This window comes from Sus scrofa, chromosome 4 (genome assembly GCF_054392235.1).
Source record: "Sus scrofa isolate SSC_HxYL_T2T_F1_AM1 chromosome 4, Sscrofa_HxYL_maternal_Yorkshire_Landrace_v2.0, whole genome shotgun sequence".
NCBI classification, from domain to species: Eukaryota; Metazoa; Chordata; class Mammalia; order Artiodactyla; family Suidae; genus Sus; species Sus scrofa.
Window position 1 is genome coordinate 87,017,046 of NC_139386.1, and position 288,358 is coordinate 87,305,403.

The 288,358-nt window shown below is 42.0% G+C and overlaps 5 protein-coding genes and 4 long non-coding RNA genes across 83 annotated transcripts in view; 3 read left to right on the forward strand and 6 right to left on the reverse strand.

Annotated features, from left to right (window-relative positions):
* Positions 1–769: 769 nt before the first annotated feature.
* Positions 770–37,042, reverse strand: TBX19 (T-box transcription factor 19). Of its 2 annotated transcripts, XM_001928456.5 has the most exons (8): positions 34,946–37,042; positions 23,060–23,324; positions 21,520–21,654; positions 17,844–17,905; positions 16,616–16,677; positions 8,065–8,256; positions 5,219–5,354; positions 781–1,948 (listed from the first exon to the last, which is right to left on the reverse strand). In XM_001928456.5, the coding sequence occupies exons 1-8, from the start codon at positions 35,146–35,148 to the stop codon at positions 1,663–1,665; spliced, it is 1,341 nt and encodes a 446-aa protein (XP_001928491.2). In that variant the 5' UTR covers positions 35,149–37,042; the 3' UTR covers positions 781–1,662. The 2 variants fall into 2 exon arrangements, with proteins under 2 accessions (XP_084878593.1, XP_001928491.2); XM_085022467.1 differs by lacking the exons at positions 23,060–23,324; positions 34,946–37,042 and adding an exon at positions 21,791–23,008 and having other exon boundaries at positions 770–1,948.
* Positions 27,350–34,938, reverse strand: LOC146403915 (uncharacterized). Its single transcript, XR_014843910.1, has 2 exons — positions 29,560–34,938; positions 27,350–29,240 (listed from the first exon to the last, which is right to left on the reverse strand). It is a non-coding gene; the product is annotated as an uncharacterized LOC146403915 (long non-coding RNA).
* Positions 37,043–50,782: 13,740 nt separating the features above from the next.
* Positions 50,783–72,044, reverse strand: SFT2D2 (SFT2 domain containing 2). 3 transcript variants are annotated; one of them, XR_014842762.1, is made up of 9 exons: positions 71,907–72,044; positions 66,496–66,582; positions 66,165–66,250; positions 63,020–63,101; positions 61,350–61,385; positions 61,204–61,259; positions 58,931–58,960; positions 52,116–56,561; positions 50,783–51,575 (listed from the first exon to the last, which is right to left on the reverse strand). XR_014842762.1 is itself a non-coding variant. In NM_001243648.1 (8 exons), the coding sequence occupies exons 1-8, from the start codon at positions 71,967–71,969 to the stop codon at positions 56,522–56,524; spliced, it is 480 nt and encodes a 159-aa protein (NP_001230577.1). In that variant the 5' UTR covers positions 71,970–72,038; the 3' UTR covers positions 56,223–56,521. The 3 variants fall into 3 exon arrangements, 1 of the variants encoding a protein (NP_001230577.1); XR_014842763.1 differs by lacking the exon at positions 50,783–51,575 and having other exon boundaries at positions 52,232–57,804; positions 57,918–58,960; NM_001243648.1 differs by lacking the exon at positions 50,783–51,575 and having other exon boundaries at positions 56,223–56,561; positions 71,907–72,038.
* Positions 72,045–72,227: 183 nt separating this feature from the next.
* Positions 72,228–97,521, forward strand: LOC106510103 (uncharacterized). Its single transcript, XR_001308292.3, has 3 exons — positions 72,228–72,408; positions 73,611–73,767; positions 96,022–97,521. It is a non-coding gene; the product is annotated as an uncharacterized LOC106510103 (long non-coding RNA).
* Positions 96,898–132,290, reverse strand: TIPRL (TOR signaling pathway regulator). 12 transcript variants are annotated; one of them, XM_085022503.1, is made up of 8 exons: positions 131,901–132,070; positions 130,641–130,713; positions 123,011–123,190; positions 122,229–122,328; positions 116,686–116,817; positions 103,418–103,513; positions 100,586–100,648; positions 96,898–99,059 (listed from the first exon to the last, which is right to left on the reverse strand). In XM_085022503.1, exons 3-8 carry the CDS (start codon positions 123,169–123,171, stop codon positions 98,916–98,918), a joined length of 696 nt encoding a protein of 231 aa, XP_084878629.1. In that variant the 5' UTR covers positions 123,172–123,190; positions 130,641–130,713; positions 131,901–132,070; the 3' UTR covers positions 96,898–98,915. The 12 variants fall into 12 exon arrangements, 9 of the variants coding, with proteins under 9 accessions (XP_084878629.1, XP_084878632.1, XP_084878630.1 ...); XM_085022506.1 differs by having other exon boundaries at positions 131,771–132,070; XM_085022504.1 differs by having other exon boundaries at positions 131,642–132,070.
* A 153-nt stretch (positions 132,291–132,443) lies between these two features.
* On the forward strand, positions 132,444–178,485 carry LOC100525571 (uncharacterized). 3 transcript variants are annotated; one of them, XR_014843927.1, is made up of 3 exons: positions 132,444–132,575; positions 137,067–137,363; positions 178,304–178,485. It is a non-coding gene; the product is annotated as an uncharacterized LOC100525571 (long non-coding RNA). The 3 variants fall into 3 exon arrangements; XR_001308290.3 differs by lacking the exon at positions 178,304–178,485 and adding an exon at positions 139,431–139,629; XR_014843928.1 differs by lacking the exon at positions 178,304–178,485 and adding an exon at positions 139,431–139,629 and having other exon boundaries at positions 137,067–137,164.
* Positions 178,486–181,700: 3,215 nt separating this feature from the next.
* On the forward strand, positions 181,701–246,765 carry GPR161 (G protein-coupled receptor 161). 8 transcript variants are annotated; one of them, XM_085022501.1, is made up of 8 exons: positions 181,701–182,092; positions 210,722–210,875; positions 213,244–213,364; positions 217,812–218,229; positions 226,894–227,618; positions 234,371–234,475; positions 238,133–238,252; positions 240,657–241,514. In XM_085022501.1, exons 4-8 carry the CDS (start codon positions 217,856–217,858, stop codon positions 240,920–240,922), a joined length of 1,590 nt encoding a protein of 529 aa, XP_084878627.1. In that variant the 5' UTR covers positions 181,701–182,092; positions 210,722–210,875; positions 213,244–213,364; positions 217,812–217,855; the 3' UTR covers positions 240,923–241,514. The 8 variants fall into 8 exon arrangements, 7 of the variants coding, with proteins under 7 accessions (XP_084878627.1, XP_084878625.1, XP_084878623.1 ...); XR_014843920.1 differs by lacking the exon at positions 181,701–182,092 and adding an exon at positions 182,373–182,538 and having other exon boundaries at positions 234,371–235,199; positions 237,451–238,252; XM_085022497.1 differs by lacking the exon at positions 181,701–182,092 and adding an exon at positions 182,373–182,538.
* LOC146403916 (uncharacterized) lies at positions 182,328–190,884 on the reverse strand. Of its 3 annotated transcripts, XR_014843925.1 has the most exons (3): positions 187,639–188,294; positions 186,234–186,688; positions 182,351–183,768 (listed from the first exon to the last, which is right to left on the reverse strand). It is a non-coding gene; the product is annotated as an uncharacterized LOC146403916 (long non-coding RNA). The 3 variants fall into 3 exon arrangements; XR_014843924.1 differs by lacking the exons at positions 186,234–186,688; positions 187,639–188,294 and adding an exon at positions 186,808–186,996 and having other exon boundaries at positions 182,328–186,017; XR_014843926.1 differs by lacking the exons at positions 186,234–186,688; positions 187,639–188,294 and adding an exon at positions 190,823–190,884 and having other exon boundaries at positions 182,351–185,611.
* A 2,245-nt stretch (positions 246,766–249,010) lies between the features above and the next one.
* The window catches only part of DCAF6 (DDB1 and CUL4 associated factor 6), a 158,388-nt gene continuing 119,040 nt past the window's right edge, over positions 249,011–288,358 (reverse strand). For 28 of the 50 annotated variants that reach the window (XR_014843918.1, XR_014843916.1, XR_014843919.1 and 25 more), the window contains 5 exons: positions 260,800–260,938; positions 258,994–259,150; positions 258,274–258,362; positions 256,244–256,349; positions 249,011–249,478 (listed from right to left, as the gene is read on the reverse strand). Coding sequence is in view for 41 of the 50 variants with exons in the window: in XM_021089470.2 (XP_020945129.1) it covers positions 249,414–249,478; positions 256,244–256,349; positions 258,274–258,362; positions 258,994–259,150; positions 260,800–260,938 (556 nt within the window). In the remaining 9 variants the exon portion in view is untranslated. Of the gene's footprint in view, positions 249,479–256,243; positions 256,350–258,273; positions 258,363–258,993; positions 259,151–260,799; positions 260,939–282,021; positions 282,064–288,358 lie in introns of all 50 variants that reach the window. The other 22 variants (XR_014843917.1, XR_014843913.1, XM_021089468.2 and 19 more) reach the window with 1 other exon arrangement.

The window sequence follows — 288,358 nt, forward strand, 5'->3', positions numbered from 1 at the left end:
AGTCTGATTTATTTCCGCTGCGCCACAACAGGAACTCCTCATTCTTTTTTCTGTGTGTGTGTCTTTTTAGGGCCACATGTGTATCATATGGAAGTTCCCAGACTAGGTGTCAAATCGGAGCTGTAGCTGCAGGCCTACACCACAGCCACAGCCACAGCCATAGCCATGCCAGATCTGAGCAGCATCTGCAACCTACACCACAGTCACAGCAATGCCAGATCCTTAACCCACTGATGGAGGCCAGGGATTGAACTCACATCCTCATGGATACTAGTCAGGTTTGCAACCCACAGAGCCATGACGAGAACTCCTCCTGGAGTATTTATCATTCTGTTTCCCTATTCCAGGCAAAATGTTGTCAAGTTTGGCTCAGCTACTGTTGTCTGGATCATTCGCTTGAGATGCAAATTCTGGACTCCAGCCCCAAAGATTCTGATCCAAGAGGTGTGGAATGTGCCCAGGAATCTGTATTTCTAATAGGTGATCCGGGTGACCCTGGTGCAGGTTATCCAAGGACCAGTGTTTGGGGACCACCACTCTACCACACACCATCTCCTTACATCATCAGTCACTGAGAAGGGGCTGTACCCCAGATGTAACACTCAGCACATCCCTAGGCTCCCACTTGGACCCACTGCCCTGTCCAAGCCATGTGCCTCTGAGCTCTGCCTCCCCAAGAGCTCCTCGGCTATCCTTCTAAAACATCACTTTGCACCCATTTGACTCAGCCAGTGTTTATTGGGCACCTACTATAGGCAAGGCATAGAACGAGGTGCTGGGGGGCGGGGAACCAAGACAAGAAGGCTGGGCCTCACCCTCAAGGGGCTCACAGTCTAGTGGGAGAGAGAGACACACACACACAGGTAATCAAAATAGAAGGCAGAATGAGGTGAGTTCTCTCTAACAAAGGCAAAACCAATGGGGGAGCAGGGAGCCAGGTCAAATGTGCCTGAGCAGATCAGCATTTGATGCAGGGATTGGTGCTTTGGCTTGTCCCTGGGAGGTGGGAAGGCTGGGGGGTGGGGGGAGGCTGAAGCTGAAGAAGTGGTCTGAGGCCAGATGGTAGAAGATCTTGGTTAAGTGTCATTCTGCAGGCAATGGTGAGCCATGGAAGGTTTCTGAGCAAGGGAGTGACATGATCTCCTTTCCTCAATTCTCAATGCTGTACTCTGTGATTAGCTCTATTGCTGTTAACTTCCCTCTTTGGATTTGCATCCTCTCTTAGTCTCAGGGCAGAAGATCTCCAGACAGACAGACCTTCTAGGGCTGCCCAAAGCTACAAAGTGGTGGCCTTAGGCTAGGTCAATTTAGAGCTCACTTAACAGCTTTGCATCACCTCCACAGAACAGGAAGGGCAGCTTTCTAGAACCATTTGAAGAGAAAGGGACAGGGCACAAAGAAGGTTCTCAGTAAACTTTTGTTGCCTAAGCATGGCATGGATAAGGTGCAGAGAAAATGAGAGCACAAAAAGAAAATGGTGGAGAGATGCAGGTGACAAAATTAGCATCATCCAAACTAAACCATCTCCCAGTGTACTTCTGGTATAATCCTGCTCACTGGTTGGCTAGATCCTGGAGCCTGATTCACTGGTATCAGTAGGTGGGATCTCTAAGATCTCTACACATAGAAGGTTATCTGCCAACACCTTCCCTGGGCTCCTGTTTAACTATCCAGTGAGGAGGGAGAATGGCGCCCACACCCACCGGGGCTGCCCCAGCCTGAGAAGGGATGCGAGGCCACTGCGGTCCAGGTGGACACAGCAATGCTGGTCAGTGAGGGCTCCCCCAGAACCTCCACACCAGCCGAAGTGGGTGCCTGGGTGGAGAGGGGTGAAGTAACAGCTGGGTTACCCAGAAGAAAGGCTCCCGGGGAGCTGGTGTGCACCTCGGGGCCCGACCCAGCGGGGCCCCCGCCGCTGTTGCTGATGGTCCACAGGCACGGGTAGGGGCTGCAGAGACACAGAGAGAGAGACAATGCTTGATGACAGTCCAAGATAGGATTAGCACCCACAAGCACAAACCCAGTGCTGGAGGGGCACCAGTCCAGGAAGACGGCATCTGGCCACGACTTCATTTCTAGCTCTGACACAGATTGGCCCTGTTTCTACAGAGCAGCAGCAAGATGTAGCAGAATAAGCATAGGTGTTCATGAACATAGAATAAAACTGGTTGTCCTACGACCTGCATTTTGATGCTGGCCCTGCCACTGGCAAGTTGCTCAGTTTTTTGGGGTTTTTTTTATCTTTTTGCCATTTCTTGGGCTGCTCCCGTGGCATATGGGAGGTTGGTTCCCAGGCTAGGGGTCTAATTGGAGCTGTACCTGCCAGCCTATGTCAGGGCCACAGCAAGACGGGATCCAAGCCGCGTCTGCGACCTACACCAAAGCTCAGGGCAACGCCGGATCATTAACCCACTGAGCAAGGACAGAGTTCGAACCCGCAACCTCGTGGTTCCTAGTCGGATTCGTTAACCACTGCGCCGTGACAAGAACTCCCAAGTTGCTCAGTTTTTGAACAGCATTTTCTTTCTCCAGGATTCCCTTGCCACTTGTGTAAATGGGCAGGGTGGTGAAAGGTGAACATTTGGGCAGTATGAACTGTAAGATCTCTCAAGGGCCAAGAGAAGCAATGCAGCCTAATAACCAGGACACATTGGTGTCAGAAAACCTAGGTTTGAATACTAGTTCTGCCACTTTTTAGCTCCATGACTTCGATCAAATTATTTAATATACGAACCTCAGTTTCCCCACCTTCAAGATCTCAAGTGATAGGAGCTCCCATTGTGGCTCAGCAGAAACAAAGGTGACTAGTATCCATGAGGATTCAGGTTCGATCCCTGGCCCTGTTCAGTGGGTTAAGGGTCTGGTATTGTTGTGAGCTGTGGTGTAGGTCAAAGACACAGCTCGAACCTGGTATTTCTATGGCTGTGGTGTAGGCTGGCAGCTGCAGCTCCAATTTGACCCCTAGCCTGGGAACTTCCATATGCTGCACCCGCGGCCCTAAAACAAAATAAAATATTCTCGTGTGATAATTAGATATAAACTTAAAGATATCTTTATGAGGATTAAATAAGAAAATGAGTATGTGATGCCTAACACATATCACACATTCCAGGTTTCTACGTGTCAGCTATAGTCCCTGGTAGAAAGGCTGGGGAGCCGGACCATTTTTTGGACTTATTTTACAGCACTGGTTCACAAACTTGACTGTGCATTGGACTCAGTGAGTTTTTAAAAAATACTGACACCTGGGCTCTACCCGCTGAGATTCTGATTTAATTAATCTGGCATGCAGTATTATTGTTAATAATATTTGATGTAACTGAAAATATTCCAAATATTATCATTTCAACATGCACTCAATATAAAAAAATTCTTAATTATTTTTTTTTTTTTTTTGGTGTGTGTGTGTAGTCAGTCTTCAAAATTCTGTCTGTGTGTTGCATTTTCAGCACATCTTAGTTTGGACCAGCTTCATTTCAAGGGCCCTGGAGCCAGAGGCAGCTGCTGGCTGTTGCATGGAATAGCACTAGACCCTCTGAGGCCACAGCAACTTTAGCATCAAAATTATCAAGATCATAGTTTACAGCAACATCAGGAATACCTGGAATCAGAATCTCAGAGTTCCCATTGTGGCTCAGTGGGTTAAGAACCTGACATAGTGTCTATGAGGATGCAGTTCAATCCCTGGCCTCAATCGGTGAGTTAAGGATCTGGTGTTGCTGTAAGCTATAGCATAGATCATAGATGTGGCTTGGACCCAGTGTTGCAGTGGCTGTGGAGTAGGCCTGCAGCTGCAGCTCTGATTCAGCCCCTAGCCTGGGAACTTCCATATGCCACAGGTACTGCTGTAAAAAGAAGGGAAAAAAATGAATCTCAAGCCCCATCCCAGACCCATTAATCAGACTGTGAAGCTTCACAATATCCCAGGTGATTCTAATCCACATTAAAGTGGGAGAAGCCCTGCTGTGGATCAAAGCTTTATGTTTTCCTAACTTTTTATAGACCTGCTAATAAATAAGTCTTCTAACACCTTCCCCCCCACCAAACATAAGATGGGACATCTTTTAATTTTGAATTTTTTCGACCATCACAAAATTCTGCATATCTGTGTTGAACAGTTCACATGTATGTTACCACTTAAAAATTATAAATGGAAAACGAAAAAAAAAAAAAAAAGGAGTTCCTGTCATGGCACAGTGGTTAACAAATCTGACCAGGAACCATGAGGTTGCAGGTTCGATCCCTGGCCTTGCTTAGTGGGTTAAGAATCTGGCGTTGCTGTGAGCTGTGGTGTAGGTTGCAGACGCGGCTCAGATCCCATATTGCTGTGGCTCTGGCATACGCCGGCAGGTACAGCTCCAATTAGACCCGTAGCCTGGGAACCTCCATATGCCGTGGGAGCGGCCCTAGAAAAGGAAAAAAAAAAAATTATAAATGTTTCTACTCATAAAACATTTTAGTGCTTTTTCTAACTTTAGTGCTCACCCTAACTCTACAGAATACCTCATATTATTTCCATGTTATAGATAAGAAAATTGAAGCTCAGTGAGGAAATTGCCCAAAGTCACAAAGTCAATAAGAGGTAGAACTGGAGATCAAGCCCACGCTCATCAGGTTCCAGGCCCCTTCCTTTGTGGCTCCACCACATTGATTTCACAAGCCAGAACTGAATGCAGATCTCTGGTGTGAGAGTTATGCCAGAGGTCCTACAAGCTACACATAGCCCTAATGACTGGACTGAAGCCAGAGCACTCAAAATCTGTCCCCTTGTTAGAATGAGCAGTTTGTGAGGAAAGAGAGTCAAGGGTCTTGAATTTTCAGTGCATATTTGTACTTTTTCCCTTCAGTTGCCCTGTATTCACCATCTATCTGCTGTCATCACAGTTCACAGTATCTCTCACTGGTTCAAGACAAATGATTCCAGACCATGATATCTTTTCCCTTTTAAAAATAAAATACCAAAAAAATGTTTTTAAATAAAATAAAATAATAAAAGTCCAAAGCTTCAAAGGAAAGAGTATGTAATGGAGAAGATACTTTCCCACCACCCTTTCTCCAGGAGTGAAATCTTGACCCTGGCATTACTTTGACTTCCTAGTGGCTTAGAAGTCAGGATGATGCCTAGACCAAGCCACCCCAGAAAAAAGAATGAACTGGAGTCCCCAATGCTAAAGTAAAGCCCCAAGACCAATGAGTGAGTTGCTGGTGTTGGTCTTACCTAGGCCCTGGATTGATTGGTCCGCTGGTGTGGGGTACAGACAGGATGCTGGCGTGGGGTGTGGAGGATAAGGAAGTCCAGCTGTCAGCTCCAGAGAAAACTTGCAGATTATTGCTGGAGCTTTCTATCAAATTCACTTGGGGGAAATAACAACAGTTCAGTTGATGGAGCATAGAAAACATGTAAAGATGGTGACCAACATCATTATACTAGGTCAAAATAGAACCAGGGCCTGTGCTACACATGCCAACAGTTTGTGAGTACTTTATGAAGGAAACAGAAAAAAGAAAGGAACTTGGATTTATTGAATGTCAACCATATGTCACATACTATTCACTTTTTAATCTTCACATCTTCTCATCTCCGTTTAATAGATGAGGCTCAGAGGGGTGAGATGACTTGCCCCTTATGACACAGATCTAACTCATGTCCCCACAGTCACTTCTCCTTTAAAATGGGCCATGTCATCATCTCCTCAAGATAAGTCCAAGGGCCATCAGTGTCCCAGAGGAGATTTCCAAGGACCAGGAGCTATTTTTCTCATCAACCCCAAGGAAATTTAAACATCTCAAAAATAGTGTCTTCTATGTCTTTGAATCTCCATTTGCATAAATAGTGTTATATATAATAGAAATGAAGGAAGGGAAGAAGGAGGGGAAAGAGGAGAGAGAGGAAGAAGATGCTGTATATCCCTGGCCCAGTCACTCCTTTTCATGATCTACCACTTGCAACTTTCTCAGCTCTTGCATCCCCGACCCCTCCCTGCTCCCTCTATGCTCTGTTCCTAAACCATTCCCCAGACAACCCAGGCTCTCTCTTCCTTCTGTGTCTTTGCCCATACTGCTGTCTCACCAAAAATGGCCCTCACCTCTGCTGGTGTCCCACATCATCCATCTTTCACCCTTGCCCCCTCCCACCTCTGTCCTTATCTATTCATTCTTCAAATCTCAACTTAAACAAATGTTAAGCCCTCCGGGTAGACCTAGCCACTCTTTTTCCTTCATTCATATGGCACCTTGGCTTTTGTGTTTTATAGACTTTCTCAAACTTTAATGTGCATAAGAATCACCTGGGGATCTTGTTATACTGCAGACTCTTTCAGAAGGAGAACCTGAGAGCCTACATTTCTAACAAGTTCCCAGTTGCTGCTATAGGTCCAAGGATCACATTAGAGCTCTCACTCTATTGTATTAGGATGAATTATGTATGTGTTTGTGTAGTCTTGGGCTTCTCCAGAGAAGAAACTATACCTTAATCACCTTCCTATCCCTCTGCCTAAAAGAATGCCTAGTGCACAACAGATGCTCAGAAGACGTGTTTTGTGTGCTAACCATGGGAAAGAACCAAGAAGTAGAAAAGAACACTGCTCAGTTTCTGAAATCATTAAGCTACATTTTCTCCCTTCCTGGCAGCACCTGTCATGGTTGCTGGGAGTGGCAGGTGATGGGGCACAGGGACAGGTAGGTGGTGACCAGCAAAGTTCTCTGCAGGTACTGAGCTCAGGGTGTCTCTGAGGCTGGAATCTTCTTTTTTTTTTTTTTCTTTTTAAGGCTACACCTGGGGCATATGTAAGTTCCCAGGCTAGGGGTTGAACTGGAGCTGCAGCTGCTGGCCTACGCCACAGCCACAGCAATGAGGGATATGACCTATGCCGGAGCTTGTGGCAAAGCTGGATCCTTAACCCACTGAGCGAGGCCAGGGATCGAACGCACATACTCATGGATACCAGTCGGGTTCTTAACCCACTGAGCCACGAGAACTCCTTTTTTTTTTTTCCTGAAGCTGCAATCTTAACACGCTCCTCCGTCTCCCATGACATGAATTTTACTAATTTGTTTCATTTAGTGTCAGTCTCCCCTTATGAGATTAGAATCTCCACCAGGGGAGAGTATTAATCTATTTTGTTCATGGACAAAACCTGGCATATAGTCAATCCTCCTTAAGTATTTGTTGCATGAATAACTCATGAGAAATCAACCCTTGATTTCATATCTCCCTTCCTCCATTCAAATCTAATTATCGGGCAAGGTCTGGGCTTACACAAGGCCAAGGTAGACAAGGAAGCAGTCAATGAGAAAGAAAGTACACAAACAATGGTGTCGACTTCAAAAATAACAGACTGCAAAAATTATCAAGGTTGGGTTTGCATGCCTCCACCTGGATGTGGAGTGATCCAGTGTCCCAGAGACCTTCCCAATAGCTCTCCAAAACTGGGATGGGTATTCCCTGGCCTGAGCCATGCACAACAACTGTAGAGAAGAACCACATGAAGGCAGTGAGCAGAGGGTCTCAGAGCCCCATGACTTAGCTTTTAGAGATGCAGCTGAAACTGCTCAGTACACCAGTACCCTGGGAGGAGTCCTTTCACACCCATTAGAAACAGACACCGGGAGTTCCCACCATGGCTCAATGGTAACAAACCCAACTGGCATTCACAAGGACAGGGATTCAATCCCTAGCCTCGCTTAGTAGCTTAAGGATCCAGCGTAGCCATGAGCTGTGGTGTAGGCTGGCAGCTACAGCTCCGATTCAACCCCTAGCCTGAGAACTCCCATATGTGTCAGGAGCGGCCCTAAAAAGACAAAAAAAAAAAAAGAAATAGAGACTGTCTCTTCGTTTTTGTAATTATTTCAAATAATTGTAAAACATTAATAAGGTTGTAACCATATAATGAACTATTAGTATATAAAATTAACAAAACATTACAATATTAATATACAATAATATTACTTATATTAGATGAAAGGGATTCTGTCTTCAGATACTTCTTTTTACAAGCTGTTTATCCATTTCTCACCATCACCCACTCTCACACCCCCAAGAGTTTAATTAGCAGAATCACACACCTGAGGGAGAATGGTTTCTATGCATGTAGGCAGAAGGATAGGGAGCCTGGCGGTGGTGTCCTCGGAGGCCAGGATAGTGCTCACAGCCGTGGTGGGTGTGGGGAGCAGACAGAGGCAAAGGAGTAGCATACTGGTAATTGCCATTTCCTGCTGTGCACATCCCATCCGAATTGGATAAGATCCAGCCTCCCACTAAAAGAGAAAATGGAAGACACAGAGACAGATTCTTGTGAACTTCCACACCAGCCACTTTGCATAGCTATGTTTTTGTGTGAACGACACATATTGGCCTGTGTGGAGTTAGACCTTCACTGCCACACCCCCTCCATGTTAGCAGCAAAGTTGGCTTCCTTGGAGATGGACAATAGTCCCCTGTCAGTTTAGAAAACCTCTTTAAAAATACTGGAACCAGGAGTTACCACTGTGGTGCAGTGGGTTAACAATCTGGCTTTTCTCTGTGGAGGTACCTTTTCGATCCCTGGTCCAGCACAGTGGGTTAAGGATCTGACACTGCTGCAACTGTGGCATAGGTCACAGCTGCAGTTCGTATTCTGTCCCTGGCCCAGGAACTCTCATATGCCATGGGTGCAGCCAGAAAAAAAGAAAGAAAGAAAGAAAAAAAGGAAGAAAGAAAGAGAAAGAAAGAAAGAAATATTGGAATCACAGCTATGTAAAATATTATTTGAATATGTAAGTTAATAGCAATGCAAAAGTTAAGCTGCTTATGACTTAATTGGATTAAATGAAAAGTCAGTCTAAGAAGGGGGTGTTAGATGTATATATAACTCACTGATCTACATTACTAGGGAATGTTTAATTTGGTTACCCAGGAAAAGTGAAGGCCTCTGTTTCTACCCAGTGGAAAGGTGTCTTCAGTTCTCATTCCAAGCAAGAGGAGACATGATGCCTCCCATTGCCACCCCACAAAGAGGATTCTGAAAGCAATAGAGAGGGAACTGTCAAGCACACCTTGATGACAAAAACCTTGCAAACAATTTTGGAAAGCTGGAAAACATCGCAGAGAAATATGTTTGTGAATGACCATCTCATTTGATGAAGAAAAATGTATGAAAAATTTAATGCTCCAATATGATTTTATATACATTCTATTATGATTCAACAAATAAGGAATATAAGGAAATTGCCTCAACATAATAAAGGCCATATGTTCTAGTTCTGTGAAGAATGCCTTTGGTAATTTGATAGCAATTGCATTGAATCTGTAGATGGCCTTGGGTAGTATAGTCGTTTTGACAATACGATTCTTCCAATCCAAGAGCATGGTATATCTTTCCATCTGTTTGTGTTGTCTTTGATTTCTTTCATCAGCATTTTATAGTTTTCAGAGTATAGGTCTTTTGTCTCTTCAGGTAGGTTTATTCCTAGATATTTTATTCATTTTGATGTGATTGTAAATAGGATGGTTTCTCTGATTTCCCTTTCTGGTCTTTCATTAATAGTATATAGAAATGTGATTTATTTCTGTGTATTAATTTTGCAGCCGGCAAATTTGCCAAATTCATTGATGAGTTCTAACAGTTTTTTTGGTGCTGTCTTTAGGGTTTTCTAAGTATAGTATCATATTATCTGCAAACAATGATAGTTTTGCTTCTTCTTTTACAATTTGGATTCCTTTTATTTCTTTTTCTTCTCTAATTGCTGTGGCTAGAACTTCCAAAACTATGTTGAATAATAGTGGGAATGTTTTCAATTTTTCACCAGTAAGAATGATGTTAGCTGTGGGTTTTTCATATATGTTTTTTATTATTTTGAGGTAGGTTCCCTCTATCCCCATTCTCTGTAGAGATCTTAATTATGGTGCATGATCCTTTTAATATATAATTGGATTTGGTTTGCTAGTATTTCATTGAGGATTTTTGCATCTATGTTCATCAGTGATATTGGTCTGTAATTGGTCTGTAATTACCATTCTCCAATTAATTGAAAAAGATACATATAGCAGCACTATTCACAATAGCTAAGACATGGAAACAACCTAAATGTCCATCGACAAATAAATGGATTAAGAAGATGTGGTACATATATACAAAGGAATATTACTCAGCCATAAAAGAGACAAACTAATGCCATTTGCAGCAACATGGATGGCGCTAGAGACTCTCATACTAGGTGAATTAAGCCAGAAAGAAAAAGACAAATATCATAAGATATCGCTTATCTGTGTAATCTAAAATATGGAAGAGATGATCCTATCTAAAAATAATAAACAAACAAACAATAAACAGAAACAGAGCATGGCCAAGAAGAGCATACTTGGGGTTCCTAGGTGGGGGATGGGAAGGAGTGGGAGGGATGGAAATTTTGGGTGTTTGGGAATGCAAACTGTTATATTTGTAATGGATGGGCAGTGGGATCCTACTGTACAGCACAGGGAAATGTGTGTGACTGGGTCACTTTGTTGTACAACAGAACTTGATGAAACAGTGTAAGTCAACTATAATTTTAAAAACAATAAAAAATAAAATAAAATTTTTAAAAAGGCCATATGTGACAAGCTCACAGCTAACATCATACTCAATAGTGAAAAAAACTGAAAGCTTTTCTTCTAAGATTACAAACAAAACAAGAATATCCACTTTTACCACTTCTATTCAACATAGTAATGGAAGTCCCAGCCAAAGAAATTAGGAAAAAAAGAAAAAGAAAGAAAAGCCATCCAAATTGAAAAGGAAGAAATAAAATTATCTTGTTTGCAGATGACACAACCTTATATGTAGAAAACCCTAATTCCACCAAAAAAACTGTTGGAACTAATAAACAAATTCAGCAAAGTTGCAGCATAGAAAATCAGTACACAAAAAACCAGTTGCATTTATATACAGTAAGAGTGAACAATCCAAAAATAAACTAAGGAAACAATTCAATTTATAATAGCCTCTAAATAAATAAATAAATTACTTAGGAATAAACTCTATCAAGAAGACAAAAGACTTATACACTGAAAACTTCAAAACATTGATAAAAGAAATTAAAGACACAAATAAATGGAAAGACATCCTATGTTTGTAGATTAAAAAATTTAATATTATTAAAATGTTCATAATACCCAAAGCAATATACAGATTCACTGCAATCCCTATCAAAATCCCAATGGCATTTTTGTTAGAAATAAAAAAGCAATACTAAAATTCATATAGACTCTAAAAACTTCCAAATAGCCAAAGCAATCCTTAGACAGAAGAACAAAGTTGGAAGCCTCACACTTCCTGATTTCAAAACACATTCCAAAGCTACAATAATCTCAATAGTATGGTACTGGCATAAAGACATATAGACTGATGGAAGAATAGAGAGCCTAGAAATAAACCCCCACCCATGTGGTCAAATAATCTTCAAGGAGGGTGCCAAGACTACATGATGAGAAAAGAATAGTCTCTTCATGGAGTTCCCGTCATGGCTCAGCGGTTAACAAATCAGACTAGGAACCATGAGGTTGCAGGTTTGATCCCTGGCCTTGCTCAGTGGGTTAAGGATCTGGCATTGCCATGAGCTGTGATGTACGTCACAGAGACGGCTCAGATCCCATGTTGCTGTGGCTCTGATGTAGGCTGGCGGCTATAGCTCTGATTTGATCCCTAACCTGGGAAGCTCCATATGCTACAGGTGCGGCTCTGAAAAAACAAAACAAACAAAAAAAAAGAATAGTCTCTTCAGCAAATGGCATTGGGGAAACTGGATATCCACATATTAAAGAAGTTGGACTTATATATTACACCACATAAAAAAATTTTTAAATAAATTAAAGACAAATATGATCTGAAACTATAAAACTCCTAGAAGAAAACACAGGGTGAAAACTTCATAAACTGGATTTGTCAAGATCCTATAATTTTTTGGATACAACATCAAAAGCACAGACAACAAAAGCAAAAATAGACAAATGGGGATCTACATCAAACTTTACAACTTCTGTAAAGCAAAAGAAACAACAGATTGAAAAGGAAAACTCTGTGATGGAAGAAAATATTTGCAAACCATATAACTGATAAAGGATTAGTGTCTACAATACACAAAGAACTCCTACAACTCAACAACAAAAACAAAAACCCCAATTAAAATGAGCAAAAACTTGAATAGACATTTCTCCAAAAATATACAAATGACAAGTAAGCATATGAAAAGATGCACATCACTATTCATCAGGGAAATGCAAATTAAAACAAGATATCACCTAATACTATTAAGATGGCCATTATCCAAAAAAACATAAAACAAAGCAGAAACTAACAAGTTCTCGTGACACATGAAAAAAAATGCTCATCACTAATTATTAGAGAAATGCAAATCAAAACTACAGTAAGGTATCATCTCACACCAGTCAGACTGGCCATTGATAAAAGGTCTACAAATAACAAACACTGGGAAGAGTATGGAAAAAAGGGAACCCTCCTACACTGTTGGTAGGAATGTAAATTGGTGCAGTCACTATGGAGAACAGTATAGAGGTTCCTCAAAAAACTGAAAATAGAGCTACCAGGTAATCCTGCAATCCCACTCCTGGCATATACCTGCAGAAAGCTGTAAATTTTTTTTTTTGTCTTTTTTTTTTTTTTTTTTTTGTCTTTTTGCTATTTCTTGGGCCGCTCCCGCGGCATATGGAGGTTCCCAGGCTAGAGGTCCAATTGGAGCTGTAGCTACCGGCCTACGCCAGAGCCACAGCAACACGGGATCCGAGCCGAGTCTGCAACCTACACCACAGCTCACGGCAACGCCGGATCATCAACCCACTGAGCAAGGGCAGGGACCGAACCCGCAACCTCATGGTTCCTAGTCGGATTCCTTAACCACTGTGCCACGACGGGAACTCCCAGAAAGCTGTAATTTGAAAGATACTTGCACTCCAGTGTTCACTACAGCACTATTTATAACAGCCAAGACATGGAAGTAACCTAAATGCCTATCAACAAATGAATGAATAAAGATGTGGTGTACACACACACACACACACACACACACACACACACACTGGAATGTTACTCAGCCATGAAAAAGAATGAAATAATGCCATTTACATGACAACATGGATGGACCTAGAGATTATCATATTAAGTGAAGTAAGTCAGACAGAGAAAGATGAACATCATAAGATATCACTTATATGTGGAATCTAAAAAAAAAAAAAAAAGACACAAATGAACTTTTTTCCAAAACAGAAAGAGACTCAAAGACATAGAAAACAAACTTATGGTTACCAAGGAAGAAAAGGGGGTGGAGGGAGGGATAAATTAGGAGGTTGGAATTAACATATATACACTGCTATAGATAACGAACAAGGACCTACTGTATAATGAAAGGAACTATATTCAATATTTTGTAATAACCTATAAGGGGAAAGAATGTGAAAAAGAATATATGTTTAACTGAATCATGGTGCTGCATACCTAAAAGTAACACAATATTATAAATGTACTATACTTCAATAATAATAATAATAAAAGAAAAAATAATAAAATACCTAGGAATATATATAACCAGGGAAGTAAAAGATCTGTACTCAGAAAACTAAGACACCAATGAAATAAATTGAAGACAGCACACACACAAAAAATGGAAAGATATACCATGCTCATAGATTGGAATAATTAATATTGTTATAATGACCACACTACTCAAGGCAACCTACAGATTCAATGCAATCTCTATCAAAATATTAAAGACATTTTTTCACAGAACTAAAAGAAATAATTCTAAAATATGTATGGACATATAAAAGACCCCAAATAGCCAAAGCAATCTGTAAAAAGCAGGACAAAGCTGGTGGCATCATGCTTCCTTATTTTAGCTATACTGAAAAGCACAAGTAATCAAAATAGCCTAGTATTAGCACAAAAACAGACACATAGATCAATGAGACAGAAATAAACCCACACTTCTATGATCAACTAATCCATGACAAAGAATATTCAATGGGGGAAAGATAGTCTCTTCAATGGTGCTGGGAAAACTAGACAGATACCTGCAAAAGAACCAAACTGGACTACTTTTTTTTTTTTTTTTTTTTGTCTTTTTGCCATTTCTTGGGCCGCTCCTGCGGCATATGGAGGTTCCCAGGCTAGGGGTTGAATCGGAGCTGTATCCACCGGCCTATGCCAGAGCCACAGCAACGCGGGATCCGAGCCGCATCTGCGACCTACACCACAGCTCACGGCAACGCCAGACCCTTAACCCACTGAGCAAGGCCAGGGATCAAACCTGCAACCTCATGGTTCCTAGTCGGATTCATTAACCATTGCACCACCACGGGAACTCCTGGACTACTTTCTCACACCATTTACAAAAATAAACTCACAGTGGATTAAAGACTTAAATGTAAGACCTGAAACCATAAAACTCCTAGGGAAGAAAACAAACATGGGCAGTATATTCTTAGACATTGGTCTCAGCAATATTTTTTTTTTTTTGGACTTATCTCCTCAGGAATGAGAAACAAAAGTTAAAATAATCAAATGGGATTATATCAAACTAAAAAGATTTGCATCGTGAAGGAAACCATCAACAAAACAAAAAGTCCAGGTCTCTTGTGGCACAGTGAGTTTAGGATCTGGCACTGTCAATGCAGCAGCTCAGGTCACTGCTGTGGTATGGTTTTGCTCCCTGGCATGGGAACTTCCATGTGCCACAGGTATGGCCTAAAAAAAGAAAAAAAAATTGAAAAGTCCACCTGCTGAAAGGGAAAAGACATCTGCAAATGATCTAACTGGTTAACATCCAAAAGAACTCATACAGCTCAACATGGGAAAAAAAATAGACAACCCAATTTAAAAATGAGCAGAGAACCTGACGAAAGAACCTGTCATTTTTCCAAAGACATACAGATGGCCCACAGACATATGAAAAGATGTTCAACACCATAAATGATCAGATTAATGTGAATCGAAACTACAATGTCATTACCTCACACCTGTCAGAATGGCTATTATCAAAAATACAACAAATAACAAGTGTTGGTAAGGATGTGGGGAAGATGGAACTCTCACGCACTGTTGGCAGGAATGTAAATTGGTACAACCACTATGAAAAACAGTATGGACTTTCCCCAAAACATTAACAATAGAATTTCTGTACAGTTCAGCAACTCCACTTCTTAATAGTTTTCCAAGGAAAAGAAAAACACTAATTGGAAAAGATATATGCACCCCTATGTTCACTTCAGCATTATTTACAATTGCCAAGATATGGAAGCAACCTAGGTGTCCATTGATAGATGAATGAATAAAAAAGATGTGGTATGTATTCACAATGGAATATTACTCAACCACTAAAAAAATTAAATCTTGCCATTTCCAACAACATGGATGGACCTAGAAGGTATTATGCGAAGGGAAATAAGTCAAATAGAGAAAGATAAATACCGTATGGTTTCACTTTTACTTGGAATCTAGAAAACAAAACAAATAAACAAACCGAACAAAGCAGAATACAATCATAGATACAGAGAATAAACAGGTGGTTGCCAGAGAAGAGGGAAGTTGGGGAGGAAATAAATAGGTTAGAGAGATTAAGGGTTACAAATTTCCAGTCACAAATGAGTCATGGGGATGAAATGTACAGCATGGGGAATATAGTCGATAATATTGTAATAACTTTGTAGGTGACAGATGGTAACTCGACCAAAAAACAAAACAGAAAAGTTTTTTAAAGTGCTTTTCTGAGAGCTGCTTCTCTTTATGTGGCTTTACTGCTGCTTCTGGGATGAAAGATGGATGAGGTTCAGGGTAAGGAAGGAGTAAAGAATTCCATAGCTAGAAAACTGCAGAAGGAATCCTAGCAAACCACTATAATCCAGACATTCTGATACCACTGGCCCTGAGTTACTGTTGCAGCTTTAGAGGACTTGCTCCACCATGGGGCCTCCCCTCTGATCTGAGTCATGGAGAGAGTGGTACCCTGTCAGGACCATCCAACCTACCTGCAGCATCCAGGTGTATTACTATGACTCTCCCTGCAGCTTTCCAGTCAACAAACGCAGAATCTTCCTCATAGGCAAAGCTATAGCCTGCCTGAGGTATTCCAATGGTGACCAACTCAAATATTAGTGAGTGCTAAGATCAGGGGAAATCCAGAACAGAGAGACAGGAGTGGAGGGTAAGCGTAGGAGATACACACAGAATGTACTTTTGTGAGCGCTTTCTCCTCAAACAAGTTTAAGAAATTCACTATTTCCATTCTTTTCTCCTGCCTAGAATGTGTTTAGGCCCCCCAGGAATACTGGTTCTCTCTGGAATTCTTGCAAGGGCATGTACTTGTTTTGAGTGGAGGAAATTGCATATTGGGTCTTTTTTTGTGTTTTTTGGCCGAGCCTGCAGCACATGAAAGTTCCAGGGCCAAGGATCACACCTGTGCCGCAGCAGTGACCAGAGCCACTGCAGTGACAACACTGGATTCTTAACCAGCTGCACCACAAGGGAACTCCCTGATAGAAGATTTGGGACAAGCCAGAAGCAGTCACAACAGGTGAAAAGTCTGAGTGTGGTGAAGATGCTCCTAGGGTAGCGCCAGGTGCCTCCCACCCAGTGTTCACCCAACTCACAGTGAGAGTAAGCCACATGCTGGCTCTCAGAGATAGCTTCTGGCACATCTTTGAGGTGGTTCCTGAAAGAGAACAAAAGTGCACATGGCTGTCCAGCTTATAACACAAGCCCAACATACAGGATACCCGAGATTTTCTCTGGAGAACAACACGTTTCTTAGAATCAGAAAATCAAACTCCTTTTTTCCTGAAAGCTATCGTCTTCCCCCTTTCTCCCTCTCCTACTTTATCTACTTGTGCAATTGTTCTCTGAATTGCTGTTTTACAGTCACTCCAATATACCTTATTTATAGCTAACCCTGTTTAGCTGGATCTTCCTAGTTTGTGCTCAGTGTTCCACTGGACACAATTCAAGCAACAGTAGCAACAGCTGAGATAAGACTTCAGGACACAATCACATCTGTGATATGCTAAATCGACCAATGATCCTGTGAGAGAATATTACTGTGCCCATTTTGAAGATTTAAAAAGTGGGTCCTAGAAAGGTAACCTGACCTATGCAAAATCAGACAGCCAAGAAGTGGAAAAGCTAGGACTGAAGCCAGAATCTCTCACTCAAAGTCCTAAATTTTTTTATTATACCACTTTTCTTATCTGAGAAAGCTATATCTTCTACATCATCAAAATTAAATCAACTATTGACAGGACAGAACCCTGCAGCATGTCATTGAAGATATCTGTTCATTCATCTCGAGCTTTAAGATGAAAAGGCAAACTTAGACCGTTATAGGAGTTATTGTAAAGATTTGAAACACAAATAATAAAATCTGAACACTTCAAAGCTAATGTCACATCCCCAGAAGTCTCTGACTTCTCTCAGGCCTAAAAGAGATGAGCCTTTCATCTTTATGAGTTGCTCATATGAATTACTCACCTTTCCTAGGTGAAATCTAGCTTTTAAAAAAACTTATTGAAACATACTACTCAGAGATAATTGTGGGAAGGACAGAGTGAATTATTAAAATTTTTAATTACCTATTTTTTTACGTGTGGTTGTTCTTTTAAGGACAAAACATTGCCAGTTCAAGGTTCTCCTGGGCCACTCTTATAAAGAACAGGTAATTATGAGTTTGATATATTTGGCTGATTTTGTTAGCCATTGAATCGAATGTTGAAAATATTTTTCTATCAAAGGAAATGTAAGTGCTACTAGTGGGTTCTTTGCAAGATGATTATAAATTTCACATTGGCAGAAATCATAAGGTTTTACTGAAATTTCTCTACTCACCTTTCCTTGGCATCCAAGAAGGCTTTGGCAAAAGGGTTGTACTTGATTTTGAGAGCAGTTATCTTGCGTTTACAAAGACAAGAGGGGTTAGTGAAAGTAGAACATGCATGGGCAGACAGAACACTTTATCTTCACCTGTGAATTTCTATAAAATCAGAATAATTCTCTTTTTTTCTCCCTCTCCCTGTTTCCTGTCTTACTTCTGCATTAAATCACTATTGCACTGTCCAGAAAGAAACATTTTATTTTTACATATGGTGGAAAGGGCGAATGCAGTATAAAGTGAGCAAAGAACGGTCAAAACATTAGAAATGCACAAAGCCTGCTGTGCCAAGCCTAGCATTCATTCTATCATTCATTCATTCATTCCTTTTTTCCAACAATTGAACACCTACCATGTATTGGTTTCTTTTCTAGTCACCGGGACACAGAGGAAAGTATACAGGAAGGATCCTGCCCCTAGACTCTAGAACACAAACTAGCATCAACTCCCTAACTCTTAAATAATCACTTGCCTTTTGGGCCATGTTAACACAAAAAATAATCACCTCCAACCACTGTCACTCTTTATCGCCCTTGGCCTTAGTCTCCTTCGTTTTTCTTCAGAGCCATCTGACACTCATATATTTTACACACACACACACACACACACACACACACACACACACATACACATACACGCATTTTGTTTTTGTCTCTATGCACTGGGGTGTAAGTGCCTTGAGGACAGTGCAGAATTACCACCAGGTAGAATAACATCCAGCATGTGTAAATACTCAACAAATATTTGCTCAATAAAGGAAGATTTTGGCTCCCTCACCCACTCCTGTGCCCACTATCCTGTGAGGGTGCCTCAATATTGAATTGGCAGTGATATGTTGTCAGAAGAGGGAGGCTCTGAGATTAGACTTTCCTGAGTTTGATTCCCCTGGGGCATATTCAGGAACGTAAGTACAGCATCAACCTGGGCTGCTTGCCCAAGGGGTGGCCTTAGCCCTGCTGGTGGTTCAGAGGAAACTATCCAGCACATATCCAGGAAAAGCTTCTGAGTACTTCCCCAGCAGGAAGCCAGATCACAGACAGGTTCTGCCAGCCATGCATTAAGGGAGCAGGCAGCAGGTAAGTGGACAAGGGGCTTCTCCCAGAGACCAGAGGAAGCCACATTCCAGTCCCCAATGCCTCCCCACTTTCCAAAGTTGCAAAAGCCACACTCTCCCCACCTAGAACCAGATTCCACCCTACAGTGAGTAAGAGGGGAGGGAGGGTCATCTGAGAAACGCTGTCTCAGCCTGCACAAACTGATTGGTACTTGAGGGGCCTGTTTAAATTATCAGATATTTAGTTAATTTCTGTTCCAATAAGCCTACTGGAAGGGCTCAGCCAAGAGGCCAGATTACCTATAGAAGAGAAATTACATTTCCCTGCAAATCTGCACAACTAATTTCACCTGTAAGCACTAAGGCGGTCATTTCCAAGCCTGGATGATTACCAGAATCCCTTATGGAGATTCCTTAAAACTACAGATTCTGGGCACTATCCCTGGAGATTCTGACTCAGTTGGCTGAGTGCGAGCTCAAAATCTTTTAAAGCTACTAAATAAAGTAATGCAAATTAAGGCAACAATAAGATAACATTTTCTCTGCCTATCAGATTATTAAAGCCGTAAAAAGCAGGTAATTACCAATGCTGAGAAGAGGGTAGGGATTATAAATAGATTTGCCTTTGGAGGGAGGCAGTGGGGCTTTGTCCATTGCAGTGCACACACTGCAAACCTCTCCTCAACAGAACAATGCCATTTCTAGGCACTTACCCATGCAAGCAAACAATAGAAGATGTACATGGATATTCTTTGCAGTATTATTCATCATAGAAAATAAAACAATTGGGAGTTCCCATCGTGGTTCAGTGGTAAGAAACCCAACTAGTATCCATGAGGACACAGGTTCAATCCCTGGCCTCCCTCAGTGGGTTAAGGATCCAGCATTGCTGTGAGCTGTGGTGTAAGTCACAGACATGGCTTGGATCCTGCCTTGCTGTGGCTGTGGTGTAGGCTGGCAGCTACAGCTCCAATTCAAAAAATTCAACCCCTAGCCTGGGAACTGCCATATGCCATGAGTGAAGCTGTAAAAAGACCCAAAAAATTTAAAAAATAAAATAAGACAATTGGAAAGGACCTAAATGTCCATTGGTGGGAAATTGATTGCTTGAAATAGAGGATATCCTCTGCAGGCAATTCAGAAAAAGAGATATGCCTGAATCTAGTTACATAGACAAAGACCCAGAATGCATTGTTAAAAGGGGGGGAAAGAAATTGCAAACTAATATGTATAACATAAATCAATTTGTGTGATGAAGTCTATATTGTCATATATTTATTTTTTGGTTTGTTTTGGGTTTTTTGTTTGTTTTTGCCTTTTTTTTTTTTTTTTTTTTTTTTTTGTCTTTTCTAGGGCCGCACCGCAGCATATGGAGGTTCCCAGGCTAGGGGTCTAATCAGAGGCTGTAGCCGCCAGCCTACGCCACAGCCACAGCAACTCGGGATCCGAGCCGCATCTGCGACCTACACCACAGCTCACAGCAATGCCGGATCCTTAATCCACTGAGCAAGGCCAGGGATCGAATCCACAACCTCATGGTTCCTAGTCAGATTCGTTAACCACTGAGCCACTACGGGAACTCCCATATATTGTCATATATTTATAAATGCACAGAATGTGCATGGGAAAAACACTCTAAGCTATTATTTGTAATGCTTCTGGGAAATAGGATTCAAAAAGCAGGAAGGAAAGTGTACATTTTAACCTTTTATTTTTCATTTCACTGTACATACTTCTGTATTTATCATGTGACTGTTTTTTTAAATAAACATGTCTTGGAGTTCCCGCTATGGCACAATGGGATCAGCAGCATCTCTGCAGCACCAGGACAGAAGTTCGATTCCCACCCCAGAGCAGTGGGTTAAAAGATCCAGTGTTGCTACAGCTGCAGCATAGGTCACAACTGCAACTCAGATCTGGTCCCTGGTCCAGGAACTCCATATGCTGTGGGGCAGTCCCCAACAAACAAACAAACAAACAAGCAAAACCCATGTATTACCTTTTAAATTTTTTTAAAGTTTAATCAAAAAGAATCCAAAACACCAGGTACTCTGGTAACTAGCAGGCCTGGGAACACCCAACATATGTGAATGGACCAAAAAGCCCCACTCCCACATAGTTCACAGAGGCCAGATTCTGGCTCCTCAGCTCAAACCACCAGAGTGCTTGAGTTAGGCAAGAAAAGATCTAAGTGTGCCCAGAGAAAGCTAACAATAAGCATAACACAAACCCAAAGAGGGTGCATGACTGGATCAATTCCTATGGACTTCCTTCAGAGCAGGAAAAACACCCAGCTCTATGTAGCCAAGGGCCTGGACACAAAGACTCCCGGTTTCTGCTGATTGTATTACAGAGCACAACCACGCCTTACTGGCAACAGGAGAAGGAGCACCAGTGGGCCTGTGGAAAGAGCCCCCCTCCTGTTTAACTTCATCTCTGCCAAGTGTATCTTAGTATATCTGAGTCCTGGAAAGCCCACCTTTCATCCAAGCCTGGTCATGGCAATAAAAGCATCAGCACCCGGTCCCACACACTCTCCCAGGTAACATTTATAAACACACACACACACATTCACTCACCTCCTCGTTCTGATAAGCAGTCACAGCTATGAACTGGGTTTCGGGGAAGGAGCAGTTCATCACCATTCGATGGGCACCTCCAACACGCACTATGTGAACCTGGGGTTCATATTTATGCAGAGAATTCAACATTATCTGTTGAGATGAAAGAAGAGAAAGAGATGACATGCAAAGCCTGGGCAACACAGGCGATAGTTGACCCAGCACTTTGGTTAGTTCCAAGCTCAGCATCCACCCCAGTTAGGGCCACACAGGTCGAATCCCCAGTCACCTGAGCTGCCACCACCTCTCTGAGAAATGACTGGTGGAGATTTTTCAGAAGCACCCAGGAAGTGTGTAATTTTGGAGCCACTTATTCCAGGGCGATGGGAAGGTTGCCAGGGAGAAGTTGGTCTAATGAGTGCTCCGTTTTTTGCCCAAATCCTGGCTTCCTTTTTTTCTTTCTCCCTATTTTCAGCACAACAATGTGGATTTTGATCTATTACAACATATTGCTTTTCTTCCCACGAGGAATCCTTATATCTCAAAATACTGACAAGACCTGCATTACCTACAGAGTAAGGATCTCTTATACATGATGACGACATAAAATCCACTCTGTGTGATCAAAGGTTTACTGAAAGTCTCCTGTTGTAAAATCTGGGAGGGAATAATAGTTTACTTGTCAATTTCTTCTTTTAACAAAGAACTGGAACTTTCTGAATACTGCAAAGACTTGAGTGGATGACTTTCCATTCTTGAAACAGGAACTCCTGCATCCCCGGTGGCTAAGCCCAGAGATCAGAGAAGGGGTAAAAAGTCTGAGGGCTAAAATGCTGACCAAAGGCAAATCTGGGGAACAAGACCTCTTCCTCCCAGCTGTGTCTCTAATCCCCCCAAACAGTCTTCATTTGTAAAGGAAATAACAGCCTTACACAGTACACTAGTATTTGCAATCCTAGCAGAGAAAACAAAAGAGTAAAAAGCCTCAAAATCTTGTTTACTCTAATTGGAGACCTTAAATAAAACCTTTCTTATTTAAGGTTTGTTTGGATTTTTTTTTTTTCTGAAAACCCAAAGCTGATTCAATATTCTATTGATAATTATCATAATGCCCAAGTGGAGGGAGCAATTATTTCATTTAGGAGCAGCTTTTTTATTAAGGTAGTTGTCTATTGCCAACATGCCACTTACACCAAAAAAAAAAAAGAAGTGGGGGGAGTGGAGAGGGAATAACAAAACCCTGGTACCACAAACCTCTCCTTCCTCCCCTCCTCCAGGGCTGGGTAAAAAGCACCACACACAAGACAAAACTCTGAAAGGCCCCTGATGATTAAGTAAACTACTGCACTCTCTCACTCTCTTTTAACATCAGGAAGTCCATTAAAAACTGAAAGCACCAATTAAGAGCTGTTTATTCCTGTTCACATTTGGACTCTGGGGAATAATTGGCTTCCGTGAGCGAAGAGGCCGGTGAGGACCCCTTAATTACCTAAATGCACCCTTGATATTTCTTGCTTGGTGTTGTGGGGCGGCCTGGTGGCCGGGCAACCCATCATACCTGCCCACCTCCGTTGAGCTTGTTGGTCAGCTTCACTTTGCTGAAGGAGATGGGAGCCTTCATCCAGTGGGCGCCGAAGTTGGGAGAGTCTGGGTGGATGTAGACACAGCTGTGGCTGGAAACCTCTGGCTTGCCCGCAGGCACCCATTCCCCATTGATGTACTTCCAGCGGTGACTGTCCGTTGGGACAAAGTCCAGCAGGAGGGAATACATGGCATTGGGGTCCAGCCCCGTAACACTAATCTTGAGGACAGGGAACATCCGTCTAAGAGAAAAGGCAGAAACTGAGCCACAGGAAGGATGTTAGAGTGTTAGGGACACCTCCCCCCTTGTCCAGCCATCTCTCTATTGGGAAAGGACCTTCCATGCAAGGCCTTTAAGGGTGCAGAAAATGCCCTGAGGCAGGCCAGATAAAAAAGGAGCAGGCTGGCGGCCCCAAGTCCAACTGAGCCTTCTTAAATGTATTTTATATTGAGATTTTACTTTAAGAAGTTGTGCTCCATTAAAAAGTCTGAAAATCGGAGTTCCCATCATGGCGCAGCAGTAACAAATCCGACTAGGAGCCATGAGGTTGTGGGTTCGATCCCTGGCCTCCACCAGTGGGTTAAGGATCCGGCATTGCTGTGAGCTGTAGTGTAGGTCGCAGACGCGGCTCAGATCTGATGTTGCTGTGGCTGTGGTGTAGGCTGGCAGCTGTAGCTCCAATTAGACTCCTAGCCTGGGAACCTCCAAAAAAAGTCTGAAAACCACTGATTCAGTCATTTGACTAGAATGAAGTTTCCCCTGAAGCTTAAGGTCTATAGTCAGACGCCACATTCTCAGAGAGAGCTTTCTCCAAACACTTCCTCCCAGTATATGTCAGAGTTTCACATTAATGCCATAAAGCAGCCCTTCACCTTCTGGCAAAGAACACCAGTTCTGAATAATAGTAATAGCAATACTAGGGAAGACATGGTTTCATGGTCAAGTGAAGAGCAGCATCCTTGACTATACAAATTTAGACGAGCTCCTTTTCTGCAGGACTTGTCAGAGGCTTTAATACAGCAGTGTGCACCATGAGCCTTTGAGAAGGAGCTGAGGAATCGTGTGCACTCTGCATTTATGTAACAGTGGAACCATCTTCGAATACAGCATTTTGTGCTAATTTGCACTCAAGAAACTCACCTCTAGATACATCGTTCTGATTAGTTGGTCCTTCTCCTACCCTCTAGAACAACACTGGCAAGGTTACTCTCACAAATCTTTGAAGAAGCTATCTCACCTGGCTTCTGATTCACTTTAGTTTATTTTTCCTTCACTGAACATTCTAAATTGCTCAATCCCCTCAAAAAACCCAGTTTCCAGACACGCCACCATCCAATTGCCCAGAGGTTGCCTTATTTGTCAATACGTCTGTTAAGATCTGGATCCCCAGGCTGAGAACAATTTACTAGCAACCTACATAGAGTGGCCCATGAATCAGCAGCATGGATATCAGGTAGTAATTTATTAGATATGCAGTTCCTCAGGCCTCACTCCACACCTACTCAATCAGAATCTGTGCTTTTACCAAATCCCAGGTGAGATGTTGGAACATGCAAGCTTCAAATGTACTGCCCTAGAGTATCTTTAGCTTTTAAGGCAATAAGTAAGGAGATAGGCAAGGGAGCAGCAGGGAGTCACTCGAAGGATTGTTGCTTCTATGTGGACTAGAAGGAGAATGAAAGGAGGAAACTGGAATGTGCCCACCGCAATCCAAAGATGCCAAGACTGGGAGTGTTCAAGGAAGAACAGGCATGGGCAAGGAACTAGAGGGCCCCCAAGAGCATCCTCCTGTGTCCAGCGGTACATGGCTTTGAGGTGAGGTACAATGGGAATTATTACATATAGAAAGTGAAGAAAGTGACCACAAAATGATGGATGACAAAGATGGATCTAGAGATGGACTTGAGCCTTCCAGGCTCCCCAGTCTCCCCAGTTTAAACCATAGGGGGGGTCCCTGAGCTCCCTGAATAGAGAGGACTTTTTTTTTTCTCTTGGCTCACCCTACCTCACTGATACTTCCTTTCCAACTCCTTCTCTGGGTTTTCTTCCAACTTAATCCTCCAGTCATGGATGCATAATGGGGATCTGTTTTCAGCACCCCCTTTTTTCTAAATACCTGCCTTACAGACCACTTCTAATCTCAAGGCAGAATGCAAAGGGCCTGGGGGATTTTACCATTGCACTGACCAAGGTTTGTACCCCTGCATGGTAGTTAGTAAGCATGCAACAGAAGTACATTTGAGAGGTCATATAGAAGAATGATTTCAAGTGTAAGTTCTGGTTCAGTTTGCTTTCAGCTCCTGAATTATGGCTTAAGCTGATCCTGCTTAATTTCACCAAACGTCAATTTCATCATCCTTTCACCCAACCTCATAAAGTTGTTTTCAATGAGTTAAATCATACAAAGTAATTATTCTAATGCCTGGCACCTCTACGTGCAAGTGTTGGCTGCATTGTCACTGTATCCAATCCCTTCAGCGGGCCCAGCTCCACTTCTGTTCTAAAATCTTACCTTGGGGCAGTGACTTTGGAAGTGAAAGCACAACAGACATCAACTCAGCCTCCCTCCTGCCTGGCTGGCAGAATCTACTGCCCCCTGCTTTTCTCTCTGGAAATAAGAAGGCTCAGGTAGAGTGCTGTAGAGTGACCACTAAAGGCCATGGGGTTTATTTTGGAGGTGACAAAATGTCCTAGAATTGGAAAGCAATAATTTTTGCACAACTTTGTGAATACTCTTTAAAAAAAAATGCTGATTGTACACTTACAAAGGGTGAATCTGATATGTCATAAATTGTTTCTCAAAAAAGAGTAAGTGAATCTTTTATACCACCTCAGTTTTTAATTCTTCAGCTAAATCACTATCATTTGCACAGAGATCCTAGACTTGGGGATTATCTGTGGGAAATGACTAATCCTGATGTTTTCCTCCATTCCTTAACTAGAACAGTTTTTCTCTTCCCTCTGTTGTGCTTAAGGAGAGAAAATTAATTTGGGGGTGTCCCACTGAAAGGGACCAGGGATTGAACCCGTGTCCTCATGGAAACTAGTCAGGTTCATTACCACTGAGCCACAACAGGAACGCTGAGAAAATTAATTTAAACAGGAGGCTAGGACAAGTACATGAATCAAGTGAAATTTCTAGGGGAAAAAGTGCCTCACATGATGCATTCCAAATCCAGGTCTTGCCTGAGTGTTGCATTGCTTCTGTCATCACTCCCCTTCCTACCTTCCATGACATGATTATACTTTTATGTCAACAAAAATGACAATTCTCCCCTAGGGAGGCTGCTTATGTCATCTAAATTCTGCCAGCTACATATTCTTTTGTCCTTTCTCCAAGAGGAGTATTTTTATTCTTTCTCTTTATATCAGACTAAATGACTCCCTTTTATAGTATACTTTAATGTTTTCGACTATTTTTAATCTTATTGGCCACGTGGAGAAAACAGAGACCCCCTGAAAGTACAAATGCCACTCGCAAAGAATTATTAAAGTAGGCATTCAGAAAGGCTCTTAGAGGTCAGATAGGGTCATTTTTCAGCCAAGAGTCTGGCTTATTTGTATGAGGTACACAGATGGTCTGATTTCTGGTCCACTGCATTTTCTGAAATACATTTATTTTATTTTTTTTTTAAATAGAACACAGGAGCAAAATGTGTGTAATTGTCATTTCAAACACAAAAGTTTAAAAGTATAGAGAGTTTTCTCAAGAGTATGTAGCACATGTAAAAGTGAAAAAAAAAAGAAAGAAAGAAAGAAAGCTCAAGGACGTTCCCCTGTGGCACAGTGGCTTAAGGATCCAGTATTGCTAGAGCTGGCACACAAGTGGCAACTACAGCCCAGGTTCAATCCCTGGCCCAGCAACTAACTTCCATAGGTTGAGGGCACGGGCGTTAAAAAAAAAAAAAAAAAACCCTCACATAGCAAACCTTCCTCATATACTAAACTGCCAGAATAATGACATAACTACTCAAATGGTTGTTATCTTGATGTGAAATGTTAAGTTTCATAGAATTCTGACTTAAGATTCACAAGATGATTTAATGCAAGACAGTTTTCCAAATGCTCCTAGTTAACATATACCGAATTCTACTTAGCCCCTAGTTTATCTCATTTAAGTCTTACTTCATCCCAAGGAGGTAAATGCTATTATGCCCATTTTACAGGAGAGGAGACTGGGGCTTGGAAAGCACAAGTTCATGCCCCTCTGCCCCCTCTGCTTCTCTTTTATTACATTCACTATACCTTTCCCTCTCTCTCTTCTTATTTTGGTTTCCTCTAGAAGGTAAATATGGTTGGGCCACAATGAAAGGAAAAGCATCCCTCAGTGTTTTCCTAACTCTTAATACCTAATTAAAGATTTGTTTACTCATTTAACAAATTATTTTTGGGTGACTGCTCTATGCCAGAAAATTTCTAGATGGGAATTCAATGGCCAAAAAAAAATCCCAGACTCAGTGTCTTATTCATGATGCTTACACTCCTCTTTTTTTCTTTTTTTGCTGCCCCATGGTGCAGGAATCATATCCAAACTCTGGATCCTTAACCCACTGTGCCGGGCCAGGGATTGAACCTGTGGCCCAGCACTCCAGAGATGCCACCGATACCCTTGCACCACAACAGGAACTCCTTCATGATGCCTACATTCTAACAGAGAAATCAGGCAACAAAAATATAAATATGTATTTTTATAATGTATAAGATAATTTTAGATTGCAAGAGAGCCATGCAGGAGTTAAATCGGTGAAGCCACAAAGGGAGATTAAACGGTAAGGAGGTACTCTAGACAGACCTTAGGTAAATCCAAGGGTGATGTTTAAACAAAGACCTAAATAATGACAAGAAATGAATGAATGTCAGAAATAAGTGATGTAAATGTACCTTCACGTGAAAGGAATAGCAAGTACAAAGGCCCCCAGGTCCAAATAAGCCTGAACTGTTGAGAACTATTGAAAAAGAAAAGGCTGGTTTGGCTGAGACAAAACGAAGCAAAAATTCAAATTTTCATTTCTGCTGCTAATAGGTTAGAGTGCCCTCATCTCTCTCACAACTGTATCATGCTAGGTCTCACCAAGAATGTAGCACTCTAAGATAGAAAACGTGTAATGGCTTTTCTTCTTTCAAGCTACATTTGGGAGTTCTACCTGATGTTCTAAAGAAACTATGATAGTATGAAAGGATGCTCAACATCATTAGCCATCAGGGAAATACAAATCAAAACTACAGTTCAATACCATGGCACCCTCATTAGGATGGCTATAATTTAAAAGGTAGACAATAGCAAGTGTAGGTGAGAATGTGGGGAAATTGGAACCCTCATACATTGTTGGTGGAAATATAAAATGTCCAGCCACTTTGGGAAAAAGTCTTGCAGTTCTTCAATAAGTTAAAATACAGAGTTACTGGATGACCCAGCAATTCCATTCCTAGGTATATATGCAAGAGAAAGGAAAACATACATCTACATAAATAATTGTATATAGGAGTTCCCGTCATGGCTCAGCGGAAATGAATCCAACTAGGAACCATGAGGTTGCGGGTTCGATCCCTGGCCTCGCTCAGTGGGTTGGGGATCCGGTGTTGCCGTGAGCTGTGGTGTAGGTCGCAGATGTGGATCGGATCTGGCGTTGCTGCGGCTGTGGTGTAGGTCGGCAGCTGTAGCTCTGATTAGACCCCTAGCCTGGGAACCTCCATATGTCACAAGTGCAGCCCTAAAAAGACAAAAGACAAACAATAATAATAATAACAATAATTGTATATAGACATTCATACCAGTATTATTCGTTATAACCAAAAACTGGACACAAAACACATGTCCATTGATGAGCGAATAAGCAAAATGAGATACACAATGAAATATTATTTGTAAATAAAGGACCACATATTGTATGATTCCATTCATATGAAATGTCCAAAGTAGTAAACAACCTAAATGTGCTTCGACAGATGAATGGATTAAGAAGATGTGGTATATATACACAATGGTATACTACTCAGCCATAAAAAAACAAAATAATGCCATTTGCAGCAGCATGGATGGAACTAGATACTCTCATATTAAGTGAAGTAAGTCAGAAAGACAAATACCATATGATGTCACTTATATCTGGAAACTAATATATGGCACAAATGAACCTGTCTACAGAAAAGAAAAAAACTCGGAGTTCCCGTCATGGCGCAGTGGTTAACGAATCCGACTAGGAACCATGAGATTGCGGGTTCGGTCCCTGCCCTTGCTCAGTGGGTTAACGATCTGGCGTTGCCGTGAGCTGTGGTGTAGGTTGCAGACGTGGCTCGGATCCTGCGTTGCTGTGGCTCTGGCGTAGGCCGGTGGCTCCAGCTCCGATTCAACCCCTAGCCTGGGAACCTCCATATGCCGCGGGAGCGGCCCAAGAAATAGCAGCAACAACAACAACAACAACAACAACAAAAGACAAAAGACAAAAAAAAAAAAAAAGAAAAGAAAAGAAAAAAACTCATGGACACTAGACTTGTGGTTGCCAAGGGGGAAGGGGAGGGAGTGGGCTGGACTGGGAATCTGGGGTGAATAGATGCAAACTATTGCATTTGGAATGGATAAGCAATGAGATCCTGCTGTATAGCACAGGGAACTATATCTAGCCTCTTGTGATGGAGCATGATGGAGGATAATGTGAGAAAAAGAATGTATATATGTATATGTGACTGGGTCATTTTGCTGTATAGTAGAATATTGACAGAACACTGGAAACCAACTATAATGAAAAAAATAAAAATAATTTTTAAAAAATTTTAAACAATAATAATAATAAAACTCTGCATTGAACACACACACACAAAAAAATGTCCAAAGTAGGCAAATCTGTAGAGATAGAAAGTAGATTATGGTTGTCATGGCTAAGGGGTGCAGAGTTTCCTTGGAGGATAATGAAAATGTTCAAAAATCATTTGTGTGAAAGTATGCACAACTCTGTGAATATAACAAAAACCACTGAATTGTATTCTTTAAGTGAGTGAATTGTATGTGAATTATCTTAATAAAGCTGTAACAAAAAAAGTAAAGAAGTAATGAAAGAAGGGAATAAAGAAGTAAAGAGGCCATAGCATCCTGCTCTTAGAAGGCTCATCTAAAACTTGATAACCATGTGTTCCCTTCTTCTCTAGAACTTCATTTGCTAAGGATTTTATCAATTTTTTTTTAATCTTTTTGCCTTTTCTAGGGCCACTTCCGGCAGCATATGGAGGTTCCCAGGCAAGGGGTCGAATCGGAGCTGTAGCCGCCGGCCTACGCCAGAGCCACAGCAACGCGGAATCTGAGCTGCATCTGCAACCTGCACCATAGCTCATGGCAACTCGGGATCCTTCACCCACTGAGCAAGGCCAGGAATCGAACCCACAGCCTCATGGCTCCTAGTTGGATTCGTTAACTACGGCGCCATGACGGGAACTCCCAGGATTTTATCAATTTTTTAAAAATTTTTATTACCACATGAATGAACTAAGAGATGCTATGTATTTTTATCTCCATTGTGACAATAAGGAATAAACAAAAGTCAGTCCACCTGCCAAAAGCCTTGTAACTGGATCTGGAATCTACCTTTCTTCCTCTAAGCCAAGTTCAGATCCTTCTGCCTCTTTCTCTAGCCTCACAAGGCCTGGATGTGTTATCTATTTACTTATGGACAGCACTCATGACCAGGCAGTGTTTTCAGGGATGAATTGCACTTCTCATGAATTTGATCTTTTCTTCCTTTTCTTCCCAAGGTGTGGTGAAGCACAAAGATGGCCAAAAGTCTTTAAAAAGCTGGGAAATATGTAAATCAGTGCCTACATCAGAGAAAGAGAGAGACACAGAGAGATAGAGAAAAGCAAATGTGCAGGGGGTATAAGCACTCCCCAGATGAACCAGAGATGCTTGCGCTTGGCCCCTGAACTCTGTGTTGCTTTGCTATGAGGCTAGTTTTTCTGTTATTTCCCTAATGGGATCTTGAAAGCCAACACTGCTGAAGGAGGCTCTGAAGCGTGATGTCTGAGGGAGAAAAGAAGGCAGCGATAAAGGAAGATTTACTAGGTATATGAACCGCAGAGATGGTTAAAGGCAAAATGCAGGAAGTTTCCCTTGTTAAATTCCTTCCCCCATCTCCCCACGGAACTATAATAATCATGAAACAGTCATCAGAGCTTTTAGAGTGTGTGTGCGTGCTCCTGCATACCCAGGGTGCATGGATGGTAAGGCTTGTGAAGGTAAGAAGAGCAGCAGGAAACTGAAGTAGCCTAGTCAAGGCAGATCACACAAATACATATGATCCTCATAAACTGCAATTGTAAACTTCAGAGAAAAATATCCATGGACTACAGGAACGGGAGAAATTACTTCCGGATATGCAATCCTGATTTTTCTCTCCTCTTGCATCACCATCCCTGGAAACTATGAACATCAGCTCATTGCACCAACGTTACTTAATCACTGGCAAGTTCAATTTAGTGGTGCCAGCACATATTTTATGATAACAAACGAACATATCAATTGTATCGGAAATCCTTCCAATTTCTTAAACTCTCTTCAAGACAAATTTAATCCTAATTAAGTTGAATTAGTCAACTGCATGAAAATACACATGAAATATAACATCTTCCCCCAAGGTGAAGATATTACAGTAGAGAATACCAAAGGTGCCAGAGATTTTGTTTATTTGCCGCTGAAGACTGATATAATTTTTTTCTGCAACCATAAGTTCCTTAAAAAATGGAGATGAAAGGAAGTACTTACAAGCTGGATACACTAAAGGTGACGCAAATGAGCTCTAGGGAGGTGTTATAATTGTTATTGTTATGTCTGAAAGACTACCAAATATGAAAAACTAAGCGTTTTAAATAAAAAAGAGGGGAAGAAGGAAAGAAAGAGGAGAGGGAAAAGAAATACTAAAACAGGAGATATGGTGATCATTATACAACTACAGATATAATAAATTCATTGAAAAAAAAACTGAAGGAGAGAGAGAGGAAGCAGGGAGGGACAGAAGGAGGGAGAAATGAATATTATAACGCCCGTTTTTAGGGATAATTCCGTGTTTTTCAAGGAAAATCTTCTGACTACTTTTTTATTAAAGTATAGTTGAATTACAGTGTTTTTAGGTGTACAGCAAAGTGATTCAGTTATCTCTTTACTACTTCTGGTCAATGTCAGAAGCAAGCTTCCTATTTATGTATAGAGAGAGGTCTCCATTTGAAAATGAGTCTTTTGATTCATCAGCCCATTCTATGCTATTTCAAACCTTGCTGTTACACAGTACAATTACACCAAGTGTATAGGAACTGATTACCCCAACTGCAGCTGTTAGGAAAGTCAGTAAGTCAACTGCCTACAGGAGCAGGCGGGTAACCTAAATGAAAAGGGCTCAGGCTGGGTATTAACTACCAGAAATATTCTTTTCCCCAGAGAAGGGCCACAAATCCATCTGCCTCAGCTGCAGGAGTTGATGTGAAAGACAGGGAAGGGGTATCTGGAGGAGACACTATGATGGGTCTATAGCTAGAGGAAATGGGTTAAAAGGAGAGATATAGGAATGGATGGTTAGGAGAAAAAGAGGGGAAAAAGAGATGAAGAGGAGTGTAAAGAAGACAAAACAAGAAAGATGCATCTATATCAAGAACGGGAGAATGTTGTTAACAATTTATTCTGAGCAACTAAGAGATGGAGAGTAATTCCACACCAGAATGGCTTATTAACAACCACATCAGTTTCTTAGAGATTTACCTTTCCTTCCTTATCTCAAGTACAAAGGGAACTTTCAATCTTCTGGCAAAGTCTTGACCCTAAGTGGTTCAGAGACTTTTGCAGAACCTAAGAATAGACTCAGTTCACCGAGGAGGTGAAATGGCAGCAGGACCTGCACAGAAAATAAGAAAAACCACAATGGGAGTTCCCACTGTGATACAGTGGGTTAAGGATCCAGCATTGCTGCAGCTGTGGCTCAGATTCGATGCCTGGCCCAGGAACTTCCATATGCTGCTAGTTTGGCCATAAAAAAAAAAAAAAAAAAAATTACTTAAAAAAAAGAATAACCACATTGACCATAATTAGACATTTTCTCCATAGTTAATACTAAGTGACTTTAAACATATAAAGAATTTTAGATTTTAAATATGGAGAAAAAATTATATAGGTGCAAAGGCAAAAGAAATCTCTTCTGAAATTATAATAGTACATACCAATATGATATATTTTAAAGTGAATTTTATAATGGTTCTGGAAACTTTTATTTATTCCCCTTTGAAATAGATGAATTATATTTTAACTCAGTGATTGTACTTTTTTTACTTTCATATATGACCATTTTTACAGCCAAATAGATAGCGTGAGGGAAAGTATTAGTGTAACTACTATCCAATAACTACAAAGAATAATAAACAGAAAGTTCTACCTATTATCAAACATCATAAAATGTTTACAATTATATCATCGCTGATCTTTGAAAGGAAAGAAAGTAATTCCAATTAGGAATTTGGGGTGATTCTTTGACATTAAAAATATGCTTTCTGTTTCTTTCTACCAAAAATAATGTGTCTATATAGAACAAGGGTAAGAAGAGGTGTAATTACAATTTAAAATATTAAAAATAATAAATCCTAATGTGAAATAAATATGGGATCCATTTAGAAAGAGGAAACAGAAGCATCAAGCAAAGTTGATATTCTGACTATTATTAATAATCACAATTTTTTGAAATGCCCTTATTTCAGGAACACCTTTCACTTACAAAGCACTTTAATGTCACACAACAACACTCAAGTTCATAATTCTCCCAGGTAGACAAGGAATGGTTTGTTCTCTGCACTGTGCATTTTGTTCCGAAATGGAAAAGCGAGACATCAGAAACAGAAGCATTTTTCACAAGGATAAGAGCCTGCCCGAAGTTCAACTAGCCTGGACTTTTCTCTCATTAGAGAGCAGAATTTCTATCAAGGGTCAGAATCAGAGTTCTGCTGAAACTAAGCATACTGAAAATGCCTTTCAACATTTTGTATTTTTGTGAACATGTGAACAGAAAGAACAATATCAACTGAATGTTGGGACCAGTTTGGCCACCCTGGGAGCAGTGAGATTTTCTTTCTAAATATTTGTATCTCCTCTACTAAACAGAAGCTCCTAATATTACCTCGACAGACACTAGCAGGGCTAGATTTAATAGAATCCAAGAAATGTCCACAGAGATCCGCTTCAGTTAATCCCCAGTTTATTGCAAGGGGAGAAAAAAAAAAAAAAGGCATCTTCTCTTTTCTTAGCTGGTATATTATGGTTTCATTAACTATTGTGGTAACAGCCCTCACATCATCACAAACACATAGGATTGCAAATGAACATTCACCACAAACACACAGGAGGAAGCAGAAGCAGGGGTACGAAGTGAGATTAAGTTTGCCTTTTGTTTCTGAATCTTCAACCAGTCAGAAACATCTGGCAAGTTTTCTATACTTCAAAGGAAACCATCCAGCTTCCAAACCAAGTTGCCATTTACCTTATCCGAACAGAGTTGGGGCTCCAAGGATAACCAGATGCTCCAGGACATATAGTCAGTCAAAAATTAACATTATTTTCTGACATTTGCGTGTATTTCCCAAATCCATGGGACATGCCCCCCTTTATAGTAATTTCCCAGAATTTCTTCATTTTAAAATGCAGGCAGGACAGGTGACTTCACCCTCCACTTCTCTGATGATCTCAGAGAAATTAATTGAGCTGGCTGGGGGAAAGCCATGTGAGACTGTCCTTCTCGGGAGTATGTTGAACCAGACCCTGCTCTGAGCCTCCTCAGTGTTCAAGGGGCCTCAGGTCCCTTGCCAAGCCCTGCCAGCCCAAGCAGGACCGCACATAAAACTCACCTGCCGTTCTTGGTGACGATCATTTCATTAGTGACTTCCTTGAATCTCTGCCAGAGAGGGGCATCCTCCAGAATGATCTGAAGTTGCTTCTCCGTAGGGTCGCCTTTTTCCCTCCCTGCCTGAAGCTCACTTTCCACCACGTTGAGCAGGCGAGAAACGGTGCCATCGCTGGTCTTCGGAGTGCCCAGCTCACTCATGGCCATGGGCCCCTCTCAAACTTCACTGAGAAATGTCACCTATTTTGCCTGCTTCCACCTCTTTTCCTCTTGTCACTTGTCTGCTTTTCAGCTGGACGGTGCCTGGGGAGCTGAGGAAGAGATGCTCTATCTCTTGCCTAAGCTCCTGGCGTGACACCCCTGAAAGTCTCCAAATTATACCACCAACCTGTTAAGCTTTAGTTGAGGGAGGGGAAGCGGGTGGAGGGAGGGGAGAGGTAGGGAAGAAAAAGCCCTCTCTTAATTACTCATTGGATCAGGTGGGAGAGAGCCTGTCTTTCCATTGGCTGCTGTGCATAGAGTAGACATTTAAGAAGAGTACTCCATCCAAATTACCAGGCTTTTATCTTGCTGTACCTGAAGAGGTCTAATCGGTGTATTGAGGACCATTTTCCCGTTAATTAAAATTGTTCCGGGCCCAGACTGCAACAATCAGGCAAATCATGTTTGTGTATAAATCATGGCATGTGGCACCTATAGGGAAAGAGGTCCCAGGCAGGATCAGCGAACTTGATGCCAATACGGGCTTTCCTGACCCAGTCGAGAACCTAAATCCCTAGCCCTGAATAGAAGAGCATGTGTGGAAGGCCAAGGGCACCGTGCCAAGGATGGTGACAAGTGTACCACAGAATGAAGGAAGATGTCCTTTGAGCCACCTGCTCAAGGGTCAGAGATCAGGAGGAAAGAACTAAGGACCTCTTTCTCCCAAGGTATCCCCTAATGGTCCTCTCTGTCCTGAGCACACTCACACCCTGCTTGTCTCAAGGGCCCTGGTTACCTCCTACAAGCAGAACAGGTCTGAGCCCTATTCCTCCTTCATAGAATCCACAGCCCAAATATCTCTTCTCTCCAGCCCTAGTCAGAGGGAGAACAAAAATCATTTATCATCATACTTAATCTCTCTAAGGAGGCATTCCACCCCCAGTGAGTGAAAATAAGTTTTCACATTGGCATGGAGAGCAATTTTTGTCCTGGGTCCAGAAGGGCATTCTGGCATTCTGAGGAGAATCCCCACTTTTGCTGGGGAGATTCTACTAGTAGAAAACATTCTTTTACCCACGACGCACAGTACAAATGCGGAGAGGGCAGAGACAGTTCTACCTCCCAACTCTGCATAGATGCTGGGAGTTGTGAGTTGTTCTCTTGCTACCACAGAAAGTTGTAGAAGATCGAAAATAAATAAATAGGTAAAAGCAAAAAGATGCGGTAAAGTCAGGGTAAGGATGATAGACAAAATGCATTCAGTGACTACTAAGTCCTACTCAGTACTGACGAAGCCTCACATCCAATGATGAATGAATCAGAAATGGCCCTGCCTTCATGGAGTTCACAATCTGACAGAGATGAATAACATAAACAATTGAGTAAAAGAGTGATCATTCTGTGAGGACTATGGAAAAGGGTGAGAGGGTGGAAAATGTGTGCAAAGCAAGATGGGGAGGATCCTAACTAGGTGGGGTTGTGTGGACAGTCTTCTCTGAGGAAGAGCTATTTCAGCTGAGACCTAAATGATGACAAGGTCTTAGTCTAGAAAGAGTTAGAGAGTTGGGGGAAGTGTTCAGGCAGAGGAACCACACGTGAGAAAGCATGGCTCAGGCCAGTAAGAGAACCACAAGGAGGCCAAGTGTAGCCAGAACCACAGAGAGCAGAGTGAGATCCGCTTCAAGAAGGGCCTTATGGAGTTCCCGTCGTGGCGCAGTGGTTAACGAATCCGATTAGGAACCATTAGGTTGCGGGTTCAATCCCTGGCCTTGCTCAGTGGGTTGGCAATCCGGTGTTGCCGTGAGCTGTGAGCTGTAGGTCGCAGATGCAGCTCGGATCCCACGTTGCTGTGGCTCTGGCATAGGCCGGTGGCTGCAGCTCCGATTAGACCCCTAGCCTGGGAACCTCCATGTGCCGCGGGAGCAGCCCTAGAAAAGGCAAAAAGACAAAAAAAAAAAAAAAGAAGAAGGGCCTTATATGCTAGAGTGATGAATTTGGATTTTATTCCACATGAGATAGGAACCTATTAGTAAGCATTAAAGCAGGGAGAGAGAGAGTATGTTTGGCTTTGTGTGTGTGTGTTTTAATCCGGCTGATGTATAGGGAATAGAGTAGCGAAAGGCAAGAACTGAAATAAAGAGAAAAATTAGGGGGCTGTTACAGTAGTTCAGGCAAGAGATGGTGGCGGCTTAGCCCAGGGTGGTGGCAATGGCCACAAAAACACGTGATTGGACTTGACATACATACTAGTAGTGCAGCAGAACCACATGAGGGACTGGATGTGGGGTGAGGGAAGAGGGAGGAAGTATGTGTCTGAGGTGAATGATTAGATGGAGAACCGTTTACTACCACGGGGAAGGAGGTGGGGAAAGGGGTTTGCAGAGGCACAGCTTTAGTTAGGGGAATCAAAATCTTCATTTTCATAGACTTCATATTGAGAAGATTTTGATAGGCTGAATAAGATATCCATGCCCTAATCCCCGGAACCTGTCTATGTTACCTCCCATGATAAAAAGGAACTCTGCTGCTCAACATCATATGTCATCAGAGCAATGCAAGTTAAACCAATAATGAGCTACCACTATGCACCTGTTAGAATGACTAAACCCCCTCCCCCCAAACACAACGCCAAATGCAAAGCAGAATTCCTGTTAGGAATTGTCATTCATTGCTCATGGGACTATAAAATGGTCTCATCACTTCACAAGACAGCTTGGTGGTTTCTTACCAAATCACACAAACTCTTACCACATATCCAACAACCACACTCCATGGTATTTACCCACAGGAGTTGAAAACTTATGTCCACACAAAAACCTGCACACAGATGTTATAGCAGCTTTTATTTATAATTACCAAAATTTGGAAGCAACCAAGAAGTCCTTTAATAGGTGAATGGATTAATAATCCATGGTACACCCTGACAATGGAAAGTTATTCAGTGCTAAAACCAAATGAGCTATGGAGTTCCCATTGTGGCACAGCGGAAATGAATCCGACTAGTATCCATGAGGATGCAGGTTCAATCCCTAGCCTTGCTCAGTGGGTAGGATATCCAGTGTTGCTGTGAGCTGTGGTGTAGTTCGCAGATGCAGCTCGGATCCCTCATTGCTATGGCTGTGGTGCAGGCCGGCAGCTGTAGCTCTGATTTGATCCCTAGCCTGGGAACTTCCATATGCCACAGTGTGGCCCTAAAAAGCTTGGGGAAACAAAAAAAAAAAAAAAAAAAGAAAGAAAGAAAGAAAGAAAGAAAGAAATGAGCTATCAAGCCATGAAAATACATGGAGGAGATTTAAATGTATACTGCTTAGTAGGGGGGAAAAAAGCCTATCTAAAAAGCCTACATATTGCATAACACCAACTACATGGTATTCTGGAAAAGACAAAACTATGGAGACAATAAAAAGAACAGTGGTTGACAGAGGCTAGGAGAAAAAGGGATGAATAGGCGGAGCACAGAGGAATTTTAGGGCAGTGGAAGTAGTCTGTATGATGTCATAATAATGAATATCTGTCATTACACATTTGTCCAAATCCATAGAATATATAACAACACCAAGAACGTAAATGATGGACTTTCGGTGATGGTGATGTGTCAATGTAGGTTCATCAGTGTGACAAATGTACCACTCTGGTGCAGGATGTTGATAATGGAGAAGGCTGTGCATATATAGGGGCAGAAAGTATACAGGAAATCTTTGTACTTTCTGCTCAATTTTGCTGTGAACCTAAAACTGTCTGAAAAACTAAAATCTATTTTTAAAAAAGGAGGGGCTTTGCAGAAGTGATTAAGTTAAAATTTTGAGATGGGGACATTATCCTGAATTATCAAGGTGGGATCAAGGTAATCAGGGTCTTTATAAGGAGGCAAGGAGTTCCCTTTGGCACAGAGGGTTAAGCATTGCACGTTGTCACTACAGCGGCCCCAGTCACTGCTGTGGCACAGGCTCCATCCCTGGCCTGGGAACTTCAGCATGCTGAGGTTGCGGCCAAAAAGAAAACAAAACAAAAAAAAAAAACAAAACAAAAAAAGGAGGCAAAAGGATCAGAGTCAGAGAGAAAATATGTAGGCACAGGAGCACCTTTCTGAAGTCAGAAAGAAGATACTGCATCTCTGGCTTTCAAAACAGAGGAAGAGGTCACAAGCCAAAAAATTTATAAAAGATAAGGAAATGGATTCTCCTTTACAACCTCCCAAAGGAACACCAGGATTTTAGCCCAGTGAAACTGATTTAAGACTTCTGACCTCCAGTACTGTATAATAATAAATGTGTGTTGCCTTAAGACACTAAATTTATGGTGATTTGTTACAGCAGCAATAAGAAACTAATACAGGAGTTTCTGCTGTGGCATGGTGGGTTAAGGATCCAGTGTTGCCACAGCTGTGACACAGGTCACAGATGCAGCTCGGATTTGATCCCTGGCCTGGGAATTTCCATATGCTGCAGGTGCAGCTAAAAAAAGAAAAAAGGAACTAATACAAAGACCAAGCAGAGATTTCAAGAAGGAACTTCTTTGGAGTTCCCTAGTGGCCTAGCAGGTTAAGAATCTGGTGTCATGACTGTGGCTCAGGTCACTGCTCTGGCATGGGTTTGATTCCTGACCCAGGAACTTCCACACATCATGAGCATGGCCAAAAACAAACAAACCTGCCTAGAACTATGGCACAAATGTGGCTCTGAGATTCCTAGCAGCCAATGTAAAGAGGAGAAAATACAATCTAGCATATATTGTACTGAGTTCCTAAAATAAGAACAAGCCATTTGCTCAAGAGATATTTCTCCTATGAATCATTAGAGGAAAACTGTGTAAAATACCCAACAGTGTTTCCTTAAATGGTCCATATATACTAGAAAGATGAGGATCCCTACCTTCACAGAGTGTACCAATCTATGAGAGAAAAAGGCATATGCTCAGGAAATTCCAATACAGAGATGCATGAAATGTACCAATAAGGGAGACGAAGGGAAATAATATTATTTTATCAGTTATATCCAAAATAGCATGCTCCTAAAAACTAGGTTAGCACATGAATCTCTTCAACCAGTGGACCAAATAAATCATGGCTCTCATAGAATAGAATAAAAGAATGGCTATGGGGTGAACCGCAAGCGTTCCTTTGTAGTAAAAAAAAAAAAAAAATGGTTTAATTCCCTTGACTTTGAGTCTGCCCTGCCTAGACAACTCCTCTTGGCTATTGTACATAATGCTGCTATAAATACTGTGGTGCATGTATCTTTTTGAATTAGTGTTTCCTTTTTTCTAGATATATACCCAGGAGTTGGATTGCTGGATCATATAGTAGGACTATTTTCAGTTTTCAGTTTTTTGAGGACCTTCCATACTGTTTTTCATAATAGCTGCACCAATATACATTCCCATCAATAGTGTAGGAGCGTTCCCTTTTCTCCATATCCTTGCCAACATTTGTTATTTGTAGACTTTTTGATGATAGCCATTTTGACAGTTGTGAGGTGATATCTTTGTTTTGATTTGCTTTTCTATGATGATTCACAATGTTGAGCATCCTTTCATGCAAAAATATCTATTTTGGTCTTCTGCCCATTTTTTTGAGGTTTTTGTTTGTTTGTCTTTTTGCCTCTTCTAGGACCGTACCTGCAGCATGTGGAGGTTCCCAGTCTAGGGGTCCAATAGGAGCTGTAGCCACCAGCCTACACCAGAGCCACAGCAACGCATGTCTGCAACCTACACCATAGCTCACAGCAATGCCGGATCCTTAACCCACTGAGCAAGGCCAGGGATTGAACCCACAACCTCATGGTTCCTAGTCGGATTCGGATTCGTCAACCACTGCACCATGATGGGAACTCCGACGTTTTCTGGTTTTTTTCGATGTTGAGTTATATGAGCTGTGTACATATTTTGTATATTAACCCCCTGTCAGTCATATAATTTGCAAATACTTCCTCCCATTCCATAGGTTGTCTTTTTGTTTTCTGGATGGCTTCCTTTGTTATGCAAAGGACTTTAAGTTCAATTAGGTCTCATTTGTTTATTTTTGTTTTTATTCCTTTTGCCTTTCATATATACATTCCAAAAAATATTGCATGATTTATGTAAAGGGTGCTTTATGTTCTCATAGAATTTTTATGTTTTCAGATCTTACATTTAGGTCTTTAATTCATTTTCAGCTTATTTTTGTTTATGGTCTGAGGAAGAGTTCTAATCTCATTGTTTTACATGTCACTATCTAATTTTCCCAGCACTACTTGTTGAGGAGACTTTTTTCCTCCATTTATATTCTTGCCTCCTTTGTTGTAGATTAATTGTAGGTGCATGGGATTATTTGTTTCATGGATCTCTGTGTCTGTTTTGGCTATGGTACCATGCTGTTTTGATTACTGTAGCTTTGTAGTATAGTGTGAAGTCTGAGAGGATTATACCTCCAGTTTTGCTCATTTTTTCTCAAGATTCCTTTGGCAATAATAGGATTTTTGTGGTTTCATGAATTTCAGGAGTATTTGTTCTAGTTCTGTGAAAAATGGCATGGGTATTTTGATAGGGATTGAATTAAATCTATAAATTGCTTTGGGTAGTATGGCCATTTTAACATTGTTAATTCTTACAATCCAACAGCACATCTTTCCAAATCTTTTATCATCTTTAATTTCCTTCATGAATTTTTTAAAAATATTTTTAGAGTATAGGTCTTTACCTCCTTGGTTAAGTTTATTCCTGGGTATATTATTATTTTTGATGAAATTTTAAATAGCATTTTTTTTACATTCTCTTTCTGATAAATTCATTATTAGTGTATAGAAGAGCAACAGATTTCTGTATGTTAATCCTGAATCCTGCAACTTTGCTGAATTCATTTGTTCTAATAATTTTGGGGTGGAGACTTTAAGGTTTTCTATGTAGTCATCTAAAAATAGTGACAATTCTACTTTTTTCCAATTTGAACAGCTTTTCTTTCTCTTGTTTGATTGCTATAGCTAGGACTTCCAATACTATGTTAAATAGAATTGGTGAGAGTATGCATCCTTGTCTTCTTCCTGAATTTAGAGGAAAAGCTTTCAGCTTTCACCATTGTAAGTGATGGGATAGCAGGCAGGCAGGGAGAATGCTGTAGAGATCCTCAAGAGGGGTGGAGCAGGAGACTAAGGCAGGTACAATGGAGAAGGACAGAACACAGTAGATGTGAGAGCTCTAAATTTAAAAGGTAAAAGGGATGTGATAATATCAAACATTTGGTTGGATGGCTGGACAGATGGCAGGACCATTCTCAAATACAGAAAACACAAGAGGAAAAGAGCTGGGAGGAATGGTGTTCCATGTTCACCACAAGCAGGCTGTTAGTTTTCAAAAACAGTCAACAGTTCATAGGCTGTCTGTGACACACTCTTAGACACCAACTTAAATATTTGGTACTGGGAACGTGGGAAAGCAGATACCCAGTTCTGTGACCTCTTGTCTTGAATACTGCTCAAGGGATTAAGAGGGATAAATGTTCATCTTCTTCCTGATGACTTAACAGAGTTCTATCTCACAGGCCCAACAGGTGCCCTTCTGGAGGTAGAAGGCTATTAATTAAGGTGTGCAGTCTAGCTGACACCTGATAGCACTGCTTGTCCTCTGGCACACAGCGGCCCATGTCTCGGACTTAAAGGACAGAAATTGAATGCCACACCACCTGAGCTCATGAGCTCAAGCTCCTGTGAGCAGTGCCCAGCTCCCTGGGCATACACCAGGCAGAATCCATGTCTGCACATTCAGTCCCTGCAGCCTGCAGAAACCTAACACCTTTCTCCACCCACCTCCAGTGCCACCAGGAAATTAACACTCACCCAGGTATTGGGTCATAATTAAACTGAACAAAAAGACAGCTGCTCCTACCTTTCCTTTTAATCACCAACATGCAGTCCTAGGGATTACTATCTTTCAAGTGATTTAGGGAGGATTACTCTTTCATTAGTGTCTGGGGTCAGTTCCAAATCAATGTCATAAGAGCCTTTTAAGATGCCCTCCTATGCCAGCAGCTCATCTCTTTTCCATGTCTGAAAGGTTAGATTTTACAGAGCCACTGACAACCTATTTGTCAGACCCCCCAAATACCTGTTTTTTCACCAGAAACCTTACTCAAATTAATTTCACCCTGAGTTTCTAGGTGTCTATAAGAATGTCATTCTAAATTCCCAATTAAGTTTTTAACAATGATGAGAAGGAACAGTAGTGAGGTTAGTGTCCTCCGTGTTGACGAAGTGAAAAAATCCTTGACTTCTCTTGATTATGTTTCTGCCACGCCCTCATGCAGCTAAACCAGGGGACATAAACATGAGCGAAGACCAGACATGTGAGAAACTGGGGAAATGGAAAGGCACAAGTCAATCCAGAAGCATCAAAAGACATTTTAAATGTGTGGGGATAATCAAATATGTCTGCAGGCCAAAGTCTACCCGCCTGTTTGCAATGTCCTATGCCTATTTATACTTTCATTCAGCAAATTTTTTCAAGTGCCTATTCTTCATTAGGTGTCATGCTAAGTGCTAGGGATATAGCGGTTGGCAAAAACAGATATAGACCGTGCTCTTATGGAACTTGCAGTCTGCTAAGGACAATTGCACTCAGTTAGGAAGGTCAGGGCAGGGCTCCCTTAGGAAGCAAGGCTTGTTTTGAAATCTAAAAGGGGGAGATAACTTAGCAAACAGGAGAAGTACAGGCAGATGAAATAGCATGTGCAAAGACCTTATGACAAGAGAGGCCATGACAAAAAGAGAAACTAATGAAGGCAAAATGAAGATGAAATGGTAAGTAAAGGCCACTATTTAAGACCATATAGAGCCTTGTAGATCAAAGAATGAAACATTTCCTAATCCTAAAAGTAATGCAAAATGTACTTTAAAAATATTATTCCGGTTACAATGAAGAAAATATACTGGTAGAGGGCTAGAACCAATGTGGATAGACAAATCAGTTGTAGTTCTAACTTGGACTAAATGCGTTACATCTCGGGATCATAAAAAACACATTTACTCCCCTGCTACGTAATGATAATTTGAATCTAAAATAGTCTCCTTTAATCTTTAAAAAGTTATCTCCAATTCTTGGACTCAAATTTGGTGACACCAACCTGTGTTTTCGATGACTCCCATTCTTTCCCTAATTATAAGAGTCTCCAACTAAAGCACACAGAAAATAGGGTAGAAGATATAATGTAAAAAGTGAGATTATTAGCAATGGGATCCTGCTGTGTAGCACTGGAAACTCTGTCTAGTCACTTATGATGGAACACTTAATGTGAGAAACAAGAATGTATACATGTATGTGTAACTGGGTCACCATGCTGTACAGTAGAAAAATATATGTACATATAAATGAAAAATAATAATAATAAAAAAGTGAGATTATCATATGAATTAGAATCCCTGAAGGAAAAGAGGAAAAAAATGGAACAGAAGCAATATTTTAAGAGATAATGGCTAAGACCTTTCCAAAACTAATGAAAGACATTGAGCTAAAGATTCATGAAGCCTTTAAAGTTCTAAAAAGATAATAAAGAGAAATGAACATCCAAATACATCACAGTAAAATACTGAGTACAAAAAGCTAAATGGAAAAAAAGAGATTTTCTTCAATGAGGCACCAATTATCACAAAACTCACTGTGTGTGTGTGTGTGCTGCACTCAAAGCTTATGGAAATTCCCAGGCCAGAGCCTGAACCCACACCACATTTGCAACCTGTGCCACAGCTGCAGTAATGCTGAATCCTTAACCCACTGCACCACAAGGGAATGTCCCAAAATTTACCTCCTAACAGAAACCAAGAACAGATAATGAAGATTCTGAGAAGGTGGCACCAGGAAACTATACAACAATTGCACTGGCAAAATCTATCTGATATACTATTTTGGAGCTCTGGGATCTGGGGAAGGCTTGCAACTTTGAGAAGGCTTGGACAATAAATTGTGGTTAATTTTAGTCAACTTCAGCTCTTGGCACAGTAGCAGCTACCCATGACCCATCCCCAGCTACCTGGAAGGCAGCTGTGCAGTGTTCCTGGGGCAGCTTGCACACGGCTTATGGGAGGTAGGGTAGTAAAAAAGATTCAAAGACAGATTTGAGCAGGGAGAAGAAAGAATTGGTGAACCTGAATATAAGACAATGAAAATTATCAAGGCTGGGAAACAGAAAGAAAAAAGATTGAAGAAAAATGAACAGGGTCTAAAGACCCTTTGTGATACCAGCAAATGGACTAACATGTACATTGTGGGTATCCCAGAAGAAAGAGAGAGAGAAATGGAAAGATAATATATTTTAAGTAATAGCTAATTATTTCCCAAATTTCATGAAATACATGATTATGAACATCCAAGGGGAAAAAAAAAAAAAAACAGGAAGCCCAACAAACTCCAAGTAAAGTGAATTCAAAAAGACTCACCAAGACACTTTAAAAAGCCAAAAACAGGGAGTTCCCATCATGGAGCAGTGGTTAATGAATCCAACTAGGAACCATGAGGTTGTGGGTTCGATCCCTGGCCTCAATCAGTGGGTTAAGGATCCGGTGTTGCCATGAGCTGTGGTATAGATTGCAGACGCAGCTCGGATCCCATGCTGCTGTGGTCCTGGCATAGGCCAGTGGCTACAGCTCTGATTAAACCCCTAGCCTGGGAACCTCCATATGCTGGGGATGCAGCCCTCAAAAGACAAAAAAAAAAAAAAAAAACCTGGAGTAGATTAAATTATAAGATGAGTAAAACCAAAAAAATAAAAATAAAAATAAATTTAAAAGATAAAAATAAATAAATAAAAAGCCAAAAACAGGGAATTTCCACTGTGGCTCAGCATGGAACCTGACTAGTATCCATGATGTTGAGGGTTCAATCCCTGGCTCTGCTCAGTGGGTTAAGGATCCAGTGTTGCCATGAGCTGTGGTATAGGTCACACACACGGCTTGGATCTAAATTAAAAAATAATTTTATTGGCTGTAGCCCTAAATTGAATAAATAAATACATGAATAAATAAATAAAAGTAAAATTAAAAGCCAAAAACAGTAACATGAGAAAAAAAAAGTGTGTGTGTATACATATATAAATGACTGGGTCACTTTGCTGCAGAGCAGAAATTGACAGAACATTGTAAATGAACTATACTTTAACAAAAAAGTTTTTAAGCCAAAAACAGGAGTTCCCGGTGTGGTGCAATGGGACTGGCGGTGTCTTGGGGGTGCTGGGATGCAGTTTCCATCCCCATCCCAGCAAATGTATTAAAGATCCAGCATTGCCTCAGCTGCAGCTTAGGTTGCAACTACGGCTTGGATCTGACCCCTGGCCCGGGAACTCCATGTGCTGCAGGGAGGCCAGAAAACTAAACTAACTTAAAAAAATAAAAATTAAATTAAAAACCAAAAACAGAGCAAATATTGAAAGCAGCAAGAGAGAAGCGAATTATCACATAAAAGGATCCTCAATAAGAGCCTTCAGAAACTTTTAAAGGCCAAAAAACTATAAGCCAATATATTTAAAGTGCTATGAGAAAAACCTGCCAACCAAGAATCATATTCAGCAAAACCGTCCTTCAAAAGTGAGGAAGAAATCAAAACATTCACAGGTAAACAAAAGCTGCAGGAGTTCATGAACACTAGAACTTCCCTACAAAATGTGCTCAAGGGAGGCCTGCAAGGTGACTTGAAAAGAAATTAGAGGAGTTCCCGTCATGGTGCAGCAGTTAACGAATCTGACTAGGAACCATAAGGTTGCGGGTTCAATCCCTGGCCTTGCTCAGTGGGTTAAGGATCCGGCGTTGCTGTGAGCTGTGGTGTAGGTTGCAGACATGGCTCAGATCCCAAGTTGCTGTGGCTGTGGCGTAGGCCGGTGGCTACAGCTCTGATTGGACCCCTAGCCTGGGGACCTGCATATGCCGTGGGAGTAGCCCAAGAAATGGCAAAAAGACAAACAAAAAAATAAATTAAAAGAAAGATGTTTTATATATATAAATATATAACTGATCACTTTGCTGCACAGCAGAAATTGGTACAACATTGTAAACCAACTATAAATTTTTTTAAGTTTTTTTTAATTAAAAAACAACAACAGGAGTTCCCGTCGTGGCGCAGTGGTTAACGAATCCGACTAGGAACCACAAGGTTGCGGGTTCGATCCCTGGCCTTGCTCAGTGGGTTAAGGATCCGGCGTTGCCGTGAGCTGTGGTGCAGGCTGCAGACGCAGCTTGGATCCCGCGTTGCTGTGGCTCTGGTGTAGGCCGGTGGCTACAGCTCTGATTCGACCCCTAGCCTGGGAACCTCCACATGCTGCAGGAGCGGCCCAAGAAATAGCAAAAAGACAAAAACAAACAAACAAAAAAAACAAACAAACAAAAAAAAACAACAACAACCAAAAGGGGTGAAGACAAAAAGAGATTTATATTCGAATTAGAATGTTGTAACTTTAGGGGGCTCCTGCTGTGGTATAGTGGGTTAAGAATCTGGCATTGCTGCAGCTGTGGCTCAAATGTGATCCTTGGCCTGGGAACTTACATATGCCATAGGTGTGGCCAAAAAAAATTACTAAAAAATCTGACTGAATAAATTCAAATTATAATTAACACATCCCTCTCAGTAATATTGAAGTAGACAAAATCAATAAGATTAGAACATAACAATACTATCAATCTGACCTCCACACACAACCACTGCTCAGTACACATTTTTTCAAATACACATGGAACATCCATCAAGATAGACTATTGCTGGTCCATAAAACGAATCCCTAATATATATACATATGTGTGTGTGTGTGTGTGTGTGTGTGTGTGTGTGTGTGTGTGTGTGTGTGTGTAGTCTTTTTGCCTTTTCTAGGGCCGCTTCCCGTGGCATATGGAGGTTCCCAGGCTAGGGGTCAAATCAGAGCTGTAACCACCGGCCTACACTAGAGCCACAGCAACTTGGGATCTGAGCCGTGTCTGCAACCTACACCACAGCTCACGGCAACGCCGGATCCTTAACCCGCTGAGCAAGGCCAGGGATCGAACCCGCAACCTTGTGGTTCCTAGTCGGATTCGTTAACCACTGCGCCATGACAGGAACTCCCCAATATATTTTAAAGCGTTAAGATGATACAGAAATGTTCTTTTGCTACAATGGAATTAAGTTATAAATCACTAAAAAATACCCAGAAAATTCCCAAATGCTTGAGAATCAAACACACTTCTATATAATCAATGGGTTAAAGAAAAAAAATCACGAGGAAATAAAATATATTGAACTGAATTAAAATGAAAATATAATGTATCAGAGTTCCCGTTGTGGCTTAGTGGTTAATGAACCCAACTAGTAACCATGAGGTTGAGGGTTCAATCCCTGGCCTCCCTCAGTGGGTTAAGGATCCGGCATTGCCATGTGCTATGGTGTAGGTCGAAGACGTGGCTCAGATCCTGCCTTGCTGTGGCTGTGGTGTAGGCTGGCAGCTACAGCTGATTCAACCCCTAGCCTGGGAACCTCCATATGCCATGGGTGTGGCCCTAAAAAGACAAAAGACAGAAAAAAAGAAAATATAATGTATCAAAATTTATGAGATGCAGTAAAACAGTGCTTAGAAAGAAATTTACAGTATTAAATTATAATAGAGGAATTCCTGTTGTTGTTCAGGGGGTTAAGAACACAAATAGTATCCATGAGGATGCAGATTCAATCCCTAGCCTCACTCAGTGGGTTAAGTTGTCACGAGCTGCAGCATAAGTTGCAGATTTGACTTGAATCTGGCATTGCTGTGGCTATGGCATAGGCCATCAGCTGCAGCTGATTCAATCCGTAGCCCAGGAACTTCCATATGCCACAAGTGTGGCCCTAAAAACAAAAATAAATAAATAAATAATTTAAAAAATAAATGATAATAGAAAAGAAAGATCTAACTTCAATTACTTAAGCATCTCACCTGAAAAGCTAGAAAAGTAAGTTAGGTCCAAAGCAAGTATAAGAAAAAATAAAAGTAACAAATGAAATTTAATTAAATAGGAAGCAGACACCCAATATTGAAAACCAGTGAAACCAAAGCTGGTTCTTTTATTATGAAATAAAACACATCACAAAAAGTGCACTACCCAAAAAACACACAGTACAATGATTTCCCAGTGAACACTTTGCAAGGACCACTTGATCAAGAAATAGAACATGGAGTTCCCATCATGGCTCAGCAGTAATGAACCCGACTAGTATCCATGAGGATACGGGTTCCACCCCTGGCCTTGCTCAATGGGTTAAGGATCCAGTGTTGCTGTGAGATGCAATGTAGGTCACATATGCAGTTAGGATCCTATGTTGCTGTGGCGGTGGTGCAGGCCAGCAGCTACGCCTCCAATTTGACCCCTAGCCTGGGAACCTCCATGTGCAGTGGATACGGCCCCTTAAAAAAAAAAAGAAATAGAGCATGACCTGCACCCACATCCTGTCCCTTCCCAATCACTAATTTCCCCATCCCTCTCAAAGTAATCACTATCCTTTTATGCAAATAACTTCCTTGCTTTTCATTGTAATTTTATTACCAAAGAATGCATAAAGTCTGGAAATGAATTTTACCTGTGTTTATTAAACTTCATATAATGATAACACAGTATGTACTAGACATGTTTGCCATTCAAATATCTTTAGTTAAATGTCTGTTCAAGAGTTCCCATTGTGGCTCAGCAGATTAAGAACCTGACTAGTATCCATGAGGATGTGGGTTTGATCCCTGGCCCTGCTCAGGAGGTTAAGGATCCGGCATTAACGCAAGCTGTGATGTAGGTCGCATATGCAGCTAGAATCTGGCATTGTCATGCCTGTGGTGTAGCCCCGAAGCTACAGCTCCAATTCAACCCCTAGCCTGGGAACTTCCATATGTCACAAACACAACCCTTTAAAAAGCAAAAAAAAAAAAAAAAGTCTGTTCAAATCTTTTTAAGTGAATTGTCTTTGAAACAATCAATGTAATTGATAAACCTCAAGCTAGACTGATCAAGATACAAATAACCAGTATCAGTAATGAAACGAATGACATAACTACAAGTGCTTTAGACATTAAAATAACAAGGAAATATTAAAAACCTTATACTAATTAATTTAACAACCTAGTTTACACAAAGGGACTAAATCAGCTAAGTATGTGGGAATATTCCAAAAAAAAAAAAACCTTGAAATTTCTTACCTTTCAAAAACTTTCAAAACTGTCCTTAGACCCCTCAGTTATCCTGAACTCATTTGAAAGAAAGGATAAACATGTCAATTTATCTCAAAAAAAAAATCTTTTTTTTTTTTTTTTTGCCTTTTCTAGGGCCGCTCCCAAGGCATATGGAGGTTCCCAGGTTAGGAGTCTAACCAGAGCCGTAGCCACTGGCCTACGCCAGAGCCACAGCAACTCAGGATCCAAGCCACATATGCGACCTACACGACAGCTCACGGTAATGCCAGATCCCTAACCCACTGAGCAAGGCCAGGGATTGAACCCACAATCTCATGATTCCTAGTCGGATTTGCCAACCACTGCGCCACGACGGGAACTCCTCAAAAAAACATCTTTTAAATGCCTATGATGTACATTACCATTAAGGATCCACATTAAAGACACATTCTTTTCTCGCAGTCATATAAGCTTCATTTGGCTCAGTCAATTCTGGAGAAACAAACATGAATAAGAGACAACACCAGATTTATTACAGATCATAATGCTATCATTTATTGGAGAAAAAAAGAAAAAAAAACTTGTTTTGTGGTATCTGGGGAAAAAAACAGCTTGCTTAACAGTAAACTTCTTTCTCCTTGAAATGAGTTAGTAAAAAGAAAAACAATCTTCATTGTATGAAATAGCATCTCCAGGTAGGAAAAGCAGCACACAAGAATATATTTTTGGATATAAAAATTTAGATATGCCATCGCAGCACTGAAAATTAGCTAAGAATCTATACAATTACAAAAATTGAATCATATTTTAACAAAGTATTTTAAAAGCTCATAAAAGAACAGGCACAGTATTCTGAAGGCGTATAAATTTACCATGTGCTTTTGAACATCCTTACCATCAGCTTCACAATCAGAACATACAAAAGCAGCAAAAGATCAGAGTTCAGAGGTTTTTAATTTTTCCTTTCCTTGTTCAGACTGGCTAAATCAAGCAAATACATTGAAAAAGGCAAATAAACATTCTTCATAGCAAAAAGACTACAAGATTGCATGTAAACTATGGTTCTCCTTTAGGACATTACAAAGACAAGGTTCATCTGTACTTAGAAGCAGCCTCGTTACTTCTTGCAGTATGCAAGTTCAGCACTGTGAGAGCAACATTCTGCCCAGACACCAGTCTCAATCTGGTTTCAAAGGATGCCTCCCCCCATGAAAGAAAGAAAAGAAAGAAAAGAAAAGAGAGAGAGAGAGAGGAAGAGGAAGAGGAAAGGGAAGAGAAAGAGAAAGGAGTTCCTGTTGTGGTGCAGCAGAAATGAATCTGACTAGGAACCATGAGGTTGCAGATTCGATCCCTGGCCTCACTCAGTGGGTTAAGGATCTGGCATTGCTGTGAGCTGTGGTGTAGGGTGCAGATGCGGCTCAGGTCTGGCATTGCTGTGGCTCTAGTATAGACCAGCAGCAACAGCTCTGACTAGACCCCTAGCCTGGGAATCTCCACATGCCACGGGGGTAGTCCTTAAAGACAAAAGCCAAAAAAAAAAAAAAAAAAAAATACTACTTGCAAGGAAACTACTGCACATCTTACAATTTATCCAAAAAAAGTCTCGGCTTTTTTTTTTTTTTTTTTTTTTTGTCTTTTTGCTATTTCTTTGGGCCGCTCCCGCGGCATATGGAGGTTCCCAGGCTAGGGGTCGAATCGGAGCTGTAGCCACTGGCCTACACCAGAGCCACAGCAACTCAGGATCCCAGCCGCGTCTGCAACCTACACCACAGCTCACGGCAACGCCGGATCGTTAACCCACTGAGCAAGGGCAGGGACCGAACCCGCAACCTCATGGTTCCTAGTCGGATTCATTAACCACTGCGCCACGACGGGAACTCCGTCGGCTTTTAAAATTAAAAGAATTATGCCTATCATCCAGCACAGTAGCTTTATAAACACTACACACTAATTTTTGTTGTTGATTGGCTGAAAATGTTTGTTTTTTTTTTTTAAGAACATGTGAATTTTGAAGTGCCTGTTACCCTGCAGCAGACTCAAGCCAGAAGTTATCTGAGGAGGAGTTTCCTGGTAGCTCAATGGGTTAAGGATCTGGAGTTGTCACTGAAGCAGCTCAGGCCACTCTTCTGGTACAGGTTCGAGCCCTGGCCTGAGAACTTCCATATGACATGGGTGCAGTCAAAAAGAAAAGTTATCTGAGAGAAGAGAAGAGAGCCTTCTATGGAGATTGCCCCATAGAAAAAGGGATCCACAGCAGAGTTCCCCTCGTGGTGCAGCAGAAACAAATCTGACTAGGAACCAGGAGGTTGCAGGTTTGATCCCTGGCCTCGCTCAATGGGTTAAGAATCCGGCGTTGCCCTGAGCTGTGGTGTAGGTCGCAAACGAGGCTCGAATCCCGTGTTGCTGTGGCTATGGTGTAGGCCGGCAGCTGCAGCTCCGATTTGACCCCTAGCCTGGGAACCTCCATGTGCCGCAGATGCAGCCCTAAAAAGACAAAAAAAAAAGAAAGAAGAAGAAGAAAGAAAAAAGAAAGAAAAGGGGATCCACAGCCAAGGACTGCAGTTCCGTTTCTGAATTTATTCCACTAAGTCTCATTACTCATGTTGCAATGCTTGTGACTCCAATGGATTATCAAAAGCAAAGCAGCCAAACCAGTACCCCCACCTCCTTTTTTTAAGGGATGGACCACTGCTTAACTATATTTTCTAACAGAAGTTCCAAAAGCAATTTTATTTAGATGTATACCATGACTGTATTTCCTGCTCCCTGAGCATACACTGGTTAGGGTGGAAGGGATATGGCATGAAGGTGGATGACCCACAAAGTCACCACACAAAAGTGATGGACACAAGCTCCAAGCATTGAGATAATCAACTCGGTGAGAAGAGTCAGCTGGGGAGGGTCTGGTCCTTCTCAGGGACAAGACAGCCTATCTGTGGGAGTGACAGAGGGGGCCTCAGGCCGGGTCTCAACAGCAGTAGCCACAGGTACAACCATGCAGAAAAGCTGGAAAACCAGAGTTTCCCCTGAGCACATTCAGCAAAAGGGGAGCCTCTTAGACAGTGAGACAGGAGGAGATGGGAGGCAGCGAGTTAGGAAAGGGACCCCCTAACCCCACTGCAGCAATGTGAAACAAGCAATCTCTGAGGCTGGGGAGAAGAGGACTGGAAGCCAGCCCTCCAGGTCTGGGGACCAGCACTGTTCCCAGTTCAGTGGTCACAGGCCAGCACACGCAGGGAAGAGCTTTTGGACAAGTGTTCCCACCCAGCTGCTGGAAGCAGAGCTTTGCACATGAGTACATGTCCCCTCTACAAAAGGGTCACCTCGATGGTCCCCTTTATTCCAAAACACAACCATCTCTTCTTCCCCCGGCAGCAAACAGATAGGAGGGAAGGCAGGGGAGTGGGGAAACAGCCCCAGGGTCTAAAACCTTAACTCTCCACTCCTCATCGCACCCCCTAGGTTGCTTTTAACCAGTACTGTTGCCTGGTAACAGCTTTCGGCAGATCTGAAATGCATTTCTTCCTCCCACAATCCAGCAGACAAAACAAGTAGGGAAGCAACTAAAGGGTAAAGCGGCAGAAGGAAAACCTGAGGAGTCTGTTAGATCCTGTCTGGAAGGAGGGATCGCCCACAAGCTGCTGACGGGTCCACACTGGAACTGTCTGAGCAAACCGGCCACAGGCCTGGAGAGTTGGAGCAAAGGAGCTTTTATGCAAGAACTGGTGCCCTCTTCTGGTGAGATCTGGTGTAGACGCATTACCCATTCCTCCTCAAATAACAGAGATAAGACGGCTGGTCTGGCAAAGTTATTGTGGATATTCAATGAGATGGTGCATGGTCATGTCTACAATGCAGGACACATACTACCAAATAAATTTTTGTAGATAAATCAGAGGGCAGAGACATTCACTCTGCTGCCTTAAATGGTTATCAGTTATTTCTGTGATTAAATGATAATACCTAGCTTTTACTAAGATTTAACTTACCTATGCTGCCTATGCTGCTCCCCGTGCTAAGCACGAGATACATTTCTCACTGACATCCTGCGCTGATCCAGCAGGAATTGTTATCTCCATTATCTTTAAAGAGATGAGCGATGTGAGGACCAGAAGTAACTCATTCAACATGATACTAGTATGTGATTAAGCCACAACTCACCCCTAGACCTGTCTGACCTCAAAGCCCACGTTCACCACCACTACATTATGTAGGCCTGGTGACATTCTAACCTCATGTCCCACAAAGTCAAGTCCAGCCTCTGAAGGGGCCCACTGGGATCAGGCTTTTAGGTCTATTACTCCAAGATGGCTGAAGTTCCTAGTGACCAGGCTGGCCTCACATCAGCTCTAAGGAGAAGAAGCATTAGAGACTCTCAACCTCCTTCAGGCCCCTTTCCAGATCCCTTCTGAGAGCTGGACTGTCCGCTGGCATCTGAGATGCAAAGGAACCCACACAAGCCAGAGAGTAGCATATACTTTCCACTCCTGGCTAAAGACAGGTTAGGAGGCTTAGCAGAAGACAGCCTAGAAAAGATCCAGTAATACTGGCTCCTCACTCTGGCCCCATGAGGCCTATTCATACCTCCCTAGCTCAGAAGAAAAGTCTTGCCAGTCTAAGGTCTCAGCTGCAGCAGGAAAAAGGAGTTAGCTATTAGCCACAAGCAAGAAGACAAGCAGTGGACCACTGCCTTTGGTTTGGAGGTTTCCAGAGCAAGAGCCAGAGTGGACCAGACAGACCTAGGTGAAAAACAGAAAGGCAAACCCAAATAGACTTCCTTTGGAAGTGACTTTGGAGGTCCCGCAATGCCAATCAAGATAGGGCATTCTGATGGTCAGATAGCAAGGAGAACCAAAGGGCAGGTGAAGGACTGATGGAGATCCTACAGAACCAAGAGGAAGCTTTCCGGAGGGAGACCAGGCAGAAGGTACAATGATGTAGAAAGAGTGGAACCAGAAAAGGAGCAGGCCTGGCTGATGGAAACAGCACGAACAGTTACAGGAGGAACCACCCAAACCACCCCAGGAAATGCAGTGTCACAAAGCGGACCAAAGATGGGGCACCCTCTGGGGTCTCTGTTCTGCCATCAACTATGGCTTTGGGAGGATCTGGTAACTTCTCTGAGCCTCAATTTCCTTGACTGCCTAGGGGGATAATAATCCCTGCTTCGCCACAAGGCTCTTTCAAGGACAAGGCAAGATCAGGGACATGAAAGCACTCTGTTTGTGGCCAGGCAGCAGGCTGCATAAGGCCACCCTGCAGCCCATGGTGTCTTCCCCAACTCTTTTCAGCACTGGCTCCAGGACAAACACAGGTCTGCCTACTTCCTGCTGGCTCCACAGCAGGGCTCTGTCTTCCCACCTACTCTCCTCTGGCCCCGTTCCAGAGGAGAAAGGAAAATAAAATCAGTTTGAAAGCAAATATTTATAAATACTGGAGGAAAAACAGAGAGCCAGAGAACAGAGGGCAGCAAGATTTTTCATGTCCAACGAGCTTTTGTCCAAAAGGAAGCAGCATAGTTTTCTGCTGCTGCTTTGTTCTCTCAATCTCATTCCAAGAGGTCAAGAGCAAAGAAATGTGGGCGGGGGTGGGGGAACCCAAGAGAAAAAGAGTGTGCACTAAGTGCTAGAAAATACATTCCATAGCCAGGTGGGGAATCAAAGCAGCAGGAGAGCCTCAGTTCAGGTTTGAAAAACAATACACATCACCAAAAAGTATTCCTTTTCTACTTCATTGCATGGCCAGGCTCTCCAGGGCCTCATATCAGAAGAGCAAAATCAGTTGTTCCCAGACACCAAGACAGATGTGTGTCTGCACTGTGAGGGGCAGGGGTGATGGACGCCATGCTGAGGGCAAGTCTACAAAGTCCCTGTTGACCCCCAAACTGTGTCCCTTCCTGTTGCACCCCTGTCATCTCCAATGGGCTTGCCTGTTGCCACCTGAGAATCACTAGCGCCCCAGGCATATCTGCTGCTGCTACCAAGGTTTTTATTTATGAGAACCCAGTGGAACCCCATCCATAGGTGCCCGAGGAAGATTCCACTCCGGCAGATACAGAACGCACTTCTCACATGGTGCTACAGGCATTAGGTTTGGGAACACACCACTGCCTCCAAAAGCAACCCTCAAATGTTCAGAATGCAAGCAACACATTGCTGCAAGATCAAAGGCACGTGTCTGTGAGACAGAGGTTTAGAAGATATTTACAACATGGTCCACCCGCTTCCATCCACCGTGCCTTTCCAAGTCTGCAAAGCTGGCCATGTCTTATGTAAGACACACAGCAAAGCACTTCTTCACAGCATCTCTAGGAAGAAAAAACACAAAGTTCAATGAGAGATCATCACCCCAAAGGCTTCTAGAAGTGGTAAAGACTCTCCTTGAGATTTCCTGGGCACCTGGAGTAGCATGCTGCAGAGCAGAAAGCATCTGAGGTCAGCCCTACGTGGCACCAAACCTCAGCTTCAGCATCTATTAGGAGAAATATTCTGGGCAAGTTACTGGTCTTGTTTGAGTTTCAAATTCCTCATCTATAAAAGGGGATGTTCCCACTTAGCCTATAGACCTGTTTGTGAATAACTGCATTAGCAGAGTAAGTATTTCTTAAAAAAATATAGCTATCACAGAGTTCCTATTGTGGCTCAGTGGGTTAAGAACCTGACATGGTGTCTGTGAGGATGGGGATTCAATCCCTGGCCTCACTCAGTGGGTTAAACCTCAGTGTAGGTCGAAGATGTAGCTCAGATACAGTGTTGCTGAGGCTACTGGCGTAGGCTGGCAGCTGCAGCTTCAATTCACCCCCTAGCCTGGGAACTTCCACATGCTGCAGGTGGAAGAAAAAAATAAAAGCTATCATTACAGGAAAAGGAAAAGACAGGAAGAAAGTGGAGACTAAGCAAAAATAAGAAATTACTAAGGACTGTGCATTTTATTATCAACCGGAATCACAGAATGCTCTGAAAGCAGTAACTCAAAAAGGCACTAGGCCCTTTCTTCTTTCTAAGCAGGCAGCAGAAACTTGTGAGGGGACATCTTGTAGGAAGGAGTTCCCTAGCACAGGGAGCTCCCCAAAGGTACTGAGCACTTGTTACCTGCTGTATGAGCCCTATCCCAGGCACTTACTCCTTGGAATTCAGTTCAGAGCATGCAAAGGGCTCAGCCAATTACTATTCTAGTCAAGCAGGCATCTCCATCCCACCACCACATCTGGCCATGGACTAGGGCTTTTCACCCCACCTCCATGCCTTGAGCTCTTGGCTGCACTGTGCCAAGGACACTGAAGCCACACAAGGGAGGGAGGGTGAGAGAATGCCTTTGCATGAGCAGGCATCGCAATTACTATCAAGATAATTCAAGGGCTGCATTCTGAAGATGTGCTCTGCACTGAAGTCCCCGTAGATGCTCTGCATGAGAAGGGGTTTTATGGCCCAATGAGATCCCTCACAGCAGCTCACAATACACCTAACATATTAAAGGACCTAGAGGGAGTTCCTGTCCTGGCACAGCAGAAACGAATCTGACTAGGAACCATGAGGTTGCGGGTTCAATCCCTGGCCTCGCTCAGTGGGTTAAGGATCTGACGTTGCTGTGAGCTGTGATATGGGTCACAGATGCAGCTTGAATCCTGCATTGCTGTGGTTGCTATAGTGTAGGTTGCAGATGCGGCTCGGATCTGGCGTTGCTGTGGCTCTGGTGTAGGCCGGCAGCTATAGCTCCAATTAGACCCCTGGCCTAGGAACCTCCAAATGCCGCGAGGGCGGCCCTGAAAAGACAAAAAAAAAAAAAAAGACCTAAAAAGCTGGAGCCCATAGCACAAAGCCACCCAGCCACATTTAACTCATGGGCTGGTTGACTTCTCATCAAATAGTCACTCCCCAGCTTCTTCCACTGTCAGCCACAGCCTGGGAAGGCGTCAAGACAGAAGCCTGTTCTTCCAGCTCACACACATTTCTCATTTCCTCAGCACAGTTAAGGAAAAGCCTTTTTTGGTTCACAGGTCATGAAAGAGAAGAATGGGAATTAAATGATGACATGATAACAGATACAGGCAAAGATAAATGCGCGGATTTAGGAGGTTTGGAGGTCAGAAGTTCAGAGGGCGAAGGGGGCCAACCCACTCTAGTTATCATGAGTCCTCCCAGGCCAGGGGATGTCCAGTGAGTTGCCCAACTTCACTTTAGGAAACCCTGGTCCTCCAGAGTCCTGGCCCTGCTTCCTTTCCCTTTATGAATTCTTTTCTGAAATGTTCCCGTCAATGGGATAGTGCAAGAAAACAAGTATGTCTTAGACCTCTTCATCACTTGCTCGGTGATATTAAGGTGACAGTCACCTTTAGGAACATCTCCTCAAAGGTACTGGCTAAGGAGTGATAATAAGCATATACGTACTGTCCATCACAGCAGAATGTTCCCGGCACCAGTAACTGGTGGACGTGGGTCAATGCCCATCACCAGTTTATGATGGGTCGGGGTGGGAGTAGGGGTGGGGGTAGAGATGACTCTTAGCTTACTAAACTATAAATCAGGCATGTAACAGCTGCCTATTTGTCTCAAAGGATTTTAATAAAGATAAAATAGCATGTACTCTTTGAAATGGCCCTAAACTAAAAGGCTCTGTGCAAACATACCATCAAGCCCAAATGACAGATATTATAATCCTAAATACAGTCAGTCTTACCTTGCAAATGGTATGTAGGAAAGGCTATACCTACAATGAAAAACAAACAAAAGATCAAATCAAATGAAGGAAAGACCCTACAGTGGACTGGACTCTTCTGAGCTGTAAGAGCCCCCACAGCGATGCATCCAGACCCTTTCCTTCCTCAGTGTGGAGGGCACACACACACACATGCACACACTCACACACACCCACACAGGAGCACACCCATGTTGCATCACGTGTACAGCCAGGGAAGCAAGTGTCATCCACGGTCACAGCAGGAGGGCAAAGTCCCATATGGAGACAACTCAGTCACCTCAGCCTCACGGGTCACTGCTTTAACCAAATGAGCCAACAAGATCACCTACAACAGGCAGACTCCAGATATCCAGATGGCCTAGCAGCCCTATTCTAAAAGAACACCAGATAAAATCCAGGCCAGGCGTCCTCTGATGTTTTAGAAATCCTCAACAGAAGACAACTTCTATCCAACTGGGATAAATTTTCTGCTCTGTGCCTACTACTTTTAAAAAGAAGAGAAGACAAAAAAAAAAAAAAAAAAAAAAAAAGGCAGAAGTTCCCATCATGGCTCAGCAGAAATGAGTCTGACTAGCATCCATGAAGATTCAGGTTCAATCCCTGGCCTCCCTCAGTGGGTTAAGGATCCGGCATTGCCATGAGCTGTGGTGTAGGTCACAGACATGGCTCGGATCCCACGTTGTGTGGCTGTGGTGTAGGCAGGTAGCTGTGGCTCCAATTCGAACTCTAGCCTGGGAACTTCCATATGCTGCAAGTGCAGCTCTACAAAGACCAAAAAAAAGAAAAAAGAAAAGAAAGAAAATAGAACAGCAAAAGGAAAAAAGAAAAACCCACTACAAACTGCTCTATGGATGAAAGCATAAGCAAGCTATGATTCTTCGAGAACCCTAGCCAGAGATACCTTGGTGATCCCAGCTAGCTCAGCCCCCTTGCCCAGAAGGGAACCACTCGGGGAGGAAACTGGCCACACCCCAAGGGACCAGGGCTGAGTGTCAGGCAGCCTGGAAATAGGTCAGCCCTGAGAATGCACAGTCAGAATACATCAGTGCTAGAAGCAACAGGGCACTTGCCTGTGTCCATATCAATGCTGAACCTTTAAAAACTGGCTCAGAATCAGCCTATAAGCAAAGAAAGGCATGTATATGTGGGAACTAATTTCTGCTCCCAAAAGAAAACCAAAATATAAACCTAAGCTGTCATACTAGCCCCTTTCAGTACCTACTACCACAATGTGTGTGTCACATTAATGTCAGGCCATCACTCGTCTCCGGATGTGACACTCACCACATTCAGAAGCTCACTTACTTGGAATACAGTCAACTCCAAAGGCATTTAGAAAGTACATTTATTCAAAAGTCCAAAATTTCTCAAGGGAAGGTTGGGCGTTAAGCCTGTAGTCTCAGGATCCATTTCTAAGAAATAAGACTATACTTGATCCTTGGAAGCTTTAAAACTTTCACAGTCCTCCTTTCTTTGCATTAGAGCCAATATTTTTCTCCAAAGTCAACCAAGTCACATTTTTACTAAAACTCTTCTGGCAGATAACACCCCTTGATAAACTCTGAACATGTTACAGAAACGTCTCAGGAGCTACTGACTCCATACATGCCATGGTCCCCTCACTCTGATGTTGGACCGGATTGAAAGGGCCATGAACCCACGGCCCTCTCCATGGTTTTAAATAATAATGTCTCCAGTGGTCCTTTCACTATGACTGGCCCCTGGGCCACAACTCTCTGGTCTTGCTACAGCCCACTGCCCCATGGTTTTCCGTGTGGTCAGTCACTGTTCCTCATTTCCCGCTGGCAATTCACTTTGTCCTATGATTCATCCCATCACAAATATAACACTCATTATTTTTCTTACCATTTTCCTTTTGCTATAATGTCTGTTTGACTCACAAGCCTCTTTCACCAGCCCCTACAGTACTTCATCATCCTTGCCCTTACCAGATATGAGTGGTTGAATGATGGTTGTAACATCTCAAAATCAACCATAAACCCAGCAAAAATGCCACAGCGGGCAAAGAGCCTCCCACAACCACTCAAGACCACAAATGCCACCTCTTGTCAGTGGGCTGAGACGATAGGCTTTTACTCTGCAGTGTGACTTGACTTACATCATTAAGGATTCTGAAATTGAAAAGCTTCTGTCTTCCTAACCCTCCTACCCACATCATGTGGGATTTTATCCCTTTCAGCTGCATTAGTCAGCGATCGATGCAGGAGGGGGCTGTTGTAAAGGTTACTTACCACGTCAGGGCCAGAGACTGCAAAATGCAGAAGATAAGAGCAAGTCCCTTGTGCCGCTGAGAGAAAAAAAAAGATACAGTTACAGGAATGCATGTGACACAAGGCACGAACCAAAAAGGTGAAGGAAAATCAAAATACATACTTACCAAAAAGGCAAAACACAGGGTAAGTGCAAAACACAACTAAAGAGAGAAAGGAAACATTATTTAATTAATACAATGACAATGACAATGGGGGGGTATAAAGAAATCATTCTTGACAACCTTACAACAATACTTATCCAGCTGCAGTAATCAGATTACCAAAGCAACCAAACACATCCTTCATTTCAAAGCATTTAACCTACCTGAGCACCCATGTTTGGCAGAAGAGTTCAAATTCCACTGAAATGAAACTGGCCAATAAGAACTCCAGTCGATCAAAAAGAGAAGAATGCTCTTCTATTTTCAATTTTCCCAAAATCTCTGCTCAGCCAACACAAGCAGATTGCTGGTCCACCCATCCATCCATCATTTTCATTCAAATGTACTAAAGTAGGTTTAACACACACCTCTTTAACTTCTGCCAAACACTAATGTCTGGAGTAGAGAGGGCATGTGAGGACAAAGGTCAACATGAGCTGTCAGTCTCATAGCCAGCAAGTTAATTATTTGTTTACACGTCACCTAACACTTTCCCTGAGTCCTCTCTTAGGAAATCCACTCTGCAAGAGACTTCTCCAGGCCATCTACACCCAGGGCTGGCCAAGGACAATCAGGACTCTAGCTGTCAGTCAAGACTGTCATCTCCATCCTGCTGTATCAGTAACCACTCAATAAGTATGACCAAGGAGGTCCCGTCATGGCTCAGTGGTTAACAAATCTGACTAGGAACCATGAAGTTACAGGTTCGATCCCTGGCCTTGCTCAGTGAGTTAATGATCTGGTGTTGCTGTGGCTGTGGTGTAGGCCAGCGGCTACAGCTCTGATTAGACCCCTAGCCTGGGAACCCCCATATACCTCGGGTGTGGCCCTAGAAAATAAATAAATAAATAAGACCAAAATAATTTCTTGGTGCCCAGCCCCGTGCCAATAACACTCTAAAAAGCCCACAAAATAGTAGCAAATGTGGACATGGCCTTAGAGAACTTACCTATTTGAACAAATGAGATGTACACAAGGGAAACTAAAATAAAGGTATGTTGCTCAAGTTCTGGACATTGCAATAATTACATCGTAAGTCCAGAGAATGTGGTCTAGCATGTCAGGATGGTCCCATGGAAGGAAATGGCCCAAGGAAGGGAGAGGCATTCTGGGTTAATGGGGCAGGAAGATGGGACAGGACTGAAGGCACTGTTGTCAGAGTGGGGTGGGTGCTGGGCCATGAAGAGACCAGACCTGCTTCAGGAAAACCAGTGAAAACAAACAGGATCCCAAAGTCAGATCATGACTAGAGAAAAAAGAGCCCATGCTAGGAGACTGGAACCACTCTAGAGGATGAACTCTGGATTCCAATTTACTCCCTCTAAGCTTTGCGTGTACGTGGAATCACCCATCACCAGGAGGGTTATGACTGTATGTGTTTGGCTGATTTGACAAACAATACCTTCTGGAGGGCTTTCTAGAACTAGGAGAACTTTAAGACCAACTCATCGCAAGCAGTGGGAAAAGAGGCAAAATGACTAGATGAAGAACACTCCCTTCGGCCCCAGTGGTTACAGGTAGTAAGGCAAGATGAGAGAAAAGGGTAGAAATCTTTAGGTTTAAGAGGACAGAAATGGCACACAGCAGTCACAAAAACTCCTGTTGTAGACATCCAGGTAACAGGCAGATCTTACCAGCACCAGGATAGTGGCAATCAAACGCGTCGGTTCAAACATTCGCTTCAGCTGTTTCATTGGTCCCATGAGGAAGACAGTGCTAAGAAGCAAACACACACACACACACAAGCTTCTCAGAGCAGAAGAGAACCACAGGAGGCACACCGAGGTGCCTGCCTATCACCTTCTAATCCCCTCCCCCTGCTCACCCATGGCAATAATAGCACTAACTGCAGCTGACACCTGTAAAGCCTGTGCCAGGCAGTGTCCTTAAAGGCCTGTTATGCCTTATTCTCATTTAATCCAGCAACATTTTACAAAGTTGACCACAGAATAGTTATCATATTTATCTTGCAGGTGAAGAAACTTAAGTCTAGAAGAACTTGTTACTTAACCAAGGCCACCCAACTAGAGAATGGTAGAGTGAGGCTCTGGGTACTGACTCCAAACCACATTTGTAACCCACTAGGTTAGAGGATCACCCCCTCTTCCAGGTGCTACTTGCCTCCTTAACAACCTACCTATGGAAACAAACCAATTAAAAAGACTCAGGTAATCTAAAAAAGGAAAACCACATCTTGCAGGCTTCAGTAGATTATGTTAAAAAGTAGACCATTCTGGGAGTTCCCGTCATGGCACAGTAGAAACAAATCTGACTAGGAACCATGAGGTTGCAGGTTCGATCCCTGGCCTCGCTCACTGGGTTAAGGATCTGGCATGGCCATGGGCTGTGGTGCAGGTCAAAGACCTGGCTCAGATCTGGCGTGGCTGTGGCATAGGCCAGCAGCTGTAGCTCCGATTGGACCCCTCGCCTGGGAACCTCCACATGCCACAGGTGCAGCTCCAAAAAGACCAAAAAAAAAAAAAAAAAAAAAATAGAGCATTTCATTTTCTTTCGTTATCTCCAGAGAACAATTCTAACGATGATAGTAATATCAGCTATGATTTGGGGAACATTTGCTAAACAATGGGTATCACATAATGACCTCATTTCACTCTCTCAACAATTCTATGAGTTAGGTATTATTACACTTATTTTAGAGCTGAGAAAATGAAGCTCAGAAAGGCTAGTTTACGTATCCAAGATTACACAGCCAGGCACTTCAAAGAGCTGGCATTCCAACCCACATCTACTGGACTCCCAAGCTCCCAAAGGCAGCCCCAGTTTGTCTTCTGTAGGAACAGAACTTGAGAGGTGGCTTGTGAGAAAGAGAAAATGCAAATGAAGCAGACATTTCTGCCTAGCACATCACGTGTCAGGGCCTGCAAGAAGTTACGCTTCCCAGCTTTTGAAAGAAATGCCCTGGTAGTGTCACCCCCAGGGGTATCTGGTGACAGCCAGTGTTTAAGACAAGCCAACCAGCAAGTGACAGTGGCTTCTGAGTGTTCAATAAAAACAATTTTTTTTAAAATAAGTCTCCCTCTCTTTGAAGTGCCATGAAGTTTCTGTTTGAATTCAAGGCTATACTCAGGTCAAGCGTTTGAGCTGAATGCACTCTTGAGCCTACACGAGCAAGAAGCAATTGCCAAGGCTGGCCTTGAAAATTAAATGCAGCATATATAAAAAATATGAAGGACTACAGGTAAAGCCATAAATGTACCCTGGAAATAATAATTCCCTCCCTATATTATCTTCCTGGGCAAAGCCGCCAAGAGTCAGTCCTGTTGGGATTTGCTAAACAGTTCTTTTGAACTAATGAACATACCCAGATACTTATGCCCAGTCTAGACTCCATTATAACCTACACTGTCTGCCCAAAGTAAACCCTCCCCAAAAGTTAGTGTTCGAGAAATATTTAGAGACAAGATCAGACATCTCCAAGGGCCATCATTGCACTATCACAGAATTAATAAATTAAGCTTTAAGATGGCCAGTGTTGGGCACTCGATCATTTGGTTAATTAACATTTCCAGCCAGAAAAAGACCTAGGTTGGGGACAATTAGGGACAAGAGGTGTAGCCCTTGTCAAGTGGCTTACAGCCTTATACCAAGTCAGTGTAATAAAATGCTGCGATGTCATGTAAGAATACGTGGGATATATGGAACCCATAAAAAGGAAGAAAAGGAGGTCATTGATTCTGGAGGGGAAAGGGGACTTAAAAGAAGTTTCATAGACGAGGTGACTTCTCAGCCAGGTCTTGACACATGAGCTAGTACCCACCATAGGGGGAGAAAACACCCCAAGCAAAGGCACAAAGATGACTGCAGAAATGCAACTTCAGCCTGGCTGAGGAGGAGGACTGGGTAAAGGCAGATCTTGAAGGGCCTGCCCCGTACGCATGCTGAGGGGTTTGGACTTCACTCTAGAGAGCGAACAGGGAGCCATGAAGGGGGTTACACACATTAAATAAATGGCTCCAAAGCTCTGTGGAAAACAGCCCGGAGAGGGGCCATAGAGGAGGCAAAAGAGCCCAACGGGGGACTCCTGTAGCAGTTTGGATGAGCAGTGATGGAGCCCAGAGCTAAGAGCAGCTGAGATACCACTTTCTCCAGGAAGCCCTCCTGGCTCCCCAGGTCGGGTCAGATCAGTTCACCTGCCCCTCCCTGAGCATGCCTCTCTCCATAGCCTATTATGTTATCAGTTTATATGTCTATCTGGTCAACCAGTGAGCTCCATCCCAGCAGGAACTGAACGCTACTTGTCCATGAATCCTCAGACCCCAGCCCAGTGAAAGCATGTGAGTCAATCCACAAGGGGCAGCAGCAGTAAGACTAGAGCAACAGAGAGGGCAGGATACTCAACTAGTATCTATGAAGATGGGTGTTCAATCCCCGACCTTGCTCAGGGGATTAAGGATCTGGCACTGACGTGGGCTGCAGTGTAGGTCACAGACTTAGCTTGGATCCTGCGTTGCCGTGGCTGTGGTACAGGATGGCAGCTACAGCACTGATTCGACCCCTAGCCTGGGAACTTCCAAATGCCACAGGTGCAGCCCTAAAAAGAAAAAAAAAAAAAGATGAGCTAAGATATAAAAATATGGAGTTAAAAAATACATATATATATAAAGATATAGGATATGGAAGTGATGTATTTTAACTACCTCTTTTCTCTCCAAATCCTTAAAACTACCGAAGCATCTCCTGCACCTACCTCCAAATACAACCCACATCCATTTTCCCATCTAATAATTGGCTAAGGTTAGATTAAAAAAAAACTGTTACCTCCCAATAGATGCAATATTACCAAAGGTATAAAACACTGCGAAGAGGTATAGTCCCTTCTGGGGCACCCAGAGCAGAAAAGTTCCCTGGAAGATAAGGCACAAGGTATTTGCACGTGAGGAACCCCTCCCACCCCAGCCACACAACCAGGAGCACAGAGCAACCTGTGCCCTTTCCCCCACCCCTCAGCTCCCTCTCTGCCTCCCTTACCTCCCCCTCCCCTTATCTGGCACTAGACCAGCATTCCAATGAAGAGCAAAAGAGGTGGGTGAAAGGGGAATGATGGAAGCAGGGGAGCAGGAAAAGACCGAGAAGCCGAGGGCAGTCTTACCAGCAGTGAGCAGAGAATTCCTGCAGCAAAACAGGCAATGAAGCCTTTTATTCTGGTACCCGAACTTAAGGAAGTTGCCTCAGCAACCTGGAATTAAAAAAAAAAAAAAAAAAAAAAACTAATTACATATATGTGTATGCATATTTAATCACCGAAAACAAAGGAAGCACATAATTAAATTTAGAATGCGTATGGAGGAAGGAAGGAACACAGAATCCTACTTGCTCACAAGAACCCTCATGAGTCACTCAAGCCGGCTCCCCATCCATCCATGAAACTCTCCTCCAGCAGCTGATTAGAGACTGCGGATCCTCTAGTTGGATGTCTCCAGAGGTAGCCTCAAGCCCAACGCATTTCACAAGCAGGAAGGCAAGACAACAGACCCTAGAGTGGCCCAAGCCCTTACCACAGCCCAGGCAGGAAAGACGTGAGCTCTGTCAGGCGGGAACCAGGAAACGGGGAAAAGACAGGGGCGGCACTAAAACACTTGGTTCTACAGGACACTGTCTCCAAAGTCAACCGGCCAGGCTTCAGCACTTTCTACTCCTGCCAGCCTTTCGGGGACCCAAGAGGGCTCAGGCTCTCATCCTAATCAAGACTCTCATGCGAGTCCATTCACTCTCCGTGCTGATGTTGGTCTTCAAGGTGATGGCATCAGCCAAATCATGAGGATCCACACATGGATCCTCGTGAATTAATGACTGCCCTCTCATCCTTGGCCACCAGGATTAATCCCTGCCAGCAGCAAATTTCAAAGGAAGCCAAGATTTCCAGGAAAACTCTGCTAAAGCAAGGGAGCCTGTGAGTAGCTCCTAAAGGTTTTTTCCCACGTCAAAAATGACAGCCAAGTGTCTGCACCTAAGACCTCCCCAGTCTGTCCACCTGACGCAGGGGCCACAGATGCTCCAAGCTCGGCACAGGCAGCTACCAGTGAGGCCAAAGGCCTTTCCTCCTGCCCAGCCAAGACTAAGCAGCCAGGCCCCACGCATATTCACCCAGGACTCACCTCCAGTGGCCAGCACAGCCCCCATCTGGCATGTGGTGAAATCTACTGACCACACATCCCCCCAGCTGATGGAGGAAGGCAGTGATGGCAGAGGCTTCCAGGATCACTAGACTGGCAATTCCCTTGGCCTTGACTACTCCCAGCTCATGGGCATGTTCTCAACCCTGTCTCCAAACTTCCTGTCAGATCAGAATGTGGAAGAGCAGGATCAGAGGCTCCCCCAGGAGTGGCAGGCTTTGCTATAAAACAGCTTCCTTCCCACTCAGGAGAAAAGTATTTAGGACAGGTTATCAAAAGGGGTTCTACTACCCCATACATTCACGTATTCTGAAAGTGGGCTCACTGCACTGCAAACCCACTCCCAGCCCCCAACACACACACACAGCACTTGCAGAAACACGTGGCAACAAATAACCCTGCACACAATGGCACACCCAAGGACGGTGACACAGAGGGGGAGGTGACAGAAAGGGCCACCTGAAAACCTATCCTCCAAAATGAGCCATGTGATACTCTGTTGTTATGAGGCTTCACAGACAGCCTAGATAATCAGGTCAGAATCCTCCTGACTAACCTGTTCAAACTCCCATTAAAGACAGAATAAAAATCAAAAGACACCACTCTTTCTACCCAATGCAAGAACCAAAGAACTTGGAGTTCCCTTGTGGCTCAGTGGGTTAAGGAGTTATGCACTGTCACTGCTGTGGCTCTGGTTACTGCTGTGACGCCAGTTCAATACCAGGGAGCTTCTACATCCCGTGAGCTAACCAAAGACCTTACCTTGCCAAGGTAGAAAAAAGAACAGAGCTGCACAGATGGATAAAACTGTGGTGGTGGGATTGGACTGGACTCCTTGCCTGAGCATTGCTTGGCAGCAACAAAGATATTTTAAAAGACTTAACCTCTTTTTTAAGGATGATAAGCCATAAAGCTAAGTATCAATTTGATATGGCCTTGGCATCTAGAGCACAAAAATAGTCCCAACAGGATGGTGAGATGCCAGTCCTTGCAAAAATCAAAATCGCCAGCAATAGGAAGAAGTCCTGGTTTCTACCTTCGGAAAGGAAATTAACATGTTGGTTCTATGCATCTCTCAAGCTGACTCCCATCTAAATGTCACCCGATTGTCAAAATGGGGGAGGGGTGATAACTTTTCACCATTGTGCTTTTCCACTCCATGTGGCTGCAAGTTCTTTCACACACATGCTTGGTCAACGGCAAGAGGAAGCTGTTGCTCCACTTCTAACTGAATCCAATGAAAGCTAAACGCTTCTTTCTACCAATTTGTGAAACATCAACTCTGTTGATATAAAATCTCTCCCTAAATTTACGTTTCTGGAAACTGATCATGCACCTTTTGGAAGTGCAAGTGGCTGGAATAGCACCTGGATAGACTCTGTAGGCAAACAGCTCACAAGCTGTCTGACTGTCAGTTATGCACAAAGGCCCCTTTGACTCTGGGATGTGGAGAGAAGAAGAGGGGCTCTTGCCAAAAAGAAGAAAAATTGAGAAATGTCCAGGGAAACGGGATTGGTAACCAGAAGCTGGTGAAAAAGCAATGCTGCCTCATTCCTTTCAAACCAGGCACCATTCAGACCTTCCTTGTCTCTGCAGTTCTGTAAAGAAAACATAAAGCCTTGATTTTCAGAAAGAATCCTACAGAAACTAAAGATTGAAGGTAGATTTATGAAGACAGGGTATCAATCCGAAAACTCAGCAGGAGGCCATCTGTGACTAGACATTGCCAAGCAAGTTTTATAATTCCCTAGTTTCATATGCAGGAGAAACAGAACTAGTCATACTTTTATTGTTTGCATTAAAAGAAGAACAATTTTTCATGGAGTTCCCTTGTGGTGCAGCAGGATCCAGGGTTGTCACTGTAGTGACTCAGGTTGTTGCTGTGGTGCAGCTTCAATTCCTGGCCCAGGAACTTCCACGTGCTGTGGGCATGGCCAAAAAAAAGAAAAGAAAGAACAACAATTTTTTAAAGCAATCACTTCTGGTGACGTCTGACAGCTTTTAAAATTGAATGTGAAAAGACTTTAAGCACCCCCCCAATCCAACTTCCCACCCAAAATAGAAATTTCAATAGAATCCTCCAGCTTTGCCAACCTTAAAACTATGGGAAATGTGAGACAATCAAGTCATTACCAACATTTTCAAGGAGGCCCTGACTTAATAAATAAACACTAAGCCAAAAAACAACCCTGAGAGTGAATTCAGCTGGTCATGAAATGCTTCCTGGGAGCTGGGGTCTCACGAAGTGCCACACAATGATGTACATACACAGGAATCTCATACTCAGAAAGAGGAAACCAACAGCAGTGTTTTAGAACATGAAAGAACCACCTAGTCTTTCTAAAATATATTTAATACATTCCCGAGCTTACACTTCAAAGCCCTTCATTGTGTCCAACACAAAGCATTCACCATTTCACGTAAAACCAAACTCAGCATTTATGTTTTCAATCTGTACTACATCATTCACTCGTAGAGTCTATCTACCACTTCATGATGATTTTTTGAATCACAGTATCTGCATCATCCCCACCTTTGAACTCCTCCCCAACCCCAGAATCCTCAGAAAAACAGCTCCCTCTTTTTTTTTTTTTTTTTTTTTTTTTTTTTTTTTTGCTATTTCTTGGGCTGCTCCCGCGGCATAGGGAGGTTCCCAGGCTAGGGGTCGAATCGGAGCCGTAGCTGCCAGCCTACGCCAAAGCCACAGCAACGCGGGATCCGAGCCGTGTCTGCAACCTATACCACAGCTCACAGCAACGCCGGATCGTTAATCCACTGAGCAAGGGCAGGGACCGAACCCGCAACCTCATGGTTCCTAGTTGAATTCATTAACCACTGCGCCACGACGGGAACTCCAAAACAGCTCCCTCTTGAACCACAGCTGCTCTAAAATCTTATGGACCGTTCATGCAGCAGAAAGCTTTAGATAAGCATAACTGTTGGCCACCTAAGTTTTCTTAGGCACAATCTGAGGTTTGGCTCCTGAGTTCATAACAGAAGCCAAAAACCAAGAACAAGGAACTCAAGAAATTACTCCTGAGCCTTGACCAATTAATAAAGGCAACAGATTTAAAAGAATCCACAGGCTGTTTTAAAATGTCAAAAGAAGTTAAACTCCAATTCCTACAACCCTCAATGCCTACAGTGTTACCTCTTCAAGGAGAAGAGTCAAGAGAGCACGTTTTAGGGTTCTGAGAGTTCATGGAAGGGGTGGAGGTATCAGAGTTACACAAAACTCAGAAAAAAATCAGCAACCCCAAAAGGGGGTGAAAGAAGCATGCTGAGATAACTACTAGAGACACTGATGAAAACTGGAGGAGAAACTTAGGTTATGAGTTGAAAGAAGCCATCTTGTTCAACCTCTTCATTTTACAGATAAGGAAACTGAGGCCCCAAGGAATACACCAGAGTAAAGATACATGTCACTTTATAATTTACAAAGGAAAATAAATAAATAACCAAAGCCGAAAGCACTAGAAATAGAAAATAAATATTCTGCGTGGCTCTAGAACATAGGGCATTTAGTACTCAGGCTTCAGCTCCACCAAACCTTTCTGATAAAAACAAACAAGCCTGCAAGCGGCCACACTATGGTCCTGGGCGGCCTTGGGGTCTATGTGCAAGCAGCGTGTGCACAGAGAAGCAAGATGTGGGCCCTGCCCTCCAAGAATTCATGGTTCTCCCGGAGATAGTTAACTTAAAGAGGCCCAAGGTCGGCTGGGAAAGTCACAACCCACAACCTAAACTGGGCAGGAAGGCAGCCAGGAGCAGCACCGGGGCGTGGCCACAAGCCCCGTCGCGCAGTGGGTACCGAGCAGGGATGGATGGCCACCTGGGCCCCCAGTCCAGGTTTCTACCCAATGAGGACTCTCTCCGCCAGGCTGCCAGGAGACCCTGGCTAGCCCAGCCCTAAAGCCCTTTCCCATGCCAGTAGGGATGGGGCTGACGGTCGGGGATGGTCACCCTCCCCTTTGCAGATGTTTCTAGGTTTTGCTCCAGCGCGGCCCTCCCTTTGAGGGAGCAGGAGAGGCGAAGGGGAATGGGACGCGGCACAAGGCTGAAGGGATCCGGAACAAAAAAGGTGCCCACCGCCCTTCTCAAAGTGTCTGGGCCCCAGCACTTGACAGATGGAGAGTCGGGGAAGCGCGGGGGTCCTGAGCCCTGTAAGGGAGGAGGAAGGAACAGGGGCAGAGCTGTTTTCCAAGAAATCTTGGAAGTCCTGCTCACCTTTCCCACTAGTCAGCAACAGGCGCCCAAGTAGCTGGAGGCGGGGCTCCGGTGTCTGTTGGACACCCAGGCCCCAGCGCCCTCCCAGGCCCACGGAGACCCGGGCGGGGGGCGGCAGCTACGGGGCCAAGTAGGCGCGGCCTGAGGGCGGCGCACTCACCTCGGACAGACCGCCCCGGTCCTCGGCGTCCTGCCCGCTCAGCACCTTCTTCAGCTTGTCCATGGCAGGTCCGGTCCACCCCGGCCCCAGCCACTCGCCAGCCACCTGTTGAGCTGATTGAGGCGCAGGCTCTTCCGTGTGCCCCGCCCCCGCCAACCATGGTGCGCCCGGCCCACCACGGTGCGCCCCGCCCAGGTATCTGCCCTCCTGGCGGCTGCCAGCGCAGGCGCCCGGCGAGCTCTGCGCCCGCCTTCGCCCCGCCCGCTTTTACCCGGCTGGTTTGGGTCTTGGAAGGCGGGTCGGGAAGGAAGGTTGGGTTTCAGGTCCACCCAGCATGATTAAACTTCAGTCCGGCGCCAGGCTGCGCATGCGAGCCGGCTACCCTGCCGGGGTACTCGTAGGTTCAGTCAACAAACACGGAGGCCCTAGCACGTGCGAGACACTGCAGAAACAAAAACGGTGAATCCTGGACCCCCTCTCCTCTCGCCCCACACTTCCTGTGGTATGGATGCAGATTTGTAAACAAACGATGTGGGAAATCCGCGGTCTGATTGTAGTTACACTGGAAATAACTGTTTAAAAGGCACTTGTGTTCCTTGGTGGCTCAGCTGGTTAAGTATCCAGCCTTGTCACTGCCGCGCACTGCTGTGGCACCGTTCAATACTTGGCCCGGGGAACTTCTGCATGCCTCCCGTGCAGCTGGGGGAAAAAAAAGCATTTGAGGCCAACTGGAGTAAATCATATCTATAACATACTTTGTGTAAAAGTTAAACAAGAAAAATACTACTGTAATTCTAGCTGGGAATGCATCAAGAAGAATGATTTGGGTAAAAACTTGAACAGGTAGAACTTGAGTCAAGGAGTGAGGAAAAACATATTAGATTGTTTTGTGTTTCTTGGATTGTTTGTTTTACTGACCTCAAACCGGATTCCAACGCTAATGATTCTACGTTGGAGAATCCATGTAACTCCCAGGAAAGTGCTAGAGATGGGATGTGGGCTCACATCTCAAACTGCTTGCTGGGGAATATCTGGGAAAATAACTTCAAGGTGAAATAAGCTTAGGAGCTCCTGTTGTGACTCAGCGAGTTAAGGACCTGACATTGTCTCTGTGAGGATGGGGTTCAATCTCGGGCCTTGCTGAGTAGGTTAAGGATTCCATCATTGCTACAAGCTGCAGAGCAGGTTGCAGATGGGGCTCAGATCCAGCATTGCTGTGGCTGTGGTGTAGACTAGCAGCTGCAGCTCTGATTTAACCCCTAGCCCAGGAACTTCCATAGGCTGCAGGTGCAACCATAAAAAAGAAAAAAAAAGATGAAATAAGCTTAGAAAAACAAATCCACAGAGAGGTTACCAGGAGCACCCACTAGAGAATCTTCCTGCAGTCTGTCTCTCTCTCTCTCTCTCTCTCTCTCTCTCTCTCTCACTCACACACACACACAAGGGAGAACTTTTATTGAAAGAGTAGGAGTGCTGTGTCAGACTTGAGTGAATTTAAATAACTACCAAGAACTTGGGCTTGTTAGTATTATAAATCAACCAAGCAAAAGGATTTGCACAGGTCCCTATTCGAGTAAGTCAGATGTTTATAGTTATATCCCTTTGTGTTTTCATTTTTATGGATAGGAAAATTTGCTGTGCTTTATGATTTTGCTTTACACCTGAGATTTTGAATAACAAATGCTGTTGCTCTTTATGCTCTAGATGCCCATTACCCTCTTGTTCCACTCAAGTAAATTTCTGCACATCTCTCAAGACTCTTCAAATATCAAGGCAGACTGGAAAGTTCATCCACTATGGAGTTAGGAAGATCTGAGAGTTACAACTCTAGCATCATCCCTCACTAGCTGTGTGGCATTGAGTAAGTTACTCAACCTTTCTTGTCCTCAATTTTCTCATCTGTAAAATGGACATAAATGACTACCTCTGAAAATTACTATGGGATGTAAACATGATAGTATATGTAGAGAACCTGGAACATGGCAGGCATTCAGTTAGCAACTAATGGAAGCTAATGTTCTTTTGCCATCCCCTCTGAAGCCTTCTCTAGGCCAACATCAGGAACACTGATACAGCTGTTCCTCTTTCCTCTGTGTTCCCGAAGCAACTTAAACACATCTGTACGTACTCATCTTTATCACGGTTTTGTCTATCTCCTCTACATTGTGAGGCCCTAATAGTCTCAGTTCTCTACTCTCTGAACTGGGAAAAGAACCCACAAAATAGGTGCTCAGTAAATCCAGGTGAGTGAGTGAATGAGAAATTTTGTATCTGTCTTTTGCAATTCAGGGAGTTATAACAGCCAGATTGGCAGATAGGGCAACATGGAAATGATTGTGCTACCCAAGTCAGCATGCAAAGCCTATTTTGTCAGTGGAGAACACTGACTGATCTGCCCTCCACCTCCACCCTGTGTTCATCACAGTAAATGAGATTTTGATCAGAAAGGCAATACCCATAATCTCATCTCATGTCTAAAACCAGTATTCCTCTAAAAGCGGGGTAGGGATAGACTCTGCTATTGGCCCAGGCTGGCAGGGGAGCCTGCAAATCACAAGCACACACACACACAAATGCAGTAAAGGACGCAGGACTTACCTGGGAACTCACTCAGCACAGCAACCCCCCTCCTCATGAGTAACACTGTTCAAGTCCCAGGGAACCGCTTCTTCATGTTTCCTGCCCAGTGTTCTTGAAATCAAAGGTGACAACATCTGAATGTTGTGAAGATGGTAGGTTGTGCCACTATCTGTGCAGACAGATATTGCTTTGGAGCTAGTGGGTTACAAACCGTGGAAGAGCTTAGGTAACAGAAAAAAAAGTCCACTTATCAGATCCCTCCACTAAGATGCCTTCGATGCCGTAGAGTCTTAAATAAGAATGTGTTAGGGAACTACTGACTGAAGCCACCTTGGCCAGGCTTTAATTGTCTTACAACAGGCAATCCTGATAAGGAACTGGTGAAGCCCTGAAAACGAACTGGGAGGATTTGGGAGGGACCAGTGGGAGGGAGATGACCAACCTCCCAGAATCCTTGTTGCTGGAATCCATCTTGCCTGAGAGATGCTTCACCTGGAAGGACCCTGAGCCAAACCAGATATGGACCGAGCTAGACGATTGGCTAGAGACAACCTGGAAACTAATCCCATGCCCATAAAACTGGAGACTATAAGCCGCCTATCTGAGCAGTTCTCCTGGGTTCCTTTACCCCAATGTTCTGTGCTTGAGGCACACCTTCCCAATAGTCCTTAACTTTGTCAGCATGTATGTCTCCTTGAACAGTTCACTTCCAACTTTTAGATAAGAGCCTACTTGCCGTGTCCAGCGCTGTAGGGCAATGGGAGATCCTGAAAGAGGGACTGCGCACCAGGAAGCACTCCATTCAGCAGAACAAAGGCCCTAGTCTTTAGACCACCTGACTTTTGTTAAGGAAGGTGATGTATGTAGGTTAGTGGGCAAGAACAGGCATAGGCTATGACAAAGCTATCTCTTAATGATATCAGAGGAAACTATTAGCAAGGAAGTTACTGGTGCATACCCTTAGGACACAGTGCAGCTATTTATAGAATATTGTGGTTAATGCATAAGTCCTTTATCTTGTCTTTGAAGGAGACCCTGTACTTGAGAACTCTTTTGGCATACATGCTTTTCTGGCTTTGCCACACACTAAGTTTGCTTTCTACAGAGTTCAGCAGTCCAGTGGTCTCCAACATCTCCCACTTTTTTATTTATTTGTGGCATTAGAACAGTCGTAGTAAATTGTGATTGCAGAGCATTCATTTGCTTTCTATGGATCAATCCAATTCTGCAGACCATGTCCGCAGCAGGTCTCCAAGATGAACTGTCACATTCAGGAGGTAGGAGTCTGTCTCGATCCTCCTGGGAACCTATCATTGCAGCCTTTTTTTTAAATGAGATAGGGGTGACAGTCCTCTCTTCCATAGCTACTTCCTGCTGGCTAGGGGTGATGAGTACTGGGTGGCTGGACATGGTAAGTTCCTACTATAGAGGATGGGAAGAAAAGAAAAATAAGATTAAACAGAGGATTGTGATATGGGTTGATAGCAATTCTGTTGAAGGAGGTGTGTATTTTTAATCTAAGTTGGTTTTAACATTTGATGTGCTATTAACACGTAATTAACAGGAGCTATTGGTCATTATACATGTTGCCTCCTTTCTGTTATATCAGAGGAGACCTTTAAAATGTAAGGTTGCAGCTGCCAGCTGATGCTGATTTGAGAACAGCTGGTGGCATCAAGTCTGACAGCACACATAAACCTTAAGTTCTCAGCAATACAAAGACTTGTCTAAAATTGTTCTCATAATATTTCCTAGTATTACCTTGGATGTCTGACTCACAACTACTCTATTCTGCTTTTTTTTTTTAATGGCCAATGCAAATACACTGTTAAAGATTTGTTTTTCTAGATATGAGAAGATGCAAGAATTTGGGGCTATAAAAATCCTTACCTGAAATCTAACTATCTGAAGGCCTGTTCTATCAGTTATCCCAGAGCATAGAGTGCCTTACTTCTGGTTTCCACGCCGAGCTCTGCTCAGTGGGTGCTGCAGGTCAGCAGCTGCAGTGGCTCATGCTTTACTCCATGTAGGGGCTGATGGCAATTGCCAAACTTCAGTTCACAGTGCTTCCCCCTGGTCCTAAATTTGACCATAGTCTTGGGAGGCATATCATGACTATTTTATCCCACGGTGCTAGAAATGAATATTCCTAGATCTGGCAAAGATTTCACTGTGATAGGCAACTCAATGTGCTATTACTGGACTGGGCCTTATTAACAGTAGCAAAAAGCCTCTGGACCACCTATCTTCCTAGTCTGTTATGGTCCAGGAAAATATTCCCTCTTGTTGCATTTTCCCAGATCTAGAGATCACTGACCTCATATGGAACTGTGTGTCATTTTATCAGAGACTCAGTTACACATTTGGCAATGCAAGAAATAGCAATTTTGTGAAAACTGTTAATAAAAATAATAGATAGCAGTATTAATAAAGTTATAAGCAAAAATTTATGTTAAGAGCTTTCACCAAGTATAGCCCAGTATATTCCTGTTCAGCTGGCTTAGTCTGTTTCTCATCTTTAAAGGAAATTATATCTGGCTTTGTCCATTCAGCCTAATTTCCTAGTGCTATTAGGCTGGTTTTAAATTAATATAGCCTGGGAAAGTTGTATTCCCTTGGCTGAAGTCTTACTTGTTGTTGATTGAGTTTGAGTAGCATTGGAAGAAAACATATTTATGGTCTGGGTCAGAGCAGGTATTAATGGGCCAGGTGAGGGGATCCCACCTAGTAAAATCAATAATAAGAGCCTTAGAGGGGAGAAACCCACCAGGGTAAGCCACAGAAGTAAAACAAATAACCATACAAGTCAGGTGTGGCAATCTTAGGACAGTGATCTACTTCTGATGTCTTCTTTTTGTTTGGTGTTTGTTTTTCTTATCAGAGCCTCATTTTAGGGTGAGTTTGAGGTCAGTAGTTCACTCTATAGACCAGTCCAATGTAGAGGCCCTTCTTAAGTGAGAAATATAAATTTAAGAGTTAATTTTCTTCATTTTCTTTGTGCATATGGCATTTAGAATTCCTGATAAGAAACCTTTTATCTAGGCTGGAGACAACACTTTAAATGATACCTTTCCAGAATGTATATAGTCCCCTCATTATAATGGGACATCTGATATTCACCCAGAGACAGATTACAGCAATCAGCTTCAGAAACAAGCTGAGGTCATTTTTCTTAATAATTCAGTTAAAGTTTATAATAATGTAACACAGTGTCAGAGTGTGTAGTAACACAGTGTCACTATTTGGAAAGTGAATTTTAGACAGTAAACACTAATCTCAATACACAAAACTAGAATATGAATCAAAACAGCCTTTTTCTTTAAAATTACCCTCATTTTTACCAAATATATTCAGATTAGGACCAGAGAAAGTCTACCCCAAATGGAAAACATGTTTTCTAACCATTTCTTTTTCATTATTGTGTTTGCCAGGGAGCTGGGAAGAACCAAGCAGCTGTCTTGGATTTCCCATAGCCCTGACTGTTAGCAAGCTATATAAGACAGACTTACTTTCTTTTCCCTTAATAAAATGCAATTGCATTCCTCCTTCCTTCTTTACTGAAAACACACATCCTACTTTCCGAAAGCAAGGACTGTCTTTTTACAGAATAGCTCAGGATGGCACCAAACATAATGATTAAGTCTTAAATAAGTTTAGTTTTTGTTTAGTAACTAAAGTCTCAGTATCTCATTTGAGTTCTATTAAACCTAGGTACAATAAGGTATTATAGTTAATGCTGATGACTCTAAAGACATGTCTATATTAATTAGAACAACTAACTTTAATATTAACAATGAATATCAAATACTGAATATTTTCCAGTTCACTTGAACCAAAAATTAATTTATGTTTTTTGAGAATTTATATAAGCACTTAATTTCCTTTAAGCCAATTAAGTAGAGCTCTTTTATGGATTAATTTTGGCAATGCCATACATGCACAACACACACAAAAATGCATACAAACAAGCAAAACAGAGACCTCATATTTCTCATCCTGAAGTTTCAGCCATGAATAAGGTACAACTGTGTAAAACCTGTCAGTTACAAGAGACTGGATTCAAATTAGGTTTCTAGCAGATGGAACAAATCATTGTCACCTGTCTAGATGGCGAACCCCCTTTATACTAATGTTTATGAAAAAGGCATAGGACTTCTATTTGTCCCTGAGAATTCAACTTACAACTTTACCCCTTTTCCTGAAATGTGTATTTCAAAAAGATGGTGAGATAAGTGTTTCAGAAGGCCAGGTAGAATACCTGTATCTCAAAGGCACAGGCAAATTCCTCCTAGGATGACTTTGTTCCTTTATGGCCAAAAAAAATTTCCTTCAATACTTACAAGCCTCTTCCCTGAGACCTTAAAGGCCATGCCAAGTAAGACCAGGAATGGAGTTTGTGGGCCCTGTTCTAATTTTTGTAGTTTTCAATTATCAGGGCAAGCCTGGCTTATAAATTGGGCTGCAAGAATGGCCTGTCCTTATATGAAACCAGAATATCTAATGTAGCATTATGTCGACCCCAGGCTCCCAGTGTCATTCATCGGAAGTCATGTGTCAGTTCGTCTTCCTCCATGCCACTGTTTCACACTCCTGCCAGGAATCCAAAAAGGTGTAACCACTGTTTCTGGAAAGACAGCATAACCTATTCCCCAGGTTATTAAAGGATCAGGGCCTTCCCATATATTTTCCTCAGGTGTTTTCCCATATACTAACGGGGAGGTACCAGGAATATGCTAGCCATAGATGTTCCATGGATGTTATTCCTTGTTCATTACAGGTGAAAAAATTTAAAGTAAGCAAAGCTTGTCTTAACAATCTTGTGGGGGAGGAGCCTTCTTATTCCCCCTTTTGTTTTTTAAGTTGGAGTTTCAATTTATGATGTGCACGTTCTGCTATAGCTTGTCCTTGGGGATGATAAGGGATGCCAGTGACATGTAAAATACCCCACACTTGACAAAATTCAGCAAAAGCCTTACTAGCATAAGCAGGACCATTATCCGTTTTAATACACTGTGGAAGGCCCAAATAGCAAAAGCTTACAAACAATGGTTTTTGACATGTTGAAAAGTCTCACCTGCCTGAGCTGAAGCCCAAAGAACAAAGAAATATGTGTCAACAATAACATGAACGAATTTTAAACGACCAAAACTATTAATGTAACATCCATTTGCCATAGTTGATTAATTTTCAGTCCTCTAGGATTGACTCCATCATTGGTAGACACTTAGGCTAAGCTTTGACACGATGGACAGATTTAACAATATCTTGGACAACAGCGTGAGACAGACTAAACTGTCTACACAGCATTGCTGTGGGTTGATGGAGAAATGCATGCAAAGCACTAGCAGTTTCAAAAATAGAAGTTATAAGCTGGTCCACCTTTTGATTACCATCATGTAAAGGACCTGGCAGAGAAGTATGAGAACGTATATCAGTAATTAAAAATGGTGATGTCCTCTGTCTAATAATTTGTTGTGTGCAAAAAAAAAAAAGATGAAATAACTCTTCATCATTTAATTCTTTCAATTTTGCTGCTTCTAGTTTTGTACTAATTGTGCCACATTTTGAGAATCTGAAACAATATTACAAAGATACAAGATTATTTTTAAAACTTGTCGAACAGCCACTAGTTCCACTTTTTGAGCTGAAGTGTAAGAGGTTTGTATAATTTTAGTAATATTTGGACCTTGAATACCAGCTTTACCATTTGAAGATCTGTCTATAAAATAAGTAGGATTTTTAGCAATAGGCTGTGATCTGGTAACTTTTGGAAATATAAAAGAGGTCTCTTGTAGAAATTTTATAAGTTTATTTTTGGGTGGATGATTATCAAGTTCTCCTGTTTATCCAGCTAAAGCATTTCTGCCATGGCAATGAGGTTCGGAATAAAGTTTCTCTCATGAATTTGTCTAGAGGGACATGTATAACATTTGGATCTACTCCAATCAATTGTTTAAGACAGCATCTGCCTTGGATAATAATCTTAGCTATGAGGTCTACATAGAGTGTTGCCGTTTTTACTTCTTAATTAGAAAGATGGATCCGGAGTTCCCGTCGTGGCGCAGTGGTTAACGAATCCGACTAGGAACCATGAGGTTGCGGGTTCGGTCCCTGGCCTTGCTCAGTGGGTTAAGGATCCAGCGTTGCCCTGAGCTGTGGTGTAGGTTGCAGACGCAGCTCGAATCCCGTGTTGCTGTGGCTCTGGCGTAGGCAGGTGGCTACAGCTCCGATTCAACCCCCAGCCTGGGAACCTCCATATGCCGCGGGAGCGGCCCAAGAAATAGCAACAACAACAATAACAACAACAACAACAAAAAAAAGACAAAAAAAAAAAAAAAAGAAAGATGGATCCATTCAACAATGCCAAACGGTGGAATTTCTTGAACCAGGACTGCTGTAGGTGAATTTATGGAAGGAAACACAATCAGAATAATAGGATTATCATAATCAATACATTACAACTGTGCCTAATTCTTTGAGAGTTGCAGGAGTCAATGTATGTGGGGAGGTAAGGTCAGGATTGCCCTTCAATGTTTTAAAAATATGAGTCAATTGATTTGTAGCAATTCCTAAATAAGGCTGTAGCCAATTAATATCTCCCAATAATTTTTGAAAATCATTTAATGTATTAAATTGGTCCCTACAAATTTCCATTTTCTGTGGCCAAATAGTACGACCTTCTATTAAAGTTCCTAAATATTGAAATGGAGTGGTTTTTTGAATTTTATCTGGGGCTATAATAAGCCCCTTTTTATTAAGATATATTTCAATATCCGGCAAGATGGTAAAAACTTGTTCTTTTGAAGCAGAGAGGAGAATATCATAATATATGCCTCAGGATATTTAAATCTAACAGGAGTGAAGGCTTGATCCACAAATTTTTGGCTTAAGGGAAGGCTGTTTTTCATGCCCTGTGGCAATACTTTCCATTGATATCATTTCATAGGCGCTTTGTTATTTAAAGCAAGAACAGAGAACACAAGTCTACATTTATCTTGAGGGACTAATGGTATGGTGAAAAAACCATTCATTTAAATCTATAACAATTAAGGCTCAATCTAAGGGAATTGCAGTAGGAGAAGGCAAGCCTGGTTGTAAGGCCCCCATAGCGTACATTGTTTTACTAATTTCTCTTAAATCATGTAGTAGTCTCCATTTACCTGATTTTTTAGGGATACTAAAAAATAGGAGTATTCCATGGGTTGTTAATTTCCTTAATATGTCCTGCTTGTAATTGCTGAGCTATTAGCTCATGCATTTTAGTCAGTTTCTCCTGAGTTAGGGGCCATTGATCTACACAAATTGGATCATCGTTAATCCATTGTATAGGATCTGCATGGGCTAGCAGAGACTTTTCAATGGCCCATATTAAAAATCCTCATGGAACCCTATTCCATGTTTATCAAGCTTAATGGGCAAGTTTATAGGTTCTTTTATGCCTTGATTATTTTTTCCTAAACCTGTTTGTTTTAGATATCCTAATTTTTTTTCATTAGTTTCCATCCAGGGGAAGAATTATTAGAATCACCACAATAGACATCCTCAGTTGTTAATTTAAGTCTCATTGCAGATGGACGATCTCTTCTCCATGAAGTGATGGGTATATCAGCAACATAAGGTTTAAAATAACCTGTTTTCCCCTCTGGTCTGACCCAGGAAAGCATCTGCTGACTTTGATGGACTCTAGTCAGAACTCCTAATCCCCTCAACTTCGTTTTTGGGGGTAATTAAAGGCCATGTGGGATGCCAATCACTGTAACAAATAACTGAAACATTGGCTCCAGTATCTGTTAATCCTCCTATATTTTTTCCATTAACCTTAATAGTCATTTGTGGACATTCAGTTGTGACTTCCTGAGTCCAAAACACTTGAGAAGTCCCTGAACTTCCAAATCCTGATGTTCCCCTTTCATTCTGGCAACTCTTTCTTTCCTATCTTAAAATATGGCAGCAGTAACAATTGAGCAATTCTCATTCCTGGCTGTATATAATATGAATGGTATCTGACGTTGCCATCACCTTAATTTCTCCCTGATAGTCCTCATCAATCACTCCAGGCAAAACTTGTAAGCCTTTCATGGTTAAGCCACTTTTCCCTATAATGAGGCCTACAGTATCAGGAGGAAGAGGGCCGTAAATTCCAGTAGGGATATCCTGAATGCCCTGTTTATATGTTAAAACTGCTGCTGTGGCACAGGGTAAATTCACCCCTGTGCTGCCAGGAGTGGCCCTTGTAGGGGATTGGATTCCTTTTCTGTTTGAGCCACAAATGCCCTCATCATTTGATGGGACCAGGCAGGCCCCGATTCCCATTTCCTAACACCAAAGCTGTCTAAGCAGGGTGCCATTTTGGTGAAACTTAGACCGACATTGATTAGCCCAATGATCTCCTTTCTGACAAGGACATAAACCAGGGTTATGACTAGATCCTGGAGATGATCCTGTGGCGGGGTGTGCCTTTTCTTTTTAGTGGGCTCAGCATTGTCTCTGAAGTGTCCTGCCTTTCCACAGTTAAAACATTTCTTTGGAGTTCCCATCGTGGCACAGTGGTTAACGAATCCGACTAGGAACCATGAGGTTGCGGGTTTGATCCCTGCCCTTGCTCAGTGGGTTAAGGATCTGGCATTGCTGTGAGCTGTGGTGTAGGTCGCAGATGCGGCTCGGATCTGGTGTTGCTGTGCCTGTGGGGTAGGCTGGCAGCTGTAGCTCCTATTAGACCCCTAGCCTGGGAACCTCCATATGCCACGGGAGCAGCCCAAGAAATAGCAAAAAAAAGACAAAAAAAAAAAAAAATTTCTTTCCTGAGCTGCCAAATGTTCCTTTCAATGCTACAGCTAGCATTGCTTGAGTATGATCTGTACTCCCTAAATCTTGACACACCTTAATAAAATCATAGATGCCCCCTAAATTTTTTACAGGGGCCATTGCCCTTTTACAGTCTTTATTTGCATTTTCATATGCCATCATTTAATTAAAATATCAGCCGCCTGAGAATGTGCTACTTGGCGACAGATGTACTACTCAAGTTAGGCAGTCCACAAATTGTGGGTAAGGTTCTGTAGGGCCTTGAAGGCATTGTACAAAAGATCCTTGTGGATTTCCTCTCTCAGGAATTGTCATCCACAATCTTTGGGACTCAACTGCTCATACGCCCAAGGATCCTAAGTCATTTGGTTTGCTAAGTTAAGACAAGGGCCTGTCCCAGCCAACATTTCAAAAGTAATTGAACATTATTTCTTTGATTTAAGCAAGCCTGTACCTGACAAAAATCTGAAAGACTAGACTTCCAAATTAAATAGTCTCCACCATCTAAGGTGGCTTTGGCTATCATATGCCAATTCCATGGGGGAAGTTGAAGTGTCCCCATGCTTTCCACCATAATCATAATAAAAGGAGCTGTAACTCCATTCTGTATTACACTCTCCTGAAGAGCTTTAAGAGCTTTAAAATCAAAAGGGTTTTATGTGTGTGGATATTTTGTCCTGGGACTTAAGGATCAGGGGCAGTAGTTATAGTGCATGCTAAAAATGTCTGATCCTCCAGACTAGCAGATTTTAAGGCTGATTGAAGGGGAGTTAGTGTTGCTTCCACAGCTAAAGACTTATTTAAACTCTCATCAAGAAAGGGATCAATCTGAGGAGGAACAGAACACATAGGCTTTCCTTTATGCTCCCATAAGTGTTCCAAAACCTGTCTTACTAGTCCCCACATAGAAAAAATAGAAACAGAGAAGCCCAAGACTGATGGGCGCGCTTTAAATGTTCTCCCACGAGATCCCAACATTCTGGGTCCACAGTACCCTTGCCTGAAAATCTAGAGTTATATTTGATCACGGCTTCTAACAATTCCTCTTAGACTCTGTTACCTGAGTCGTTTCATACATTTAAGCAATTGAATATACTGTTTAGTTTCCTGTGATTGATTCTGCCCCATTGTTATCCTGGTTTAAAGTTTCTACTTGCCAACTCACAGCCCAGACTCTGTGAAGTGCAAGGCTACTGTCTCTGCCATCTGTAGTTTCACTTTCTCTGCTTGTAGCAGACCTTCTCTTCCAGACCCACACTGGGCGCCACTCTGCAGCATCCAGCTCTCCAGGGCAATGGGAGATCCTGAAAGAGGGACTGTGCAGTATTACAAAACACACAAGACTCTTTTACATTTAGGAAGTGGGGGACCAGGAGGCACTCTGTTCCACAGAACAAAGGCCCTAGGCTTTAGACCACCTGACTTTTATTAAGGAAGGTGATGTATGTAGGTTAGTGGGCAAGAACAGGCATAGGCTATGACAAAGCTATCTCTTAGTGATATCAGAGGGAACTACTAACAAGGAAGTTACTGGTGCATACCCTTAGGACACAGCGCAGCTGTTTATAGAATAGCATGGTTAATGCATAAGTCCTTTATCTTGTCTTTGAAGGAGTCCCTGTACTTGAGAACTCAGTTGGCATACATGCTTTTCTGGCTTTGCCACACACCAAGTTTGCTTTCTACAGAGTTCAGCAGTCCAGTGGTCTCCAACACTCACTCTCAAGCCTTGGAAGGGGTCCCCCTTCCTGCAACAAATATATCATCTCCAAGTAGTGCCAAGTATCCATTTTCTTGTTTCTCTGCATTTTCTTCTTTCTCTAATTTAAGATCCCAGAGGTATTCACAGATTAATGCAGTATTTGCAACACATCAAATAGATGCAGGCTGATAAGTATTTTGTAATATTAAGCAATTCATATTACTCTTAAATGTGTATACATGTAGTTCTAGGCATAACATACATAAAACATAACACTGACTTTGATAGGAATGGAGTAGACACAGGTAGTTTTAGAAGTCCCAATAAAGGACCACAGATAATGAGGGAGACTTACGGGACTTTGGGAGATCACTGTAAGTAAATAAATTGCTCAAAAAAGCCATCAGAACAAGGCAGGTTTGCTTCATTAGTGGATCCTTGAGAATTGCCTCAGGTTGTTGGGTGGGGGTTGAGATGAGGCCTTCATTCATGTTCAGACCAAGGGCAAGAGTTTGAGGATGACCCTTCTGCGGATTTGAATACACAACTTAACCCATAAGAAAGAGGTAGGGAGGCAGAATATTAGAATCTGCACTGAAGCCCATTGTTAATAGTTTTACCACTATGCAACTAGTTATGTAATGCCTGAGGAACATTGTCTATAAATACAAGATATTTTAAAATATCTTAAAACTAAGTTCCTCTCCACCCTCCCACCCCACCCCACCCCATCCTCAGGGTTTGCTGACTCATTTTTTTTTTAAATTGGTCTGTTATTCACTTAAAAATATTTACTGAATGCTATGTGCCAGTAAAGAAATATGCAGTTCCTTTTCTCAAAGAGGATAAAGTTACAAGTGCCAGTTTGTAATGAGGTTTTAACCATCTTAGCAGGGAAATGAAAAAAGACTCTAACAAGAAAACACTGCCTACATGGCACAGGTAAGTGCTTAAGAAATATTTACTGTGCAGAAGTATATGACGTGTTATGTGTATGTGGTGGTAGGATATCCATACTTCTTGGGAAGCATTTTTCTTCTTTTTGTAATTACTGATGATTTTCTGAAATGATTTTTTTTTTTTTTTTTTTTTTTTTTAGGCAAGAAATAGATTTATTAAGATAGGACACGTGTGAGAGATACAAGCAGTGGGCAGGCAAGGAGGCTCTGTGATTTTCTGAAATGATAATGAGAGAAAAAAAGTAGGTGTTTGTTAAATACTCTTAGCAAGATTAAATATTTGGAGTTCACGTCATGGCTCAGTGGTTAACGAATCCAACTAGGAACCATGAGGTGGCAGGTTTGATCCCTGGCCTCACTCAGTGGGTTAAGGATCCAGCGTTGCCGTGAGCTGTGGTGCAGGTTGCAGACACGGCTCGGATCCCATGTTGCTGTGGCTCTGGTGTAGGCCAGTGGCTATAGCTCCGATTTGACTCCTAGCCTGGGAACCTCCATATGCCAGAGGAGCAGCCCAAAAAATGGCAAAAAAGACAAAAAAAAAAGATTAAATATTTGTGGTCTTCCATAATTGTTTATAGTGCCTTGACCTGATGCTTATGTGAGTTGGATACTTGATATTATGGTAAAATAGTCAAGATATTAGTTGTCATACTGAGAAAACCATGTCTATGAAATCCAAAGTCTGAGAACAACTGGCTGTGTGGATCCACATCTATAACTAGTTATTCTCTACCTTCAATTTTTTTTTTCAACCTTAAAATGGGGGTTTATGCAGGCTGATGTGTACATTCATCTTTGGAAAGTTTATTCCTCTCAGGGTTTGAATAACACATTTGTACAGTGCTTTATAATTTATAAAGTAAAGGGGTTTTTTGTTTTTTGTCTTTTGTGGTTTTGTTTGTTTGTTTGTTTGTTTGTTTTGTTTTGTTTTTTTGTCACATTCTCGGCATGTGGAAGTTCCCGGGCCAGGGAGCAAACCAACTGCAAGTGACAACCCCAGATCGTTAACCTAGTGAGCCACAGGAGAACTGCCATAAAGTAAGTTCTTTAACAGCATAATGTAGTCCACAGTGTCAGAAGGACATAGGTTTAAATCTAGATTCCTCCCTTTCTTAGTTTTGTGACTGTGGGCAAGTTATTTAAAATTTCTAAGACTTGGTTTCTTGATTCGTAAAAGGAGGTAATGACAATACCTGCTCATAAGGTTTTATGAGGTGTGAATGAGATAAGCAGTGTGAAATACTTACCATATTTTTTCTTTCTTTTTTTTTTTTTTTTTCTTTTTAGGGCCACACCTGCAGCATACGGAAGTTCCTAGGCTAGGGTTTGAATTAGAGCTGCAGCTGCCAGCCTACATCACATCTCACAGCAACACCAGATCCCCCACCCACTGAGCAAGGCCAGGGATCAAACCTGCATCCTCGTGGATACTAGTCCAACTCGTTTCCACTGAGCCACAATGGGAACTCCCTACTGTATCTTTTCAACAAAAGGGACTAGGACAACTAGGGATGTGATCCCTATCCCAGAAATGGATGTTGCCAAAAAAAAAAAAAAAAAAAAAATGATATGCCACAGATTTTGCCAAAAAAAAAATTTGACTCAGTAGGCTGAGTCACGAAACCTGCCCTGGAAGTTCCCATCATGGCTCAGCAGTTAACGAATCCAACTAGGAACCATGAAGCTGCAGGTTCGATCAATACCTGGCATCAATCAGTGGGTTAAGGATCTGGTGTTGCGGTGAGCTGGGGTGTAGTTCGTAGACTCGGCTCAGATCCCACGTTGCTGTGGCTGTGGTGTAGGCTGGCAGCTGTAGCTCCAATTAGACCCCTAGCCTGGGAACATTCATATGCCGCAGGTATGGCCCTAAAAAGACAAAAAACAAAAAAACAAACAAACAAAAAAACCCACAAAATGCTGAGTAGAAGTCATGCTGCCTGACTTGAGCTGGGACAAATGTCCTTTCCTACCTTTGGACTGGAAACATTGGCTTTTTTATTTTTTTGTCTTTTTGCCAATTCTTGGGCCGCTCCCACGGCATATGGAGGTTCCCAGTCTAGGGGTCTAATCGGAGCTGTAGCTGCCAGCCTACGCCACAGCCACAGCAACACCAGATCCGAGCTGTGTCTGCAACCTACACCACAGCTCACAGCAATGCCGGATCGTTAACCCACTGAGCAAGGGCACAGATCAAACCCGCAACCTCATGGTTCCTAGTCGGATTCATTAACCACTGCGCCACAACGGGAACTCCCAACATTGGCTTTTCTTGGGTCTCAAGCCTTTCAAGGCTTTCAGACTGGAATTTACACCATTCATACTCCTGAGTCTCCAGCTTTATGACTACACATCTTGGGAGTTTCCAGCCTCCATCATCACATGAACCCATTTTGTATAATAAATCTCTTTTGTATAGGTATATATCTCCTATTGGTTCTGTTTCTCTGGAGATGCCTAATACAACTATATAAATGAAATAATAGGAGTTCCCGTCGTGGCGCAGTGGTTAACGAATCCGACTAGGAACCATGAGGTTGTGGGTTCGGTCCCTGCCCTTGCTCAGTGGGTTAACGATCCGGCGTTGCCGTGAGCTGTGGTGTAGGTTGCAGACGCGGCTCGGATCCCGCGTTGCTGTGGCTCTGGTGTAGGCCGGTGGCTACGGCTCCGATTAGACCCCTAGCCTGGGAACCTCCATATGCCGCGGACCCAAGAAATAGCAAAAAAAAAAAAAAAATAAGACAAAAAAAGGAAGCTAAAAAATAAATAAATAAATAAATGAATGAAATAATACGGTCTTTTGTGCCTGGCCGCTTTCACTTAGCATAATGATTTTGAGATACACCCATGTAGTTGCATGCCTTAGTAGTTCCCTTTTATTACTGAGTAGTAAACATGTACCACAAGTTATTTATCTGGACATTTAGTTCCTAGTTTGGGGCAATTATGAATAAACTTGTTATAAACATTTGTAGTAGGCCTTTGTGTTGACCTGTCTTATTCTCCAGGAGTACGATTGCTGAGTTGAATGCTCAATAAAAGTTTATATTTATAAAAACTGCCAGACCCTTCCAAAGTCATTCATTTCACATTCTCCCTGGAAATTTGTGAGATTCCAGCTATTTCACATCCTCTCTGCCTATTGATATTGTCAGATTTTTTTAATTTTAGCTATTATAATAAGTATAGTGATACCTCATCCAAGTTTTAATTTGTGTTTACCTAAAAACTGGTTATTTTGAGCATCTTTTCTTATGCTTATTTACCATCTACAAGGTTTTTAATTGGCAGATACAAGACCTTTATAAGATATGTATCTTACAATTATTTTCTCCCAGTATATGAGTTACTTATTGTTGATGTTCTTAATATTTTTCAAAGAGTAGAAGTTTTTTTTTTTTTGGCTGTACCCATGGCATGTGGAAATTCATCAAACCTGTGCAACAGTAGTGACCCAAGCTACAGCAGTAGCAACACCAGATCTTTAACCCACTAGGCTACGAGGCAACTCCTCATTTTTAAAAACGTCATTTTATCAATTTTTTCTTTTAATGTTCAGAGTTTTTGTGTTTTTTTTCCCACCACACCTGCAGGATATGGAAGTTCCCTGGCCAGGGGTTCTGAGCCATAGCTGAGACAACACCAGATCTTTAATCCACTGTGCTCAGTCTGGGGATTGAAACACAGATAGGAGCCAGATCATTAACCCTCTGTGCCACAGCAGGAACTCCAGATTTTTGAGTTTTATTGAAGAAATCTTTACCTAATTAAAGTCACTAAGAATTTTGTTTGCTTACTTCCACAACTTTTATAATTTTAGGTTTTACATTGTGGTCTATGATTAATTTCAAATTAATTTCTGTGCATGATATGAGGTAGGGTTCAAGATTTTTTTTTTTTTTTTTTTTTTTTTTTGCCCATGGATGTCTAATTGTTCTAGTACCATTTGTTGAAGAGACTATCATTTCTCCATTGACTTACCTTTACATCTTGATTCAAAATGTTGCAGAAACCATGCAGTGGAAAGAGACAAGTAGCACTCAGAGATGGGGAATAGCCAGCTTTATTCAGCACTGGCACAGGCTCAGGGTAGTCGCCTCCAGAATTTGAACACCAGGTCTTTGTTCTAGGTAGGTTTTATACAGTACAGACTTCCGGGTCTCGTTTTTCCTGTGTAAGGAGCCTGCCCCACCACCTTCCCGAAACAGTGTTCCTGCCTAAGAAGCTAAGTAAACAAAAATGAAAACAAAACTGATAAGCAATGCTTGGAGCATGGCTAGCAGAGCTGCTAGCAAGGACATAAGGCACGTTTTTGCTACAAGATTACAAGAAGGGTGGTATGAGGCAAGCAAAGCTGCTGTCTAGCACGTAGCTGCCTCCTCAGCGGGGAGGAGGGTTTATTTCTATAGTTAAAACTCTTACTTCATTCCCCCCCTCTTGATGTTCAGGGTGCCTCTACACCCATCAGAATAGATCCTGACAGGGTCAAGGGGGACCAGATTAATAACAGCAAACAACAATCATCACCAGGGAGCTGATTCCTCAAGCTTCAACCGTGCATTGACTGACCAGCTTCCATTGTGGTCAGAGCAGGGTTCTAAGATCATTGTCTCCTCTGTATTGTCAGGTGTAGAGGTTTCTTGGGATCAAGGGCAGCTCTCCATTCTCCCCAGTCATCAGTTGGGCCAACTCTGGAGTGATGGATCCAGGTGTCTATTCCTGTTGCTTTGAGAGCAGTGGGGGTGGTTAAGATTACAGTATAGGGCCCTTTCCATACTGGCTTTAAAGGCTCCTTTTTCCAGTCCTTTATCCACACCTTGTCCCCTGGTTTGTGGGGGTGCTCTGTTATGCCTAGAGATACAGGTATTCTTTCTGTGACCCATTTGTGTATTTGTGAGATAGTGAGCCTCAATCCTTGCAGTTGTTTATGTAAATCTAAGTCTTCCAATTCTCTGGTGTTTCCTCTCAAACTGATCAGTGGAGGCAGCCTTCCATATAAGATTTCAAATGGTGAGAATCCTATTTCCGCTTGGGGTGAGCGTCTCAATTTTAGGACGGCCACTAGCAACATATCTGCCCAGGGCAAGCTGGTCTCCTGACATAACTTCACTAGAGCCTTCAGTTCATGCATTCTACTTTCCCTGAGCTTTGAGATTGATAGGCCCAATGTAGCTTCCATCAGATCTGTAAGGCTTTCACCACCTGCTGCACTGTCTTGGCTACAAATGCCATTCCAATGTCTGACCCAGTGCTCAGAGGCATTCCATATCTGGGAATGACGTCTCTCAGGAGAGCCTTGGTTACTTCCCTTGCCTTTTCAATTCAGGTTGGGGAAGGCTTCTACCCATCCTGAAAAGGTGCAAACAAAAACTAGCAGATATTTTTATCCCCTGCTCAGGGTGACTTCAGTGAAGTCTACTTTCATATCCTCAAATGGGGACAGTCCCCAGTATTGTGTCCCTGCTGGTCTGTTAGGCCCCTGGGAAGCAATATTTTGCAAACAAGTTATGGACCATTGGAAGACAGAGGAGCAAAGTGCAGGAAGAGGTGCAATGGGGTAGTACCGACCCATTGAGGTCTCTAAGGCTGTTTTGCCCATGTGGGTTAACTCATGTTGCTGGTGGACTAGTTTGTAGGCTAGCTGTTCTGGAACATAAACCCTGCAGTCCTGTGTGACACAACATCTCATCTTAGTTTTGGTTCCTCCCTCTTTTATCCATTTTTCTTCTTCTGGAGAGTACTTGAGGACAGTCGGCACTTGGGTTTGTCTGGCGGTTGCCCCTGGGCTGCTTGTCTGGCGGCTGCATCAGCACTGCCATTTCCTCTTTTGCCACCAGGTCGCCTCCCTTTTGGTAGCCTTTGCAGTGGATAACTGCTACTTCTTTAGGCTCCCATACTGCTTCTAGGAGCTTTAAGATTTCAGCCTTGTTTGTGATCACTTTTCCTTCAGCAGGAAGGAGTCCTCTCTCCTTATATAAGACTCCATGGACATGTAGAGTTGCAAAGGCATATTGTGATTCAGTATAGATATTAACTTGCTGGTCTGGGCTCAGCTCTAGTGCTCTGATTAATGCCCATAATTCTGCTCTCTGTTCTGACCAAATTTGAGGAAGCGCTTCCGCTTCCATCCCTTCTGAGATACCACAACATATCCTGCCATCCTTTTCCCATCTTCCATGAAGCTACTGACATAAGTATACAGAACCAGGTCTGGATTTTGGAGTGGTCTGTCAGTTAAGCCAGGCCTGCTGGAAAACACTTCGTCTAGTACTTCTAAGCAGTTATGGTCTGGGGGCTGCTTTTCATCTGGTAGGAAGGTGGCTGGGTTCAGGGTTTGTACAACTTCTAGCTTTACCCGTGGATTTTCACATAGTAACCCTTGGTATTGAGTCATCAGTGCATGCGTGAGTCAGTGGTGGCCCCAATTGTCCATCAGGGTTACAACTGAATGAGGGGCTTTAACATTGAGGTTCTGTCCCGGAGTCAACTTGTCAGCCTCTCTTACCAACAATGTGGTAGCTGCCAGCGCTCAGAGACAGGGAGGCCATCTGGCTGCAACTGAGTCAGTTTGCTTAGACAAATATGCCACTGGCCTCTGCCAAGTTCTGAATTCTTGGGTTAGGATTCCCAGGGCCATTCCATTTTTCTCATAAACAAAGATGTTAAATTCTCCGGTTACATTGGGAAATCCTAAGGCTGGAGCCATGGTGAGTTTGGTCTTGATTGCCTGAAATGCTATCTCCTGGCTTGGTCCCCATTCAAAGGGAGCCTTTTCTCCTCCTTTTAGGGCCTCATACAGAGGTCTGGCCAAGTCTGAAAATCCGGAGATCCATATCCTGCAGAATCCCGCTGCCCCTAGGAACTCATGTGCCTTCCAGCAGGTGGTATGGACTGCAATGGAACTAACTACATGTTTTCTTTCAGTCCCCAGCATTCTTTGGCCCCACATGATGTTAAAGCCCAGGTACTTGGCTTGTTTCTTAGAGATCTGTACCTTTTTCTTTGATACCCAATACCCAGCCTCCATTCGTAGGGAGAGAAGAACGTTTGTTCCTTCCAGGCATTGAGCCTATGTGGTGCTGGCCAGCAAGAGGTCATCAACATACTGCAGCAAGATCCAGTCTAGTTTTCGTCCAGAAAATTCAGCCAGGTCATCAGCCAGGGCACCACTGAAAAGAGCAGGAGAGTTCTTGAATCCTTGTGGGAGTCTTGTCCAAGTGAGCTGCTCCTTTGTCCCAGTGTGTGGGTTTTCCCATTCAAAGACAAACAAGAACTGACTAGCAGGTGCCACTCGGAGGCAGGAGAAGGCATCTTTTAAGTCCAAGAAAATGAACTGCCCAGTAGTGGTAGGGATCAGCCCCAGCAGAGTATACATATTGGTCAGGGAGGGGTGCAATGTGACCGTTGCCTCATTTATGGCCCTCAGGTCCTAAGCCAGGCAGTAGTCTTGTGTCCCCAGTTTCTTCACAGGCAATAAGGGGATGTTCCAGGGTGACCAACACTTTATCAAAAGTCTGTGCTCAAGTAGCCTGTCTGGTGAGCCTGGATTCCCAGTCGAGCTTCTCTGGGAATCAAGTACTGTCACAGCTTTATCAGTTGAGCTCCAGGTATCAGATCAGTCAAGATAGGAGCATGGCGCCTTGCTAGTCCCAGAGGGTTTCTTTCAGCCCAAACCAATGTGTACTCAGTATCTAATTCTGGGGGAATGATCCCCTCTTCTGAAGGAGAAGAGTACAGGCAGAGCCATGATTAAAGGAGAGGGTGGTTCTGTTAATTAGAGTTGAGCTGATTGGTCGGCAGAGAAGGAGATTTGAGCCCTCACCTTGGCCAGCAGGTCTCTTCCCATCAAGGGAACTGGGCAGTCAGGCAGGTAAAGAAATTCATGCACTACCTCCTGGCCTCCTAACCAGCACCATCGGGGACCACAAAAGGACCTGAGGGTTTGGGAACCTGTGGCCTGGATGATGGTTGTTTCTCTCCCCGAGAGGGGAGCCATGGGTTGCCTGACCACCGAATGTTCAGCACCTGTACCTACCATAAAGTCTATGGATGGCCCCCTACTTGAATTCTGACCTTAAGCCCTCGGGGGCCTATTTGGAGAGAGCTGGGGCAGATACTGCTTCAGCTAAGCCAATTAGATTCACGCTGGATGGGTCGACTAGGCGGGGGTGCCATTTTGGCCTTTCTCCCAGGACGGTTGGGGCATTCATTTTTCCAGTGTTCCTTCTCTTTACAGTAGGCACATTGATCGTGTCCAAGGCGGCTCCTTTTTCCCGGCCTTGTCCCCTTAACTTCTGGACTGGTCCCTCTGGAGGTACCGGTTTCAAAAGGGCTGCCGCCAGAAGCGCAGCTTTTTGTTTCATTCTCTTTTCTGCATTGCAGCGGGCCACCTGGTCACAGTTAATGAAAACTTTGTTGGCTATTTCTAGTAATTCTGTGGTGTTCGTTTCCTGCAAATCCTTCTAATTTCTGTAATTTTTTTATGGATGTCTGATTGGGCTTGTCCCACAAAGGCAACATTTATCATCTGTTGTTTCTCAGGCGCTTCAGGATCAAAAGGGGTGAAGAGGTGAGCAAAGCTGCTGTCCGGCACATAGCTGCCTCCTCAGCTGGGGCGGGGGGGTTGTTTTTCTGGTTAAAACTCTTACTTCAAAGGTAGGTCTTTAGGTCTATTCCTTGATTTACTATTCTGTTCCATTGATCTATATGTCTATCCTAAAACAATTCTCATAGTCTTGATTACTTTAGCTCTAGGGTAAGTTTTGAAATCAGGCACTTTGAGCCAACTATATCCTTTTTCAAAATTGTTTTGGCTATTCTAGATTCTTTGGACTTCATACACATTTTAGAATTGTCTTTTAAATGTCTAGTGAAAAAGCCTGCTAGGATTTTGAATGGGATTTCATTGACTCTGTGGACCAGTCTGGGAAGAATTAGCATATTAACACCTTTATCTTTCATTTGATAAACATGGTATTTGTCTCCATTTACTTCTTTCTCTCATCAGAGATTACCTGGTTATTTCCCAGATATCTGTTACTGGTTTTACTAGTTTAATTCTCATTGTCTGAGGACATATTTCATATGATTTCAAGTGTTGAACATTTGTTGGCTTACTGTCTAGAATATTCTCATCTTGATGTTCTAGGTGCACTTGGAAACAATGTGCCTTCTATTGCTGTGTGAATTTCATGCCCATTCCACAAGGGTAACAGATTTTTTTTGTTATCCATTCAGTATTCTGGGCCCAGGTGTTCTGTTCCTCCAAGGTCAAAAGTTATTTGTTTGTACTCCTTCTCCAGCAGTAATGGTTTTTTGTCCATGTCCTGACGACAGGACATTTCCTACTCTTCCTCCCAGAATTAGATGAGTTTTATTCCTCTCTCAAAAATAATGGATTTTACTGGGGCCCTGGGGTGGCTATGATTTGTTGCCCTTCCCCCAGCAGCATAAATCTTTGGCATTCTTCAAAAGAAGGGTCTGGAGGAAATGGGAAGGGTTTCATACCTATCCTTCAGCAGCCAGTTATCCCCTGAATGCCTGAACCAGACAGGGACTTTCTGGTCCCCTGCTCTGCCCAGTGTTTCTTGTGAACACTGGTCTGTAGGCCCTTGGGAAAGAAACTGAGAGTATATGAAGTCCCCTTATGTAAGACTCTCAGCTATTCCAAACTGACACATTAGCCCATACTGAGCCTTTCAAAATTTGTTAAAATTTTAATTGGCTTTTTTCTTACCTGCTTGTATAGTGGCCACCTCTTTTTCTCATGCTGTAAGATGAAACAGTTTATATATTCCATGCTTCATTGGAGGGCCTATCACTCTCTGGGATTCAGTTGGCTTTGCAACCTCAGTTATCTGAAGAAATTATATCTCAAGAAAAGCTGTAATTGTGTACATGACCCAGTGTTTCCCCCTGGTTAAGTTAGGCGTAACATTCTCTTGAGGCTTTCCACATCCTCTTCCAGGCAGAACTCTACCTCTACTAAGAGTGATTTTGTTCTTGTCAGTATTGTTTCCATCATTGCAATCACTAAAATTTGTAATTATTTTTACTTTGCCTCCTCTATTAGACTTTAACTCCACGAAGACAAAAAGTGGAGTCATCTCTCAGAATCCACAGAAGATTTGATTCCTGCCTCCACCCCGTCAAAATCCAAGGATGCTCAAGTCCCTTATATAAAAGTATATTTGCATATAACCTACACATATCCTCCTATACACTAAATCATCTCTTGGTTACTTATAATACCTAATACAATGCAAAGCTATGTAGATATCTATAAATACAAAGTAAATTCTATTTTAAATAGTTGCCAGGCACACAGCAAATTCAAGTTTTGCTTTTTGGAATTTTTTTTTCAATATTTTTGATCCAGTTTGTTGAATCTGCAGATGCAGAACCCTCAGATATGGAGGGCAGATTGAATATCTTTTCATCATTGTAATCTCTTATACCTTGCATCTTTTATATTGGATGCATAGTAACTAAAACTAAAAAGAATGATACATAACACAAGCATTTATATTTTCCAAAACAGCATTAACCTATCATACATAAAACAATGGCTAGGAGTTCTCTTGTGGTCCACCAAATTAAGGATCCAGTGTTATCACTGCAGTGGCTCCAAGTTCCATTCCTGGCCCAGGAATTTCCATATGCTGCAGGTGTAGCCCAAAACAAACAAACAAAACAATGGCTAATTAAAACATCCATAGAAGTACTTGTTTTGTACTATGGGACAGAGGGAGAAGAAGAATAAGAATATGATAGCTAAACTGGAGATTCGTATTCTGGACTGTTAGATTTTCATTTATAGTCTGTCTGGAGAATCTGGTTATAAGTTGACTAAGTTCAAAACAGAAAGCACAAACAAGAAGGTATACCAAACCATTTTTTAATTAAGCTTTAAGAAAAACCTGAATTAAATGAAATAGCAAAACACAGGTCAGTAATTATTTATTGTTTATTCTCTTCTTACAAAAAGACACTTGGACCAAATAAATATAAAATGGTATATGTCTTATTTAGCAATGGGCAAATACAAGTTTTCTTGGTATTCTCCACAGAGATAAACTAATGAAATTTTCAGAAGTACACTCATCTTATCCACTTCCCACCCTCTATGAAAAGGCCAATCTACAATTTTTAACAATGGATTCTCAAAATAAGTAATCTAAAGCTGACTCAAGGCCTAAGACATCTGAATCAAGCTAATAATATGTATATAATAAAATGTTGCCCAGAAACCTCAACTAATTCAACTAATGAACATTCTTACAAATTTTTCATTTCTCATAATCTGTACCTAGATTAGAGAGTCTGTTATTTTCAAATCTGCATGGCAAATAAAATGAACAGGAAGCAGAATACAATATGTACACTTTTCTGTCCTAAGAGAAAACATTAAATATAGGTATATTTAATATACAGTGAACATGCCATGTATTTTCTTAAATCCAACAAATCCTGATTTTTCTATACCTTGCAGGTGATGCAGCAGAAGGCAATCAAATATCAAAATCATTTGTGACCAAATTTAGCTAATAAAATTAGCTTAAAAAAAAAAAAACCAACACACACAACACAGCAGAGTCTGAGCAATGATGAATATCCAGTTGTATTTGTTTCACTAAAATTCTTCTTCAGGCTAATACCTGAAGAGCTTTGCTAATACTTACTTATTAATTAAATATTTTTCTTTAATGATTTACGTATCAAGCGGAAATATGTACAATAGTTATTTCAAACAAGATAAAGGGGATAATTTTTTCCCCCGACCTGCAAGTAAAATATTTTTAAAAATCCATTTAAAGTAATTTCTTACTTGGTGCTTTACAACCACTTCCTACATTATAGAGACCATTTAGAAAGGCAGAAAAGAATATAAAGTGTATAAATGGTCACCATCAAAATAACCAAATGGATTTTAAATGTACTTTTGTGTACTTTCTGTACTACCTAGGTCTTGTATTAATTAAGTACATTTTACTGGATCCTATAATATTAAAAACATGAATCTTAAAAAAGAAAAACTGGTTTTTATATTTTAAAATAAGCTCCCTCCTCCTCCACAGCTACCCTTCAACTATTTTAAGCAGAAAATTAATCTGGTTGCTTTAGGGGTTGATATAATTGCTGCTTAAAAAACATATTAACATTTCAAACTTTTTAGGACCAATACCAAATTCAATATCCCATGGATTTATTCACTCTGAGGGTGCATGGAAGATGGAAGTAAAAAGTGTCAGTACAAATAGAACCACACTTAAGAAAAAGCACCTAAAGATGGAGGAGAAACAGCCGACATCTGACTTGTCAATGGCAAACCAGGTGTTTCCAAGGACATAACACCTTAAGTTCTCTGAAAACCTAGGTTACATGGTTCATTGTCTGAAACAGTCTTTAAAATTTAAAAGCTAATTTAAATTTAGAGGGGTAACTTTTTTTTTAATTTTGGGGTATAAATCATTTGAGGTCAGTTTTCTAGGAGGCAAGTCATGACTCTCCACAAGTGCGAATAAACACCAAAAAGCCCAAGGTAAAGAACCAGTACATCAACATGCATGATTAGGAATCCTATGAAAGTTACAAGGTCATCATTCAGTGATTTAAATTAACCTCCCCATGGTAGAAGACAGCATTTCATGATGGATACAAGTCGTGTCCACTGTTCCTGAGACAAACACACATCACCTCCTACTGGTGAGACCCCATTTTGTAACAATTTAGAAATCCGAATTAAACTCCAGAAAATATAAACCTGGCATATGAATTTGAAGACAGAGAGTACAAATGGCAGTTGAGTGGAACCTGCCTGTAACAATCTTTTATTTTTTTTCCTTTAAGGCTACAGAAAATTTGCACATAGACAAGGCAATTAAATCTCATAATAAAAATACCCTCCTCCAAATAGCCCCAAGGTCTCCAGTCAGATTCCACGGTGAGTATATGTTGTAACACATTCTATTCCATAGGTGTACATTCTTTTGAGTCTGAAGGGTTAGCATCAATTCTTTCTGGAAATATTAGCTTCTCACAAACCGCCTCCTTTATCGGTAAATACTGTGATATTTCATTAGGTTCCGTGAAGAGGGAAGGTGAAACATGCTAGGAAATACATAAATCACATTAGCATATATTAAGTTAACTGCACTGATATGCTTTGGTTCATGCATTCTTAAAGCATACCAATTTTAAAGTGAGGTACAATATATGTATATACAGAGCATCATTAGGTGTTCTTAATAACAGGTACCTTTTGTTATTGGCTTATTCAGCTCTGTTACTAGATGGTTTCCTCAAAGATCATAGGGATATGTCATTTATAATGCTCCCATAAGTGTCCTAAGAATTTAACACACCCTAATCCAATACCCTGTCCCTGTTATTTTTATACTTCGAAAGCACTAGCCTTCAGTTAAGAGGCCAACACGTGATCTACAACAGACTCTCAGTAACTTTTCCAACCAATATATATTCTATACATACACAGAAATAAGCACTAAGAGTGAATTTTTTAAAAAAATCAGGTTTGGGGGAGTTCCCGCTGTGGCGCAGTGGTTAACGAATCCGACTAGGAACCATGAGGTTGAGGGTTCGGTCCCTGCCCTTGCTCAGTGGGTTAATGATCCGGCGTTGCCGTGAGCTGTGGTGTAGGTTGCAGACGCGGCTCGGATCCCACGTTGCTGTGGCTCTGGCGTAGGCCAGCGCTACAGCTCCAATTCGACCCCTAGCCTGGGAACCTCCATATGCCGCGGGAGCGGCCCAAAGAAATAGCAAAAAGACAAAAAGACAAAAAGACAAAAAAAAAAAAAAAAAAAAAAAAATCAGGTTTGGGAGTTCCCGTTGTGGCGCAGTGGTTAACGAATCCGACTAGGAACCATGAGGTTGCGGGTTCAATCCCTGCCCTTGCTCAGTGGGTTAACGATCTGGCATTGCCATGAGCTGTGGTGTAGGTTGCAGACACGGCTCGGATCTGGCATTGCTGTGGCTGTGGCGTAGGCTGGCGGCTATAGCTTCAATTCAACCCCTAGCCTGGGAACATCCATATGCCTCAAGAGTGGCCCTAGAAAAGGCAAAAAGTCAAAAAAATAAAAAAATAAATAAAAATCAAGTTTGCAGGAAGGTATCACTTCTTAAGCAACTCACTATAGAATCCTACAGACTTTTAGATGCCCTTTTTACAAGTCTCAGGGGAGGGAACAAAAAAAAAAGGAAAACTGTGCCCCCTCAAAACAAGTCATGGTGCAGAATCACCACATTTTAGGAAGAAAAAAAGGAAATTGGATAGAAAGAAATTATAGAGTGACAGGATGGTAAGAGGAAAGAACAGCCAATTGCAGCCCATCACCAACCAGTTATGTGACTTGGAGTAAGTCACACCGCTGAGTCTCAGGCCTTCCAGAATAAAATGTGGAAATCGGACTGGATGATGGCTAAGGTACCTATCAACGCTATCTGTAGTTAAGTTCTAGAAAAAATAGACTGCAGTAGGATTTATCCTATAGAGGAGCCCAATTAGGTGAATGAGTGGATTTAGGGATGTAGATTTTGTGGATGGGTGAGGCATGGAGGAATACCATACTTAAAATATGAATTTTAAACTTCTAAAAGCCAATATTTAAATACTGTACCATTAAATTAGAAATTTTGCTCTCTCGTGATGTATATTCTCGTAACATGTAGGTCTTGTCGGCCTATGTTTAAAAATAAAAAATTGCAATAAATTTACTTACACTGATTTACAAAAACCTTTCTATTAAACAGAAATGCCTACATTTAGAACAGATTGTGAAAGTAGTATAAAACCTGATGAAAACATCCAACTCTATAGTGAGATGACTTATTCTTACCAAGAATTCTGAATTAATTCCAACCTCTATAAGTCACAGTAATATCAGACACATAGGTAAACATATTTAATAATTATCATCTACCAAAAACACAAGCAAAGGCCTCACTTTGAAGGAAAATGTATATGTCTATAAATGAGATATACAAGAGATCTCAATACTACTTCAAATTTGGAAATATATCTTTTCCTTAAGCTATATTATCATCTGTTTACATAACTGTGGCTACTCTTATGTCCTCCCCCAAAAAAAGTTTAAACAAATTTTATTCTTTCCTATTTCTATACAACTCTTGTCAAACTGCTTATTTACAATCACTTTTTGTGTACTTCAATTTCCCCTTTTAAGACTTTTGAAAGTGAAGCTTTGGGGTTTTTTTGTTTGCTTGGGGTTTTTTTTTTTTTGGATGCACCCTCAGCAATCAAAAGTTCCTGGGACAAGGATTGAACCTGAGCCACAGGAGTGACAATACTGGATCCTTAACCTGGTGTACCATAGGGAACTTACCTAAAGTGAGGTTTTTAGAAAGCAATTTATTACACTTTTTTGGTAAAATATTATTTAATAAAAGGAAAATCACAAGATTATGCTCCCTTGAGGTGTCAATCTTTTATATCAAGAAAAACAGATTAATGCTCATTGTAAAAAAAAAAATCAGCAGCAATCACAGCTTCCTTAAGGAATGGTAATACCATCCTTAACATTTAGAAATCTCTACACAAAACACCTTGTATATTAACAATTTCTTGAAATAGAGCACAGAGCTTTCAGATATTAAAAGAACGATCAAAATAACTGTATAATACAAACTTTTGGAAGCCATGTGATTGGTATTTCTAATATTGGGACATTATATAAATAATACATACTACAAACAAAGCTAAGAGTTAAGGGATAGTTTTCTTAAACATTAAATACACATGAGGTTTTTAAAAAAGCATTAGAAACCACCCCACCCCACCCCCCTTTACTGGGGAATGTCTTTTAGAAAACATTTTCAGGAGTTCCCGTCGTGGCGCAGTGGTTAACGAATCCGACTAGGAACCATAAGGTTGCGGGTTCGGTCCCTGCCCTTGCTCAGTGGGTTAACGATCCGGCGTTGCCGTGAGCTGTGGTGTAGGTTGCAGACGCGGCTCGGATCCTGCGTTGTAGGTTGCAGACGCGGCTCGGATCCTGCGTTGCTGTGCCTCTGGCGTAGGCCGGTGGCTACAGCTCCGATTCGACCCCTAGCCTGGGAACCTCCATATGCCGCGGGAGCGGCCCAAGAAATAGCAACAACAACAACAAAAAAGACAAAAAAAAAAAAAAAAAGAAAACATTTTCAGCTACTAGAGCTTTTAGAAAAGAATGTAATGTTTTCGACTAGGAACCATGAGGTTTCGGGTTGGATCCCTGGCCTTGCTCAGTGTGTTAAGGATCCCGCATTGCCATGAACTGTGGTGTAGGTGGCAGATACAGCTTGGATCTGGTGTTGCTATGACTGTGGCGTAGGCCAGTGGCTCCAGCTCTGGTTCAATCCCTAGCCTGGGAACCTCCATGTGCCGCGGGCACGGCTCTAGAAAAGACCCAAAGAAAGAACATTTAAAGGTTAAGGCATTAAAGGTAATCTAAAATTTCCTCAACAATAGGGGGAGGGAGTGGGATGGACTGGGGATGGGGATAAATAGATGTAAACTATTGCATTTGGAGTGGATAAGCAATAAGATCCTGCTGTATAGCACTGGGAACTATATCTAGTCACTTATGATGGAGCATGATAATGTGAGAAAAAGAATGTATATATGTATGTGTCACTGGATCACCTTGCTGTATAGTAGAAAATTGACTGAACACTGTAAACTAGTTATGGTGGAAAAAATAAAAATTATTAAAAAAAGAAAAAAAAGACCAGTCAGGTAAAAGACTAAGTACATGGATGAGTATGACACAGCATGTGGTCAGAGATATTTCCAGAGGTTACTAATAAAGGTTTTGGAGAGTTAAAAAAATAAAAATAAAAAAAAAAGAATGTAATGTTTTGATAGCCATGCAGTCAACATGTGAAACACCCAATCTTAAAGGTTAAAAGGATAGTCATGGAGTTCCCACTGTGGCTGAGCAGATTAAGAACCTGATATAGTATCCTTGAGGATGTGGGTTTAATCCCTGGCTTCACTCAATGGGTTAAGGATCCAGCGTTGCCACAAGCTGTGGTATAGGTTGCAGATGGCATAGGCCTGAAGCTGCAGCTCCACTATGACCCCTAGCCCAGGAACTACCATAATGCCACAGGTGTGACCATAAAAAAGAGAGAAAAAAAAATGGATAGTCATATAATATGAAGCATTACTGAAAAAATGGATAGTCATATAATATGAAGCACTACTGAATTTTACTCAGACTGACAATGTAAAAACATAAACAAGCCTAATACCAATTAGTATATTCAAAGGAGAACAAACAAAACCTAAAATCAGCAGAAGGTAGGAAATCATAAAGATCAGAGAAGGAATCAATAAAATAGAGATTCAAAAAATGGAAAAAAAAATCAATAAAACCAAGAGCTGGCTCTTTGAAAGGGTAAAGAAAATTGACAAACCTCAGTTAGTATATTCATTAAGTGAGAATAGATACCTCATGGTAAAGTCTTGTATCATTCATTCTAATAAGTACCCCATCAATTCTCAAGAAAAACCGCAACAGTAAGAAGAAGCTTGACGGCATGACTCTCTGGGGGAAAAGAAAAGTACATCAATGTTTTAATGAAAATTAAATATTTTATTACTTTGCTAAAAGAGTAAAATTTTTAAGGCATCAGAGGAAGGCTAAATGAGCATTATATAAAAATCTCTGAACCAGAGGTTCTGTGTCCTAGCTCCAACTAAGACTCAAAACCTTATTTATATTATGTAACATACCAGTTTCCATTTCCTACAATAGAAAAATATTTTTCTAGGTCAAAAGATAATGAGGTTAAAAAGATTTAAGATGCACCTAAGTAATGTGAAAATTATAATGTTCACTGTAAAAAAAAAAGTACTAAATTCATCATCAGTAATATCAAAATGAAAGAATAACCTAGTTCTTTGTTGCTACTCATCTTTTATTCACTTTATATAAAGACAGGAGGCCTTTAATGGTATGCTCTAATTCAGTGCAACTAATTAAGTACTACTGCATACTGCCAAAGTCTGGTTTATGAGATCATTACAACATGTTCTTAACATCTTTGATCTTTATCACATCTACACATTTCTGTTTTCCAAGTATTACCCTAAAGAAAGTCGGAGTTAGTGGAGAGTGGGTCCTGGTGGCAGGGAGGGAGGGGTTATATGGGGTATGGGATCTTTAGGTCTTTCAAAAGAATATACCTATGGGAGTGATATCAAACATGGTGGAGTGAAAAGCTACCTTTGTCTCTCCCCTTCAATCTACAACTAGCAAAACATCTACAATTAAACAAAGATACACTTCTGCTCAACTCAGTAGGACACTGGAAAATTCCACACATCCGTACATTAAAGGCGGTCCTAGGACACATAAAGGAGGCAGAACCAAGGGCATAGTGGACTTGTGCCTGTAATCCCAGTCCTATAACTGTGGCAACTGATCCCATGGCTTCAAAAAATCAAGTAGCAGCAGGGGAAGCAGCACACATGACTTTGGTCTTCTGACTGTGGGAACACCTGTGGCCACAGGTAACTGGAAAGCAGTGACAATGGGGCCTGGGACCCTGTCTCTTCAGCTGCTGAGGCACCCACAGCCCTGTCCTGTGCAGAACCCAAGACCCTTACAACACACAACATGGTGGAGGTGCTTGCACAACCTCACTCGCCCTAATTGTCCTTCCTCCTTCTATAGTAGAGCCTGTGTCTCAGGGGATCCCACACACAAGAAAGAGCCTGCCATTTCCATGACGCAGCAGCTCCAGCAGAAGCAAAGCAGCAACTACCCCAGAGGCACAAGAAGTAACAATGAAGGCACGAAGCTACACCTTTTACAGAGACAGTGGAGGCCGAAATGTGCCAACTCTCAAATATAACCAGAGGCAGCTCAAGTAAAAAAAAGCCAAAAACTTGTGTTACAGTGCCACCTACCAGAAAACAAAAGAAAGCACTCTCAATTCTAATTCAAATACACCAGCAGAGGAACAAATACTTACTTCAAGCACCATAAAGAATCACAATAATACTATACCACAAAAGGAAATGACAATTCTCAAAAAACCAAACTTAAAGTCACAGAATACTTCAGTCTAACTGAAAAAGAATTCAAGGTACCTGGACCTAGAAACTATCATGCTAAGTGAAGTCAGCCATACAATGAGACACCAGCATCAAATGCTTTCACTGACATGTGGAATCTGAAAAAAGGACAGACTGAACTTCTTTGCAGAACAGATGCTGACTCACAAACATTGAAAAACTTAACGGTCTCCAGAGGAGACAGTTTGGGGGGTGGGGGGATGTGCTTGGGCTATGGAATGGAAATCCTGTGAAATCAGATTGTTATGATCATTATACAACTACAGATGTGATCAATTCATTTGAATAATTAAAAAAAAAGAATTCAAGGTATCTATCATGAAGAAATTCAAAAAGATACAAGAAAACTCAGGTAGTTTAATGAGCTCATGAATAAAATTAATGAACAGAAGGAATACCTTATCAAAGAGATTGAAACTCTAAAGAACCAAACAGATGTTCTGGAGCTGAAGAACTCAATAAACAAGATAAAGAATACATTAGAAGACACTGGAAATTGGACTTCCTGTTGTGGCTCAGCAGTAACAAATCCAACTAGTATCCATGAGGATGCAGGTTCGATCCCTGGCCTCGCTCAGTGGATTAAGGATCCAGCATTGCAGTGAGCTGTGCTATAGGCTGCAGACTCAGCTCAGATCCCACACTAATGTGGTTGTAGCATAGGCTGGCAGATATAGCTCAGACTCAACCCCTAGCCTGGGAACTTCCATACACCAGGGGTGAGGCCCTAAAGAAAAAGAAAACACTGGAAATAGAGCAGAATGGAAGAGAGGATTAGTGAGCTCAAAGGTAGAAATCTAGAAATGATATGTCGAAGAGGAAAGAGAGATAAGATATTTTAAAAAAGAGAGAAAATTCTACAAGAGCTATGCAACTCTTTCAGAAGAGCAGCATTAGGATAATTAGGCATCTTAAAAAGAAGAGAGGAAGAAGGGAGCAGAGTGATTATTTAAAGAAATAAGATCAGAGAACTTCCCAAACCTGGGAAAGGAACTGGACATATAAAGTCCACGAAGCTGGAGTTCCCATCGTGGCGCAGTGGTTAACGAATCCGACTAGGAACCATAAGGTTGCGGGTTCGGTCCCTGCCCTTGTTCAGTGGGTTAACGATCCGGCGTTGCCGTGAGCTGTGGTGTAGGTTGCAGACGAGGCTCGGATCCTGCGTTGCTGTGCCTCTGGCGTAGGCCGGTGGCTACAGCTCCGATTCAACCCCTAGCCTGGGAACCTCCATATGCCGCGGGAGCGGCCCAAGAAATAGCAACAACAACAACAACAAAAGACAAAAAAAAGTCAAAAGACAAAAAAATAAATAAATAAATAAAGTCCACGAAGCTAAGAGAACACCTAAGCATCTCAATGCAAAAAACCTTCTCCAAGACATAATATTAAAATTGGTGAAAGTCAGTGACAAAGGAAAACTCTACATACAGCCATGGAAAAAGAGGATAGTAATTAAAAGGAACCCCCATTAGGCTATTGGCAGATTTCTCAGCAGAAACCTGATAGGCCAGTAGGGAGTAGAATGACATTCACAAAATACTGAAAGACAAAAATTATCACCCAAGAATACTCCATCCAGCAAAGTTATCATTCAGATAGGAAAGAGACAAACAAATGATGAGGGAGTTCATCAACACTAGATTTCTCATATAAGAGATGTTGAAAGGAGCTCTTTTACCAGAAACAAAACAGCAAAAATACACGAAACTTTGAGGAAGGTAATAAATAGACAGAACCAGAAAACTACAACTCTTTGTCAGAATAGGTTTTTATTTTATTTTATTTTTTGGCTGTGCCTATGGCCTATGAAAGTTCCAAGGCCAGGGATCAAACTTGCACCACAGCAGTGGCCCAAGATGCTGCAGTGACAATGCTGGATCCTTAACCCACCGCACCAAGAAAACTCCTAGAATAAGAAAAGAGAGAGAAAAAGGGACAGAGAAAATATTTGAAGAGATAACAGACAAAAACTTTCCTAACATGGGAAAGAGATCACTATTTCAAGTCCAGGAAGTAAAAAAAAAAAAAAAATTACCTGAAGATAAATGAAAATGAAAATATGACATAACTGAAATCTATGGGACACAGCAAAGCAGTACTAAGAGGCAATTTATAGAAATACAGGTCTACCTCAAGAAATAAGAAAAAATCCCAACAATCTAACCTTACACCTCAAGGAACTAGAAAAAGAAGAAGAAAACCCAAAGTTAGTAGAAGGAAGGAAGAGCAAAGTGGAAATAAATAAAATAGAAACTAAAAATACAATAGAAAAGATTGATGAAACCAAGGGCTAGTTCTTTGAAAAGATAAACAAAATTGATAAACCACAGCTAGACTTACTAAGAAAACAAGAAGGCCCTGATTTTAAAAAAAAAATCAGAAATGAAAAAGGAAAAATAACAATGGATACCACAGAAATACAAAATATTAAAACAGAGTATTTATTATGAACAGCTATACAACCAAAAAATTGGACAACCTAAAAGAATCAGGCAAATCTTTCGAATCACATAACCATCCAAGACTGAATCATGAAGAAATAGAAAATGAACAGACCAATCACTAGTCAGAGATTGAAATAAAAAAATTGAAATCAAAAAGTCCCCCAAGGAGTTCCCGTCATGGCTCGGTGGTTAACAAATCCGACTAGGAACCATGAGGTTGCAGGTTCAATCCCTAGGCTTGCTCAGTGGGTTAAGGATCTGGCATTACTGTGAGCTGTGGTGTAGGCCAGCGGCTACAGCTTCAATTAGACCCCTAGCCTGGGAACCTCCATATGCCGCAGGTGCTGCCCTAAAAAGACAAAAGACAAAAGAATTTTTAAAAAGTCCCCCAAAAAGCAAAAGGCCCAGGACCACCAGACAACTTCATAGGTGAATTCTACCAAACATTCAAAGAAGATTTAAAAACAATCCTTCTCAAACTATTCCAAAAAATTGAAGGGAAGGGAGAACTTTCTAACTCATTTTTCATAGCCATCATTAATTACACTAATACCAAAACCAGACAAAGAAACTATAAAAAAACAAAATTACAGGCCAATATTTAGGACAAACATAAATTTTAAAAATCCTTAACAAAATATTAGCAAAACTAATTCAACAATACAATAAAAGGATTGTATACCATGATCAAGCAGGATTTATTTCAATGATGCAAGTATGGTTCAGCATATGTAAATTGATCAATAGGATACACCACATTAACAAAAAGAAGGGTAAAAAGCATATCATTCAATAAATGCAGAAAAAGTATGTGACAAGGTTTAGCACCCATTTATGATAAAAAAAAAAAAAAAACTCTCAAAACAATGAATGGATACAGAAGGGATGTACCTCAACATAAGAAAGGCCATATATGACAAACTGACAGCTAACATCATGCTTGATGGTGAAAAATTGAAACTGTCCCTTTAAGATCAGGAAAAAGACAAGGATCCTAACTCTTGCCACTTCTATTCAACCAAGTATTGGAAGTCCTAGCCAGAACAATTAGGGAAGGAAAAAAAATGAAAAGCACCCAAACTGGAAAGGCAGGAGTAAAACTGTCACTATTTTGCAGATGACATGATTTCATACATATAATAGCCCAGACATGGAAACAACCTAAGTGGCCATCAACAGATGCCTGGATAAAGAAGATATGGCATACTTATACAAAGGAACACTACTTAGCCAAAAGAGAGAGAAAGAAAGAAATCTTGCCATTTGTGACAACATAGATATGTCTTGAGGGTATTATGCTAAGTTAAATAAATCAGACAGAGAAAAACGAATTCCATAGATATCACTTATATATCACTTGTGCTTATATGTGGAATCTAAACCATACAACAAACTAGTGAATATAACAAAAAAGGAGCAGACTCACAGGTGTTGAGAAAAAACTAGTGGACACCAGTGGGGGCAAGAAAGGAGAAAGAAACAACATGGGGTGGGAGTTAGAGGTACAAGCTATTAGGTATAAAATAAGTTGCAAGGATATACTGTACAACATGGCAAATAAAGCCAATATTTTATAATAGCTACAAATGGAGTATAATCTTTAAAAACTGTGAATCACTATATTGTACACTTGTAATTTATGTAATATTATACATCAAATATATTCAGTGAAAAATGTTAATAAAAAAGGGCATTGTGTCTCCTTTTGAATATGTTTAAAAGTTTTATAATAAAATATTAGTTTAAAAATGATTGAACAATTACTAAATAAATGCTACTTAGTAATTGTAATTTAGTAAGCAACAAGTTCTCACAGTAGGTCTTAAATTTATATAAATGAAATACAGTCTCAATTCCCAAGAAGTTTATCAAAGAGAGAAACAGTTAGCAGATAAAATGAGGTGGTTGGTAGCTGCTATAGCAGAGGTACATACAAGGTTTAATAAGGATGCAAAGAAAGAAGAAGCTAAGTCTGCTGAAGAAATTCAGAGAAGGCAATGCTTGAGCTGACCATAAACAGAAAAGCTAGGGTGGGAAGGAAAATTCCAGAAAGAGGAAATAGGCTGTAGAAAAAAAAAAAATTCTGAGGCATGAAATAGTAAGATACATTCAGCAACTTGCCTGTAATTCCAGATAAGCACAGAGCAACATCAATGAAAAAAGAAGAAATAACAAGAACCCAGTAACAAAAGTAGCATTACTGCCTGGAGTGTCACCAGCCACAGAACAAGCTCTCCTGTCCAAGGACCTTTCAACACTTTGTCCCTGACCTGAAGTTGTTCTCCTGGCTAAGTAAGGCTTGCCTGTCCTTCAGGTCTCAGCATAAATGTCACTTCCATAGAGAGGCCTTTTCTACTGTTCCATAAGCAGAAGGATTTCTCTTGTATTCTCTCTCATAGTTCTCCTTTACAAATGAACAGATCTGCAACTATATTCATTTATGTTTTTACTTGCTTAAAGTTTGTCTCCTCTCTACTTGACTGTAGGCTTTAAGATAGTGGGAATATCTGCTGTGCTCATCACTGTGTTCCTACTGCCTATAAGAGTCACTAGAACACAGCAGATGCTCATTACCTACTGGCTGAAGGAAATAGAGCCTAGAAGCTCTTTGGTGGAGAAAAGGCTCTGAGTCAAACTGTATTTATTCTGCAGCAAAACTTAAAAGCAAGACTTTTATAACAATGAAATTGAGAAGCACATCACTAACTGACAGAGCGCTATTTGTAACTATTAGAAAGAATTATTTGCAGCATTTCTTCAAATTTCAAAATGAGTTATTAACAGTCATACTGCGCACAATACATGAATCAAGTAGAAGTATCATTTCAACATGGCACAATGCGGAGATTAAGACTAAGGACACAAGCTCTAACCTCAATTCAATAATTCAACTGTATATATTGAGGCAGTAGTTCTCTACAAGGGGACATTTGGAAATTTGTGAGGAGGGTATTTTTCACTGTCACAATGACGAGCAACCAATACTAATATTCAGCAGTTAAAGACCAGAGACATTAGACATTCTGTAATGCCCAAGATGATCCTATGCCACAAAGTCCAATTCTGCACCCCACAAAACTTCCAAATATCTCACCTGACTTTTCTGTGGGTGAAAAAACTGATTTCTTATCTTTGAACCTAACTCCATTTTACATATAAATACAAAACCCACTCAGTTTCCAAGAAGGTAATTACCATGTAAATCAAGGTAAGATTAAACTGTTTTATCTGTGTTTTATCTGACATTTCACTAAGCCTTGTTCACCATTTTGAAAAATTACATCACTAATGGCAGTCTTGATCAGGTGATATGAGTCACTGACTGATACCTGGCATCAGCCTACACTTGTAGATGTCACATTCACAGTGATTCAATATGCAAGTTAAGTACCTGACTACTTATGCAGTCATATGATGCATTTACATATTGAAATACCTATCATTTATTCTAAATCAATTTTTAAATTTCCCTTTTATAATTATAATTAATTTTATAATTAGGACATTATGCTGATTTATTATAAAGGAAGATGGCTTATATTATCTATGAATTTCTTGTAGGATAATAAAAGGGAGGGAGAATTGAAAATATTTGGTTAAAAAAAAAAAAAAAAAAAAGGAGCTACAGGTCTGGTAAGGTTGAGAACCACCAACTTAGAGCATGTCACTGAACTACCCGAAGGCTCTTCCTCTTTCATCTACAAAAAGAAGTGATGGAAAGAAAATCCCAGGAGTTCCCATTGTCGCTCAGCACATTATGAACCCAAGTGATATCCATGAGGATGTGGGTTAGAGCCCTGGCCCAGCTCAGTGGGTTAAGGATCTGGCGTTGCCATGAGCTGTGGTATAGGCTGCAGACGCGGCTCAGATCCTGCATTGCTGTGGCTGTGGCATAGGCTGGCAGCTGCAATTCTGATTTGATCCCTTGCCTGGGAACTTCCATATGGCACAGATGCAGCCCTGAAAAAAAAAAAAGAAAAGAAACAGTCTCTTGGGCTCTATGTCTATAAAATATGACAATTCTTTGAGACCACATGTCCAACAAAAGCTACCTCTGCACAGGGCACTGTAGAATTCTTTGTATACAGAGATATATCCCTACCTGCCCAGTAAAACACTGCAGTAGAAGGCAGACAATATTCACTCCTGACTCTACTCAGAATGGAATTAACTATTAACTATAAAAGCCATTATAGAACATCACAGTGCCACCAGTATTTTGGTAGATATGAAATTAATTTTCTTTGAAAGTTAAAAATTAACATTAGCACAAAAGTAGCTTCTCTTTAGATCTCTGTTAGAGCATAATCCTATGAACAGTAAGCCCTAACAACAATAGTAGGTTAAGACACAAAATCCTAACCTAAAAACAAACAATGCTGAGAGAAGCTAATTTAGAAATACATGATGAAAATTAATTTCTTTTTCCTTTATTTTATTTTATTTTTGTCTTTTTGCCATTTCTTGGGCCGCTCCTGCGGCATGTGGAGGTTTCCAGGCTAGGGGTTTAATCAGAGCTGTAGCCACTGGCCTACGCCAGAGCCACAGCAACGCGGGATCCGAGTCGCGTCTGTGACCTATACCACAGCTCACGGCAACGCCGGATCCTTAACCCACTGAGCAAGGCCAGGGATCGAACCTGCAACCTCATGGTTCCTAGCTGGATTCGTTAACCACTGCGCCACGACGGGAACTCCTAGGAGGAAAATTAATTTCTGAAACAAACTTCTAATTAGGTATAGGTAATGCCACTCACATAAAGTTATCAAACTCATTAATAAACTCAATTAAGCAAATCCAAAACAGCCCAAGCTTTGTGGCACACGGAGCTCTAAATCCACTCTTTCTCACTGGAGAAGTGTACCACAAGGAAATTGTGTCTGGTTTTTTTTTTTAAATAAAACCAAAATTTTGGAGTTCCTGTCATGGCGCAGTGGAAATGAATCCACTAGGAACCATGAGGTTGCAGGTTTGATCCCTGGCCTTGCTCAGTGGGTTAAGAATCAGGCGTTGCCGTGAGCTGTGGTATAGGTTGCAGATGCAGCTTGGATCTGGTGTTATTGTGGCTCTGGCGTAGGCCAGCAGCAATAGCTCCAATTAGACCCCTAGCCTGGGAACCTCCATACACCGTGAGTACGGCCCTAAAAAGACAAAAGACAAAAACAAAAAACAAAATTTTAAGGTGGAGAACATACTTCAAAATCTGAAGCAGTTAAATAAACTTACTAACACTTATAAGCAACTAGTTTTGCAATTGTAAAACAAGAACTTTTTAGCAGTTTTCCAGCCAAGTTTTAAAATATCAAACAAAAGCAGTGAGCACTACTGCCATTACCCTAGATGATTCTAACAACGTTTTGAAAATGAGATATCTATATATCCACATCCCCAAATCACATTCAGAGCATTAAGAAAACACACAAGACAGTCCTTAAAAATTCAAGCCTTTTTAAAAGAAGTTCCTCATAAAGCTTTACCTAACTAAAAATAATCTGCGACAACTAAATCTCTAACGTGCCTCGGTATTCTCATAAAACTTCGCTGGTGTTCTGATTAAAAAAATCGCTGGCGTAGAGGCAGACTTACATACGTCATGTTCCCCTCTTCCTCTTATCTATGCAAGGAGCATCTCTCTCCTGACTTAAGGTTAATCCTTCCATATGTGGATCTAGATCCTAGAAGATTATGAACAAGGGCAGAAAGACAAACTGGTCCAGACAAACTGTATGACTGGTCTATGGCAAGTTACTAATAATAACTACGAAAATAAGGATATGAAAGTATTCAATGTGTAGGATTTTCATGAGGATTAAATGAACTAATATAGATAATTATCTAGCACAGTGTCTGTGAGATAATAGAAAATTATATACTAGTCTCTGCTCCTGGTTCCTGACACAGGATTTCTGAAACCCTTGTAAATTCCTAAGCGATGAGGACTAGAAGCAAGCTTTTTATTCTAATGAGGCAACTCTGGGTAGGCTCCTAGATAGGAGCTGGCCCCCAGAAGGACCAAGCCATGATTACAAGCTTGAAATTTCCAGACCCACCTCCATTCTCCGGGGAAGAGAGAGAGGCTGGAAATGGAATTAGTAATGGATCATGCCTATGTGAAGAAGCCTCCATAAAATCCCAATAGCATGGGATTCAGAGAGCTTCCAGGCTGGTGACACACCCACATACTGGGAAGAATAACAAACCTCAACTCCACAGGGACAGAAGCTGCTAGGCTTAGGACCTTTCCAGACTTTACCCTATGTATCTTCATCTGTATCCTTCAACAAAAATCCTTTAGTTAACTCGTAAACATAAATGTTTCCCTGAGTTCTATGAGCTGTTCTAGCAAACAGTCAAATCTAAGGCAGAGAACATCATGGGAACCTCTAATTTGTAGCCAAGTAGAACAGAGGCTGTGGATAACCTAGGGACCTACTATTACCTGCGACTGACATCGAAAGGATGGAGGGTGGACCCATGGGACTTCGCCCTTAACCTGTGTAATCTGATGCCATTTCCAGGTAGATAACGTCAGGACTGGGTTAAATTGCTGGGCATCCAACTGGGGCCAACAGCAATTCTGTTGCAGAACTGCATTGTCTGGGGAGAAACTTACACATCAGGTGTCACAAGTGTTGTACTGTGAGAGTAAGGAGAAACACTGAAGAAAGGAGTTTTTCCAATCAGTCTCACATATAGCAAAGCTTCAAATCCATCCTCTTCCTCCCATACTCATCCCAGGAAACCCCACTCTATCCATTTTTACCCCTTATCTATTTTTATCCCTTTTACACCTTCCTGTGAGTATCTAAACATGCTAAAGTCTTCCTCATATTCAAAAATACTACAAACACACACACACATACCTCCTTCAACCTCAAGTTCTCTCTTAGCCGCATCTGTTTCTCCTCCTATACCAGTAAGTTTTAGGAAAGTTTGGTCTACATCTACACTTTGTCTCCACCTACACATCTTTCCTTTACCCCCTAACCATGTAACTTATATTGACCTTGCCAAAGTGAATAATGATATCCTAATTGCCAAAACCAATGAACAATTTTTTTAGTCTACGGGACACCATTCCATTCTAAGCTCATAAGATCTCTTTTCAGCACAATACTGACCTCCATGACATCCTCCTTGAAAGTTCTACTCCTTTCACTTCCCAAGCACCACATTCCTGGTTTCTCATCTACATCCCTATTTACCAGGTTAGTCTTTGCTTCTATAGAAGAGAATTTTATTTGTCCATACCCCATTACCTCTAAGCCAGAAATTATGGCATTTATTTTATTTACAGCAATAACTCTTATAATCTTAGAAACAAAGGAAATTTACTAGTCTAATGGAGTCCTTCCAGGCATTCTTAAAATGGATCCCTATCACATATCTTTTTTTTAACTCAATGAATTTTATTACATTTATAGTTGTACAACAATCATCACCACCCAATTTTATCACATATCTTTTAAAAAGTTACACTAGATAAGAAGAAAGAACACTTTAAGATGACTCTTCAGTTTGAGACTTACTGTTTACTCTGGTACACACATAATACATTTATGCCCATACCCTCTCCACCTCCTTCAACTGCAAAGCCACATGTGCTCCCCACACACCTACCCATTTATATACATCACAGAATACCTACCCACTTGGATACAAATGCACATCCAGATATGCAAACTCATAATAAACATTCAACATAGTCAATTCCGTAGGTGGAGAGACAAGTGGAAAGGTCCATGACTGAATGAGTTGGAGAATGAACAAATTCAAGTCACAAAAGATAAACTGTGGCTAAGTTACAGGTGAACAAGGAATAATCATTTAATGCTAGAATAATGATATATGTTAGATGGTATATCTAACCATCTAACCATCTAAAGAAAACTTCGTCGCTAATTAGTGTTACAACCTTAGATAAACTAACTTTTTGAGCCTCAGCTATAAAACAGAGGCTAGACTTACTAATGATTGTCTAAAAATTCCTTACAATTCCAAAGTGCCACAATTCTACAGAGAACCTTGGCTTTAAAACAATTTTTTTTGTTTGTTTGTTTTGTTTTTTTAGGGCTGCACCCCATGGCATATGGAGGTTCAGGCTAGGGGTCAATCGAAGCTACAGCTACCCGCCTACACCACAGCCACAGCCACAGCAACGCTGGATCTGAGCTGTGTCTTCGACCTACACCACAGCTCATGGCAACCCCAGATCCTTAACCTGCTGAGCAAGGCCAGGAATCGAACCTGCAACCTCATGGTTCCTAGCTGGATTCGTTTCTGCTGCTCCATGACGGGAACTCTTTTAAAACAAATTTATTGCTGCTTTTGACTTACTGTTTTCATTCTTTTTATCATTATTACTATTAAAATCACAATATCCATAATCATTATGCTCTAAGAACAATGTTTGATTCCAAGGCCCTTGACGTTGTCAGTCCTTATGGTAAGTGCTACAAGTGAGGGGTGAAAAAAGTACTTACAGGAGTATGGTAAAGGGATACCTGACTCTGCCTAGGGGAGCTGTGGAAGGCCTTACAGAGAAGGTTATCACCTTCTTTAGCTAGGTGTTAAGGATAAGGCATTTAATAAAAGTTTTGGTCAAAGTTTTTCTGGAAAGTGTTGGAAATCCAATTATAACCTCACAGTATGAATAACTGCTAGGAGTCTATTATTCTTTTTAAACATGTTCCACCAATAATACTGTTAATGGAAGTAGTTTGTCCTCTGCTGATAGAAAAATACAAAAAAAAAAAAAGAAGTGAATTAACGCTTGTCATTTGTTTTCCACCCCCATGCTGGAGACTAAATTGTAGTATAAATAGGTGCACTGAAATTAGGACATATGGGTCACTCTTTAAAATGACATCCACTGTGCTCTCTGTAGATCCCTTCAATATCATTTTTAATTCAGAAAGTAAAAATCAAGGGACAGTTTTCATTTAATTAAATAATAAACAAACCACAAAGTAGCCAGACAGGTCTACAAAAAAAAATTCTTTGCTAAAGTCTTAACAATATACTAAGACGTTGTAAATTTTATTATGGATATTATTAATAAGATGTATTCCAGACCCAAGCGAAACTTTACATATCATGTTAAGACAGTGTAATTTGAAGTCAGTCTTGTATTTCTGACCAACAGCAAGAAAGGAAGAAAGAAGTTAATTTTAAACAAATTCGCAATACTCACAATTTTCACACTCAGGCTTGAAACTCCATGATCATGAAGTTCATCCTCAAACAGAAGAACTTCTTCAAAAAACTTAATCTGCTCTCTGGCTTTCAATTTCTCTGTATCTATATGATCTGTTGTAGGTACAACCTAAAACAAAAAGGTTAAGGAGGGGCACAAAAAAAAAAAAAATCAAGATGCTAGAAACATAGGAAAACAGTTTTCCTACCTGTCTTCGGCATAGCCAGAGCACAGTTCTAAATTTGGGTGTCATCAGCAGACAGGAAAGATGAGATATATACCTTGTCCCTGAAAAAGCTAGGATGGCTGATATTACACCTTCACAAAATACAGAGTAAAATTCATCATCTTTCATATTAAAATCATTAAAGAGAACACATTAAGATCAAGTGCTCTATTGTGACTATGAGAAATTTAACCATCTGAAAATTAGTGTGATGAACTACTATCATAGAAGTTCGAAGCAATTTTGAGCTGTAAAAGTCTACTTTCAAGCCATTCACTTGGAACTTAAAAAAAAATTTTCCCATTAGAATGACGTTACGTATTTGAGATCCCCAACCTACAAACAAGTGTTTCAGAGAAATTCTGAGGGAAACTCCTAGCATTCCCAAGGGCTTTAGAGGATAGTGGCAATTTTTTCAACGTAGTATTCTGCAGCCCCCAGACACAAACATATATAACACAACAAAAGCACCAAAAATCTCAAGGTGGATCACATCAATACTCATAAAGTCCAAGTGTCTCCTAACAGCAGCATGAATGTATGAGTTGTAATACTATTCTTTACCGCATTCAATTTCTCTACAAAATATTCTGCTTTTCTACTCTTTGATGTAGTTGTATCATAAAAAAACACAGCTAATCTCATTAAACCATAAGTATTCAGTAAATGGTAGCTATTATTTTACTTTAATTAGTAGCTTGATTAGGTCATTTGTTTGACTCAAGGATAGAATTATGATATGGAAAGTAGTTTGAGAAAACTGGACAAGAAATAGATGAATATGATAATGGATGTTCAACAGATTACACAGATTTTATGGGAAAGTGATCTAAGGAAGTATTAAGTGATGTAGGGGGAAAGGTTGCTATGAAAGAAACTAGCAGTTGTAAATGATTCCCAAGAGGTGAAAAAAATGTCCATAGTTCTTACATGTTCACCTACAGATAGCATTTTAGCCCTCCGCAATTTTACTCCAATATACACATATAGCAATACACTTGCATGTTTGTGACCTATTTAAGACCAATGTTAGTGCCTCTAGGACTGCCTAAGAACATAAAACTTCAGTTGGTATTAAATGAACACAACATCTAGATTCCTTACTTTTTATTTAGTTTCAGTTCAAAGGAACACATTCGAAAAATCCTCCTTATAGATATACCTGACTTCCAAAAAATTAACCATTACATGAATTTTCTGACTAGTCAGTGGTTACTTCACTAATGTTTCATATATGCCTTTCAGTAAGTGACTGGTGAACATGAATCCATCAGTCTTTTTGTTTTTTGTTTTTTTTTTTCTTTTTAGAGCCGCACCTACAGCAAATGGAAGTTCCCAGGCTAGGAGTTGAATTGGGGCTGTAGCTGCTGGCTTACGCCACAGCCACAGCAATGCCAGATCCAAACTGCATCTGCAACCTACACCATAGCCCAATGCCAGATCCTTAAACCACTGAGTGAGGCCAGGGATCGAACCCTTGTCCTCATGGATACCAACTGGGTTTGCTAACCACTGAGCCGCAATGGGAACTCCCTTCAGTTTTGCCATCTACTTGTTCTTGTAAAATGTCAGAAAGAAAAAGGTAAGAAATAATTAGGTGGTCCCTGGTGGCTCAGTGGGTTAAGGATCTGGCGTTGGCACTGCTGTGGTGCAGGTTCAATCTCTGGCCCAGGCACCTCCACATGCTGTGGGCAACCAAAAAATTTTTAAATAATAATAATAATAATAATAATAACTAGATAACACATGGATTAGGGAAATTTGTTATATTTAACTTATTTATATACATAACATAATTTTCATTTACAGGGATATATATGTTTAAAACTTTGTATTTCTCAACCTTCTCTCTTCCACATCTAAACTTACCTCCTCCCTAGGTTTTATACTGCAGTGAAAAAAAAAAAAAAGGAAAAGGAAAAAAGGAAAAAGAAAGCTCAAGATAGTGAATCATACTGAATGAATTGGGCAAATGTTCCAATGTGCTTTGAAAAAGAAAAAAAAAAAAAAGCTTTTTTAAATACATGGACACTGAGCATGCTTTATTCCTAAAAGACAGTACCAATAGAAGAGGCAATCTCCTACTTCTATTTTCCTACAGATTTAATTTACTTACTTAATAGGAAAGAAGAAAATGGCCAAATATTGATAGGTTATTATAGGCCAGGTACATTTTAGGCATTTGACCTCTTTCCTCGTAACATCCTCATATCATAATCTTAGATATGTGCCTTTGGTATAGCCCAGACAATAAATGACAAGGCTGGATATGAATCTAGCTAGGTCAGTACAACTCTGTGATGGGCTCTTGCCCCTTACACCATGCTACAACTACAGTAATAGGTTAAACAACCTAAAGAGTGAGAAAACATTAAATAGGCCCACATACACACTCCATACATGCCAGCAGCCCCCAATAACTAAAAAACAAGAAATTAAGGGCAAAGGAAAGGCCTCATTCTAATGCATCATTCTTTGATATTCTTACTGTACATAAAAAGTGCTTTCTGCTTCACAGGGCTAATTTTTTATACACACTAGGGCTTCTGAATAGTGCTTTGAGGAAGAGCTGAAGGATTAAATAATTTAAAATCCCAAGTAATATTACAGGTCAAAAAATTCTCAGGTATTAAAAAAAAAAGTTAAATGTGGAGTTCCCACCATGGCTCAGTGGTTAAGAAACCTGACTAGAATCCATGAGGACACAGGTTTGATCCCTGGCCTCACTCAGGGTCTGTGAGCTGTGGTGTAGGTCACAGACAGGGCTTGGATCCCACATTGCTGTGGCTCTGGTGCAGGCAGGAGGCTACATCTCCGGTTGGATCCCTAGCCTGGAAACCTCCACATGCCACCTCGGGTGCAGCCCTAAAAAGACAAAAAAAAAAAAAAAAAAAAAAAAAAAAAAAAGTTAAATGTAAACACTGTTCCTATGAGAGAACAGATTTGTGGTTGCCAAGGGGGAGAGAGAGGGAGTGGGATAGACTGAGAATTTGGGTTAATGGATGCAAACTATTACATTTAGAATGGATAAGCAATGAGGTCCTACTGTATAACACAGGGAACTATATGCAATCTCCTGGGATAGATGATTATGCAAAAGAATATTTTAAAAATGTATTATATGTTGGAGTTCCCGTCGTGGCGCAGTGGTTAACAAATCTGACTAGGAACCATGAGGTTGTGGGTTCGATCCCTGGCCTTGCTTAGTGGGTTAGGGATCTGGCATTGTCGTGAGCTTTGGTGTAGGTCACAGACGCGGCTCGGATCCCGCGTTGCTGTGGCTCTGGTGTAGGCCAGTGGCTACAGCTCCAATTCGACCCCTAGCCTGGGAACCTACATATGCTGCTGGAAGCAGCCCTAGAAAAGGAAAAAAAAAAAAAATGTATTATATGTATAACTGAGTCACTTTATGGTACAGCAGAAATTGGCATTAACACTATAAATCAACCATACTTTAAAAAAATTTTTTAATGTTCCTATGAAAGTGATCTTCCATATAATAAATGTGCTTAACAATAAACTATAGTATTGGCATTATGTTACTAAGAGATAAATACTTTTTTTCTTTGGGCTGCTCTCACAGCATGTGAAGTTCCCAGGCCAGGGACTGAAACCATGCCATAGCAGTGACCCGAACCACTGCAGTGACAATGCAGAATCCTTAATCTGTTGTACCACAAGGGAACTCCAATACTTTAGGATCATGAACCCATTTCTTCATTTACAAAATGAGGATAATAATGTCTATTCTACAAGGTTATTTTAAGAATTAAGCAACAAAGTCCTAACAATTTGCCTGGAAAATAGTCACCCTATTTTTTAAGGCAATAAAGAAACACATTCATCAACTCTATTTAGACCATAAAGCAAGAGTAAATACTGTCTAGATAATATATGTACTTTTATTCTTGGCATTTCAATAATATTAACTTAGTTCCCTTGACCTTTGAGATGTGATATCATAATAATAAAGTTGCCATTTTTTGAGAATATTGTGTTAACAGATATTGTACTATAAACACTTAGTATATGTAATCTTAATTAACTACCTCACAACTGATATCATCCCTAGTTTACCAAAGTGAGAAACAAGACTTAGCAAAGATTAAACTGCTTTTCCAAGCTATCAAATAATGGTGCTGGGATTTGAACTCAGGTCTGCCAAAGCCTGAGCTCCTTACCACTAGTGAATGGTTGGTCATGCTGACATTTGTCAGCAATACTTAAAATAAATTACATGACAGGCTGAAGTGCCAATACACAGTACTGAGCACACGCTTTTCACCTCCTTCTATTCTCACACTCCCCACCTCTGCTGCCCTGGATCTTGCTCCTTGGTTACAACTAATCCTACTTCATAGCTTCCAGGAGGCTTTTGAAAGTAAGCCCTCAAAGTTAAGTCATGATTATTATTGCATAGGGTTAAAATAAGAGCTTGTTTCTTCACTCCTTGCAATGAAATATCAAATGGCCAGTACACCTTGCAACATTTTACAATCTGGAGTAAAAAGAAAGAATATTAATCTATGAAGTATCAACAGATTGAAATAACCTTCCTCCCCCACTGGACTGGGGGATTGTTCACTGCTGTATCCAGGGCTCTATGCAGCTAAACTCCCAATATAAGACCTACCGATTCTACCTTCCTAATTTACCACGAAGTGAATCTCTTGTTAAGCAGGGCTTACACAGCTACCCTGTAATTAATTACAATTAATGAGCAATTAATTAATTGCTCCAAACTCTGCCATGAGGTAGATATTTCTGCTTATCCAATTTACTGATAAAACAGAATCAGAAAGATTAAATAACTTGCCTAAAGCCATACTAGGTTCACGCATAGTACAGGCAGAATAAAAACTTAAGTTGTATAACCCAAAGTCCTATTTGCCCATATATCTGTTCATCTGTAAAACTGTAAGCTATTAGCTAGCAATAGCAAGTTCTTTCTAAATCACCTAATACATTACACCAAGGACAGATATACACTTTATTGCTTTTTATGCTGCAAGTGCAGCCCTAAAAAGACAAAGACAGATATACATTTTATTGTTTCTTTATAAAGATAACATTAAGGCAGTCTGCCATTGCTACCAACCACATTTTTAATAAAAACTGTTCCACCATGGCCTTTTTAAAATTTTATGCTGACAATCAATAAGCAAAATTCCTTCACATTAGGCTCTGAAGCCTCCCACAATAGAAAGTAAGTAGGATGAAAGCAGCAGTAAAAAAATAACCCATGACTAGAAAGTTCTAATTCTGAAACAATCCAAGACAATCAATGACCACAAAAACAAAAAATAAGATTTACCTTTAACTTAAGTGATTCTCCAAGTAATGTTCCCTTATAATCTGTTGTATAGGTCCAATCATATGGTTTAATAACCTCCTTAGAGTGTTCACCCTCCGTCCTCAAACACCAAAATGAGAAGGATCAGATTCAGTGATGAATAATACAGATGAACTGTATTCATATATCACACATCAAGTTTCATTCTACAAATAAAATATCCTACTAAATATATATATACACTTACTTCACAGACATAATTTACCAACGTAAGATCTTTCTTAGTTTTTCTTAACATTTACTGTTATCTGTCATGTACTAATGCAGTCTCTCAGATTAGTCCGTACATTGCCTGAATCTTTCATAATTTGATTATAAAAGAAAATAAAATATTTTATAATTTGATTATAAAAGAAAATATTTTATAATTTGATTATAAAAGAAAATATATTTTTCTCAATTTCAGTGCTCCTCAAATTTTCAGCACAAACCATACGTAAATATTTTTCTTCAAAAACAGGAACTTAAAGTGCAGTGTAATGCCTCTAAAGAATACTGAAAGCTCAAAAAAGTAAACCCTACATATCTCAGCTCAACTGTAATTCAATTTAACTCAAGAAGTATTCAAGAATGGGGCAATTAACCTCCATTTTATAGATGAGAAAAATGAATACTAGAATGATTCAACTATCAAGTTTAACAGTAATACTAGCCCTTCATTCTAATAAAATACACATGTCACAACTGAATATTTTTTCAACACTTTTTGCTTTTGTTTAACCCATAACTGCCCAGATTCTCACCTGCTTTCCTGCCACTCTTCAGCACAGGCTACTTTAAGCATTCCTTGGTAGTTGTTCACACATCTTAATGCATCTGTAGCATTGAATTCAATCCCAAAGCCAGAGCCATGCTGGATTCTTAAAACATTGTCTCCAAACATCATTTCAGGGAGAGATGGCATATGCAATTCATCAGCTAACCTATGCAAAACCAAAAGTCAGCAAGATTATTTATATCACTCTTGGCACTTTTGTTTCTTTTTGATTCCCCACAGAATACCTCCTATTTCTAAATGAGTTAAATAATATATGACTTAATAAAATGATGTATTTGTAAAGTCTATAAATGCTTTCATCACCCATTCTCTCTGTGTATATCTTTTTAGCACTGTACTAGGTAGTGGGCTAAATAAGATAATAAACAAATATCCAAATAAATACATAATATAATATCAGCTAGTAATAAGTGATAAACAAAAATTAAATCAAGGTAATGGGGGGCACTCTTTTAGGTAGGATGATCAGAGATCATATCTGAGAGTTGAATTTGAGCCTCAAAACTACCTTGGAGTTAAGAAACGTTCAGAGAGTTTAGGCAACTAGCTCAAATCACAGAGGTGGTAACACCAGGTGTCTTTCTATTATCCACATGGTTTTATAAATACTTGGACTAGAGTTCCCGTTGTGGGGCAGTGGTTAATGAATCCGACCATGAAGAACCACGAGGTTGTGGGTTCGATCCCTGGCCCCTCTCAGTGGGTTAAGGATCCGGCGTTGCCGTGAGCTGTGGTGTAGGTCACAGACGCAGCTCGGATCCCATGTTGCTGTGGCTGTGGTGTAGGCCGGTGGCTACAGCTCCAATTAGACCCCTAGCCTGGGAACTTCCATATGCCATGGGTGTGGCCCTAGAAAAGACAAAAAGACTAAATAAATAAATACTTGGACCTCATCTAACTAGCCTCATTACAGAAGAAAGTTATATTAGACATAAAGCCAGGATCACAAATTATTAACCCATAGATGTGCTTTAATCAGCCTACACAACATATTTTTCTAACATTTGAAATAATTACCAAAATCATTAAGCTGCTAATAAAAATTGAGAGATTTTTGAGAAATCTGGATTTCTGGTTTCTCTTTAAAGAAAAAAAAAAAAAGACCTGGCAACATAGAACCTGTATTGCCTGCCACATGCCACCAACTGACTGGAGCGGAGTAGAGGCTGCCCTCCTTTAAGTGGGGCATGGGATCTCTGGTTCACCAGCTACACTGGCTCTTTAGAATGGTGAGTTTGTAACCCCTGTTATAGAGATTTTCAAGTGGCTACTGATTAAAGTAGTTCGATGTATATGTTACCATGTCATATAACTCTATCACCTCAGTCACAACCAGGACTTTCAATTTAGGAATGAAAGTTCAGCTTTTCAACGAAAGGCAAGTATCTATGGGCTGGCAGGAACCCCTGAATTTTAGCCTGAGAACGCTGCCCAATACATTCATGCTGAATTGAATAATGACCAATTAAACGTACTCTGATCTTTTCATAAGTCTGAATGACAGTTAAACACAGCGCATACCAAGAGATGGGGCACGACACAGAGCCATGAGGCAGAGAGAAAGGGAGGGTGAAAAGTTTTTAAGTAACAGCAAGAGAAGCAGACAGAGCAAAGCAGAGACTGAGAAATAAGGGTAACAAGAAGAGAAGAGACTTTTACAGTTGTTCAGGCCACAAGAATTGCTGTTCATTTTCTGAGCTAATTCCTGTATTTAATTATTTTCTCATGTCCTATTAGATTTTTATCACCTGAGGCAACCGGGGGTTGGGAGAGGGTCTGTTCCTTACAAACCTGAAAGCAAAACTAACAGAGATTCCATGGAAGTGATTTTTCCAGTTATGTTATGTACCAATTTTTTTTTTTACTTTATTGATTTTGGAAATTTTTCAAAAGGTATTAAAGACTTCTCTATGTTCTTAAACAGAAAATATATAATGTTATTTTACCTTTTCTTAATGATCAGAGATTTCTGTATTTAACAATCTTGTAAGACAATGTCCTCAAGTTCATTTGAGTGTATATACCTCTAGCTGCTCTAAAATATAGGTATCTACCCCCAAAGAACCCTCATCCCCTTTTATTTGGTTTCTAACTTATAATAGGCTAGAAAAGCAAACAACCACACTTCTTAAAACTGTATAATGAATAAAAAGAGAACCTGAAAAATAATAGCAATTCACTTATTAGGGGGAAGAGAATAGAGAACTTTTTCCTTCCTTACATTTCCAATATGGTTATAATTAAAAAAAGTCAAAAGTTTAAATACACTTTGAGTGAAGTTCTAAGGGACCCTGAACAAAGCACAGTATTTTAATACAAGTGTTCTGTGTTAGCTACTTTAGCAGGTAAGAAAGCTTTCTTTTCTTTTTTCTTTTTAAGACTTCTGGGCTTCTGAAGAGCAACATAGCTATACTTGCTGGGTAAGGTAAAATAATACTATATTAAAGAAAATATTCTTATATAAAGCTAACAAAGGATCTATGCATTTCCCAAGACTATAATTACTGTTTCCAGTTGCTTTAAATCTATTTCCAACCAGACATACCAATCAAGTCTTGTATATATATTAAAAACAAAAAATTAAAAATCCCACATAAACAAATTTAAATACTTAAGCTATAAATGGGGAAAAAATTGATTCTTATTAGAAAGATCTATTTCATTCCTGAATCATCAAAGCCCCACCACTTTCAAAAATAAAGATGGTTCTATTTCCATTATGACTGCCCAGGAAATGACTTAGTCCCATGTTTCTATAAGCTTCCTATCTCTAGTGAATTTTTGTTCTTACACAACAATTATACTAATTATAGATAGCTATAAAGAAAAGACAGCAATTAAAGATCCTGTTTCCTGTAGGAAAACACGTTTTTGGAGTTCCTGTTGTGGCTCAGTGGTTATTAAGGAATCCGACTAATATCCATGAGGATGTGGGTTTGATCCCTGGCCTTGCTCAGTGGGTTAAGGATCCAGTTTTGCCATAAGCTGTGGTGTAGGTCACAGACATGGCTCAGATCTGGTGTTGCTATGGCTGTGGCATGGGCTGGCAACTATAGTTCCAATTTGACCCCCAGCCTGGGAACCTCCATATATGGCAGGTGAGGCCCTAAAAAGACAAAAGACCAAAGACAAAAAAAAAAAAAACCACCTTTGCCAGTAAACTTCTCACTTACATGGATTTTCAGAAGGATTTTATCAATCTACATTCTATCCAGGGGCAAAAATTAAGACAAAAAGTACCAAGACTTTAATCAAATTTAAATTCTTTGACTCAAAACACCAGTTTTGGGAAATCTGTAATAAAGAAACAATCCTCAGGAGTTTCCATTGTGGCTCAGCAGTAATGAAACCAACTAGTATCCATGAGGATGCAGGTTCCATCTCTGGCCTCACTCACTGGGTTAAAGGATTGGGCGTTGCCATGAGCTGTGGTGTAGGTCACCGACGAGGCTCTGATCTGGCGGCCCTGAAGCTGTGGTATAGGCCAGCAGTTATAGCTCTGATTCAACCCCTAGCCTGGGAACTTCCATGTGCAGTGAGTAGGAAAAAGGGGAAGAAAAAAAAAAAAAAAAAAAAAGGAAAGAAACGATCCTTAATACAGAAAAAAACAACTATACACATTAATACTCACAATCATCTTATTTTTAATAGTGAAAAGAAAATATTCTAGTTATAAGGAAATAAATGGTTATATAAACTATAGTATAGCCATATGATGAAATATATGGAATCATTAAAACTATTTAAAGGGAGAATAATGTAGGAAAATGCTTATGATACAATAGTAAGAAAAAAATCAGACGCTGTATGTGCATATCAGTTTTTTGGTGTTTTTTTTTTTTTTTTTTTTTTTGCTTTTTAGGGCTTCACCCATGGCATATGGAGATTCCCAGGCTAGGGGTCAAATCAGAGATCCAAGCCGCATCTGCGACCTACATCAGAACTCACAGCAAAGCCAGATCCTTAACCCACTGAGCGAGGCCAGGGACTGAACCCGAAACCTCATGGCTCCTAGTCATATTCGTTAACCACTGTGCCACGATGGGAACTCCATGTGCACATATCAGTGATCTAACTAACATTTTAAGTTGCACATCTTTAAGATGGTATTTAATAACAAATTTAAGAAAAATTTATTATTTTGTTATTAGAAAATAGAAAATATTAAGTACTAGAGAGATCAACATTCCCATGCAAATGTCCATAGACGAATGGATAAAGAAAGCATGGTTTTGGAGATCTTCTGTGGTACAGTGGATTAAAGATTTGGGGTTGTCACTGCATTGGCTTGGGTCACTCCTGTGGCATGGGTTCAACCCCTGGCCCAGGAACTTCCACATGCCATAGGCGAAACAACAACAACAAAAAGTTGTTTATACATACAATGAAATACTATGCAGCTTTTAAAAAGAAGAAAATTCTGCAATATGTGACAACACGGATGAACCTTGAGGACATTATGTTAAGTAAAATAAACCTGTCACAGAAATACAGATAATACAATTCCACTTATATGAGGTATCTAAAATGTCAAGTTCATAGAATCAAAGCTTAATGGAGGCTTCTAAGAGGGAAGAGGGAAATGAGTTACTAATCAACAGGCATAAAGTTTCAGTCAAGCTCTAGAGATGTGCTGCACAACTACAGCCAATAACAATGTGCTGAACACTTACACATTTCTTAGGAGGGTAGATTTCGAATTAAGTGTTCTTACCACAATAAAACAAAATTTTTTAAAAAGATAATTAAATCTTAAAAGATTAAGCATTCTTTTTTTTTTTTTTTTTTTTGTCTTTTCTAGGGCCACACCCAAGGCATATGGAGGTTCCCAGGCTAGGGGTTTAATCGGAGCTGTAGCCACTGGCCTACACCAGAGCCACAGCAATGTGGGATCTGAGCAGCATCTGTGACCTACACCACAACTCATGGCAACGCCGGATCCTTAACCCACTAAGCAAGGCCAGGGATCGAACCTGCAACCTCATGGTTCCTAGTCAGATTCCTTAACCACTGAGCCATGATGGGAACTCCAAGACTAAATATTCTTAATAGAATAAATATTCCTTAAAAAGATCAGATGAAATAAGTTTTAACTACTTTACTAGATAATGCATACCAAATATGAACTAATATAAGATGGGATTCTGCAGATTTTCCCCAACAAATCTGTAAAAATCTGGTAGTCCTACAAAACACTCCAGTTACTAATCACTGCCACTAACCTGGACTTCTGCAAATGTCCTAGATTCAGAGTATCTTAAACACAAGTCAAACACAGAATGTCTTAACCCTATTTCTAAGGTCAAGCTTCACTCTTAACAAATAGGTGGGACCATTTACAAGGCAAGGAAGACAAGAAGCCACTATGGGATTAAGATGCCTTAATTCAATAAAGTTTCCTCAATCATAATTAATTATATTTCTCGCTTCATTACATCCTGATTAGAAGCTATCAACCTTCAAATGGTGATAGAAGGGGTACCCAATGTAATGCATAAAAGCCCACTCAACCGTCTCACGAGGGGAGATCTGCTTTCCCCTAATGACACCCCCGTTCAGCAGGAAGCAGTCAGAGCGGTCATCGCTCCTTCTTTCCCCACCCCATCCCCACCCCCACAGTTAGTCTCCAACTCTAGAAGGGGAAATTGAGGCAGAACACTAACTCAGGCAGTCAATGTAGGAGCAGGGGCTTGGATGCATTCTTTGATATGGCTATTGATTAACATTTGTGGCTTAAGGGCTCCAGAGAGTAACATCCCCACAGGCCTTGTTTTCTATAGGGAGTGTACCTATGCCCAGATGGTCATTAATCCCTAATCCCCTGTAACTCAGTAGAAGAAAAGGGCAAAGAAACCATAAAAAATTAAATGGGACATTTCTACCCCTAACACCTCTGTTGGACAAGGACTGATAAATGTAATCAAGCAAGGCCAATAGGAGAAAACCACATCTTTTTGGACCCCCCACATCTTTAAAGGATACCCAGTTGGTACCCCCCACATCGTTAAAGGATAAAAACCCCCATAGGACAATGGGGGCGGGGCTTTTCTCCCCCCTCCCAGCAGCCCTGGGAGCTATTTGCTTTCCTGCAATAAAGATTTTGCTTGCTTGCAAAAAAAAAAAAAAAAAAAAAAACCCCAATTCATTTGTTCAGCACCCAAGAGGTTTTGCCCTAGGGCAGGCATCACAGAAAAATGTAAGATGGGAGCAGAAAAGCCTTTGTTTTGTCACAAGGAAGAACTACTACTAAGTATACTCAAGATATTCAAGCAGATTGGTTTTAGAAATAAACAAAGAGGTTAAGGATCTGGAGTTTTTTTCTTTCTTTCTTTCTTTCTTTTTTTTTTTTTTTTTTGCTTTTTAGGGCCACACCTGCAGCAAAGGGAGGTTCCCAGGCTAGGAGTCCAATCGGAGCTACAGCCGCCAGCCTATACCACAGCCACAGCAATGCGGAATCCAAGCCACATCTGTGACCTACACCACAGCTCATGGCAATGCTGGATCCTTAACCCACTGAGTGAGGCAGGGATTGAACCCACAACCTCATGGTTCCTAGTAGGACTCATTTCCACTGCACCGTGATGGAATTCTCAAGATCTGGAATTTGATTCTCTTAAAACTCTCCATGGAGTTCCCATTGTGGCTCACCAGGTTAAGAATCGACTAATATCCATAAGGATGAGGGTTCTATCCCTGGCCTAACTTAGTGGGTTAAGGATACAGCGTTGCTGTGGGGCTGTGGTGTAGGTTGCGGACGAGGCTTGGAACTGGCATTGCTGTGGTTGTGGCATAGGCCAGCAGCTACAGCTCCAGTTTGAACCCTAACCTGGGAACTTTCATATGCCGCTGGTGCAGCCCTGAAAAACAAAGAATCCAACTAGTATCCATGAGGATGTGGGTTCAATCCCTCGCCTCGCTCAGTGGGTTAAGGATCCGGTGTTTCAGAGAGCTGCGGTGAAAGTGACAGATGGAGCTTGGATCTGGCGTTGCTGTAGGCCAGCAGCTGCAGTTCCAATTGGACCCCTAGCCTGGAAACTTCCACATGCCTAGGGTACAGCCCTAAAAACAAACAAAACAAAACAAAATTCTCCATCCATCTAGTACCTCTTAAATAGTCTGAAAATTACATGGGTAATCATAATTTGAAGCTGACTAGTTCATATATAGCACAATTACAAATATGTGGTGCAATATGTAATAGAGAAAGTTACATGGAGCGAAAAACTCAGAGTAACTGTGATAGGATGAAGGGATTTCTTTTTCCTTTCTTTTCTGTATTTTCTTAATTTTTCTTAGTGACTGTGAGAATGTTTCCTTTTTTTTTAATTAGGAAGTTAAATATCCTTTCATGACTCTCCTCTCTTCCCTGGTTACTTTCCTCTACCTAAATCTTAAAATGCCTGTGCTCCCTAGGGTCCCATCTCATAACCTTTTCCTTTTCTTCTGTTTGACTTCCAAATGATTTTAATTCACTCCCAGGTATTCAGGTATATCAACTATAAGCTGATGATTCCCAAAGCTAAATCATGGACAAGTCATCTTTTTTTAAGCTCCAAGATAAATGCCTAAGACACTCTTCAACAAACTAATCTCACCTTCTATCCAACACATGCCTCCATTCTGCTCCTCCTCCTGTGTTTCTCACCTTGTCCAATAGCAATGCTTTCCCTGCAACAGCAAGCCAGAAATCTTGCCAATGGTACAGATTCTTCCTTTTTCCTTCCTCCTCCTATCAAGCAGCCATCAAATTCAGGGACTTAATCTTCTAAAATCTCTCTTCTCTCCCCTTCCAACTGTCTCCTTACCCAGGCCTACATCCTTCCAATCCATCCTCTGCATCAGCTCCAGAGAATTCTTTCAGGGTGTAATCTGATAATATCGCTCCTTTCTATAAAATGACACCCATGGACTTTCCCTGTGGCCTACAGCATAACTATACAACAGCTATGGTGCAACCCCTGGCCATGGAACTTCCATGTGCCACAGGTGAGGCCAAACACTTAAAAAAAAAAAAGACCCCCAGTGGTAGTCAGATAAAACTCAAAACTACTTAAATTCTCTTGTGGTGCAGCAGATTAAGGATCCAGCTGCTGTCACTACAGGGGATTGGGTTGCTGCTGTGGTGTGGATTCCATCCCTGGCCAGGGAACTTCCACATGTCCCGAGCATAGCCCCCCCGCCCCCAAATCAAAACTCCTTAGCCCGGCATAAAAGTTCTCTCAGTTATCTTTACTGCCCAAGGACCTGCTTGCCTCTGGCTTCTCACAACAGCAGTCCCCCTCCGATCCTTCATGCTGCAATCACACAGAAACAGTGCTTTAAGGCTCCCACTCTCTCTGACCTCCCAGCTTTACACGTGTCTCCTGTCACCCCCAAATTCTGTCGAGCTCAGGCATCACAAACGCGGCACAGCTGTCACTTTCCCTGGCCCTCCACCTTTACACATGCCTTCCACCCTCACCCAATTCCACCGACTTTATCAAGATTCAGTGCAGACATCCCAATTTCCCGCATGCCTTGTTTCCCTAAATAATCTCGAATAACCCTGTATATACACTTCTATCAATTCACACTGTATTATAACTGTCATTCTCACAAGACTGAGTTCCTCGAGGTCGGGATTGTCTTCTGTATCTTAAATGCCTGGCATAGCACCTGACAAGCTAAAAATCAAGCATATATATCATCTCCGTTATTAAACCCCAAGAAAAGAGGTCACAGCCACCCAGAAATAGTCTAAAGGTGGCGCAGGCTGGGGCAGGTAGAGAACCATGGGAGGCGAAAGTCCACCGGAACAGTCATGCTCTGCTCAAACCCAAGCGGAATGACAGTTTCACGAAGGCAGCGCCTGAAACCTGAACCGAAGGACAGAAGGCAGTGATAGCAATATTTCCTGGTGTTGCCATTCAAAGGTCCCGTCCAAGCCTCCGCCCCAGAGGAGGGCTGGGGCTGCGGGGAGCTCGCCCTTGCCTCCCGCGCAGGCCCAGCTCCCCAGCCCGCGCCCGGATCTCAGCCCTGGAGTCTCACTTCTCTACATCCGCTGACTTCATGATGTGGGTCTTGGATGCCGTCAGCTTCCAGGGCCCGAAGGAGAAGTCCTGGTGGCTGCTCTGGAAGCCGTGGATCATCATGGCTGCGATGGAGCCCGCGTGGGCTACGCAGAACAGGTTGGAGCAGCGGTGGCAGCGGCAGCGACAGCGGTAGCGGACACCGCTCCCTCCGCCTTGCTCCGGCCCAGCCCCCTCGGCTTCCCAGCCGTTACCATGCCCGGCCCCGCCCCCTGCCGGCCGACCCGGACGCAGGCCCAACTTTCCACCTTCTTCTCCGCCCCTCGGGTTTTGCTTCCGGGAGCAGTTGCCAAGGTTGCGTGACCTACGTATTACGTCAAGACGCACCGGGAAAAAGGCGGTGAGAAAATGCTGAGGGGAGAGGCCTCGACTCAGGAGGTGTGGTCGGGGTGCACCGCTCCCTGAGCTGCTGCAATGACGTCGTCTCAGGGCATGTTTAATGGAAGCTCCACGGTGGAAAAGGTGAGTTGAACGTGATCCTAGCCAACTTTGCAAAGCAGCGAGTTACCTCGCGTGTTGGTGAATTAGGGTAGAGAGGAAATGCCCTACATTTTCCCATTGAGGCCAAAATTTTAAAATCACTTAAGAGTCCAGGAGCTTAGGTCAACATCAAGAGCTACGTGACCCAGAATTGGACATCTAGCTGCTATCGATTAAGACTCCTATCAAAAATTTCCTCATTCAGGAATTCCTGTCGTGGCGCAGCGGAAACTAATCCGACTAGGACCCATGAGGTTGCGGGTTCGATCCCTGGCCTCGCTCAGTCAGTATGTTAAGGGATCTGGCATTGCGGTGACTGTGGCATAGGCCGGCAGCTATAGCTCCTATTTGACCCTTGGCCTGGGACTCTCCTTATGCCGTGGGTGTGGCCCTAAAAAAAGAATTCATCGTTCAGACATTTCAGGACTTTCCTGGTCTAGCTATCACCTAAGCATCTGGTATAGTGGAAACAGCACTTTAGACCCGTACTAAATCATCTTTTACAATGATGTTTTATGCATCCTTGGCAAACCACTTAACTAATGATTTTGGCTTCAGCTGCCTAAAATAGTATGCTTTCCTGGCCTGGGAACTCCCACATGCCAGCGGGGCCAAAATAAATTAGAAAAAAAAAAAAATCCCTTGCTCTTAGGGTGTCTATCAAATCTTTTTTTTTTTTTTGGCTTTTTAGGTCTGTGCCCAAGGAATGTGGAGGTTCCCAGGCTAGGGGTCAAATCCAACCTACACCTACCAGCCTGCACCACAGCCGTAGCAATGCTGGATCTGAGCATCATCTGCTACCTACACCATAGCTCACGGCAATGCCTGATCCTTAACCCACTGGAGCAAGGCCAGAGATCAAACCTGAATCCTCAAGGATACTAGTTGGATTCGTTTCCGCTTTGCCACAATGGGAACTTCTCCCAAATCTTTCTTTCTGGCCCCATTTTCAACTCCCTCTCAGCCCTACTCACCAGCACTCAGCCCAACCTTTGGGCCCTTACTCTTGCTGTTCTATCTGCTTGAAACTGTCATACTCAGACCTGTCCCATTTCAGAGTCAACCTGGCACCTTTTAGAACTATAGATTCTCCAGCCCCCATCCCTTTCCCTAACCTGGGATGATCTGCCTTGGAATGATACATCTCCTCCAAAAGGCTTTTTCTGAACTCTGGAGCTGGATTTAATCACTCCTTCTTCTTAGCCAACATGTTGATTTAATTTAACTTCACTCATTCCAGTTACCACTGTTTATTCATTCATCCAAATGAATGTCAAAATTTGAGCATCTGCTGTTGGCCAGGCATTTGTTTTATCATTAGGAAACAGCACTCACACCCTTTCTTGTAACAGAGATTGACAATGGAATCCCAAAACATGATTTCAGCGATAAAGGCAGGACTCCCTGTGCTTAAAAATATATGTTATCCATCTGCCCGGTTTCATCTAAAATTTCAATTGCTTCTAGATAGAGCAACAGGCTACTTATTTGGCTAATCGGTCATTTACATCTTAGTGTAAATGGTTTCATTGTATCATTTTCTATCAGCTGGGCTTGATAGAGAAGTTTTAGGCCACTCTGTTCAGAATGAGTCAGTGCTTTCCCACCTACCCTTCCAAAACATTTGCCCCCTTCCAAAATTTCTCTAGACAAGATATGATGAAGAATTCCTATTAGAAAGGTATTTTTATTTAAATTTTAAATTTAACAATTAAAGCAGTATCTCTATGGCCTCCCATTCAACAGTTTATTAGAGGACTTTTAAGACTAAAATTCTTTGAAGATACAAGAAAATGAATCTTTAAAAGTATAATTTCAAGCATTCACACATTAGAAGAGAGATATTTAGGCATCAGTGGCATATTTCCAATGCCCAGTCAAGAACCACCATGCAACAACATATCTGCTTTATAAAGCAGATTCATTGTAGGGAGAGGGATATGCATTTCAGTCAAATTGACAGAGGATTTTAGAGCCACCAAATCAAACCATCTACTCTACAAGTTTGTCAAGATTCAGTTCTGAGAACAACCAACTGGTTTTTACAGAAATATATTCATTCTGCAACTGCTTTAATTTTTGGCAGCTATTACGGTGCCAAAAACCATTAGGTATAAAGACACAGCACTGAACCAAAAAAGGCAAGATCTTTTTCATCTTGAAGCTTACACCATAATAGAGAAGGTAATAAGCAAACACAAAATTTATAATTTCAGACATGGATAAATTCTGTGTAGAACATTAAGCAAATTAAGTGTAAAGATTGTGTGTGTGTTTGGGGGTGAGGAGCAGACTGTGTAAACGGAGTGACGAGAAGAGCCTGATTTGTGAAGGTAACACTCAAGCAGAGACCTGTTGATGAGGAGAAAGATCCATGAGAAAATCTGGAGGAAGAACATTCCAGGCATCAGGTATTCAGGCCCCACGGAGGCAGTGGGCTTGTCACATTTTAGGAAGACCAAGAAGGCCAGAGGCGCTGGAATGGAAGCAGCTGGGAAGAGTTCAGGAAAGCAGGTAGAGGCAGGTAGAGGAAAGCAGGTATAGATATAAGACCTACCATATCTCTTCTTGGCAACCTTATCAAATGAATGTATAGCTCTTAAAAAAAAAAAGAAGTCTTTGTTAAGCAGAAGCTTACTATCTCTAACCTGTGCCATTTATGAAGCTCCAATGATTAGAGCTTAGATTGAGGTAAAACCTATTTCCTTGTTATTTATATTATTTGAAGTTGGTTTTGCCCTCTGGAGTATCATGAGGCATACTCCCTCTTCCTCATGACTGTTCTTTTTATTTTTTATTTTTTGCTTTTTAGGGCTGCATTTGCAGCCTATGGAAGTTCCCAGGCTGGGGTCAAACTGGAGCTGCAGCTGCCGGCCACAACCCAACAACACGGGATCCCAGCCGCATCTATGACCTACACCACAGCTCACGGCAACACTGTATCCTTAACCCACTGAGCAAGGGCAGGGATTGAACCCATATCCTCATGGGTACTAGTTGGATTCATTACCGCTGAGCCACAGTGGGAATGCCTGTTCCCATTGTTGTTTAAAACAACTTTCATGCCTTCCCTTTTGTCTTTCTCATTCATCCATTTAATTACATATCTACCTATCCATCTATTTATCTTTCTGCTTATTTATTCAATGAATATTTATATTTATTAGGTCTGAAACATAGTGCTTGGAGAAAGAAATAACAATGAAAAATATAAATAAGCTATGACATTCCTCAGCCTCAAGCAACTTTGTTCATCTGTGCCACTGGGAAAGGATCTATAGATACACAGGACATTCTCTATAGTTTCAAGATTAGTTGTGCTCGACTATAAGAAACAAAGTAAATACAATACCATATGACATCTGGGCAATAAAATGGTGTGTGTACTGGCCATGGTACAGAAGGAAAGAGTAATTAATTCTCTCTGTGTAGGCCAGAAATGATTTATAAAGGATCCAATGCCAGAGCAAGATTTTAAAGAGAATATAAATGGTTTTACCAGGAGGGGACAAGTCCACTTCATGGACAAGGAACAGCAGGTGCATAGGCATGGGACCATGGAACAGCATGGAATGTATTAGGAGCAAAAAATATTTCAGGACACCTGGAACGTAAACTTTTACTGGGAGGGTACAGGAGATGAGGTAGGCATGGGCCAAATCATGAAAGAACTCTGTGCTCTACTAAAGAACTTAGGATTTCTTCCAGTGGATGAGTAGGGGCCACTGCCTAGATGAGCCATCTTGGTGGCCTACACTTGTATCTTCAAAACGAGATACAGACAGGAGTTCCCATCATGGCACAGCAGAAACAAATCCAACTAGGAACAATGAAGTTGCAGGTTTGATCCCTGGCCTTGTTCAGCGGGTTAAGGATCCAGTGTTGCTTCGGCTGTGGTAGGACAGCAGCTGCAGCTCCAATTTGACCCCTAGCCTGGGAACCTCCATACGCTGCAAGTATGGCCCTAAAAAGCAAAAACAAAAAAACAGCAAAAAAAGATACAGGCAAAAAGACCAAAAAAAAAAAAAAAGGAGTTCCCATCGTGGTGCAGTGGTTAACAAATCCGACTAGGAACCATGAGTTTGCGGGTTCGATCCCTGGCCTTGCTCAGTGGGTTAAGGATCCGGCGTTGCTGTGAGCTATGGTGTAGGTCACAGACACGCCTTGGATCCCGCATTGCTATGGCTCTGGCATAGGCCTGCAGCTACAGCTCCAATTAGACCCCTAGCTTGGGAACCTCCATGTGCCATGGGAGCGGCCCAAGAAATGGCAAAAAGACCAAAAAAAAAAAAAAAAAAAAAAGAAGATGCAAACACTAGATCCACTGGAGTGGAGGAAGAAAATATTTATAATTATCTCACCGTTTGGGGGCTCTATTTCTGTATGTGTTTCATACTGTACATAACAAATCATTTATTCACGTCAATTTTATTCATAAACAAATATTAGGATGAATGCTCTATTTTTTTACAGGTATTAATGGCAGGTGATCCAGAAGCTTTGTGGACCATTGGCCTAATTGAAGGCAGTAGCAGAAGAGTTGAGAGAGGACAGATGTGGGAGAGGACCAGGTGACTGACTGAATGAAAGGGGAGAAATATCCAGTCTGTGGCCTGGAGATTACAAAGCCGTAATCAGAAATACTGGTCAACTGATCTGTGTATTTTGTGATGACAAAGTACAGCAGCCACCAAGAGAAAACACATGGCCATATTGAAAAGAGAGAGGAAAAGTAGATTTTCTGAAGAGCCAGTGAAAAGGAAGTTTCAGGTCTGTTTGAACTCCCTTTGTTCCCCCACATGTAAAATTTCATACAATGCACATTGGCAGGGAATGCTAATACCTGTTTGATTTGGGGGCACTTCTGAGTGAACGATCATGGTTATTAAAGATAATCAATAGTGTTCAAGTGTGTATACCACATCAATTGTAATTTGATTAAAGTATCTCTTCTTAGAACGATTTCTTATTGCACTGTAGAATAGCATGCAGAAAGATTGACCTGCTGATAATTTGGCCAAATTGCCCATCCACAAGGATACCCAGCTTCCATTCCTTCTGGGGGGTTCAGGATCTGTGAACCAATTCAAGTCTGAAAATTAGGGGAGGGCTATGGCTCCCATGGTGACACAATCCAAGCTGTTTTAAAAGCTATATTCAGTGTTGTGTTGGTAATAATGATCAAGTAGAACCAAAATGATCTGTCCATCTATTTCTGACCTAGGGACCCGTCATCAATTGCCCCTCCCCAAGATCTGTGTAGGTCGGTTCATTCTGATGAGTACTTTGTCCTTGCTGCCTCTTATTGTTACCATATTCACATTGCCTCTGACCAATTATGTGCTCCTTTTTTGGCTTTTGCCATCTTGGACATCCCTGCATCCCTATAGAAATCAAGGAGTCTGTTCCAATGGAACATCTCCCACCTCCATCCCTGAACTACAGAGGTCAGCCATCAAAGCACTTTGCAAGGATGATGGTCTCCTTTTCATCAGTGTTATTTCTTGATAAAGAACATGTCCTTTTGTCCTCCTAGCAGGCATAATTAGAAGGTGGATGAGCAGGTTACATGTGGGAAATTCACTCCAACATTCTTATCACCCTATGTCTTTGCTGTACTTCTACATTAAACCAACAAAAATCTGTATCTCTAGTTCTGTCATCAGCGGTCATGGTTGAATTCAGGTTTCACAAGTTCCAGCTGTTCACGCCAGCACTACATTCCTCCCTCACTGGATCACCATCCTCAGATTTTATTCCCACACTTGGTTCCTGGGATTTTGCCAATATAAATTAGCAAAATATTGCAGTCTTCTTGCTGTTTATGATTTCTGGATTTGACTTTGCAACTTGTCCTCTGGGTGTGCCGAGAGTATATGTAGTTAAGGCTCTAAGGGCAATGGGAAGTGGTAGGTGTGAGGCACAGAAAGAACTGGAACCCTTTTGCAAATTATCTGCCTCACATGAGGCAATCTTAGAGTTTCCAAGCAAAGTAGGACCATGTCATCAGAGAGAGAAAGAGGGGCTAGGGATTGTAAGATGGGGATGTTTGTGTTTTTCCAAGTCTTACTACCGCAACTCAAAATTTCCCACTCCTGGTCTAATAAATGTCCTAAAGTCTCATAGGCAACCTGTATACCAGCAAACTGAACCTATGTTAAAAGTTAGCCACCTGCAGGATTGTCACTGATGCTCATCTTCTGCTGTTTCAGCCTAGCAGCTTTAAGAAGCCAGAGATACTTATAACAGGCCACTCTAGAAACTCCCTAGTTTTCTGGCTTACAGTGCACTAAGCCAAGGATTAAAGTTATATATTCTGTTCCTCTTTAATCATTCCCCTGAAATTTTTAGCATGCGTAGTTAACAAAATCTATTCATCCGTATTACTGTATTCCTCTTAAATAACATAAGGACCTTGGAATGCTTTAATTCTGACTACCCTTCTCATTTTATATGTTGTTCACTTCCTGTGTCAAAAAAATCCTCTCTTGGGCTCCCTGTTTAACTAATTGTCTAAACTGAAATTCTGAAAAATTTCCTAAGGGAACTGTGTTTATATCAAAACTAAATAGAAGAGGTGGCAGTTGGAACCAACTGTTCCATTCTAAAGGAGGCCAAGGAGAAGAAAGGAAAGGTGAGTAGGAGCAGCAGAAGTATGAGATGGCAGGAGGGGCCCTGAGAACAGAGAGCAGAGAGGTCTTTGATATCAGAAACAGAACCCAGTGTACACCCATTTGAATTATGAGAAATCGACATGGGAATGAACTCTCCTACTTAGGCTTCTGAGGCATTTCTTTGAATTTATGAGGATTTATGTGTCTTTTCACCTGCATGCAGGGCTGCTGGGCACCGGGCAACAGGAGTCACCATATGGCCATCCTAACAGTGGTCGCTAGCTCCACTGTAGTTTGTTCTCCCAAAGCACTCTACAAACTTATAGTGGAAATCATCTCGGGAATCAGTAGCAATGTTCGTATTGATTTTGTTGTTGTTTTCAATGTGATTTTTTGGGCATTAAAAGTTTTAATTACATAAAGATTGTAGTGATTTTCTGTGTGTATATAATCATGTACACATTGTGAGCATAGATGTAAGTGGATGGCATACAACAGCGGCAAAAGAGCTGATGGAACATAGATAAATCGTCCTATTTTGGAACAATTTATAAAGGGAAACAGTGGCACAATATCATTGTTATAGGTGTTACTGCTAACTGTGTTCATTTTATAGAGATTGGTATTGTTTTAGTATAAGTAGGCATTCATTTGGGGACTCCAGAAAATATAGGGGCAGCAAATATAGACTTTTCTAAAAGTCTTTTTTAGAGAAGACTTTTCGAAAAAAAATCTTTATTTATTTGTCTTTTTATCTTTTTAGGGCCGCACCTGTGGCATGTGGAGGTTCCCAGGCTAGGGGTCTAATCGGAGCTGTAGCCACCAGCCTATGCCACAGCCATGGCAACACTAGATCCAAACTGCATCTGCAGCCTACACCACAGCCCATGGCAATGCCAGATCCTCAAGCCACTGAGAGAGGCCAGGGATTGAATCCGCAATCTCATGGTTCCTAGTTGGATTCGTTTCCACTGCGCCACCATGGGAATTCCTAAAAAAGTCTTTGTTATAGATGACTTACAGTGTTCTATCAACTTCTGCTGTATGGCAAAGTAACCCAGTTATACATATATATACAGTCTTTTTTTCACATTATTCTCCATCATGTTATATCACAAGTGATTTGATAGAGTTCCCAGTGCTACACAGCAGGATCTCATTGCTAATCCATTCCAAAGGCAATAGTTTGTATCTATTAACCCCAAGCTCCCCAACCACCCCTCTCCCTCCCCCTTAGCAACCACAAGTCTATTCTCCCAAGTCCATGATTTTCTTTTCTGTGGAAATTTTCATTTGTGCCTTATATTAGATTCCAGATATAAGTGATATCATATGGTATTTGTCTTTTAGTATGAGAGTTTCTAGTTCCATCCATGTTGCTGCAAATGGCATTATTTTGTCCTTTTTTAAGGCTGAGTAGTATACCATTGTATATATGTATGACATCTTCTTAATCCATTCATCTGTCGATGGACGTTTAGATTGTTTCCATGTCTTCCATGGCTATTGTGAACAGTGTTGCAGTGAACATAGGGGTGCCTGTATCTTTTTCAATGAAAGTTTTGTCTGGATATGTGCCCAGGAATGGGATTGCTGAATCATATAGTAGTGGTTTTTTTTGTTTTCGTTCTTGTTTTTTTTTTTTTTTTGGTTTTTTTAGGGCCGCACCTGCAGCATATGGAAGTTCCCAGGCTAGGGGTCTAATCAGAGCTGTAGCTGTCAGCCTACACCAGAGCCACAGCAACACCAGATCCTTAACCCACTGAGCGAGGCCAGGGATTGGACCCAAAACCTCATGGTTCCTATTCAGATTTGTTTTCATTGTGCCACGATGCAAACTCCCATATGGTAGTTTTATATTTAGTATTCTAAGGTACCTCTAAGGTACAGTTTTCTATGGTGATACCATAAAAAAACTTTAATGCAAGGTCTTTTTCAAAGATGGTGAGGAAAAAAAATTTTTTTTAAAAAAGGAGTTCCCATTGTGGTGTGGTGGAAACAAATCCAACTTGTGTTGAGGAGGATGTGGGTTCGATCCTTGGCCTCACTCAGTGAGTCTGGGATCCGGCATTGCTGTAAGATATGGTATAGGTTGCAGATGCAGCTTGTATCTCCACATTGCTGTGACTGTGGCATAAGCTTGCAGCTGTACCTCCAATTGGACCCCTAGTCTGGAAACTTCCATATGCTGCAGGTGCAGCCCTAGAAAGCAAAAATAAATAAATAAATAAATAAAATAAAGATTGTGACAAAATTACAGAAGTGCTGGTTGACCAGTTCTATCCCTTCAGTCACTCAGGCCAGTATCCTGGTGAGTCTTGGTTAGGCTGCAGTGCTGGTCTGTTGACTCTACCTGCTTAATATCTCTGGAGTCTGACCCCTCCCTCCATCCCATCACAACGTTGCTTCAGGCCATCATTATTTCCCTCCTGGATTACTACTGCAGCTCCTAACTTCTCTCTCCATTCTTGCCTTCCTCCTGTCTCTCTTCCACCTTGCAACCAGAGTGAATTTCTAAAATGCAGCTGTGATCATGTTGGGGTTTTTGTTGTTGCTGTTCTTTGTTTTTGCTTATAACCTTTTAGTGCTCTTAAAGTAAATACATGGTCCAAAGAATTGATGTTCTGACCTTCACTTACCTCTCCAGACTCAGAAGACAATCCTTAGCTCTAGAATCCCACCATATTGTGCTAGCTCAGTTTCTTCAATGTGATGTTATGATCTGTTCTTTTTACCCTTCCCACCCCTTCCCTTCTCTCCTACCCCCCCCCCATTCCCATCCTCTCTCTCTCTTTCTCACCTTTGATCCTTTGTACAGTCTCCTTCCTGGGCTGAGAATGCCCCTCATCCCACTGTCTCGCTCATTTATTCATTCCTTTAGAATCAAGCCCTGATGTTCTGTCTTTGAAAAAGACTTCCCTCACTATTCCCTCCCCACGTCCCCAGTCAGAATGAGATGCCTCTCTAGTGCTCTCATACCCTCTATTTAGTATCATCAAAGCTCTTACCTCATTGTATGGTAACTGCTTGTTTATCTGTTTCTCTCAATGCAGTATAAGCCTGTGGTTTTCAAATGTTAGTGTGCAACAGAATTACTTGGAGGGTTTATTATAACAGACTGGGAGACCTCATTCTCAGAGTTTCTGAATCACTGGGCCCAGGGAATAGGGTCTGATAATTTGCATTTCTTTTACTTTTTTCTTTTTTGCATGCACCCGAGGCATGCAGAAGTTCCCTGGCCAAGGACTGAACCCAAGCTGAAGCTGCAGCCTGTGCCACTGCTTTGGCAAGGCCAAATCCTAAACCCACTGTGCCATGAGGGAACTTCTTAATTTGTATTTCTAATAAGTTCCTAGGTGGTAATGATGTTGCAGGTCTAGGAACACACATCAAGAACCACTGCTAGGGAGTTCCTGTTGTAGCTGAATGGGTTATGAACCCAACTAGTATCCATGAGGATATCAGTTCAATCCCTGGCCTTGCTCAGTGATTTAAGGATCTGGCTTGCAATGAACTGTGGTATAGATCACAGACTCAGCTAGGACCCTGCATTGCTGTGGCTTTGGCATAGGATAGCAGCTGCAGCACCAAGTCAGCCCCTAGCCTTGGAACTTCCATATGCTGCAGGTGTATCCCTAAAAAGTTAAAAAAGAAAAAAAAAAAAGAACCACTGCTAGGAGTTCCCACTGTGGCACAGTGGGTTAAGGATCCAGCATTGCTGAAGCTGTGGCCTTCGTTGCAGCTGCAGCCAAGATTAGATCTCTGGCTGGGGAACTTCCCTGCCATGCCATGGGTGTGGCTGAAAGAAAGAAAAGAAGGAAGGAAGGAAGAGAAAGAAAGAAGGAAGGAAAGAAAGAAAGGAAGGAAGGAAGGAAGGAAGGAAGAAAGAAAGAAGAAAGAAAGAAAGAAAGAAAGAAAGAAAGAAAGAAAGAAAGAAAGAAAGAAAGAAAGAAAGAAAGAAAGAAAGAAAGAAAGAAAGAAAGAAAGAAAGAGAAAGAAAGAAAGAGAGAGCGAACCACTGCTATAAGCCCTTATGTGGGAGAGGCCATGACTGCGCAATTTCTAGTGCAGTGTCTGGCACAGGATAAGCCTTGAATGGATGCTTGTTGAATAAATAAACCAAGGAAGCTAATGTGAACTATTAGTAGCATATTTTTAAGCAAACGTTGTCTCTGGCCTCATCACATCTTTTTCTCTATTTTTACTATTACATCAACACCCTATGAGCAGTGAGTTCATTACAACTTTCCCTGGCTTCTTGATACAGTTCTGATCATTGCAGAAACTCATTCAAGTCTGCTGGGCTCTGCTCTGCAAATCTTTCTTCTTAACCTCACCAGTTAAAACTCACTTTTCCTGCGCCCCGTAATCTCAGTATTCATTAAGTAACTAGCAAAACCACCTCATAAACGAATTTAAACAAGGGTACTAGTGATTTTCATGTCCCTCCAGTTTAATTATGAACATATATATATATATATATATATATATATATATTTTTTTTTTTTTTTTTTTTTTTTTTTTTGCTATTTCTTTGGGCTGCTCCCGCGGCATATGGAGGTTCCCAGGCTAGGGGTCGAATCGGAGCTGTAGCCACCAGCCTACACCAGAGCCACAGCAACGCGGGATCCGAGCAGCATCTGCAACCTACACCACAACTCACGGCAACGCCGGATCGTTAACCCACTGAGCAAGGGCAGGGACCGAACCCACAACCTCATGGTTCCTAGTCAGATTCGTTAACCACTGCGCCACGACGGGAACTCCAACTTATATATTTTTAGATATAATTTACAGTGCTCTAAAAATAGCAGATGCATGCAACCTTCAATTTTGAGATAAATGCCTTTTCAAATCACTTTAAAAAAACTAATAAATAATTTGATTCCCTTTTATTTATTTATTTATTGAATATACAATGCTGTGTTAGTTTCTGGTATACAGCAAAATTCTGTATATATACTCTTTTTCATACTCTTTTCCATTATGGTTTATTATAAGATACCAAATATAGTTCCCTGTGCTATACAATAGGACTTTGTTGTTTATCTATATTACATATAGTAATTTGCTAATTCTGACCTCCTAATTTATCCCTCCTCCCTCTCTTCCCCTTTGGTAACCATAACTTTCTTTTCCATGTCTATGAGTCCGTTTCTGTTTTGTAAGTTCATGTGTATCATTTTATTTTATTTTATCTTATTTTATTTTATTTCTATTTTATTTTGCTTTTTAGGGCCACACCCGCAGCATATGAAAGTTCCCAGGCTAGGGGTGGAATCAGAGCTATAGCTGCCAACCAACCTATGCCACAGCCACAGCAACATGGGATCTGAGCCATGTCTGCAACCTACACCACAGTTCACAGCAACACCAGATCCCCAACCCACTGAGCAAGGCCAGGGGTCAAACCCACATCCTCATGGATACTAGTCAGATTTGCTTCTGCTTCGCCACAAAGTGAATTCCCATGTATCATATTTTAGATTCACATATAAGTGATGTCATATGGTATTTGTCTTCTCTGACTTATTTTACTTAGTATGATAATCTCTAGGTCCATCCATGTTGCTATGAATTTATATTTTAACAAATCTCTTCAATGTTTTTTTGCATGGGTCAAGAATTTTTTTTTAAATTTAGGCCTGTGACTGCATTTATTCATTCATTAATAAGCATCTGTTGAGAGCCAACAACAACGCAGGTGCTGTGCTAGGTCCTGAGGAAGCAAAGATAACTAGAAGTACTTGCCCTTAGGAACTTACTTCTACACATAGAAGACAGACACATAAACAGTTCTCTAATGCCAGTAGACACACATATGACATGCCATGGGTATACAGAGAAAGGAGCTACTGACCTGGGGAAATGGGTGTAGGATTCTCATGTTAAAGACCAAAAAAGGCCATGATTCCCTGACAAAGAAGACAAGAAGAAGGAACAGTGTGGGTGTCCTAGGTGAACTACAGGTAGTTTGGGAGGCTAGACCATATCAACATGCTAGCCTTTTTTAAAAAATTGAAGTATAGTTGATGTACAATATTGCAGTAGTTTCTGGTATATAGCACAGTGATTCAGTTATATATATACATATATATATTCTTTTCATAGGAATGATTTATCACAGGATATATAGTATATATCCCTGTGCTATACAGTAGGATCTTATTGTTTATTTTATATATAGTAGTTTCTATTTGTTGGTCCCAAACTCCCAATTTATCCCTCCCCTAATCCCTTTCCACTTTGGTAACCCTAAGTTGTTTCCTATGTCTGTGAGTCTGTTTCTGTCTCATAATTAAGTTCATTTCTCTCATGCTTTAGATTCCACATAGACGTGATAGCATATTGTATTGTCTTTCTCTTTCAGGCTTGCTTCACTTAGTATGATAATCTCTAGGTCCATCTGTGTTGCTGCAAATGGCATTATCTCATTCTTTTTTATGTCTGAGTAGTATACCATTTTGTGTGTGTGTGTGTGTTTCTGTGTTCACATTGCATATCTTCTGTATCCATTCATCTGTCAATAAACATTTAGGTTCCTTCCATTTCTTGGTTATTTTAAATAGTGCTGCTATAAACATTGGGGTGCATGTATCTTTTCAAATTATAGTTTTCTCCAAATATATGCCCAGGGGTGGGATGGACATGGCAATTCTATTTTTAGTTTTTGGGGTTTTTTTGTTTGTTTTTTGGGTTGTTTTGTTTTGTTTTTGCTTTTTTAGGACCACACCTGTGGCTTATGGAAGTTCCCAGGCTAGGGGTCTAATCGGAGCTACAGCTGCCAGCCTATACCATAGCCATAGCAATGCGGTATCCAAGCCACGTCTGCGACATATACCACAGCTCATGGCAACACCGGATCCTTAACCCACTGAGCTAGGCAAGGGATCCAACCTGTGTCCTCATGGATACTAGTCGGGTTCATTACTGCTGAGCCACAAAGGGTACTCCTATTTTTAGTTTTTTAAGGAAACTCCATACTGTCCTCCATAGTGACTGTGTCAACTTATATTCCCACTAACAGTGTAGGAGAGTTCCTTTTCTCCACACCTTCTCCAGCATTTTTGTTTTTCTTTTTCTTTTTCAGTGGCACCTGTGGCATTGGAAATTCCCTGGCCAGGGACTGAATCTGAGCCACAGCTGTGACCTGCACCACAGCTGTGTCAACGCCAGATCCTTAACCCACTGCACCACAGCAGAAACTCCTCCAGCATTTATTATTTGCAAGCTTTTTGATGATAACCATTCTGACTTGTGTGAGGTGATGCCTCATTGTAGTTTTGATTTGAATCTCTCTAATAATTAGTTATCAATATACCTTATTCTTATTCAAAAACCATTCAGGTCTTTTTGTTTGTTTGTTTTGGCTATAGATAAGTAGTTAGGTAGTTAATCTCATTAGGTTAGATAATTTTTTTTTTTTTTTTGTCTTTTTGCTATTTCTTTGGGCCGCTCCCGCGGCATATGGAGGTTCCCAGGCTAGGGGTCGAATCGGAGCTGTAGCCACCAGCCTACACCAGAGCCACAGCAACGCGGGATCCGAGCCGCGTCTGCAACCTACACCACAGCTCACGGCAACGCCAGATCGTTAACCCACTGAGCAAGGGCAGGGACCGAACCCGCAACCTCATGGTTCCTAGTCGAATTCGTTAACCACTGAGCCACGACGGGAATTCCAAAAGGGAGATTTCAGACAACCCAATTATTCTAAGATCTCAACAATGAAACCATATTTCTAATAAAATAATTCAGAAGGCCTTTTAAAATTGGGTTTTTTTTCCCTGAGCAAACTCTGATGGGAGGAATGGGATCCCTGAGTTTTCCAAGTGTCAGGAAAAGCCAGTTTAGAACTCAGTCTTTCTTGCAGAATCTCCATGGGAAACCCTATGTGCAGATAAAGACCTGTAATTCACATATGGGAGAACTGGGCTGAGTCTACATAAATACATAATATAACCCAGAACTGAAAATACTCTGTCTAATTTCCTGTGTGTCACAACCAGAAGGATGAGTAGTAAAATAACTGCTTTTGTATCTTAGTGATATGATTCTACCTTCCAAAAGAACCATACTGAACCAAACCATAGCTGTACAGGACTGTCTTTACAAAACCCATGTCACTTTGATATCACAAACTCTCCTTCCTAGGTCCATTTGTTGCCTTCCTAGGCTTATTTATCCCAGTTCTAAATAACTCCAAATTCTCCATTAATTTATCCATTAAGTAGAAGCTATTGTCAAAAATCCTCAATTTTGAGCTCTTCAGGAGCAGAGACTTTTGTCTTCCTCATGTTTATATCCTTAGAGCCAGTCTGTTCTGGGATTATCATTCAACAAAACTCTCAAGGAAAAGGACAGATGATCTAGGGTTTGGTCAATGGGAAGAAAGGCCAGAGAGGGGATTGGATGGATCTATAGAAACAAGACAACAATTGGGATGGAGAGAAAGTTGATGGGCAGAAGACAGGTAGGCCCCCTGCGGAGAAATCTGACAGTAAATAAGTAGAGATTCCTCTGTTCAGAGGGGGCAAACACCATGAGGAGAGGAAGGGGCAATTCAGGCTGAAGATCCAGCCACAGACCTAAGGACCACAGCAGTGAGAGGAAGGCAGAACCCCATCCACAGAAAGGTTTTATGCCAAACAGGGAGCTGCATCAAAGCATCAGGCGTAGAGGGAGAAAAGAGGGCTCCATCACTCAAGACAGAGGCTCTGTCGTGGAGAAAGGAAGGGAGCACTTGGTCCCTGAGCCGAGAGAGAGCTTTCCTGAGTCTCCTATGTAGCATTGCATCAAGTCTCTCAGAGCCTCAAATAACTCAGGGGAGCCTCTGTTCCTGACAAAGAGCTCCCAAAGAGCTCAGTGGAAACAAGAAGTTAGTTTCAACATTTGTTTGAGTTCCTCTATCCACAATTCTTCATCCCCACAATATTCACATAAGATGTATAAGGGAGGCCAGGTTCTGCAGCAAAGAAGGAATAGGACGAGAGATGCCAGACTTAGGGGAACTTAAAAAGGAAGAGCAGGGCATGCTAGTGATGAGACTATAAATATTTCAGCAGAGTAAGGGGTGAGCAAGAGAGGATGCAGACAACCCAGAGGATCTGAGATGCTGAGAGAAGAGCAGAGATGATTACATCCTTATCTATCTATCTATCTATCTATCGGCCTTCCATGTGGAAGTTCCCAGGCCAGGGATCGAACCTGCACCACAGCAGTGACCATGCTGGATCCTCAACCCACTGAGCCACAAGGAAACTCCCAAATTTATTTATTATTTTTAATTTTTTTCTCTTTTGGCATATGGAGTTCATGGGCCAGGAACTAAGCCGCAGTTTCAACCTATGCCGCACCTGTGGCGATACCGGATCCCTTAACACAGTGCCTGGCTGGGGATAAAACCTGCAGCCCAGTGCTCCCAGAGACACTGCTGATCCCCTTGCACCACATCAGGAACTCCTCAATTATTGTTTTTGGCTTTTTCTTTTTAGGGCCCCCCTGCAGCATATGGAAGTTCACAGGCTAGGGGTTGCATCAGCGCTGCAGCCGCTGGTCTCCACAATAGCCACGGCAATGCCAGATTCGAGCCACATCTGCAGCCTACCCCACAGCTCACAGCAACACTCAGATCCTTAACTCACTGAGCAAGGCCAGGGATCGAACCCACATCCTCATGGATACTAGTTGGATTCATTTCTGCTGAGCCACAACAGGAACTCCCCCCAAATTTATTTTTAAAAAGAAACTTTACCCACTCTCACTGTGGCATAACTTGGAAATAAGACCAACTCATTCATAAAAGAGAAATAAAAGCTAGCTGTTGCAAATACTCAGAGGGTTTCAGAGAAATATATTAGCTGACTTAAGTTGCTGGGCCAGTAAAGACACTCAGATTCCATTGGGCTTTCTTATTGCATCAACAGGGAAATGATTATCTTTTACTAACAGAGCTGGAACTAATTGATTTCTGCATAAACATAACTTAGTTTAGGGAGTTCCCATCGTGGCTCGGCAGTTAAGGAACCTGACTAGCATTCATGAAGACTCGTGTTACATAAAGAACCCAGTATTTAGAATCAATAGACTTGTTAGTTTCCTGGATCTGCTTTGTCCTAGCTATTTGATAACAGCTTTAGATGTTTTTGAACTTTTTTCCTGTAACATAATAGTAATAATAATAATGATGATAGTATAACATCACTTCCCCTAGCTTGCTCACAAATGTGATTGGCCCTTCATAAACCGTTAATTGCTATGCAAATATCAGTTATTGTAATGGTTGAAATGGTCAAACAGACAGCTCTGTTTTCTTGATTGTGAAGCAAATGTGGAAGGATACTGGGAACTATTCCTTGACCCCAAATATAGAGTTCTTGAAATCCCTCAGTGAGTTTAGCTCTTTGTCCTCCTAGAAGTCTATGAATAACTCTGAAGCCAGCTCAGGTGAAAAGCAAGTGAAGAATGGGTCCCTGGTTGTGAGCAAGATGAATGCCTGGGAAGTTCAAAGAAAGGAAGGCTGCCTAGTGGTCAGGGACGGCGTAAATGGACAGTGCCTGCATTAGTACTTGAAGAACAAAGTAGGATTCAAATAGCAATGGAAGAAAAAATTACCCCAGGAGTTCCCGTCGTGGCGCAGTGGTTAACGAATCCGACTAGGAACCATGAGTTTGCAGGTTCGGTCCCTGCCCTTGCTCAGTGGGTTGGCGATCCGGCGTTGCCGTGAGCTGTGGTGTAGGCTGCAGACGCGGCTCGGATCCTGCGTTGCTGTGCCTCTGGCGTAGGCCGGTGGCTACAGCTCCGATTCAACCCCTAGCCTGGGAACCTCCATATGCCGCAGGAGCGGCCCAAGAAATAGCAACAACAACAACAACAACAACAAAAGACAAAAAGACAAAAGACAAAAAAAAAAAAAAGAAAAAATTACCCCAAATGCTGTAGGATCATATCCAGAGGCCAAGAGCTAGGAATCCCCAAGAGAAGGAGAAAAGGGGCAATAAAAAAGGGTCAGTGATTATGGACACTGTCAGAGACCCACTCCCATTCATTCTCGCAGACGACTCCATGAGTTACATATTATTGCCCATTCTGTGGATGAGGAAGCTGAGAATAAGTTAAATAACTCACATCCCCAGTATTATAGAGAAATATAGCAGATAAAATAAGAATAAAAATAAGTATTGATATAGCCTGTGTATTTTCTTTAAATCAAATTAAATCCAACTCAGACCCTTTCCACAGAGAATAGGGACTCCTCACCCATTACCATCCACCACCATCCTTAGGATAACACAAAAGGTCTAAGGATCTAGATCTTGGGCAGGAAAATGCCCGAGGAGGCCTCTCTGGTCTTGGTCCCCATGATCACCCTGAGATGCCCAAGCCCCAGCCTGCAGAATTCCAGAAGCTCTGCTGTCTGTGCTCAGCCTCCTGGCTGTTTCCATTCTTCTGAGATTCTGCTCTCCCCCCAGGCCTCAGGAGGGTTGGGGTGAACAGGAAGGAGGGAGGTGGAGAAGGGGATCTCTGCTACTCAAGGTTCCCCCACTTTTCAGTACCCTTCTTAGTTTGGAGAACTCTCAGTGAATGTCTCGGTTTATGCCTGTTTCCCACCTACCCTCTCCTAACCCCTCTCCCACCAAACAATGCAAATCTCCCTTATAACTAGGAGCAAAAAACCTCAGCTGCCCTTTGGGAACAGGGGAGCAAGAATACTGACAGCACAGCACAGATAGCGTTTTCTTTTGGACTATTCCATAGCAGTAAAAAGAAAAAGAAAATGCAAATTGCTATCTCAATAAATTAACCTACCACAAATAGCTAACATTTTTAAAAAGTTGGCTGCATGGCAGAGATGATGCCAAGCCCTTTACAATGAATTAGGTGCAATTATGATCCCCATTTCATAGCTGAAGAAACCAGAGCTTAGAGAAGTCAATTATCTTAAGATCATAAATGAAATCACCGGGCTTCTAAGTGATAGAATCAAAACTCAAGAATGTCTAAGTGCAGCAATTCTTCCTCTTCAGAGTGTAGAGCAGAGGGTTGTTGTTGCTGTTGTTGTTTTTTCTCTAAAAAGAAGAAAACCTGCATAATTACAGACTCTCTATTAAAAAACAAATCCAAAAAGAAACTTACTCTCGGTCTTATAAAAAATCAGATTAAACTTCATATCTTCGTCACCTTCTAGAACATTGAATTTGTATACTTAATTTTTACATAGGTACCATATTATCATAAATAGAATTTTATAGTCTACATTTTCAATTGCCATTATATTGCTACAGTCTCATTGCTTCAATATACTTTATATACTATAAATTTATATATACTTTATACATTATATGTATATATATCAACTTTATATATTTTATTTCATATATACAAACATGTATTTCTATCATCTTGTTATTTTTCCCCCCATAACACTCTTGCCCTCTTCCTATGCCTACCTCTCTCAACAAACAAGAACAATTGCAGGAGTTCCTGTCATGGCTCAGTGGTTAATGAATCCGACTAGGAACCATGAGGTTGTGGGTTTGATCCCGGGCCATGCTCAGTGGGTTAAGGATCTGGCATTGCAGTGAGCTGTGGTATAGGTCGCAGACATGTCTCGGATCTGGTGTTGCTGTGGCTGTGGGGTAGGCTGGCAGCTGTAGTAGCTCCTATTAGACCCTTAGCCTGGGAACCTCTATATGCCACGGGTGTGGCCCTAGAAAAAGACAAAAAAAAAAAAAAAAAATTGCAGCCTGGTGTGTATTTCCCATACATTTATCCATAGTCATACAATTGTAATAGTACAGGTATTGGGGGATTGGCCATTGATTATTTTACATACTTCTCACAATAATAGTTTTATACACTTCTATACTCCAAATATGTATTTTTATTTATCGCTTTATTTTTAAACAGTATATATTATGAAAGTCCTTCCAGATTGGTTGATATCACTTTAAAGCTTCCTTGTTTAATAATACAATCCATAATAGGACTATGTTACAGCTTATTCAGCCTTTCCTCTATGGATGGGCATTATACTCTTTACCATAACAGACAATGGTGTAATAAACTTTCTTGCATATATGTAGTTTTCTGCACTGCTGCTTTTATTTCTATGGGCTAGATTCCCAGGAGTAGGATTTCCAGGTCAAAGGACATATAGCTGTTGTAATTTAATAAATATTGCCAGATTGCTTTTCTTTTCTTTTCTTTTCTTTTCTTTTTTTTTTTTTTCAGGACCACACCTGCAGCATATGGGAATTCCTAGGCTAGAAGTAGAATCAGAGCTGCAGCTGCCATTCTGTACCACTGCCTGTGGCAACGCCGGATCCTTAACTCACTGAGTGAGGCCAGGGATTGAAGCTGCATCCTCATGGATACTGGTCAGGTTCTTAATGAACCATGACTGAAACTTCTCAGATTTCTTTCAGATTGTTATACAAATGTACGTTTTCACTAGCAGTGTAAGGCAGTGCAGGGCCCTAGTTTCACTTGCTAGTCTAAGGACAACCACACCTCCAGAAATGTCCATTTAGTAGTCCCTCCCTGTACTTTAATAGGTTCACCTCACTGCAGGATTTACTGCAAGGGAGGAATAAGGAGCAGGGGTTAGGAAAGAATGGAGATTTCCCTCAAATTTAAATTTTACATGTTATCATCAAATCAGTTACAAGTAACATTGACAGGACTAAAAAAAAAGAAAATATTAATAATTCAACCTTAAATGTATATCTCATTATGGATCCTTTTCACTGATAATATTTATCTTCTAATAAATTTTTGTCATGAGCACAGTTATATGGTAGAACATTGCCATCTGTGATGGAACATTTTAAATTCAGCTAAGTGGAGTCTATTACTTATGTATGACATATGGCCATCATTCAAACAGTAATTGGGACAATTCTTCAGCATTATTATTTTTCTGTTAAAATTCTATCTTTTATATCAATCAAAAATATTTCAATGCTCTTATTTTTTGGGTAGAGAAACAAATTATTCCATCATATGTGGAAAACATTATTAAAAGCATTTATTTACTGGAGTTCCTGTCTTGGCGCAGTGGAAACAATTCCGACTAGGAACCATGAGGTTGAGGGTTCGATCCCTGGCCTCGCTCAGTGGGTTAAGGATCCGGCGTTGCCATGAGCTGTTGTGTAGGTCGCAGAAGCGGCTCGGATCTGGCGTTGCTGTGGTTGTGCTGTAGGCCAGCAGTTACAGCTCCCATTAGACCTCTAGCCTGGGAACCTCCATATGCCGCAGGTGCAGCCCTAAAAAGACAAAAGACCAAAAAAAAAAAAAAAAAAAAAAAGCGTTTATTTATTAAAAGTAACTGTTGAATTTATCCTCCCGTTTTACACGCCCGTATTGGCATTTCTTCATTCTTTTCTTCTCTTTCTACTCATAACTCCCTCCCTTCATCTCTCCCTTCCAACCTCTTCCTCACTCCCAATTTCTCCCTCCCAGCCTCTCCGATTCTCCCAATCTCCTTTCTTCCCTCCGTCCTTCTCTCCCTTTCTCCCGGCTTCTCTCTCCCCCAGCCCTTCCTAAGGCCCCTCTCTCATTTACATTCACCAGATCCACCTCCGGGGCCTACCAGGTCTTGGGCTGGGGTTACTGCAGCTCCAACATTTGCCACTAGGGGTCCTCTGCTCCCCTGACCAGAGGAAAGAGAAACATGCCTTTTCTCTTTTACAAATTTCTTAGAAGTAAGTCTCAAGAGTATTTTATTTCTTTTTTTTTTTTTGTCTTTTTTTTTTTTTTTTTTTTTTTTGTCTTTTTAGGGCCGCTCCTGCAGCATATGGAGGTTCCCAGGCTAGGGGACAAATTAGAGCTGTAGCTGCTGGCCAATGCCAGAGCCACAGCAACGTGAGATCCAAGCCGAGTCTGCAACCTACACCACAGCTCATGGAAACGCCAGATCCTTAACCCACTGAGTGAGGCCAGTGATCGAACCCACAACCTCATGGTTCCTAGTCGGATTCGTTAACCACTGAGCCACGACGGGAACTCCTCTTTCCTTCTTTCTTATTTTTATACTCCACCCTTTTGTTTATTTTCTTTCTTTTTTGGCTGATCAATTTTTTTCATTTTTAAAGTTTTATTGAAGTATAATTGATTCACAATGTTGTGGTCATTTCTGCTGTACAACAAAGTGATTCAGTTATACATATACATATATTCATTTTTTTCAGATTCTTTTCCCATATAGGTTACCATAGAACATTGGGTAGAGTTCCCTGTGCTATACAGCAGCAGATCCTTGTGGGTATTTTCAAAAAACTGTCCCCAAACAAACCAAGGGAAAATAAAATGGAATAAAGAAAACATGCTCCAAACAGCAAATGTGAGTTTCAGTTGACTAAAGCCCACTCTTAGCTGTCTTGATTGAGACAGCTGATTGGGCACAGCCTTTATTCCTCTCCTTCCCCATCTGCGGAAACAAACCAAAGATAAAATTAAATTGGCTGTGATGTGAGAGTTAGCAGGAAACTTACTGCCTCCCAATGCTTGGCTCTTAATCATCTCTCTTGGCATGACCTTGGGAGGATTCTCCCAGCTCCTGCCTCTCCTCCTGAGGAAAATTTTCCTCTGGAGAAATTTAATCTCCACCTCTCCCTCCACTGGACCAGAGGTAAGATCTCTGGTCCTCCAGCACCAGCCTCGCAGATGTTTCTGTAGCCCTCTTTAGAGGTCTCTGTAACTATCAGCATTGGAAATCTTGGTCTCTTCAGCCTACTTCCTTGCTAGCTTCCGACTTGACTTTTAATCCCCATCTCACTGTGGAGTCATGCCTATCAGCAAGCTAGGGGCCAGAGTCATGATCAGAACCCAGGTCTTTTGACTCCCAATCTGTGGCCTGCCATTTACACCATAATCTCTCCTTCAGAGGGCCATTCATGAGGTGAAATATATATATTTGAATGACAATGACGATAAGAATCAAAAGGTATGCATTTAATATACTAGCAACACTATGAATCTTGAGTTCTAAAACTGAAAAAATTAAGTGCGCAGAATAAAACACGTCCATGCCAGAGTTCCCATTGTGACACAAGGGAAACAAATCTGACTAGTATCCATGAGGATGCAGGTTAGATCCCTGGCCTTGTTCAGTGGGCTGGGGAATCCTGTGTTGCTGTGAGCAATGGTGTAGGTTGCAGATGAGGCTCGGATCCAGCATTGCTGTGGCTGTGGTGTAGGCTGGCAGCGGTAGCTCCTATTTGATCCTTAGCCTGAGAACTTCCATATGCCACATGGGTAGCCTTAAAAAGCAAAAAAGAAAAAAAAGAAAGAAAACAACAACAACAAAAAACTATGCTTTCTCAACAGGTTCAGATTTTCATTGGAAAAAAAGTGATTTTCTTCACCCTGCAGTACTGGTTTTCAGGACTCACATTTTAATCTGAGAGGATACTTTCCATGTACTCAGGATTTACATTCCATTGCTGGCCAAAACCGATTGCTAAGAGGCAGCTGGAAATTAGCACCACAGCAAACTGACAATAAACATTGGCAAGAAGCCTACTCAGGGTGAAATCATACAGTAGGTGGAAAAGTGTTAATATTCCTGCTGTCTCCTGTTCCACTGGGTCTTTTTTCTCAGCTGGTAGTCAGCTAAATCAGTAATTATTGCTTAAAGTTTAGCATAGCCAATTTTTTGTTCTTTTTTCTTCCCTGTTCAGCATCTATCCTCCATTGTAACATTTATGCAAGAATACTTTCTAGATGGTGCTGTGCATTTCTTATTGCATTCCAGTTTTTGTGATACTAAGATTAATCAGTTGTCCGTCAACCATTATCCTAATGAATTTAGTATCCATTGATGATTGTTGCCTACAACCATTGTTTCATTAAAAGTTGAAAAATAGTGATTTTAAAATTCTATTCTTGGGAGTCCCCTGGTAGCTCAGCAGGTTAAGGACCTGGCCATTGTAATTGTAATGGTGTGGGTTCGATGCCTGGCCCTGGAAGTTCTGCATGCCAAGAGTGCATCTAAAAGGAAAGGGAGGAGTTCCCGTCATGACTCAGTGGGTAACGAATCTGACTGAGAACCATGAGGTTGCGGGTTCGATCCCTGGCCTCGCTCAGTAGGTTAAGGATCTGGCATTGCCACGAGCTGTGGTGTAGGGCCCAGATGTGGCTTGGATCCTGTGTTGCTGTGGCTCTGACATAGGCCCATGGCCACAGCTTCAATTAGACCCCTAGCCTGGGAACCTCCATATGCTGCAGGAGTAGCCCTAGAAAAGACCAAAAAAAAAAAAAAAGGAAAGGAAGAATCACTTTTTAAAAAATTAATAAATAAAAAATAATTTAAAATTCTGTTCTTTCTCTTGTGCATTTATTTGCTAGAATTGTATGGGGTTTTCTAGTTTGTTTGATTTTTTTATGGTTTTTGCTTTTTCCATTATAGTTGGTTTACAGTGTGGAATTTTGCTATCAAGAATTTTCCAGGAGTTCCCGTCGTGGCGCAGTGGTTAACGAATCCGACTAGGAACCATGAGGTTGCGGGTTCGGTCCCTGGCCTTGCTCAGTGGGTTGGCGATCCAGCGTTGCCGTGAGCTGTGGTGTAGGTTGCAGACTCGGCTCGGATCCTGCGTTGCTGTGGCTCTGGCGTAGGCCGGTGGCTACATCTCCGATTCAACCCCTAGCCTGGGAACCTCCATATGCCGCGGGAGCGGTCCAAGAAATAGCAACAACAACAACAACAAAAGACAAAAAGACAAAAGACAAAAAAAAAAAAAAAAAAGAATTTTCCAAAGTTCCTGCTGTGGCTTGGCGAGTTAATAACACAAGTATCCATGAGCATGCAGGTTCGATCCCTGGCCTTGCTCAGTGGGTTAAGGATCTGGCATTGCCCTGAGCTGTGGTGTAGGCCAGCAGCTGCAGCTCCAGTTTAACCCCAAGCCTAGGAACTTCCATCTGCCACAGGTACAGCCTTTAAAAGAAAAAAGAGAGAAAGAGAAAGAATTTTCCATTATCTACTCTTGGGTTACACTGAAATGCAATTCTTATAGGAAAGGTGGAATGAATGTCCTTCTTATTTGTTTTATTTTATTTTTTAAGGCTGCACCCATGGCATATGAAAGTTCCTGGGCCAGGGATTGAACCTGAGCCAAAGGTATGACTATGCCGCAGTTGCTGTAATGTCAGATCCTATAACCCATTGCCCAGAACATGAATCGAACCATCACCTCACAGTGATCCAAGAAACAGCAGTCAGATTCTTAACCCACTGCCCCACAGTGGGAACTCCAAAATTAAACTTTTTTTTTTTTTGGCTGTGCCAGAGGAATGTGAAAGCTTCTGGGCCAGGGATCAAATCCACACCACAGCAGCAACCCAAGCAGCTGCAGTGACATACTGGATTCTCAACTTGCTGTGACACAAGGGAACTCCTTTTCCTTCTATTTATTAATTTTTCAGAGGAATGATTTGGTTACCTAGCAATCACCTATGGTGACTGATAGATTTTTTTTTAAATAACTAATAAACTCAAAGATTTTATGTATTAGATATGTTCTAATCCATTGCAATTATTATTCTTTCTGATGCTCAAATTTTCCCTTTAGATGGACTCTTGTATGTTTTTGAAATGACTTCATTGATCTTTGAAATCTCTTTCTTCTTCCTGTTCAAGAATATGTTATACATTTTATACATTTCTGGTCCAAAACAATTATAAGCCATTTTTGCAAAGAGCCTTAGTTCCTAATGAGAAGTGGTATTTTAAGACCATGTCTGGTTGCTAGGGGTATTCATTGCTGCAACAGTTCTCATTGCTTTGGGGTTGTTGTTTCTTTTGCCTTCGAGTGGGTAGAGTTAGAAAATAGTCTTTTTAAGAGGAAAAAATCATGAATTCATACTTGTGTTTCCAATTCAAGTTACTCTATGAAGGCTTTTGCTTAACCTCTTCAACTTTTTACTTGATCTCTTTTTTCATCACTAAAAATCTCAGGTCCCATAACATAGACACAATTACTTATTTGCTTTTTTCCTACATGATAGGTATAATTGTCTTAGACAACAATACCAGATTACCACTGACATAAAATGAATGAATGAAATGAATTTCTTTTTTTTTTTTTTTTTGGCTTTTTGTCCTTTGAGGGCCATACCTGAGGCATATGGAAGTTCCCAGACTAGGGGTCTAATCAGCGCTGTTACCGCCAGCCTACGCCACAGCGACAGCAACACCAGATCAAAGCCACGTGTGTGACCTACACCACAGCTCACGGCAACACCAGATCCTTCACCCACTGAGCAAGGCCAGGGATTTCGAACCCGCAACCTCATGGTTCCTAGTCAGATTCCTTTCTGCTGCGCCACAATGGGAACTCTGAAATTAAAATTTTGTATAAGATTTTTTTTGTCTTTAGAGCATATCCTACTAGGGAAGTACAGTCAAAATATATACTCTTTTTTATTTTTATTTATTTTTATTTTTTAAATTTTTTTGTCTTTTGTCTTTTTTAGGGCCACACCCGCAGCATATGGAGGTTCTCAGACTAGGGATGGAATCAGAGCTGTAGCTGCCAGCCCATGCCACAGCCACAGCAACCCCAGATCTGAGCCGCATCTGTGACATACACCACAGCTCATGGCAACTCTGGATCCTTAACCCACTGAGCAAGGCCAGGAATTGAACCCATGTCCTCATGGGTACTAGTTAGGGTCGTTAACCACTGAGCCATGATGGGAACTCCTATACTCTTTTTTTTTTAATTTTGTTGAAATATAGTTGATTTACAATGTCATGTTAATTTCTGAATCTCTGCTATACAGCAGTGACATATATATATGAATATACATATGAAATGAATATATATATATATTTGTTTTCATATTCTTTTCCATTATGTTTTTGTTTTTTGTTTTTCGTTTTCTTTTTGCCTTTTTCTAGGGCCACACCTGCGGCATATGGACATTCTCAGGCTAGGGGTCTAATCGGAGCTGTAGCCACTGGCCTATGCCAGAGCCACAGCAGTGTGGGATCCGAGCTGCGTCTGTGACCTACACCACAGCTCACGGCAACAATGGATCCTTAACTCACTGAGCGAGGCCAGGGATCAAACCTGCAACCTCATGGTTCCTCATGATTCATCACTGAGCCACGATGGGAACTCCTCCATTATGGTTTATCACAAGATATTGAATGCAGTTTTATCTGTGCTATACAGTAGGACCTTGTTGTTTATCCATACCATATATAATAGTTTGCCTCTGCTAATCCCAAACTCCCAGTCCTTCCCTCCTCCATCTCCCCAAAATACTATATAAACTCATTTGAAACTCTTTCTCTACTTCATTGCAGTACAATTTGAAGGAAGATGACTTCAAAGAGGTGTCCTGCAGTAATCACCAAATCTGTGAACATGATGAGATATCACGCTTGTGATTGTTATGTTATATGGCACAGTTGACTTTAAAAGTCAGGCAGTCTGACCTAATCCCATGAGCCCCGAAAAGCAGTGAGCTATGTGTGACTGAAAGGGTACTTAAGGGGAAGCCAGAGAGATTCAGTGTGTGAGAAGTTGCCCTGCCTTGACTGACCTTCAAGATGGAGGAGACTCTATGAGAAGGATGCAGGCAGACTAGGAACAGAGAGTGGCCCTTGGTTAACAGCCAGCAAGGAAATGGGGACTCCAATCTCAAACTATAAGGAACTGAATTCTGCTAAGAATCTGAATGAGCTTGGAAGTAGATTCTCTCCCAGAACCTCTAATAAGAGCCCATCCTAGCCAACACCTTGATTTTGATGTCATGAGCCCATGAGCAGAGAACCCAGCTAAAACTCACTTGGACTTCCCCCTAAACTGTGAGATAATAGATAGGTATTGTTTTATCTGCTAAATGTGCAGTAATCTGTTATGCAGTGATAGAAAACTAATAAAGATCTTGTGCCACCAAAGTGAAATTTTTTCTTCAGTTTTTGTGGGTCAGTTTCTCTTTGAGTTAACTATCCATTTGCAAGATACAGTTAGTTTCAAGTTAAAATTGCACAACCAGGAGTTCCCGTCGTGGTGCAGTGGTTAACGAATCCGACTAGGAACCATGAGGTTGCGGGTTCGGTCCCTGCCCTTGCTCAGTGGGTTAACGATCCAGCGTTGCCGTGAGCTGTGGTGTAGGTTGCAGACGCGGCTCGGATCCCGCGTTGCTGTGGCTCTGGCGTAGGCCGGTGGCTACAGCTCTGATTCAACCCCTAGCCTGGGAACCTCCATATGCCTCGGGAGCGGCCCAAGAAATAGCAACAACAACAACAACAACAAAAAGACAAAAGACAAAAAAAAAACAAAAATAAAATAAAATAAAATAAAATAAAATGAAATTGCACAACCATAGCATTTTCAGAAATCTTTTTTTTTTTTTCTTTTTTGGGCCACACCCGAAGCATATGGAGGTTCCCAGGCTAGGGATCCAATCAGAGCTACAGCTGCCGGCCTGCACCACAACCACAGCAACGGCCATATCTGAGTCACGTCTTTGACCTACGTAGTTCACAGCAATGCCGGATCCTTAACCTGCTGAGTAAGGCCAGGGATCGAACCACAACCTCATGGTTCCTGGTCAGATTCCTTTCTGCTGTGCCATGACGGGAACTTCACATTTTCAGAAATCTTGCTTTTTTCTTTGTTTCGTTTACCTGTTTATCTCTTTTCTTTATTGGAAACCACCTTTTTATTAGCTTTTGGGGCTTTCTTCCATTCTTTAATAATTTAAAAATGTAAGCAAATACCTATATATTCATACTTTTGTTTCTCACACTAAAAATGACATGTAATAAATAAACACTCCTTCACCTTGCTTTTTTCAGTTCACAGTATATCTTTGCGGCCATGCCATAATGGCTTAAAGAGATATTCTTCATTCTTTTGTGCTACTGAATCATAATTTATCCAATCAATGCCCTTTGAGTAGACATCTGGAACATTTTGATGTTTTCAATTTTCTTTAATTTCAAATAATTCTGCCTTTTGAGAGGGGGAGGGAGTGGTATGGGCTAGGAGTTTGGGGTTAATAGATGCAAACTACTAGATTTAGAATGGATAAGCAATGATGTCCTGCTGTATAGCACAGGGAACTATATCCAATCACTTGTAATAGAACTCGATGGAAGATAATATGAGAAAAAGAGTGTGTGTGTGTGTGTGTGTATATATGACTGGGTCACTCTGATCTACCTCTGAAATTGACAGAACAAGGTAAATTACTATAATAAAAAATTAAAAAACAAAAACAAATAATTCTGCCTTTTAAAGGCAACATTTTTTAAAAATTTTTTTTGTCTTTCGTCTTTTTAGGGCCACACCCTTGGCATATGGAGGTTCCCAGGCTAGGGGTCCAATCAGAGCTACAGCTGCTGGCCTACGCCACAGCCACAGCAACTTGGGATCCAAGACACATCTGCGACCTTCACCACAGCCCATGGCAATTCTGGATCCTTAACCCACTGAGCAAGGCCAGGGATCGAACCCTCAACCTCCCGGTTCCTAATCAGAATCGTTAACCACTGAACCACTACGGGAACTCCCTAAAGGCAACATTTTATATTTGGGATAGATTCCTTGAGTGTGACTATTACAGATCAAAGAGTAAAAGTTTATGTAATCCAGGGTTCCCCCTGCCCCAATACCAAATGCATGGTATCTTTTCTTTCTTTTTTTTTTTTTTTTTTTTTTTTTTTGGTAGGGCTGCACCCTTGGTATATGGAGGTTCCCAGGCTAGAGATCAAATCGGAGCTACAGCTGCTAGCCTATGCCACAGCCACGGCAACACAGGATCTGAGCTTCATCTGTGATCTACACCGTGGCTCATGGCAACACCGGATCCTTAGCCCACTAAGTGAGGCCAGGGATAGAACCTGAAACCTCATGGTTACTAGTCAGCAGATTCATTTCCGCTGAGCCACAATGAGAACTCCCATAAAATATGTGTATAATCATGGTGTCTTTTCTAAAACCAACAATTCCCTGATTCTCTGACTCCAGACTGGGTGTCCGATAATTCAGCTCAGTGCTGATACTAACTCCTGGAGTTAGCTCAGATCCCACCAGTTAAGGGCTCGGTCCCACAAGACTACCTCCACTTCATTTGCCAGCTATAAATGAGGTGTCCAGGCTACTCACTTTTCTGTCCAGTAACTAAAATTCAGGGGTTCCTATGACACCCCACCCCCACCCCTAGGCACCTCAGTTTCAATAATTTGCTATAATGACTCACAGAACTCGGGAGAGTGCTTTCTTATTATTGGATACTACTTTATCACAAAGGATACAACTCAGGAACAGCCAGCTAGAAGAGGTGGACAGGGAGGGGCGGGGGGGGGGGTATGCAGAACTCCCACGCTCTCTCCAGCAGCATGTGAGAATGCCTAGCTCCCTGTTGCCTTCCCATGAAGTATGGTGCCAAACTCTTGGATTTTTGTCCATCTGATAGGTGAAATACAATGTGTTGGTGTCATTTTTAAAACTATTTGTTGAAATATAAACATATGGAAAGTGCACTTACCACAAGTATACTGCTCACCAAATTTTCGCAGTGAACACATCTTTACAAGAAACACCCAGTTCAAAAAACAGAAAGTTATCTGCGCTACCCCACCCTTGACACTCGCTTTCAGACACTACATACCTTACTGCATCCTACCCATCAACCCAAATCCTAAATAATGAGGTTAGGAGTTCTCTTTATGGTTCAGCAGGTTATCAACTCAACCAGTATCCATGAGGAGGTGGGTTCGATCCCTGGCCTTGCTCAGTGGGTTAAGGATCCAGCATTGCCATGTAGGTTGTAGACGTGGCTCGGATGCTCCATTGCTGTGGCTGTGGTGTAGGCCAGCAGCTGTAGCTCCGATTCCACTCCAAGCCTGGGAACTTCCATATGCCACAGGTGTGGCCCCCAAAAGAAAAGTAAATAAATAAAAGCAAAGATTAGTTTTACCTCTTGTACTTTTCATAAATGGAATTATATAGCTTCTTAGGGTCTTTAAAAAAAAAACTTTTCATTATGCTCATGAGATTCACCTATGTTGTTGTATAAAACAAAGAATTTTGCCCCCAATCCGGTTCTACAAGGATCAAGATATTAGCCACAGTAGTCAGTCACTGACCTGCTATGCAACCTGAAAGGAGTTCAGGACAAAGCATTCTGCGTTTTGGATATATGGGCTGAATTGCCAAGTCGCAAATAAGTTTAGTGGACAATGGTTCACATTTTTGCAAAGTGGTTGTGCCAATTTACACTCCAAATGAAGCAGGCTACTAACTCAGGTAGTCAGTGTAGGAGCAGGGGCTTCGATGAATTCTTTGATGTGGCTATTGATTAATATTTGTGTCTTAAGGGCTCCAGGGAGTAACATCCCCACAGGCCTTGTTTACTATAGGGAGTGTACCGATGCCCAGATGGACATTAATCTCTAACACCCTGTGACTCAGTCTGTGGGAAGAAAAGGGCAAAGAAACCTTGAGACTTACAGACATTTCCACCCCTAAGACCCCTATTGGACAAGGACTGATATAGGTAATTGGGCCAGGCCAATGGGAGAAAACCACATCTTTCTGGACCCCACATTGGTACCCTCCATCTTTAAGGGATAAAAACTGATATAGGACAATAGAGAGGGAGACTCTTCTCCCCCCTCACAGCTGTCCTGGAAGCTATTTGCTTTCCTGTAGTAAAGACTTTGCTTGCTTGCTGCCTTTGTGTTCGGGAAGTTCATTCTTCGGCTCTGTGAACAAGAGTCCAGATTCCAGTACCATCTTTCCAGCATTGCCAACAGCAGTGTATATGAGGATTGGTTGCTCCGAATCTTTGGAGTGTAAACACTTGGTCCTGGAGTAATCTGCATTTGCATTTCAGTTATTAGGAGTGAAACAGCACTTTTTCATAGATTTAGGGGGGCATTTCACCCTCTCTTTTTCTGTGAGCCATATTCATCACTTGCCCATTTTTAATTAAGTTTTTGGTATTTTGCCTCTGAATTTTTAACAGCTCTTCACATATCAGAGATACCAGCCTGTGCTTGTTATTATCTCTTTGTCACCTCCCAAGCAACTGTCTGGATGTACGCCTGGGAGGCTGACCCTTACCTCCTCCACCACCCTGACTCCCTTGATAGTTGGTTTCTGGTTGGGTGTGGCCAACGGGAAGGACTGGCAGAAGGAGGGAGGGTGGGATGAGAGAGAGGTGAGACTGTTTTGCCCTTTGTCTTCCTGGCTCAGCAGTGACTCCTTCTCCCTTGATAAAGCTTCCTTCTCAATAGTTGAGCTCTCAGTGGACTCTAATAACATCATTTCCTTCTTGTCTGTTCGGCCCTAGGGTTGCTGAGGACATCCCGATGCTACTTGTCTCTGGGACGATCACATCCCTGCTTTGTTACCTTAACCCTGCCCATAACTCTGCAGGTCATCCCTTAATTAATTTATCTTTATTTGAGCTATTTGGGAATGAATTCCAGTTCCTCCTAGGATTCTAATTGTCACATATTCCTTTGTGACACAAGTTGCAAATACATTTTTTCTTGGTTCATCATTTTTTTCTTTGACTTTACCTATAGCGACTTCTTTTTGGGGGGGCCACACTTGTGACATTTGGAAATTCCCAGGCTACAGGTCAAATCGGAGCTACAGCTGCTGGCCTACACCACAGCCATAGAAACACCAGATCCCAGCCATGTCTACAACCCACATCACAGCTCACAGCAACTCCATATCCTTAACCCATTGAGTGAGGCCAGGGATCGAACCCAAATCCTCGTGGACACTAGATGGATTCATTTCTGCTCTACCATAACAGGAACTCCCAACTTATGGTGACTTCTTACAAAAAAATTTTTTCAATTGTGTAGTCAAATTTATCTTTATTATTATTATTACTTCTGTCATAGTTAGGAAAGTTTTTCCACTTGTAAAAGAATTAATCCTCATTTTCTTTGGTATTTGTTACGGGTTCATTGTTGACATTTAGATCTCTGATCCATTTGGGATTTATCCTTTGCACAAACTCTTAAATCATCTTCTGGGAGGAATTTCTTTCTTTCTTTCTTTCTTTTTTTTTTTTTTTTTTTTTTTGTCTTTTTGCCATTTCTTGAGTCGCCCCCACGGCATATGGAGGTTCCCAGGCTAGGGGTTGAATCGGAGCTGTAGCCACTGGACTACACCAGAGCCACAGCAACGTGGGATCCGAGCCGCGTCTGCGACCTACCCCACAGCTCACAGCAACACCCGATCCTCAACCCACTGAGCAAGGCCAGGAATCAAACCAGCAACCTCATGGTTCCTAGTCGGATTCGTTAACCACTGCACCACGATGGGAACTCCTGGGAGGAATTTCTAGTGGCTCAGTGGGTTAAGGATCCAGTGTTGTCACTGCTGTGGCTCAGATTGCAGATATGGCCTGGGTTTGATTCCTGGCCTGAGAGCCTCCACATGTCATGGGCATGGCCAAACAAACAAACAAACAAAAAAAACACAAAACTCCTTCTGGGGAAAAACTGTATTGGTTTGGAAAACACTATTTTCTGGGGAGTGTAAAAATTACAGTAATGGTAAAAATAATTTAAATCTTTTTTTTTTTTTTTTTTTTTTGCCTTGCTCAAGGCATGTGGAACTTCCCAGGCCAGGGAAGGAACCCATGCCACACCAGCAACCCAATGCCCCAAGAAGTGGGATCCTTAACCCACTTCACCACAGGAAAACTCCTATTATAATCTTTTATATGCCTATTCAGTACATTACATTTTAAGACAGATTCAAATATAATAATAATAGTAGTAATAGTAATAATAAAATATATGACCATAGCTAATTTAACTAACCAGAGCCTTAAATAACTAGAGCTTGCTAAGTTCTTGGCATTTTACAAGCATATATCATTTAATTCTCATCACGACTCTAAGAAATAGGTCCTATTATCATAACCATTTTTCAAGGAAGGAAAATAAGGCTGAGGGGGAGTAAAAGGAAATAACTGCCCAGCCATACTCAGTCACTAAGTGCTGGTTTCAACCTCAGCAGTCTAACTCCAGAGTTTTCAGGTTTTAAACCACTGTGTGTGATATGGATAGAGTAGGATGATTAAATAGTCAGTTTTTAAAATCCCACTAGGGAATTAAAGACAAGGAATTTTAAGGGCATTTTGGAGACTGCGGCAAGCTCAGGACCACTCAAGAAAAGAATCCAGTAACCTTGTAACAGTGTACACTACCTTAAGGAAAGTCCAGATGCATCTAAGCACCACACTCAATCCACCAACCCCAAAAGCTGGAACACAAGACAATAGATATGGGGTCTGAATCTTCTTACCTGAGGTCAGGGAGTTAATATTTATTGAGGAGCAGCATTTCTGCATGTAGCCAAGACAGAAATATAGGTGAAAGGGGTGGAGCGGGGGGACTAGGTGAAAGGGGATAGTATACAGAAACCTGATTGAATTACCATATTCGAGTATATGCTACCACCCTTTTTCTAACACAGATATGATTTAAATAGCTCCATGACAGTCCCAGTTAAACCACATAGGTTCAAAGGAGGAACTATAATGTAAACCTTGACATCTATCCCCAAATGAGGAAGACACTGGTCTTCTCTCCTCCACATCTTTTTCTTTGATTATAAAAATATAGCCCTCTTTGTTCTCGGGGCTACTGTATTCCTTTGTCAGCCTGCTGTGTCTCTCACAGGCGACCTAGACTAATAAACCCACTCTTTGCCTGTCACTTTCCTTCATGCTGAATTCTTTCTGCTGTAAGACAAAAGAACATGAGCTTCAATAAGTCCTGACACCAGGGGAGCTGTTTCTGTCTTTCTTTCTTTTTCTTTTTTTCTTTTTTGGTCTTTTTAGGGCTGCACCTGTAGCATATGAAAGTTCCTAGAGTTGGGGTCTAATCAGAGCTGTAGCTGCTGGCCTACACCACAGCCACAGCAACACCAGATCTGAGCCACGTGTGCAACCTACATCACAGCTCACAGCAACGCTGAGCTTAACCCACTGAGCGGGGCCAGGGATCAAACATGTGTCCTCATGGATGCTAGTCAGATTCATTTCCACTGAGCCATGACAGGAACTCCCAGGTGAGAATTTTCAATTAAAAGACAGTGGATTCAAGTCTCCTCCTAAGTCAGGGATCATGGGTTCAAGTCTCAGTTGGAGGTGTGGGTGGATTCAAGTCCCAGCCTGTGGATTAGAGTCCCAATTTGAGTTTTGGCTAGGTTAAAGTCCCACCCGGAAGGAGAGTGGTTTCTGTGTATGAGCCTATTTAACCCTCAGGAAGATTCTCTGAAGTAGGTTATTACTGTTCCCATACTAAACTGGACAAAAGTGAAGTGAAGAAACATTAACTGAATCACCCAACATTTGCATTTTGTAAGTGGGACATCTAGGTCTAGCTGGAACCCAGATTTGGGAACTAGGAGAGCTGGGGTTTTTGACTCCTCTTCCTCTGCATCCCACATCCATGCAGACCCCAGAGTCAGTCCAGCAGAACCCCATCAGATTTAAGGGGAGGCCAAGCTGAAGAGAGAGGAAACCATCAATACTGGCATCTTGAGCAGCTGCCAAGTTTTCCCTGACTGGGACTTGAAGGCCACTCACTGCCTAGGGAACCAGGTTTCTACTCTAGCTGTGACCAGAGTGATGACTGATAACTTTGTAATGGTAACTTTCTTGGGAAAGCTAATAGAATGCATGGCAAGAGAAAACACTTTCACTTAGCAACACGGGGAAAAATTGTCTGAATGAACTGAAAGACCTCAGCAGGCTTTTTATTTTATTTTTTTATTTTTTTTTTTTTTGCCTTTTCTAGGGCCGCTCCCTCGGCATACAGAGGTTCCCAGGCTAGGGGTCTAATCGAAGATGTAGCCACCGGCCTACACCACAGCTCAGGGCAACGCCGGATCCTTAACCCACTGAGCAAGGCCAGGGATCAAACCTGAAACCTCATGGTTCCTAATCAGATTCGTTAACCACTGCGCCAGGACGGGAACTCCTCAGCAGGCCTTAAATTAGGGCATTCAAGGGGGACACAGGGTATCCTTAAAAAAGGTCTAGAAAATTGGCTTGGAATTGAGCTAGGATATATGGTGTGTGTGTGTGTGTGTGTGAGTGTGTGTGTGCACGCGCACGCACATACATATTGCTATGTATCTATGTCTGTATATATGTACCTACATACAAATATATATATATAGTAGGATATGTGCATACTTTTCATCAGTTTTTTAGTATTTTCCACCCCACCATTGATTTCATGACATGAGTTTAAAGTGGGACCTACCAGAATGGCTGCTTTTATTCAGGTATGGATATAAAGTATTTCAGATACATCATGATTTCAGAGATATTAAAATGTGTACATATACAATTCGTACAATTTTTTCATCCTACCTGATCGTTGCTATCAGTATAAAAATATGCTCTTTCTGCTCCTATTTAAGAAAGAAAGAGGGGACTTCTCACTGTGGCACAACGGGATCAGCAGCATCTCTGCAGCACCCGGATGCAGGTTCGATCCCAGCCCTGCACGGTGGGTTAAAGGATCCAGCATTGCAATAGCTGTGGCGTAGATTGCAGCTGAGGCTCAGATCTGATCCCTGGCCCAGGGATCACTCCCTCCTTCTAGACGTGCTTTCCCCTCTTGGCTTCCAGGACATCTCCCTTCTCAGTCTCAGGACAGGCTTTCCTCTCCTGAGGAAACGGGTCCTCCTTTCCTCGACCCCTCAGTGTTGCCATGCTCCAGGGCTCAGCGCTGTATCCTCTTCCCCTCTCTATATTCATTCACTCCCTTGATGATGTCATTCTCAGTGTTATGGGTTGAAATTACAAAGCTATGTTGAAGTCCAATATCTTGGAATGTGACCTTATTTGGAAATAGGGTTACTGCAGACACAATTAGTTAAGGTGAAGATGAGGTCCTGGTGGAGTAGGGTGGGTCCTTAATTCAATATGACTGTCGTTCTTTGAAGAAGAGACACAGAGATAGAGATACACGGAGAAGGGTAGGAGAGAGCAACATGTGATGACAGAAATAGAGATTCAAAGTGCTGCATCTACAAGCCAAGGGACACCAAGGAGAGCCAGCAAATCCCCGTAAGCTAGGAAGAGGCAAGGAAGGATTCTGTTCTGCATGTGTCGAGCATGGCCCACTGATATTTTATTTGGGGATACCTAACCTCTAAAACTGTGAACCAACAATTATTCCTTGCTTTGAGCCTCCCAGTTTGTAGCACCTCATTACACAGTCCTAGAAAACTAACATGTCTACTCCTAGCTCTAGAAGCTAGTCTATCCCTTGAAGATTCCCCAGGTTTTTTGGCCACATCCACAGCATGTGGAAGTTCCTGGGTCAAGGATTGAACCCAAGTCACAGGAGTAACAGCCGTGAATCCTTAACCACCAGGCCACCAGGGAACTCCTGAAAATCCCCAAATTTATGTCTGTGGCTCATACTTCTTTTCAACTGTTTACTTCATATCCCCATTTGGATAACCAACAGGCATCTCAAACACAACGTGTCCAAACTGAATTTCTGATCTCCATCACTTACCTCCACCTGTAGGCTTCTCCATCTCCATTGATGACAACTCTATCCTTCCTGCTGTTCAGGACCATAGCTTTGGTGCAACCTTGACACTTCCTTTTTTTTTTTTTTTTTTTGTCTTTTGTCTTTTCAGGGTTGCAGGGCATATGGAGGTTCCCAGGTTTGGGGTCCAATCAGAGCTATTGCTGCCGGTCTACATCAGAGACACAGCAACACCAGATCCAAGCTGTGTCTGTGACCTATACCACAGCTCACGGCAATGCCGGATCCTTAACCCACTGAGCGAGGCCAAGGATCGAATCTGCAATCTCATGGTTCCTAGTCGGATTCTTTGCACTGCACCAAGATGGGAATTCCCCCCGCCTTTTTTTTAAAATCTTATACCCCACATCCAACATATAAGGAACTCTTATTACCCCTACTAATGAAATACCACGAATCCAACTCTTTCTCACCTCCTTCACTGTTAGCATCCAGGTCCAAGAAGCTGTTATCTTCTGTACAAATTTCTCTCAATTCTACTCCTGGTAGAAATCAAAGTCCTCACCATGGGCTGTGAGGCCCCATCAGAATGCCCTCTTCTCTCTTACCTGTGTGACCCCATCTCTTACCTGTCTAATCCTGTCTGATCCTGTCTCCTCCCGCTCCCCTGGCTTGCCCACTTTGCTCCAGCCACCTGAGCTTACTTGCTGTTTCTTGAAGATGCAAGGCACACTCCTTCCCTGGATCCTTTGCACTAGCTGATCTGTCTGTCTAGCTGATCTGTCTGCCTGGAATGACCTTTCTTAGACATCCTAATGATTAATTCCCTCACCTCCTTCAGGCCTTTGCTCAAGTATCAGATTCTCAATAAGCCCTACTCTAATCGTCCTGTTTTTTTGTTTTGTTTTGTTTTTGTTTTTTGCTTCTTAGGGCCACACCCTCAGCATATGGAGGTTCCCAGGCCAGGGGTGAAATTGGAGCTGTAGCTGCTGGCCTACGCCACAGCACAACAACACCACATCTGAGGTGCGTCTGTAACCTACATCACAGCTGGATCCTTGACCCACTGATCAAGGCCAGGGACCGAACCTGCATCCTCATGGATGCCAGTCAGATTCATTAACCGCTGAGCCATGACAGGAACTCCCCTAATGGTCCTGTTTATTACTGAAAACCACCCTCTATCATCTGTATGTGGATCTTCCTTATCTTGCTCTAATTTTGATTAGAATGGACACTCCTTGAGGGCAGGAATCTTTGTCTTTTTGTTCACTGATGTATCTCAAGTGTACATGAAATGTGCTCAAAAAATACTTGCTTAGATGAAAACACATATATATGAATATTTGGATATATTTATCAAGTGTTTAACTGCATTCTTGTTTTAAAATTACATATTTAAAATAAGGAAATAATATCTACTTTTTATAAACTATTCAATACAGAAAGTGCATAAAGTGTAAAGTGAAAAATAAAAGTGCCTGTTTCCAATAATCCACATCCAAATATAATCACTATTTCTGGTTTGGTGTGTGAAAATTGATCAAGGGAAACCCTCTAAAATAAATTCAAGAGGCCAGAAGGGGGAGCCCTCAGGCAGACCCATTCCATCACATTCACAGGAAGTATTGTCAATTACAGGCAGAAGAACCATCAACAGGAAGGTATCATCACCTACAGGTCCCAACAGGAAAAGATGAACACTGCATCACCTAAGAAGTCCACTACTCCGGCAATTCATCCAATGAGAAACAGTCATCACCCAGAGCTCTCACTGTTCTCCAATGTACTGTCCCTCAAAACAATCCCTCCCAGTTCCCTTTTCTGTAAAATAATGTTGCTCTTCTTTGTCTGTTGGAAACTTGCCTGGGGTTTTTGCTGTGGCTTGCTTGTCTCGAATTGCAATTCTCTGCTATTCTTGAATAAACTCGTTTTTGCTGGTAAAATAACTCATTGGTTTGTTGGTTGTTTTGCTCATTTGTTTAGGGCAGCACCTACAGCATATGGAAGTTCCTGGGCCAGGGGTTGAATCTGAGCCACAGGTGCAATCTATGCTGTAACTGTGGCAACACAGGATCCTTTAATCCACTGCACTTGGCCAAGGATTAAACTCACTTTCTCTGCAGCAACCAGAGCATTGCAGTCAAGTTCTTTTTTTTTTTTTTTTTTTTTTTTTTTGTCTTTTTGTCTTTTTGTTGTTGTTGTTGTTGCTGTTGTTGTTGCTATTTCTTGGGCTGCTCCCGCGGCATATGGAGGTTCCCAGGCTAGGGGTTGAATCGGAGCTGTAGCCACCGGCCTACGCCAGAGCCACAGCAACGCGGGATCCAAGCCGCGTCTGCAACCTACACCACAGCTCACAGCAACGCCGGATCTTTTAACCCACTGAGCAAGGGCAGGGACCGAACCCGCAACGTCATGGTTCCTAGTCGGATTCGTTAACCACTGCGCCACAACGGGAACTCCTGCAGTCAAGTTCTTAACCCACTGTACCACAGAGGGAACTCCCCCACTGTTTCATTTTTAAAGTCAACAGGTATATATTCTTCTAGATTTTTACGTGCATGCAGATGTGCACACAGATACATATATGCTTATGAAAATGAGATAATACTACTTAAGTATTTTCTAGAACATTTTCATTGACTGTATCACAGGTAAATTTCCATATCAGCACAGATAGACCTATTTTATTATTTTTAATCGTTTTTTATATGTACTGCACAGATAGCTAAGATTTTTTTAAATGATGGAGCAAACATCATCAGTTTTTAATTTGAGATATGAACTATTTGGGAAAGAGACTGTCCCACTTACTTTTATCTATAAATAAATTATTTTTAAAAAGCCATTTGTAAATAATATTACTAATGAATAGATAATTAAGAAAATAAGCACTTTGGGAGTTCCCATTGTGGCTCAGTGGAAACAAATCTGATTAGCATCTGTTAGAACACAAGTTCAATCCTGGGCCTTGCTCAGTGCGTTAAGGATCTGGCGCTGCTGTGGCTGTGGTGCAGGCTGGCAGCTACAGCTCCAATTTGACCCCTAGCCTGGGAACTCAATATGCCATGGGTGTAGCCCTAAAAATACCAAAAAAAAAAAAAAAAGAAAAGAAAAGAAAAAAGAAAAGTACTTTCATACTACCATCTAATAAAGCTAGTGCTAGAGATGGACCATTTATGTTGAAGCTATATAATGTACATACTAACAAGAGGCCATTCTTTACATTTACTAAGCTAGGTTGTGACTGGGGGGTCAGAGCTCTTTGGGTGACTCCACTCATGCTTCCCTGTTTTACTGCATCCAAAAATAGACACTGAATATACAGGTCTGACTGAAGCCTAGTGAGGCTGCAGAGGCAGGAGGGTGGAACACAATTCATATTGTATTCACTGAGCAGTTGAGAAGTCCAAGATCAAGGTACCAGTAGATCTTATATCTGGTGAGGATCTGCTTCCCAGGTTGCAGATGGCCATCTTTTTGTATCTGCACAAGGTAGAGAGCAGAGAGAAGCAAGATTTCTTGTCTCTTCTTTTTTTTTTTTTTTTTTCCTTTTGTCTTTTTAGGGCTACACCTGTGGCATATGGAGGTTCATATGCCACAGGCTAGGGGTCTAATCAGAGCTACAGCTGCTGGCCTACACCACAGCTCATGGCAACACCGGATCCTTAACCCACTGAGTAGGCTGGGGATCAAACCCACAACCTCATGGCTCCTAGGCCATGATGGGAACTCTTTGTCTCTTCTTATAAGTGTGTTAATCCCATTCATGAGGGCTCCATCCTCATGACCTAATCACCTCACAAAGGCCCTACCTGCAGATATCATCAGATGTGGGATTAGGCTCCAACATATGAATTTAGGGGAACGCAAACATTCAGTCCATTGCAGAATGTGTAAGTGTATATGTGTGGGTACACATAAGTATACACACACATCTGCATTTATTAAGCACCTACTTTATGTGGAATTTTCATTCATTATGTTACTTAATCTTCATAAGGATCTAGTGAGTCAAGTAGAACCACGGTCCCCAGTTTACAAATGTGGACACTGAGGCAGAGGGAAGTTTCATAAACTGTTTTGGTGGGGGTGGGAGAAAGGACTGATTACAGAATTGAAGTTCTCACTTCTGAATTCGAAATACAGATCTCTGTTAACTAGCAGCTCATCAGTCATCATGGGGACTATGAAATAATGCAAATAAAATGCCTAATAGGGAAACTGGAACTTAGTAGGAACCCAGCACATATTTGTCAGATACGAATATCTGTGTACTCGGCAGAAAGCATTTTTCAAAAAGTTGTCTGGGGGAGTTCCCTTGTGGCACAGTGGGTTAAGGATCTGGTATTGTCACTGCAGTGGCTTAGATGATTGCCATGGCACAGGTTCCATCCTTGGTCCAGGAACTTCCATATGCTGTGGGAGCAGCCAAAAAAAAAAAAAAAAAAAAGTTTCCTGGGGTGTTCCTGGGGGAGCAAAATGGGTTAAGGATCTGGTGTTGTCACTGCTGTGGCACTGTTGGATCCTTGGCCTTGAAACTTCCATGTGCTGTGGGCATGGCCACAAGAACGAAACAAACCAAAAAAAGTTGTCTGGGGAGTTCCCGTCGTAGCTCAGTGGTTAACGAATCCGACTAGGAACCATGAGGTTGCGGGTTCGGTCCCTGCCCTTGCTCAGTGGGTTAATGATCCGGCGTTGCCGTGAGCTGTGGTGTAGGTTGCAGTTGCGGCTTGGATCCAGCGTTGCTGTGGCTCTGGCGTAGGCCGGCAGCTACAGCTCCAAATGGACCCCTAGCCTGGGAACCTCCACATGCCGCGGGAGCGCCCCCCCCAAAAAAAAAAAGTTTAAAAAATAAAATAAAATAAATAAAAATAAATAGCCCTAAAAAAAAAAAGTTGTCTGGGTTTAATTAACAATTTTACACAGATAATCCTCCATCCTAAAAGCAAAAGATTGTCTACAGAAATTTTTAAATGCCCATATCTCCTAATTCTTCTTCCTTCTCTATTGCTATCCTCCACACACACGCAAACAGGGCAGATGTTTCAAGCTGAGACTGTTGCAAGTGAGGTCTGCAACCCACAGAACCCTGGATGGCTTCACTCACAGGCAGATGTGACCCAGAGTAAAACCCAACCCCATGAAATCAGTTTGTGGGAATATTTGCTCCCTTTTCCTTTCCTGGTTTTCAGTTTGCTAGAGCTATTTTATCAGACACGCTGTGTCCATGTCTTCTTTCCTAAGGCTCCTCCAACATTTTCTGGAAGTATGCACAGTGTGAAGGCACTAAACTGCTCACATGTGTCGCAAAAGACAAAAGAACTGAGGAGTTCCCTGTTGTGGCTCAGCAGTAACAAAACCACTAGTATCCATGAGCATGTAACTAGTCGGGTTCGTAACCCCTGAGCCACAATAGGAATTCCTATATCTCACTTTTATCCATAACTTTCCTCACCCAGAGAAAAGCCAAAGGATCTGTAAGACCCTGCACCATCCTGTTTCCTCTCTGAACTCAGATGCAATTTCTCTACCTCTTACTCATGCTTCTCAAGCCACACTCGTCTCACTGTCCCTTTAACAACCTAAATATGCTTTCTCCTCAGGGCCTTTGCACTAGCTCTTCTCCATGCCCCAGACTCTCTTTCTCAGATGTCTTCTTGGCTGACTCACTTCCTTCAAGTCTCTTCTCAAAAGACACCTTCTCAGTGAAGCTCTCTCTGATTACACTATTCAAGATCCAGCTCTACTCCTGTCACTTCATTTTCCCTCCTCAGCTTTATTTTTTTCTTATCATTTATCACTACCTAAAATGGAATATATTTTTATTGAGGCTTCTCCACCCAAGCATAAGCTCCATGAGGGCAGGGATTTTTGTCTTCCTTGTTTACTTGTAACTTTAGTGCCAGGAGCTGATATATCATGGCTACTCAGAAAACATTGTTGGGAGTTCCCTTTGTGGATCAGAGGAAATGAATCTGACTAGCATCCATGAGGAGGCAGATTCAACCCCTGGCCTCCCTCAGTGTGTTAAGGATCCGGCATTGCCATGAGCTGTGGTGCAGGTCACAGACAGGGTTCAGATCCCTCCTTGCTGTGGCTGTGGTGTAGACCAGCAGCTATAGCTCCAATTCAATCCCTAGCCTGGGAATCTCCATATGCCACAGGTGCAACCCTGAAAAGCCAAAGAGAGAGAGAGAGAGAGAGAGGGGGGGGGAGGGGGGGGAGAGAGAGAGAGAAGAAAATGCTCTTGAATGCAGGAATGAACAAGCAACAAAATTATGCTTGTTTTGGAGTTCCCATTGTGGCTCAGTGGTAATGATCCTGACTAGTATCCATGAGGACAAGGGTTTGATCCCTGGCCTCATTCAGTGAGTTAAGGATCACTGAGTTGCCATGAGCTGTGGTGCTGGTCATAGACATGGCTTGGATCTGGCACTGCTGTGGCTGTGGCATGGGCCAGCAGCTACAGCTCCATATTAGACCCCTAACCTGGGAACTTCCATATGCCTCAAGTATGGCCCTAAAAAGACAAAAAAAAAAATTATGCATATCTCAATATGTTAACCCTAATAGATGACATTGTGAAGAGGTCAGACACTTGCAGTTATAGATAGGATCACCATGAATATGACATAAAAATGCAGACCTGGTCACCTAACCTGTATTGGTAAATCCAACATCATAAGTGGCAGTGATTTTCCAAACTCATGAATAAATCTCAGTGAGGTTTGAGCAAATCGAAGTACATGCTTCCCTGAATTTACACAATAATGGCATTCATAAACAATCTGGTGCATAGCAGAACCACGTAAAACAAAACAAACAACATCTTTGTGCTCAGATTAAAACAGTTTGAATCTAGATTCAGAAAGTGACAGGTTTTTTGGGTGCGTGGGTCTTTCAAAAGTCGTAAGTAAGAGGAATTTTTTTTTTGCTTTGGATTGTATCATGTACAGCAAGACGTCTAGTATCCTTGGCCCCCACCCTCTAAATGCCAGGAGTGCCCTCTAATCATTGTGACTACCCCCAAATGTTCCCACAGATTTCTCAAAGTGTCATTTTGAGAACCACTGAAGGAGATGCTTTCTGTTCTAAGTAGCAGAGAAATAAACACACATAAGTTTAATAAAAGAGTATTTATTGGCAGTTCCCACTGTGGTGCAGTGGGTTGAGAGTTTGACTGCAGTGGCTCGGGTCACTGTGGAGACACGGGTTCAATCCCCAGCCTGAGCAGTGGGTTAAAGGATCCGGCATTGCCACAGCTGTAGCATAGGTTTCAGCTGCAGCTCGGATTCTATCCCTGGCCTGGGAAACTTCCATAAAAAATATATATTTATTGGGTCCTGTAACTGATGGGTCCAGGGGTACATCAACTTCAAGGAAAGCTTCATCCAGGATCCAATCATTTAGCCAGGACCTAAATTCTCCTATTTCTCACCTCCCAACACATACCTTTCTGTACTCTGTTTCCTAAGTTCTGGGTCCACCCAATATTCTCAGCAAAATGTCCTTGAGGCTTCATTCTGACTAGTCCCCATCCCTGAACCAATCACGTGGTTGAGAAGTGTGGGAAGTGCTGACAATCAGAGTCCACTCTGACTGTGGCAGTGGGAGAGGTCAATCCTATGTAAATCCCGTGGCTGACCCCCAGGGGGAGCAACGATTTCTTGAAGGAAATCTGAGGGTAACCTGCCAGCAGGAAAGGGAATGGATGCTGAACAGCAACTAGGTACCCACAACTCCTGAAGAGTCAGTATCTCTGGGAATGTAGCCTGAAACTCAGTAGCTTCACAAACTACCCCCAGGGATTCTTTTTTTTCAAAGAGCTTTATTGAGACACAATTTACATACCACAAAGTTCATCCATTTAAAATGTATAATTCATTGCTTTTTAATATATTCATAGTGGTGCAACTAACACCATAATCCAATTTTAGAACATTTTAATCACCTCCAAAAAAGACCCTTTACCCCATTAGCAGTCACTTCCATACCACTCCATCCCCAGCTCTTGGCAATTACTAATTGTCTTTCTGTCTCTTTAGATTTATTATTCCAAATATTTAATAGAAATGGAATTATGCAATATGTGACCTTTTGGGTCTGGCTTCTTTCACTTGCATAAATAATGTTTCCAAGGTCATCCATGTTGTAGCTTGTGTCAGCATTTCATTCATTTTTATGGCTGAATAAAACATCCATCGTGTGGTTAGGCCACGTTTTGTCTATCCATTCACCCATGGTCAGATATTTGGGTAATTTCCACTTTGGGGCTATTATGAATAATGCTGCTATGAACATTTATATACATATTTTTGTATGATGTATATTTTTATTTCTCTCTACCTAGAAGTGAAATTCCTGGGTCATATGGTACCTTTATGTTTCATATTTTGAGGAGCTGCCAAACTGGTTTCTAAAATGGTTGCATCATTTGACATTCCCACCAGCATGTACAAGCGTTCTTATTTCTCCGCCTCTTCCATAATGTTTGTTATCTTTTTCATTACAACCATCCTGTGGGTGTAAGGTGGAAACTTACTGTTTTTTCTTTTTTTGTTTTGTTTTGGCCATATCCATAGCAAGTTCTAGAGCCAGGGATTGAACCCCAGTCACAGCATCAACCCAAGTCTCTGCTGTAACAATGCCGGATGCTTCACCCACTGAGCCACAAGAGAACTCTGGAAGCTTGTTGTTCTGACTAATGACATCCAGCTGCTTTTCATGTGCTTATTGGCCATTTGCACACCTTCTTCAGAGATAGGTATGTTCAGATCCTTTGCCTATTTTAAAAATGGGCTGTCAACCTTTTCATTATTGAGTTGTAAAAGTTCTTTATTATAGTGTGGATACATGTCCTTTATCAGATATACGATTTGCAAATAATTTATCCCATCCTGTGAGTTGTCTTTTTTCTTTTTTTCTTTTTTTAGGGCTACACCTGCAGCATATGAAAATTTCCAAGCTAGGGGTCAAATTGGAGCTGTAGCTGCTGGCTTATGCCACAGCCACACCAACACCAGATCTGAGCCACATCTGTGACCTACACTGCAGCTTGTGGTAATGCCAGATCCTTAACCCACTGAGCAAGGCCAGGGATCAAACCCATGTCCTCATGGATACTAGTCTGGTTCTTAACCCACTGAGTCACAATGGGAAATCTTTTTTTTTTTTTCCTCAGTGTGCAGTGCCTTGATGTGGGCTCTCAGTACCCAGACCAGGAATTGAACCCAGGCCAAAGTGGTGAAAACACCAAATCCTAACCACTAGACCACTAGGGAACTCCTTCTTTTGTTTTCTCTTTCTCTTTTCTTTCTTTCTTTCTTTTTTTTTTTTTTTTTTTTTGCCTAGCCTGAGGCATGAGGAAGTTCCCAGCCAGGGATGGAACCCTCACTGAAACAGCAACCAAAGCCACTGCAGTGACAACACCAGATTCTTAACCCACTGCATCAAAAGAGGACTCCTTAAAGTTTTAACTTTTGATGAAATCTAGCATATCCAACTTCTCTTTAATTGCTTGTGCTTTTGGTGTTTTATCTAAGAAATCTCCAAGGGATACTTATAAATCCCAAAGTTTGGGAATTCCCATTGTGGCTCAGTGGAAATGAATCTGACTAGTATCCATGAGGATGCAGGTTCAATCCCTGGCCTCACTCAGAGAGTTAAGGATCCAGTGTTGCCATGAGCTGTGGTGTAGGTCGTAGACACAGCTCGGATACCCTGTTGCTATGCCATGGTGTAGGCTGACAGCTATAGCTCTGATTTGACCCCTAGCCTGGGAACCTCCATATGCTGTGGGTGAGGCCCTAAAAAGACAAAAAAAAAAAAAAAAAAAGCAGAGTTCTGAGAACCAGAAGCCTCTGAAGACATACTTAAATTATTTTTATTTTTTCATTAATATATTTTAAATGTTTTATTGGGTTAGGCCCTGGTCCTCTAGTGGTGCATAAACCAGGGTTCCTGTTCTCATGGAATTTGTGTCTACAAGTGGAGGTATACCATAGACAGACAGGAAAAAAATACATATATATATAAGTTGGGATAAATTTTATATTAGGGCTCTGAGAGAGACCAGAGGTTTAGATAGGTCAAGGAAGACTCCTCTGAGGTGGTGCCAATTTAAACTGAGATGTCAGGGGTAAGAAGGATTCAGTGTGTGAAGAGCGGCAGAATGATATTCCATGTGGAACATGCCAACATACTTCCCAGTTTTGCTTTGGTTTGGTTTAGTTTTATGTGAATTGCTGTATTGAAAAGATATTTTATATAAACAATGTCTTATCATATGCAGATTCTTCAATCAGCATTTAGAATTCACTTGTATGAGGCCTCTCATTTTAGTTCAGAAGTCTTGGGGGGTGGCAAAAGGAAGAGCTTATGAAACTGATTTGGGAGAAGAAAATTATTATATGTCTTTCTCTTATTTTTTGAAGAAAAATTAATCCTTACCCAAAATCAATGTCATGTTTTTCACACAACTGTATCTGTATGGCGATATATAGTGAACTAATACATATTTCTGCTACGTTTTCTCTGTGTTTGAATACTGATCACAGCTCAATATTAGCTTCAGAAGAAAAAAAAAATCTCAAGAAAGCAATTGGAAAAATGCATTTGTTGGCAGCAGTTTCTATCCTTGAATGCACAGTAGGTTCTGAGCTCTGAGCTATGGGAAGAAAAACCTTTGTGATAAATAATATATCTGATAATGAGCAGCAGGAGAAAAAAAAATATTTTCAGTTGAAGAGTTCAAAGTGAAATAGAGGAAGTCTGGAAAGGACAGCTTTTGCATCAGGGGTGGATATGGAGCTGAAAGAGCCATAACCGCTTTTGATCTCCATTCTCTCTATGCCAGTCTATGGCATATATTACTAGACCTTTCTTGAATACCAGCTTTTAAAAGGGTTTAGCTCTCAGGTTCTACAGCATTAGGCAATTTACTTATGTTATCTCATTTCATCTCTTTAACTCCACAGATAGGAAGGTATGAGTATGCCTAATTTATATATGAATAAGCTGAGATTCAGAGAGGTTAAATAACTCCCCCTGGGTCACAAAGCTAAGCCAGTGTCTGAGTCGATGCAAATAAAAAATAAATAAACAGGAATTTCAGAATGAAAGTCTAAAATACTCTTGAGAACAGACTGCTTGAAGCACCTTCAGGCATCTGGCTTATTGGTGACCTAGACTCTGAGAGGAGTTTCAGCTTCCAGTTTTTGACCAAATAAAGCATCTGTCTCATAGGAATATTAAGCCACCCCATTTACTTTTTGTGTCCTCATTATCCCATTTGTCCCTGAAGACAAGCTGGGTTTTACATCAGGTGCTCTAGTAAATTATCCTTCTAAATGGTACCTTAATGGCCTAATAAGAAGAAGAAAGCAACTCCCCCAGTGCCAGTCTGTAGACAAGGGACTAACTAATGCATTTATTAAAGCAGATGGATTTTAGAGGAATTTGAATCCTGGGAAGGCCGTCACTTTTTGCTGGAGTTCGGTAAACTAGGCTTTATAACTTTTTTTTTCTTTTCTCCTTCCAGCACCCATCTGCACCATATGGAAGTTCCCTGGTTATGGGTCGAATGGGAGCTGCAACTGAGGCCTAGCCACAGCCATGGGTAACACCAGATGCCAGCCACATCTACACCTACCTGCATCTTGGGGCAAGGGTTGGGGGTGTTCACTGAAAGAGGTCAGGGATTGAACCCGCATCTTCGTAGCCCAATGAGCTACAACCTAAACTCTGATAACGTCTTAAACTGATTCTTTTGCTGCCCTGTTTCTCTCCCTTCCTTTTCTTCCCTCCCTTCCTAAGGCAGTTTTACCGTTCGGTTCAACTTTTTTGTCCCTTTCTTAAGATTGCTACACAGAAAATACAAGAGGCTAGGGATGGCACATAACGTGGGGAGAAGGGACGTGGAAAAAAAGCAATATGAGAAGGAATTGTTCTGTTCTCTGATCTGGCCGCACCCTGATCTGTGTATTGTGATTATTGCTCCCCGGCCTTTAGGTTCAGAGCGAGGGGAGAGTAGCATTGTAAAGATCTGTTTACACCCACCCTGCCACTCGCAAGGGCTCTGGGGTCCGCAAAGGCTGGCTTCGAGGTCGATTCACTGTGATATTGCCAGGGCACAGGACAGTGCCTGGATGAATGAAAGGGGAGCAGGAAAGGCGATGCCAGGAGGAGTCCACGGCGAGATAGGAGCAGGAGAATGGGACTGTGCGGACCCTACAGGAAGAATCCGAAAGTGTGATAGAGAAATGGAAAAGGGGATGTCCCAACGGCTGGAACTGAGACGAGCAACGGGATCGGGGAAGGCCCGAGGAAGGACCAGAAAGGTTTACGGGAGAAAAGTGGTGCGAGCCGAAAGGGTAGGGGCGAGACAAAGAGCAGGAGCTGAGGCCAATCGTGGGAAGAAATGGCAAAGTGGCCGGGAGGGAGGGCAGACGCCAAGGAAGGGGCGTGAGGGATGGGAAGCGGCGGCGCCCGGGAGGGGAGGGGCAGCTGCGCGCGGGGCTCGGGCGGGGCCGAGCGGGGGATTGGGGAGGCCCGCGGGCGTAGGGGCTGCGCCGGGGCGGCGGAGGAGGGGCGGGCGGCGCCGGCGGAGGAGGGGCGCGAGCGCCGCAAAGTTACTTGGCCTGCGCCGGGCCGGGTCCTCGTGCTGGTGGCGGGGCGGCGGGAGGAGCGAAGCGGGGCTCCGCGGGCTGAAACCCGAAACCTCCGGTCCCCGAGCGCGGCCGGGAGGAAGGAAGCAGCGGCCGAGGCGGGGAGGCGGCCCGGCCGGACCCTGAACTGCTGCTGCGGCGGCGGCTCCTCGGTGAGTACCGGCTGGGGCACGGGCGGGGATGGAGTGGGGGTGAGTTCATTGTGTCGGGCTGGAGGGCACGGGGGTGCAGGCCGAGCGGGGTCTCCGCGCCCCCTTCCCCCAGGCCTCCCTGCCCCCACAGCGCTTTTCTTCCCTCCGCGCCCCCTTGGAGGTAAGGGGGATGTCCCCCCCGCCTCAGTCCGTTTTGCTTCGGGGAGCCCTGGCTCTTTGTGGGAAGATCTTGGGGGCGCGCCCCTCCTCTACATCGAGGGGCTTCTGAGAGGCCCTTGCCTCTAGCCTGCCTGGTTTCTCCGGCGCCGCCTGAAGCCCCCTTTCGAGACCCCCAGGAAGGGAGAACATTGGCGCTTCCCCAGAACCCAGCTGATGGGGGTCGTGCCCCCTCGGTCCATGGAGCTTTACGCCCTGCTCCGGGACAGATGTGTGGGGCTAAGCGGCCTCGACCCTCAGCTGCAATCCGTGAGGACCAGGTGAGTTACATCCTCCCAGTCGGGGCTCAGGGCGGTGCTACTGGAGCTGGGCGGAGGATGCACCCAGAAGTCGCCCGGCCCAGCTAGCCGCCGCCAGATGGGCGATTCTCCTCATATCTGCGAGAGGGAGACTCGGTTAGCTTTGGGGGGACTTGGTCTGCTTTCTGCGCCAGAGCTTAACCCCCGTGCAACCTTTTGATAAAGATATGTAGGGTAAGAATGTCTGTTGGATTCTCGGATGCTCTGGGGTGCATCAAAAGGATCTGCTCTCTAGTAACCACACAGCGGTGCGTTGGCATCACTTTATCGCACATCTTTGAGACTATTTTTGTCCGTTAATGTGTCTTTAATTCGTTTTGTGAAGTGCTTTCAAGAGCAGGTCATTTGCTCCTCCTTGTGAAGGTGGTATGGTTTTGGAGGGAAACGGTTTCAGTTCCTTGATGGGGATAATGATAACACCGAAATCATTAGCCTAAATCAGCCAGCGGGGCGTGGGGGTGAGGTGGGCGTCATTGTGCCCTCTCCCCATCCAGCCAGCACGGATTCAGCCTCACCTCTTCTCCTCCTGTGACCTGGACCTGGAAATGAGCTTTGGAGAGTTACTACATTGGGAAGTAGTAGGTGGCTTTCCCTTATAATCCTTCTTACTGCAGCCAGGAAGACAGGTGAGGAAAGGCATTTTCCAGGCCCCCAGAGGAAAGCAAGGAAATGAGAGGGACCTCAGATCGCAGGGATAGGGACTTTTCATCCAACTCTCTTTAACTGAGCTTCAGTCATCCATTTTGGTCACTTCTTCCACAGCACCCCTTTTTTTCCTGTCTCAATTTCACACTCATACTTCTAAAACGCTTCCAAACACTTTTATATACACTTTTAAATTTCATTCATATAACAGCCCTGTGAAGTATTTATAAGCCAGTTTTACAGGTGAGGCAGCTGAGACTCAAAAGGGGAAAAGTACTCTGCTCAGCAAGCAGGGAGCCAAGATTGAACTCAGGTTTTTTGACTTAATGCTTTTCATTCAGGGCTCCATCACACAGGTGGGTCCTTGAACTCAGGACTTTGTCTTGCACTACAGCTCCATCACCATGACAGGAAGAATAGGGATTCTTCCCAAAAAGGCCTGCCTTGCATTTAGAATTGAAATTCATGCTGCAGGTAGTCAAATCATCCTCTTTGTGTTGCAGCCCTGTGCAGTGAGTTTGAGAGATGAGGCTGGACCATGTGATCAGAAGGGCGGGGTTGGTTGGTTGGGTTCAATGGAAGGCAGAATGGGCTAAGCTGAATCTAGAATGTCAGGCAAAGGAGGTACATACAGTTCTGTAATATAAACTTTGCTGCCAGGGCCAGTCAGGAAGCCTGCCTGGGTGCTGGAGGAGAGCAAGCAAGAGAGTTGTGTGGGGGCTGTGTGTAGAGCATGCCTTGGTGGACAAGGTTCTAGCACATTGCTTGATCTGAATTGGGTAGGGGGAGGGGGAAGCTGCAAATTTTTGTGGAAGAAAGCTCCATGTTTTTAAAGTTGGCAACTAATTCAAGACATTTTGCAAAATGTACAGGACAACCAAATTATGTGTGCAGGCTGGTTATGATCTGCAGACTGCCAGCTTGCAACCTTAGGAAGTACTTGCTGTTGTTCCAAGGTGCAATAAAGCATGACTAGAGGGGAGAAGTGGTGTTTTCTGGCTGTTTTTCTTTGAGATCCAAAAACATCCACAGAATTGGAGATACCTATCAGTGCTACCTGGAGTTTGGAGGAAGGATTGACTTTATGACTCAATACTTCATTCATTCAGCCAGTAGTAATCTCATCTGTGATTCTAGTCCTACCCCAAGAGAGTGCTTACAGCTAGTTTTGATCTGTTTCCTTGGCCGATTTATATGCTCAGCTGGGTGGAGGATGGCATTGATGGAAGATATGTTGAGGGAATGCTGGGAGCATTCCCAAGGAAGCTTTGGGAACATTCCACATTTTCAATGTGGCTAGAGATAAAACAATGGAATATAGTAATTTTTTAGAAGTATGAGTTATTACAAAAGATTTTTAAAATATAAAATATATATAGGAAAATAAATTTAAGTTCCTCCACTCCTCTCTCCATCTGAGAGGTAACTACTGTACAGATATTATTTTCCAGGTCTTTTTCAGTGCAGCAATACATTAGGGAGTCCTGCTGTGGCTTAGCAGGTTAAGGACCTCACATTGTCTCTGTGTAATGTGGATTCGATCCATGACCTGGCTCAGTGGGTTAAGGATCTGGATCTGGCATTGCCCCAAGCTGCAGCGTAGGGCACAGATGCAGCTCAGATCTGCTGTTGCCATGGCTTGTGGCATAGGTCTCAGCCGCAGCTCGGTTTAGACCCCTGGCCCAGGAACTTCCAAATGCTGCAGGAGCTTCATGTGCTCAGGAACTTCCATATGCCATATGTATGTAAAAAAAATACATTGGGATCATATATAATTATATGGTATGACTTTTTTGACTTAACAATAAGACTTGCAGAGTTCCCAGCTGGCACAGCTGGGTTAAAGACTTGGCATTTTCACTGCTGTAACTCATGTTGCTGCTGTGGTGCATGTTTGATCCCTGGTCTTGGAACTTCCCCATGCCAAGGGTGTGGCCCCCCCCCAAAAAAAAAGATTTGGATGTCTTCTAACATCAATAATAGTGATATCTCATTCTTTTAAATGGCTATATAGTATTTCATAGTCTATATTCACCATAATACATTTAAACATTCTTCTATTGAGGGACTTTTATATTGTTGCCAACTTAATATGTTATAAATAATGCTGTAACGAACATCCTTTTACATAAGTCTCTGGCACTCGTATTTTTGGATAAAAATTACTCTTAGATATGGAGTTGGTAGGTTGAAGGTAATATATATCTTACACATTTATTGAAGCAGAATTTCTGTTTATTGGGATCTGGAGATTGTGCAGAAAAAGAGATCGATTTTATTAATTTATATTTTTCATTTTTTGCATTTTAGGACCGCACTCTCAGCACATGGAGATTCCCGGGCTAGGGGTCCAGTCGGAGCTACACCTGCTGGCCTACACCACAGCCATAGTGTCACCAGATCCGAGCCGTGTCTGAGACCTTCACCATCACTCATGGCAATGCCAGATTCTTAACCCACTGAGCAAGGCCAGGGGTGGAACCTGAAACCTCATGTTTCTAGTCCAATTCGTTTCCGCTGCGCCACGATGGGAACTCCTGATTTATTTATTAATAAAGTATTTATTTATTAAGTTTGCTTGTTTGAGGATAGGTCATATCTGGGGTACTGTACTTAGATGTAGGTAGTATACGTAAGGCTGTAAAAAGTAACACCTCCCTCCTACCCTTGCCCTCTGTTTCCCTTTATAGGAACAACTAATTTTGCCAGTTCTTGTCTATTGTAGAGATAGTCCGTGATCTATAGGCAAATAAAATGTATGTTCTGTTTTCTCTGTCTAAAAAATGAGTCTGGTAGCATACTAAATACCCTTTCTGCTTATGAAATTTAAAAAATCTTGGAGACCATTCCATATCAAAGTTAAGTGTAATTTAAATGTTGATAAATTCTTCCAAATCTACCCTTAAAGAAACAAACAAAGGAGATCCCTTGGTGGCTCAGCACATAATAAACCTGACTAGTATCCATGAGGATGCAGGTTGATCCCTGGCCTCACTCAGTGCGTTAAGGTTCCGGTGTTGTCGTGAGCTGTGGTGTAGGTCACAGATGTGGCTTGGATCTCGAGTGGCTGTGGCTTGGTTTGCTCTGACATCTGCAGCTCTGATTTGACCCCTAGCCTGGGAACTTCCATATGCCATAGGTGCAGCCCTAAAAAGCAAAAAAACAAAGCTCAGTTGAGGAGTTCCCTTGTGGCGTAGCAGATTAAGGATCTGGCATTGTCACTGCAGTGGCTAAGGTTGCTGCTGTGGCATAGGTTAGATCCCTGGCCTGGGAACTTCTGCATGCCACGGGAGCAGCCAAAACAACCAAAAAACATCTTAATTTTTATTCCCTCAAATTGCCCATCAATCTTTTAACAGTTTTTCCATTGAATTGTTTGTGATTCCATCAATTTGTGAGACACTTTCTGAATTCTGCATTTTAATCCTTTTCTTGTTAATAAAATATATTGCCTTTTATGTATTACCCCAGCTTTGCTTATTGTACCTTTGTGCAGAAGTGTTTAATATTTATATGGTTAAATCTGTAAAAAACTTTTCTCTATAGCTTGAAATTTTCTGTCTTATTTAGGAAGTCCTCTCCTATCTCAAGATTAAATTTTTCTAAATTTTCTCCTTCCTCTCTATTCTTTCCTTGCTTGTTTTCATCTAAAAATATTTTAAATTACTATGTCTTTTCTTTTAGTTGTCTTCGGTAACCCTCTCTGACCTTGAGGAGTTTAAGGTTTGGATTTGCCCATGAGCCTCTTTAGCCAATGTAACATGCCAGTTTTCTATCACTTATTTTTTTTTTTTTGGTATTTATATCTTTTTTTAGGGCCACACCCATGGCATATAGAGGTTCCCAAGCTAGGGGTCTAATTGGAGCTGTAGCTGCCAGCTTACGCCACAGCCACAGCAACTCAGGATCCGAGCTGCCTCTGCAATGTAAGTCACGGCACAGCTCACGGCAGCACTGGATCCTTAACCCACTGAGCAAGGCCAGGGATCGAACCTACAACCTCATAGTTCCTAGTCAGATTCATTAACCACTGAGCCAGGATGGGAAGTCCCCAGTTTTCTATCACTTTTATGGTGATTGTGTTCACCAAGTCTTAAGGATGTGCTCTTCTCCAGGTGGGAGAAGAGAGAGGGCATTCTGGACAGTGGAATCATTGTCATGTGCAGAGTCATGGAATTGGAGAGCAGCAGTGCGTACTTGGAGAACTGTTATTTATTCAGCATAGCTGAAGTGGAGTGTCCTGCAAATGAATAGATACTGCAGGTGCCAAGGAATGGCATGGCATAACCAGGTTTGTCTAGGGAACGGTCATTCTGGCAGCAGTGAAGAGGACAAATTGGAGTGGGGTGAGGTCAAAGACAAGAAGATGGAGTTCCCGTCGTGGTGCAGTGGTTAACGAATATAACTAGGAACCATGAGGTTGTGGGTTTGATCCCTGGCCTTGCTCAGCGGGTTAAGGATCTGGCGTTGCTGTGGCTCTGGTATAGGCCGGCAGCTGTAGCTCCGATTAGATCCCTAGCCTGGGAACTTCCATATGCCACAGGAGCAGCCCTAGAAAAGGCAAAAAGACAAAAAAAAAAAAAAAAAACAAACAAACCAAGAAGATGAGATAGAAACATCTGATCATCATCCAGGGGAAAGATGGTGAGGCTCTGAGCCAGGGTAATGGCAGTGAGGATGAAGTTAGTGGTGCTCTAGATGTCTATGATTAGGGAATGGAACCAACCAGTGTTTATGGCTTTACACACATTGTCTCATTGAATCCTTTCAATTCAGTGTGGAAATCCACAGCTCAGATAAATTCCTTAATCTACCCAAGTTCACACTCAGAAGTGTCATTCAGAGTCTTAGACCCATCAAGATTATCTGACAAGAGTGGTCTAGGATGTCCTAGGTTTCTGTCTTGAGTGATTAGGGTGGGTGGTGATTCCCCCCCCCCCCCCCCCAGGGTAGAGAAAAACACAAAGAATAGCATATTGAGATGGTAGAAGCAGAGATGATGAATTCCATTTTGCACATGTTATATCCAAGGTGCCTGGGTGTGGCATATGGGAGAAAACATCTACTAGGTGGGTGTATATGAATCCAGGGCCCCCAAGAGAAGTCTAGGCTATAGATGGAAATTTCAGAGTCATCATTGTTCAGATGAGTATAGAGAGAGGGTGCATACAGAGAGAGACGAGGTATCGTGTAGTACTCTTTCTTTTGCAGATGGTAAAAGTCCAGTCCAATTTGGCCTAGGCAAAAAGGAAAGTTATTGGTTCATGTCACTAAAAAGCTCAAGAGTGTATTTGGCTTCGGCATGGGTTCAGAGTTCAAATGATTCATCAGGACTTTTTTTAATAAATATTTTTTAAAAAGTTTTATTGAAATTAGTTGATTTACAATGTTATATTTTTTGCTATACAACAAAGTAATTCAGTTATACATGTACACATACTCATTCTCTTTCAAATTCTTTTCTCACGTGGTTTATCACAATATTGGCTAGAGTTCCCTGAACTGTACAGCATGTCCCAAAGGGTCAATCACTGCATATACCTTAGTGTGGATATGCCAATCCCAGTCCATCCCTCCCCACCCAGCACTCATCCCCTTTGGTAACCACAGGTTTGTTTTCAAAGTCTGAGTCTGTTTCTATTCTGCAAATAAGTTCAGTGGTATCCTTTTTTAAGATTCCACATATAAGTGATATCATATGATATTCTTTCACTGTCTGACTTCATTTAGGATGTCCATCCATGTTGCTGCAAATGGCATTATTTCATTCATTTTCATGGCTGAGTAATATTCCACTGTATATATTCACCACATCTTTACCATTCCTCTGTCGAACATTTAGGTTGTTCCCATGACTTGGATATTGTAAATAGTGCTGCAGTGAACACAGGAGCATGTATCTTTTTGGATGAGAGTTTTCTTCCAGTAGATGCCCAAGAGTAGGATTGCTAGATCATATAGTAGTTCTATTTTTAGTTTTTTGAGGAACCTCCATACTGTTTTCCATAGTGGCTGTACCAATTTCCATTCCCATCAGCAGTGTAAGAGGGTTCCCATTTCTCTGCACCCATTCCAGCATTTATTGTTTGTAGGCTTGATGATGATGACCATTCTGGCTGGTGCAGGGTGGTAGCTCATAGAAGTTTTGATTTGCATCTCTCTAATTAGATACATGGAGCATCTTTTTATTTGTTTTTTGGCTACCAATATGTCTTCTTTAGATCTGTCCATTTTTTTCATGGGGTTGTTTGTTTTTTGATATTGAGTTGTATGAGTTGTTTGTGTATTTTGAAGATTAATCCCTTGTTGGTTGCTTCATTTGCAAATATTTCCCCCCATTTTGTGGCTTATCTTTTCGTTTTGTTTATGGTTATCTATTCTGTGCAAAAACTTGTAAGTTTAGGTCTCATTTGTTTATTTTTGTTTTTATTTTCTTTATTCTAGGAGGTATATCTGAGAAGATACTGCTCTGGTTTATGTCAAAAGAATATTTGGCCTATGGGGACTTGTTTTCTTTCTTTCTTTTTTTTTTTTTTGTCTTTTTGCCATTTCTTGGGCCGTGCCCGAGGCATATGGAGGTTCCCAGGCTAGGGGTCTAATCGGAGCTGTAGCTGCCAGCCTACGCCAGAGCCACAGCAACGCAGGATCCGAGCCATGTCTGTGACCTACACCACAGCTCACGGCAACACCGGATCGTTAACCCACTGAGCAAGGGCAGGGACCGAACCCGCAACCTCATGGTTCCTAGTCGGATTCGTTAACCACTGCACCATGACGGGAACTCCGGGACTTGTTTTCTTAACTCCCCTTGCCTCATGCTCTCCCCTTGTGATGGCTAGGGGAAGCTGCAGGTTCAAATCCAATGGAGAGAGGAGCTGTCTTTCTCTCAGAGATCCCAGAAACAATCCTGTTATGTGTTGGAGTTCCCATCATGGCACAGCAGAAGCAGTCCTACTAGGAACCATGAGGTTGCAGGTTTGATCCCTGGCCTTGCTCAGTGGGTTAAGGATCTGGCGTTGCCATGAGCTGTGGTGTAGGTCGCAGATGCGGCTCAGACCTGGCATTGCTGTGGCCCTGAGGTAGGCCGGTGGCAACAACTCCGATTAGACCCCTAGCCTGGGAACCTCTATATGCCACAGGTGCGGCCCTAAAAAGACAAAAGGCAAAAAAAAAAAAAAAAAAAAAAGGGAAAGAAAGAAACAATCCTGTTATGTGTTATAAACTGATTGGGTCAGAGGGGGTTGGGATATGCTGTTGGCAAGGCATCAGTGGCATGTCACATCCATGAAGGCACATGAACTCAGAGGATAAAAAGGCTGACTCTTTGGAGGAAACTCAGGGGCAACTACAGAGCAAGGGGAAGAGATGTAAGGGGGGTAAACATTTAATACCTTCTGTAGGTGAGAGAGGAAGAAGTAGTGCCCCAGACCACATCTTGGGAAATAGTTACACTTACAGGGCAGCATATTACAGGTAGATATAAGACCGGTAGGGAAGAGGAGGGAGAGGTGGTAGAGAGCTAGATCAGGGGAGCCGAGAGAAGAGGAAGTCTCAGGAAAAAGTGAAAAATTGTCAAAGGTGCCAGATGCTGGGCAGACCCCAAGGAAGGGCTCATTGGATTTGGCTAGGAAGTCATTGGTGACTTTGCTCTCAGCAAATGTAGTTTTTTTTTTTTAGACTTGACTGGGCCTACCTTCTAGAGGGTTATATATTCCTGCCTGTCTGCTGCATTCCTCACCCAGGCCTGGGAATGGCCAGGTAAGGGCAGAGGTGTAGTGATGGCAGTCAGGAAACTTGGGTTTGTAAATAACTTGATATGGGACTCTGATAACTCACTGCATCTCTTCAGGCCTCATTTCATCATCTGTAAAATAATATGATGAGAATGAGTGACTTTTAAGGCCTCCTTTAGCTCTCAGATGTTGGAGATTAATGAATCTGATCACTGCTCACCACTTCTATTACCAGAACCCTGGTCCAAGCCTTTGTCTCCCACCTGGGCTATAGCAGCTTCCTCCTGACTGGTGTCCCTGCCTCCATGCTTGGCCTCTGCAGTCCATTCTTCACCCAGTGGCCAGAGTAACCCTCTTCAGACATTCCAGAGGCCTCTGATCCCATGTCAGTCTAATCTGCACTCCTGAACATGGCTCACAGCGCCCTGCATAATCTGGTCACCGACCATTGCCATGGTCTGCCATTCTCTTCCCGCTCCTCTTCAGCTTCCTTCCTATTCCTTACACATGCCAAGCACATTCTGGCCCAGGGCCTTTTCAAGGGCCCTTCCCTTGGCCTGAAATTCCCTTGTATCAATTTTTTTTTCTTCTGTTCCATTGTCAGCTCCTTGGAGAGACGTTGCTAACGACTCGCTCCCAGCCCTCTTACCCAGTCCCTCTCCCTTTACCTTGTTTTATTTTTCTTCATCGCACTTGCCACTCTCTGGAATTATTTTATATATTTATTAATTTTTTAGATATTTATTCATTGCCTTTTGTCTTTTTAGGGTCACACTTGCAGCATGGCACATGGAGGTTCCCAGGCTAGGGGTCTAATCAGAGCTGTTGCCACTGGCCCACGCCAGATCTGAGGCACGTCTGCGACCTACACCACAGCTCACAGCAACACCAGATCTTTAACCCACTGGGCGAGGCAAGGAATCGAACCCGCATCCTCATGGTTTCTGGTCGGATTCGTTTGCTGCGCCATGATGGGAACTCCAGGATTTTTATTTATTTTTAATCACATTTTTCCATAGTTTTCCCAGACTTACTGAGATGTGATCGTCATATAGCACTGTATAAGTTTAAGGTGTACAGCATAATGATTCGCCTTAAATGCATCATGAAATGATTATCACAGTAAGTTTAGTGAACAGCCGTCATCTCATATAGATTCAAAATGAAAGAAATAGAAAAAAATTTGTTTTCCTTCTGATGAGACTCTCGGGCTTTACTCTCAACAACTTTCTTGTGTAACTATGTGTTACTTAATATCTATGATGTTGGACACTACACCCATAGTATTTATTATTCTGATAAGTGGAAGTTTCTATTGTGTATTGTTTGTTTGCTGTCTCTGTCCTCTACCCCCTGAATGTAAACTCTTGGAAAGGAGAGATTTTGGCAGTTTGCTCAGTGCTGTTTCCCAGCTGCACAGTGGAGCTTGACACTGTGTAGGTATTCAGTAGACATTTGGGGGGGGGGTAGTGAGGAATGAGAAAGAGAGAGTTAGGAGTGTCCAGAAACCAGTGCAGTGAGATGTGGGAGAGAGGGGACATCCCCTGTTCCTTAGGACTGTATACGATGCCATCTGTCTCAGATATGGTCATTCAAAGAAATATATCTGAAAGGAATACCATTTTAAGCCATTTAAAAATAATATTCTCAGTTTTAGCAGTATAAGCTTCATTAGTTTTCTGGGCTCTAGGAAGATAATGAGTAAAACAAATAAGGGCAAAACCAATTAGCATAGTAATCATTGTGTGTCTTGTGATGGAAGTAATCATCTCAGTCTTATTCTCAGCATAGCTTCTGTATCTCCTTGTCTTCTTTGAGCCCCATGTGTGTTGATGGATAGAGTTGTTTTATTTTCCTTGACGCATCACTCCAGAGGCCTCTGATCTGTTTGTTAAGTGTATATAGTCGGAAAAAAAAAAAAGAAAGAGTAAATGAACCCAGTTACTCCTAGAGAACAGGATTTTTCAACCTGAGCACCAGACATTCTGGGCTGGATAATTCTTTGTTGGGGGTGGGAGGAGGTTGCCCTGTGCATTGTGGGATGTTCAGGAGCATCCTCGGCCTTAGATGCCAGTAGCATCCCCTGAGATGGGATAACCAAAGATGTTTCCAGAAATTGCCAGATGTCCCTTGGGGTGGGAGTAGAGGCAAAGTTGCCCCTCCTTGAAAACCACTGATGTCAAATACTGGAGTGGTGACTGAATTTGATTGTTATCTAGAGTCTTGTGGTTGGATATTTTCTTTTTTTTTTTTAGGGCTACACCTGTGGCCTATTGGAAGTTCCCAGGCTAGGGGTCAAATCAGAGCTCAGTTGCTGGCCTACGCCACAGCTACAGCAATTCGGGATCCAAGCTGCGTCTGTAGCTTGCAGCAATGCCAGATCCTTAATCCACTGAGCAAGGCCAGGAATTGAACCTGCATCCTCATGGATACAGGTTGGGTTTGTCACCACTCAGCCACAGTAGGAACTCCTGATTGGACATTTTCAGACCCTCCCATCTATCCTGATTCTCTTCGCTTTAAAAGGTGAGATTTACTCTTTCAGGGTGGGTTTGTGGGCATGGGACATCAGCCCCCTCTTCGCAGATAGAGGTAAATTAAAATTGCACGTGCTGCTGTGAACACAGGGGTGCATGTATCTCTTTGAATTATAGTTGTGTGCCTCTGACTCAGCTGTAGTCCTGCCTTCTGGTTACAAAGCAGTTCAGTTGTGGGTTGCCTGTTTTTCTGCAGTGACTGAGTTCTCAGGCCCTGAGCCTCTAATGGAGTCAGGACCAATTCCATTTTGCAGTCTCTTGTACTGCATCCTTCCTCTTCTCTGTTTTATCCACTTAAGTGGTCAAATGAAATCTCTTTGGTTTTAATGAAAATTTGAAGGGGAAAAAAGAATCGAATTGTCTTTTCATGTCTTAAATAACTTTCTTAAACATATTTTGAGTTTATCTTTTTTTTTTTTTTTTTCCCTTTCCTTTTTCAGCTGTACTGGCGACCTATGGAATTTCCCAGGCCAGGGATCAAACTGGAGCTGCATCTGTGACTTATGCCTGTGGCAATTCCAGATCCCTAACCTACTGCCCTAGACTAGGGACTGAACTAACACAGAGACAAGCTGGATTATTAACCCATTGAGCCACAGCAGGAACTCTCTTATCTTCTATTTTTTTTTTTTTTGTCTTTTGTCTTTTTGTTGTTGTTGTTGCTATTTCTTGGGCCGCTCCCGCGGCATATAGAGGTTCCCAGGCTAGGGGTCGAATCGGAGCTGTAGCCACCAGCCTACGCCAGAGCCACAGCAACTCGGGATCCGAGCCGCGTCTGCAACCTACACCACAGCTCACGGCAACGCCGGATCGTTAACCCACTGAGCAAGGGCAGGGACCAAACCCGCAACCTCATGGTTCCTAGTCGGATTCGTTAACCACTGCGCCACGACGGGAACTCCTTCTATTTTTTTAATCACAGAAAAAAAACCGCAGAAGTTTAATAACATGACTACTTCATGTAAACATGGGAGATACTTAATAAAATTGAGTAAAAAAATCCCAGAAATGGCCCAAGATACCACCTTAAATACAATTTTCAGCTAAAGAAAAAAGAAAGATGTTGGGGGCTGGCCAGTTATGGGAGGTGAGCAGGAAAAGTAAGTAAGGTTGTTATGCAGATTTAAGTCTGGCATCCCCCACTGATAAGAGTTTCTTGTGATTTAGAGTTAGCCTTCTCTTCCCGGTACAGAGAGGGTGACCCACCTCTACCTCCAAATGGGGATTTCCATTATAAATGTAAATTTCTCCTAGAAAATGGTAAATTCTACTCTTTTAAAACATTTTTATTAGAGTATAGTTGATTGTGCCAATTTCTTCTGTAGAGCAAAGTGACTCAGTCATACATACATATATATATTCTTTTTCTCCTATTATCTTCCTTCAAGGTCTGTCCCAGGAGGCTGGATATAGTTTCCTATGCGATACAGTAGGACCTCATTGCCTATCCATTCTAAATTGAGTAGTTTGCATCTATTAAGCCCAAACTCCCTGTCCATCCTACCTCCTCTCCCTCCACCATAGCAACCATAAGTCCATTCTCTATGAGTCTGTTTCTGTTTTGTAGATCAGTTCATTTTTGTCATATTTTAGATTCCACGTATAAGTGATATCATATGGTATTTGTCTTTTTCTTCCTGACTGACTTAATATTCTCTAGTTGTATCCATGTTGCTACAAATAGCCATTCTTTTTTATGGCTGAGTAGTATTCCATTGTATATATATACCACACCATCTTAATCAATTCATATGTCCATGGACATTTAGGTTGTTTCCATGTCTTGGCTATTATGAATAGTGCTCCTATGAATACAGGGGTGCATGTATCTCTTTGAATTATAGTTTAGTCTGGATATATGCCCAAGAGTGGGATTGCTGGATAATATTTTTAGTTCTATTTTTAGCTTTTTGAGGAATCTATACTGTTTTCCATAGTGGTTGTACCTACTCTTTAATTTTTTTTATGGAAGTATAATTGATTTACTTTTTTTGTTTTGTTTTTGTCTTTTTGTCTTTTTAGGGTCATACCCACAGCATATGAAGGTTCCCAGGCTAGGGGTTTAATGAAAGCTGTTTCTGCCAGCCTACACCAGAGCCACAGCAATGCCAGATCTGAGCCGAGTCTGAGACCTAGACCACAGTTCACGGCAATGCCAGATCCTTAACCCACTGGGCAGGGCCAGGAATCGAACCCACAACTCATGGTTCCTAGTCAAATATTTTTCTGCTGTGCCACGACGGGAACTCCAATTTACAGTTTTGTGTTAGTTTCAGGTGTACAGTAAAGTGATTCACTTATACATATATATTTATATTTTCTAGATGCCTTCACCTTATAGGTTATTATAAAATATTGAGTATAGTTCCCTGTGCTATACTGTAGGTTCTTGTTGGTTGTCTTTATTGTTTGTTTGTTTGTTTGGTCTTTTTGTCTTTTCCAGGGCCTCACCTGTATCATATGGAGTTCCCAGGCTAGGGATCCAAATGGAGCTGTAGCCGCTGGCCTACACCAGAGCCACAGCAACGCGGGATCTGAGCCACATTTGCCACCTACACCATAGCTCACGGCAATGCCGGATCCTTAACACACTGAGTGATTCCAGGGATCAAACCCATGTCCTTGTGGATGCTAGTTGGGTTCGCTCATTGCTGAGCCACGACAGGAACTCCTGTTTTATTTATAGTCATGTGTATATGGTTAATCCCAGACTCCTAATTTAGCCCCCCACTCCCACCCCCACTGAGTTTATCTTCTGGCAGCCACTCCATTAGCTGCTTTCACACATGCTACTTCATATATTCCCCTCATAATCATATTAAGTAGGTTAATTCCACTCTTGTTTCTCTTGGAGAAACTGAGGCTCAGAGAGGTTAACAGACACAATCACATGAATTCAAACCTAGGTTCAGTCAAGATTCCAAAGAAGCATGTTATTCTACTGAATATCAGATCATAGTCGATCTTAATAGGTGGGGGGAATATAAAATACTTATTTTCTCCCACATGTAAAGTGCCATTGGGAATTCAGAGGGGAAATTGAGGAAGAATTTATAAGCCTTCTGGAGGGGGAAGCATCGTCATCTAAAATAACTTGTACTAAGAATGTGTATCTGAAAAGATAACTATAATATAAAAGCATAACTTCATATCAGGGGTGATGAGGGTCATCGTGGCAATGGAATGTTCCAGAAAGATGTCTTGAGAATTTTGCTCTTAAGGTGGACCTTCAGCTGATGTTATTCTTGTAAGTGTCAGCAAGGGGGTAGGTGGCCTGGGCTTTTGGTAGTGGTCACCAAGCTCTGCCAGACTGTGGGCCCAAACGCCCTTTCAGTATCACTTCCGTTGGAGAAGAGAAAAGGCTTAATTACAAAGTGCTGATGTGAATCAATAACAGTGTAAAAAATGAGTTTGAATTTTATTGATCACAAGAGCACATATAGACATCTGAAGAATAATAGTTTTCATATAAGCAACACATCATTGATTTGGTCTACGGGCAGTGACTGCCACCCAGAGCTTGGGAATGCCTGACCTAGAGGACTGTGATAGAACAGAGGAAGTAAAATAAGAGGGAAGCAGGATAACCAAGAAATAGTAATACTCTACCTTGTTATACAGGCCTGTGCAAATATCTTTTGCAAATAGAGCTACAGCCTCTTCAAGAAATTCATATTTTCTAGACTTAGGCTTTTGGAAAATTCTAGTGTCAGTCCTTTAGTACATAACATATTTATCTGCACATATGTATCTGCCTTTCTGGTGGTATGAAATCCAGTAAGACTCAACAGTCTTGTTTTTAAATTCAGCAGTTTCCCTTTTTACACTTAAAAAAAAAATTAAAATTAGGTGGAAACCTCTGAGCTCTTTCAAGGTCTTTGTTTTTCTGGAACATGCCACTGTTACTCACCTGAGCCATATAAATACAGTTAGCATGTCACTTACCTGGCCAAGTGCTAAGAAATAGGAAATCAACCCTCCCCGAAAGTGCAAGAGGAAATGACATTTGTGTGACAGAAGCCAGGGCTGGAGAATTTGCACTGAATCCTCTCTCAGTATGTCAGCCCCTCCTTTGCATAAACCTTTCATCTGCTTGACAAGGAAAACTGCAGGTAAGTCTGCTCTGTGTAGTGAAAGTGGCAGCCAGAGGTCGAAACACGTTGCAGAGAAAGTATCAAAAGGCAACAATACACAAGGCACACTTGGTATAAGAGAACATACTCTTATATTCCTTATCCAAATTGAGGGAATCACTGTGTTTGAAATCATGTAATAAAGGTTCACAGTGATAACTCACCAGCTGAATGACTGGGAAGCTTAATGCTCTCCTCTAAGATTTCAAAAGAAAGCAGTTGCATTAATATTGATCTCTGAGGTCACAATTCCATTTATCTTGGTGTTTAATGACCCTGAGTCTTCATAAAAATCATTGTTTTATATACTTTGTTTTAAAATATAGGGAAATGTGTAATAGATTTTCATGAATTTTGCCTAAAGGCTTGAAACAGTTTTGAAATTTTAAGGCAATAAAACCCTACCAATTCATAAAACTCACCTATCCAGAATAAGACATTTCCAAAGATTAGCTTGGGTTTTAGGGCCTTTTTAGAGGGGAAATTATTCCTGGAGGCCCTCTTTTTCTTTTAATTGGAGTATAATTGATTTCTAATATTGTGTTTCAAGTACACATCAAAGTGATTCAGGTGTACATTTTTTCAAATTCTTTTTCATTATAGGTTATTATAAGATACTATAATAGAGTAAATCCTTGTTGTTTATTTTATGTATATTTTATGTGGTGTATATCTGTTAAACCTATGCTCCTAATTTATCCTTCCTTCCCTCTCTCCCCTTTGGTCACTATAAGTTTATTTGCTATGTCTATGGGCCTGTCTGTTTTGTAAATCCGTTCATTTGTATTATTTTTTACATTCCACATATAAGTGATATTGTATAATAACTGTCTTTCTCTGGCTTACTTCACCCAGTGTGATAGTCTCTAGGTCCATCCATGTTGCTACAAATGGCATTATTTCATTCTGTTTTTGGAGGCCCCCTCTTCCTGATGATTAGGGTCTTTGATTCTACATAGAGTTATCATGGGAAAGGGTGAGCAAGTTAGAGTTATGGGATTGTTTGCCCCTTGGGGTCAAGGGGAATGGGGCAGGGGTGTATGGGAGAAGGGGATAGGTGGATAAATGGAGATGCTGTAGTACCAATCGTTACCAGCAATTAATTTGTACCTTAGTATTCATGCACAGAACAATTTGCCTTTCTCAGCTTCTCTTCTCACCTTTGACCTGTGTATCAAGTTAGGATTGCTTTTGCAGCATGTAAAGGAAACTCCAAGGACTTCATCAATAAGGGGTTGACTAGCTGTGTCTGGGCACAATGGCTTTACGATTCAGTAGGTGATTTGAGCTACTTTAGTCTTTATGCTCTGCATTTCATGGGCCATCCAGCCACGTGGCCAAAAGATGGCTGCTTTACCTTTAAGCGTTGAGTTTTGAGTTCCAGTCAGGAAAAAGGAGAGGGAAAAAGGCAGGAGCCACAGCTTGAGTCTCTCTTTTCATCAGGAAATGGACAGATTTCTGCTGCCTTGTAGACTTCTTTTCACTGGTACTGGGTCTGATGGCCACCCAAGCTCTGTGCGAGTGAGTTTATTTTTGTAGACACATTGGGTGCCCCACATCAAGTCAGGGTTCTTATTGATAAGGGAAAGGGGAAAATGAATATTGATTGGATGATAAATAATGTTTGCTGCATCTGCAAAACTAGTTCTCTGAAGGCAAGAAATGCCTAGTGTACCAAGATGTTCAGGCTTCCATTGTTAATTCACATTTTCACTTATTTATCCCATGTATTAGGCACTGTGTTTGCCAGGCACTGTTCTAGGTGCTGACTCCCAAATATACAGTCCAGAAATTCCTTACTCTCATGGAGTCTACAGGCTGGAGGGAGGGAAAGATATTAATAAGATAGATAAATAGGCACACACATGTGTACTAAAGAGAAAAAGTAGAGACGGGAATGGGGCCATGAGGTTTTAGAGAGGGGTGTGAATGTTAGGTCATGTGGATTGGGAAGGCTTTATGGAAAAGGTGACTTGAAGAGAGTGAGAGAGCAACCTACAAGGATATGTGGAATAGAGGCATTCTAGGCTTAGGCCACAGCAAGTGCAAAGTCCCTGAGGTAGACACATGCTTGATGTGTTTGAGGAATAGTGAGGAGGCTAATGTCATTGGAATGGGAGTAAAAAGTAATTTTTATTATCAAGTGAGACCAATCATGGAGAGCACATCATGTGGGAAGATGCAGGGCTTGTTCTGAGTGATATAGGGATCCTTTGGGGGTTTTGAGTAAAGTAGTGGCTTATTTGTGTGTTTTGAACTCAGTTTTAATGGGCTCACTCTGGTTGCTGTGTTGAGAATGAGGGCAATGGCAGATGTAGGTAACTAGTGAGAGAGCTATTTTAATAACCCAGAGAAGACATAATGTATCCTGGACCAGAGTGATGGTAGCAGAGGTAGTAAGACATAGTTGGATTCTAGATACATTTCTAAAGTAGAGCCAGTAGATTTGCTAGTGGACCAGATAGGAGATGTGGGAGCAAGTCAGGAGTGACTCCAAAGTTTAGGGTCTGAGCAGCTGGTAGGATGGGGTACTGCAACATGAAGTGAAAAACGTGGGAAGAGCAGATTTGAGAGGCAAAGGACTTGAAGTCTGGTTTTGGACACGTTGGGCTTGTGATGCCTGTATCATCCAAGTGGAGGTGTTGAGTCGGGAACTCTGGGGCGTGGCATTGGCTTCTCTCTGCCTGAGCACAGGCTCCTAACCCGACCCTTGGTCCAGTTGCCCAGTGAATCATCGCAGCCACTTCCGGCAGTAGCATCCGGTAGACTTCAAACAGCCTTGGGGAGGTCTGACCTGGTCTGACCCAGCTCTGCCTTTGGGGTTCGCAGGGATCCCAGTTCCAGATAGGCTGGCCATGGACCAGTGTCTGTGGGGGCTTTCCTGAGCCTACCCTGGGAAAACTGGCATTTCTCCTTTTCTCCCACCTAGGGGAGTAACGTGGTCCAGGTGAGGTGTCCAGTGTCTGACAAAGGAAAGGTTGCTGCCTTGCGTGCAGCTGGGACAAGTCCTGCCTGGCCTCCAGGTTGCTAAGGATTCCTCAGAGAGCTGTGGTCAACCTACCACTGCTTTCAATCCTTTTTCCTATGGCACTTTTCCATTGGGGCTTAAGACTCTCCCCTGAGTGAGTTGTCTTCATCATGACTTCAGCTGGTTGGTTGTGGATTTCCTGGGAGGCTGAAGTGGACCCTCCCCATTTGTGTTGACCAGGAAACAGGGGGTGACGATGGCCGCTTTCATTGTTGCTGGGGGATGCCTGGGAGAGAGGCCAGTGGCCCTTTGAAAAAAGTTCAACAGACAGTCGTCCATGGCTCAGAGTCCAGCTTGCCTTAGTACTGAATGTTCCTCACATTCTCCAACATGCACAACAAAAACCGCACCAGAGGAGTTTGATGAACAAAAAGTTAAGATTTGCTTTGCCGTGTAATCTGGGGACAGTGCAGCCCAATAAATCATTTTATTCAGTGGGTTTACCTTGGAGGTCACTGCTGGACTGGTCCCTAGGGAGGCATCCACGGCATATGGAGGTTCCCAGGCTGGGGGTCTAATCAGAGCTGTAGCCGCTGGCCTACGACAGAGACACAGCAACGCTGGATCCAAGCCACGTCTGTGACCTACACCACAGCTCATGGCAACACCCGATCCTTAACCCACTGAGCGAGGCCAGGGATCGAACCCACAACCTCATGGTTCCTAATGGGATTTGTTAACCACCGAGCCATGACAGGAACTCCCCAACTTTTTTTTTTTATTGTTGTAAAATGAACGTAAAATTTACCATCTGAGACATGTTTAAGTGCATAGTTACAAGTACATTAACTTGTATTAAGTACATTTATATGGTGATATGATGTAATCATCACCACTGTCCATCTCTAGAACTTCTTTTTATTACTCAATGAATTTATTGCATTTATAGTTGTACAGTGATTGTCGCAATCCAATTTTATAGGATTTCCATCCCACACCCCCAATGCATCCCCCTACCCCCACAAACTGTCTCCTTTGGAAACCATAAGTTTTTCAAAGTCTGAGTCAGTAACTGTTCTGTAAAGAAGTTCATTGTGTCCTTTTTTCAGATTCCACATGTCAGTGATGGCATTTGATGTTGGTCTGATTGTCTGACTGACTTCACTTAGCATGATAATTTCTAGGTCCGTCCATGTTGCTAAAAATGCCGGTATTTCATTCCTTTTAATGGTATGAATAATATTCCATTCTGTATACGTACCACATCTTCATCTACTCCTCTATCGATGGACATTTTGGTTGTTTCCATGTCTTCACTATTGCAAATAGTGCTGCAATGAACATTGGGGTACATGTGTCTTTTTGAGTCATGGTTTTCTCTGGATAGATGCTCAGGAGTGGGATTGCTGGATCAAATGGTAGTCCTATTTTTAGTTTTCTGAGGAATATCCATACTATTTTCCACAGTGGTTGCACCAATTTACAATCCCACCAACAGTGTAATAGGGTTCCTTTTTCTCCACACCCTCATCTTGCAAAACTAACCCCATAAAACTCCTTCTGTCCTTCTCCCACCAGCCCCAGGAATCCACCATTTTACTTTTCTGTCTCTGATATTGACTCCTTTTAAAGTGCCTCAGATAAATGGAATCATACAATATGTGTCTTTTTGTGACTGGCTTTTTTAATCTTAGCATAATGTCCTTAAAGTTCACCCATGTTGTAGCATATGTCAGAATTTCCTTCCTTTTTAAGGCTGAATAATATTCCATTATGTGGATCTACCATATAATGCTTATCAATTCATCAGTCAGTGGATGCTTGTATTGCTTTCATGTTTTAGCAACTGTGAATAATGCTGCTATGAACATGGTGTACAGATATCTCTTTGAGATCTTGCTTTCAGTTATTTTGGGGACATACCCAGAAGCAAAATTGCTGGACTGTATAGTAATTCTGTGTTTAATTTTTTGAGGAACTGCCATACTGTTTCCCCAGTGGCCATAGCATTTTACATTCCCACCAACAGTGCAAGGATTTCAGTTTCTCTACATCCTTACCAACACATAAAACCTATTTTTTAGGCTTTGCTTTTGTTTTGAACAGTAGCCATCCCAATGAGTATGAAGAATCTTATTGTAATTTTGATTTGCTTTTCTAATGATCAGGGATGTTGACTATCTTTTCATGTGCATATTGGCTATTTGTATATCTTTTCTTGGTGCAGGTTATTTGTTTTTGTTGTTGTGAATTTTAGGCATTCTTAGTATATTCTGAATATTAACCCCTAATCAGATATATGATTTGCAAATATTTTCTTTCAGTCTGTGGTTACCTTTCTACTCTATCCATGGTATCTTTTGATGCACAAATTTCAAAAATTTTCATGAAGTCCCAATTTGTCAATTTTTTCTTCTGTGCCTGTGCCTTTGGTGTCATAGCCTAGAAATCATTGCCAAATCCATCGCTGTGACTTGGTATATTTTTTGTATTGTTCTAAAGCCTCACCCCTGCCCCCAACTTATTTTTTTCCCCACTTTCAATGAAGTGATTAGACCAGTAGATCAATAATGCATTTTAGACTTCGTCAATCTTTTTTTTTTTTTTTTCCTGTGCCCAAGACATGCAGAAGTTCCCAGGCCAGAGATCCAACATGCACCATAGCAATAACAATGCCAGATTCTTAACCCCCTCAGCCACCCGGGAACTCTTAGACTTTGTAAATCTTTATTCATTCATTCCACAAACAGGGAAAGTATTCCAAGTAGAAGACAGACAGAAACTAAAGCAAATTCAAAATGGGAGAATGTAAGCACAGCCGGCTGGAGCAGAATGTACATGAAGTGGGTGGTGGGTGAGAAGTCTGGAATTTAGATGAGGCCATACTATGGTGAATCTTATGTGCTGTGGTGAGTAGATTGAATGAAGGTAGTTTCACAATCAAAAGATCAAATTGGAGGGCTACTACCTAATGTTCTCTTGAACTGGACACTTAACCTTTCTGAGCCTCAGTTTCCCCATTTTATTTATTTAGCACTTATGTGGTACCAAACTGTATTCTAAGCACTGTTCAAATACTAACTCACTGATTTTGCCCACCAACCCTATGAGGTAAGTACTCCTGAGCAGGAGTATCATCCCCATTTGACAAAGCAGGGAGCTGATGCCACGAGAGGTTAGGTACCATGTCAAGATCACAGAGCTGATAAGTAGCAGAGCTAGGATTTGACCCAGAGTTCCAGAACTCATGCTCTTAACCATATGTTTGCTGCCTCTCTTAAACAGGAGAAGAGTAATTCCTACCTCTAAAAGTTATTCAGAGGTTGAAATGAGATGATGTACTTAAAATTACGTGGTATGTTGCACACTGTTTTGCCAATGCTTATTTTTAATTTTTTTTGGTTGCACCTGTGCCACAGGGAAGTTCCAGGCTAGTGACTGAATCCAAGCCACAGCTGCAACCTGCACCGCAGCTGTGGCAGTGCCGGATCCTTTAACTCACTGTGCTGGGCCAGGGATCAGACCCACACCTCTGCAGAGACCCAAGCTACTGCAGTAGGATTCTTAACCTACTGCACCACAGCTGGAACTCCAGATTATTATTAATAATAAACAACACTTTGGAAATGGGTAAGAGTCTCAAGAGCATAGGGAGAAGGGAATGGAGCAAGGATCAAGAGCTTGATTTTGGAAAGACATTTGACAGAGTCATGGCTGACATTCTTGTGGACAGGGTCATGGTCAGTGAAGAGCCCAGGCCTCCAGACTTCTAGTTCTTACAGAAGAAAGTTATGGAGAACGGTGTGGTACTCAAGTTGATAATGAACATGCAAAGGGGACCAAGATCAGGTCTCTCCCATTGGCAACCTAAGAATTCAGACAAGGACCAGAAGGTCATTGGGGTTCTGACTCCAGCTTCTTTTCCTTCCTCTAGTGCATTTTCCCAAATAGACCAGGGCTCAGACCTGCTTTACAGGTGAAGTAAGAGGTTTAAATCAGGATGTTACTAGGTTTACGATACCCTTGTGGGAACAAGAGCAAAGCACTGTGCATTGTAACAGACCCTGGCCTGGCTGGCCAGGCACATCCCTTTGGGGCTGCAGGGGCCAAGTCATTGCATCCATAGTCTTTGGAGCAAACTTGCACGTGCCTGCCAGGAAAGCATAGATGGAATGCAGGGAAGGCGACCCAGGGATCCTGTGATCTCTTTCTGGCTCTCATCGAGTTGTGTGGTCTGGTTTGTGGGTGGGATGAGGGTAGGGGTTCCGTGTCTGTCTTATTACCTTAGTGCAAAACAAGGTGGTTATTTGAACCTACCTCTCAACTCCACCCCCTCAACTGCTGCAGCTGGGGACTGATGTGTATAAAATGCTTTGAGGTGCTAAGATGAAGAGCCCCTGAGAATATGGCCAAAATAGCCTGACTGTGACCTCGCCTGAACTTGTTTGAAGTGGCATTTAGGAATATTTCCTTGCCTGGAGGGTTGTTTATTCAAACATCTTATGTACCTACCTGTTGGCATTTGATTTCTTTAGAAGAGGGCATCTGGTGGTTTCAGCTTTTCACATTTCATAAAAATGGGAGGCCACAGGGAGGAATAAACCGCTGCCCTAATTGGGTATATTTAGGGATCTCAGAAGAGAAATTTATGCTAAAAATGATTTCCTCCAGAGAGGACTTTTGGAGAGAGCAGGTATGCCCTGTCATGTCCAGTGCCCCTTGTTGGAGAGGTGCCAAGAGTTCTGCCTCCTTCTGCCCAGTATGACCTCCTGTCTGTGGACTCTCAGGCTGTCCCTTTGGTGGCCTCATTTGTAAGGGGCATTATGGGGGTGAGTAAGGCCTCCTTTTCCTTGAGTGGCTTGTAGTCTGGGTCATGGATCTCATGATCCCACAGAGACTGCACTCTGGAGGGGGGAGGGTGAAAAGCTTCTCTGCCTCTATAGGAAGAAACTCCATGATACTAGGGTCCCTGGGTCTGTGGCATGGTCCATGGCAAGAAAAGGATACGGTTTTAAGAAGGAGGCTGAGAAAGGCAGAGCTGTGCCTGAGGAGTTGGCCTAACCTGGAGAAAGGAAAGATTCCTGGTACCATTGTCCAAAGAAGAGAGGTCCAGATGTGTTGTATGCAGATCATGTGTATCAGAGTATTAGCCAGGGTTCTTTAAGTAGCAAGTGGCAGAGACCCAGTCACGTTAGCTGTGAAGTGAAGGAGAAAATTCACTGGCACATATTATTGAGAAGAACAAGAAGATTCAGAATCTCAAATTATTTCATCAGTATGTTCTCCCCACCCCCCTCTTTCTCTCTCCTTCCCTCACTCTCTCATTCTCTCACCTTTATTTGCCTGTAAGCACTTTCCACATAGTGTCTAAGATGACCAGCTGCTGCAACCCCAGGCTCAATAAAATCAGCCTACCAACCCCATGGTAGGCAAGTCTGTCCTCCAGCAGCTCCAACCCAAGTCCTAGGTCATGTGACCATAGTCTAAACATATAGGAAAAGTCCTTTCTCGTAGTAAAATCGGGGTAAACTCTTCAAACAGTAACCAGAGCATGCAGTGAGGACTCACTGTGTGCCAGATGCTGTTCTATGCACTTGATGCAAATAAACTCTCTTAGTTCTTACAGTAACTTGGTGAGGAAGATAATGTTCTTTTTTCACCTAGCTCATAGAGGAGCTGGGCTTCAATCCCGGGCAGTTTGGCTTCAGAGTCTATATACTTGACCGTCGTCGTGCCACACAACCTCTGACAAATGCAGGGTGACAGCAGTATGAGCAGGAAAGACGATGTCCAGTGTAAGTTGATGAAAATTGGGGTTTTAGGTAAAAATACGAAGTGGGACCAGATGATATCCAAATTTATACAATCAAATAAGGGAAAGAGACTCCACCTTTGTATTATAGTAATTCTATTTTTGCAAAGCAGGGCATTTCTAGAATTATTTCTTATGAATTAGAATGCAGGCCAGTTTGTAAAACAAAACAGATGCCTGTCTATCTGTATACCTAGAATATAGTCTACTCAATATTCTATAGTGTTGCCTTGTTGCTTAATCCCAGAATGATACTGATCACTCACTCAAGTGACAAGATATGACTGTAAGTGACTTGAGGCCGTTGCCAGTAGTTTAATCCAGCAGATGAGTCTCTGTCTCTGGGAATAATTCAAGAGGACTGACCATAATACATGGAGCCATGGCAGTAAAGACAAGGCGGGCCTTCCCAGGTGACCTGTCTGAGAGTTCCAGCTCTCTTTCCCAGGAATGGTTTCTGATATGTTTACTCAGACCTCAGTCATGTTCCAGCCGTGTTGTTTCTCAGGGTTGCAGCACAAGGCGCTTTCTTTGGGCTGGGCAGGCTGTAGTGAATGTGGGGATGTGAAACACCTTCGTGTCTTCTAGCAGCACTGGCCAGGAGAGTGGTAATGTGAGTCACTCTTAGATTTGCTTCCATTCAATGGGCCTTGGCTTGTTGGGCCTTGGGTAAGCTGGCCACCTGCCAAGAAGCCTTCAGCAGCTGGGACATTGCAGATCCTCTCTTGTTAAAGTACACCCCTGGGGGATTTGCTGGGGCTTGTGCCATTCCCTCTCCAGGTCTCCTGGCAGACGCTGGGATTTTGGATCTCCCTGGGTACACAGCTCTTTGACCCACATTCCCCCTGGGGAGGGTTAGACCAGAGGACCTCAAGGACGGCAGCCAACTCTGGGCTCTCTGATTTCTGCAGTTTACTAGTGTGTCTGCTAATTAGAGCCACTGGAGAGTTACCAAGTCAAGAGTACTTTTATTCCTTTCTTTTTCTTTCTTTTTTTTTTTTTTTTTAAGGGCAGTTCCCAGGCTAGGGGTCGAATAGGAGCTGCAGCTGCCCATCTACACCACAGCCACAGCCACACGGGATCTGACCCACGTCGGTAATACTGGATTCTTAACCCACTGAGTGAGGCCAGGGATTGAACCCGCAACCTCATAGATACTACTTGGATTCGTTACTGCTGAACCATGACGGGATCTTCTTTTTCCTGTCTTTTGAATTGGAAGTTTTGCACTCTTTATCTTTTTTTTTTTTTTTTTTTTTTTTTGTCTTGTCTTTTCAGGGCCGCACCCATGGTGTATGGAGGTTCCCAGGCTAGGGGTCTAATTGGAGCTGTGGCTGCGGGCCTACGCCAGAGCCACAGCAACGCCAGATCTGAGGTGTATCTGCGACCTACACCACAGCTCACGGCAATGCCAGATCCAGGGATCGAACCCTCAACCTCATGGTTCCTAGTTGAATTCGTTTCCGCTGAGCCACAACGGGAGCTCTTACACTCTATTTTTATTCTGTTACCTTTATAATGTTAACACTCACATTTGACTTAATGATGATGAAGTTTTGAAGACCAGTCATTCATCAACAAATAATTTTTGAGTTACTTCCTATGGGCCAGATTCTTGTTCACGTGCTGGGAAAACAGCCATGACCAAGTCTCTGCCCTGAGTACAAACTAACTTGGAATATTATTGCTCCAGTCATACCTTTAAGAGCTTCCATTTTGCTTAATGTTTTAATTTCATCTTTTTTTTGAGGCTCCCAAGTTATCCATTTTTATAAAATTTGTTTTTGATGTTTAACTTTTTATATTTCAATTTCAGTGTTTGCAGTTCTGATTTAGATTCATCCATATATTTACCATTTTTTTATAACACTCAGTTCTTGCATCCTCCCCTTTATTTCTGGATTTACTTTTCTTCTTGAAATGTATCTTTAAGTGAATCATTCAGTAAGGAGTGATTAGTAAACATTCAGGCTTTGGTTGCCTCAAAATATTGTGCCCTCTCATGAATAGTATTATAAAACTTCAGGGCAAGAGTTCTTTACCTTAGCACTTCCAAGAAATGATCCCATTGTTTTCTGGTCTCTATTTCTGTCTTCTTCAAAAGAAGAGTCTATTAATCTATTAATCTAATTGCTACTTCTCTATAGGAAATTTTGCTTTTACCATTTTTCTCTGTATCTTGGTGTTTGTCATTTTTCATTGTGATGTGACTTGGTATAGACTTTTTCTGATTTTTTTTTTTTTTTGTCCTTTTAGGGCCACACCCAAGGCATATGGAGATTCCCAGGCTAGGGGTCAAATTGGAACTGTAGCCGCCAGCCTATGCCAGAGCCACAGCAATGCCGAATCCAAACTGCGTCTGCAACCTACACCACAGCCAGAGAAATGCTGGATCCTTAACCCACTGAGAGCGAGGCCAGGGATCGAACCTGCAACCTCATGGTTCCTAGTTGGATTCGTTTCCTCCTTGCCACGATGGGAACTCCAGTGTTGAATCTTCTTAATCCTGTTCTTCATGTATCTTGATTTTATTTCATATTTTCATTTTCTTTATCTTTTTTTTTTTTATTACATTCTGGATAATTTCCTCAGAGCTGTCTCCCGTTTCACCATCTTTTTCTTTAGCTAAATCTTCCATTCAGCATACCCACTGAGTTTTAAATTTTGCTAGCTAACATTTTCATTTCTAGAACTTCTATTTGGTTCTTTTTTAACAGTTCCTTAATATTTTTCATCAGGTCTTGTTCTTTCATTATGGTTTCTACCTCCTTTCCTTTTAAAGCTTTTAATTGTATTTACCTTATGGCCTCTTTTATATTTTTCTATTCTTTCAAGTTATTAGAATGTCAGTTCTCCTGGTTTTTGTTTTGTTGATTCTCCCTCATAGCAGATGCTGTGCACTCACTTTCATTAAATGTTTGTTTTGTAAGTGTGGAAATTCACTGTAGAGCCATTTTTTATTTACTTCTGCCAGCATTAACTTTCACATGGACTTAATAGCTTGGGTTTCTGCCCCATGCAGCACTTATAAATTTGATACCCTCATCAGCATGGCACATGACGCAGTGCTTGATTTGTCATGGAAAAAATCTTTAGGAGTTCCCTGGTGGCCTAGTGCTTAAGGATTGAGCATTGTCACTGCTGTGGCTTGGGTTCAATCCCTGGCCTGGGATCTTATGCATGTTGGGGATGCGGCCCAAAAAAAAAAAAAAAAAAAAAAAATCTTTAGTGCTTCACCCAGAGCCTCAGATAAATGACTATTTTTGCCACATCCCTTTGTCAGTGGGAGGGGTTTTGCTATTCCCTTTTTCATAGAGGAGGCAGACCTTCTAGAACCCACTATGCAGGGTACTGGTTCCAGTTCTCTGCCTTGTGGGACCCTAGGTCATCCTTCTACATAAGAACCTCAACCCCAGGAGTCTTGAATTAGGTGTAATTCCTTTTTGGCCACAGGGGTGAGATTACAGCTCACATATTTCTTTTTGTTTCTGTTACCTGTGGATATCCCTTTCTTTTTTCAAGTTTGGCTTTTGTTTTTTTAAATGTTGGGTCATATATAACCTTTCTGTGAATTTGAAGTTGTACAGTGTTCACATCAACTGAGTTCACTCCATTGCCAGAAACAACTCCCATAATAAGTGAAAAACACTATGCTTTGCTTGGATAAAATAATTATACCTTATAAAGTACTTCCTGTTTATTCTTTTATTTGCCTTTTTTTATTTCTTTAAAAAAATTTTTTTTGTTTCATTATGTTTATTTTGTTGAGGTATAGTTGCTGTATAACATATATAAGTTACAGGTATATAATATAATGATTCACCATTTTTATTTTTTAAGGAATATTTCCTTTTTTGACCATGCCCATGGCGTGCAGAAGTTCCTGGACCAGGAATTGAACCTGAACCATAGCAAGAAGCTGAGCCGCTGCAGGACATTGCCTGATCCTTAACCTGCTGTACCACAAAGGAACTCCTTAGTCACAGTTTTAAAGGTTATGCTCCATTTATTGTTATTATAAAATACTGGCTATATATTCTGTTGTACAGTATACTCTTGTAGCTTTTTTTTGACTGTGCCTGCATCATGCAAAAGTTCTCAGGCCAGGTATTCAGCCTATGCCACAGTAGTGACCTGAGCTACAGCAGTGACTATGCTGGATACTTAACCACTCGGCTACCAGAAAACTCCTCCTTGTAGCTTATTTTATATGTAATACTTTGTACCTCTTAATTCCCTACCTCTATATTGCCACTTCTCACATTCCCTCTCCCCACTGGTAACCACTAGTTTGGTCTCTCGATCTGTGAGTCTGTTTCTTTTTTTTTATTATATTCACTAGTTGTTTTATTTTTAAATTCCACACATAGGTGATAACATATAATATTTGTCTCTTTTTTTGTCACTTTCTGGGTATTTTTTTTATTTTATTGGACAATAACACAATGTTGTGTTAGTTTCAGGTGTAAAGGAAAATGTATCAGCCATGCATATACATATATATCCATTCTTTTTCAGATTCTTTCCCCATATAGGCTATCACAGAATTTTAAATAGATTTCCCCATGCTATACAGTAGATCTTTGTTATCCATCGATTTTGTACATAGTAGTGTATATGGAGGCATTCTGAGTACGTTTATTTTTTAATTTTATTAGAGTATGGTTGATTTATAGTGGTGTGTCAATTTCTGCTGTACAGACAGTATATGTTTTTCTCTGAATGACTTATTTCATTTATAATACCCTCCAAGTCCATCCATGTTGTTGCAGAATGGCAAAATATACTATGCTCTTATGAAGGCATTGTCTTCATTCCAGTCCAGTGGGGATAAAGAGGAGCACTCTACTAATTACAAGACATGTTAGGGGAATACTATGCTTTGCTTAAGTGAAGTAATTCTGCCTTATAAAGTACTTCCTATTCATTCTCTGATTTACTTTTATATTTCTTAATCTTTCTGACTGTATTTTGGGCATTTCTTTGAACCTTTTTATTTATATTTGAATAGCGTGTTTGTGCTGATAGGTGTAATAACCGAGCTCACACCACAAGGTTTTTCCTTACCTTTCTCTGTTTCATCTGTACCTCCTTTCTCCCATGATTAGAAGTATACTTCCTAACCTAAGTATGTATACTCAGTTGCTCTACACTCAGATGAATTGTAAACTTAAAAACACCATTAACAGCCTCTAACCTACTAAGTAAACATAGTGGTTCTTTTGTCATACAATATATACCCTTAAGGGTTTATAGTAAGAAAAAAAAAAATGCCGTGTTTTAAAACTGCTTGGGCGAGTTCCCACTCTGGCACAATGGGTTAAGAATTTGGTGTTGCCCTAGCTGCGGTGCAGGTTGCAACTGTGGCTCGAATTTGATCCCTGGCCCGGGGAACTTCCATATGCCTTGAGTTCAGCCAAAAAAAATTTTTTTTTAAATTAAAAAAAAAAAAACCTAACAAACTACTTAATTCTTTTCTCTATATGATTATGTTATCAATCTAATATATAGTTAGGCCTAACTTTTTTGTTTGCAATCAATTTTTTTTTTCTTTTTTTAGGGCCACACCTGTAGCATGTGGAAATTCCTGGTCTAGGGGTCGAATTGGAGCTGCAGCTGCTGACCTATGCCACAGCCACAGCAATGCTAGATCTGAGCCACATCTGTGACCTACACCACAGTTTGTGGCAACACTGGATCCTTAACCTACTGAGTGAGGCCAGGGATCACACCTGCATCCTCATGGACACTAGTTAGGTTCTTAACTTCCTGAGCCACAACAGGAACTCTTGTGATCAATTTTATACTTTTTACATCCACTTTTACTTAATTTTTATTATTTAAAATATTTACATGGTTCAATATTCAAAACTGAAAAAAAATATAGGAGTTCCCATTGTGGTTCAGTGGGTTAAGAACCTGACATAGGGTCTGTGAGGATGCAGGTTTGGTCCCTAGTCTTGCTCAGTTGGCTGTGGATCTGGCATTGCTGCAAGCTGTGGTGTAGGTCATGGATGCAGCTCGTATCTGGCGTTGCCTCTATGGCTGTGGTGTAGGCCTGTAGCTGCAGCTCTGATTTGATCCCTAGGCCAGGAACTTCCATATGCCCCAGGTACAGTCATAAAAAGAAAAAAAAAAAAAAAACTTAGAAAAACCTACTTCCATCTGTATCTTAGTTTCTGGTTGTCTTTTCTATTTTTTCCTATTGTATAAGTAAACACATACTTATGTATATTTTATGTGCAAGTGTATTCTTATCTCCTTTTCTCACATTCCCTTTTTTTTTCTTTACAGCTAATGCCTCAATAAGTAAAGTAACTCTGTGCATCTGTTACTTTATATTATGAACTTATATCTTTCAGGGTAAATATTTAGAAATGGAATTGCTGGTCAAAGGATATGTGCCTAGGGAGTTCCCTTGTGGTGCAGCGGGTTAAGGATCCAGTGTGTTTTTACTTCAGTGTCTCCAGTCACTGCTATAGCGTGAGTTCAATCCCTGGCTCTCAAATTATCCTTGCCTAGAGCTGTTATATTTTCCGCTCCCATGTGGCGTATAAGAGACTGCCTGCTTCCCCACAGCCTCACCAACAGAGAGCATTGCCAAGCTTTTGAATTGTTAATGGCCTGAAAGGAAAGAAATGGTGTCTCAATTTTAATGTGCATCTCACTTATTTATTTATTTATTTATTTTATATATATATATATATATTTCATTTTCCCACTGTACAGCAAGGGGATCAAGTTATCCTTACATGTATACATTACGATTACATTTTTTTTCCCCACCCTTTGTTCTGTTGCAACATGAGTATCTAGACAAAGTTCTCAATGCTACTCAGCAGGATCTCCTTGTAAATCTATTCTAAGTTGTGTCTGATAAGCCCACTCCCTCCCCCTCCCATCAGGCAGCCACAAGTCTTTTCTCCAAGTCCATGATTTTCTTTTCTGAGGAGATGTGCATTTGTGCTGGATATTAGATTCCAGTTATAAGTGATATCATATGGTATTTGTCTTTGTCTTTCTGGCTCATTTCACTCAGTATGAGATTCTCTAGTTCCATCCATGTTGCTGCCATCTCACTTATTTTGAATGAAATGGGGCATCTTTTCATATGTTTAGATACAATTGGTATACCTTTTTCTGTGAACTCTCTGTGTATATATAATATATACATATATATATATATTTTTTTTTTGTCTTTCTAGGGCCACACTTGAGACATATGGAAGTTCCCAGACTAGGGGTTGAATTGGAAGTGTAGCTGCCAGCCTAAACCACAGCTGCAGCAATGCCAGATTTAAGCCACGTCTGCGACCTACATCACGGTTCATGGCAACGCCAGATCCTTAACCTGCTGAGCGAGGCCAGGGATCAAACCTATGTCTTCATGGATACTAGTCATGTTTGTTACTGCTGAGCCATGACGGGAACTCCCTCTGTGTATGTCTTTTCCCCAGTTTTATTGAGATATAATTGACACATAACATTGTATAAGTTTCAGATGTACAACTATAATAATTTGATATGTGCATATATTGCAAAATGATTACTACTGTAAATGTAGTTAACATTCATCATCTCACATAGTTACAATTTTTTTTTTTTTTTTTTTTTTTTTGTCTTTTTTTGCCATTATCTTGGGCCTCTCCCATGGCATATGGAGGTTCCCAGGCTAGGGGTTGAATCGGAGCTGTAGCCACCGGCCTACGCCACAGCCACAGCAACGTGGGATCTGAGCCACATCTGTGACCTATACCACAGCTCACTGCAACGCCGGATCCTTAACCCACTGAGCAAGGCCAGGGATCGAACCCGCAACCTCATGGTTCCTAGTCGGATTCGTTAAACACTTCGCCACAGCGGGAACTCCATAGTTACAATTTTTAAAATGTCTTTTACTCATTTATCTTTTTTCATCTTTGTACATATTTTTAAGAATTCATTTTAAATGAGAGTGATATGTCCTTTCTCTGTCATAGAAGTTTTAAGTATTTTCTCCCATTCTGTCGCATGTCTAATGACTCAGAATCTCTTTTCTTTACCACAGTGCTATCCTTTGTGCAGTTTAGTATACCATGCCTATGTAGGGCCTTTATTTTGAGACATCAATTAATAATTTGCTTATAAGAGGGAGTAAAATTGAGAACTCAAAAAATAAAGACAAAACCCAGGAATAACCTTACAAAGACACAGGCATAGAAGGCGTAATTATAAAGTGTATTTATCAAAGAAAGCTAGAGTACCTAACATATCGCATAACTGAATCAAAATTCAGAATATTTTAGCAGCCTGGACATATGGGCCAAGATGCACAAAATAAAATTTAGTAGAAATAATATTTTGATGTTCCCACTGTTGCACAATGGGATGGACAGTATCTCTGCAGCACTAGAATGTGGGCAGTGGGCTGAGGGATCTCTGGCTGGAGCAGTGGACTAAAGCATCTAGAATTGCTGCAGCTGTGACCTAAGTCACAACTGTGGCTCCTGTCTGATCCCTGGCCTGGGAACTCTGTATGCTGTGGGGCAGCCAAAAAAGGAAATTAAAAATAAATAAATACATAATGTTTTGTATTTAGGCTTAAAAATGTTAATTCCGTAAGTTCAAGGCTGGGAACATCTGTCTTCACAGAAATTCCTATTTGTGTAAACTTTGGGTTTGTTTGTTTTTTTTTAGGGCCGCACTCGAGGCATATGGAAGTTCCCAGGCTAGGGGTCTAATCGGAGCTAGAGCTGCTGGCCTACACCACAGCCATAGCAACATCAGCATCAGATCTGAGCCGCGTCTGTGACCTACACCATAGCTCACAGCAACTCTGGATCCTTAAGCCACTGAGTGAGGCTAGGGATCAAACCTGCAACCTCATGGTTCCTAGTCGGGTTCGTTTCCACTGCATCACAGTGGGAACTCCCTAAATTTGGGGTTTTAATTGACCATGTGCTTACATAACAACCCAACAGGATGGCATAGTTGCCAAAAGAAAATACACTCTTAGAGTGAATAGCGGCAGGGAATTATCCTGATTATGGAGACAGTTGCCCCTTTGTGCTTGACACTTATCAGACCACATCCAGAATGGTAAGTTCAGTTTTGGGGACCACAGATGAAGAGGGTCATTGACAGCAGTAAGCAAGTCCAAAGCAGGGACTCTTGAGTTAGTGAAGAGTCTGAAAGTCATATCGGGAGCCTGGGGTATTTAATCTGGAGAAAAGAAAGCAAGTAATTTGTGAAGGATTTAAAGGCTGTCAAAAGGAGGAGGAATTAGAATTATTTGATGCTGCTCACACTCGCAGCCCGGGATCTGTGGTTATGACCCACGGGTCAGGCTCGCTATAAAGGGACGTTTCTCCCTGGCCTTAGGACTGCAGGGAAAGGGAAGGGCTGCCTTCTTCACCTATCTGCCCCCTGCGGCCAGAGGTGTCTGGACAGAGGTGTCAGGTCAAGCAGGGGCCAGGGTCAGGCTCCGCTGCTGGGTAGGCAGCCTGGGCACCCGGGTTCTTGCTGTCTTCCTCGTGGAACACAATCTTTCCTCCCTTTCTGGTGTCTTCTCTTTGTTGGGAACAAGAGCAGGTAGGGAAAGTGATCTGTGGGATTTTTTTGGCTGGTTAAAGTAGATGACAATTTTGGAGAAACATTCATCTGTAGGATTTAATGTTAAAATTTGTCAACCTGGAGTTTTCACCAGGATCTGGAGTCAGTGTCCCGAGAGCAGAGACTGCTCCTTGTTGAGAATGGTTGTGGGTGGAGACCTCAGACTACACCTCCTCTTACCCATGTAATCCTTTTCTTTTCTTTTCTTTTCTTTTCTTTTCTTTTCTTTTCTTTTCTTTTCTTTTCTTTTCTTTTCTTTTCTTTTCTTTTCTTTTCTTTTCTTTCTTTTCTTCCTTCCTTCCTTCCTTTCTTTCTTTCATCAGGGATCCGATCTGAGCTGCAGTTTGCAATCTATGCTGCAGCTGTGGCAACACCAGATCCTTTAACCCACTGCCAGGCCGGGGCTTGGACCTGCATCCTAGTGCTGCAGAGATGCCACCAATCCCATTGTGCCACAGTAGGAACTCCTTACCCATTTATCAATAATGTTGTCTCAGTATGAATTGAACTTGTTTAAGCCCTGCTTAGGGATCTCAGAATGATTCCTGTGTTAATCTCATTGTCTGATTTTTTTTTGGGGGGGGGTCCTTTTAGGGCCACACCCGCAGCATATGGAGGTTCCCAGGCTAGGGGTTGAATGGGAGCTCCAGCCACCGGCCTACACCACAGCTCAGGGCAACACGGATCCTTAACCCACTGAGCGAGGCCAGGGATCAAACCCACAACCTCATGGTTCCTAGTCAGATCTGTATCCGCTGCACCAGGACGGGAACTCCTCATTATCTGATTTTAATGGGCACAGGAATCAACTGGGGATGGGATTAATATGCAGATTCTGATTTGGTAATTCAGAAGTGGACCCGAGAGTCTGCATCCCTAGACAGCACCAGGAGATGCTGCTGGCTCAGGGTCCATCCCTGAATTGCAGGGGACCAAAAGCAGCGGTCCACATAGACCAAGATAATAGAATCACTTGCTCTATGCTTGTCTATAATGCACAGTCCTAAGCTGTGTACTTCTGTTCTCTGGGACCATAATCTCTAGGGGTGGAGCATAAGAAATGATTCTTAGAGCTGGTACTGCAGGTGATTCTTAAGTACAGTAAAGGCTTTGAACCACTGGCCTTGGGAGAATGGGTGGCTTATATTGGAGAAGTGCTTTGCATCTGAGGGGACACAGTGAGTCCTACAGAAAGTCAGTTGTAGAAAACCAGCCTCTTCTGTAAAGCTTGTGTGGAGGAGACCGGCTGGGAGTTTCTGGGACCTGAGCTATGCTCGTGGAAAGTGCATATACTGTGGATTAATGACTCTTTTCTCACCCCCTGGTCTTGTCTCTCCAGTCATCCAGCATGCTCTGCCCACCCCACGCCGAGGCGCACTGACCATGAGCCTCAACTCCTCCCTCGGCCACAGGAAGGAGCTGAGTAACTTCACTGAGGAGGAAGGTGGCCAAGGCGGGGTTGTTGTCACCGAGTTCATTGCCATTGTCATCATCACCATTTTTGTCTGCCTGGGCAACCTGGTCATCGTGGTCACCTTGTACAGGAAGTCCTACCTCCTCACCCTCAGCAACAAGTTCGTCTTCAGCCTGACCCTGTCCAACTTCCTGCTCTCCGTGCTGGTGCTGCCTTTCGTGGTGACCAGCTCCATCCGGAGGGAATGGATCTTCGGGGTGGTCTGGTGCAACTTCTCTGCCCTCCTCTACCTGCTGATCAGCTCGGCCAGCATGCTCACCCTCGGGGTCATTGCTGTCGACCGGTAAGCTTGCCTCCTGCATAGAGAAGCAAAGAATTTTTGAATGTGGGAAAAGGGGGTGGGCATGAGAGATCATGTGGGTTGTGACTTTCAAGCAGCCTTAGTTCCTCGGGAGGGTGTGAGGACCTCTGCTGGGGAGCATGAGAAGGCAGAGGTCTGCTTCTTTTTCTGTTCCTTCAACCAGAGCACCTCTGGTTTTATCTGATCCAGTTTGCATATAGTTTTATTTTTTAAAAAGAGATTCCATTGCTTTAAAAAAAACAAAACTCAGGAGTTCCTTTGTGGTTCTGGCATCTTCACTGCTGTACCTCTGGTTGCAGCTGTCACATGGGTTCAAGCCCTAGTTGGGGAACTTTTTTTTTTTTTTTTTTTTTTTTTGTCTTTTTGCTATTTCTTTGGGCTGCTCCCACGGCATATGGAGGTTCCTAGGCTAGGGGTTGAATTGGAGCTGTAGCCACCGGCCTATGCCAGAGCCACAGCAACGCGGGATCCGAGCCACGTCTGCAACCTACACCACAGTTCACGGCAACGCTGGATCATTAACCCACTGAGCAAGGGCAGAGACCGAACCCGCAACCTCATGGTTCCTAGTCGGATTCACTAACCACTGCGCCACGACGGGAACTCCTAGTTGGGGAACTTCTGCATGCCGCAGGTGCAGCCAAAAAACAAACAAACAAAAAAACAAACAAAAACACTGTGGAAACCTTTGCTCCTCAGTTTCTACTGAGGAAGGTGATCAGGTCCTCAGAGATGATAGGTTCAGGTTTTTCCTGAAGTGCTTCCTGCTGTCTGTTGCTTTGGGTTGGGCCAGAGCTGGACCAAAGGAGACCTAAGAGGAACTACTCACCGTCTTCCACAGTGCAGGGGGTTAAAGCCTGCTCAGTCCTTGACACAAGGAGAACAGGGGGAAGGGAAGACAACCCCAGAAATAAAGACAGGGTCATCTGAGAGAGACAAGGTGTGCCTTAACAAAATCTGGGCTGTCCCTTTTTGCAGCATGTCTGATGCAGACAGAAAGAGCTCTGTCTAGAAGATTCTTCCACATTCCCATATTCTGGTGTTAGGTTGTCAGATCTAGTTGTGCAAGTCCTGCAGATTATGGCAGCAAGTGTGTGATGCCGAGAGTCATCTTCTTTATTAGGATTTTGCCAGTAGTTATTTTATTTATCCCAGGCAAGGGTTCATATGCACGAGAGCAGAGGGGGGAGATTTAGATTCTGTGTGATTTGTAGAATTAGATGGAAGCTAGCAGGGGAGTCAAGGAAAACACAGAGGGGGTTCTCTAGGGCTGTTGTCACTGGGTGACACAAGTCCCCAGGCTCCCTTGGGACCATCAGCTGTTGTTTTTTGTTAATCAAATTTTACTTTTAAAAAATTTTTTTTTTGGCTGTGGCAGCATAATGTGGGAATCTCAGTTCCCAGACCAGGGATTAAGCCCAGGTTGCAGTGTGAAAGCACCGAATCCTAACCACTAGAGCAGCAGGGTCTAGACCCAGGTTTTTGACCTGATGAGGTGTGGCTGGATGGTCTACCCAGGGTGCAGGCCTCAACTAGGCCCAAGGCCAGAGTCCTGTAAGCTTTCTGCAGCTGTGGGGGATTAGAGTGAAGGAAGTAATCAGTCAGAACTAATCATATGCTTCCCCCAATAATGAAAATAATATGGAACATATAAGGAGTAAAATAAGAAATGTCCATAATCCTACCCATCAGAAGCCATCACTTTATTTTTTTTTTAAGTGTGTTTGCCTCCAGTGACTTTTGGCTGCACGCAGTAATTTTAGAAAATAGGCTCACGGCGCATGTGGTCTTGTGACCTGCTTTTTCATTTAATAAGTGATTATGAGCATTTTCCCTACCTGCAGATATCCTTTGAGAACATGACTTATTTATTTGTTTTGGCCACACCTGTGGCATGTGGACGTTCCCAGGCAAGGGCTCAAACCTGTGCTATAGCAGTGACAATGCCGGATCCTTTAATGGTTACAGGGTATTCCATCCTCTGGATGTGCTCTAGTTTATTTTTTACAGTCCCCTATTAGCTTAATATTTTATATAGCACTTTTGAGGAAGATGTATGTTTGCAAAATTGTCATGTTTTCTGTCAGAGTAAACACACTTTCAAGATTCTTGATGTCAGTGTTCCCTCTGTGGTGCAGTGGGTTAATGATCAGGCTTATCTTTGTGGAGGCACCAGTTCAATTCTCAACCCGGGGCAGTGGGTTAAGGATCTGGCATCGCTGCAGCTGTAATGTAGGTCGCAGCTCCAGCTTGGTTTCAGTCCCTGGTCCAGGAACTTGAGAGTGGCCAAAGAAGTGAAAAAAAAAAAGATTCTTGATATATAAAAGGCAGGTTTCCCTTCAGTAGGTTGTAGGTATTTACTCTAGCAGTCATTTGCCGTCATCCTATCAAGACTGATAAAGTAGCACTACAAACATAAATAGACATGTGTTGACAGTGGCATAGGAGAGGATCTCACTATTGTTTGAATTTCTTCTTCTCAAAAAATCATTACTTTTGAAATATTGCTTCATGGGCCCTGGGTCCTGTAGAAAGTGGAGTGGAGGCCAGCAGCTCAGGAACAGAGCAGGGGAGTGGGTTTTTAGTGCCTCTCACAGAGATCTTTGTGTACGGATGCTCAGTAAACAGTGGCATCTCTCAGAAGTCATAAACTGCTTACTTGGATCTGGGGTCTAGATAAATGAGAGTGAGATTTTTCACCACCTGATGTGACAGATTCTCAACTCACGCCATCAAAATGTATTAAATGAGAGAGAATTTGCTTCTTTCAATACTGTATTCTTTCACCCTGGGCTATATGCTGGGTGTCTACTCTGTGAAAGCAGAAACAAGAACTGTCGTAGCTCTCATCACTGCTTCTGATGGTGGAGCCTGAGGTGCTCCAAGGAAGAGGTGGCATGTGAGCTAGGGAAGAGGATTGCAAGGGCCTTTCCCTTAAAAATATAGTCAGATATTTTTAAGACCGTATGATGTGCATGTAATGCCAGTGTGTTTAAAGTACTGTGGGACACAGGAGGGAGCAGGGCAGAGCATGGTGAAAATGCAGGGTGTGTGTGCTGAAGGATGGGCGTGTCACACGGCATGTGACCCAGTTGGTCACCAGGGGAAATGGCTGGAAGTGGAAGAGGTAACATGTAGGAACAAGTGGCACCTCCTTAATCCCACTAGAGCTTTAATCCTGGCACCCCAGACCCGCAGCCCAGTCCCAGGGTCACTCAGTGACAGAGCCATGAGTCGAGAAAGGACTTCTGCCTCTCTATGATGATAAGTCACCAAGGCCTGGTTATCTTTGGGAAAATAGTTCATTTTCTCCTGCAAGCACAGGATGGATTGGGCCATCACAGTTCTCCAGCCAGATCTTTGGCTATAATGTATAGACTGCAGTAAAATTTATGGTGTCTTCAAATATTTTCATGGTAGATGCAATTTTTTTTTTTTAAATTATTGGTCACTTATGTGGCTAAGAATACGAACTGACTGGACCGGCTAATTTGATCATGCTTATATCCATGATCACCATTTGACCAAGATTTCAAACACTCCTTCCCCTGCCCCCCTTGATTTCAGGGAATTAAATTTACTTGATGTTACTAATTTTGAAAGTTGCATATTTGCCTTTCGATATTGGAAACCTCAAGATGCAGCTCGTGTGTGTGTGTGTGTGTGTGTGTGAGAGAGAGAGAGAGAGAGAATAAGAATGAGAAAGGGAGAAACGGAGAGATGGGAGGGACAGGGATGGAGAATAAGAGAGGGGAATGGAGAAGCAGAAGTGGTAGTAAAAGATAAGTTAGAGAATGGGAGTGGAAGAAAGAAATGGGAACGTCAAGAAAGTCGAAGTGGGAGTTTCTGGAGCACAGTGAGTTAAGGACCTGCTTTTGTCACTGCAGTGGCCTAGGTCACAACTTCTATATGCTGTGGGTATAGCCAAAAAAAGAAAAGAAAGGAAAGAGAGAAAAACAAGGTCAAGGGTCGTGATCACGACTAAAATGTGTTACATGCTAGTCACCTGCCAGGCACTGCCCTGTGCTGTGAAGAAGCATTGATCCCAGCTGATCCTCCCAACAACCCTATCAGCCCCCACATTGCAGATGAGCAAAGTTGGGTTTTGCAAACTTGCCAAAATCCATGTGGCTGGTAACTTGCCTAGTTTTGAGATGCTCAAAACTGGTCTCTTAGCCATCACACAATACTGCAAAGACAGTTGTCAGTCACATCCAGCAACAGATTCATTTAGCTCAGGGTTTCTCTACCTCAGCACAGTTGACCTTTCGAATGGGATAACTGTTGTGATGAGCTGTCCTGTGTGAGATATTGAGCAGCGTGTCCCTGGCCACTACTCACACTGGATGCTAGAAGCACCTCTCCAGGAGTGACAACCAAAAATGTCTCCAGACATTGCCACATGTTCCCAATGACGAACCTGCCTAAAGAAATCCGTTAAACTGGTTGGCAGATGAGCCCAAAGAGTCCATCATGTAGCCTCATGAAGGGAGGAGAGGCAGAGTGTAAAAAGGAGAGCTGGCTGGAGTGAAGTTCACCATTGAGACGTCAGGGTCCTAAATCAGCCCTGTGGAAACAGGTCCAGGCCAGGGACATCATTCAACCTGGGAAGATTTTTGCTGTGCATAAGTCCAGCCTGGTTACCCCTACTTTGAAGGTAACCTTGAAGTTGCCAGTGCTTCAGGTCCTTTTAAAATAGTTCTGATGTTTTTATTCCACACTGGGGTGGATGAAACTCCTGCTCTAAAAATGATATTTTAGTTTATTTGGGGGGGGGGGTGCTGCACATGCGGCATATGGAGATTCCCAGGCTAGGGGTTGAATCAGAGCTACAGCTGCCAGTGTACACCACAACCACAGCAACACAGGATCCGAGCCACATTTGCAACCTACACCACAGCTCACGGCAACGCCGGATCCTTAACCCACTGAGTGGGGCCAGGGATCAAACCCGAAACCTCATGGATACTAGTTGGGTTCATAACCCACTGAGCCACCATGGGAACTCCCTAAAAATGGTATTTTAAATGAAAGTAGCTAGGCGCTAGACCTGTGGGATGGTTAGTTATGGTGCCATCAAGAGATTTTTTAACTAAGTTAATGTGTTCACTCCAAGGTAGCTGTGGTTGGCTTAGATTTTGTTCATGATTTTAGTGAAGCCTTCTTATTAAAAACAGGGCTTTTTTAAGTGGTTGGTCTTGTGGCAGGAGAGTGAAGCCTTGGAGTGCCTATAGGCATCACAACTTTTAAGTTACACAGAAGCCTCTTTTGGGACCGAGGGTCGTGCTTGGGACTGTGTCTGAAAATGAATTGTTGGAGAAAAGATTGAGAGCTTCAGAAGACAGTTAAGAGTTATGGAAAGCAGGGGTTCTGTTGTGACAAGGATCCGGTGTTGCCATGAGCTGCCGTGAGGTGTAGATCGAAGACACAGCTCGGATCCCACGAGGCTGTAGCTGTGACGTAGGCTGGCAGCTCAGCTCCAAGCTGACCTCTAGCTTGGGAACTTCCATATGCCGTGGGTGTGGCCCTAATAATCCAAAAAAAGAAAATAATTATGGAAAGCCCCTCCATTTTGGCCTGTATTAACCTGCAGGGAATAGGGAGGTGCTTTTCTTCTATATTTTCCTTGGAACCTGCAACAAGACCTAAATGAGACTTAGGTTTAAAAAATGAAATTTCAAATCTATGAAATCCATTTTCTTCTGTGGATAAATCTTGACATGTTTGTCTTTTTTTCCTCCCTTTTTGGCTGTACCCACAGCGTATGGAAGTTCCTGGGCCAGGAATTGAACCTGTGCCTCAGCAGCAACCCAAGCCACTACAGAGACAACACCAAATCCTTAACCTACTGTGCCACAGTGGGAACTCTGACATGTTTTATCTTGATATGGATGTAGATTTGTGCATTTCAGTGTGTATAAATTTTACCTAATGAAACCCATAAAGCCAGAACAACCCCTAAAGGGTGTGGGTATATACAGGCAGCACCCTGGCTTTGGGGGCCCTTCTGATTCTAGGAGACTTACCCCTTGGGATGTGGTCCCAGCCCCCTGCCCAGGCATCCCACTGGGCTTGCAGACTCAGCTGGGAGAAATCACTGTCGCATCCCACTATCTTGCTCATGCCCAGAACCTCCGGCAGTGATGTAAATACCACTTTCCTTGCCATTGAATAATAATCCTCACCAGTGTTGAGAATAGCCAGAAGGATTTGTTTCAGAGGACAGCTTATTAATCATGATGATTTTTATGACTGGCCGAGCAGGGCTGGTCAGAGAAGCCAGGAACTGCTCATGCTCCCAGCCCTGGCCTCCCACACCCGCTGTACGTTCGCCCCTCAGGTGTTGTCTGGGGGCCTGCATGATTTTTAAATGGCAGAGGAAAGTAGAACTCTGTCTCGTTTCTCCTTAAAAGTGAAGAAAACCTTCCTGGAAGGGTCCCCCAGTCTCACCCCAGCAAAATTCCCTCACATTTCATTTGCCATATGACATCACAGAGGTCAGTGATTCACCTGGTCAGCTGGCAGGGGGTAGAATACCACTAGTGGCTTGATGCATCCCCTCAGAAGGGCCCAGTGTCCCCTGTGGTCATGGCAGTCTTGGAGGAACAAGATGGGGATTCTGTCTTCAGGAAGGAAGGGAGAGGAGTTCCCTTGTGGCATAGCAGGTTATGGATCCAGTGTTGTTATTGCATTGGCTATGGCAGGGGTTTGATTCCTGGCCTGGGAGCTTCCACATCCCGCAGTCACAAATAAAAAAAATAAAAAAAAAAAAGAGGGCAAAGATCCAGCTCTACCGCCACTGCCATTTATTTAGAGGGAGGCCCCCTCCAGCTCTTTCCCTCACTCCAGCACATTCTGTCCTTGGAGCAGACCTGCTCCTGAGGCTCTATGATTCTCTAAGAGGTTAGATCAGCTACCCAAGGTCACATACCTGGTGGACAGCCGAGTCACCATCTGAACCCGGGGATCTCCAACTCCAGAGGCGTTCTTTCACAGGGCTGCCTGGCCTTTGCAAGATGCAAACCCAGATGTCAGTGTAAGACAGGAATTGCTTTACTCCAGGCTGTGTGCACAGGGTCTGTAATCCACACCGTAATTACAGTGGTTTCTTCTTCTCAGACTCCATGCCCAGAAGCACTGTCTTTCCAGGCTGGACCTTAGCCAGGCCTCAAGGCTTGAGATCAGCAGCCACGGCCTTACCTCTGATTAGGAAGGCCCTTCTTACAGGGTATAGACGCAGGTGGCAGTTCAGGCTATGGCCCCTGTCCCTGGACTGCTAGCACCCAGGGATGACTCAGGACGGTCCTGGTGGTGGAGGTAGCTTCACAGGTGATGTGTAAGGCTCAGCCACATTCATTTCCTAATGTCCTGTCTATACCAGGCAGCATCAGTGTGGCCACCGCATCCCCCCACACATTGCCTTTGTGCAGAAGCCTCGTCATTAAACAGCATTTCCCTGGGATAAAATGTCTGGGTGGGGATGGTAGGGTTTACCTTCAACCCCATGGTCTAACTCCTCCCACCCATGCCAGTTAAAAGGCCGGCGAGGCTCGGTGTGCCCCAGCCCCCTGGCCCCTACCTTCACCCTGCGCCTGCCTGATTGAGCTCTGTGCATCTCCCCCATCGAGCCAGCACTCACATCTCCACATCTTGCCAGGGCTGGCTTTCTACCTCAGCTGCTCCTGGGCCAGTACGTCTGATCTTTTAAGACCTGGGTTTATGTGCCATCTCCTCCAGGAAGTCTGCTCTGCCTGACCCTGCAGTCGGTCTCCAGGGCCCTGCCAATATGAACCAGTAGCTCTCCAGGCATCCCTCCTTCACAGAGCTGAGGGATTAGGAACCAGCCCTGGTCTGTGGACTCTGGAGCAAGATGCTTTGCAGGAACTTGCTGGCATGTACGCTGGGGATGGTAAAGTCCGGTTGCCTGGGTTTTTATCTTCCCCTTCCTTATCGGGGGCAGAGTATCTATCCTTTCTCTGCTCTACTGTCTTCATCTATAAGATGAGGATAATGATAACACCCCCTGCTCCAAACAGTTGTTGTGAGGATTAAAGACGGCCCTTTCCACTCCAGAGTCTCACACCGTGCTTGAGTCTCTATCTCCCCCCGCCCACCCCCTCACCGTTTCACCTGTATTTCCAGTGCCTATAGCACGGTGCTTGGCACATAGCCAAGGAAGTGTTCGGAAAGTGTTCACTGAATGAATGAACCCCTTAATCCTTAGATGATACTCTGGTTTCTGAGGACCTTCTGAAAACTGATCTAAAAAAATTGTCAGAAACATAGAAATGATCTGGCTTCTTGCATGATCCTTTAGAGCTCCTGTAGATGCCCCAAGATCAGCCACACCCCCACATATGAATGGACTCTGGCCTGGCGGCTTGGAAGCAGGGCCGCCTACATTCTGTTCTTCCTGGCATCCAGCCCTTCTCTGATGAGTCCTACAGGGCTGTGTGGCATGGCCAGTCTGTGACTTGTCCAGGGGGAGTTGAGAGAAGGTCCTACTTTTAGAAGCATTTGCCCTGTGGCTGGGTTGGATGAGCAATTCAGACAGAGCTCCCTATCAGGAAAAGCAGTGGGTGCCCATCCTGGTGTGTCTTCTCTATTTTGACTCCTCTCTTTCACCTCCCTCCATCCTTTTTCTAGCTACTATGCTGTCCTGTACCCCATGGTATATCCCATGAAGATCACGGGCAACCGAGCTGTGATGGCACTTGCCTACATCTGGCTTCACTCCCTCATCGGCTGCCTGCCACCTCTATTTGGTTGGTCATCGGTGGAGTTTGATGAGTTCAAGTGGATGTGTGTGGCTGCGTGGCACCGGGAGCCTGGCTATACAGCTTTCTGGCAGATCTGGTGTGCCCTGTTCCCCTTCCTGGTCATGCTAGTGTGCTATGGCTTCATCTTCCGCGTGGCCAGGGTCAAGGCACGCAAGGTTCACTGTGGCACCGTGGTCATCGTGGAGGAGGACCCACAGAGGAATGGGAGGAAGAACTCCAGCACCTCCACCTCCTCCTCAGGCAGCAGGAAGAACGCCTTTCAGGGCGTGGTCTATTCGGCCAACCAGTGCAAGGCCCTCATCACCATCCTGGTGGTCATTGGTGCCTTCATGGTCACCTGGGGCCCCTACATGGTTGTCATCACATCTGAGGCCCTCTGGGGGAAGAACTATGTCTCCCCAACACTGGAGACCTGGGCCACTTGGCTGTCTTTTACCAGCGCCATCTGCCACCCCCTGATCTATGGACTCTGGAATAAGACGGTTCGCAAGGAACTACTGGGCATGTGCTTTGGGGATCGGTATTACCGGGAACCGTTTGTGCAGCGGCAGAGGACGTCCAGGCTCTTCAGCATTTCCAACAGGATCACAGGTAACGCAGGAACTTGCCAGGGAAGGGAGGCCCACCCTCAGCAGGTGTGGCATGTGGGCCCCTCCAGAGCTCTGGCAGGTTGATGGGCGGGAACTCAGACTGACAGTGGGCTTCTGGGACTAAGGCATGGGCTTCCTTTGCGGAAGGGTCCCAGAGTGTCCACGGTGACTCCCAGGCAGATTTCCTGAGCTCAGCAGTTCAGGGCAGGGGACAGCAGAGTTCAGAAATCCATGTTCTGTGACCTCAGCCATGGTGCATGGGCCTGGACAGTGTAGTTACTTCTGTCTAGAAGAAAAAGAACCCAAGCATTGGGCCAAGCTGCTGCTGCTTTCTCCTCTTGGCCAATCCTTTCTTTTCAGTGTTGTTTGAGGCAAAGTCAGCTTTAAAACACTCCCTCCCCTCCTTAGCTGTCTCTCTTGAATGGAGTCCTTGTTGGGCCTTTCCTCACAGGTCAGTGGTTTCCTCGCATGGTCCCTAGTAATTCAGGGTGTGTCAACACCAAACCTCCACTCCCTTGTTGAAGTGTCACTATCTGGTATGTGTAAAGCTGCTCCTCCATCTGATAATTGATTTCAGAGCTAATCATTTCTGGACACAATCCCATCACCTTTGATGAGATCTGGAGGAATTAGTCTAGTTAAGGACAGCTTTTAAAAAAAATTTTTATTTTTTAATTTTTGTCTTTTTAGGGCCAAACTCACAGTATATGGAGCTTCCTAGACTAGGGGGTTTGATTGGAGCTGTAGCCTCTGGCCTACGCTACAGCCACAGCAATGCCAGATCCAAGCCATGTTTGTGACCTATACCACAACTCACGGCAATGCCAGATCCTTAACCCGCTGAGTGGGGCCACAGATCAAACCTATCCTCATGGTTGCTAGTCAGATTTGTTTCCGCTGAGCCACAATGGGAACTCCCAGGACAGCTTTTTTTTTTTTTTTTTAAACCTTTTTAAGAGAATTTAAGTCTCGGAGTTCCCATCGTGGCTCAGTGGTTAATGAATCCGACTAGGAACCATGAGGTTTCGGGTTTGATCTCTGGCCTCGCTCAGTGGGTTAAGGATCTGGTGTTGCCGTGAGCTATGGTGTAGGTTGCAGATGCGGCTCGGATCTGGTGTTGCTGTGGCTCTGGTGTAGGCTGGCGACTACAGCTGATTCGTCCCCTAGCCTGGGAACCTCCATATGCCGCGGGAGCGGCCCTAGAAATGGCAAAAAGACAACAACAAAAAAACAAAAAGCCAAAAAAGAATTTAAGTCTCAGTGAAGAGTTGGGAAAATGGTACAGAGAATTCCCATCTACCCAGCTTCTCCTAGTGTTCATGTCTTGCCTAACCACGACACAGCTATCAGACCTAAGACATTGCCATGGGTGCAGTGCTGTTAACTATAGACTTGATTCAGATTTCACCCATTTTTGCACTGATGTCGTCTTTCTGTTCCAGGACCCAGTTCAGGATCCCACGTTGTGTTCAGTTATCATGTCTCCTTTGTCCTCTTCCATCTTTGACAAGTCTTCGTTCTTTCTTCACTATCTGTGACTTGACACCTTTGTAGAGTTCTGGTCAGGAATTTTGCAGAAGGCCCTTCAGTGTGTGTATAACTGATGTGTCCTCCAGATTAGAACAGGGTAGTACATCTTCAGCAGCCACTTTGCGCAGGTGACATGCTCTTCTTAGTGGTCACAGCAGGGGCACGTGTGTTAGTATGTCTTATTACTAGCAGATTTTACCCTTGACATCCTGATTGATGTCTTAGTTTGGCCTGCTATAACAAAATCCCATAGTCTTCGTGGCTTAACCTCTATGACTTCAGTTTTTCACACTCAGGAGGCTAGAAGTCTGAGATCAGGGTGGCAGCATGGTTGGGTTCTGGTGAGGGCCCTCTTCTTGGCTGTCCTCTTGCTGTGACCTCGCATGGTGGAGATGGATGGTGTCAGAGACGGGGACACCAAGCTCCCTGGTCTCTTAAGCACGCACTCTCATGACCTCATCTAAACCTGATCACCTCCACAAGGACCCACCTCTGAACACCCTCATGCTGGGGGTTGGGGCTTCAGTGTATGAACTTGGGGGGAATACTTTCAGTTCATATAGTTCAGGTGGTATCTGCCAGGTTTCTCCCCTGGAAAGTTACTGTCTTTTCCATTGTCATTAATGAATACAGCCGAGGAGCTACTTTGAGGCTGTAAAGATATTCCTTTTTCCCTTCAACCTTCAGCCGCCGTTGGTAGCATGCCCTGGTGGATCTTGCCCCGTAGTTACCATCACCTGGACAAGCTGTTGGAAGAGAGACTCAGAGGGTGCGTGTCAGATTATGCTCATGGAAAGAGCCAGTTCAGACTGTGGTCCTAGTCTCTTGCCAGATGACTTTGGGCAACTCACACTCTTCAGGAAATAAAGAGGTCTTCTACCCATCCTCTCAAGGGAGTGGGAAGAAACAACTCTTAATTATCATGACTTCTCAGTAGTCGTGATGATAGGAGCTCTTTTCCATGTGGCAAATAAACAAACCAACATTGCTGATTTATCTCATGGGTTGATGGAATGTTCCTTCTTGAGAAAGGAGGGAATTTGGGGACTTTCTGACTGTGGGAGAAAAAAATCTTTCTTGGGATCCCCATATTTTAACTACTGAATGCCCACCCCCTGCCACTGACAAGACTGTATTTCCTTTTGTGACTAATGAGCCAGGAGGAGTACACTCAGGGTTCAGTTTCCCTTCCCTAATGAACTTGTTGTTCAGATTTTGTAAAGCCACTTTTCTAGACACACAGATATTAAATGTTTTCAATTCCATTGACGTTAAGAATAAGGAAGGGAGGGGGTTCCCATCGTGGCGCAGTGGTTAACGAACCCGACTAGGAACCATGAGGTTGCGGGTTCGATTCCTGGCCTCGCTCAGCGGGTTAAGGATCTGGAGTTGCTGCGAGCTGTGGTGTAGATGGCAGTCTCAGCTCGGATCCAGGATTGCTGTGGCTCTGGCGTAGGCCAGCAGCTGTAGCTCCAATTGGACCCCTAGCCTGAGAACCTCCATATGCTGCAGGTGCAGGCCTAAAAAGAAAAAGGACAGAAGAAAAAAATAATGAGGGGAAAAAGAACAGAGGAGGAGAGGATAGATAGAACAAAAAGAAACACGTGCTTCGGAGGCCAAGATTTTCATGCAAGCCTCTTGGGATTATCCTAGAGGAGTTTGAGAGGCTGTGAGAACAGGAGGAAAACACCAGCTGTGGTTGGGTTGGCAAGTCTACGGCAGTGAGTGGTCTCTTCATGGAAGGAAAAGCAGTTCTTGTGGGATGTTTTTGGGTTGAAGAGCCTGTGGGGATGCTGGGTTCTGAGCTGTTGGCCTTCCCCTTGAATGGGAGCTGGGGGAATCCCCGTTGTCTCTTCCCCAAATGTCTTGATTTTGGGAGGCAGGCAGCAGCAGCAAAGGTCTTGGAAAGAGAGTAGGATGCAGTGCCCACCCCGCTCCACATCCTGCCTGTCATACCAGGAATGACCACAACCTTTCTGATCTGGAGGGAGAACCCTGGCCTCCACCTTGCATCCCCAGTCCCTCTGGCTGAGCCAGAGCTGAAAACGACCCTGGTCTGACGCCCTCTGCAGGCATGACTTGCATCTGCAGCAGACACCTAAATCCAAATGGGCTTTCCTGCCACCCCCGCCACCGCCTCAGCCACCTCCGTAACCCTCAGAGAATGCAGTGGAAGAAGGATGATAAGATTCTTAACAAAGCCAGCAAGAAAAGACTGGGAGGCCCTGGCTCGATTTTGTTCCCCTCCATTTGCATTGGCAGCTGCACAGTTTTCATCAAAGGGTTCAATACATGGAATTATAGACTTTGCTAATGGTGCTTGGGAGCACAGGCATAGGGCATTCCACAAATACCTGAACCTTCCCTGCCGACTCTGGGATGCCAGGAGTTTTATACACACATGATCATGTTTAGTTCATACATGGATTTCAGCCGTCATCCATGGATTGTGGTTCTCTCGTTCTCTTAGCCCCACACTGAAGAAGTGCAGAAGCTTAGATTTTCCCTGGATGCCTGCTGTCAGTGGACCACCAAAATACTTTGTGCTTGTGAGATCTCATTAGCAGATTCCCACAAGGCTCACCTAGGAAGGGAGACCTCCGGCCTCGCTGGGGGCTGCTGGGCAGTGCCACCTCCTGGTGGTAGGTCAACCTTGGAGTCAGAGTTGATGCTATAGAGTGCTGGGAGGTGCGCTAAGTGCTCAGGTTTGGTCTTGGGAGGTCAGACTCCAAATTCAAACTGACAGGTGGGTGTAGGCAGTCGGAGCAAAGGTGGGGCCAGCAGTTCCTCCAGCAGTTCTGCCCCCACTGACCAGCCAGGGTGGATATAGTCTAGGCACCACCCCCACCCAGCTCGAAGGGTGTCCTGGACATTGTGGGAGGGCAGCCTCTCCAAATGCTGCTCCCACCTGAGGCTCAGAGCTCCTGAAGCTGGGGACAGAGCCTTTCCAGTGATCTGCTGTAGAGGACACCGACTCCTGTCAACTCAGGGAGTGCCCCGCTCCAGGGCCTTTGTGAGCTTTAGGCTGGAGAGAGGGGAGGCGACCCTGGAACCTTTGAGTTCTCCTGCCTTGTCTTTCCACATTCCCTTCCTGGTGCCACCTAGAGGTCTCCTGCTTACTGCAAAGTGTCAGTTTTCCCCCAGACTTGCACTCCTCTTCTTTCAGCCTCTAAAAGGCACTCGTGCCTCTTCTGGCTGCACCAGGTTTCCAATCTGATCCCTGGGCCTGACGCTTGGTGCTTTTTTCTTTCTTTAAAATTTTTTTTTTTGGTAAAAGGGGTTGGATTGGGCCCGGTCCAATAGCTGTGTTGTTGTTTCATGTGGAAATGTCAAAAAACGTGGGGTAGCTGTGCCCACTCTCCAGTGATAAGTGCTGGATAAACCCAGGGAGTGGCCACCTGGCTGCCCTGTTTCCAGATCTCTTAGCCAAGCGTGTTGGTTTGGCTCCAGCAATCCCTCCCACTGGTGGTGACCAGGACTTGTGTCTGGCTTTTACCGCAGCCCCAGAGATGGCATCCAAAACCCACTGTGGCCTCATCCGTCCCAGTTGTCAGTGGATGTTCCCCCACAGGTCCCCCTCCTTCCCAAGCCCAGTTTCCTGCTGAGACATAGTCATATTCTGAGGCCGAAATTCTGATAGCGGGTGATCATATTTGGGGGCCTCTACCCCCACCCCCACTTCCCCTACACCAACCCCCAGGAGAGGGGAAGGCTCTTTGCAAAAGTGTGATCCCCACATTTCCTGGAAAGGAGGTTCTGAGGGCAGCCTACACTGCACGGGCACCCCCCCCCCATCCTCCTTGACTCTGGAGGAGAAAGGAGAGCATGTGTACTGTCACCTTGTCACCTCAGAAGAATTGGGATGAAAGTGCAGGGCAGAGGCCTCTCCTGTCTGTAAGGGTGCTGTGGCGGGGACAGGGATGTGGGGAGGGCACACGGGTGGTACTTCATGGCAGGTCATTAAATCTGATAGGTAAGTAGGTCTTCCTCATGAGATGGGAGGAGTCTGCCTTTTTTATGCTGTTTTTTTTTTTTGTTTTGTTTTGTTTTGTTTTGTTTTTTCCATTGCTGAGAACAACCGTGCAATCTCCATGGTCTTTGTGGCCTCCAGCCCTTTTCTTCACGGATTTATTATTTTCTCCATTTTCTGAGGACACCCAGTTAGAAATCTATAGGTTTTCTTGAGCTGCATTGTCTCCTGTGAGATCCATTTTCTTTCTTTTTTCTTCCCTCCTCTCAGTCTAGGGCCTTTCCTTCAAGGTCTGGTGATGTTGGCTCTCCCTTATTCCTCACTGTTAGTGGCCCAGGGAAGCCCCAGGCCGTGGAGCTGGAGGCGCGTGGATGGCAGGGTGGTGGGGCCGGGCCATTTCTCAGAGCGCCCAGCCCTCACGGTGGACGGGTTGGCTTCCCCGAGGACGAAGCCTCTGGTCTCCTGCCCAGGCTGGGTGAGGGAGTGGAGAGGCAGTCCCATTGTTACCTCTGCAGCCTCTCATTGTTCCCTTGGTTTTTCCCACGTGGCCTCAGCTGCCTGGTGTCACTAAGGCCAGAGTCCCCCACTTCCCCTCCTCCCTCTGCTCTCCTGCCAACATGGGGGGCAGGTGCCCAGAGCCCAGACTGGGAAGAGCAACAGCGGGGACCCACTGCTTCCTGTAGAGACCTTCCATCCATCCCTACCTGCTACAGGGGCTCTGGGTTCTCTAATTCCTGAACTTTTGGGGACCCCTTTCAATTCTCCCCGCCGACAGCCTCCGCTCTTTCCTAGGTCTGTTTCATTGCCGGCCCCTCACCTCCCAGCCTATGTGCATTCTCTCTTCTTAGAGTTTTCAGTATTTTAAAAAAACACAAACCCTTTTATATTTGTGTTTTGTATTCAGGTAGAATCTTGGGAATCTAATGTGCACCCCGACTCCATGTTTAACTGGAAGATCTTCTCCCAGGACTTATTTTCTCTCCCACCTGCCTTGTTGGTGTTTGACATTTGTCACCAGAGCTTCCCTGAGGGTGGGTGGGTAGGGGGCAGAGAATCCTGTCCCAGCCTCTGTGGGACAGGATGGGAACAAGGGGCAAAGGGAGGAAAGGCGGCCCAGGGCTTTCTGTCTTCCGTGGGTGGCGGGTGTGCTGTGCAGGACAGTGGAGCGGACAGGAGGGCCGCCCAGGGGGTGAGGCCTGTGGGCCCCAGTGGGGGACGGGGATTGTGCAGTCAGTGCCAACCTTGCCTTTCAGACCTGGGCCTGTCCCCACACCTCACAGCGCTCATGGCAGGCGGGCAGCCCCTGGGGAACAGCAGCAGCACGGGGGACACCGGCTTCAGCTGCTCTCAGGACTCAGGTAAGCCTCTCGCCTTCCCGCTGGTAGGAGCTCATGGGAGGGCTGGCTCCCAGGATGTAAGGGACAGGAGTCAAGGGTTTCTAGTCATGGTTTTTATCTCTCTCTCTCTCTCTCTCTCTCTGTTTTTTTTTTTTTTTTTGTCTTTTTCTAGGGCCGCATGTGTGGCATATGGAGATTCCCAGGCTAGGGGTCGAATCAGAGCTGTAACCAGCAGCCTATACCAGAGCCACAGCAACGCTGGATCCGAGCCTTGTCTGTGATCTACACCACAGCTCACGGCAACGCCAGATCCTTAACCCACTGAGTGAGGCCAGGGGTCGAACCTGCAACTTCATGGTTCCTAGTCGGATTCGTTAACCGCTGAGCCATGACGGGAACTCCAGTCACAGCTTTTAGCTTTCTAGCATCTCTGTGCTTCGGTTCCTTCCTGTAGATGGTGAGGACCTCAGCTCCTGTGCTTCCTGCCACCCAGTGGGGTTGTGAGATGCAGATTAAGTGAAAACCTTTGAAAAGTTAACATGTTAAGCTATTGTGAGTTGTTACTTGAGTTATAATAACTGCTGGCCTATGTGGACTCTGGCTGGAGTCAGCCAGCCCAGGTTTTCTTCTCAAATTGGCTTCTCAAGAACAGTGTTGAGGCAGGCTGCCTGTCTGTCTCTCTTTCTTTCTTTCTTTGTGTGTGTGTGTTTTTAGGGCCTCACTTAGGGAGTATGGAGGTTCCCAGGCTAGGGGTTGAATTGAAGCTGCAGCTGCCGGCCTACGCCAGAGCCACAGCAGCGCATCATCCGAGCCAAGTCTGTGACCTGCAACGCCGGATCTTTAACCCACTGACTAAGACCAGGGGTCGAACTTGCATCCTCATGGATACTAGTCAGGTTCATTACCACTGAGCCGTGATGGGAACTCCCTGCTCGTCTCTTTCCAAACCTTTGAGTTTCCCCATTTGTGATCTGGTACAACTGTCCCTCTGTCAGGGCAGAGTCAACAAGGTCGGGTGCCCTGTCACTGTTGTTACATGCCCTGCACCTGCCTGTGGGGAGCTCTGTCTCCCCGAAGAGACATCTCTACCAACATCCTCTAAACTCTCCCTGGAGCTGTTCCCAGGGGTTGGTGCAGACCTGGGGCTCCTCCCCTGAGCAGGGGGCTCTGTGATGTCACAGTCTGCGCCTGGCTTCCAGGCAGCCGAGTGCCACATCTTATGCTCAGATGACTGCGTCACCTCACCAGGCCCTAGGTGAGAGGCTTGTAGGCAGTGGCTGGTGGTGTCCCTCTGCCAGTCATTCATGGAGCTGACAGAGCAGCTCTTTGGGGGCTGTGTGAGTCTGAGTGTCTGTCTGAGTGCTGGGCACATGTGTGCTGGGGACGTGTGTGACAGACTGGCATCTGTCCATTTGAAAGGAGGGTGCCACGTCCTGGATCTCAAAGCACAGGCTTCCCTCTGTCCTCCTCCTTCTCTGCTGCTGCTGGAACCTTTGAAACGTCCTCTCTGCCTTGAGCTGTGTTTCCTGGCCTGAGCCTGTGTCATGGAATTCTATGTGTGGGGGCCATGGCCAGGGAGCCAGGCCAGGCCTCCTGTTATGGAGCGTTTCCCCCGGGCAGCCCAGAGGATTGAACCGCTGGTCACACCTTCCCTTGGAGGCCCGAGTCCCTGGTGTGATGTGAAGGACAGGAAGGCCTCTGTCCCTCCTCAGACCCCCGCCCGCTTCTCAGACCCCAACAGGGATCCAGAGGCAGAGTGACATTCGCTCATTAACAAATTTGTTTCTTTATTTGCCCAGCCACTGCTTTGACCAGATACCACACTAGGTGAGAAAGATGGGGTGAGCTGCCCTCACAGGGCTTGCTTTCTAGTGGTGAGGATGGCCATCCTGTGCACTTCAAATGGGCACTTGTGTGGGATGCAAATTACACCTCAGTAATTCTGCTCCGGGAAGCCAAGTGCCACAGGGACACAAAACAGAGTTGTGTGTGCTCTCTGTTGGAAAGGAATTGGTGGGAGGGAACATTAAAAAAGCTTCTCTGAGAAAGTGATGTTAAAACCTGAACAGGCAGAAAGGAGCGAGGGAGGGGACAGGGTTGTAGGTAGTAGAAGGAGCTTGGGCTTTGGGGTCCCACAGACCAAAGTGTGAGCTTTAGCCCCACAGTTTATTAGCTGTGTCCTCACAAGTGATGACTTCCAGTGATGAGGCACTTGCTGTGTGCCAGGCACTGTGTCACATGTGTACATGTTTCAACTCATAATCCTCCCAATAACTCTTAAGAGGTAGATGGAATTACGATAACCATTGTGCAAGCATGAAAAGATGCCAAGGGATTAAATCACCTGCCTGGGATCCTGGATCTGTCCCACTCTTGAACCTGTATGCTTAACCACCATATTACAAGCCTGCCGAAGGAATGTGCCTTTGCAAATCGTTCTTAAAGAACATGTGAGGAGCTCCAGGCTCCTCTTTTTTCTTTTCTTTCTTAGTTCCTTCCTCCTTCCTTCTCTTTCTCTCGCTTTCTTTCTTTCTTAAATGGCCACACCTGCAGCTTATGGAAGTTCCCAGGCAAGGGATCGTATTAGAGCTGCAGCTGCAGGCCTACACACAGCCACAGCAATTCAGGATCCAAGCCACATCCATGATCCATGCTGCAGCTTGTGGCGACACTGGGTCCTTAACCCAGTGCTCGAGGGCAGGAAATCAAACCCACATCCTCATGGACACTCTACCAGGTTCTTAACCTGCTAAGCCACAACGGAAACTCCAGGCTCCCCCTCTTTCCTAATTTCCTAAGCATCAAGGCCTTGAAAGACTGAAGGCTGGTCCCAACATCTGCCCTCCTTCCCTCCCACTCCCCCTGCCCATCAGCCCAGCTCTCTCTAATAGGCCTTCCTGCCGCTTTGCCTTTTCCCTCCACTTTATTTTTTTTTTTATTTTTTTTATTTTTTTGGTCCTTTTAGGGCCCCACCCGAGGCACACGGAGGTTCCCAGGCTAGGGGTTGAATCAGAGCTACAGCCGCTGGCCTACACCAGAGCCACAGCAACACGAATCCAAGCCACGTCTGTGACCTACACCACAGCTCATGGCAATGCCGGATCCTTAACCCACTGAGCAAGACCAGGGATCAAATCTGTGTCCTCATGGATGCTAGTCAGATTTGTTTCTGCTGCACCATGATGGGAACATCTCCCTCCACTCTTTAGGGGACATATTTTTCAATCCCTTCTTGATCCCCAAAGAAGTTTACATTTTCAGGTTTTAAATGTTTATTTAGGACAGCATATTTTAACTAGAAAGCTAGAAATTCAAACTGTAAGAAAAATCACTTGGAGCACAAAGCCCCTTTAATAGGGCCCCCTCCTCCACTCAGCCTGACTCCCCGTGCCCTCCGTTCCAGGTCTGGCACACTCAGCACTTCCAAGTAACCCATCCACCTGGATAACCTTGCTGTATTTTTGGTGTGTTTGAAGCAGCCCCAAAGCTGGCTGCAAACTCCTTGGAATGAAACAGTGTTTCTTGGGCAAATGCTGCAGGGCAGTTAGTCGCCCTTGACGGTGGGTTTGATTCAGTGGGAGAGAGGGATGCAAGGGGTGTTGAGAGCCAGCAAGAAAGGCAATGAGAAGGACTTGGTGGTGTTGCTGGGTTCCGGTGCACATCTGCCCTTGGTTTTAGGAACAGACGTGATGCTGCTCGAGGACTACACGTCTGACGACAACCCTCCCTCGCACTGCACTTGCCCACCCAAGAGGAGGAGCTCGGTGACATTCGAGGATGAAGTGGAACAAGTCAAAGGTTGGTTTCTGTCACTGATGCCTTTAGGAAAACAGGGGAAACGAAAGGATCTTTGGAAAATTCCTTGGCTCTGCCTGCCTCCACCCAACCAGGGCCCCACCTTCGCCCACCCTGATGTCGCTCCCGACCCTGCCAGTCTCACTGGAGTTCTTAGGTTTCCCAGCATCTAAGGCTAGGCAAGCAGTGGCCATGGTGCTGTATGTAGACACACACACAGAGCCACATACACAGCTACACACATGCATGGCACAGAGCTATACACACAGACACGTACACACAGCCACACAAATGCATACACAGCCACACACACGGCTCCACCCACATACACACACAACCCACATACCAGTTCTAGTCTCCCTCCCTCAGGAAGTTGCCTGACTGGATAAAACAGTTTCTGAGCCCTCTGTAGTTTCCTCTCCTTTATGGGTTACGTGTGGTTATAAATCTGAACGTGTCCTTCGGAGCCTCGGCTTCCTCACGTGGAAGACGGAAGCCATGCCCCGCGAGTGCCCTGCTCCAGCAGCACTAAAGGCTGCCGTCTTGAGTGTCTGTTGCCCAGAAGCTGGTAAGGGAGCTGGGATCCTGTGAGAGGAGTGCGTTCGGCTGTAGTCCAGTCCGATGTTTTTCTGCCCTACCTGTTCTGAATTCACCTCTCGGCACACATGTTGCCTCTGGAACTTGGGGTCTGGTTTCCCATCCTTTCCCATCCAGACAGGCTGATCCGAGGAGTGACCAAGGAGCCATCAGGCTGCGCATAGGTGTAAGACTCTCTTTGCCTCTGAATCCCACCGTATGAGGACAGCCACTCGCATGGCTGGGTGTGTATGTGGTGGAGGAGTCCGGGATCTGTAAGACATACATTCTTCAGAAATGCCGAGTATGAAAATAAATATGGGCTGGGTCAGAGCCTTAGGTTCATAATTAGTCCTATCTCTCTAGCACCCCTTCCTGATTCCAGATGAATGGTCATGGATGTCAGGGAGGCAGATGGCAAATTGTCTGCTTCACTGGCAAAGAGGATTCAAGAACAGAGCTTGGACCAGCAGCCTCATGGGCTTTATGATATATTACTCCCATATTTAAAAGAATTTTTATTACAGTTGATTTACAGTGTTCTGTCAATTTCTGCTGTACTGCAAAGTGACCCAGTTATATATATATGTGTGTGTGTGTGTATGTATATATGTATGTGTGTGTGTGTGTGTGTGTGTATATATATATATATATATATATATATACTTTTTCTCACATTATCCTCCATCATATTCCATCACAAATGACTAGATATAGTTCCCTGTGCTACACAGCAGGACCTCATTGCTTATCCACTCCAGATGCTATACATCTACTAACTGCAAACTCCCAATCCATCCCACTCCTAACCTCTCTCCTGTGGCAACCACAAGTCTGTTTTCCACGTCCATGAGTTTGTTTCTTTTCTGTAGATAGTTTCATTTGTGCCATTTATTAGATTCCAGATATAAGTGATATCATACTGTATTTGTCTTTGTCTTTCTGACTTCACTTAGTATGAGAGTCTCTTGGTACAACCGCTATGGAAAACAGTATTCCCATATTTTAAAGAAATGGATTGAAATCCTCCTTAATCTAGCGAGCCCACACAAGGCCAAGCTTGCTCCATCAAGCCAACTGTTAGGGGACAGCAATTCCAAAGGCACCTTTCTACAGGCAGGAAGGAGAGTGGGCACATGTAAGATGCACCCCCCTCCCGCCAATGAGTGACAGGGCAGGGAGGGGCCACGTGGCCCCCGCAACTCTTTCCCTCTTGGAGAGTAGGATGGAAGTTGCCTACTGCAGAAAACTCGAAAAGTAGGGGATACACCTTTCCCCCCAAGATGTCAGGAGGAAATAAGCAATGAGGTTAATAGTCATAAGGCCCTGGGTATGAAATTGAAGGACCCCTCCCACCCTCCCATCTGTGCCCCATTGTTAGGGGGTAGTAATCCTGGGGGAACCGTTAATGAGCTTCCAGTCCTGAGGGTCTCCATGTGGCTCTGGGGAATCTCTGACCAAGAGTGGAGGGGCAGAGACAACATTCAGGTTTGTGGACATTTACAGCCGTAGCTACTCCAGGGAGCAGAAAGATCAGAGAACTCTTTCAACCATGTAAACATTTGAATATCCTCCTAGAAAGTATTTATTAAGCCTTTTCTACAAGCCAGGCCTAAGCTGGCATCTTAGGAAGAACTGTTTCATTATCACGGTAACCCCCTAAAGTAATGGCTATGCCACGATCTTCTCATTACAGATGAGGGAGCTGAGGTTAGATACATAGCCTCTAAGATTTCCCAGAGAGTAAGTTAAGATACTCCCCTCCCAGGCCAGTTCCAGAATGGCCATGGTCCTGGCCCCCCTCTAACTGTTTTTCTCCCTTCTCTCTCAGAAGCTGCCAGGAACCCTATTCTTCATGTGCGAGCCGACGTGCATAAGTCCTTGGACAGTTACGCAGCCAGCCTGGCCAAAGCCATTGAGGCTGAAGCCAAAATCAACTTATTTGGGGAGGAGGCTTTGCCTGGGGTCTTGCTGGCGGCACGGACGGTGCCAGGGGCTGGCTTTGGGAGTCGCCGGGGCAGCAGAACTCTGGCGAGTCAGAGGCTGCAGCTGCAGAGCATCGACGAGGGGAACATTTTAGCTGCAGAACAGAGATGAGGGCCTCCCCGCAGGATGCCCATTCCCGTCTGGGCCAGGGCCCTGGGAGCAACATCTGGTCTTCAGTCATCAGACGAAAAACCTCTGAACACAACGTCTGTGAGTGACTTCGGTGTCTGTTGTGAGACCCCACCAGGCTTCTTGTGGGCCCCAGTGACGAGACCAGAGGCACCTAGAGCATAAAGAAAAGCAGGTGGAGGTGTGGTTGTGACTTTGTGGGAGGCGGGGCTGAGAGGGGGACTGGTGAGCACGGCCGGGAGGAAACCACCATGTGGGTCGCTTCCTCTTCTTCACAACCTGTGTCCTGGGAGTCCAGCCACGCACTGTCCCAAGGCCTCAGGCGAGCCCTTCCCGATGCACTTTGGAGGACGGCACTTCCGTGTAGTGGGTCTGGGCCGTGTGGGGCCGTCAGTTCTGCACTAAACGGTCCCCAGAAGAGAATCCAGCAGCAGAGCACCCCAGATCCATTTGCCACACGCTGTGTCCTGGTTATGACTTTGCCTTTGGTGGAGACACCTGCTGGTGCTAGAGGGGACAGGCCGGGGGCCCAGGGGGATGTTGTTGCTGAGAACAAGGCCCATCGTGTCCGCCTCCCTGTGGGCTTATTCTTTGATGTTTCAAAAGCAGGGAGAAACCACTGTAAAAGACAGGAGAGAGGCGCAGATACCAGATGTTTCATTTCTAGTTTTAAAAAACAATCCGTTTGGTTAGGACGCACCATGATCTTACTGAGCCCGAACGGGGCCACAGGGCCACGTGCTGCTGGGAAATAGAGATACTGTTGGAATCCTGTCACATAGGAAAACGTCGTGGAATAGATTCTGTTTGTGAGGTTTGATTGACCATTTAGATTAGCTGGCTGCCAGGTGCACAGGGAGTTCTCCCGTAGGCAGCAGCTACTAGTTCCCTGCCCTGGGCAGTTTGAGACAAGAGAGACTTGGAGTGAGCAACCTGCCTTCTGGCCTGGCTCTGTCTTACCTTATCATTTGGGACTTCTGTCACCTCTAGGAATCTGGGAAATGAGATAAGGGATTGGAGAGTTGGATTGAATGGTTGCCAGGATCATTTCTAACTCTGGTCTTTGATGTTTTTGAATTTGTAGCTTAGGGAAAAAAAAAAAAGGGCATCCCATGGACTAACATTTGCACAGTTTTTGTGTGTGGCTTCTCATGTGTGTGTGTGGAGGGGTGGGCTGGTCCAGTTGGTCTATTACGAGCATGTCCTGACACAGTGCCAACCAGCAAGACACATAAATGGGGCCAGAGGGCACCTCCTCGAGGTGAAAGGGGAGCTGCGGATTATGGTTCATATGCTGGATCTTCCCCGCCTCCCGTGAGTCAGGATGGCAGTTGAAGTGGGGGCTTGGAGTCAGGTCTGTGCTGACTGGAACCACCTGTGCCTGCCCTTCAGCCTGAATGATTAAATCAGCCAAGTGCAGGACCTTCCCCGCCTTCAGAATTCCAGGTGATTGGCAAAGGGTAGATTCCAAGATCCAGCTGCGTCTGCTACAGGGGCAGCTGTTCCAGAAAGTGAATGACCTTTGCAGTGTTCTTTGGGGTCTAGCTAGCTCTTGGTGAGGCAGTGTCTCTACTGTGTGGCTGGTCCCCTAGTGTGCAGTTTACAAAAGACTTTCCTGAGACCTGGGGGCTTGCTAACCTTCCCAATGATCATCTGATCATCAACAACCCCTGTGGGTCAGCTGGGTGCCAGGCACTGGTCGGATTCTGGATGAGAGTGGGAAGAAGCAGGTGGCTTTTCCAGAGGAGCAGAGGGCAGTTTCACCTGTGGGTTCTGCTGATAAGATGTGCAGATCAGGGAGTTCCTTTTGTGGCTCAATGGGTTAAGAACCTAGCGAGTATCCATGAGGATGCCGGTTTGACTGCTGGCCTTGCTCAGTGGGTTAAGGATCTGGCACTGCAGCAAGCATAGGTGTAAGTCACAGATGTGGGCTCGAATCTGGCATTGCTGTGGTGGTGATGTAGGTTGGCAGCTGCAGCTCTGATTCGACAGCTAGCCTAGGGACTTCCATATGCTGCAGGTGCAGTCCTAAAAAGAAAAAAGAAAAAAAAAAAAGATGTGTAGATCAGTCAGACTCTGCTCTCACTCCTGGGTGGCATGCCTAAATCTGAGGGCATTTATGTTCCCTATGTGTGATTTTTTTTTTTCCCCTAGCACTTGTCCTTGTCTAGTTTCTAAAGGGGCTATATTCCTGAGCATCTAGTGTGCACTGAGGTGGAACAGGGCAGAGAGACCTTTACAGGCAAGTTAGAGTAACTCACGATGGCCCCCAGGCTAGGCCTTTTTGAGTGCCGCAAAGTGGCTTGCAACCCAAGGGTTGGAGAGTACTTCCCCTGGACTGTAGTTGGCTGGGCTCTAGGGAAAGAGTCCTGGGACCCACCAGGTCCCCACTGGCTGATCCTAGACTAGCTGCGATACACTGGGATTTAATCTAAGCTAATCTAAAAGTACAAAAGCGTTCTCTGTGTTTGCCCTTTTCCGCTGAGGTCTGTTTATTCATCTACCAGGCATCACATCTATGTGCAAAGCATTGTAAACATTGGTTACTACTTGATTACTAACACTGGCTCTGTGAGTAGTAACATTAGAGTGTTTTCACTCTAACATAGGGAGAGACCTGGAGGCGACTGAGGCTAAATAGCAAAGTCAGGTAATGATTATTGAAAGAACTGCAGACTCCAGAGGGAGGTGATTATTTCCAAGTAGAGGAGTTGGAGGCAGCTCCGTGCAGAAGGTGACTGCTGGCACCAAACCTTGGAGGATGTCTGGCAGCTAGAACTATATTTTGAATATTCAGGAATTCAGTTTCCTTGATACGGCCTGAGTGGAAAAAGAAGAGCAAGAAGGAGGTGGGTGAGGAGAGGAAGACATCACCCAGTACACTGAGAGGCATTTTTTTACTGGCACATGGAAGTTCCTGAGCCAGGGATCAAACCCGTGCCACAACAGTAACCAGAGCTGCTGCAGTGACAACACTGGATCCTCAACTTGCTATGCCACGGGAGAACTCCTGAGAGGCATTTTTGAGGATACCTGTCCTTAGCACAGGAGGTCAAAACCCCAGCTTCCTTCACTGAAGCCAGGCCGTTAGCTTTATTCTGCTGTGCAGGGGCAGCCGGAGGCCTTCCTGAGGGGGCCGCGTGGACAGTGGCAGGTAGGACATTTGGCCACTCGTTCACTTAAAAATCTAGTCCCGTTGTCTGGCTTTGAAAACCGTTTTAGGACAGTTGCCCATCTCCGCTTCTTTCATGGGATTGCCACTTGACCAGGTTCCCATGCTGTCCCCTAGATAGCAGGTTTGGGGGCTAGTGTGACCCAGAAGGCACTGGAGTCTCACACCACACCACAGAGCACACAGCTCAACACCCCTTTGCCTTTTCCCAGGCCAGATGCACCAAAGTGAAGTTCAGGGCCTTAGGCACTAGGTGGCAGCAGTGTGGCTGTGATGCCACTGGCAGTTCCTGGAGGCAAAGGGCTAAGGATAAACCTAAAGGCTTGTTTGCTTCTGGGTTAGAGCTCTTACTCTGAACTCCTGGTCTCTACTGCAGTCCTCGGCCTTTAAAGGACCACCCAGCCAGCTTGCTTACAAGTGTGACCCCATTCAGGGTCACAGGTACTGCCACTGCTCAGCTCTGTGATCTTAAGCAAATCCCTGCTGTAGAAGGAGGGTTGAGGAATGTAAGACAAGGGCCATCTGGTGCTAACGTCAAAGTTTGATTCTCATTTAAGGAGCCGCTAGGTAGTCTCTGAGCGGCCAGCGAGACTAACTCAGGTATTTGCAATAGGCCAAGGACGTTTAGGGTGGACAGGAAAGGGGGGAAAAGTGCTTTGATATAATGAGAGGCCCTATTAGCCTGTTCAGATTTAACTAGATGAGTTTATCTCTGTCCTGACAGTTGGTCCCTGAAATCCTTGCAGATTAGACAGATCTCTAGATGGACCACAGGGTATAGTCATGACAGGGGCTCAGCTGTGAGCCCCAGCTATCTCCAGTCTGGAAGGAACCTTGGAAGTGATGTAGCTACAAAAGGGTGAGGCACTGATACGTACTGAGTGCCTACTGCATAACTGACCTGCTAAGACATCTGAGTGCCTGTCTTGTGCATTGGTTAGGCATTTCTAAGTGCTTTCTCTCATTGCCCATCTGTGCAAATGTGGTATCATGGGGACTGTGCAGGCTTGGGTCCCATGCTGCTATCTATTAGCAGGCTGTCCTTGGGCCACTTACTTATTCTGTATTGGTTTTCTCATCTATAAAATGAACTTTGTAATCTGTTTCTAAGTGGAGACATGGACTCCAGGGGAGCTTCCCTCTTAGGTGATGATGTGGATTCAAGCATTCAGCCCAGTATCTGGGGCAGAGTTGATGCTGAGCCACTGCTCTCTCTTCTCCATGCAGTCAGTGGGTGTATTATTCCTGCTTTACAGGGCTCGCTATGACAAGAAGTGAGCATCTGGAAAAGATAACTGTTATCCTAGATAAGAGGTATTGAAGGTGGTTGCCATGGGGATTGTCATGTTTGCTGTATAGCACAAAGGGACGTGGTGGGAAAGGGGACAGCAGTAGAGAGGAGGGAGGAAAGGCAGTAGCATTTGGAACTAAGGAGCAAAACTTTTCTGAAAGTTACTGGTTAGTGAAGACGATGGCGCCCAGGGCTGGTGTGGTGTCTGGAATTAAAGCACAAGCTCAGCTTCGACCTCCCTTACAGTCCAGAAAGGGTGCTCTCCCAGAGATGACCTGTAGTGACAGTGACTCCTAGGGTCACAGGCTCTCTGATCCTCCAAGCCCCCGAGGGAAGAGGAGGTGCAGGATCAACAGGCCATGCCACTGCCCACAGCATACAGAGCCCCTGCTGAGTCCCAGGGGAGAGAAGGAAAATCATAATTTTCACCCTGAACCAAAGGAAAATGGCTGTGAGCACAGTCAAATGTGACCACAGAAGGAGCAAAGCCAGACCGTCCTTCTGGGTTGGGGAGAGGGACACATGGAATCCAGGGAGGCCTAGAGAAGTGAAGGGACCTGCCCAATGTCTCAAAGCCAGTCAGCGCTGGAATGCCAGGTCTTGGCCATGCGACTGAGAGAAGGAAAGAACCAGCTTTGCTGCTGGAGGAGGATGAGGGATAGTTCACAGTTGTCATAGTTAGAAGAATAGGGCAGCAGGGCTTTATTAGGTAGGTAGGTAGAAGTACTGTAAACCCAAGGAGTTTGCAAGATTGGAATATGGCTTGCTAGACCTCTAAAAAACTGCAGGCCTAAGGAAAGTGATTGGATTCAGTGGAAAGAATTCAAAGCATAAACTCAAATCTGCATAAGATTACCAAGAGCACAGTTCTGCTCAGTGTTATTTTTAGGAGAACAAAATACAAAAAGCTGTTCCTTTCCCTCAGAAAGTGTTTTCCTAAGCAGTATTAATAGCTTAGAAATTAGAAGCCACTCGTTTCTCCTTCTGACAACACCATTTTGAAGTATCACTCATCACAGGAGAGTCAGGCCTGCGTGGAGGAAAAGACAGTTTTAGGGTGGCTCACAGGCCTGGGCAGGCAAGGCTGCCGCCTGTTTGGCTGGAAATCGGTCTGCGATGTGGACATCTTAAGGGACAGAGTCCTGTGCTGTGTTCTGATAACGGACCCCTGGAAGCACAAGTGGTTAAAAACCAGCCTTCAAAATGAAGACAAACTAATCCTGAAACACAGTTCACCTGAAGTATTTGGATGTTCCTTAAAGATTAAAAAATGCTTAGGATTATTATAAATCAATATTTACAAACAAGTGTATTAAGAATAGTTTTGTTTCCCTGATTAAATACCTGGTTTTGGGATGTGTACAGCTGTGGAAACTGAATCTGTACTTGAACTTGTGGACTGTGGACTTCTGGGGTGTCTCCCTCTTTACACCTCACCCCTGTTTTCTGCAGACATATCCGGTCTCCAGCCTCCCTCCCTTTGGGCAGTAAGAGGCCAACTGTTGCAGAGTTGTGGTGTGGGGATGTCCATCCCACTATCACCTGGTATGTCCATGTGTTTTTTCACAGACGCCCCCAAGACAATTAGATTAATAGAATATTGTTCAGTGACTTCCAGCATGACCAGGAAATGCACCACCAACACCATTAACCCAGAGTTTTTAAAGGCGGATTAATGAACAGCAGTGCTCTCAGTAGGTCCATCTCATACCAAAAGTCAAAGCGTGGGTGGTAGATTGTCAGAGACTCAGAACAACCTCAAGGCACAGAGCCCTTCACCTTTACCTGACCATGCACCTGCCACCACGAAGGCCAAGGTCATTTTTCTGAGGAGGTATGGGCACCAGGGTCCAGTGGGGATCCCCCCCGCAATACACACTGAATCATGGGAGCAGCCAGGACTTATCAATTCTGCTTCTGTAGAATGTTTTCTGTCTTTACTGCCTCATTGACTGCTTGTCTGGACTGCCCTGCTCCTTTGTAACATACAACACCAGAACTACAAAATTGCTAAAAGATAGGAAGCCTAATTCCCTGGGCAAATACTTTAATATTTGAGGTCTTAAATAAGTTTTAGGAGTTCCTGTTGTGGCACAGTGGAAACGAATCCGACTAGGTACCATGAGGTGCAGGTTTGATCCCTGGCCTTGCTCACTGGGTTAAGGATCCTGCGTGGCTGCAGCTGTCTGTGGCCGGCAGCTACAGCTCCGATTTGACCCCTAGCCTGGCAACCTTCCATATGCCTTGCGTGCGGCCCTAAAAAGACCAAAAAAAAAAAAAAAAAAAAAAAGTTTTAGAGCAATTTTAGTTTCCTGGCAAAATTGGGCAAAAAGTTCAGAATCCCCCCACTCCCACCTGCCCAGCCTTCCCCACTATCAACATTCAGCACTGGAGTGAACAAATGCTATTTTGATTTTTTCCAGTTGCTTCTCTTGCCAAGGAGTTATCTCCCCCTTGACTCCATTGAGTCCTCCAGCTTGTTCTGTCAGTCTTCTAGCACTTCTCTACAGCATAACCCTGTTACTGTTTTCCTACAGTGGAAGACACAGTGTGCTATTGTTTGCTTCAGTGGTCTCTTCGGTTATTCTGTAAAGCCCTAAAACCTCTGTGGTTTCATGTGGTCCTAACACAGCCCCTGGGAGGTAGCTGGTGCAAATGAGATTACCTCCATTTTTGGGAGGAGAAAACAAGCCCACAGAAGTCAGGTGGCTCGAGCAGGTCACATAACCATTTGGGAACCAGAAGCTAAGACCCTGGCACTTTTTGGAAATCAGGTAGTTGCCCTATTTGGGTAAGTCTCTCATTCCTTTCCCTTTAGCCATTTAGCATCTTCTTAATATGGATATATATGTGTCCTGCCTGGGGTAAGAGCTAGATGTTGAGGTCCAAATGCAGTTACCAGGCCAACTTGAGTTATTTTCCCTCTATCCCAAAACAGCCTGTCTTCTCTCAGCAGTAGGTGATCCTGGGCTTGCTGCATCTTCTTGGGAGGAGCATCCCTGGTCTCCATAGGGGAGATGCTTTGCCTGGCCACAGCTCTGAGTCTGTTCGGGGCCCAGCCAGAGAGAGCAGCATGGCAGTTTAGGAGACAGGAGGGAGAATGACTGAAGGGTTAAGTCTGCAGGGGCAGCGTCAGGTCATAACCCATAAGATACAGACCTGGGTGTAGATGGCTTAAGTCGAGTGAAGAGGGACACCAGAGGTGAGGAAGACCAGGAACTAGAAGACTGAACGGTCAATAGCTTTTAGATGAAATCTAGACATTGGAGTTGGGAAGGCCAGAAGCCAGAGGTCTCGGAACTAGCTTGTGCTAATGTGGTATGTGAATGTCCATGATGCTGTGGGATTGCTCGAAGTCTAACTCCTATACATGGGGAATGAGGGACCACTAATCATGAGAGACGATGACCAGAGGTGGAGGTAAAGTGCTTTAGAAGGAGAAATGAAAACAAAGCTCCTCTATGTGATTCGGTCACACAGAAGTCAAAACAGAAAAGGTTATTAAATCTAGAAAAGAATAGAGAAAGACAATCTTTTTACAAGGAAAGATTTAGAAAATGTGGTTCAAGGTAGCAAAGCATTTAAACAAAAAGACAAATTCAGGATATCTTAAAACAACCAAATTCTTTAATTAGAAAGCAACAAACATGCAAATGGCAAGTGTAGAAATTTATTTGAACCAACATTTTCACTATAATGAAAATTACTCTTCAACATTGATCCAAGCTCCCACATCTGAAGGTTAGGGAAAATATTGCACTTTGCATTTTCTAGCACTCCTCATACACGGCAAAAAGTTTTTAAAACATTTTGCTAGTTTTGTATTACACACGCTCCCAAATTCATGCACACAATCATTTCAAATCAATGTTAGGTTATCCCCCCAAAAGGGAAAAACTCCAAAAAAACCCATAACCTTTAAAATTGCACTAAAGCTCTGTAAAGGAAAAAATATAATAAATGTCTTATACAAATTTCAGAACATCTAAGTGCTTGCCAATAAGAGTTGATTATTCCTCATCCTCATTTTCATTCTCCTGACCAGAGCCTTCCGATCTGTCACCCTCCAGTCGGTCTGGAAAACACAGATATGAGACAGAAAGAAACACCTTTAATATTACAATTAAGGAGTTCCCATCGTGGCGCAGTGGTTAACGAATCCGACTAGGAACCATGAGGTTGCGGGTTCGATCCCTGCCCTTGCTCAGTGGGTTAACGATCCGGCGTTGCCGTGAGCTGTGGTGTAGGTTGCAGACGCGGCTCGGATCCCGCGTTGCTGTGGCTCTGGCGTAGGCTGGTGGCTACAGCTCCGATTCAACCCCTAGCCTGGGAACCTCCATATGCCGTGGGAGCGGCCCAAGAAATAGCAACAATAACAACAACAACAACAACAACAACAACAAAAGACAAAAAGACAAAAAAAAAAAAAAAAAAAAAAAAAAAAAAAAAAAAAAATTACAATTAAATAATTTTCAGTGCCTTTTACTTAAAATTAACTAGAATTTATGTAATTCCACACAGCATCATGTAAAAGTCAATTCACAGCTGTGTGTAGGTAAGTTATTTTTTTTTTTTTGGCCTCTAGAGACAAAAGACTAAAGGAAACACAGCATTATTAACTTTGAGTATTCATAACTTAAAAGATATGAAAATTATTTAAAAAAAAAAGCCAAACCCTAAAGATCTACAGCAGTGGTTTTCACACTGTTCCTTGGCACCTAGGAGCCCAAGGAGGTGTATCAGTTGTCACCAAGGGGAGTTTGAGGGAAGCTGTGTGAGAGAACCTGGGGACCATTCATGAGGGTCTGTGTATTTCTGTTTATAAAAATATTTCTTAAACATCTGCTGTGTTCCAGGAGACAATGGTGACCAAAATAGTCACAGTCTCTGACCTCAAGGAGCTTATCTAGACTGAACACTCAAGTGCGCGTATAATTACAACCTGGCAGGCGGGCACAGCATGTCCTCTCGAGTTTCCTGATTTACACTTGCTGTTCCTCTGCTTGGGACACTTTCACCCAGTTCTTCGGCTATAAAGGTTCTGCTTACTCATCGCCATACAACCGTTATCCCCCTCTGTGAAACTCTTCCTAGAATTTTTACAGCACCCAACTGGCAGAATTATAAACTAACTCCTTCATTCACATTCCAGAATATTTTACCTGTACAAAGATGATTCTAATTGCTATAATGGTTAGACTGCAAATCTTCTTGCAGCCTAGTCTGAGCTCTTGGGAGAGGAGTTTTTTTGGGTTTTTTTTTTCTTCTTTTATGGTTGCACCCACAGCAATGTAAATTCCCAGGCCAGGAACTGAATCCCAACCACAGCTACAGCAACACCAGATCTTTTGACCCATTGCACCACAGTGGGAACGCCTAGGAGTTATCTCTTTTTATCTTTATTGCCTCAGAACCTATTACAAGATGGTCAGTGAAAGTTTACCAATAGGGAGTTGCTGTTGCGGCTCAGCGGAAATAAATCTGACTAGTGCCCATGAAGATGTAGGTTAGATCCCTGATCTCACTCAGTGGGTTGGGGATCTGGCGTTGCTGTAAGCTGTGGTATAGGCCAGCAGCTATAGCTTTGATTCCCCTGGGAACTTCCGTGTGCCGTGGGTACTACACTCAAAAGCAAAATAAATAAGCAAACAGTTACCAGATAAATGAATATAAGTTTTACTAAGAAAATATACATTACATTAGCTTATGTAAAAAAGGCAACAGTATCAAATCTCTACCACCACTAAGATGGAAACCTTTCTGCTACAGAAACATTCCTCCAAGGTAACCTGGGGGAAAAAAGATTAGACCTAGGGGATGTTCAATCCCACTATCAATACCAAGAGAAGACTGAATCCTGAGATTTTATTTATTATCTACAGAAGCTTAAACACTTGCACTGATTCTAGGTCAGTGACACCTTTGTACAGAATGGACTGGATGTTTAATTATCCATGTGAATTAACAGATAAATCCTCGCTATGCTGATTCCATTTTGATGTCAAACTAATGAGCTATGTATGTGCGTATGACCTGTAACCTGAATTACATAAATTGTAGTTATTATTTTGGGTCTCACCTGCAGCATGTGGAAATTCCCAGGCCAGGAACCGAACCTGTGCCACAGCAGCGACCTGAGCTGCTGCAGTGACAATGCCAGATCCTTAACCTGATGTGCCACAAGGTAACTTCAAATTTTAACTGTTATTATATAAAAAGTATTCAATACATATTTGTAAGACAAATGAACACAAAAGATTATAACAGACCTTCACAGATCTATGGAATCTCGACACAGTGGAAGACTTTCTGATCAATAAAGGGCTATTTAAGGATGTTAGTAGAAAAGAGATTATACTGTTTTTATTGTGTGATACACTTCTATAAGAGAACAAAACATGACGATGCTATTCTGCTTAACTAGAGTATCATGGGTAGGATACAAATGATGATATTTAACACACCTATTCTGTCATATTAGTGGAGCATGAGGAAGCAGTACCAGCCTTTCTTGAAATGTGCAAGGTTCCCCGAGTTCTTTTTGGTTGTCGCACTATGAACGAAGCTGGGGAAGTGGAGGGTTAAAAAATGTCACGGCTTTCAAATCAGGGAGAATTAGAATTCTCAGGAGTATAAAAGCAAGCGATAAGGAGTCAGGTGAGGGCCTGGAGTCTCTTACAGAGGGCACAGAACGACTGACAGTGGCTGCTGGAATGAAGAAGAGGGCAGAACATTTGTTCTTACATCCTTCTCACTTAACTGCTGCAGAGTCATTTCTCTCAGAATATAAACCCAATTTCTAAGAATAAATTAAATGAATCTTTTGTTCACAGAGTGCTACTGAGGTAGTAAAACTGCAGAGCAGTTCAACAGTTTCACAAATCTCTGTTTGGCAAACATAGACCATGGAGGTCTGAGGAACACTGTGTTCTTATAAATGAAACCTAGAAATAAGAATCGCTTCTATATCCACTGTTTTCAAAAGCAGACAACACCAAACTGCTTTTGTAAATAAGGTTTACATTTGCAGAAAGGTTCCTTTTATTCTCTGTTAGAAATATTTATTTAAGAAATTATGTTTTTTTTTTACCAGGGAAGATAAGATATGAAGAGAAAATAAGGTTGCTGGGAGGGTGGGGTAGGAGGGGGAGGGGACAGGGAAATCTGAAAAAAACTTTCCAAAGGAAACTTGTGTTCCACCAAAAAGAATCTAACACTCATTGTTAGCTAGAGGTTTGATACTAGAGCTTCACTCATTCATTCATTCATTCATTCACCCACCCATTTGTTCCTCAAACATCTACTGGGTACCTATCTTATGCTAGGTACTTGTCTAGCAGGTAGATATCCAGCTGTGAATAAGACAAACTAGGTCTCGGTTCTTAATGAGCTCACTTTCTAGAGGAGAAAAATAGAAAACTAATGGGTTCTCTTTCAATCTGTGTAACAAGACAACAAATGAAGAAATGAAGTTAGAGTAAGACAAAGAAAACAGACATTGCCCAGAAAGTGACAGAGTAAAAAGGAGGGTGTGAGAAGGCCTATGAAGCAACTTCATAGTGGGTGACTAGGGGAGACCTTTCTCAGGAGGTAACACTGGAGCTGAGACCTCAATTGTGTGTTCAATTATTAGGGAAGCTGGGGGACAACTTTAAGCTTTTTAGGCAGAGAAAACAGCCAGTGAAAAGGTCCTGAATATGCTAACAAGCTTCACAAGTCCAAGGAGGAGAAAAGTAGCCGTTTATGGATGAAATGTGGTAAGCTCAGGGACTCAGAAGCTGGCAGGTCAAGGTCATGCAGGACCTTGCGTGCAGACCTACATCTTGTAGACCAGAGTATGAAGTCTGAGTTTTATCTTAGGAGCCATGGGGAACCCCTGACAATTTTAAACAGGAATGACATAATCTATATTTTAAAGAAGGGGGTCAGCAAACTATGGCCCCTGAGCAAATCCACTCACAGCCTATTTCTGTAAATAATAAAGTTTTATTAGAACAGAGCCATGCCCTTCACCTATGTATTATCTATGGCTTCTCTGAACAACGTCAGAGATGAGTACAGAAACCACATGGCTCACAAAGCCTATTTCCTCTCTGGCCAATAAAAAAAACAAAAAGTTTACTGACCCACATTTTAAAAAGATCCCTCCAGCTGCTATGTGGAAATCAGACTGTATGAAGGTAAGATGAGAAGCAGGGAGACCAAGGGTAAATGGATATGATTATATTCTGGAGTAAAACTACCATAATTTACTGATGGAGTGAATTTACTGATGGATGACTTGGTAAGTGATTGTGAGCTCAACAGGATGCTAGGCTCTACAGATCCATCATGGACATGTGCCAAGATCCAAAGGTATGAAGGGATGCTTCAGGGTTTCATAAATAGTGTTAACACATCTGGACTCCATCCTAAGAGAATGGGGAGGCACAGGAGAATCTGAAGGCGAGAAACTGATCAGATTCTAATATATTCTAGAAGAGCTCAGAATATTTAACACATACAATTATCATCTCTCCAAAGCCTATCAAAGCTTCTGGGGATCTCAGAACTGCCTTTATCTCTCAAGACATTGCTTAGACTAAAAGTCCTTACTATAGCATTCTTGAAAATAATTTTGGTTCCTTTTTTAAAATGCAGAAGCTCAAACCCTATTCAGATAAAACAAATCAGAATCTTTAATGGATAGGAACCAAGTACTTATAATTTTAAAAGGGGAATTTGAAGTACACCCTTGATTAAAAATCACAGCTTTAACAGGAAGGAGCTGTCTAGTATCTATTCCCTGGACTTCTGAGGAAGCCTCGCAGAGTAATGGAGGAGCTGAAGTATTCTGTGGCTAACTGATGCTTCTTTGATCAAAGTCCACTAACTCTCCTTGAATATGCTTACATTACTGTACTTGGAATACAGGACAAAGAAGAAGATAGGAAAGGAATAGCTGACTGACTCATCAAATAAATAGATATCTTAAGGATAAAAGCAGCAGAAATACAAACTCTTGGGCCCTTTTTTTTTTTCTTTTGGCCATGCCTAAAAGTTCCTGGGCAAGGGGCTAAACCTGTGCCACAGTAGCCACCCAAGCCACTGCAGTGACAACACCAGATCCTTAACCCACTGCACCACAACAGAACTCCGTGGGTAGCTTTTCCTATCTAGTCTTTTACATAAGAGAAATAAGAGGGTGAGTTAAGCTGACTAAACCAACTAGAAATTGTCTCTTTTTGATTGCTGGCAAAAAACAGAAGAAAGGGAACCTTTATATTATAAAATATCTAATTCTAAAATCAAAGGACAGTAATAACTATTAACTAACAAACTGTTGCCACATTAGCACCCATTTAAAACAGATTCTTGCACAAATGAAGGAAAATTAGTTTCCTCTGGAAAACTCAGGAAGAGTTCTTAACTCTTAAGAACAAGCAAATTTTAGTTTTCATAATCAGTGAATGTTTTTCTTGTTCTATAAAATGCTGCCTCAAATCTGAAATCCAAATGGATGAACTTTAAGGGTTACTGTAACTGAAGAAAACAGATCAAAAGATGTTACAGTGATTAATAACACGAGAACACAGAGAAGTACTGCACAAATATTTTGTTGGACTACTAACAGTGTTTACATTTTTAGGTTTATTTTTTGTTTTGACCATTTGAAATTTTCACTCTTTCCTTGTCATAGGTTAATATTTACAATTTGAGGGTTATTTTCTCTCCAGCTCTATTTATTACAGACCTAAGAGGCTTCTTTCAATTTCTCAGATGTACTACATCTCTCCCCTCCAGGACTTGGACGAATGCTACCTACTATTTACTCTGCCTGGAATACTTCTCTCTCCCTTTCCCACTCTGAGGAAGAGACATGCAGTCTGCTGCTTATTTAGACCTGAAGGATAAGTAGAAGTTACCCTAACAAAGAGTGAGGACCAGAGGGAACAGCATGATTATAAAGATCCTGAGATGGGAAAGAGTTTGATGTACTCCCCAATTCAGAGAGTGCCAGAGGGGATGGAGTGGACAGAAAAGGAAAGCATGAACTAGAAAAGCAGTTTGAGAACAGCTCGTCCAGAGGCCTGCATGTCTTATCCATAACTTGAATATGTTCCCACAAGTGAAATTTATAGGTAAAAGCAGAGTAAACATTTGGAAGATAGTTTCAAATTCAGGCTTTACCATTTATCAGTAGTGTGACTTGGGGTAAATTATCACAAATAATCTATTTTGTAAAATGTTGGAGCTAAGAAGGGATAAATTTGAGAAATGACTAGTATCCTGCCTGATACAAGCACACTATAGATGGTGGTGGTTGTATTATTAAGTAATACCCAATATGTGAAAAAATATGTGATACCAGTGAGGAATGATAAACATTAATTGTAATATATGCATTTTATGTATCTGTGGCATTGAACCTCACAGTTTTTTACCTAAAACAAAAAAATATTGAAAAAAACACTGAACTGTTTCAACCCTTTTGGTAGCATGTTACATTCATACATTCATTTTTGTCTGGGCTGTGACTGATTTTGACTAACTCTACCATTAAGGGGTACTTACTATAACATATTTTAAGGTTTATGGTATGATCTTCCACTCTGAGAAGAAAAAGCACATTTGGTAAGTTTTCAAGTGACTTCATCTTTTCATTTTGACACCTTTCAATAAATTTGGCTCATGGGGATATAAATTACTAAGATCCAGAACTCACAGAACTCCTAGTTCAGAAGTTAAGCTGCCTTCATTTTGTAATTTATATAAATCCCTTTAAAGTAGATCTTAAATAATAATAGTAATACTTTTTCAACTCTAATAATGACTTTATTAGCACACCTACAGCTCTTACCAGCTCGGATATGATTCAGTGAAGCCAACATCCTCAACATGAAAGAGGCTGGAACTGTAATGGTATTTCTTGTCTCTTCCAGCATGAGTTCATTTCGAGTTATAACCTATGAGGCAAGTTAAATAACCATGTTAAAGACCACAGAGTAACTGAATCTCTTCCTTAAACATTAGAACAGTGAAGAATCAGCAGGTCCTAGGAGGAATTACTTCATTCTTCATATATATCTATATATGTCTTAATATCCACCTTAAGGCTACTCAGTGCCAAATAATTTAACTTGCATTCAATGGAGTAAGATCAGAAAACACGACTCTTTCAACTGGCAGAAAAACAGGTGAAACTTTGAGGCTACTTAAAACATTCAAGAATTCAATTTATTTCTACTTATAATTTGTTTTCCAGAGCAGTCTACTTTGTGTCCACTTAGTATTTTCCCCTCTAGCAGGACTGATACTTTACAGATTAGTGTTAAAATTATTATCCCTGGGGTCACTTGGGTTCCTCAAGAAAACATTCCCTTGATTAAAGCAAAGTAATCTTGAAAACAAAACCTTTGGACAAGAGTGACCAAAAGAGTGACCAAAGAGTGACCAAATGTCTTAAGTACCAAGAATAGGACTAAATGAACATCCATGAACATCTAGGGATCTGATGTATAATCACAGGCAAAGGAAAAAAGAAAAAGGAAAAGCAAAGAGTGTGGCAAAGGAAAAACAGGAAGAAAGGAAAGCATGAGAGGAAAAAAGATATTAATCTGATCAGCAGTCCTCCAGTGATATTACAGTACATTTTAAACTGATTAGGGTGCCCCTCTGGGCCTTTTACTCTCTTGCCCCAACCTGGCTTTTTAGTCCCAATGAGCTATTCTGGGTTTCAGCACACTGCCAGTTCATTTACCTGACAATAACGTGAAACATGATGATCCTTCTGTCTCAAATGTTCCTTTGCTCCTTGTCTGCCTGGCAATCTTAGTCCAATTTTGTTTCCTCTGTGAGTATTTTCCCATCCCATCTCCTCCATTTGCAAGCACAGCTGTTCCTTTCTACTGGGTTCCCAAACACCAAACATGTGTGCATCGCTGACACTGACCACACTGTCGTCTAGCCATCTGTATGCCTGTTAGTCCCACCAGTCTTTAAGTTCTGAAGGAAGGGTTTATCTTTTTAAATTCAGCACTGTGCCTGACATATACCAAGTGTTTTATAAATGTCTATTAAATGAATAAAAGTACATGTGGAAGTTTTGCTATGACCTGTCAGCTTTGGTTTAGAGTACAAGTTTTCCAACTCACTAATATTTTTAGCAATGACATTATTTTAAGAGGATGTAGTATCAAACTGAGTTGTACTCACCTCCTCATAGAAAGTAAACAATTAGTTAGTAGCTAATTAATGCAATGGACCCTTATTTTCCTAAGAAATCTTATGTAGAAACCCACAAATGAAAACCCTGGTTGAAGCTGAGGAGAAAATCCCCAGTGTTTACCTTTCATATCTTCCATCTTCCTGCTTCAAATCCTTTAAAAAACCTAGAGCTTCAGAGAACTTAGTCTGGAAACTACTGATTTAATAAGAAGCTGAGGAAAACTTGAAATATAATCATACAGGAAAAGATTCTCCAATCATTTGTTCTGCTAACTATTTGGCTATGTTTATGGAGAACAGCTATGGTAAAGCTATTTTCTTAAAAGAAAAGAACAGAGGTTTTTTTTTTTGTTGTTGTTGTTGTTGTTTAATGATTCTTCATTGCAATAAGCACAAAAAGTCAACCTATTTTTCTTAAACTACAAAACACTAAATCTATTATTACTGACAATCAATATTCTAATTAATTGTTGCCTCTCTAGTTACTGCAGTCATGTTGTATTCTTAACTTTCCTTTTTTTCTTAAAATTTGACCTCATTAAATGCATTAACTTGTTTTATGTTAACAACTAATACCAAAATGAGCTGCTTTGATTCTTTTTAAGACAGCACTTAAGGAACAAAGTGAAATATGAAATATAATAAGTATAATAAAAATCTTACTTCATCAGCAAGTTTTCGGTTAAAAATCCTGGACTCTTCTAGTGGTGACCAGATCTTTATGTCATAATCTATTCCAGATGAGGCTAGAACTAGAAATAAGATGGTCATATTAATATAAGGCTAAGAAATAAGCCATTAATTCATATAAATGTATAATGTATATATGCATGTATGTATATGTACAGCAAAATTGAGCTAGAATGGAAACTGTACCAACACATTTAACTGTTAACTGAGAATATTATTTTGAGAATTTCCTAAAAGTTACCTTAAACACAATTTTAAGATCATCTTGAAATCACATTTTTTTTTTCTTATTTACTGCTTCTTTATGAGAAATATGGGCAATTTCAAATGGAAGGCAAGAACAAGCCAATACTCCTTTGTTCTGATAAATTAATTCAGACAAGTGAAGATTAAAAGATTTGAGAATGTTCAGTTTGGATAAGTAGTAAAAAGTTTAATCAGCTGAACCTCTCACAGCTGATAAAACTTAGAACTATTAGGAAGACAAACTCTATAATTTCTTTTCCCATATTTTCTGCCAAAAGCAGGCTATAGATATCTCTTTTGTTTTAAACCCAAGAAGAGCAATACTTGATCCTAGTGGCTGCCTACTAGGATAATTTGGGTTATTCTTATATTAACACGAGAAAAGAGCTGAAGCTGATTAATCATACTAATGATTTCTAGCTCTTGCCTGATAAAACATTATCTTACTTGGGTCAAACGGATGTGGCTGCAGGCAGTTTACCACGTGATTATCAGCTTCCAGAAGCATTAAATGCTCAGCAGTGTGACGATCCCAGATGAAGATATGGCCACAGTCAGAACCACTCATTACAAAGTTAGCACCCCAGAAGTTGGCTTCTTTTATCTAGGGTTTTAAACAAGGAAATTATAAGAGAATTCAAATCAAACTTAATTTATAGTGCCTAAAACAGTACTTGGCACAGTAGGTGCTGCATTAATAACTGTTAAATGAATGGATGGGATTTCTGAATTTTAGACAGTATAATGGAAGTTTATAGATACGTTGTGGAACCTTTTCAAAATGGTCCTATTTTAGCTTTACAAGACAGTAAACACAATTCACAGGAAAAAAATGAATTGTTTCCTCCCATATTTTGCTTTATGCCAAAAGAACAAAAAGTACAGATCTTTTCATGAGCTATTAGAAGCTCTCACAATTGAGAAGGAAAGATAAATACATATTTACTTTTATGAAACAATGAGAAAAAGGATATATTCGCATGGTTATGATGGAATTTTTTAGCAGATGCACATGAATGAACCATCGAAACTCTGTGTACTTTTATCATTTTATCTGCAGCTGCTACTTTGCTATTTTTGGCAAAGCAATGAAGGGGAGCCAATTCTGTTGTTACTTGGAACTACTATTATATTTACTTACCTTCTATTTTTTTCCCATTCCTATCTCTATTTTTATTCAAAATTTTAACCAGCAAAATAAAAGAAATATAAATTGGTTACTCCTATTAATAATGAGTATTCTTTTTACAATGATTAAATTGTTACTACCAAAGTTACTGTTTGCCTTGACTCTAAATGAAGCAGATTAAGACCAATTCTAGATACTTTTTGATGACTCAATGAATACAGGAGAATACTTTCTAGATATGAATAGTTCAGAGTTACAGTTATGTTAATCATCTCACAAGATTTTCTTAGTAAATAATTAATATTGCATTGGATGTATAGACTTCTAGATTATAAAAACTTGAAAGATCTCAGAGATCAACTGGTTTATTCTTATTTCATAGTTGAGGAAATGAAAGTCAAGAAAGACGAAGTAACTAAAATCTTTACTTATCAATCTTTAAAAAAGAGTTATAATTAATCTGACTATATTTTGCAATGAACCGAGATTTCAAATACCCAAATCTTTCTCTCCAAAAGCAACAAAGGGCACTAATATAAGCTAAAAATCTACTAGTGTGAGAAAGCAAAAAAGATGCAATGGTTACTTGCACAAGCTAAAATTTTTTAAATTCTACAACAGTTCCTCAATAAGGTAGTTTTCTTGTAAAAAAATAATGGTCTTTCACAAGACATTATAGGGTGAAAACAATTACTTTGGGTAGAGGTAACTTTGAAGATGCAATAATTGTTACATTAAAATCATACTGGAGGAGTTCCTGTCGTGGCACACCGGAAACATCTGATTAGGAACCGTGAGGTTTCGGGTTCGATCCTGGCCTCACTCAGTGTGTTAAGGATCTGGCGTCGCCATGAGCTGTGGTATAGGCTGCAGATGTGGCTTGGATCCTGCACTGCTGTGGCTGTGGTGTAGGCCAGCAGCTGTAGCTCCGATTGGACCCCTAGCCTGGGAACCGCCATATGCTGTGGGTGTGGCCTCTAAAAAGCAAATAGATACATAAAGACGAAAGCAGAAATTAAAAAAAAAAAAGAATCACACTGGTATATATAAAAATAATCATTATGGAAAAAAATTCATATTATGAAACTGCAATTCTTCCAAAGAATGCCATGAGCCTTTGGTACCATTGTCCTGGAGTTGCGATGGCCCTTATAAACCATCTTTACTAGTGGCCTTCTAATGTTCAGAGTATCCAGTTCTTCCATTTCTTTCCTTTCTTTTCTCCGCCTGAAGAACTCCTGAATGCGGGCCACAGCAGAGCGTCTATGAGTTACATATTAAAAGAAAAAACAGAAATAAATTAAAAACATTCATAGGCCACTACAGAATGAAAATGAGCAAGATTAAAATACAGTAAAGTCTAGAAAATATTTAAACTAAACATTATTTCAATAAGGCATCCCCAACCAAAAGCATAAGAAGGCAGACACAATAGTGAGACTACATCAGACTAGTTGAGTTACTAAAACAAAATGTTTTAGTTAAGAGATCACTTAGAAACTTGGTACTGGTTGAGACAGTAAAGGAAATAGCATGCGGCACACTGGTTTTTAAAAGGCTACTTTATAAAAACAATACAGACAAAATATGCAATTTACTACAAATAAAATCTATTCAACGTTATTTGTCCTCTCCTTATTATGGAAATGCAAAGGCATAAAGAGAAACCAAAAGAAACTAAAGTTAATATATAATTGCAGTGGATAAATTTATGTTTTGTTTTGTTTTGTTTTGTTTTGTCTTTTGCCATTTGTTGGGTCGCTCCCGCGGCATATGGAGGTTCCCAGGCTAGGGGTCTAATTGGAGCTGTTGACACCAGCCTACGCCAGAGCCACAGCAACGTGGGATCCGAGCTGCGTCTGCGACCCACACCACAGTTCATGGCAATACCGGATCGTTAACCCACTGAGCAAGGGCAGGGACCGAACCCACAACCTCATGGTTCCCAGTCGGATTCGTTAACCACTGCGCCATGACAGGAACTCCTTTTTTTTTTTTTTTTTTAATTTACGTTTTAAGGTTTTGTTTAAAGACGTCTGTTCTCAGCAAAGAATAGACTAGTCAAGAAAAACAGAATATAAATGAATAAAACAAGGATCTTCAAATAGGATCTACTCCATATGAAATTCATATCAGAATAAAGATTTGGAGCTAATGAGGCAGATTGACTCTCCTAAGAACTGACTTGATCACAAAGCTGGAGAATCAAGAAAAATGGACTCTCTTTTAAAGACTGATTTAATTATTAGAAGAAACATTTCCAAATATACAATATTACTTAATAAGTTTGCTAGTTTGAACTTGGTATTTAAAACATTCTATTTTCACATATAATAGACCAAAAATCCAAAATATATGTCAGTATGAAAAATGAATACTATAACAGAAAAATAACTAAAGCACATGAATAAGGAAACTGCAGAAAAAATTGTTAATAAATATATAAAAAGATGCTCAGCCTCACTAATAATAAGATAAAAAATAAAAACAAATGGGTCTTTCTGTGTGTCTATCAGATTAAAAAGTTTCTACATCAGAGTGGCAAGAGTACAGGAAAATATGTTCTACTGGTAGAAGCTTGAAAGTGGTTTTATATATTAAAAAGTACATTCTTTTATATATTAAAACGTGTATTTACATTTTGTTATAAATGTTTCACTGAAGTAGAACACATATACAGGAAGCTATAAAATCATAACATATGTAGCTCGATGCATTTTCACAAAACAGACCCAGGTAACCAGCACCAGTATTGAGAAATAGCATAAACAGAATTCCCGAAGTCTCCCTGTGCTCCATTCCCATTATTATGTTCCCCTTATAGGGAAGCACTATTCTGACTTCTAACATCAAGGATTAATTTTGCCTGTTTGTGAATATTAATTAAATGGAATCATACAACACATATTTTGTGTCTAGCTTCTTTAACTCAACGTTAGTTTGTAAGATTCATCCATGTTGTTTAATTTAGCTGTAGTTCACACTTCCTCTTTGCTGTAGAGGACTACTTTGTATGAATATAACTATTCAACTATTGTTGGACCTTGGGTTGTATGTAGCTTTTGATTACTGCTGTAGTGTATTAGTAAACATATGTAGATATTTCCGTTGAGTATATGTCTAGGAGTAGAACTGCTAGACCATGGTATGTGTATATGGTTAGCTTATAGATTCTCCAAAACAATTTTTCAAAGTGGTTACAGCAATTGACAGACCCACTAGCAATATATTAGCATTTCAGTATAATATATTTTCAAGGAGAAATTAAATAATATCCATTAAATTTTAAAAATGTACTTGCTTTGAAACAGCAATTTTATCTTTTAAAAATGTATGCTGTAGAGAAATAAATATACATACACACACATATATATGTGCTTTGAGAAACACTGGAAGTAATCTAAATGTTTTATACATAGAAAGGATAGGTAAAATAAATTATGCTACATTCATATAGTGGAATACTTATGCCACCATTAAAAAATGATAAAAAAGATCTGGAGTTCCCCTTGTGACGCAGTGGAAACGAATCCGACTAGGAACCATGAGGTTGCGGGTTCGATCCCTGGCCTCGCTCAGTACATTAAGGATCCGGCGTGGCTGTGAGCTGTGGTGTAGGTCACAGACATGGCTCAGATCTGGCATTGCTGTGGCTGTGGCGTAGGCCAGCAGCTGTAGCTCTCATTAGACCCCTAGCCTGGGAACTTCCATATGCCACAGGAGCGGCCTTAAAAAGACAAAAAAAATAAAAGACAAGAAAGATCCATAATTAAGGACATGAAAAATGTCAGCATTATACTGTCATTATCTACAACATAGGTTAAAAAATAATTCATATGGGAAAACTTTACATACGTAGAAAGAGTCTAGAAGCAAAAAAAAAAAAAAAAAGTGGTGCAGCAGGTTAAGAATCCAGCATTGTTACTTCAGTGTCTTGGGTCACTGCTGTGGCATGGGTTCGATCCCTGACTCAGGAACTTCTACATGCCACAGGCACAGCCAAAAAAAGAAAAAAGAAAAAAGGAAAAACTACAGAAAACCAGACATTAAATTGTTAATAACACTTTCTAAAAGAATTATTTAACAGTTATGTAGTTTTACTTTTATAATAAAAGTTATTTTCTCTTTCATAAATGGTACATTACAAATTCTGTAGGCTTATTTTTAAAATGCTTAAAAAACTTTAACCTATGCTATGTATACTTTAAAAGGGGGAGGGGTCTAAAATTTTAAGTTAGATATTATTAGGAATTTCCAGACAGAAAGCTGACATGTTAAGTATATTCTGATTATCTCTTTCTGATTGGGAAATGATAAATGGGAAGTGAGAGTTCAAATTCTCTCAAAAGTAACAAAATATGATTGAACCTCTTTCTCTTTTCTAAAGTGTAAGAAAAAAGGACAATCAGTTAAAAAATGTGATAAACAAGAAACCAATAGAGAAAAAACTCTTGCTAATAAAGCTGAGTATTAGGTAGCAGAGGAAATAGAAATAATCCTGCTAATAAATCAAAGGCCTTAGGATCTGTAATTGGAAAAAGAAGAAATATGACGAATCAAGAATTAGATGGAAGTTCAAATCATTTAAAACAAGATGTGCGGCAAAATTACAGCTGATGAGTAATGACATGATAATAATTAAGAATTAGTGAGGATGGTATCAAATCATAAATGTTTATTTCACTTACAAGTTTGCTCTAGAATATAGTCTAATTTACTACTTGGTGTTTGTATAGCTTGGTCATCCTGATAAAGAAAAATTCTGAAATCTGGATCTCAAACTATGCAGTTTGTATTGTATAGTTCAGATGAGATATTAGGGCACCTACCACTATCCCACTGTAGACAAAGCTTCAAGTGCACAAATTTCAAATTAGATGATTAAAAAGTAACAGTAGATGCTATACTTTTATACATAATTGGGCAATGTCCAATTCAATAAAAATTTTTAAAGAAATGAATAAACTAAGAAGGAATACATGAAACTACTTTCCTGGAGGATATCCATAAAAAACACACAGAAAAAAAAATGCTGAAAATAATAAATTTAAATTATATTCCTTTGCAAATTTAATAAAATTAAAATGATATATACATACAAAGAACACCAATAGCAAACAAATATACATTAAAAGCCTATTGTGGGTTGGAAATCCTATAAAACTGGATTGTGATGATCACTACAACTATAAAGGTAATAAATTCATTGAGTAATCAAAAAAAAGGAATAAAATCATGAACGAGTCTTTAAAAAAAAAGCCTACAAGTTTCAAAGGTTTTTTTTTTGAGATATATTAGTTATCAGTTCTCTTATATGTATAAGCCTGCTTATGCTGATTTGGCATATGATTTTAAATTTATAAAAGACATTATAAAGCTAAATAAGCACAGAAAATTATAGAAGTGAATAAAACAGTAGTAATAAAGAGTACAGATTTCAACTCAATAGAGCAAAAAAAAAGGGAAAAAGACAAAAACAATTTTTAAAAAAGGATAAAAATCTTAATCCTAAAAAAGCTAGAAACAAGTCCAAAAATAGGCATGAAAATGATAAAGAGACTAAATTCACCAAAAGAGAAAAAAAAAGAGATTGTCCCAGACACACCTAAAGTATAAGGACAAGGACAAGTTTCAAGGAAAAGGATACAGTGTAGGGTACTGTGCAGATTCGTCAAATGAAAGACAGCAAAGCTTTACTATGTATGAGACAAAATAGACTGAGACAAAAAGCAGCATTAAAGGTAGAAAGAATTACTACGTATGTAGTAAGTTCAGTTTACTAGGAAGACAAAATTTAACACATATGTACCCAATAAAAAAACCTCACTTCATTAAAAAAGAAAATGATAGAACTATAAGGGCATTAAGACAGATACACCATTATATATAATAATATTGAAAACAATAGAATGCTGCTGTGATAATGGAGAAAAAATTGAAGGGGTTCAAATACATAATGTTATGAATGTAAAAGGTGGCTATGGAGTTCCTGTCGTGGCACAGTGGTTAACGAATTCGACTAGGAACCATGAGGTTGCGGGTTTGATCCCTGGCCTTGCTCAGTGGGTTAAGGATCCAGCGTTGCCGTGAGCTGTGGTGTAGGTCACATACTTGGCTCAGATCCCGCATTGCTGTGGCTCTGGCGTAGGCCAATGGCTACAGCTCTGATTCGACCCCTAGCCTGGGAACCTCCACATGACGCAGGAGCGGCCCCAGAAAAGGCAAAAAGCCAAAACAAACAAACAAACAAAAAGGTGGCTATAACTAAAGACAGAGCAGGAATTAAAAAGATGAAATAATATTATAAATTTGAAAATTCAGATGAATTTACAAATTGAAAAAAATCACCTAAAACTAACTAAAGAAGAGATAGTTCAAATAGTTCTATAACTGGTAAATAATTGAAATAATACTTAAAAACCATACCCCCCCAAAAAAAACACCAGTTCCAGATGGTTTGAAAAGTATGGCCTACTAAAATTTTCAAAGAAAAGATCATTCCAATCTTCTACAAACTCTGCCACAGAAAAGAAAAAGAAGAAATATTTTTCTACCCTTTCTCTGAGGCTAATGTAACTTTTTTTAAAAAGGGTCAAGAGAAGGAAATTCATTCGGAATATAGATGAAAAAATTCCTTCAAAAGAGGTCATAAAATCACTCCCTACAAATAAAAGTCCAGGACCAGATGGCTTCACAGGGAAATTCTATCAAACATATAAAGAGGAACTGGTGCCCATCCTCCTTAAACTCTTTCAAAAGGTTGAAGAAGAAGGAATACTCCCAAAGACATTCTAGGATGCCACTATCACCCTAATTCCAAAACCAGACAGAGATACCACCAAAAAAGAAAACTATCGCCCAATATCATTGATGAATATAGATGCAAAAATCCTCAACAAAATTTTAGTCAACCGAATCCAACAACATATCAAAAAAATTATACACCATGACCAGGTTGGGTTCATCCCAGGCTCACAAGGATGGTTCAACATACGCAAATCAATCAGCATCATACACATTAACAAAAAAAAAGTCAAAAATCATATGATCATCTCAAGAGACACAGAAAAAGCATTTGACAAAGTCCAACATCCATTCACGATCAAGACCCTCGCCAAACTGAGTATAGAGGGAACATTCCTGAATATAATCAAAGCCATTTAGGATAAACCCACAGCAAATATAATACTCAATGGGGAAAAACTGAAAGCCTTCTGACTCAAATCTGGAACAAGACAGGGATGCCCACTCTCACCACTGCTCTTCAACATCGTTTTGGAAGTCCTAGCCACAGCAATTAGACAAACAAAAGAAATAAAAGGCATCCATATAGGAAGAGAAGAGATCAAACTGTCACTGTATGCAGATGACATGATACTATACATAGAAAACCCTAAGGACTCAACCCCAAAACTACTTGAACTGATTAATAAATTCAGCAAAGTAGCAGGATATAAGATTAACATTCAGAAATCAGTTGCATTTCTGTATACCAGCAATGAAATATTAGAAAAGGAATACAAAAATACGATACCTTTTAAAATTGCACCTCACAAAATCAAATACCTCGGAATACACCTGGCCAAGGAGGTAAAGGACCTATATGCTGAGAACTATAAAAATTTAATCAAAGAAATCAAAGAAGATGTAAAGAAATGGAAATATATTCCATGTTCTTGGATTGGAAAAATCAATATTGTAAAAATGGCCATACTACGCAAAGCAATCTACAGATTCAATGCAATCCCTAGCAAATTACCCAGGACATTTTTCACAGAACTAGAACAAACAATCCAAACAGTTATATGGAACAACAAAAGACCCAGAATCGCCAAAGCAATCCTGAGAAACAAAAACCAAGCAGGAGGCATAACACTCCCAGACTTCAAGAAACACTACAAAGCCACAGTCATCAAAACAGTGTGGTCCTGGTATCAAAACAGACAGACCAATGGAACAGAATAGAGAACCCGGATATAAACCCTGACACCTATGGTCAATTAATCTTTGACAAGGGAGGCAAGAACATAAAATGGGAAAAAGAAAGTCTATTCAGCAAGCATTGCTGGGAAACCTGGACAGCTGCATGCAAAGCAATGAAACTAGAACACACCCTCACACCATGCACAAAAATAAACTCAAAATGGCTGAAAGACTTAAATATACGACAGGACGCCATCAAACTCCTAGAAGAAAACATAGGCAAAACACTCTCTGACATCAACATCATGAATATTTTCTCAGGTCAGTCTCCCAAAGCAATAGAAATTAGAGCAAAAATAAACCCATGGGACCTCATCAAACTGAAAAGCTTTTGCACAGCAAAGGAAATCAAAAAGAAAACAAAAAGACAACTTACCGAATGGGAGAAAATAGTTCCATCTGATGCAACGGACAAGGGCTTAATCTCTAGTACATATAAGCAACTTATACAGCTCGACAGCAAAAAAGCCAATCAATCAATGGAAAAATGGGCAAAAGACCTGAATAGACATTTCTCCAAAGAAGATATACAGATGGCCAGCAAACACATGAAAAAATGCTCAACATCGCTGATTATAAGAGAAATGCAAATCAAAACTACCATGAGATACCATCTCACACCAGTCAGAATGGCCATCATTAATAAATCCACAAATAACAAGTGCTGGAGGGGCTGTGGAGAAAAGGGAACCCTCCTGCACTGTTGGTGGGAATGTGAACTGGTACAGCCACTATGGAGAACAGTTTGGAGATACCTTAGAAATCTATACATAGAACTTCCATATGACCCCGCAATCCCACTCTTAGGCATCTATCCGGACAAAACTCTACTTAAAAGAGACACATGCACCCGCATGTTCATTGCAGCACTATTCACAATAGCCAGGACATGGAAACAACCCAAATGTCCATCGACAGATGATTGGATTAGGAAGATATGGTACATATACACAATGGAATACTACTCAGCCATAAAAAGGAACAAAATAATGCCATTTGCAGCAACATGGATGGAACTAGAGAATCTCATACTGGGTGAAATGAGCCAGAAAGACAAAGACAAATACCATATGATATCACTTATAACTGGAATCTAATATCCAGTACAAATGAACGTCTCCTCAGAAAAGAAAATTATGGACTTGGAGAAAAGACTTGTGGCTGCTGATGGGAGGGGGAGGGAGTGGGAGGGATCGGGAGCTTGGACTTAGCAGACACAACTTAGAATAGATTTACAAGGAGATCCTACTGAATAGCATTGAGAACTTTGTCTAGATACTCGTGTTGCAACAGAAGAAAGGGTGGGGGAAAAAATGTAATTGTAATGTATACCTGTAAGAATAACCTGACCCCCTTGCTGTACTGTGGGAAAATAAAAAAATTAAAAAAAAAAAACAAAAAACAACAGATGTTCACTCACTGCTGAAAAGAGACCAGCAAATAGTACATTCTGATTAAAAATGTAAGCTGCTTAAAGGGGAATTAAAAGGGATAGCTCTAGAAATACAATTTGGGGCCAGATTGTGAAGTACCTTGAATAGGAGACTAAGATGTTTTAGACTTTAATTTGGTGGGGTACACTGTAAACCAACTACAATGGAAAAAATAAAAATCATTTAAAAAAATATATATTAGCAAAAAAAATCCAATAACATATCCAGAAGATAATATGTCATGACCAAGTTGGGTTTATCTTAGGAATATAAGGATTGTTTAATCTGGATCCACATGCAAGAAGCTTGAAAGGTCCCACTTTGCAACTAACAAGTAAAAAGCTGAATGGACTGAAAAATCAACAACTCTTCTTGGATACCAGGACAAGGGAGGACACCAAGGCACCACAGGACTCTTGAATAGTTCCCCTCTTTCACACTTCACCACATTACCAAAGGCCTATTTATAGCAGCTCCTATTACCTAGTACATCATATACAGCTATAAAAAAAAAAAAATGCAAAAAACACAATCTGAATAGACAGAAAAGTGCTATCCTAAATACCAGGGATGATGGAATTCTCAGACTAGAAATTTAAAACAACTATGATTAATATACTAAGGGTCATAATGAATAGAGAGCATGGAAGAGCAGATGGGGGAAAATCCTATGAGAGAAACAAAAAGAAATGTGAGAGATCAAAAACACTGTTAAAAGAAATGAAAACTACCTTTGATGGGCTTATTAGTAGACTGGACATGGCTGAGAAAAGAATCTTTGAGCCAGAGGACATATCAACAGAATCCTTTAAAATGAAAAAGTAAAGAGCAAAGATTGAAAAAAACCCAAACAGAATAGCCAAGACTGTGTGATACCTATAGAAGGTATAACATACGCATAATAGGAATACCAAAGGGAGAAGAAAGAAAGGATAAGAAGAAATATTTGAAACAATAATGACAGAGAATTTCCCTAAGTTAAGGCCACATAGATCCTAGCAGCTCAGAGAACACCATGCAGGATAAACGCAAAAAAGAATTACACCTTGGTATATCATTTACAAAATACAAAAATCAAAGATGAAAAAAATCCTGGAAGAAGTCAAAGGAAAAAAATAAACTTACTGGAGTTCCCATCGTGGTTCAGCAGAAATGAATCTGACTAGCATCCATGAGGACACAGGTTCCATTCCTGGCCTTGCTCAGTGGGTTACGGATCCGGCAATGCCATGAGCTGTGGTGTAGGTTGCAGACATGGCTTGGACCCTGCGTTGCTGTGGCTATGGCACAGGCCAGCAGTTCCAGCTCTGATTCAACCCCTAGCCTGGGAACCTCCATATGCCACGGTGTGGCCCTAAAAAGTCAAAAAATAAATAAATTAAAAATAAATAAACTTACTTATAAAGGAATAAAGAATCTTATCCAACTTCTTAGAAACCAAGAAGCAAAAAGAGAATGGAGGAGTTCCTGCAGTGGTGCAACAGGATCGGTGGCATCTGTTTGATCCCCAGCACAGCACGGTGGGTTAAGGATGTGGCTTTGCTGCAGCTATGGCATAGGCTGCAACTGCAGCTCTGATCTAATCCCTGGTCCACGAATGCCATATGCTGCAGGGTAGCCACAGAGAGAGAAAGAGAGAGAGAATGGACTGAAATAATTAGAAGTGTTGAGAGAAAAAAAAACCACCAACCTAAAATTCTGTATACCCTGTTAAATTATCCTTCTAAAGTGAATGAGAAATGAAGTCCTTCTCAAACAAAAATTGAGGGAATTTGGTGCCAGTAGACTTGCCTTGCAAATGTTAGCAAATGTTCCTTAGAAAGAAGGAAAACAATAATAATAGCAACAATGCATTCCATTATGTATCCATATGTATAGCCATAAAAAACAAAAACAAAAATAAAAAAAACTACAATGTGGTATGGCCTCACAGCAGTCATAATGGCCATCATCAAAATGTCTACAAATAATAAGAGCTGGAGAGGGTGTGGAGAAAATGGAACCACTAAAAATGGAACTACCATATGATCCAGCAATCCCACTCCGGGAAATATGTTAGAAGGAAACCGTAATTCAAAAAGGTACATGCACCCCAATGTTTACTGCAGCACTATTTACAACAGCTAAGACATGGAAGCAATCAAAATGTCCATCAACAGAGGAATGGATAAAGAAGATGTGGTACATATACACAATGGAATATTACTGAGCCACAAAAAAGAATGAAATAATGCCATTTGCAGCAGCATGAATGGGCTTAGAGATTATCATATTAAGTAATAAAAGTCAAATATCATGATATCACTTATATGTAAATCTAAAAAAAGATACAAATGAACTTTTATACAAACTTATTAAATCTCTCATTATATTGTCCATTATTGTTCAATATTATATTGTTCAATATTATATTGTTCATTATACAAATGAACTTATTGAGAAACCGACTCAAGACTTTGAAAACAAACCTGTGGTTACCAAAAAGGAAGGATGGTGTTGGTGGGGAGGAGGGAAGGATTGGGAGCTTGGAATGGCACATGCACATTATGGTATATGGAATGGACGGTCAACAGGAACCTGCTGTATAACACAGGGAAACCTACTCAATGTTCTATGATAACCTATATGGGAGTGGATATGTGTATACATATAACTGAATCACTTTGCTGTACAGTAGAAATCAATACAACATTGTAAGTCAAGTAAATGTCAATAAAATTTTAATGTGACAATACCAAGTATTAGAGATCAATGAGATTACTAGTGATTGTACTAATTTACACTTAAACTTTGGAAAAAAATTTGAGATTATCTCATAAAATTAAACATTCCATTCCTAGATATGTATCCAAGAAAAACCCAGGAAGACGTTTCAGAACACTCAAAGCAACCGTGTTAGCAACAGCTAAAACTGGTGTAAAAAATTAAAAAACAGAAACCTCAATAGAGTTGGAAGACAAAGAGGGGGAGCTTTCTTTCCCCGTGACAGTAACAGCCCAATAGAAGAGGAAAGACTTCTCTTCTTTCCTGGCAAGAGCTCAGGCAATAAAAAGCCATGGACTCTGTTTACTTCCAACTTCCTTTTCCTCTCTAGAAGGAGTTTTTCCCTTGCCCACACTTGGCACCTGGCTCACCATGTTGGCAGATCCTAAAGTGCAATTCTTTGCTGATCCCAAATAAACCCATTTTTGCTGAAGAAATATCTGGCAGTCTGTCTGCTTTGCTTTAGGTCAGCATTTTGATGGCTCCAATGGGGTAACTCTGGGTGAGCAAACAGGTGCAGTATCCCCAGTTGATCACTGTCACCACTGCTTTTCTCACTAACACTAGAGTTTGAAGTTATGTCCTCTTGATCTAGCTCATGCCCTCTTTATGCTTGAAGCTCTTTAGGCTTTATTCGGGATCTATTTAAAGATTTATCTTACTGGTTAAGGCCTTGTTCTCCATGTACTCCTTTGGTGTCCATTTTGGATTTTGCAATCAGACTGTTTTCACTGAAACTAGTTAGCCTTCAGCCTAGTCCCTTCAAAACAGGGGACACTTCTCCTGAACCTGGCTAGCCTTAGACCCACTCCTTCAGAAACAGGGGTTGTTTCTGGAAACCATGCTGGGTTTTTTGTTTGTTTGTTTGTTTTAACCTTTGGCCTATTTTTTTGGAAGGGCTGTTCTCTAGAGACTGGCTAAAAAAAGTCTTTGTCCTTGCTCCTCCAGGACAAAGCTGCTGCCTTTGAATTGACTGGAACTGGCCGGTCAGTTGTTTGAATTGAGCTGTTTTGCTGTTAAACTGTCTGAAAAAATGTTTTCTCTAGATGAAAAACCTCTTAAAAATGGGATCCTGGAGTTCCTGTTGTGGCGCAGTGGTTAACGAATCCGACTAGGAACCATGAGGTTGCGGGTTCGGTCCCTGCCCTTGCTCAGTGGGTTAACGATCCGGCGTTGCCGTGAGCTGTGGTGTAGGTTGCAGACGCGGCTTGGATCCTGCGTTGCTGTGGCTCTGGTGTAGGCCGGTGGCTACAGCTCCGATTCAACCCCTAGCCTGGGAACCTCCATATGCCGCGGGAGCGGCCCAAGAAATAGCTAAAAAAAAAAAAAAAAAAAAAAAAAGGGATCCTAATTATCTAAGTATTAGGGAAGCTCCTCTTATGGGGACTGTGGCTAATTTTTATGTTTAAAAAACAGGTCCATTCTTATGAGCATTTCTAACTAACTGGATTGACCTGACCAAAGGCAATTTAAAATATCAACAGCCATTAAGGGGAACTTTTAAAATCCCCAAACTTAATTTTCTTAAAACCAAACTGGACTATAGCAGTTCAGAGTATTCCAGAATAGAGTAGATGGCTTATTTTGTTATTTTGAGGCTCCCTGACTTTACAGGAGTCCAAAATTGTCTCTCTGCAAAACAGGATTTCAAGACAAAGGATTACAGAAAGATAAAATGGCTCCCAAAGACCCAGGCTCTTCTTCCTTGGCTTCTTTGTCTCAGGCTCTGCCTTCAGCACCATTCTGCCTTTCTCCCTAGGCTCCCTGAATCCATACTGCCTCTGGTGCCATCTTCCTCCTTCCTTCTATGCCACCTATGCCTTCACCATACCTTCAAATGCCTATACTAATTTTCTTGCCAAATCTTCTCTTTTCTCTGAAATTCTCCCCATTCCCTTTTCCTCTGAACTTTACAGAAGCTGTTCTTTTCAAATGAAGTCTTCTGGGGATTTCGCATGGTGCAACGAGACTGGCAGCATCTCTAGAGTGCTGGGATGTAGGTTTGATCCCTGGCTCAGCTCAGTGGATTGAGGATCCAGGGTTTCTGCAGCTGCACCATGGATCATAGCTATGGCTGGGATCTGATCCCTGGCCTAGGAACTCCATATGCCATGGGGCAGCTAAAAAAGAAAAAAAAAAAGTTAAGTCTCCCAAAGATCCAGAGGCTAGAATTCTTTATACTCCCTGGACTAAAACTGAATGGCGAGCCACAGTCAGATTTCCCCAAAGTATCTAAAGATCTTCAAAGATTGTTGAGGAACTTAATATAGGTATTCAAACTTACCAACCTGGTTTCTAGGACCTATATAAGCTAGTTCATATGCTTGTTAGTGAAGGCCAGGTCCAGCAATGGATGAAAACTGTTGAGACCATATGAACTCATCATATGATCAGGCTCAGGCAATCACTAATTAACTTCATTAAGCAATTCCTAGGTGATAATGGCAAATACTGTGCTGGACATGCTACTGCAATTCCTTTTGATGTTGTTGAGTAGCATCTTTTCCTCTGGCTACTTTGACCCAAGAGACGGAATGATACACTCAAAGAGGATTATACCTTAGCCAAGGATAAAACTATGAACATTATACTAATAGTAGACATGCTTTTGGAGTAGCTCAAGATTTTGCAATGTTGTGGAAGCAGTGCGGCTTCCTTACTTCTAGTGGACATACAATTTAAAATGGCCCATATGGGGAGTTCTTTGGTGGTCTAGTAGTTGGGACTCAGTGCTTTCCACCATCGTGGCCTGAGTTCAATCCCCAGTCTGGGAACTGAGATCCCACATCAAGCTGCTGCATGTGGCAGCCAATAAATAAAGAACAGAAAATGGCCCCTATGTTCAGAAATTACTGAATGCAACACTTTTATGTGCCACTTTCAGCTATTATTAAGATTATGGTGCATTCCAAACTTGACTCTCTGGAGGCAAATAGAAATCACCCGGCCAGTATTTCTGAAAGGAATGCTACCCTTAAAGGACCCAAGAGCAGCCAAACCATTGTCATAGTCCAAAGGGATATTTCCTTAAATGATAACTTAAAAAACTGGCTAGAGGGTCCAAACAATCGATCTCAGAAAAGGAAAAACAAGACTGAAAATTCAACAACTGTTGGTGTGGTAAAAAGAAAAAGCTCTGGTTTAGACCAAATAACAATCCAGTTTTACCAAGGACTCAAAAATTCCCACTCACCACTGTACCTGCTTAAAACCATTGCTCCACTGCCAAAATGATAAACTTCATTAATCAATACTGATGGGGAAACATTAATAAGGCTGCAAAAAGTACCTACTTCACTTGCCCCACCTGTCCAAAGTATAACCCAGCTCCTGAATTAATTATTCAACTAATTATTATTATTAAATATTAATATATAAGATATTAGTACATATATTATTATTTGACTAATGCCATTAGTTGACTCCACTAATGGCATTATTAAAATTCAGTTGGGAGTTCCTGCTGTGGTGCAGCAGCAGGTTAAGGATCCAGTGTTGTTTCTGGGGTAGCATGGGTTTGATCCCCAGCCCAGTGCAGTGGGTTAGGGATCGGGTGTTGCTGCAGCTGTGGCAAAGGTCACAGCTGTGGCTTGGATTTGATGCCTGGCCCAGGAACTTCCAGATGCCATGGGTGCAGCCATTAAAAAAAAAAAAAAAAGATTCAATTGGCAAAGGCCTCCAAATACAGTGGCCAAAAGCACGGCTACTTAAATCTCAGGTCTGCCCCTTTTAAAATTCATAAGCTATTTATCCTTTGGGATAGTCACAAGATGTCCAACACTTGTCTCCTGCTTTTTTTTGACCTACATCTGATAAAAAGGGAGATACTCTAGTATTGCAAAAGCCTAACTGCTTCTATCAAAGATAAAGTTCTAGTAGAGCAATCTTCTCACCCTTGCCCTCAAGAGACAAAAACCTTAAGTATCACACTGCACAAGTTGGAAATTTTGTCTATTAAAAGAAAACTTCCAGCAGTTCCATTGTGGCAAGGTGGGTTAAGGATTCAGCACTGTCACTGCAGCGGCTTGGACCACTGATGTGGCATAGGCTTGATCCCTGGTCCAGGAACGTCCACATGCCACAGGTGCAGCCCAAAACAAACACTTTCAGAAGAACTCTTATCCACCTTGCGGAAAAGGCCCCTATCAAGTACTGCTAATCAACCCTTGTGCTGTCAAATTCCAAGGAATAGACTTTCAGATTCATCTGACACACCTAAGGAAAGCACTAAACCCTCACTGGACCTGCACATAATCTGGTGACCTGAAACAAAAGATTTCCTGGCACTGAAGCACATCGGATGAGACAGCTTCCCAAGACATCCAGAACAAGCCTGTTGGAAGTTTGTTACCAAATCGCTGATGATGACATAATGCTTCAGATATCTCCAAAATCGATGATCTTGATAACGTATGGACTTTAGATAAAAAGTACCTGAGACTCTTCCCTCCTAGTGACTCAGATGTGACCTTAATGGATTTCTTCTTATTATTTTTGGCATGGGGATGTGGGATCTGTTCTCAACTAGGGACTGAACCTGGACCCCAGAGGTTAAAGTACCAATCCCTAAACACCAGACCACCAGGGAATTCCCAAAAGGGACCTTAACAGGTTTCTAATCTGTGCGCTTTCCCCTGATGTGAGATGCTACATCCAGGAAAGGACCTTCCTGACACTCAAGGACTAAAAGCTAAAACTAGAAAAACCTGGACTCTTGATCATGCTTTCAGAGAAAGACCTTGATCAAAAGGAGGAAATGTAAAAAATTAATACACAGAAACCTATATTAAATACAGCTGGAGACCAGGATGGGGAGATCTCATGTCCTGTGAGCCCAACAGGAAGAAGAAAGACTCCTCTCCTTTCTAACAAAGACTCAGCCAATGAAAAGCCAAACTCTTCGTTTACCACAGCCCTCCCACCTTCCTTTTCCTAAGAAAGCATTATCCTTCCCTCTCTTGGGGTGGGGGTTGGGGAGCCACCCGCATGTGGCTCCTTGTGGTTGCAGACTCCAAACTGCAACTTTCTGACTGATCCAAAATAAACTCATCTTTGCTGAAGAAAGACCAAGCAGTCTATTTGTTACAGGTCAACACTGGAAACAACCTAAACACCCATTAATAGGAAAAAGGATAAATTATGGTATAGTCAGTCATACAATAAGTTATAATACAGCAGTAAAAGTGACTGAGCAATAGCTGTACGTAACAACATGGATCAATCTTAGTAACGTAATGTTGACTGGAAAAAAAAGATAGCAAGCCCAAGTTCCATTTACAGCAGGACATCCTTTTTTAAATAAAACTCAAAAGTAGGTAAAACAAATTAAGTAACACATTGTTTTGGCCTTTATGTTTATATGATAATTCTTCATTTTTTTTTTTTTAAGCAAGGCATTATACATATAACATTCAAGAAAGTGGTTACTGCTGGTATAGTGGGCAGGGGGACAGAATAGGGAGAAGTATAGGTAGATCTAAAGTACTAGTAATTTTCTAGTTCTTGGGTTGGATGATAGGTTCATGGGCATTTATTACATTATTAACTATATGAATAAAGAAAATGAGCCACATGTCAATCAACAATGATAGTGTCAGAAGCCAAAGATTATAAAAACATAATTCTCCCTTTCCTTAGATTAGGTTAGGAGCCCTTAATAATCCCATTGCTAATGCACCGTTCTATCACTGCAATTACTGTGTTGTAATTATTTATGCATGTCTGTGTATGCCACTGAGCCGACAGCTCAGAGAGGATGTGTTTTCATTATCCTTCTATCACCAGCATCCACAAGGGTCTGGTTCATATAGTTTACTAAATTAATTCATTAATAAATACGAAACTGATTCATCCAAGAATTTCAAAGAAAAACATCAAAGTATTAGCCGTTATTCTATTTCAAAGACAGTATTTAAAAGATGGGGAAAAAAAGTCTTTATATTTTAACACTTCATATTCTAGAAAACTGTTTCTAAAATGGTCAGCACAATTTCTTAAGATGACTCTAAGCTTAAATTTGCAAGTTATACCAATCAGAAATAATCCATATGTGTTAATTTTAAAAAATACTAAACTGGCACATTTAGTAGCTAAAAAGCTAGGCTAAAACATAAAGAGACATTCTTAAACAGCACTAAAAATATAAAAGTGAATTAATTTGCCTATTGTTTTCAACGGGAAAATCCTTCTATAAAACACCTTTACATAAAGGTAGAGTGGTACATATTAATCAGTACTATTGATCTTATTGAGACAGCTTGTAGAAGAACAAAATCTTAGGGGAGAGAAACATGGTTTAATCAGAGATTAGGAGAGAACTGATTTATTCAACCTGGAATTAAATGACTTTTTAAAAGAGTAATTCAGTAGCCAAAAGAGGTTAATATAAAAGGATACCATCCTAAGGACAGAACATGAGGACATGACTAGAACTACAGCATGTGAATTCTGAATTAAACTGAACAAAGATGTGTGAAATGCAGGTATGAAATACTGAAAGAAAGCCTAAGAGTCTCCTAGTCTAATGAAATTGATAGTCACAATCTGGAATATAAATTGTAATAACCTAAAAGAGCATTTTCTAAATTGTGGGATTTTTCATTAGGTGTTTCACAAAATATGTTTGTGTTCAAACAAATGTGGAAAACAAAAAGATTTCCTTGTTGCAAGTTTTCTCAGAGGCTTTATTTTACTAATGTTGTTTATAAATTTGAAAAAGAAGAATAGACAATGTACTATTTCCCAAACTCTGTGACATCACTATAGGGTATCAGAACACCTGTGGCAAGAGTAACCTCCACTTTGCTAATTTCAAAATTAAATTCTTCCACCTTAAAATAAACTGAGTTTGCATTTATTTTACAAAATTTGAGACTGACTTTAGGTTTTTATAAACACAGGAATGCTAGTCTCAATTCCCACATCCTCCCTTGACCTCTGCAATAGGAGAATTTCTGTAATAAATATTACATTTCTATGCTCTATTTTCAGAGCAGTTATAAAACTTTGGTACAAGAACCAAAGTTGCTATGGTATGTGTCAAAGAAAAGATAGTAAAACCAAAGAATAAGTTAAATTCTATTTATTTATGCCTCACTGGGCATGCTCATTTAACTCTGAATACCAGTACACCAAGTTCAAAAATCATAAGTTCTTTTAATTTATATTATACATACTTTTTTTCTCATATTAACTTAGTGGGTTTTTTTGGAAGAAAACCTCACTGATTTGAACCTCTCAATTTAGAATTTGTGATTATCCAGAGTTAAGCTCAAATTTACCATCAAATTATCAATAGAAAGAAGTTTGCTTGGGAGTTTCCATTGCAGTTCAGTGAGTTAAGAACCCAGCATAGTGTCCATGAGGATGCGGGTTCAATCCCTGGCCTCGCACAATGGGTTAAGGATCCAGTGTTGCCACAAGCTGAGGCACAGGTTGCAGATAAGGCTTGCATTCTGCATTGCCGTGGCTGTGGCCCATTTCAGCCCCTAGCCCAGGAACTTCAACATGCTGCAGGTGTGGCCTTAAATAAAATAAATAAATAAATAAAAGTTTGCTGTCTACCAGACAGCTGTAAAAAGGAAAATACAGCTGTAAAAAGGGAAAAAAAAAAAAAAAAGTCTGCTATCCAAACAAACCTGTGAATAATAATTTAGAAAAGATATGTTTTCTTAAAAAATAATACTTTTAAGTGCCCTAAAGCACTTATTTATAGTAAAAGCTATGTTGGTATTAACAAGTCACCTATTGTTAACAACAAGAAAGGTCTCTGGGTTGGAATTTCAGTCATTTCAACACATACTTTGGAGGTCCCTTGTGACAAAAGTGATTAAGGATTCAGCATTGTCACTGTAGTAGCTTTGGTTATGGCAGTAGCATGGGTTTGAGCTCTGGCCCAGGAACTTCCACATACCATGGGTGTGCCCCACCCTCCCAACCCAAACCACGTGTCTTTACAAGTATCTGAAATAGGTGAGTGTCTCGTTTCCACTCCTTCTGCGTATGTGCGGGGAGGTGGAGGGGGGAAGGAGGGTTGCTGAATTCTTTGCCTCAAAATGCATCAGTATGGAGATAAAGGACAGCAGGCCTAGGGCTCTATCTTTAGAAGGGGCTGTTTCCAAGGCTGGTCCTTGGCTGGTGTCTGGGAACTTGACTTTTGGAATGTTGCCTCCATTTTTCTGCCTGTGTGGGACCCTGAACCCTTCTGTACCTGCTTGCCTAGGTAGTCTGTACAAATAATGTGATTTCTGGAGAACATAGGGTCTGGAATTTAGGTAGCTGTGGTTGGGTGCAGAGCGTGCCTATGTGGCCAGCCCCCAGGAAAACTGCAGGCTTCTCTGGGCTGATAAACTATACAAATGTTACCACATTTTATTGCTGGAAGAAGATGCACATTGTATGGCCCATCTTGAGAGAAAGAGTGTTGGAAGCTTATGCTTGGATCTTCTAGGCTCTGTCTGATGTTTCTTTTTTCCCTGTCATAATAAACTATAGCCATGATTACAAGTGACTATTAGTTCTGTCTTTCTAGCAAGTCATCAAATGTGTAGGAAGGTTGTCAGACCCCCTAAAAATTCATAGCTTCTCGTTTCATTTCAAGTTTTAAGAAGCAGACTAAAACAATAAGCCAGCTACTCATCTAAAGAAATATGAATAAAAACTTAGCTAGAGTTTTAGATAAAAAAGGTACCTTTTCTTGGGCCAACTTTTATTTATATATCCATGTATTATGCTGGCCTTAAAGGTGCTTACATGTTACACAGGAAAACATATACATAGATATATGCAATGAAGTGTTACAGACAGCATAACAGATATATTTATAAAGGCACAGAGAAGAATTGTTCAGCCCTACTTGGGATTATGCAATGTACAGGCCAGGACAAGTTTCCAAAGAGAGCAGCTTAAGGTGAATGTTGTTCAAAGATGAGGTGGCCAAAATGATGGTGACAGGAGGTCATTTCAGTTAGAAGGCACAAAGTAAGTAAAGATATGGAGGCCTAAGGTGTATTTAGAGACACTCCAGATGTAGAGCATAGGAGCAATTCTTGGCAAAAGCCGTAAGCACAGGATGCCCTCCATTTCCATTTAGAGCAACATGGTACTTTTAAGTTGCAATCTTTACTGACAAAACAGAAATTGGCCTTGAATGCTTAGGCTACAAGGTGTTAATCAGAAAATTAAAAAGTCTTGAAAGAAATTCCATTCTACTGTTACTTATCTAGAAAGTGATAGCTAGCAACAGACTATTTTTATAAAAAGTTGCTTCAAATACACCTTAATGTTAAAATAACAGCACAAAAACAAAAATAATTTTGAGATTTTATATATAGGAACCCTCGTGAGAATGGGAGTTGATCAGGGATTTTTATACATCTACAATATTTTTTGGCTTCTTTCACCATTTCTGTACTCCCCATCCGGAACTTTACCAATTACACTTCTATTTGTTGCTATATGTTTTATATTCCACTTTGTTTTAGAAACAAATGATAACAAATGACATGTGCCACTAGAAGTATGTACAGGTTGATTTTGTCAGCAAACCAGGTTTAGGGTAAATGAATAATAGAACCGAAGTTCACTTTAAAGTTATATTTAAATTTTACCCCATTGTTAATCTTCAAATTATAGAATTGTCTGAGAATTATGTATCACTTAATATTTAGAGTGTGATATTCTTAAGTTACTAAGCTATTTATGAGAAAACTGCTTTATTTAAAGAAAATCAACTCTTAAACCCATGCACAAAATTAGATTCAAGTCCATTTTTTGTTACTGATCTCAAGGAGAGTGAGTATATTTGATGATACCAGAAAGTTGCTAATTATTACCCCCAATTCTTCAACAAAATATTCAGAGCAAGTAATTAATATTTAAAATATATCATTTCAGATTACAGTTACTTTATCATATGACACACTTGTAGTGAACATCAATTATATCTGCACACAGGAAATTTCTTTTCATTCTATTCCCATGCAGTGCATGCAGCTAAATACAGTTTGTGAAAAGCAACCAGCTTTACAATGCTTAGCACTTAGAGTTCAGTAAGTTCAAAGACGTAAAACTGTTAATAGGAAAGGTGGTTAGCTGTGGAAAAAGAGGACCTGGCAAAAAATTCATCATAAGGAAAAAGTAAAATAATGAAGGAACATACTGAATTACCTCATTATTCTATCACCTATTGTTGTTCCTCTGATATTAAATCTATTGAAGGGAACACAATAACTAAAGTCACTCACAAAGACTTCAAAGAATCAAATATTTAAAGCATTAAGGCCACTACTGTTATCATTAATCATCTAAATCTAAAAAACTTTTGTTTCTCTTTGTGATTTATGGTATTATGTGAGAATATGTCATTCAACTAAATGTGTATGAGGCAATTAAAGAAACAGAAACACCCACTGAAGACAGATTAGAAGGAAGACATTGCACTCAACCCCTTTAATCTTTTAAGTAGACTAGAACCTGACCCTGTTAGAAACTATACGGAACTGCACAGATTCCTATTATCAATACCATCCACTAGAACACCTACATTAGCTCCCCAGGGCTGAGCTGCTCTTTGGGAACTAAATAATTAAGACCTGAGCTGACTCATTTGTCCTAACCATAAGACTATATAATGAGCAAGCAAAGAATAACAGCTTTCAACTCCCTAGGAGTTCAATTCTTTCTCTATGATTACTCTTTTTCTCTGCAATCTTAATAAAGAATAAACTTGAATCATTAGAAATATTGTAAAAGCAATTATAATGATGACTAAATAGATAGTAGCAAATTTATAGTATACAAAGAATTTTGACTTTAAAAATGAAGGCCATATCCACAGAATCCAGAGTAGGTAAATGGAACCAAATTTCTATGCAACTAAGAAAAGCTTTTAGGAAGTTCCCATTGTGGCTCAGCGGTTAATGAAACCAACTAGTATCTATGAAAATTCGTATTCTCGATTCTTGGTCTTGCTCAGTGGGTTAAGGATCTGGCGTTGCCTTGAGCTGTGGTGTAGGTTGCAGATGTGGCTTAAATCCCGCGTTGCTGTGGCTGTGGCTTAGGCCGGCAGCTACAACTCCAACTTGACCCTTAGCCCGGGAACCTCCATGTGCTGCAGGTAAGGCCCTAAAAAGACACCCTACCCCCCCCAAAAAAAAACCAAGAAATGCTTTTTAAAATAGAGTAACAAGCAATACAGAGTTAATATCTTTAATCTTTAAAGAAACAATCTTTAGAGCATCTTAATTGAGTCTATAACTAAAAATCATTCAAAACTATGTGATAACTTATTTTGGAAGCTTACTTAGATATAAGTCTTTTTTTCCAGAGAGCAAAAAACTTGGATTTGGCAAGAGAAAGATACATCAGCCAAGCCATCATACCATGGATTTGGCGCTGTGAAAACAGTTTACATGAAGATCATCTAAATAAAAAAATATGATCACTTTTCTCTCAAGGGCCACTGTTTATGTTTCTAAGTCTAATATATAAAATCACTAAGGGAGAGTGTTCCCTGGTAGCTTGGCAGGTAAGGACTCAGCATTGTCACTGCTGTTGTTTGGATTACTGCTGTGGCTCAGGTTCGATCCCAGGCCCAGGAACTTCCAGATGCTGTGGGCATTGCCAAAAAAAAAAAAAAAATCACTAAGGGATAGATGTACTACTTTTATTTTTGTTTTTAATACCACATTAGAAAGTATATATTTGACTAATTATCTCTTTCTTCAATTTAGTTTCCATTTAATATTCTGTGCTCCTGCTATAGACAAAGTTAAAGGGGACCAAATATGTGGTGATTTACTGATTTCATTGTTTTAAACTCTGGTTATCTGTCAGTAGAGGCACTTTACCATACACTATAGCTTGGTTTCTTGCTCTAAGACCAATTTGCTATAAAACAGGGATCACCAAACTACAGTTCTTGGGCAAAATCTGGCCAGCTGCCTGTTTTTATAATGGCCCATAGGCAAAGAACAATTTTTGTTTGTAAATGGTTATATTTTAAATGATTATATAAATGCCTATAAAATACCCTTCATTTTGCCTCTTTGGCCAGCAAAGCCTAAAATATTCACTATCTGGCTTTTTAGGGAAAAAGTCTGCTGACCTCTGCTACAGAGTCCCAGTTATATTTATACCAAGACAAGCTATAGTTAATGAGAAGAGCATTCTATTTTGAAACATCTATGTTTATTTTCTAAGACATTTCCTTCTCATGCTTGATCTCAGCCCAGAAGTGAAAACCTGGGTCATATTTATTTACTCAAATTATAAGGATGCAAATCTATTAAAAAGTCATAGGAGTCCCCATCATGGCTCAGCAGTAATGAACACGACTAGTCTTTATGAGGATGAGGGTTTGATCCCTGGCCTCGCTCAGTGGATTAAGGATCTGGCATTGCTGTGAGCTATGGTAGGCTGCAGACATGGCTCGGACCATGCATTACTGTGGCTGTGACATAGGCCTGTAGCTATACCTCTGATTCAACCCCTAGCCTGGGAACTCCCTTATACTATGGGTGTGGCCAAAAAAAAAGACAAAAAATAAAAAAGTAAATAAAAAGTCATAACTTTGCATTACAAAGAACTGTTTTGATATTTTTACTAAATCTGTGTCAAAAATGGCTTAGCCATAAACTTTTTAGGTTTCATTAATAAAAATTAAATGTGGGGCAAAAAAGTTATGAGATCCACTGTATAATTCCTTATACAATTAAAGTACAGATCTAAGTACAGACTTTTACTGTCTTAATTTTGGGACCATTCCTCTGACATATCAAACTAATCTAGGTTTCTAAAATGGTGTCAAGGGCAAGGGGTGGGGGAGCTTTAAGATATGCATCCTTTTAGTTGGGCATTTCATCCAAGTGTGAAATGTATCCTTAGATTCTAAGAACCAAATGGTATGATTTTTTTTATAACAGAGCTTTGGAATTCTTTGTCCCTTTGGAAATAGAAATTCTCAAAAACCATATGCCTACTTACAAGCTGGTAGATGATTCTTTTCAGGTTCTTAAGAAGCAAAATTTCTTAAAACTTTCTCTTTAGATTAAAAGTCAACATACCTATTCCTCCAAAACTTAGAAGATAAATGGGCAGTTATCTCAAGTAAGAAGAGTCTTTAGAAAGGTACAGAAAAGTATACTTTGCATAGATAGTTCATGATTTAATGAATATGGTGCTAAGGAAGTTAGAACTATCAAAATTACTTAACAAAAATCAGAAGGAAGATTTTCCATTATTTATAATTTTTTGGTAAATAGCTAGGAAAAAATAATGCAAATTTAAAAGGAAAACTTGATATAATTGTGAAGTAGTCTATAATCACTTTAGCATTACCTCAATATGTATAATTTGGTGTGTGTATGTATATATATAAAATATTATATTTAATTTCACATATTTACTGTATGTGTATTTGTCCTCTCTTCTTCAATAAATTAGTTTTCTCAAAGGAAGGAATTATATTATTCTTCCGTTACTCTTAAGTTTACTACTATGTCCCACAGAATGAAACACAACAGTATACAGAATGAACTAAACTGAGTATAAAGAAGACTGAATAATATTTAGTTAAAAAAAAAAAAGCAGGGAAGCAAATGCAGACTCAGAGGTGGCTTCAAATCTGGCTCTAACCATGAGCACATGAATTTGAGTCCATGTGAGAAATAGGGTCACTTCCAGGCTGCGGCCCCTGATTATCCCACCTCCAAAAGATTCTGCTAGTTTAGTTCAGCACTGGGTTTCTTGGGTCATTAAGGCTATCAGAGGCCACTTTTGTGGCAGATCCAAACCTCAGGAACCCTTAAAACATATAAATCATCTAAGTATTATGAAAATGATAATGCTTAATCAAAAGATCCTCTAGTTTCTAGTAAGACAGCCAAAATAAAAACAATATGCTGCAAGATGTTCTGGATTCTCTAGGACCCGCCCTCTCCCAAAATCCTCCTTTCTCATTCATGTTTTACTACTGTGTGTAAAAAAAAAAAATCTGGGAGTTCCCGTCGTGGCGCAGAGGTTAACGAATCCGACTAGGAACCATGAGGTTGCGGGTTCGGTCCCTGCCCTTGCTCAGTGGGTTAACGATCCGGCGTTGCCGTGAGCTGTGGTGTAGGTTGCAGACACGGCTCGGATCCCGAGTTGCTGTGGCTCTGACGTAGGCCGGTGGCTACAGCTCCAATTCAACCCCTAGCCTGGGAACCTCCATATGCCGCCCAAGAAATAGCAAAAAGACAAAAAAAAAATAAAAAAATAAAAAAATCTCCTTTGGTCTAGAAAATAAAAAACCCCTCCTAAGCACCTCAGTTTCCTCAGTTGTAAAGCAGACTAGGTGTAAGTGTTAAATAATTGGCCTGACTAGAAGCGGTAAATAATTATGATTTTTTTACAAGTGTCTATATTATTTTCTAGATATATACGATTTCTTACTTAAGCAAACAGATCTGGTAAGTGACATGATGCTTTTTACTAGAAAGTGGATACTTAAATTATATTTTCACTTATGACCTTAGTATGGTTTTTAGCTATGTGAAGTACAGAAAAAAACAGGGACATATGTTTGCTTATATACTTAGAAAGCCATAAATGTACAAGCTTAAAATAATTATAGATGTTAGCTCTCTACCCTTGGTTTTAGAAACCATCAATTTGATTTTCAAATTGTGCCAATCTTATCTGCATATATCAAGTGGTGATAATACTCTAAAGGACTCACTCTGGATATAGAAAAAAATGACATTATGTTTTACTTATCCAAAATACATACTAAGAATATTGAAGCCAATGTGTGGCAGGTAAAGAGAAGATGTTTAATTAATCTCTAAATACAAAGATAGGCAAAGATTACTTCCTCTACATTTGAAAACAGAGTCACTGCAAAGTAAACACCTTGACCAAATATGACTAAAGGAATGTACGTAATTTTTTTTTTTTTGGCCATCCCATGGCATATGGAGTTCCCACGCTAGGTATCAAATCTAAGCCACAGTTGTGATCTAAGCTGCAGCTGCAGCAACATCAGGTCCTTAACCCACTGTGCCGGGCCAAGGATTGAACCTTTGTCCCAGTACTCCCAAAATGTACCTGATCCTGTTATGCCACGGTAGGAACTCTTACCTTTTCATAGTTAAGAAAAAACAATTTCACTGAACTACTACCTATAGTTCAGGAATTCTGCTTGTCCTCTGTTAGTCTTTATCCCTAGAGCTATTCTTACTGTAACTTCTTTTTAAGTCTAAGTAGCTACAGAGAATATCTTGGTTGCTTAATAAAGCTATCATTTATTCAGTGCTTTCAATTTGGACAGGTCTTGATTGGGATTTTTTTCCTAAATTCTGACAATAATTCTAGATAATCATAACCTGAGTTTTACACATAAGGGAACTGAACCTTAAAGAGATATTAAGTAATGTGAATGACTAAATAGCTGGTAAAGGGTAAAACCAGAATCCAAGTCATTATGACCGTGATTATTACATAATCTTGCCATTCTTTAATGGTAAATTAATCTTTTCCTTCTTTTTTTCACTTGACAGAAATATCAGAATATTTCATAAACAGCCAGTTTATTGAGCATAAAAGTAAGTGAGGGATTTCCTATTGTGGCTCAGTGGTAACAACCCGACTAGTATCCATGAGGTTGTGGGTTTGATCCCTGTCCTCACTCAGTGGGTTAAGGATCTGGCATTGCCCTGAGCTGTGGTGTATAACACAGACGTGGCTAGGATCTCGAGTTGCTGACGCTGTGGCATAGGTCAGCAGCTGCAGCTCAGATTTGACCCCTAGCCTGGGAACTTCTGTATACCATGGGTGTGTCTCTAAAAAGCACGAAAAGAAAGAAAGGAAGGAAGGAAGGAGTGAAATGGTTCTTCATACCTGTGTAAACATTTTAAAGATAAAATCTGATTCTTTGGAAGAGGACATAACAAAATGAGATACGATGGCACTAGACACAAATTGTAGAAATAGTTTTAGAAAAGTATGGAATGCACTATACTTTAAAAGATTTACTTTACTTAAAAAATTAAATATATCCTTATGAATATACAAAATGAAAAATGGAAAAAGTATATGAATATGTTAGCAATTTAATTTTATTATAGTTATAATATTTGTTATTTGCTGTGATTTTTCATTTTTGAAACTAAGTTGTTCAGTTTAGTAGAAATCACAGAAAAACATGTCAAAGAGAGAACTACTACTAACACCACCTGAATCCAGCGTCACAAGAAAAGCACAAAAATTGAACACTGAAAAAAAAAAAAAAACACTCAAAACTGGTAAAGGCCAGGGTGTCTACAGGACAATCTGACAACTAAATATAACCCTAACTTTATAAATAACCTGTTGGTCATTCTTAACATTCCTTCTTCTTGATCTATAAATTGAGGAACAAGCCTTAGAGCTGAAGATACAGAACAAGGAGACTTTTTGTTCTCCTCTTAAAGCACAGTTTTCTCAAAGAATGTAATATGTGGAACCATTTACAGTTTAGAAAATTCTG

Bases quoted from the DNA above. Each gene is read 5' to 3' on its own strand.
- TBX19 (XM_001928456.5), bottom strand. From the start codon at position 35,148: ATGGCCATGAGTGAGCTGGGCACTCCGAAGACCAGCGATGGCACCGTT. The intron at 5,355-8,064 runs GTGTGTGATTCT...ATTTCCCCCAAG, and splicing joins TAGAAACCATTCTCCCTCAG to TGAATTTGATAGAAAGCTCC. The intron at 1,949-5,218 runs GTAAGACCAACA...GTGTCTCTGCAG, and splicing joins CCAATCAATCCAGGGCCTAG to CCCCTACCCGTGCCTGTGGA.
- SFT2D2 (NM_001243648.1), bottom strand. From the start codon at position 71,969: ATGGACAAGCTGAAGAAGGTGCTGAGCGGGCAGGACGCCGAGGACCGG. The intron at 66,251-66,495 runs GTAAGACTGCCC...CTTATCTTCCAG, and splicing joins GAATTCTCTGCTCACTGCTG to GGAACTTTTCTGCTCTGGGT. The intron at 61,260-61,349 runs GTAAGTATGTAT...TTTTTCTCTCAG, and splicing joins CCCTGTGTTTTGCCTTTTTG to CGGCACAAGGGACTTGCTCT.
- TIPRL (XM_001928523.6), bottom strand. From the start codon at position 132,176: ATGATGATCCACGGCTTCCAGAGCAGCCACCAGGACTTCTCCTTCGGG. The intron at 122,329-123,010 runs GTGAGAATCTGG...TTGGTGTTTGAG, and splicing joins GAAGAGTGGCAGGAAAGCAG to GACGGAGGGTGAACACTCTA. The intron at 103,514-116,685 runs GTGAGTATTGCG...CTTTTCCCCCAG, and splicing joins CAAGCCTGAGTGTGAAAATT to AGAGTCATGCCGTCAAGCTT.
- GPR161 (XM_085022501.1), top strand. From the start codon at position 217,856: ATGAGCCTCAACTCCTCCCTCGGCCACAGGAAGGAGCTGAGTAACTTC. The intron at 218,230-226,893 runs GTAAGCTTGCCT...TCCTTTTTCTAG, and splicing joins GGGGTCATTGCTGTCGACCG to CTACTATGCTGTCCTGTACC. The intron at 238,253-240,656 runs GTTGGTTTCTGT...CTTCTCTCTCAG, and splicing joins TGAAGTGGAACAAGTCAAAG to AAGCTGCCAGGAACCCTATT.